This window comes from Megascapheus bottae, chromosome 8, assembly GCF_031878675.1.
Source record: "Megascapheus bottae isolate mThoBot1 chromosome 8, mThoBot2.hap1, whole genome shotgun sequence".
Lineage (NCBI taxonomy): Eukaryota > Metazoa > Chordata > Mammalia > Rodentia > Geomyidae > Megascapheus > Megascapheus bottae.
Window position 1 is genome coordinate 30,464,381 of NC_143516.1, and position 288,358 is coordinate 30,752,738.

Here is a 288,358-nt window from a genome sequence, read left to right on the forward strand (position 1 = left end):
AGACTCTTATCTCCAGTTAACCACTAGAAAACCAGAAGTGGCTCTGTAGCTCATGGGGGAAGGTGGTAGCCTTAAGCAGAAGAGCTCTGGGACGACACCCAGGCTCAGAGTTCAAGGCCCCTGACCAACCAAAAAAATTACCATTGTAATTTTTTGGCTTATGCTTTTAACTTACTTTAATATTAAAGAAAATTATACATTTTTCTAAAACCTAGAATGAGTCATCTCTTCTGAACATATTAAATTCCTTTAACTTTTCTTATTGGAGAACATCAGAGGTTACATAGTGCAATGTGAAATTGGATATAACCTTTAGAAAAAATACAATTCAAAATTTTACAAAGCCACCCATGAAATAAGAAAGCAAAACTGCTTTTGATTGTTCATCATTAGTTCCCCCCCACAGTTATATCCTTTGTTTCCTTTTTTAAAAACAATTAATTTTATTGTCAGGGTAATGTACAGAGAGGTTACAGTTACATATGTAAGGTAGTGAATAGTGAATCCATTTCTTCTCAAATATTCTTACTCCCTCCCATATTTTTCTCCCACTTCCCTCCCTCCTAACATTCATTTTCAACCTAACACCTAGTGAAAATCACTGTGGCATCTGCTCTCCTCTGTCTTTCCATTTCTTTGCCCCCTCTCCCACCAAGGATAGAAAATGAACAAACAAGACAAAAAGGAAAACAGTAACAAAGATAAAAACTTCATGTTTCCATTTCTTGGAATTCTTGGGGCTTGACTCAGGATCAGGGCATTATCCTTAGACACTTTTTGCTCAAGACTACTGCTCTGCCACTTGAGTCACAGCACCACTTCCAGCTTTTTCTGTATATGTGGTACTCAGGAATCTAACCCAGGTCTTCGTGCATGCTAGACAACCATTCTACCACTAGGCTACGCTCCTGGCCCTAGATACCATGTTCTTTTTCATCTATTGTAGTGCATCTGGGCTGCTTCTACAGCTTGGCTATTGTGAATAGTGCAGCAATCATCATGGATGTGTAAGTGTTGTTTTTTTGTTTGTTTGTTTGTTTGTTTTTTAATGGTTTCCTGCTTGTGATGTTCTGGGTGGATGCATAGGAGTGGTATTACTAGGTTGTAAGGAAGATCCATTAATGTGTAGTTTTTTGAGGAATCTCCAGACTGCTGTCAGAGTGGTTGTATTAGTTTACATTCCCACCAACAGTGCAATAGGTTCCTTTTTCCCCATATCCCTACCAACATTTGTTGTTGTTTGATTCATGATGTTGGCTAATCTAACTGGGGTGAGATGGAATCTCAGAGTTGTTTCAATTTGCCAGAGACATTGAGCATTTCTTCATGTGGTTTTTTTTTTTTTTTTTTTTTTTTGCCATTTTTGTGCCTTCTTTTGAGAAAGCTCTCCTTAGCTCCTTTGCCCATTTAGTGATTGGTTTAATAGCTTTCAAACAGGTTAGTTTCTTAAGCTCCTAGTAAAACTTGGCTATTAGGCCTTTGTTGGATACATTGCTGGGATATTTCTTCTCCTGGTCTATTGTCTTTCTTACTAGTTTAGTAGCAGATTATATTTTTGAAAGTAATTTAGTAATAAGTCATTATTCTTACATACTCTTCATTTTTATTGGTAGACCTTACATTTTTATACATGTATACAATGTGTTTCAATCATATTCCTTCTTCTACCCCTATCACCACATGTTGATCTCCTGACTTCTTCCACTGGTGTCACTCTCTCCCTATAAATATTTCATCTACATGCATACTGTTTTCTTTAATCCAGACTCTACATATGACAGAATATAGGCACCATTTTTCTTTCTTGCTTAACATAATGCTCTCCACTGCCATCCATTATTTACCCTTTGGTTCCTACCATATTTTTTTTTTTTTTTGCCAGTCCTGGGCTTGAGCTCAGGGCCTGAGCCCTGTCCTTGGACTTTCTCAAGGCTAGCACTCTATCACTTGAGCCTCAGCACCATTTCCAGCTTTTGTCTATGTATGTGGTACCAAGGAATTGAACCTGGGTCTTCGTGCATGCTAGGCAAGCACTTTAACCACTAGGCCAAACTCCCGGCCCCCTACCACATTTTTTTGTAGGTCGTGAGACTTGAATCCTGGGCCTGGCTGCTGTCCCTGAGCTCTTCAGCTCAAAGCTAGTGCTCTACCATCTTGAGCCACAGTGCTACTTCTGCATTTTCTATTTTATTTTCTTGATTTTAGCCATGATGATTATGACTAGGATAATGCAGAAAGTCATTGCATTGGTTATTTACTGACTGATTCATTTCATTTTCTGAAACAAGGTCTGTTATATTGGCATTTTATCTATAACGCAACAGAGATATTTGTCCTCATCTTTTTGACATTTGTCAAAAATCCAAAGTTCCCGAGTTTTCAGTGAGGGATTGGAAAATAGTAATTTTCCTGTTTTATTAGGGAAGTCTCTTTTCTGAACCCTGCCCCCAAGACATATAGCTCTCCTTCTTTAAAATTCATAGCCTTTCTTCTCTCCATAACATAGTTAGCCCTACTACTCTAAGGAAAATAGATGCAGTAACAACAGCAACAAAAAAGCTGAAAAAACTGTTGAGGGAAATCTGAACAGCCTAATAAGGAACTTGGATGTGTATAGGTAAACTAGGCATTTAAATATCATTAAAACTAAAGGTCTTAAAAATTAGGTAATAAGTAACAGGATATGAATAAAGGGGTAAAGAGCAGATAAGGAAGATAAAAGAGGAAAAACATGAAGGCATAGAAAGAAAGGCAAAAAGATAATGAAAAAAGCATAGAAAAAGTAAGCAACAGCAACAACAGTAACAAAACTAAGTCAAAGTCTCCTTCTTGCTGAGGAAAGGAGGATGGATGGATTCCTTCTAGCTCATCCCCCAAGCTTGTCTTTTGCAATTGGTTCTTCTTTTTTTTTGAAAACAGCTGTTTTTCTCTTGGAAGTGCAAACAACTTAAGACCAGAAGGACTGTTTGCAGGCTGAGCCCTATTCTGCTCTTGCCAGCTGTGCTCAAGAAATCCCCAGTTGCCTCTCCACCCCAGGGATGTTCTGCGTTTGCGGGTTTGGCAGGAGAAATTCCTGAGCATCTGTTATTTTGCCCCTTTCTCTCCCATCCTCTGAGAGTGTACAAAGCCATCAGTGGTGGGTGGTCAAGGGATAGAGCTCTGATCGCTTCTGTGTGCAATTTGTTCTAGAGTTTCCCAGCACACAGTTGTTCTGTATTCTTCCCAGAATTCCAGCTGGAGCTCCCAGATGTGTTTACCCTCATCTTCCTTCTTCAGCCTGGCCTGTACTTCCCACGAAAGTAGATGTGTATCTGTGAATGTAAACCCAGGTTTCAACCTGTGTCATGGATTCATGCTAATACTCCCTGTGGTTGCTCACTTAGCTAGTGGAGCAAGGGAAGCCTTTAGGGTTGGAAAATACAAAATACAATCTCCTGTTCTCCTTGCTTGAAACCTTTGTAAAATGTCTCCTGAAATGATTCCCCTCAGTAGCACCAGTGAACAAGCTAGGAAGTTCAGGGCCATTTCTTTGTTATGTTTACTACATAGATCTCAGTCAAAAGATTAGCTTGTAGTATGTCATCTTGCACACGTAAGGGGCTTTCTAGAGCTTTTCTTCCTCTCTGCTTACTGCCTTACTGGTAAGCTGGGTACTCCCCTTCTTTTGCTTTGCTGTACGTTAGGCCCCTTTCATTGTTGATTTTGTTGTTGTTGTTGTTTCTGTTTGTTTTTGAGACAAGGTCTCTGTGTAGGCCAGACTGGCTTCAGACTTGTTGTCTTCCTACTTCACCCTCCCAAATGCTGCTATCACAGCTGTTCATCACTATTCCCAAGTCTTCCTATTGCTTTATAGATCTAAAGTTCTCTTGTCCACTTTTTTTTATGCCTTTTGTTGTCTTCTTTTGCCATTCCTTACCTGACCATGTCGCCTACCATTTCATCTTCCAGCTGCAACAAGTCTTGTTTCCAATTTGCAGAAATGCAAGACTGTCTATAACCCTACAACCTACCCTCCCTCCAGCATACATGTTTGTGTTTGTGTGCATGAATGTGAGTGTGTGTGTGCAGAGATACTGGGCCATGTGGTCTTGCAAAGCTGTTTTTTGCTCAAGGCTGGCACTGCACCATTTGAGCCACACTTCCTCTTCTAGCTTTTTTTCTGGGGGGGGGGAGGGTCATGGGGCTTAAACTCTGAGCCTGGGTGCTGTCCATTTGCTCTTCATCTCAAGGATATCACCCCCTATCCTTGAGCCAAGCTCCACTTCCCATTTTCTAGAGGTTAATTTCAGATAAAGGTCTCAGGTCCTTTTGAGCCCAGGCTGACTTTCAACCTTGATCCTCAGATCTCAGCCTCCTGATTAGCCAGGATTACAGGTATGAGCCACCATGCCTAGAGCTTTATTATTTTTTTTTTCTGGCTAATTGGAGAGGAGAATCTCTCAAATTTGTCTGCCTTAGGCTCACATTGAATCAAGATCCTCAGAACTAAGCCTCCTGAGAGATAAGATTGTAGGTATGAGCTACCAGTACCCGACTTCTGTAAACACATGTTTAATCAAGTGATCTACATTTGCTATTCTAAGCTGAGAAGAGTGTCATGTACCCTAATTTCAGAATGGATTCTGTTACTGAAATTATGTTACAAGGAATCTGCCTCATTTTACAGCTTGCCTTCTTCCTCTGTTTCCATAGTGAAGTACCATCACCATAAGAAAGGAAAATAAAATCCAGTCAGAAAAAGTCAATTTATATTTGCTCAGCAATTTCACCATTTAATACCTCTCTTGTAAATCAATGTTAAGAAATAGTAAATGTAAACATTTACTTCAATTTGCTTTAGCTGTGGTGCTTAAAAATTATTTAAACATAATTGCATAATCCCCTTGCCCCAAAACAGGGGGATTGTAAACAAAGGGATATAAAATGTTTAAGGAGCTATTAAACTTGTGTTTACAAGAAATTTTTACTACTTATGAGAAAAGAATATTCAATAATATAAACGTTATAAAGTCAGAAAATAAAATAATATAATATATGTAAAATATGCAGAAAAACAAATCTATAAAAAATCTATTAAAATAATAAGTTTCTCTAAGATCAACTGGAATTTCCCATCATAAAATGAATATTTTGGGGAGTACTTATGGCAGGAATTTTTACTCTGATTATTATTATTATTGGTAGGGTGGGGCTTGAACTCTAGGCCACAGTACTGTCCCTGAGCTCTTCAGCTCAAGGCTACTGTCCTATCCCTCGAGCCACAGCACCACTTCTGGTTTTCTAGTGATTAATTGGACTTTAGTGCTAGTATTACAGGCATAAGCTACCGTGCCTGGGGCTCTGAATATTATGTTCATAATAATCCTATATTTTTACATATATGTTACAATAAACAGTTGAAAGGTGCCTTGAATTTAGATTCAAATTCTAACCACTCAAATCCTTATGATATTCTAAACACCAATTTAAACTTCCATGGGGGCTCACTGTCTCCTACATCAATTATAAAGTTAGTTGTCAGTTCTAGTTTCTTTATAAATGTTTTATTTTTCCATAGGAGATATAAATATAATCTTATTGACAAGAATGATTCATTTACTCATTCATCCAACCATCTCAGAAGTGTTGTAGGGATTAAAAAATAACCCCTAGAAGAATTTCCTGAGATGAGGAAGGTAATAAAGCTTGTAAATCATGATGGAACAGTAAACAGGTTTTTACACTGTAATAAGTTAATTATTCTTTATTTTAAGTAAGTGAAGAGCTAAATAAATGTCTACAATTCTGGCATAACCATTGTATGTATAGTGGATTCAACTGCAATAATAAAACTAATTTATGAAAATAGTCTACTCGAAAACTTAAAAAAAGACTATCTTTTCAATGTTTAAATATATCACTAGTTTTAAATATAATATTTATGCGGTAAAGAGAGACAGTTGATTTTTTTAATCCATTCTTTCTTTCATGAATGATTTTTATGGTCTCTGTTGGTTCAGGTGAAATGAAAGGTTATAACTCTTTTTTAGTGGGTCAGGCACTAGTGGCTCACACCTATACCTAGATGCTCAAGAGGCTAAGATCTAAGGATTGTGGTTAGAAGTCAATCCCAGGGCAGGAAAGTTCATAGGACTCTTAAACTATCAAAAGCCAGAAGTAGAGCTGTGGCTCAAATGGTAGAGCACTATCCTTGAGCACCAAAACTCAGGAACAGTGCCAAGGACTTGACTTCAAGCCCTGGTACTGGCACACACAAAACATTTTTTTGTATGTGACAAATGAAAAACTATTGTGTTAAAAATGTGTTTCATCAACTTCGTTCTTTCATTTTATTTGAATATTCTATTTTTTAGCTATACCTCTAAGTAGTCCTATAAATAAATTTTAATTCAACCCATCCACTTATGAATACATTGAGTCTTGATGAATCAATCAACCCCTGCCACCCCTTTCCTCCCCTGCACTGATCGCAATCCCAGACATCTTCTCAAGTGTCTCGTTCATCACTATATTTACCTACTATACCTTTTTCCATTGTCTGACTTGGTTACCTCCCTGATATTCTTAAGCTCCACCCCCTTAGACAAGACATGTTTCAACTTCCTGGTATCTATATCTATTCGTGGTATATTGTTTATCAAGGCCACATCTTTCCTGAGCTTTAGTTCTGCCCACTTCCCATCTCTCCTATTACTCTTAGTCTCCTAAGAGCCTCTCCCCATAAACCATTTGAACTGGAATCTCCATCTGTGGCTGAGTTTCTCAGGAACCCTGACTGGGACAATCATCAACTACATCCTTGTAGCAATCATCAGCACATCGCAATATTGGTGTTGTTTCCAAACTTCTCTGAAAAGAACAAGGTGTGTGGGGGGGGGGGTGGAGAGAAGGTGGATGACCAAACATCTTCATTGCAGAGAACTTTCTCTTAATTATCTTGAAGCCAGCACTACTTTGTACATTAATATTTATTTAATTATTGTATATAATTTTAAAATAAAATTATTTTAAAATAAAGTTAATTACTTATTTTAAGACAGGGTCTCACTGTGTAGCCCATGATAGCTTCAAACATTCAATCTTCCTGTCTCAGCCTTCTAAGTTCTGATATTGCAGATCTTTGCCACTATGCCAAGCTTACCTCACTTTACACTTTGTTTTAAATACAATGAGGTGATTATACTGGTAAATCAGTGTACTGAGGTCCACTGCACTGGGGGAGGGAGATTGAACTCAACGCCCAATATTTTATTTTCCCCAAATACGTTCATTTATGTTATGAAAGCAAAACTCAACAACAAAAATACCTTGAAAGGAACAGTGATAACCTCTGGAAACAATATACACTATGTGTAAAAGCCTTTTAAAAATTTGCCATCGAAATGTTTTGAAATAGTTCCAATAAAATGTCATTTGTATTTATTAAAATCTTTTATTTTTCTTAAAGTAATAAATGGAATTATTTTGAAATGTTCTCCTCTGTATATAGTGGTAAATAATTTATTTCCTAAAGTATTTTTCCCCTCTTGTAGATTAGCATTTCTGGGGTAGGGTTGACTCTGTAATGCAATGGGAAATATTAGATTTCAGATCCTTGGAGTAAAGCTTCTGTCCATGCATGGTGAATAGAAACACATTATATTATTGACAAGTATTATACTCCTTTTTGTACCACTTGGGAAAACAAAGGTTATGCAAAGTATATAGTATATATTGTTAGCAGTGGAGTCCTTTCTTATTGACCTTTAAAGAGCATCAGGTATTAACCTGAAACCTAATTGTCCTGTGTCACATCTGTTCACATCAGTCAGATTACATTATTTCTTCACAATGTATTCTTGGAGTTTTTCTGATTGATATACTAAATGGGATGGATCAAAAGGTCTTCCAGGCACTACAGAACAGTTTAGAAACCCAGACCTTCCAGCCACAGAATCACTACCTCTGCATAATTTGGTATGGAGTTAGATTTAGAAGGGCCATAAAGTTCACCAGATTAAGGATTTTTGACAGTGATTTTTGACAAACTACTTTTGGATGATAAAGAAAAAGTATGAGTAATTTATTGGGGCAGAGTTAAGGTTACAGAGTCATTGCCCTGCTGCAAATCAGATAAATTCAAGAAGGAATCCAAGTGGAATAGGATTTGTTGTCTGAAAACTACATTTTTGAATCCCAGCGCCTCATATTCCTGTAATGTGACCTTGAAGAAATCACTTTAGTTCTCAGAACCACAGCTTCTCCTCTATATCATCCATCACACTAAGTAATGAAAGAATGTCAGGAAAGAATATGTCTAAAGGAAAGTTACATATTACCTAGGATTAAAATAAGACTATAGTTTTGTTGACGGCCTGCAAGGAAATGGGAATCCTATTAATTATATTTAAAGAAAAGTCTTTTGTTAAGATGCTGGTTATAAGAGATACATTGCATTTGCTGTAACTGTACATATAAGCCAGGGCACGTCATTGACATTTCATTTATTCCCTAGCATCATTAACATTACTAACAAAATAAATGGTCCAATTATTTTCAAAACAATATGTGTTCAGGATGGGGAGAATATCTATTTATGTCAGATAGAGTGGCAATCCAGCAGATTCAGATTTTATTTCCTCTTCAACATCATCCTTGAGTTCTCTGTCTCTCTTCTTTGTGTTCTATCACAGTATTTCCCTTGGTTTAACTTCTTTTGTAGCTTGACTATTTCATTGAGTGAATGAGAGTTAAATTATTTGACAAAATACAAAAAAAAATACCATGCAAACTAATAGCCACATTAAAACAATGGTGATATTGAATTTTAAAAAATTGGTGGGGGGCCGGGAGTTTGGCCTAGTGGTTAAAGTGCTTGCCTAGCATGCATGAAGACCCGGGTTTGATTCCTCGGTACCACATACATAGAAAAAAGCCGGAAGTGGTGCTGAGGCTCAAGTGGTAGAGCTCTAGCCTTGAGAAAGTCCAAGGACAGTGCTCAGGCCCTGAGCTCAAGCCCAAGACTGGCAAAAAAAAAAAAAATTGGTGGTATTGATGTTTGAGCTCAGGGCCTTGTACTTGCTAGGCAGGTATTCTGCCACTCAGCAATGTTGCCAGTCCATTGAAATTAATTCCAACATATTTTATATAAACCAGTGAATCCAAAATGTTACCACTTCATATTAATCAGAAGTAATAAAGTGCAATCATTTTGAGTCTTAGGGGAAAAAAAAACCTTCCTTTTTTTAGGAAGTATAAAAGTCTATTTGGAAAAGAGTTTTGTCAATATATGAAGCTCTTGCTTCAGCATCATAAGGCCCTGGGTTCCATCTCCAGCATAGAAGAAATATAAGAAAGAAAGAAAAGAAAAAAGGAAAGGGAGGGGGAAGGAGGGAGGAAAAGAGAGAGGAGGTAGGGGGAAAGGGAGAAAGAAGGAAGGGAGAAAAGAAGGAAGGAAGGAAGGGAGAGGGAAGGAGAGAAATTTAGAAATCAAAATCCGTTCTTGCCTTTACCTTTTAGTTTAAGTCCAGGTTTTATTCTTCAAGAGCTGTAGAATGCTGTTTTCTCCAGTACTGTGTAATTTCAAAAGTGGATCTATTTTCATACATTTTGTTAAGCAGTTAAGGGACCCTTCTAATCTAGATATTTATAAATACAGGGAGTTTTCCGGAATTTTTGGGAATGCTTGTTTGTCTTTAAATAGGTTTTAGAATTCTAAACTTTTCTTCTATTTTTAAAACATCTTTTCTCTTCATCTCCTTTCTATTCACTTTTAGTTCTACTTTCTAGAGAGCTTTAATATTTCATTCCAGTTCTCCAGATGAGGTTTTCATTTTTACTATTAGATTTCTCATTCCCCAAAGCCCTTCTTATTGTCTTATTTTATTTATAGTAGATTTCTTTCTTTATTGTGTGTCTGCAATATTCATTTTTTTCAGCAGAGATTTATGATAGTATTTTGGGATGTTTTTTTTTTTTTTACCCTGCTGTCTACTTGCTATAAACTGAAATTTCATGTTTATTTGTTTTGGAGTCTTTCCTACTGAGGCTTTCTTCAGAAGTCTGCAGAGTTAAAAAAAAAATGGAGACTTGGCGAAAGGGTTGGTGAAACAGTTCAAGTAGCATAGCAATTCCCTAGTTTCTCTGAGTTTAATCTTTAGTACCACCAAAAAAAAATATAAAAAGAAAAATGAAAGCAAAAAGGAGGAGTAAAATTGTGGCATATGCCTACTTAGAGGTAGGGATTAGGAGAATTATAGTTTGAGGTCAGAACAGGCACAAAGCTAATGAGAGTATTATAACAACAATTAAGTTGGGCACTGTAGTTCACATCTGTGATCTCAGCTATACAAAAGACCAGTTCTGGTGGCAAAAATGTGACACACTACCTGAAAAACAAAACAAGAGAACAACAACAATAACAACAAAAAGACAACTCATGGCAACCAGGATGCAAAGAGATAAAGAGAAAAGACCCAGGACTAAGATGCACCTTTCCAGGGTAGTCTTCCCCAGGGATCTATCTACTTCCTCCAGTTAGGACCCACCACCTAGTTACTATTACCTCCCAATCACACAATCTAAAAATCAATCGATAGATTAACCTCTTGATTATTTCAGAGCCCTCATGATTCAATAACCTCCAACATTGCATTAGGGACCAAGCCATCAATACATGAATTCAGGGATGAACATTTCATATGCAAAATATAATGAGAGTTTTGTGGTTGTTGTTGTATCGTGGTTTTATTTTGTTTCTTGGTATGGAACTTTTCTTTTCCAGAAAAGGCTACTTATTTCTCTCATAGAAACTGAGGCTCTCTCTTTCTCTGGCTGGTAGCTCAATGGATAAGAAGACAAGTAACCTTAGACTAGAATGTGCATATATTCATGTAAACTTGATTTGAAAATATTTTTCCTGCCTCAAAATTATTTCCCAGTTTAGAATCCTCTCTTGGTTACTTCAGAGACCATATATCCATTTTGTTTTGTTTTCCTCTAGTTTGTAGCTGGAATTGTCCCAATTGAAAAGGAATCTGGGATATCCAGTCCTTGAGCATATGAACAATTTGTGAGTTATGTCAGATTAGAGCTTGGCTTTTTTCTCTGCTAGTTTGGATTCAATTCTTCCTACTTTTGCTGATGTTTGGCCATTTGCTTTCTAGCTTATAAAACTTTATAGCCATTCCACATCTTTTACATTCCTTTTTTATTAGTTTGAGTTCTTAAGATCATTAATTGTTATTTGAGTGTGGCTTTTACAGAGTAATCAGACATACATGCATGTGTTCAGTAGGCTATCTTTGCCTAGGAGTTTACACAAACCTTTTTATTCCTTAGTAAATAAAAGTGAGTGGACTTAAAAATGTTCATATGGGGGCCTGGAGTTTGGCCTAGTGGTTAAAGTGCTTGCCTAGCATGCAAGAAGACCCAGGTTCGATTCCTTGATACCACATATATAGAAAAAGCCGGAAGTGGTGCTGAAGCTCAAGTGGTAGAGTTCTAGCCTTGAGAAAGTCCAAGGACAGTGCTCAGGCCCTGAGCTCAAGCCCAGGACTGGCAAAAAAAAATGTTCATATGGCCATATTGTGAGTATGCATACAGAAAATAACTTGTACATGTCTCTTAGATTTTTCTCTCCCTTACTTTTCTCTGAAATAATGGAACAGATAGATCTGCAAGCTGGTGAAGTCAAGGAGTGCATCTGAGGAGCAAATTGTGTGAGGATCTCATTTATTTCTACATTTTACTGGTATGTTGTATGCAGCTGGTTTAGGTGATAGAAATCTAGTTGAAAATAGAACATCTGTCCATGTAAAGTTTACACTCCAGCAGAAAAGTAAGGTGAGTACAGCAAAGTTACCAGGAAAATTGTGGCACTGAAAAAGTGATCATGTGTGGCTGAAGGAAATGGAGGGTTTGTTGAATCTACAAAGATTCAGAAAGAAAAACAATGATATACTTGTCTAAACATAAATCTAGCAATTAATGAAGCACTTGACAATTGAATAGCAATTAGACTTTCCATCAAAAAAAAAAAAGACCGAGGAACTCACTCCTGTGCGTCTTCATTGCTGCACTGTTCACAGTAGCCAAGTTGTGGAAACAGCTCAGAGGAGCTGCAATAGAGGAGTGGGACTCAAAAATGTGGTATCTATACAATGATATTTTACATAGCCAGTAGAAAGAATAATATAATGTTATATGCAAGGAAATAGATGGACCGAGGACCAATCATGGGAAGTGAGGCAAGCCAGGTTCAGAGAGACAAATGGCAAATGTTTTCTCTCCTATGCAGATGCTAGATCTGAAATATTCACCTATAATAAAGAATTTGTTAAACTGTTTTAAATGTTTTACTATTAACTTGATAAAGAACTTAAAAATAAGGTAAGAAAGTGCCAGTACTTGCCAAAGAACTTTTATGAGGCATACTCATTTATTAAAATAATGAAGTTTATCACTAAATTACACTAGGTTGGGCCAATAAGGTTATTCTTATTTGGTTTTTTGTCCTTTGATATATTTCAATTATTGTGGGTATCTGTATATATATATTATATATATACACACACATACATTAGCACTCCTGACATCGTAAGATATCCCACTGCATATGTATATTGCTTTCCTCATTCTTGAGATCTGCCATTTATCCAAGGAATCCTTGTTCTTTTTAACTAGCAATGATATGAGTATTACATTTTTTCTTTGATTTTTGGGTTGTCATTGTTTCCAGGCTAACTCAGATGATAATATAAGGAAATAAACATGTATATACAAATTCATGGGTTTACACACTTATGGATATATACATATTTATGGAGGTAAACACCCTATCAATTTTAAGCTAAATGTAAGTTCTTACCAAAGTCTCCAACTGTAATCTATTATCACACGGGTTAGTTCTGGGTTCTTATCACTCATCTGCAAGTCACATTTTAATTGTGAGATATTGCCTTCCATTGTTTTTCATCAATGTGTGTGTATAGCAGGATTCGAACTACTAAACTACAACTATGGGTATATCTTTTGTTCAGCCGGAGTAGTGTGCTTAGCTTTTGTGTTTTAGTCTTGCGGACTCTACATAATTTTGGTACATTTTCTCATCATGTTCCACATCTTTTCTCCAAGTTGCTGACTGAAAATTCTCTCCATGTTCTATCATTTCTACATTTTCATGTTGAACGTTAACACGGGGTGAAAGTTTGGAGAATTTAGTTAAAAGTTGGGTGGATTCTGTACTGTTCAAGGACTTGTCAAAAACCAAAGAAACTGGGCTGGGAATGTGGCTTAGTGCTAGAGTGATTGTCTTGAATGCATGAAGCCCTAGGTTTGATTCCTCAATACTCCATAAACAGAAAAAGTAGGAAGTGGTGCTGTGGCTCAAGTGGTAGAGTGCTAGCCTTGACCAAAAAAGGCTCAGGGACAGTGCTCAGGCTCTGAGTTGAAGCCCTAAGACTACTAAAAAAAGAAAAATGGAAGAAATTTTTTATTGGGGTGAGACTGCCTATTAGAATTGTTATATCATACAGAGGAAAAAATAGTAAGTCCTCCAGTTATTAAAAAAACAGCCAAAATAGTTTTGTCCTTCCTTTATTCTTTCTAAAACAGTGATTTATGCTTGAAGGAGAGATTCATTTTCCATGTGGTCTGGAGTTCTTGAGGTGGGAGTTAGATCTATACTTATGGCACAGCCTGTGTCAACTGGACTCAGTTACTATCAGAGGAGAAAAAGTGTTCCAATTCTTTTATTACTTTCCTTGGAGGAAAAACAATTGGAGGCCCATGGTGAGACTCACTCATAATCCTCTTAACTCATTGAAGCACTAAGGGCAAGTTTCTTCTTATTCTTCATAGATATTGGGGAAAAAAAAACATCTGGTGTCCAGGACATCCAAGTTCACCGAGTTAAGGATTTGTACATATCCTGTGAACATACATGTGGTATTGGGGTGGCAAATAGCTCAAGTTTCCCTAAATGAAATTTTTCTAAAAGTCTTCTAGAAAGGGAACTTTACCTCTCGAAACCAAAAAAACCAGTCACACATAAAATAAATGTGAAATCTTTTTGTGGCCAACTGAATGCTTTTGCTGATAAACTTATCAATACATTGAAAAATTTGGGGGTTTTCTGTTTCATCTCTGACACATTAAAACAGAATGGACTGGAAACTTGTCTCATCTAGAAAATTTGAGAGCAACCACTTAGATTGTTACTAAAGCTCTTTTTTTTAAACCTAGTCCTTAATGTCCTGTATATTGATGCTCCATGATGAAGTCATTTTTACACAATTGCTTAGGTAATTTTAACAGTGGCTGAGAAATGTATTGATCTTGGTAAAGCTTCAGTTGAGGCTTATTTAAATTTTATCTTTCTTTTGTTTAGGTAGTTGTTAAGATGTTTTTGTTTTATTTTATTAAAGGATTTATTAACGTTGAGTTTTACATCATATTTCAAATGACGTGTTTAACAAACAAGTATTCAAGCACGGAATCTTTATATACAATCACCGGCATTTAGATTTTAGAACATATCAAATTTTATCTAAGTCCAAAATACCCTGACACATTATTTAATTTCTTCTATAAGAAAGTAGCTTTAGCAGTTTCTTCTAAAATAAGTCATACTATGGATAAGAATGGCAATTCTGGCCAGAGGGCAAAGCTTGTACATAGGCTAGGTGAGGTAACACATAAATGACACCCAGGGCAGAGTATATGGTTTGTATTACTGTTTAGATATTCACAATGAGAAAATTCTCTTCTCCTGACCTACACACACATACCTTGTCCAAGGGCTTGTTCTTAGGGCCTGGGCACTGACTGAGCACTTCTTTTGCTCAAGGCTAGTGCTCTGCCACGTGAGCCACGGTTCCGAATCCTGAGTACCTCGGGTTCCGCCCTGAGTACCTCGGGTGACAGATGTGAATCACCAGTGACTGGGCTCATTCAGTCTTTTCCATTTGAGTAAATGTCAATTACACAATGTTGTATGGTGTATGGATTAAATATGAGCTCTTATTTCAGAATCAGAAACATGTAGAAGTTACCAGATTGTCTGGTTTTGATGCAGATACAGATACACTGGTGATACGGGCTTTTATTTTGTGACCTTGAATATGTTTTCCTTTTTATCAGTGTATCTGTTTCCTTCTTGGAAAATAGGGGAGAAAAGACTTCTACTCCATAAAGTTATAGTGGAACTTTCAAGATAATTAATGCATGTCAGCTGCTTACAAAAAAATCTTGGCTCAGAATAAGCACCATTGATTGAGCACCTATCATACCACAATCTGCTTTGAGTTATAAGGCCATACACTTTGGTAATAAATGTTTACTCATGAACTGTTCGGTATTTTTAACAAGTAGAAGCTGCTTCTTAATAGTCTGGTTTATTATGTGATATAGTAATAATAATGGTCTAATAGTCTGCTTTATTATGTTATGGCCCCTAGAGAACTTGGAAGAAATGGAAAAACATAGATCTACATATATTTTTATGTACTATGTCTTTTAGACATAACATTTCTTTAATCACATTTTCCACTTGTTATCCTAAAATCCTGTACCCCTCCCCCACCTCCTCTCCCTACTTATATCCTCTTCCTCCTCCTCTTCTTCCCTTTTCTTCCTCCTCCCCCTCCTCCTCCTCCTCCTCCTCCTCCTCCTCCTCCTCCTCCTCCTCCTCCTCCTCCTCCTCCTCCTCCTCCTCCTTCTCCTTCTCCTTCTTCTTCTTCCCAGTCCTGCCATGAACTCAGGACCTGGGCACCGTCCCTGAGCTTCCTTTGCTAAAGGTTAACATTCTGCCCTTGAGCTACAGCACCACTTCTGGCTTTTTTTGTGCATATGATACTGAGAATCAAACCCAGAGCTTCATACGTGCTAAGCAAGCACTCTACCATCGTTGTTCTACAATTTGTGTCATGCTTTCAGTTCTGACTTTTTTTGTGACTAATTATAGATGAGTCCCTTGGAGATTCTCTTGTCTTCTTAGAGACTATCTCATCCTTTTGCTGGCTTTGAAATGAAATCCTCAGATCGCAGCCTCCTGAATAGCTAGTATTACAGGGCCGAGTCACCAGAACCTGATTATTTCTGAAAATTCTGTTTTATCACTTGGTTTTGCTTATTTAAATTTAATCCTGTTCTTTAGTGGTGAATTTTGTTACAATTCATAGGTAATGGTCTCAAAATTAACATGCATAAGTTCTCTTTTCATTTATTATAATTTTTTTTTGTCAGACATGGGGATTGATTCAGGACCTGGGTGCTGTCCCTGAACTCTTTTTGCTCAATGCTAGAGCTCTCCACTTTAAGCTCTCTCCAGCTTTCTGGTGGTTAATTGAAGGTAAGAGTCTCAAGAACTTTCCTGCCTGGGCTGGCTTTGAACTGTAATATTTAGATCTCAGACCCTTTACATTTTTTTCTTTTCTTTCTTTCTCTTATTTTTTTTTGCCAGTACTGGCACTTGAACTCAGCGCCTAGGCATTGTCACTGGACAATTTTTGCTCCAGGCTAGTGCTCTACCACTTGAGCAACAGCACCACTTCCATGTATTTCTGTGTATGTGGTATGGAGGAATCAAACCCAGGACTTCGTACATGCTAGGTAAGCACTCTACCACTAGGCCATGCACCCAGCTCCCCCATTTTAAATTTTTTAATCAGCAATTTTACTTCTCACTTTCAAGGGTATATTGTGTTCTGCCTGATTTTTTAAGCCGTAGCCAATATAAACTATGTGAGAATCATAAGTAATGGATATAACTAGTTTTTTATTACATTTTAATATATTTTTATTGTAATTAATAGAAGGGTTACATGATATTTGCCAGATAGAAGGTGCATTAATTCACATACTAAAACTATTTTTTTTTTGCCAATCCTGGGGCTTGAACTCAGGGTCTGGATACTGTCCTTGGGCACTTTTTTGCTCAAGGCTAGCACTCTGCCACAGTATCATTTCTGGCTTTTTCTGTGTATGTGGTTCTGGGGAATCAAAACCAGGGCTTGTACATGCTAGGTAAGCATGCTACCACTAGGCTACACTCCTGGCCCTCAAAATCTTTTATTTTTTTTATTTATTTTTTTATCATGACAGAGCAGTGTCACCCTCTGTATTTTGCTCCTGGTTCAGAATTAACAGAGAATAGCAATTGAATAATAACATCTCAAAAACTAGAGTATTAAGATTCCCTTCCTCTCACCAAACTGCCACTACCACCAAAGGACAACAAAGGTGAATATGATGAGGATTAACCCATATATTTATTTTACCTTGAAATATGTGTCCACTGAAGAAGTCCTGATGAGCGATAGAATTAAGTGAATAAAATGAGAACCTGTCATAATGCTTTCATTTTAATAGTAATTCTCTGACATTTGGCCGGAAAGTGTTGATGTTGTAATGAGCTTATCACGAAGAAAAAGAATCGTGATGGAGATTATAGAAAACATATCCCATTTTAGTTGTAAGAAATATATAGATGTAAATGTACACATTTATTCAAATGCCATCCCTTTTTTATGTTAGGAGCAATTCTCAGATTTTAGAATCTATGGTGAGCCCTGAAATCAAGCCCCTTAGACATGAAGATATGGAGTTTCTTATTTGACTGAAAATGAATCTTATGGACAACACATGCTGTAAGTCCTCCACTGGACTGTCTTGTATGCTATTGCTTGACAAATAGAAAATTCTTTTGTTTCTTATGATGAATTTATTCTTAAAATGTGAAAATGTGATAGAAATGATCAAGGTCAAAAATATTCAAGCTGGGTGCAGTGGTTCACACCTGAAATCCTAGCTACTCAGGAGGCTGAGATCTGAGGACCAAGGTTCAAAGCCAGCCCCGGCACCAAAGGACCTGAGACTCTGATGCCCATTTAACCTCTACAAAATGGGAAGTGGGGCTTGGTTCAAAGGTAGGGTGGTAGCCTTGAGCTGAAGAGCTCAGGGACAGGCACCCAGGCTGAGTACAAGCCCCATGACCCTCATACACAAAAAAATGATTCCAACAAAGAGTATTAGGAAGTTTCGAGACAGGCTAATTCATAATATACACTTGGAAGTAAAAATAATACAAGACAAGAATTATAAAAAAACACTTGTTATAAAGGAAACACTACAAAATTAAATCCCCTAATGGTGGTGAAAACTCACATACCACAATAGGTACATTTGTTTTTAACTACTGTTACCATAACCCCTCATTTTCTCCTGCATACTCCTACTCCTCCCCCCAAAACTGGTCATAGCCAACATAGTTTCAAATGCATATCTTTGTTGCAGTAATTCATCCTGACATGAACTACATGAAGCAACCACATCTTCTTCCAAAATATACTTCCTTGTGTAAGATAAGGTGATTCTAAGTCCTCTACTACAATTTGCAAAATTTCTTCCTACAACTATCAATCTCTGTTTGAGTAGGAATACCCTCACCTGAACAATCAAATATTTTCCCATCTTCTCTCATGCTCTCTTTGTCCTTGTGGGTGTGTATCTTTTGTATTTCTTTGTCATTTAAGCATAATTTTGGAATGGACAAGAAATATATGTGTATGTTTAAGCTCTCATACCTAAAAGGCCAAATGATTTTTTTATGTCATACATACAAATACAGTAAAATGTTTCTTATGCAGGGTTTCTAGTTATGACAAATGTATACTGTTTGAGTGACCTTACTTCATAGCAAAACAAATTTCTGGAAATGGTAAAAAAAAAAAAAGAAAGGAAGCTCCAAAAATTACCCCATACTTATTGTTAGCAGTCTAACTTTGCTTTGACATTTTACTGTGGATATATTTGTATTTGGTTATTTCAAATTGGATAGGGAACGGGGGAAAACAAGATGAGAGGTGGGGGTGGGGGGAGGGAAATGGGGACCAAGACATGTGAAAGGGTATCAATGTATGGGAATTAATGCACCATCTATCTGGCAAATATCATGTAACCCTGCTATTAATTACAATAAAAATATATGACAAAAAGTTTATCATAATGCTGAGCATTATTGGGTTATGTGAGCAATGTTATATTGACAAAACTCACTTTTACACATTGAAAAACTTAAGTTACCCTAAACTATTACATGGACTATTTCTTCCATTGGAAATGATTTTTAGTTCCTTGCTGTCTCTAAAATGTGTTACCCTAAGGTTCATGGTTAGTAGATACAGAAAAAAAAAATGTATGGGAAATGTACTTGTGAGACACACGTATGTGTTGAACATTGCCACTGTACCTATTAAATATTTCGAAAGGCAATTTAAAGTCCATGTAGGAGAATACTTGCCTAGAAATTAGATTTCAAAAGAACTAAAGGGGTAAATGCAGTCAAGCTGAACATATACCATCTGTTTTGTCTAGAAAATATTAAGTATTAAAAATAAAAATTCAAAAAATCAACAGGTTTACTATCATTTTTGTTAAATATTACACAATAAGTAGTATGGTATATTTATTATATTATATGATTATAAATAAATTCTAGCTTCCACATATGAGAGAAAGTATGCATCTATTGTCTTTCAGGGCCTGTCTTACTTTACTTTTTCTTTTTGTCAGTCCTGGGGCTTGACCTCAGGGCCTGAGCACTATCCTTGGGCTTTTTCCTCAAGGCCACTTGAGCCACAGCACCACTTCCGGCTTTTCTATGTATGTGGTATTGAGGAATCCTGGTTATTCTGTGTGCTAGGCAAGCACTCTACCACCAGGCCAAACTCCCGGCCTTACATTTTAGTATGAATTTTGCCTAGGTCCTCCCATTCTTTTGCAAATGACATAATAAAATTTCATTGTATGCCACATTTTCTTGATTCATTCATCCATAGATGAATGGCCTCTGGGCTGATTTCATACCCTGGGTATGGAGCACAGAGCTGTAATGCTGGTGTCTCAATTGTCTCGTAGTATGTAATCTTTTGTATAAAAGCCTTAAAGCAGGATTTCTGGATTATAGGGCATTACAATTCATAATGAAGCAAAATCTGCAAAGCCACTTGTGTGTATTTTGCTTTTAACTGCATACTGTCTGTAAAGGATTTTCAATAAACTTTTTTGTAGAGCAGTAACGCTTGGGCTGGAGGAATGGCTCAAAGCACTGAGTTCAATTTCTAGTATGAGCCAAAGGAAAACGTAAAATATTATTTCACTTTCTGGCCTGACACTTAATTGTACTGTATGGCAATCTTGAATTTCTTTTTCTGTATGGGTATGAAGACATACTCATCCCTTCTTGGCTCAGCCAGGAGTTGGTAAGGGGAAGGAGCACAACAAGAGTTAAGCCACTGGTAACAATTCAGTATCATTCTCTCTTCAACGGCAACGTTCCAGTCTTTACATTTTACTTCTACTACTTGCCTTTCACCAGCATTTTTTTTCCTTCTTCTTCTTAGTACTTTGCTCTTACATGTGTATCTAAGAACTTTTCCCATGGAGAGCAGACCAGGTGCCCCGCCCTCCCGCGTCAACGTGCTGACGTCACACGCAGCAGCGTCCTCCCCCCCCCATTAGAGCTGACTTGCAAGCAGCAAGTCGCCCTTGGCCGTGTCAGCATGAACCTTGTTGGCATCAAAACTCTAAAAAAAAAACACCAATAAAACCAAAGACAGGGCTTGCAAGGGCCCTGCGCCCCAAGGTCAGGAACCTCACTTTTCTAGATAACTGCAGGCCTCGGAGGGCTCCTGCTGGACGCTGGACGCGGTCTCCTAGGTAACGACGCTGCGCCAGGCCGGGATTGGGTGGCGGCGCGCATGCGCCGCGCGCCGCGCTTCCTGGGATCTGGAATGGTGGCAGCCGGCATCCTGATTCCCACGCAGGATGGCCCTCTCCTCCAGCGAGGACGAGCGGGTGCTGCCCGCCATGCTCAGGCAGTTGTTCCAGAGCGTGAAGGAGAAAATCACGGGTGCACCCTCCCTGGAGTGTGCCGAGGAGATTCTCTTACATCTGGAGAAAACTGACGAAAACTTTCACAAGTAAAGATTGCTTTTCAGTGTTTTATTTGTTAAATCATCAAACGTACTGTGAAATGGTATCAGAAACGCTTATCGTGAAGTTGGTTGGGTAAAGAATATTCATTTGATTGTTCTTAAAATATGGTCCTTGGAAATGCTGGCTCCCCCTTTATTTGCCCCAATGCAGAATGTATGATTTCACTGATTTTCTGCCCCATTACCACCAGCAGAGCCCATTGCTCTTGTATATGTTTATATGTATATTTTCCTGGCAAGACAGTAACATTACTTGTAAGCTACCCTTGTTCTTCAAAGAACGATATTGTTTGAAGGTTTTCCAGACACAGTCTGGAAGTTGGGATCCCCGGGATCCTTGGTCCTTCACTGATTTTGTTTCAGTAGCTGTGCTGTTAATCAGTCATCGCTGCCAGGGAATACTGAACTGAAGTGCTGCTAACTTCCTCTTCAATAATTTAAGCTACAAGAAAAGAGTCTGGGATACACACGGATGCCTGTGGAATCTCAGAAATATAAGTACCAGGTAGAATGTCCTGCACCTAGGAGCAGAAGAGAAGGGAACATTTGAGGCAGAGTTGAAGGACCCTAAAACTCACACTGAAACATCTTGACTATAAGAGTCCCATATTTTCTTTTTAAGAGTCCCATATTTTTCTTTTGATTTTTGTTTATATAATTTTAGTGAAAGCTTTTTATCAGGTATCCAGGTGTCTCATTATTAGTAGTAATTGTATCTTTAGTTCCATGTTTGAATTTCATACTGCTATCACTAAAGTGACACAAATTCTCTTTTCATGTTACCTTTTACTGATCTGAGTACCCTGAAGTTATTGTCTAGAACTTGTACCAGTATCAAACAGACATCAGGAGATCGTTGTTTCTCTTTAAATTTGGTGCAAAGTCTGACTACTTGCAGTTTTGTATCTCATTGACTGCTTTCATAAGAGTCTAAAGAGAGTTTTAAAAAGTATGAAATACAGATAGAAACTTTTCTCTCCATCTATATTTATCTGTAGTTCTCTAATCTATTTATCTTTTCTTGTATGTATCCTCCCTCTCCCTCTCCCTCTCCCTCTCCCTCTCCCTCTCCCTCTCCCTCTCTCTCTCTCTCTCTCTCTTCCTTCTTCTCTCCTTCCCTCCCTCCTTCCATCTCTCTCTTCCCTCCCTCAACTCTTTGAGTCTGGGATTACATCAGTTCGTGTATGCATGCATGTGTGAATGTATGTGGGTATGTATTATCTCTCTGCTTTCTGAGACAGTTCCTTTATGTAGTTTAGTCTGGCCTTAGCCTCATGAATGCTAGGATTACAAGTGTATGCCACCTCACTTGACTTAATTTCTTTAATATAGTTGTCCTTGAAGTATCATGATTTTTTTTTGCTAATTTCCTCATTAAATTTTCTACTACAAATAATGATTGAATGATAATGTTCTTTATTTTAGAGATACCGAAGAGCAGCTTTTGTTGGCTAGCTATTGATTTATTTAAAATTAAGTCATTAATACAAGTACAAACAATGTAAGTTCTGTCGTTAATATTTTGCTACCTAATAATAATGATCTGCTTAAAAATCCAGAGGATGGGCCGGTAGTTTGGCCTAGTGGTAGAGTGCTTGCCTAGCATGCACGAACACCCGGGTTCAATTCCTTGGTACCACATGCATAGAAAAAGGCTGGAAGTGGTGCTGAGGCTTAAGTGATAGAGCTCTAGCCTTGAGAAAGTCCAAGGACAGTGCTCAGGCCCTGAGTTCAAGACCAGGACTGGCAAAAAAAAAAATCCAGAGGAAAGCTGGGCATGGTGGTTCACGCCTGTAATCCTAGCTACCCAGGAGGCTGAGATCTGAGGATTGAGGTTCAAAGCCAGCTGGGGCACAAAAAGTCTGTGAGACTCTTATCTCCCAATTAATCACCAGAAAACCAGAAGTGGAGCTATGGCTCAAATGGTAGAGAACTAGCCTTGATCTGAAGAGCTCAGGGCAGTGCCTAGATCCAGAATTCAAGCCCAACCACTGAAAAAGATATCCAAAGAAATTATAAATTAACAACTGGTTTGCAGTCTTACGATCCTAAAAATATTTTTAGGAAGTAGTTTTCATCTTAAGGGTAAAAAAAATTCATAGTATTTTAGGGCATTATCCTGAGATCTGTCATAAGAGGAGAAAGTGTTTTTCTTCTTTTTTTTTTTTAATTGTTGGTCAGGACCTAGGCTCTGTCCCTGACCTCTTTTGCTCAAGGCTAGTGCTCTACCATTTTGAGTCATAGCTCTACTTGTAGTTTTCTCATGGTTAATTGGAGATAATCATCTCACAGAATTTCCTGTCCAGGCTTGCTATGAACTAGGATCTTCAGAGCTTACCCTCCTGAATAGCTAGAATAATAGGCATGACCCACCAGCACCTGGCTTAAAAAAACTTTCATATAGGCAAAGAAAACATTTGACATCTTCATAGGTGAGTTAGTCTGGGTGTTCTTATTTTCACTGACCCACTTTTCTTAGAACACTTAATGATCTTGAGTCAGTAAAATATATGTTACTTCTAAAGCGTTTCATTCTCTGGAATATTAGTCTTCCTATTTCCACTGTCAGAGCATTAGTTCCTTAAATTCACCTGATTTTTGTCCTATTTTTACAAAGAAAATTTTTATTACACAAGCTTATAAGGGAACCTTAGGTATTTAGGCAATGATCATTTTTTATAACAACATGGCATTTTGAAGACAATTGAGTTCATAAATGATGTGAAGAAAATATAAAATAGGAGAAAATATAGTTACCAAGGGGAAAGTCCAGAGCATTGACAATGTAGCCTTCACTAGATTAGTCTTTCATATACTATTAATATACAAGCTTAAAGTCTGTCATGGGATAAACCCTGTGAAGTTAAGCACTAGTCCTTAAATCCTTGTAATGCTAGCTATTTGGGAAACAGAGACTGGGAAGATTATGGTCCAGGCCAGCTCCAGGTTTAAAAAAAAAATCCACCAGCCTGTAGCCCCACAGAAAGAACTAGGCACCGTGCTGTGTTTATTCTCCCAGCTATAATGGGAAGCATAGGGAGGAGGAGGATTGTGGTCCAGGCCAGCCAGGCAGAAAGAGTCCTATTTAAAAATAACTGGTACAGAAAAGACTGCTAGCATATCTCAAGTGGTAGAGGACTTGCCTAGCAAGTACAAAGTGCTGAGTTCAAACTCCAATGCCACCAAAGTGAACTTCTGCAACCTCTCCAAACCTCCTTTGTGATTCCAAAGTATTAGATCTATTTTAAGAATTCCTAGTATTTATCATGTAAAATGATATGAAAAAAACATTAAAAGGTTACGTGTCTTGTTTCTTGAAAAAGAAAAGAATTCCCAGTGTCAGCATTTCAATTTGTAACTTACACTAATACTTTAAAAAATCAGTAGTAATAAAATTTGTAGACGAATCATTTCTTTCTTATTTAAACAACTAAAAGGATGAAGTCCTAGAACTTCTGCTAATTAGATGTTTTCTGTCCTTTGTAATCTATATTTGTTGATATTTTGACATAAAAGTTCATCATGAATGAGACTAAATGAAAGGATCTCTAGGATATGGAAACAAGAGCTTTATCTTGTGTGATTTGTTGTTCTTAATGTACTATGTTACTTCTCTTTTCCTTAGCCCTTTGGTTAATCTCATATTGTTACTGTATCTGATTTTGTTACATGATATATTGTATATATGTTTATTTGAAATAGGAAAGGGAAGGGGGAAAACAAGATGGGGGGAGGGAAATAGGGACAGAAACATGGGAGGGGGGTGTCAGTGTGTGAGAAGTAATGTACCTACTACCTGAATGTAACTATAACACCCCTATACATTACCTGACAACAAAAAATTAGAAAAAAAGAAAATAAAAAAAAGTTCATCATGAAAAAACAATCTTTAAATATTCTTGGAAAAATCGAAACGGAGAAGACTGGCAAAAGTGAATGTTCTTTTACTTGGTTTGGTCAGTTTTCTATATAATTATGAAACATTTAACAGTAGAGAAATGAGGTAATCAGATCAAGCAATTTTTTTTTTTTGCCAGCCCTTGGGCTTGTATTCAGGGCCTAATCACTCTTCTTGGGTTCTACTGCTTGAACCACTGCACTACTTCTGGTTTCTTTCTGTGTATGGGGGACCGAGGAATTGAACCAAAGTTTTTATGCATGCTAGGCAAGCACTCTTACCATTAGCCCAAACTCCTGACCCCCAAGTGTATCTTTACATATTTCAAATGAGTGTCTATTTAGTTATAGTAATATATGTATCTTAGTTAGCAAATTATTTTTCTCCTAGGCCTTAGTGACATTGTTTGAGGAGTATTTCTTCTTACATTTCTTTGTTTCTCATATCTGAATGAGAGATCAATCAATAGGTGGTCAATAATTAGCTTTAAGTTAAAAAATACTTAAGATGTTATGTGCCTGACCTTGGCTGAGTTAGATAGCTTTGAGTGAAAGAATGAAAGCGGTGATTTTTGAGGACTATTGTAACTCTAGTGCTTAGCTTGAATGTGAGAGAGGAAAGAGGAAATGAGGAGACAATCAGGGCTACAGTGGTTTCTATGTGATGTAATGTTGTTTTGTACTGATAGGGTCAAAGGGATGAAAATGATAGTGTTCAGCACACATTTAGGATTGGAGGCTGGGTAGATAGGATTGGGTGAGTAGGTCTGGGGTGCAGAAGATGGAATAATTAAAGAACAGTCCTCTAGGAAGCATGAAAAGTAATTCTGTTGGTAGAGTAGAATAGGAACAGGTGGCTCATACCTATAATCCTAGCTATTAGAAGGATGACATCTGGGGATCATGGCTCAAAGCTAGTCAAAGCTTTGGTGTTTAAACAGTTAAACACCAAAAGTTGAGAGGGAAGCTCTGGTTCAAGTGATAGGGGACCAACTGTGAGAAAAAAAAATCTCAAGAATAGTGCACAGGCTAGGAACTCAAACCCCAGGACTGGCAAACACAAAATATGTGACAAGTGGTTGGAAAGACCTTAATTTTTGTTCTTCTCTGTCTTTTCTTCCCCATTTTTTCTCTGCTCTTTATTTTATTTACAGAGAGGATTATAGAAAAAAAAGCCACATATCTAGGCAGGTAGTTTTGTCCTGTCACTCAAAATTTAGTCAGAAAAAAATTTGTGGGAATGAGATCTAACCTCTAAAATATTTGAAGGGATAGGCAAGTCAAATTGACAGTCACTGATGTCCAAGTGGAGAGATAAACCCTTTCCAAGTGATGTATTTCAATCTAAGTATTTATAACATTTCTGCTAGTAGGTGATACATAGATAAGTGAATGAATCCCAATGAATCCTGTAAATAAAGACCAAAACAAGTCTAGGTTTATGGCAATGATATTGTATAGTTTAATTTCTGGAAGAAGTACAGTTATCAAATATGATTTAAAAAGTTCCCAGTTCAGTGGGATCAGGAGTCAAACAGAGGATGCACACAGATAGGATAATGTAAATGCTAATAGGCAGGGACAGGGGAGAAGGAATACCAGGTTTTGGGTAACTGTGAAACCCTTTATCAGATGGTAACATTTTAGGTTATGGGAGCTACTCTAAAGGAAATGTGGTAGTAAAACATTTAGGTGGTGAATATTCTAGAAGATATTGAAAGCAGAAATAGAGGAGTGTTGGACATGTGTATGGTAGCCTTGGGATATCAATCTCACAGGAAAAAGTGAAATATATAAGGTGTGTAATGTCAAGACAAAATGTGCCTTAAATTTACAAATAATGATAATAATAATAGTTACCATTTGTTGATCACTAAATTTATGTGAAATCCTATGTTAGATGTGTGGCACATATTACCTAGTATCTTTATAACAATTTCCAATATAGATGTTTACCTATTTTATAAATTAAAAATGCCTGAAGCCCTCAGAAAATCTATAATTTAAGAAGCCAATTACTATGGGAAAACTGGTAAAAACTGATATTTGATGATCACTGAATCTCTTACTTGCTTTTACTTGCCCTTACTCTGACTTGGTCATTGTAAGTCACTAAGATTTATACTTGGTCTGTTAACTGAGAAAAGCACTTAATTTTTACTTTTTAATGTTATATAACTGAACATAAAATTATTCACTAATGTTTTGGGTCAGTAATGTTTATTTGAGTAGTCATTTGCTAACTGCACTTCTAAGAACTTTAGAGTTATTTACAAGCTATTTGCAATAAAGAATCTCTCTGGTTCAGTGGTTCGTAAATTATAGTTCTGGGACCAACAGTATCATTACCAGCATCATTTGAGAACTTGTTAGAAGTGCAGATTCTTAGACCTTACTCTTTTCCAGCTGAATCAGCAACGATGAGAATGGGGCCCAGCACTGTATATTATTAACACGCTCTTTAGATGATTTTGTTTTAGTTTGACAGCTACTGATTTATGACTGATTTAAGCTGCCTATTGTTAATCTATAGGCTAAAAAGATGTGAATGAAGACCAGAGCGGTGGTTCATGCCTAATCCTAGCTACACAGGAGGCTGAGATCTGAGGATTAAGGTTCAAAGCCAGCCTGGGCACAAAAGTCTGTGAAACTCTTATCTCCAATTAGCCACCAGAAATCTGGATGTGATGCTGTGGCTCAAGGGGTAGGGGAGTAGCCTTGAAAGGCTCAAGGACAACGCCCAAGCCCAGAGTTCAAGTCACATAACCGACCCCCCCAAAAAATGTGAACAATAGTCTGATGGCATTGCAAAGGGAAAGAGAAGTTATGGAGGAAAAATTTATAGATTTATAGGACTTGCTGTTTGTATATGAGACATGGAGAAAACTTAAAACTGAGACTGTGCACAGCCATCTGTTTAAGTGATGGTGTAATTAACATAAATATATAAATAAGGAGAAAGTAGTTTGTGAGTGGGGAGTAGAATGACAGATGACATTTTAGTTAGGACAACTTAGATATAGTGAAGAAATACAATGTGGGGTCGGGAGTGTGGCCTCGTGGTAGTGCTTGCCTAGCATGCAGGAAGCATGGAGAAAGAAATCCAAAGTAGTTTTTTACACTAGAAAATTCATGAACAGATCTGGTGTTCAATTGAGAGGTTTAGACAAAAGAGCTAATGAAATCCCTTGTTTCTTCCGAATCTGAAGATGAAAGTCTAGATAGAAATGGAGAATATGCAAAGTGGTGCTGTGGCTCAAAGTGGTGGAGCACTAACCTTGAGCAAATAGGAATGGAGAATATATTTGCTAAACATTTTTTCTTTAATTTATAGTTTACACTTGCATAGTTCAAATTTCTTGTCTACTGCCTTTTTATTTCTTCCAAATAATGGGATAAAGTAGTTTATAGTTATAGATTATAGATGAGGAACAAAGACTTCTCTTAGGTCACACAGTTAATAAATGATGTAGCAGAGGGTGTTAGGCTTCCCCCCCCCCTGAATTTAGTAGTGAATGCCACTCAGCCAGAGCAAAAGATGACATTCTTGAGTGACTTGGCTAAGGTGGCTTTTCTTTATAGAACATTCAGTTGTTTAATACATACTGAAGAAGCCTGGCATTGGTGGCTCATGCCTGTAATACTGGCTAATCAGGATTGTGAGATCTGAGATGTGGGCCTTGAAGTCAGCTGGGTAGACAAATATGAGAGACTCTTATCTTCAGTTAGCCAGTAAAAAGCCAGAACTGAAGGTGTGCTTTAAGTGGTAGAACATCAATGAGGAGCAAAACAGCTGAGTGAGAGTATGATGTTGAAGCCCTGAGTTTAAGTCCCAGTATGGGCACATGCGAGCACACACCCACACCCACACTGAAGATTATACACACACACACAAGTTACCATAATGGACTTATAGTTATAGCAGCTAAATTATTCAACATCTCCTAGGCTGCCTATATTTGAGGATCTTATTCAGCTGGACATTTTGAATATACATAACATTTTCAAAATTATGCATTCTAATTTATCTGTGATTTGAGAGATGCTAAAACTTTAACTCTTAAATCATGCTATATTTATTCTCTTTTAATTTTAATGCCTATATTTCAGAAAATAATTACTTTGTGGAACATTTACCTTTTCAGGTTTGCTATTATTATTATTATTATTATTATTATTATTATTATTATTATTATTTATTTGTTTTTGTGGGTCATTGGGCTTGAACTCTGCCTGGGCTCTGTCCCAGAGCTCTTCAACTCAAGGCTACCTCCTTACCCTTGAGCCAAGCCCCACTTCCCATTTTCTGGAGGTTAATTGGAGATAAGATTCTCAGGTCCTTTTGTGCCCGGGCTGGCTTTGAACCTTGATCCTCAGATCTCAGCCTCCTGAGTAGCTAGGATTACAGACATCTGCCATGCCTGGCTCAGGTTTGCTATTATTACTTTAATATTAGCATTTAGTATTTAGCAATGTTAAGAAAAATGTCCAAAGTTCTGTATTATATGAGATACTTATTTCTGTAAACATAAACAAGAACTCTTTTTTTTTGCCAATTTTGGGGATTGAACTCATGGGCATGGCACTGATCCTGAGTTTTTCTTTGCTCAAGGCTAGTGATCTACCACTTGAGCCTCAGCTCCACTTCTAGATTTTTGGTGGTTAACTAGAGATAAGACTCCCATAGTTTTTCTTTCCTGAGCTGGCATCCTTAGATCTCATTTCATGGGCTGACAGGATTATGGAATGAGATACAGCATCTGGCCATGGACAAAACTTTTAAGGTAGAATTTAGAATTTAGTTCAGTTATCATTTTTCAATACTATTAAGGAACTTCATGTGGGGGAGCTTAAACTTTTCCTGTTTATTCTTTCATAATTACTATATTCTGTTTTCATTTAAATAATTATGCAAAAATTTCCAACAACTGTCCCTACCTTTCAGCATCACATTTTAAAGATAAGAGCATGATGAAAAAATGGGCAAAAAAATCTCTAACCTAATAAATCTTTGGATTCCTCTGAAATTTGCTTCTTAGATTGTCCTTTTCTTTTCCATGATCACTTGTAGGTGATGATCTTTTCTAAGTGACTTAGATAAAAAAATAAAACTGTTTAGATAAGCTTGATGATTTGGCATGATTGGTTTGATGCTACTTTAAGGAATCTTTTCATCAAATTTTATTTTCATTATCTTTAAGAAGTTCTACAAAGGAGTTACCATTTAACAGTCATTTATGAATACAGTATATCTCACCCATCCCTCTCCTCCCCAGCTCTTTCCTTGCCTTTTTTAACTTTGTAGGATGGATGTTAGATTACACCTTCCTATGTGAACATTTTGTAGATATGGCTAATGAGTGAGCTCATGGTATTCCCTTCATTTAAAAATATTGTTTCAGCTATGAATTTGTGAAATACCTCAGGCAGCACATATGCAACACTTTGGGATCCATGATTGAAGAAGAAATGGAAAATTGCATAGCTGATCACAATCAGGGGGTGGAATCTGGCTATGACACAGTTGTCCAGTATGTTACTAAAAGAACTCAGGAATCTAAAGAGTGAGTATACATCCTTGATGATATTTTACTGTGATTTTTCTCTCAACAGGGCTTCTCAACAGTATTCCCAGCCCCTGACTCTCCACCCCGTTTCCCTCCTAGTAGGCGAATGATGCTTTACAATGATGAATCAGATCCAAACCTTTCTTCATGGAACCCTCCCCAAAGACTACCCACTTTGCTCAGAGTGAAATTGGAGAGTCAAGATTTGCCATGAGTCTGCTGCTCCCTCTCCTTCCTTGTTTCCTACCCTAGCTTGCTTCATACACTGCTCTAGCCATACTTGTCTTGCTTTTCTTTTTTTTTTTCCAAAAGAAAGTTTTTTATTGTTGGGTTACAGTTACATTTGTCAGGTAGTAGGTGCATAACTTCTTGCACATTGATACCCCTTCTTATGTTTCTGTCCCCGTTTCCTTCCCTCAACCCCTCACAATCATCTTGTTTTCCCCCCTTCCCTTTCCTGTTTGAAATAAGCAAATGAATGTACATACAATATACCAGGTAACAAAGTCAAATACAGTAATAACATGAGTTGTCTTGCTTTCTTAAAGCAACAAGTGAGATCTTCCCTTGGGAATTGATACTTTTGTTGCTTCTGCTACCCAGAGTGTCCTTTCCCTAACTATTTACATGACTTACTTCTTCACTTTTGGGGAGAGGGGTGGAGTGAGGGAAGATGTGAATTCAGTTCTTCAGGGGCCTTCACTCATCTCTCTGCATAAACTGCCTTTCCCCTTTCATGTTGTTTTTTGTTGTTAGAGTTCAGACTCTTTCAGACTTTCATGCCTGTATTGGCTTTGAACCATGCTCCTCAGATCTCGGTCTCTTGAGTGTCTAGGTTTACAAGGCATGAGCCACTGGTATGTGGCTAAGAAAATGCTCTAAAAAATATCTAAGCTGTTTAATTTTTCTGTTTTAACTTACCCATGTGTAAAACTTAAAGTGATCACTATCTCACAAAGATTTCAATGAGTTAATAAATGTTTGTGTTTTGCATTATGAACCATGGATGAAAGGTTTTAAACTGTATAGAGTATTTTTTGCTTAACTTTTTTTCTTTGTAATTCTTCAAAAATTATACAGGGCTAATATGGCAAGTATATGTTTGTGGACAACAATTTTACTGTAGCAAGTAACTATAAAAGTACTTTCCTAATGAAATATTTTAATTTTTTTTCTTCTCTTGTTGGTCATGGGACTTGAATTCTGGGCCTGGGCACTGTCCCTATGGTCTTCAGCTCAAGGCTAATGCAGTACCACTCTAAGACATAGCTTCATTTCTGGTTCTCTGGTGGTTAATTGGAGATAAGAGTCTCACAGACTTTTGTGCCCAGGCTGGCTTTCAACCGTAATCCTCAGATCTCACCCTCCTAAGTAGCTAGGATTATAGGCATAAGTCAGTGTGCCAAGCATTTTTTGATCTTTTTAAAACAGATGTTTGCAAAGGGAAGCATTTTTTTTTTAATAAAACAAACCACTAACCAATGCACTCAACATGTTGATTTTCATTTTTATATGTTCTATATTCTCTCTCTCTCTCTCTCTCTCTCTCTGTCTCTCTGTCTGTCTGTCTCTGTCTGTCTCTTTCTGTCTCTCTCTCTGTCTCTCTCTCTGTCTCTCTCTCTGCCTCTCTCTCTCTCTGTCTCTCTCTCTGCCTCTCTCTCTCTCTGTCTCTCTCTGTCTCTCTCTCTGTCTCTCTGTCTCTCTCTCTGTCTCTGTCTCTCTCTGTCTCTCTGTCTCTCTGTCTCTCTGTCTCTCTCTCTCTCTCTCTCTCTCTCTCTCTCTCTCTCTCTCTCTCTCTCTCTCTCTCTCTCTCTCGTATGTGTGGGGGTGTCCTGGGGCTTGAACTCTGGGTCTGGGCTCTGTCCCTGAGCTCTTCAGCTCAAGGCTACCGCCCTATCCTTTGAACGACCGCCCTACTTCCCTTTTTCTAGTGAGTAATTGGAGATAAGAGTCTCTTTGGACTGGCAGGCTTTGAATGGTGATCCTCAGATCTCAGCCTCCTGAGTAGTTGGGTTTATAGAAGTGAGCCACTGCATTGCACCCAACTCATATTTTTATTCTTGTCCTAATACATTCCCATCACTACATTAATAACTTTTTTCTTTTTTATTGTAATTAATAGAAGGGTTACAGTTATATTCACCAGATAGAAGGTGCATTACTTCACAAACACTTATACCCTGTCTCATGGTTTTTGGCCCCATTTCCCTCCCCATACCCCCTCCCCTCATCTTGTTTTCTCCCTTCCCTTTCCTATTTCAAATAAACAGGTAAATGTATATACAATATACCAGATAGCAAGGTAAGATATTGTAACAATATGAGACTAACCAAGGGACAACAAAAGAGATGAGAAATAACATAGTACATTAAGAACAATGATCACACATTATATAGCTCTTGTTTGCATATCCTGGAGGTCTTTTCATTTAGCCTCATATGACCTTATGTATCTAGGTTTTGAGCTATTGTAATCCTCTGCTAGGAGAGTCCAAGTTTGTACTAATTATGACAAATGAGGGAAACCATTGAGCCTATGTTCTTTTGGGTCTGGTTTACTTCACTTTATATGATTTTTTTCTAAGTCTTCAGAGAAAGTGATTTTTTCCTAGCCCTGCTAAGACAATTACAGGCAGGACTTGGAATTCAATAATGCTTAAGAACTTTTCTCATAGCAATAAAGATCAGTAAGTCAACCCCACAGACAAATAGTCTTTGGCAATAACATGTTCCTGAACCCTTATTAGTAGATAAAATTTTACTAGAAGATTTGGTCTTAAATTATGCTGAATATGCTGAGTATATATTACAATCACTAGGTGAATATCCATCTCTAAGGATGTACAACAGGTCACCGCAACATAATATAAAATAAAACCTATTTTTTGCTCTAGATACTAAAGTGAGCTTAACTGTATTTAAATGTAAAATCCTCAACCTGATTTTATAAAGTTCATCTCATTGTATTTCATTTTATCACCTTAAAGTTTCACTTATTTGCAACTTTGTATATTTCTCTCTTTAGCTATTTTTTCTTTTTCAACAGAAGCCTGAGGGCTCCACTCCTAGCCCCTGCCGGTTCTCTTCCTCTTTTTGCAGGGATAGCACCTTTTTACCCTAATCAAATTGTCAGCCAGTGTAATAACAAATTTTTATATAATGTTTTATACTTATAAGGATGTTCCAGATATTTTCATTTATTCATAACTATGCCATATGATTTATCAGCTAGATTTATGTAATTTCATAGTTGAAGAAATTAAGCCTTGTTTCCTGGTATTTTATAGTTGGGATTGTATACTAGGATTTCTAATTTCTAAATTTCTAGTTTAAAATGACCTTATGGTTGCTTAGAGTCTGGCAGACTTACTGTCTTAGTTCATGAAAAGCTTAATTTTTATTCCTGTTTTATTCATTCTATTGTATCACTCTATATTAAATAGTAACTTTGGATTTTTCTTCTGGGCAATTGTGTTATAGAAAAAAAATCATCACGTAATTTAATTTAGCTGTCTTTTAATTTCTGTTGATCGTCTTTCACTTATTAATACTACTTGGAATTTTAAAGATACAAAGAAATGATGCATTCCCTGATGTTATGATGGTAGTGGTAGAGTCTATGATTAATAAATTTGAAGAAGATGAGATACGGAGCCAAGAGAGGCAGAGAAAAGTCCAAAAAGAGAAGAACAATAGTTATTGCACAGATAATTGTTCTGATAGTGACTCATCATTTAATCAGGTATGTTGCTTAGTTTTGAATTTATGTTGTGAAATGATGTGTAAAAACACTAGGTTTAATAAATTATGTATTAACCAGATGTTTTTCTTCTTCCTAATTCAAAATATTTAGAAAAATATAAATGAGAAAATAGCCTATTATTGAAGATTTGATTGTTAAAATACCATTTTATAGAATTATTTGTTCAATGACATTATATTTGCAAAGTCTCAATAAAATAAAAAATATACAATATATAATATGTGTAATATACTTATATGATTATATATATATAGTCAGTTTTCTTTATTGTGAACTTGATAATTAACAAGAGAGTTGTAAGAAAGCTCAATCCTTTAGTCCTTTCATTGTGTAATATTTTCATAATTGCCTATAATCAGCGACAAAGTCCAAGGAAATGGTGTTTGTTGTTGAGATTTGTAGAACTGAAAAAGCAACTTTTTTTTTTTTTGGCTAATCCTGGGGCTTGAACTCAAGGTCTGGGCACTGTCTCTGAGCTTCTTTTGCTCAAGGCTAGCATTCTACCATTTGAGCCACAGAGCCACTTCCAGCTTTTTCTGTATATTTGGTACTGAGTAATTGAACCGAGAGCTTCATGCATGTTAGGCAAGAACCCTACCAGTGAGCCACATTCCCAGCCCCTGATAGAATAACTCTTGAGTGGGCAGTTAGATATACACTATTTGACCACAACTTCTGAAAAAAAAATCCACCAGTTTGCTGTCATCCATCCCCTATACAAACTGCTCCTCAATGAGCTTCCCAGAAAGAGAACAAGATGGTCTTTCATCTTCATATCACCTGACTTGGAGGAGTAGTGTTATTTCCCACTGTAAAAGCTTTTGACATTAGCTCCTGGAATGGGTGGTGATCAGTCTGAGCGTGTGCATAGTAACATTTCCATTAAATATCCATACTGTTACAGATGCCTTCGAATGATTGCTCACTCTGGACTTAGAAAATTATGTCTGAATTCTTCTATAAATAATAAAATGTTAACACATTCAATGTTGCTGTTTTTATAGCAGCTACATTTTGTGAATGAAATAGTCACTATTTCATTATGTAAAGATCGTAAGCAGATTGTATCCACAGTTTTAATCTATTATTGAAAAACAGGAGACTGTTGGTTTAAGTTGGTTTGAGGATAATACAGAATAAAAGTCAATGAAGATAGTGCTTTCTACTACTGTGTGAGCATAGCAATGGAAGAATTTGGTATTATGATTAAACTTGGAAAAAATCTGCAAAACAATTCTCGAAAACTTCTAGTTGTTTGTTGAAATTACTACTGTGCACTGGTCCCTGAGCTTGGCTTATGTTCATTGTAGGAATTGCTAGTTCTTCCTGCAGAAAAAAAGTGGGACTAATAATTATGAATAGTAGTAATAATAATAATAATAATAATTTCATAATTTTCCCAAGGTTGAATTTTGAGTTAGAGATAGACATTGAATATAGGTAAGGCCTCATGTCTCCTTCTTCTTTTCTGTATTATCCACTGACTGCTTGAGTTCAAATTCATTTAATTACTTTTTAGTTACTGGGTCATGGTATAATGTCTTAACCTATTTGTGTTAGAATATTTCTCATTTTTAACATGGAAATGATAGTGTCACTTACTCCATAGGTTTGTACTCTGAGTATTGGGGCTTGAACTCAGAGCCTCATGTTTTCTCTTGACTTTTGCTCAAGCCTGGTACTCCATCACTTGAGTCACATCTTCTGGCTTTGTACTAGTAGTTCATTGGAGTTAAAGGATTCACAGTCTTTTCTCTCCAGGATGTCTTTGAACTACAATCAGTTCTTCACATCTTGACCTCTTCTCTCAGCTATGATTATAAGCATATGCCAGCAGCACTTAGATAAAGTTACTGGCCCCTTCCTATTAGCTTTCATTGTAGTTGCTGAGAGGCTATGTGAGTGGATCCCAGTTCCACCTCACACATTCACAGAGTGCATTTCTCAGTTGTTACTGTCTATTTTTCTCCTGGTCCTAGGGCTTGAACTCTGGTCCTGGGCACTGTTCCCGAGCTTTTGTGCTCAAGGGCAGTGCTCTGTCACTTAATCCACAGCTCCATTTCTGCCTTTTCTGTGCTTAACTGGAAATAAGAGTCTCATGGACTTCGCTATGTGGGCTTGCTTTGAACCACTGTCCTCAAATGGCAGCCTCCTGGGTAGCCAGGATTATAGGCATGAGCTACTGGTGCCTGGCTGGCTTTCTTTCTTTCTTTCTTTCTTTCTTTCTTTCTTTCTTTCTTTCTTTCTCTTTCTTTCTTTCCTTCTTTCTTTCCTTTCTTCCTTCCTTCCTTCCTTCCTTCCTTCCTTCCTTCCTTCTTTCTTTTTTCTTTTCTTTTCTTCTTTTTTCTTTTTTTTTTCACTGAGCTGTGCTTAGACATAACTTGCTGTAGGGAAGTTAAAATTTCAAATTTCATATTCTTTCATCTTGTAGTTTTTCTACCATTCACTTCCTTCATAGTATTTAGTGTAGTATAGCATAGGCATTTTTTTATATAGTTCCCAGGTTATTTTTATTTCCTTTTGTATGGAGATTTTGACTTTAGGATACTTGTTATGTTTTACCCTGTCATGATATTAACTTGTTTTAGGCTCATTCTTAGATTGAAAGAAGCCATCTTTTGGTATTTGTGGTAATGGTCTAGCAACATGTCCTTATCCACATCCTTAGATATAAAAAACCTGTAAACATGGCAAATGGAGTTTTGGTGATGTAATTAAGGGTCTTCGGATGGGGAGAATCTCCTGAATAATCAAAGCTGGCCCAGTGTAGTCAGAAGAACTATATAAGAGAGACCCAAGTGGAGTGGAGTTATAGAAGGGGTTGTGTAGCCTGGCACGAAGGTTGGGGTGATGTGACTGCTAGCTTGAAGTTGGAGGTTGACAGTGAGCCAAGAAATTTAGGCAAGCTCTAGATGAAAAAGGCAGGGAAATAGATTCTTATCTTTCTGGGAATAGCTCAAACTCCATCCTGTTCTTAGGCTTTCTATTCTTCCAGTAAGAATTTTCTTGAGTAGCTTTATTCCTGTATCAGGTTCATGGCCTTTTCCTGTACTTCAAAGTATATGCTTTCAACTACAGGCTCTTCCTCTCTCTCTCTCCCTCCCCCCCCCTCTCTCTTTCTTTTTCTCTCCTCCCTCCCCCCTCTGTTTTTGCCATTACTTCTCAAATAATTGATAATATCTTGAATTCACTCTGTTTTTCTAAAATCTTTATAGTTGTGCCAGATTCTTTTTGATGAGTATTTTGTATTACTATGGAGGGATTGAAAGGCTTTTATCTCTTCCTCAACAGCATCAGCTAGAACAAAAGGACTAGTTAGTTACTGCCTAATCTGTATTACACACAGAAAAATGTAGGCGCCTCTATCTTAGACATGTAGAAGGGAAAGATAAAGATTTAACAGATGAATACAGTAGAGTGGATGCCCATCTTTCTGATCATGGCTTGGAGAAGATTTGGATAGGATCGGGTATGAGCTCATTTGCCTTAATTGTAATATTTGTTTATTTTGATAGTACTCTCTTGAGGAGCTAAGTTGACACCAGAAGATGAAACTAATTTCTTTAACAGCATTAATATTTTTATCTTCTACTTGAGCTTTTAAACAATATTTTGAATATTAATGGATTTTTCTTAATTCCCAGTATAGCACTTTTAAAGAAAAGGACAAAAGTTCTTTTATTGGGTTAAAACACAATTAAAATATCTAGGAAATTTTATGATAGACTTAGGTGAAATTAATTTTAAAACTTTATAGTTATCTAGGTGCTGGTGGTTCATTCCTATAATTCTAGCTATATAGGAGGCTAGGATTTGAGGATCATAGTTCAAAGCTAACATAGCAAGAAAGACTGTGGAACTCATCTCCAATTAGCTGCTAAAAGGCCAGAAGTAGAGCTGTAGCTCAAATGGTAGAGAGTTAGCCTTGAGCAAAAAAGCTCTGTGACAGTGCTTAAGCCCTGAGTATTGCTTAAGTAGTGCCTAAGCCTAATATTGGCAGTAAAAAACAGCCTTATAGGGGCCGGGAGTTTGGCCTAGTGGTTAAAGTGCTTGCTTAGCATGCATGAAGAGTCGGGTTCGATTCCTCGGTACCACATATATAGAAAAAAGCCGAAAGTGGTGCTGAGGCTCAAGTGGTAGAGCTCTAACCTTGAGAAAGTCCAAGGACAGTGCTCAGGCCCTGAGCTCAAGCCCAGGACTGGCAAAAAAAAAAAAAAAAAAAAACAAAAAACCCAAAGACCCAGCCTTATAATGCCTGGCACTGGAGGTGAGCTCAGGGCCTCCATCTTGTTTTGCTGATGATCTGTCATAGTATGAATCTGTCCCCAGTCCTTTTGCTTTGGTTTATTTTGTAGAGAGGGTCTCCTATAAACTTTTCCTCATTATCCTCAAATTGTGATCCTTCTACATCTGATTCTGCTACCTCTGCTTCTGGAGTAGCTGGGGCCACAGTGTGTACTACCACACTAACCCTCCCCCCCATTTCTTTCTGGGACAGGATCTGCCTTTGAGTAGTGTAGTAGTGAGGAAGTAGCATTGGTGGCTGGATTTCTGATATGTAAAACGTGGGGGATTTTTTTTTCTTCTGGGTTTAATATTGTAGGAAACGAAGGAAAACATGGAGTCTTAACTGATCTGAATGAAAATCTGGGTAGGTGGTAGGGCAGTTTGTCAAGATGGGGAAGTGTGAGTAAGAATCCCAGTTTGGATGTGTGAAGTTTGAAGTGACTATTAACTCTCCACATGTAAGCATGAGGTGAGCATGACTTGTGCAATCTGAGCTCAAGTGAATGATAAGAATTAGTCATCATGAGAAGTGCAGAGTCAAAGAACTGGTTGAGATCAACTCAGGAGAGTTTAGTGAGGGGAAGGAGGTGAGCCTCTCATCCCTTTATCACTTGATGAAGTTATTCAGCCAGTTTTGTTTCTCTATTTCTCCTTTTTCAGAGTCATCATGAATTGAGATAGTATAGCATTTGATACACAATATTCATTTTCAGCTATTTATTATAAGTTTTTGTTACTTTTAGATGATTATCTTTAGATACTATGTATCTAAAAAAGTTGCCTTTGGTGGTGTGGGGGAGACCTTTCTCCAGTAGTTCTTATGGATCTACTCTGCACTTCTTTTATCAGACTTTTTTTTTTTTTTTGGCCAGTCCTGGGCTTAGAGCACTGTTCTTGGGTTTTTCTCAAGGCTAGAGTTCTACCAATTGAGTCACAGCACCACTTCTGGCCTTTTTTTTTTTTTTTTTTTTTCTGTGTATGAGGTACTGAGGATTACAGGGTACTGAGAATTACAGGGACTTCGTGCATGCTAGGCAAGCATTCTACCACTAGGCCAAACTCCCGGCCCTAGACTTGGGTTTTTAACTATGGTAATTGTTTTCATCAGCAACAACTATGGAGAAAGGCTAAAAAATAAAAATAAAAAAAAAGGATAGGGAAGTCGGTAGTGAGAAAGTTCAAGCAGACCTGTAGCTATATGTGGGGCTCTTTTTGTGCCCTTTTATTTGTTTATGTTGCTTATCTCTCTGTTTCATTCATTTCACATTTCTGGGTTCACAATATTTCAGTTTTCTGGTTTTTGGGGACATAATGTTCTACATATTGCAAGTGCTTAGCAGCAAACACTAATTTTCATATGAAGGTAAACTGTTCCGTTGAGACATTCTGCTCTCATTTAAAAGTCTTGGAAAACAAGACAAAATCAAAATAGATCAGCCTGTGCTTGTTCAGAGTGCACACTGTCCTTCAAATCTATTGACAAAATCATTATAGCAGCCAGGTGCTGGCGGCTCACACCTGTAATCCTTACTACTCAGGAGGCTGAGATCTGAGGACTTCAGTTGAAAACTAGTAATAAAGTTCATGAGACTTTTGTCTTTTTTTTTTTGGTTGGCGTGGGACTTGAACTCTGGGCCTAGACATTGTCCCTGAGCTCTTCAGCTCAAGGCTATCAACCTACCCTTTGAGCCACAGTGCCACTTCTTAAGTCCATGAGACTTTTATCTCAGTGAACTGCTAGAACACCAGAAGTGGAGTTGTGGTTCAAATGGTAGAGTGCTAGCCTGGGCAAAAAAGCTCAGTCTCTGAGTTCAACCCCCAGGACCCTTACCAACTAAAAATATAAAGGTCTACTAAGAGACTGTTGTGTCTATTCTGTTACAGAGTTACAAATTTTGTCAAGGAAAATTACAACTAATTTTAGATGAATTGGATCCTGGGCAACCTAAAGAGGTAAGTGAAAGGAGAGCTGTATCAGGTAGTGATTTATCATATATTATAGTGAGCCACACTACAACCAGTGGCTACTGTTTTAGAGCTAGGTCTTATTTGTTACCTGCATCCCTATACTGATATCCCTGGTAAGCTTTTCAATCTTGGAGTGAAAGGTCAGGCTTTGCTTAGAGAATTGTCATCGGTAGGGGAATTTTGATTTTCCCTTTCTTCCATGGTGAAGGGATGAAGTTGTGTGCATCCAAGCCAGCACTTTATTGTTGATTTGTTTGCAATAGTGATTTCTTAGGAAAAAAAATCACTTAATGTTACCCGTATTCCTAGAAAATGTAAGCATTTAATTAACATTTTAAAATAGGCAGACATTGTCTATTTATTATATATGAAACCCTTTGAAATATGTATACATTGAATAGTGATTAAATTCTGCTGCTAACATTTTTTGGTGTGAATAATTAAATTGCACATATTGATTTTCAAGAATATAATACATTATTATTTACAGTTACTATGTTCCAAAATAGAGCTCTTGAACTTTTTCCTTGAAATTGAAATTTCATATTTTTGACTAATAGCTTCCTAATGCTTCTATCTGAAACTTTGGAAATGTATTTATTAGGAAAAATATTCTGAAGAAGCAAGTCTATAGAATTATTTCTGTTTATGTTGAAAGAATTTTACAAATTACAGGTTATGATGTCCTACTTCATTTGAAAATAAATCTGAGGTAGAAAATACAATAAGGGAGGTGGCGCTGTTGCTCAGTGAATAAAGCCCTAGCCTTGAGCTGAAGAGTTCAGGGATAGCACCCAGCCCTGGAGTTCAAGTCCCACCACCAACAAAAACAAAAACAAACACTAAGTGGAAAATACAATAAGGTGTTGCAGACTTTTCAGCATTAGACTTTTCCTTTGAGTTTCTTTATGCTGTTTTCATGAGAATTTAGAATGTATCAGTTTACTTACTCATTCTCTTTTTCCCTTTCCTTTCCCTTAATAGTCCCTTAGTTTGGTTAATGTTCTCTGCTTATCTAGGTCCATAATTATGTATATTTTGGATCATTCTATTTCTCTTGGGCTTGGGACATTGCATATTGTAGTTTTAAGTCATTCATTTATTCATTCAGTGCTGGTACTTGAACTCTTGGGCTTTGAGCATGGGCTTTGAGCTCTTGCTTTTCTTTTTTTCCCTCAAGGTTGGTGCTGTACCACTACAGCTACACCTTCACTGGGGCATTTTTTTTTTCAAACTGATTAATTGTATGTAAGAGTCTCTCACATTCATCTTTCTAGGTTGGCTTCAGATTGTAATCCTCTTATCTCAGTCTCCTAAGTAGCTAGAATTACAGATTTGAACCACCTTCCCTGACTCCTTAGTCACATTTAGTGTCTGAATTTTGCTTTACACAAAATAGCAAGTTGAGTTATTATTTTTATCTGTTTTGCATTTAATTTAAAAAATGAGCTCTTTAGAGCTATTTTGTAGAGGGGATCTAATTTTCATAAATGACTCATTAAAAGTTATTTAGACTGTCTTTCAATATTTGGTTAAGTATTATATTTGTATGGATAAAATTATTCCAGTGGCTAACTATTGAAGAAAGTCTTCTTTTAAAATTTGTAGGTGAGATATGAAGCCTTACAAGCATTATGTTCAGCTCCTCCATCGGATGTTCTGAACTGTGAAAACTGGACGACTCTCTGTGAAAAACTGACAGTGTCACTTTCTGATCCAGATCCTGTCTTTAGTGTAAGGAAATACTTGTAGAAATAGTAAAAAATAATTCTTGTTCCTTTACCCCTCTAAAACTAAATGGGACTTGATAGCTTTCCTTTATAGTACCTCCAACATTTATGGAGCTTTAGTTTTAGCTTTTGGATTAACTGGATTTTCTTTTTTTTTTTAGGAATTAACTTACTATTTAATAATTAGATTTTCAGTATGGTCAGTATCATACTTCAATGACAAATAGTAGACTGTTACATTGGGTGTTCTGTTTCACCTTGTGAAGGAATACTCATGTATTTATATTATTACACTTGAACTAAGATAATTGAAAAAAAAAGTCCATGATATATGAAAATTTAATCTTAAAAATTGATGCATGATTAATTCCAAAGAGTTCTTAATAATATTCTTCCTGGATTTAAGTGTTATTTTGAAATTATTTAAATGCTTAAAAGGAGAAGTGAGAGAACATGAAAGCTTAAGAGTTTAGAAAATATTTTTGTGTTGAATCATAAAGCAAATATAGAAAATTCCAGAAATTAGAGATATAATTGATTTTTATGAAACTTGTTATGCATTTGACTTATAAATGGTAGTTATACAATGAAAGTAAGCCCATTTAAACAAGTGAAAAATTCTAAAAATATCTTGACCATATCTAAGCATTTGATCATTCATGAGGCTTAAACTTAGGGCCTGGGTGCTCTTCTGGAGATTTATTGCTCAAGGTTAGCACTTTACCACTTTGAGTCACAATGCTACTTTTGGTTTTCTGGGAGTTAATTGGAGATAAGGGTTTCATGAACTTGCATCCTTGGGCTGGCTTCAAACTGTCTCAGCCTCCTGAGTAGCTAGGATTATAGGCCTGAGCCACCAATGCTTAGGTGACCATAGCATTTTAAATACAAACTTGACTTTATTATACCAGGTCTTTTTCTTCCTAATATGCTAGTGAAGGAAACCTTCATTTCAAAAAATGGATATGGTGTTTTGTACAGAATGTAAGACCTTAGCATAAGGGTTATAATTTTTAATTTTTTAAGTAAGTATATTTGAAAAGCTCTATCATATATCATTTCTAGTTTTCTTTCTTTTTTTTTTTTGCCAGTTTTGGGCTTGAGCTCAGGGCCTGAGCACTGTCCTTGGACTTTCTCAAGGCTAGAGCTCTACCACTTGAGCCTCAGCACCACTTCCAGCTTATTTTTTTTTTTTTGTATGTATGTGGTATCAAGGAATCGAACCCAGGTCTTCGTGCATGCTAGGCAAGCACTTTAACCACTAGGCCAAACTCCCGGCCCATTTCTAGTTTTTTTTGAAACATTCTGTATATAAATTTGAAAAAAAAAAGCCTTTGGTTTTAAGAAATTAGAACTTACATGTGGTAAAGAGTACAAATGATGAGATAATAATTATCTCAGTACGTCTTCTTTCAAAAATCACCTTGGGGCCGGGAGTTTGGCCTAGTGGTAGAGTGCTTGCCTAGCATGCACGAAGACCCGGGTTCGATTCCTCGGTACCACATACATAGAAAAAAAGCCAGAAATGGTACTGAGGCTCAAGTGGTAGAGCTCTAACCTTGATAAAGTCCAAGGAGACAGTGCTCAGGCCCTGAGCTCAAGTACATGACTGGCAAAAAAAAAAAAAATCACATTGCATGGTCACTGATAATATAATGCACTGATAAACAGAAGTTATTTGGGAGCTATTTTTGTCATTATTATTTTTGGTGGTGGGGCTTGAACTCAGGGTTGGGCACTGTCCCTGAGCTTTTGTACTCAAGGCTAGTACTCTACCACTTGAACCACAGCTCCACTTCTGGTTTTCTGGTGGCTAATTGGAAATAAGAGTCTCATGATGTTCCTGCCTGGGTGGGTTTTGAACCACAATCCTCAGATTTTAACCTCCTGAGTGCCTGGGATTATAGGTGTGAGCCATCAGCATTCAGCTTTTTGTTAACTCTTGTCAAAGGAAAAAAAAAAACAAAAAAGATTTCTGTTTATTTAATAAACTTTCATGCAGTTCAAAGTTACCAACACCAGAGGGTATTACAGACTTTCATAAAATCCTTGATGCAAGGACTTCAAGGGAGAAAAAAGATATTTTAGGGTCACCTTTAACATTTCATGGCTTTTTGACAACATAAAATGCAGCTGTAAACTTGACTTCACTTTTTTTCTTCCATTACTTACGAGAGCTAGAATCATGCCTTAAATAGGTTACCTTTGCTTTTGAAATTGTAACTGTATGAATACATTAATGGATCAGTATATTAGTCAGTGCATTATTTAGCCATTATAGATTATTATGTGGCAAGCATCAATTTCATGACTGGAAACAAATTTTTTTCACTTTATTTTATTGTCAAGGTGATGTACAGAGTGGAAACAATTCTCATAGAAAGAAAATGATAAAACAATTTGTATTTTGAAGTAGAAAACAAAGTGAGACATACTTTGATTTAAAAATTGTACTTGATCCAAATTGATGCATTTGGTTATTTTTTCATCTTCTGTCCTTGGATCTCCTATCCTTATGGGCTAGTAGATGAAATGGAGTGAAAGTCATAGAATCTGAAATGTGACATATTATAGAAAGAGATTTCCTCAAGCATTTACTGATCTATATTCAGCAGAAGTTTATTGGTGATAGTAGAAGATACCTTAGTCATTTGAAGAACTAATTCTTGTGAACATTTCATCCTAAATGATAAAAAGTATGGTTATTATAGGCATGATGATCAGAATTCTATATGGCTAATTACTGAAACTACCTTATAGAAACACATCTTGGATTTAAAACTATATGATCCATTCCATTATATGAAGATTCCTATACATGTGTCTTTCTCTAATGAACCTGACCTTTCTCCCCACCCTCCAATGTCATTACTTAATGGTATTGGATTTACAGAATTATATTTTTGATATTTGATAAAAAATCTAATATTGCTCAAGTCCCACACCAGCTCAAGAATGTTTCATGTTTTATTGATTTTTTAAAAAACTTAGTGTATTTTGGCTATACAAGGGGAGATTTCACATTTTCATTCCACATATACAATGGATTCCAGTGAGTGCTTCAGCGAATATTCTCCCTCACCTCTTTCCAACTCCTAATACAATTAAAATGTTTCATTGCTCTATTTTTTTTTTTTTGCCAGTCCTGGGCTTGAGCTCAGGGCCTGAGCACCGTCTTTGGACTTTCTCTAGTCTAGAGCTCTACCACTTGAGCCTCAGCACCACTTATGGTGGAGGAATTGAGCCAGGGTCTTCATGCAAGCTAGGCAAGCACTCTACCACTAGGCCAAACTCCCGGCCCTCATTGCTCTATTTTTATACTTGTTAACCATCTTTTTTCAACCATATCCTTCCTTGTTTAGCTTCCTTAAGCCAACTCCCTCTTACCTGTTTGAATCCCTGACACTGTCCTTGAACACTTTTACTCTAGGCTAGCGTTCTGCTAACTGAGCCACAGCACAACTTCTGGCTTTTTCTGCATATGTGGTACTGAGGAATTGAACCCAGGGCTTTGTGCATTGAAATTCTTTGTGCTTTCTTATATATAGTTGCAATGTACTTCAAAATTATTCAACCTCAATCTTTCTTTTTCCCTTTCCCTTTTCCCATCTCCTTCCAAGTAGTCTGTTATTACAGATACATTCTTAATCAGGTTTCTGGATAGTTTATTTTGTGTTTATTTTCTGAGTTTCATTATTTAAAAAATGTCTGTCTCTTCTCTCATAATAATCTTAGTTGTATATCTTTTTCTCCTTTCTATAGGACCGGATTTTAAAATTCTATGCACAGACATTTACACTTTCACCATTTCATATGACCAAGGAAATTTATATAAGTTTAGGTATGTTTATTAAATAATTTTAAATTACTTTTATGTTTTATGTATATTCAAAAAATTACCCAATTTTTACCCAGAAATCATTGTATGCAAAAGTTCTAATGGTTTATATTTTTACTTTTCAGCAAAATATTTGGAGTTGTACTTTCTTTCTAGAGAACAGTATGTTTTCACTCTCTCAGCTGGTGTGGACATAACGAATCCCAATGTGAATCGTTTACTTAAAAAGGTATCCATTTTCTACAGAATGCTTTTGTTTTAATTGTTTATTGAAGAATTCTGTCTCCCCCCCCCCTCTCTTTTTGAAAGCTGTTGTATTTTTTATAGGTTCGTCTTCTAAATGAATATCAGAAAGAGGTTCCATCTTTCTGGATTCGTCACCCGGATAAGTAAGTTCCCTAATTTATGCAAATATTAAATATAGGCATGCGATTTTCCCTCAGACATTTGAGAGAGAGAGAGAGAGAGAGAGAGAGAGAGAGAGAGAGAGAGAGAGAGAGAGAGAGAGAGAGAGAGAGAGAGAGAGAGAGAGGGGGGTGGGAGGGAGAGGCAAAACAGTTTTAGTTGATTTACATGATTGGGAAAATATTGATTTATATAGTAAAGCTCATCACCTTTTACACCATGCTATGTGAATGACTCCCTACCAGCAACCATGTTATATCACAGAATGGAAGTGGGATGTTCAGGTCTTGAGTTCAGGTCCTGAGTTTGTATTCGTTTTTGCTTCTTCGGACAAATTTCTTAAGTATTTTTTAAATGTTTTCCTTTCAGCATTAAAATTTCTAGTGTAGTTTTGCAAGGAGAACTACATTTGGAGGGCCAATGTGGATATAGAAACCAGCATGAGCTTTTAGGGAGAGTGAGTCCTATCTGTGGAAGTTTCTAAAGATGACATGCCATCTGACTTTTCCATAACTTGAAAGTAGATCGCCATGTGAGCATTTGTAAATTATTTTTAAAAAATCACTTTTTTTTCTCCCCTAACTTAAAGGTATATGGAAGAAATCGTGGAGAGTACTTTGTCTCTGTTATCAGTGAAACATGATCAAAGTCATATAGCCTCACAAAAGATTATGGATCCGATCTATTTTTTTGCATTAGTTGACACTAAGGCTGTTTGGTTCAAAAAGTGGATGGTAAGGAAAAACTGAATGGTTTTTGCAATGCCTTTTAAAGAACAGCTAATATATAACTACTGCATGACATGAATTCGAATCACTTTTTTGGTGTGTAACTCAATTAGTTCCTACATAAATTTATGATGTAAGGTGGTGGTGATACTCTTGTTTTTGAGCTGTAGTAACTAAAGCATGGAGAAGTTAACTTGTCCAAGATTGTTCACCCAGTGAGTAGCAGATTCAGAATCATAGTTAAATAGTAACTCATTTTAATTTATTGAAGATGAATGACCTATTCAAAATGTACTCTTTATAGTTCAGAGAAAAACAATAGCATTGTACAATGTATTTGATAGGATATAAAGACTCAATGATCATTTTTCTTGGGCATGGACGTGACTAATGTCTGAGTTTGCCTCCTCTTCGAACTGCATTTTTGGGGAGTGTGGTTAGTGCCTAGATTTAGCAGTTTCAAATAGATTCTGAACAGTCTTGGAATCATAGAGAGATCTCTCTTACTGTTACTTTCCTCTACCATGGTTGAAAAGGAGAAAGCTTTGTCTAACAGTAGTTGCCTCTGTGCTGACTTTTGCCATCTCTGCTCCTCTCATTCTGTTTTTCTGGCTTCTGGTATTAGTTGCAGAATAGAAGGGAGGAGACTCACACTTACTGTACAAAGCAGTGCCTCATTTATGTATTGCCCAGCACAGAATTGAGTATTATCTAGCTGATGCTTTTCTTTTCTTTTGCCTTTTGTTATCAGACTTATACAATGAATGGAGAATTAGAATACAATTCGGTTTTTATAGTTTAGCACTTAAGCAGTCTACACTGCAGTGTTTGATAAATGTTTACTCAGTTTAATTAACCTAAGTCCTTTGTTCTTTGCACCTGATCATTTTTTTTTTTTTGCCAGTCCTGGGCTTGAGTTCAGGGCCTGAGCACTGTCCTTGGACTTTCTCAAGGCTAGAGCTCTACCACTTGAGCCTCAGCACCATTTCCAGCTTTTTTCTATGTATGTGGTATTGAGGAATCGAACACGAGTCTCCATGCTAGACAAGCACTCTACCACTAGGCCAAACTCCCAGCCCGGGAATTTCTTTACTATGAAACTATGCCTTTATTGAATAACATGGATTCAATATTTTATTTGTGATGGCTTTAAACTAATTTAACATAGATATTGGATACCATTCCTATTTTTTTATATTCTCATAATAAATGATCCACTTTTATGATTGCTGTGCCTCCTAATTCATTGTGCATAGAAAAGCGTGCAAGCAGTTGGTTATAATCATTTAAATTTATGTTTTTGTGTGTTTATGATGTGATTGGAATGATGCAGAAAAAAGATTTTTGAGTGACATAGTTTGAACATTAAATACCATTTCTCCTTAATTTTAGCATGCATATTATAGCAGAACTGCAGTACTAAGACTTCTTGAAAAGAAATATAAATCTCTGGTAAGTCTCTATATCAGTTTTTATGTTAAGAAATAATATCATAAAGATATATGATGTATATTAAATGTGCAAAGTTGAGTGGTGATGGTTAATTCTGGGTAATACAGCGATTCTCCTTTATGTGACTTTAAACTGTCACCCTCTGCAACATCAAGTAGATAAACATAGAGACTTAAAGACAGGATTACAATTAGGAAATGCATAAGTACATTGGCATGAATATAAAACTAACTTGAGAGAAGCTTTACTTATTTATTTGTTTATTTAGCCAGTCATGGGGCTTCAAATCAAGGCCTAGGCATTGTCCTTAGGTTTCTTTTTTATTTTCTTTTTTTTCCCTTTCTTTCTTTTTTTTCATATATTTTCTATTGTAATTAATAAAAGGGTTTCATGATATTTGCCAGATAGAAGGTGCATTAATTCCCACACATTGATACCCTTTCACATGTCTTGGTCCCCATTTCCTACCCCTTGCACCTCTCATCTTGTTTTCCCCCATTCCCTATCCAATTTCAAATAACCAAATACAAATATATCTGATATATCAGGTAACAAAGTGAGATCTGTAACAACATGAGATAACCAAGGGACAGAAAAAGAGATGAGAGATAAGATAGTACATTAAGAACAACAATCATTCATTATATGGCTTATGTTTCTATATCCTAGAGATCCTTTCATTCAGTGTCCTACTATATGGCCTTTTGTATCAAGGTTTTGCTCTATTGCAAATCTCTGCTAGGAGAGCCCAAGGTTTCTACTGATTATGACAAATGAGGGAAACCATTGAGCCTAAGTTCCTTTGAGTCTGACTTACTTCACTTAATATGATCTTTTCTAAATCTTTCCATTTTCTAACAAATGGGGCAATGTCATTCTTCCTGACAGCAGCATAGAATTCCATTGTTTACAAATACCACATCTTGTTGATCCACTCATCAACTGAGGGACATCTAGGTTGGTTCCATATCTTTGCTATGGTAAATAGTGCTGCAATGAACATTGTTTTGCTGGTGGATTTAGTATGTCTTTGTTTCTAGATGATTGGGTAAATGCCAAGTAGTGGAATTGCTGGGTCATAGGGGAGCTCTATGTTTAGTCTTTTGAGGAACTGCCATACTGCTTTCCATAGTGGTTGAACGAGTTTGCACTCCCACCAACAGTGTAGTAGTGATCCCTCCTGGCCACATCCCCTCCAGCATCTGTTGTTATTAGTTTTCTTGATCCTGGCCATTCTAACTGGAGTGAGGTGGAATCTTAGAGTTGTTTTGATTTGCATTTCTTTTGTGACCAGAGATGTTGAGCATTTCTTCATGTGTCTATAGGCCATTTTTGTTTCTTCTTCAGAGAAGACTCTCTTTAAGTTTTGGCCCATCTTTTAATGGAATGGTTGTTACTTTGGAGATTAGTTTTGGACTGATTCTATTTTTTGAGTTGTTGATATATTTTAGATATGAGACCCTTGTCTGTTGTAGGGTTGGTGAAGATCTCGTCCCACTCTGTAGGCTTCCTAATTAGTTTACTAGCTATGTCCTTTGCCATATAAAAGCTCTGCAGTTTAATGCAGTATCACTTATCCGGCCTTTCTCTGATTTGTTGTGATTCTTGGTCCTTATTAAGAAAGTTTTGACCTGTGCCAAGGAGGCCTACTGTATCTCCTATGCCTTCTTGTAAAGTTTTCAGAGTGTCGGCTTTTACCTCCAGGTCTTTGATCCATTTGGAGTTAATTCTAGTGCAGGGTGACAAAGAAGGATCCAACTTTAGTTTTCTGCAGGTGCTTAACCAGTTCTTCCAGCACCACTTGTTGAAGAGGCTATCTTTCTTCCATTCTATTTTTTTGGCTCCCTTGTCAAAGATTAGGTGGCCATAGGTCTGTGGTTTAATATCTGGGTCTTCAGTGGTATTCCATTGGTTTTCAGGCCTGTTTTTGGGCCAGTACCAAGATGTTTTGATAATAACAGCTCTGTAATAGAGTCTAAAGTTTGGTGTTGAAATTCCTCCAGCGCTGTTCTTTCTGTTAAGAAGTGTTTTTGCTATATGGGGTCTTTTATTATTCCAAATGAAATTTTGGATTGCCTCTTCTATTTCTTTAAAGAATGCCATTGGGATATTGATGGGTATTGCGTTGAATTTGTAGATGGCCCTTGGCAAGATTGTCATTTTCACGATATTGATTCTTCCAATCCAGGAGCATAGGAGGTTTTTCCATTGCCCCAGTTCTGCTTTAATTTCCCTTTACAGGGTTTTAAAGTTTTCATCAAAAAGGTCTTTTACATTCTTAGTTAAGGTAATTCCTAGGTACTTTATTTTCTTTGAGGCTATTGCAAAAGGAGTTGCTTTCCTGATTATTGCCTCATTCCTCTCACTGTTGGCGTAAAGGAAGGCAGTTGATTTTTGAGGGTTAATTTTGTACCCTGCTACCCTTCTGAAGTTTTGAATCAGCTCAAGGAGCTTGGGAGTAGAGTCTATAGGATTCTTTAAATCCAGGATCATGTCATCTGCAAAGAGGGAAATTTTATTTCCTCTTTCCCTATTTGGATCCCCTTTATGCTTGCTTCTTGCCTTATTGCTCTGGCTAGGAATTCTAAAACTATGTTAAAGAGGAGTGGAGAGAGTGGGCATCCTTGTTTCTTTTCTGATTTTAGAGGGAATGGCTTTAGCTTTTCGCCTTTAAGTATAATACTAGCTGTGGGTTTGTCATACACAGCCTTTAGTATATTGAAGAATGTTCCATGGATTCCTAGTTTCTCCAGAGCTTTTAACATAAAGAGGTGTTGGATCTTGTCAAATGCCTTTTCTGCATCTATTGCGACAATCCTGTGATTTTTGTCTCTGCTCCTGTTGATTTGTTGAATTAATTGATTTGCGTAAGTTGAGCCAGCTTTGCCTCCCTGTGATGAAACCTGTTTGATCATAGTGTATAATTTTTTTGATGAGTTGTTGTAGACGGTTGGCCAGTATTTTGTTGAGAAGTTTTGCATCGATGTTCATCAAAGAAATGGGTCTGTAGTTCTCTTTCTTTGATGAATCTCTGTCTGGTTTGGGGATGAGGGTTATACTGGCTTCATAGAATGAGTTTGGTAAAGAACCTTCATTTTCAATTTCATTAAAGAGCTTGAGGAGTCCTGGTGTGAGCTCTGCTTTGAAGACCTTATAGAATTCAGTTGTGAATCCATCTGGCCCTGGGCTTTTCTTAGGTGGAAGTTCTCTTATTGCCATTTCTATTTCAGTGCTTGAAATAAGCCTGTTGAGTTGGGTTAGTTCTTCGTGGTTCATTGTGGGTATGTTAATATTGGCTAGGAATTCGTCCATTTCTTCTAGATTCTCAAATTTGTTGGCGTAATGTTTTGAGAAGTATTCCCTCATGATACTCTGTATCTTGGTAATTTCTGTTGTGAAATTACCATTTTCGTCTGTGATTTTGTTTATTTCGGTATGCTCCATTCTTTTTTTGGTAAGATTTGCGTTGTCAATTTTGTTAATTCTTTCAAAGAACCAACTCCTTGTTTTGTTGATTCTTTCTATAGTTTTTTTTGGATTCAAATTTATTTAATTCTGCTTTGATTTTTAATAATTTGCTTCCTTCTAGTGGGATTGGGGTTGGTTTGTTGCTCTTTTTCCAGAAGCTTAAGGTGACACATTAAATTGTTGGTTTGAGATTTTTCCAATTTGTTATTGTAGGCACTCTGAGTACTGCCTTTGCCGTGTCCCAAAGGAGCTTTTATTTTGTGTGCCCCTTTTTGTTAAATTTCATAAACTGTTGGATTTCTGTTCTGATCTCTTCGATGACCCATTGGTAATTCAACAATGTGTTGTTCAATCTCCATGTGTTACAGGGTTTTTGTTGGTAGAGTTATGTGTTCAGTTCCAATTCGATGCCCTTGTGGTCTGAGAGAGTGCAGGGAATAATTTCAGTGTTTCTGAATCTGTCCAGGTTTGTTTTATGGCCTAAAATGTGGTCTACTTTGGAAAATGTTCCATGTGCTCCTGAGAAAAATGTATATTGTGTTGTTGCTGGGTGGAATAATCTGCAGATGTCTGTTAGATCTAAGTGGTCTATATAGTTGTTCAATTCTAAGGTTTCTCTGTTGAGTTTTTGCCTTGTTGATCTGTCACCAACATTCACTGTGTTTCGATCTATGTATGGTTTCAGTGAAAGTAAAGTTTGCTTGATGAAGTTTTGAGCTCCGGGATTCGGTATGTAGATATTTAGGATGGTTATGTCCTCCTGGAGGAAAGATCCCTTTAGTAGTATGTGGTAACCTTCTTTGTCTTTTCTCACTAATTTTAGTTTGAAGTCTATTTTATCTGATATGAGGATGGCAACTCCAGCCTGTTTATGGGGGCCATTAGCTTGATAGAGTTTATTCCAACCTCTCATTTTCAAAAGGTGTTTGATTTTTTTGGGTAAGACATGTCTCTTGAAGACAGCAGAACAATGAATCTTGTTTTTTGATCCAACTACATAATCTATGCCATTTAATTAGAGAGTTAAGTCCATTGATATTGAGCATCAGGATTGAGAAATATTTATTAGTTCCTGCCATTTTTACAGGCTTTCATAGGGCCAGTGTCTTCATAATTTTTGTGGTACTTAGATGTTATGAGTTTTAGGTGCCATGTCTTTCTCTGTATTACATTCGTGTTGGTTTTCCATGTGTATAACATCTTTGAGAATTTTCTGTATTGTTGGTTTTGTTGCTACATAATGTTGAAGCTTTTCCTAGGAATGGAATGTTTTTATTGTTCCCTCAGTTATGAATGAGAGCTTAGCTGGGTATTGTATTCTTGGCTGGTAGTTATCTGACTTCAGGGCATGGTATTTATCGTTCCAATCTCTTCTTGTTTGCCTGGTCTCTGCTGAGAAATCTGGAGTGATTCTGATTGGTTTGCCTTTATAGGTGAATGTTCTCTTCTCCCTGACTGCTTTTAGGATCCTGTCTTTGGCTTCTATTGATCCAGTTCCAATTATAATGTGGTGGTGGGATGTCCTTTTCTGGTCTGGTCTGTTTGGGGTTCTAAAAGCTTGTTGTATCTGCATGGGCCTGCCCTTCTGGATATTTGGGAAGTTCTCTGAGATGATTCCCTGAAGTATATTTCCAATACCATTGACCTCTTTCTCTAGACCCTCCTCAATACCAATTAGCCTTAAATTAGGCTTCCTAATTGTATCTTGGACCTCCTGTAGCCTTTTCTCATATTTCCTAGATTTGAATTGACTCATTTTCTGTTCTTTCTCTATAAGAACTAAATTATCTTCAACCCCGGAAATTCTTTCTTCCACATTGTCTAACCTGCTATCAAAGCTATCTACTTTATTCTTTATCTCCCTTGCTTCTAATTGCTCATTTTTGATGCCTTGCATCTCTTGTTTTAGATCATGTATGGATTTCTTTAGCTCCTTGATTTCCATTTGAGTGGTTAGCTCAGCAGCTTTATTCTCTTTGGACATTTGTTGGAGTTCAGTCACCTTTTTGTTTGTGGCTTCTATGAATTCATCCATTTTTCTTTGAAAAAACCTTTATTATGGTCTCCTTTATGGGTTCCCCTTTTTCATATATCACCTTGTTTATGGTTTCCTCTTGTTTAGCTCTGGCTTCCTCCCTTATCCCTTTATGTTTTCACATTTTTCATTAATGATGTTTATCAATTGCATTTGTGTAGCACTTGGAAAACTCTCCTCTAGATTTGCCACTGACTGCTCCATTGCCTGTTTATGTTGGGTGGGAGATGCCATTCCTTGATTTGACATTTTTCTTGCTTTTCTTGTTCTACCCATTTGAAAATGGGAGCAAGATTAATACTAAACAAGATTATAATTTTTCAGATATAACCAATCTAGACCTTTTTAGTTGGCTGACAATAGATATTAGCCCTTTTAGATTGGTAATAATACTCTCTCCTTTTTGTACACTTACATACAAATGTAATACAATCACAGATGACCAATTTATGACCAAAACAATAAGCCCCTCAATCCAATCTCTATTGTATTTAAGTCCCTCTGAACCTAGAGTATAATTGAACACCTAGATACACAGCATTGCTCACCAACCATCAAATGTAGAAGCATGCATTATAAGAGTTGAAGGATGAACAGAGAACCAGAGATAGAAAAATTATATGAAAGATGACAAGGGAGGTAGGAAAAGAATAATACAGGAGTGTAAGAATATTATAGTAATGAAGAAAGGGTATTGTGTAAGGATAACTGACCTAAGGTGATAGACAGGTACAGTATTTGTGTAGAAGTTTTAGATGAACTTAGATAAAACTTATCAAAATAAGAGTAATAAAAAGAATATATAGAGAAAAGAGAGAGGTTGATATAGGAGATTTCAATGTTACCAATTTAAGAAAAAAAAAGAAAAAAGAAAGAAAACAGCAACAAAATAAAAGAAATCAGAACAACCACCCCCCCACACAAAATGAAAACAAAAAGAAAAAGAAAAACAAAAAAGAAAGAAAAAAAGGTGGGGGGAGATTCCTCACTGTTCTGAGTTCTTACCCAAGAGATACTAGGGTTGAGAACCAGGAGTTTAAAAAGCAGGTGACTGTATCAATATGGATATCGTTTTTGTTCAAACTGTACCCAGAGCTGTCACTGTGTTTCTAGGAATGACCACAGTGACAGCAGGATTGCGGGAAAAGAGAGGAGGAAAAAAGAAAAAAAGAGAGAAAAAAATGAATGAACCATAACAGAAAAAAAAATGTTTAGGTTAAATGGCAAAGAGAAAAATAAGAACATTTAAAAATGCAAATGAAATGGGGTAAAAAAAAGATAAAAAAGGGCATTCTTCAGTTTGTTTTGTTTTGTTTTGTTTTGGTGGAGGGAGAGCTTAGGAAACTTGTGTCTCCACTAAATTCAGGATCTAAACACTTCACAAAGTCTTTTTCTCTTGTGATTTGGCTTTGCAGTTTTTCGGATGAGATTGCTTGTTTGGTAAAACAAAGCTGAAAGATCCGAGGGCGGCTTTGTTTACCAGGCGCAGGGGGATGGACTTCAGCAGCGCTGGGGCCAGATTTCTGGCTAAGGGATCTCTGGGAAATCCTTTGCCAGTTAGGTGGCGCTGTCAGCAACACCTCTCAGGCTCCAGTTGCTTTGGCCTGGGTGGTTGCCAGCAGTCAAGATGGCGCTGCTCTCAGCTGGTGGGGGAGGGGCTTCCTCCCAATGCCGTTCCAGGAGCAGAAGTGGAAACTTCTCAGAGCTACTCACAAATTGCTGGATTGTCCGGTTCGGTGAAGCTGGCAGGTCCGTGCAGGTCTGGGTCGGCTCTGGGCTCACGCAGGCTCTGTGTGGCTCTGTCAAGAGCCTTTGTTTCCCGGCTGCTCCGTAGCTGAGCTCCATGCTCTTTTTGCGCTCTCTTTTTGTGCTGGTCCTGGGGCTTGAATTGAGGGCCTGGGTATTATCCCTCAGCTTTGTTGCTCAAGGCTAGCACTCTATCATTTGGGTCACAGCTCTACTTCTAGAGAGAGGCCTTATTATTAAGCATTAGCATGTAACTTGATTCACATGACGCAGTCATAAGGGAATTATAAAATATACTCATGTGGGCCGGGAGTTTGGCCTAGTGGTAGAGTGCTTGCCTATGATGCACGAAGACCCGGGTTCGATTCCTCGGTACCATATACATAGAAAAAAAAGCCGGAAATGGTGCTGAGGCTCAAGTGGTAGAGCTCTAGCCTTGAGAAAGTCCAAGGACAGTGCTCAGGCACTGAGCTCAAGCCAAGGGTTTGCCCAATTAAAAAAAAAAATATATATATATATATATGTACTCATGCTTCCGAGTGGACATTTCATGAAAAAACTCAGTGATACATACTTTGGCACCTGATAAGATTGGTTTGAAATTGGTATGTGCGATCTCTTTATTTTTATTTTTTTCAACAAATATACCCATTAAACAAATGAGATAGAGAAAGAAAGATTGGTTTGAATTATATCAAACATAGACTAATACTGTCAAATAAATTACCAAATTACTTACATTTATTCCTTAGTAGAGCATTGTATAAAAACATCAAAATTGAAAAGAACAGGACATAATTAATAATAATAAAAATTACAATGTGAAATATATTAAGACTTTATGATAATTATCCATAGTCAATAAATGTAATTTATGTTTTAGAGAGGAAACTTGACTTTAGAAGTTAGGTGAAATAAAGATTCTGGAACTTTGAATATTTTGGTGTGGTGAGTAGTTACTGAAATGAAAGAAGAGAAGCAATATTGGTTTCTGTTTGGGAATCAATAGCACTGAGAAGCTCAAGAAGAGAGGGATAGGAATTATCTGGAGAATTTAAAGATGCTAGAAGAGTTCTATAAGAATTGAATTGAAATACAGTCTCAATTATTTCTGATTTCCATTGAAATGAAAATCTTTTGTCATATGAACATAGACTGATTTTGTTAGGATAGACAGAGATAAAACAAACAACAAAATGATTTCCCCCCTCCCATGGCCTAGGTACAGGTAGGCATTGCTGTCATAAAGACCTCAGTGGAAGTATTTAAAATCTATCTAACAGATTAACAGTAACTTTCATATAAGAAACAGATTTATTCTTACCAAAAACATTTTTCATCTTGTTTCTTTCCTGTTAAAATGATGTCATTACCAGTTACTTTTTAAAAATCATCAATTACTGCTTATGCCATAATATAATATTATTATGCTTGAGGCTTTGTCTTCAACTTCACCTTGTAAAAGCATATCTTGATAAGATACTACAAAGATTATAAATGCTATATTTTGTTTCTTAAAGTCAACTCAGCTCTACTTTTGTAAAGCTACTGGAAGAAAATGGATGAAAGATATCTATGTCCTTTTAAATCCTTTTAGTCGTTCATGCTAAAAGTCATATTGTGCATTTGTGATAGAAATATTGATCCATTCCATAGATTTTTCTTCTTGTCCTATAAGAGATTCAATGGTTCTAAAAAGACTTTAGCCCTCTAGCCTGTTAAGTGTGATGATCTGCTAAAGTGTGTCCTCTGGCTTCTCATTAGTGCCTTATGATGTTCTTCAGTGATGGAATATCTGGACGGCCAGGGATGGACTACTAGTCACATAGGACTGCCCAAAGCTTGAAATGTAATTAGGATAACAAAAACTGAATTTTATCTTTCATTTAGTCTAAATTAAATTTAGAACATCATGTGGGTTAATAACTCTTGCACAGTTTTAGATCTGTTTATGACTTTTTCAATAAGTTGAGAGCCTTAAATAACTTTGTGCTATCAAGATTTTATTTTTTAAATGGTTTCATTGCATTGCAAAATAAAGGACTGGTTACAAAACATTTGGCTATAAGTGTTAATATTTTACTTTTATTTTGAATAATTTGAAGCTCTGAAATGGTTTTTAATGATGCTGTTTTTCTTTTTCTGAAAGTCCTTTTTAAAAAGTGTCTTAGCATCTATGTTAAATATTATCTTGGTTTTTCCTACCCTACCCTATTGGATTTATCTTTTCTACTAGATTTAACTTGTCTTTATGTTAACAGTTAAATGAAGTAGATGATAGATACCGTTCTGGGTATTGAATACAGTTTTGGGTTTTATAGCAAAATTTTGTCTACCTACTTGAGGTGTAAGACAGTCTTTTATTATATCCTGAAATCCATTCTGTAGTATTTAGATTCACCTCATGTATAGGTCTGATTTCTGCTCCTGCAATTTGACATGTCCTGAAATGTGATCATTTCCATCATGAGATTATTCTTTATTATGGCTATTACTTTTTCTTAAATAAAGGGTAGAATGTTTAGAAAGCTAGAAGAAGGGGTAGAAGAAGTAGAAGACATTTAAGAGGGTGGTAGACATGGATGAAAGGAGATTTCTAAAAGTTTGATTCCAAGTGAACTTAAGTTCACTTTGAGATAAGTTTGGAGACAGTTTTTCTTGTTTTTTTTTTTTTTTTTTTCATTGTCAGGGTAATGTATAGAGGGGTTACAGTTACATTTACCAGGTAGTAGGTGAATTACTTTTCATACACTGATATCCCTTCTCATGTTTTTGTCCCCACTTCTCTTCCCCCATCCACTTTCAGTCATCTTGCTTTCTCCCCTTCCCTTTCCTATTTCAAATAAACAAATAAATGTATATACAATATATCAGGTAACACAGTCAGATTTGGTAATAATATGAAATTAACCAAAGGGCAAAAAATAGAGAAATAACATAGTACATTGAGAACAACAATCACACAAGATAAAGCTCTTGTTTCCATACCCTAGAGACCCTTTCATTTAATGGAGACAGTTTTTATGTTATTTACTCTTTTATTCTTTTTTTTTTTCCCAGTTCTGTACTTGAGCTCAGGGCCTGAGCATTGTCCTTGGACTTTCTCAAGGCTGGAGCTCTACCACTTGAGCCTCAGCACCACTTCTGGCTTCTATATATGTGGTGCTCTACCACTTGAGCCTCACTTCTGGCTGTTTTCTCTGTATGTGGTGCGAAGGAATCAAACCTGGGTCTTCGTGCATGCTAGGCAAGCACTCTACCTCTAGGCCAAACTCCTGGGCCTTTTGTTAGTTTTTTAATGTGTCTTAAGTGCATTATTTTACTATTTCTTGTGTGTGTGTCAAAAGTACCCCCAAATAGTCATTGTAATTTTAAATCACTGTCTTTGATTTTCTTTTTTAAATGGATTGGAAGTACCCTAGCAGAAAAGTGTTACTGCAAAAGGAGACTGTGAGGTGATTTAAGTAAATAGCTGTGATGGCAGTGTGAATTAAAGGTGTGATAGTGGAATTGGCATGCAAAGATGTACCCTGGAATACCATATTTAGAACACAGCATGTAGAGATCATGGCTTTTGAATGTGGGTGGTTGAGGCCTGTGACTATTGGAGTGATTAATATCATTGTAATTCAGTAGGAGGAAAACATGCAAGGGAAGTTTTTGTTTTGATCTCTTTGGTCATTTTAAGTTTGAAATACAGATGTGTGGCTCTCAAGTTTGGTTTAGGCAAGATGTGTAGATATGGTGAAGTATCACCATGCAGGCCCCAGATTTAATGAATTGCTGGAAAGACTGACTCAGCATGTTGTCATCATCCGGGTATCTTTTACTCCAGCGCAAGAATGCAGGTAGTCAGAAAAAGAAAAGTTGGTGGTCCAGATTATCAGACCATGAAAGTTTCCTTTTACTTGGCCTGTTCCTATGGAAATCATAGTATGTGCTTAGTTCTTCCAGTGATGGATTGTGACAGCGTGAGTGAAATGCATTCCACTGGGAGCTTCATTAGAGACTCTGTACCCAGTCTTTCTTACTGGGAGTGATGGGTAGAGGCATTATCTGTTTAGTGTATGCCAGGATCTCAGAATCCTAAAGGACACAAACCACATGTTCAGCAAAAGCCCTCTCTGCGCTTCTTAGAATGGTGCAAGTTCTCTTGAAATCTTAGGTTCCCAATGCTTTAAATGTCTTACTTTACAATCAGCCTTGGGGAAAGACATGAATTTTTTTCTGCGAACTCTTTTTTTGCCTGCAGCTAAAGCCCAGACAATGAAGTAGATAGGGAAATCCATCAATGCCTTGCTACTTCAATTGTGAAACTTACCTCTCAAACAACCTTCCCTTGTTCCATCTAAAACTTAATCCTTTATCATTAGGCTCCTAGCTGCTGTTTCCTCTTGGATTCTTTCTTCTGTCAACTCTCTTCTTACTCTCCTGTGTAGGTAGATTGTTCTTCTGTATTGGGTTGCTTCCCAAAGCACTTAAGCATGATGGTATCCTTCCTGCCTGAAAAAGAGTTCCATATTGGTCTGATACCCTTAGACCAGCTGACACTGCTTTTATTTTCTTCATGTCCAACTTTCCTGAAAATGAAAATTAAACTACATATAATTATACTTTGAAAATTATATATATATATATATATTTAGTTCTTATGCTTCTATTATAATCAGGGTTTGTTTCCTCAAGCTCACCTGAAACTGGGATGTTTTTGATGTGACCAACAATCTTTTTAATACCAGTTATAACATTAATCTGTGCCTAGCTCACTGGTGACTTCTATTTTGTTTGGAAATCAGAGAGCAGCTATAGGAAGAGGTAGGGCCTGTAGAAAAGGGAGAATGAGAGAAAAGAGAATGGAAACTCCTAGAAGAATCATTACATGCAGTTATGGTTGCAGATCATTTTTTATTATGACTGTGGTTTTGAATTTTGAGTTGTGTGTTTTTCTGCAGTTCTGGTATTAGAAATGGAAGTGGAGGCTTGATCTGAGTGATCCTTTGCTTTTTTTGGGGGGAAGAAAAGGCTCCAAGGCTAGTGAACTGGACAAAAGAGTATTTAAGTCAAGGCTATGGAGCTTTTGCATTTCTCAAGAACATGTTAAGTGTGTGTTTATTTCTGTCTGTTGGAACAGCATTACAAAAGTATTGTGTTTGTTGGTTTGCAAATATTTTCCTGGTGTTTTCAAAAGTAAGTCCATAGTTGAAGTGTAATTGTGAAACTGAGCTTCAGGGACTGGAAAGGTAGCATTCTATATATTTTCTTAAATTTTTTCCTCCAGCATAGCTTTGACTATATATATATATATATATATATATATATATATATATATATATATATATATTATAGTTGGTCATGGGGCTTGAACTCTGGGCTTGGGCACTGTCTCTAAGCTGTTCAGCTCAAGGATAGCACTTTCTACCACTTTGAGTCACAGAACCACTTCTGGTTTTCTGGTGGTTATTTGGATAACAGTATCTTAAGGAGCCAAGTGCCATCTGGGCAGGGTTTGGACTACGATCCTCAGATCTCAGCCTCCTAAGTAGTTAGGATTACAGGTGTGAGCCTCTGGTGCCCAGTTGAGCACTTTCTTTAAATCTAAATTTCAGGCTGGGTGCCTGTTCTTAGCTGCTCAGGAGGCTGAGATTTGAGGATCACAATTTGAAGCCAGATGGGAAAGGAACTCTCTGGGACACTTATTTCCAATTAACTATCAAGAAAGCTGGAAGTGGAGCTCATGTGGTAGAATGCCAGCCCTGAAGAAAATGACTCAGGGACAATGCCTAGGCCTTGAGTTCAAGCCCTACAACCAACACCCAGGAATTAAAATTAAAAATCAATCTCAGGCCTTTAGTCTGCAAACTTCCAAAATTAATAAGTTGTTCTTATTTTATCAGATAACTACAGCGGTTCAGCAGTGTGTCAAGTACTTGGAATTGTGTGAGGGCATGAAAACAGATGATACTTTGGGACATTCCAAGTATTGTGGCAAGTATTTTCTTTGTTGAAGCATAAAGTTACCTCAGTGATAACTTAATTTTCAGTAACTGTTAGTAGCATTATAATTTAGTTCAGTTTTGTCAATGAAGTAAAATAAATACTTTCAAGTTTAAAAGATGCACTATAATTATGATTGTTTTTTTCTAATCCTGGGGCATGAACTCAGGGCCTGAGCACTGTCCTTGAGCTTTCTCAAGGCTAGACCTCTACTACGTGAGCCAGAGTGCCACATTGTGGCCCAATTATGATTTTATAATGTATCTATTTGAATTAATTTATCATTATGCTGATTCATTTCCCATATGCAGTTCTTCAGTTATCTAATCTGCTGTATTTCCCTACTGCTTGTGTTTCCATAAAATATAAATTTTGCTACTGGCTACTCCAGCCTACTCTATGATTCCTCAGTTTTATCTAAAATGTTCTATATGAGATGTTTCATAATCTGATGCTCATGTCTCTTCTTTCCTTATTGACTAGACGGATTCCCTTAGATTCTATGCATACCAGTTTCTACTTTGCATTGTTTCTCCTACTTCTATTGTTCCAGCCATAATTACATATCTTACTGTCCTAGTGATATCTTTTTTCTTTTCATTTTTTTCTCTCTTGGGCCAGTGTTTTGTTACATAGTTCTGATTGTCATTGAATACCAATTATCTTGCCTCAGCTTCTCATGTGTTGGATTACAGGCATGCATCATCACACATGGTGGATAAATACCTTACTTTTTATACAAGAGTATACTTTAGGAAATGGGGACCAAGACATGAAAAAGAGTATCAATGTATGTGAAGTAATGCACCTTCTATCTGGTGAATATAATGTAACCCTTCTATTAATTACAATAAAAATATATGAAAAAAGAGTAAATTTTATTTTATTTGTGTAAGACTTTTATATTTATTCTTGCAAGAAACTCTCATTTAACTCTCTTTTAGCTGTTGTATCTTTCTACAAAATGGTAAGTTATTTTGAGAGTACAGTATTAACATAACTTATTTTATCTCTCAGTAAATTCTTTAACTGAAAGCACAAAAATTAGTCAGATCAATAATTGATATGTATTTATTTATTTTTTGGTAACTTTAAACATTTATTTATATATTTATTTTTTTATTGTCAGGATAAGGTATAGGGGAGTTACAGTTACATTTGCCAGGTAGTGGTTGTTGAGCAATATTGTATATCTAGGTGTTCAATTATACTCTAGGTCCAGAGAGACTTAAATACAATAGAGATTTGATTAAGGGGCTTATTGTCTTGGTCATAAATCACTAATCAGTGGTTGTATTAGTTTTGTCTGTAAGTGCACACAAAGAAAGAGACAGTGATAATACCAATCTAAAATTGTGAACATCTACTGTCAGCCAGTTAAAGAGGTCTAGGTTGGTTATATCTGAAAAATTATAATCTTGTTTAGTATTAATCTTGCTCCCATTTCAAATGGGCAGAACAAGAAACTCAAGAAAAATGTCAAATCAAGGAATGGCATCTCCCACCCAATATAAACAGGTAATGGAGCAGTCAGTGGCAAGTCTAGAGGAGAGTCTTCCAAGTGATATACAAATGCAATTGATAAACATCATTCATGAAAAGTGTGAAAATATAAAGAAAGAGATAAGGGAGGAAGCCATAGCTAAACAAGAGGAAACCATAAACAAGGTGATATGTGAAAAAGGGTAAGCCATAAAGGAGGCCATAATAAAGGTTTTTCAAAGAAAAATGGACGAATTCATAGAAGCCACAAACAGAAAGGTGACTGAACTCCATCAGATGTCCAAAGAGAATAAAGCTGCTCAAATGGAAATCAAGGAGCTAAAGAAATCCATACATGATCTAAAACAAGAGATGCAAGGCATCAAAAATGAGCAATTAGAAGCAAGGGAGATGAAGAATAAAGTAGATAGCTTTGATAGCAGGTTAGACAATGCAGAAGAGAGAATTTCCAGGGTTGAATATAATTTAGTTGTTATAGAGAAAGAACAGAAAATCAGTCAATTCAAATCTAGGACATATGAAAGAACGCTTCAGGAGATCCAAGATACAATTAGGAAGCCTAATTTAAGGCTAATTGGTATTGAGGAGGATCTGGAGAAAGAGGTCAATGGTATTGGAAATATACTTCAGGGAATCATCTCAGAGAACTTCCCAAATATCAAGAAGGGCAGGCCCATCCAGATAAATAAACTTTTAGAACCCCAAACAGACCAGACCAGAAAAGGATATCCCACCGCCACATTATAATTCGAACTGGATCAATAAAGACCAAAGAAAGGATCCTAAAGGCAGCCAGGTATAAGAGAACAATCACCTACAAAGGCAAACCAATCAGAATCACCCCAGATTTCTCAGCAGAGACCATGCAAGCAAGAAGAGATTGGAAGGATATATGTCATGCCCTCAAAGTTTTTTTTTTTTTTTTTTTTTTTTTTTGTTTTTGTTTTTTTTTGCTAGTCCTGGGCTTTAACTCAGGGCCTGAGTCCTGTCCTTGGACTTTCTCAAGGCTAGAGCTCTATCCCTTTAGCCTCAGCACCACTTCCAACTTTTTTCTATGCATGTGGTTCCAAGGAATCAATCCCTGGTCTTTGTGCATGGTAGGCAAGCACTCTACCACTAGGCCAAACTCCCGGCCCAATTTCAGGAACTTTTGTATGGTCATTACAATCAGTTTTCCACAATCTATATTTGATTAGGTTCTTTCTAAACACTCTTTAATCTTTTCCCTGTGTCCTCTGTTTTCATGTCCTTCTATTGTTCTGTCCTCTATGATGTGATTCCTCTAGTTTCTTATCCCTCCATTTCCTCTTACTTCCATGATAATCCCAAACTATTTTGTGTACCCTGAATTTGTGAGCCACATTTCTTATTTCTTACTGATTTCTAACATCAATGAATAGTTTAGAATTTTTCCTTATAGAAACTCAATAGGTCTGAAATGTGTATACAGGACAGTGAGTGAATGGAGAGAGAATGCATATTGTAGTCTCATGGGCTGACATGACTGTAAGTATAATTTGTTTTGTAATATATTAAGGTTGAGTATCTCTTATCCAAAATTTTGAGGCAAAAAAGATTTTAGAGGTTTTTTTTTTGGATTTGGCAATATTTAAATAGACAGACTACTTGTATTAATTTAATAGATAAAATTAAACAATAATATTTTCTATTGATGTCCTCTCTCCTTTAACTTGGTTTTTGAATCCTTCTTTGGTGACAGATAACACTGACAATTTTGGGGGTATTTTAGAATGAACATTGGATACTCTTATGAGAGTAGCCAATTTTTAGTGACTGCCTTTCTTCAGATTTAGTGTAAAGGATCTTAGGAAATAATAAGGAAGTAAAGAAACTACACAACAATATTTGATATAATTCTGAACATCAAACACATTTGATGTTCAGAAGAGAATGTAAACATACTGTAGAATATAACATCATCAAAATAAATGTTATTGTTTTCTTTTCAAGGGAACAAACAGAAAACTTTCTACTACTCAGGACAAGAATTACAGTATATATATTTCATTCATTCACTGTGCCTTTTAGGAAGATTACTAATCTATACACAAGGCAGAAAATTATTTCCAATAAAGCTAAAGAATAGAAAAGGTAAGTGCAGTTAAAAGACAGATGTTCAGATGTGGTAAGATTTATATGGTTATGAATATATATATGTACACATATATGCATATTTATGCCTGCCAAATATCACAGGCTGTCTTAAAATGGAGGTTGGAAGATTTATTCTACTGTAAAGCATAGGCACATATTCACCTCTTAATATCATGTATCCTTTTCCTATAATCTTTTAAAAAATTGGATGACATTAATTATGAAGGGAGGCAGATGTTTTATTGTTACATTTCCTCACATGTTTATAATGTCATCTCATTGCTTTAACACTTTCTTTCCCCTAACAATTTGAGCAGGTTTTATTGTTTTGTTTTCATAATGGCAAACTATCCATTTGGACCTTGCTGAAGCTTCTTTAGTGAGGTTTGGTAAACTATAGCCCACAGGCCAAATCTGGTCTTCCATCTGGTCTGTGCACTTGTGAGTCAGAAATGCTTTGTACGTTTTTAAATTGTTAAAAAAATTAGATTATTTTGTGACATGTGAAAGATGCACAAATACTAAACTTCACTGTACATACAGTTTTACTGGTAACACTTTTTAATAGCCATAGTCATTTACTTTCTACTTAGTACCTTATCAGCAGACGAGTATTTCTGCAAATTGGTTTGGACATAACACCTAAAATATTGACTGTTTTGTCTTTAATAGGATATGTTTGCTGACTTTTTTTCTTTTTTTTTCTTTTTTTTTTTTGCCAGTCCTGGGCTTGAGCTCAGGGCCTGAGCACTGTCCTTGGGCTTTCTTCAAGGCTAGAGTTCTACCCTGAGCCACAGCACCACTTCCAGCTTTTCTCTATGTATGTGGTACCGAGGAATTGAACCCGGGTCTTCATGCATGCTAGGCAAGCACTCTACCACTAGGCCAAACTCCCAGCCCTGCTGACTTATTTTCTATAGAACCATATAAGTTAGTTGGGCGAGTAGGTAATTAGATTGAAGTTTCTTATCCATAACCAAAGTCATCTCACAGTCGTGATGAGATTTGTCCACCTTTCTATTACGTTTATCTTAAGCTGTTGTCTCAAAGCAGATTCAGTGGTTTATCTCCACCTTATAACCTCTCGTGTTATTTGCCCTTTTGTCTTTTATTGTCCTGTCTAAATGGTTTTGGAGGAGTCATCTGTCTTCCATTGTGGTTTTCTGCTGATTTAAGTTTTCATAGAGACTATGATGTAATCATTAAAATGGTTGGAATTCAGCTGAATTTTTTAGATTGTAAGTATGTGAGAAATAAATATTCTTTTTCATTTTTTCTTTGTGAAGAGTCACTGTCCCTCACAGATCTGCTGGTTCTTTTTACCCAACTTATCTATTATTCACCAAGTTGTTCAAAGATGACATCAGCCGCACACTCAGGTAACTCTGCTTCTGTCTAACATATTTAAGTATTCTATTTCCTAGTTGTTTTGAATGACTGACATAGTCTGGAAAATAGAATTTATTAAGTTACAGAATTATTGGTAAGAAATTACATTAGGAGCTGGGCACGGTGGTTCACACCTGTAATCCCTAGGCACTCAAGAGGCTGAGATCTGAGTTCAAAGCCAGCCCGGGCACAAAAAGACCTGAGACTCTTATCTCCAAATAACTCTAGAAAATGTATAGTGGGGCTTGGCACAAGAGTAGGGCAGTAGCCTTGAGCTGAAGAGCTTAGGGATAATGCCCAGGCCCAGGGGTAGAACAGTAGCCTTGAGCTGAAGAGCTCAAGGGACAGCACCCAGGCCAATTTCAAGCCCCATGACCCATATAAAAAAATTACATTGTTTCTGAAATAAGCCATTTTGTTCATTAATGTTCTAAAATATTTCAAATCTATTAATCTTATTATGGTGAATCAGTTTTGCTGAGATTTATTTTTTTTGCCAGCCCTGGGGCTTGAACTCAGGGCCTGGGCACTGTCACTGAGCATTTCTGTGCTCAAGGCTAGTGCTCTACCACTTTCGGCATTACTTTTAGCTTTTTCTGTGTATGTGGTACCAAGGAGTTGAACCCAGGGCTTCATGCATGCTCGACAGGCACTCTACCACTGAGCCACTTTTCCAGCCCCTTGTTGAGAATTTTAATGTTCCTTCTTTTTTTTTTTTTTTTGCCAGTCGTAGGCCTTGAACTCAGGGCCTGGGCACTATCCTTGGACTTTCTCAAGGCTAGACCTCTACCACTTGAGCCACAGCACAATTTCTGGCTTTTTGCTGTGTATGTGGTACCAAGGAATTGAACCTGGGTCTTTGTGCATGCTAGGCAAGCACTCTACCACTAGGCTAAACTCCCAGCTCATGTTCCTTCTTTTTAAGATGAAGAAATAATAAGAAAAATTTGATAGATATTACATGGTTCTTTTTAATATCCTCTATTCTTTATTCTTGCCAGGATTTTTTTTTTAAATCAGCTTTCTTGTTTCAACTCACATTCAAAAACCTCAGTCATTTTCAGGGTCTTCTTTTATCTATTTTTTGTTTGTTTTATTTACTATTATTATTATTATTATTATTATTATTATTATTATTATTATTTGCTAGTCCTGGCCTTGAGCTCAGGGTCTGAGCATTGTCCTTGAACTTTCTCAAGGCTAGAGCTCTACCACTTGATTCTCAGCAACTCTTCTGGCTTTTTTTCTAGGTATGTGGTACTGAGGAATCAAACCCGGGTCTTCATGTATGCAAGACAAGCACTTTACCACTAGGCCAAACTCCCAGCCCCAGGGTCTTCTTTTATTGGGGGGTACAGAAAAAAAAATAGAATCTTCATCTTTTTTTTTTCTGTAAAGTCCTTTTCAGTCTTATGTTGACTATCATATAACCATTTTAATTATTGATATTTAAAAGGTAGCTTCTACTTTTCCTTTGAGTACCAATATGCTTAAAAAGTAAAACACTTAATGTGAAATCACCTCAATAAACTAGATCATAGTGTCTTAAAATTGGGAAGTGTCTTGGAAGTATTTGCACAAATTCTGAGAAAAATATATGGTTCAAAGAAAAATCTGCAGATAAGTGCTCATAGCTCCTGCCTATAATCCTAGTCAGAAGGCTGTTGTCAGGATTGTGTTTTGGCCATCTCTAGGCAGGAAAGTCCATGAGACTTTGCTGTGGCTGAAGTAACAGAGCACTAGTCTTGAGCACAGATCGGCTTGGGAACAGTACCTAGGGCCATAGTTCAAGCCCTAGAGACTAGGAAAACAAAAAAAGAAAAGAAAAGGAAAAAAATCTGATTTGGTTTGGGCTACATATTAGTACTGTAATACATCTCTGGCTATACGATTTATATATTGATCTTAACAGTGATTCTCAGGCTACTTCTGATTTACACCATTTACATGTGAGGTTCTAGCCATAGTCCCTACCCACATCCTTTGGTTGTAGCCTACATTGTTATTAGCATTTTGGTGATTTTCTACTGTATTGTTTGTATCTTATTTGTCTTATTCTCTGGCTAGAATGTCTAGTACAAAGTATGTGTTAGGCTGGCAGTTATCGGAGACTGGAAGAATTATTGAATAGCTAAATGCTTACTTGTTGATAGCATCACTTGTTTGAACTTTCTCATCTGGATTGGTTGGGGGAAAAAAAAAGATTGTAACCTTTTCTATTTTTTTCTTTTTAGGTTGACCCTGAAATCTTAACAGCACCAAAAAAAAGAAAAAAAGTTTAGATTTATTGGATAGTGAACTTTATACAGCAATTTTAACTAAAACATAATCAAAAGCAATAGGAGTATCTATTATTATTATTACTACTATTATTATTGTTGTTATTATTATTTTGCCAATCCTGGGGCTTGAACTCAGGGCTGGGGCACTATCCTTGAGCTTCATTTGCATATGGCTAGCACTCTGCCTTGTGAGGCACTTCTACCTTTTTGTGTTTATGTGGTTTTAAGGAATGAAACCCAGGGCTTCACGCATGCTAGGCAAGCACTCTACCACGGAGCCACATTTCCTGCCCCTAGTATTAAACATTTTGACTTTTCCAATACTTCTCTTTGTCAGAAAAGTATTCCCCTGCAAGTATGGTGACTGAAGTTCTACAGATACTCTGTGATCAAAAAGAATGTGCAGTTGAATGCTTATATAATAGCACAGTGATAGAGACACTGGTCCATCCTATCCACAACTTGATGAAGGGGATTGAGGTTGGTATTGCTTCCTTTAGAGGACAGTATTTTCACTGGGTAATTGGACTCCACTTTACTTTTGACATTCTTGAAATATTTAATTGCCTTTCTCTCTTTGCTGATACACATTTTTACTTGTTAAATCATAGTTTATGTAGTTAGTTCACTTATTAATTATGACAAGGGGGGATGCTGTAAATATCACATCTTAATTCTTTCCTAATCTTTTTGGATCTCTTGATTCAAAGGACTTAGAAAAATTGCACTAGTAAGAAGCCATTTGTCTTAGAAATGTAGTAAATCTTATGAGTCTTTCTTTTTGATGACAATTTTACAGTCTGTGGAAATATGATTATTTTCCTGAGGATTGATATCTCAGAAGGAAAGCTTGTATATAATCCCATTTCTGAACTCGTGTATATCTCTTACAGATTAATGTAGTGTTAATCCCTTACATTCTGTGAGATCACCATTACTGAGGCTAAAAAAAGTGACTTGCTCAAAGATTAACATTGAACATTAACTGCATCAAAAGGCTGAGAGATCTTACCATTTTGTGTTTGTTTTGTGAACTTTTCACTATGTGCATGTCCCTTATTTGCCCATACCTTCATGGAGAGTCACACACTTTCTCTCTTAGTCACTAAGGTATTTTATTTTGTGTCCCCACAGTGTTTACTTTTGCACTTGTACTTATATTGCAGTAGTTTATTCTTCAGGCCAGGAAGAATCCTATGACCATAGTAGATCATCGCTATCTGATGTAAGACTCAGTATCACCTATTGAGCCACCACTATATCATTGTTCTGTGCTGGAGCCTCTTTAATGGGAGAATGGGACTTTGAGTTCAATAGCATTTAAAATGAGAATCACAAAGTTTTATAACTAATGCATGTTTCCATATGTTAAAGACTATTATGTATTTTCAGGTATGTGAATATGTATAAATATCCATTTATATGAAAACACATAAAAGGAAATACCTAGGTAGGGAAGGCTTTCTTATGAAGAGTATTTTATATGAAAATATGATACTGTCATATAATTTACATACTAATTCTACATATTTTTATGACAACATTCCTGGCATCCCACATTAAATTAACCAGTCAGATTCATGGGAGTATATTAGTTGTGGTGCATTATACTTTATATTTTATTATAGAACATCTACATAGGGAGACATGGCATCTGTGTTAGGAACTTAGTTCATTCTGAATGAATAGGCGTTTGTTTAAATGGGCTCCAGGACGTTGTTCTCCAGTTTGTAGTATGTTTTGCAATATGATGGTAAGAGCATTTTAGTAGTTTTTACAGTGAGGACCTAAGTTGTTGTGGTTTATTATCTCACTGAAGGAAAGTTTTGGCTAGTGGCCAGATTGGTGCTCAGGTGCTCACTGGGTATGGAGTTCTAACAAAGTAGAAAAGATGGCGCTACTACTTTTGTTAACCAGAATTGTATACATAGCAACTGTAACAGAAGAGCTACTTTCAAGAACTAGTTCAGATGAAAACCTGACTTATTTGCCTCATGAGCTGTGCTGGTACAATAATATAATCTAATGATACATTTAATTCCATCGTATTATTTCACAATGAAGCAAACCATTAAAGTGAATTTTAGGGGGAGGGGTTATTGTGGTTGTGGTAATATAACTTTTATTGGACTACATACCATCCTCGATATGTTATAAAATCACATGAGTTGTCTTGTTGTCTTTTTGATTCACAGGCTACTCCAAATTGCTCTGAAACAGCTTTAATTCATATTGCTGATATCTTGGCAAGGATTGCTTCTGTGGAAGAAGGACTTATTTTACTTCTTTATGGGGAAAATGTGCACTCTTCTAAAGAAGAAAGGTATCTGCCTACATTTTAAATCTGGATAGCCATATCAGATACAGTTAGGTTCCCTGACCAATCATTCACAACATGCTAAGTGATTTTTAATAGAATATTTAAAAATAAAAATGGGGTGATTAACTCCATGTGGGATGCCTCTCACCACTTCCTTTGTTTTCTCTTTTTGAGACTCTGTCTTGCAAACTTCCAAAGCCACACATTATTGATTTAAAGCAAACCAAAAAATAAAAGTTACTCAAAGGAAATATAGCTATTTTAACTATTTCCCCTTCTTCCTTCTCTGCTCTCCTTCCTTAGCCAGTTGTAACCAATGGTAACCCTTTGATGTCCAAAGTTCTAGACTTTTTCTCATACATAATGCATGCATACAATACACATGCATTTTTATCTCCTCCATCTAAAATGGTGCCAGTTTAGATACAGTCTACAATTTGAGTTTTTATGTTTTCATTGAGATTGTTTTAGGTGAGTACAGAATGAAATATTATTTCAGATAGATGTATTATCCTCTTTGTCTTATTTTACCATAACTTTCTAAAATATTTTCCCTGGTAATGGGTATCAGATTGGATGTGGAATTTTACCTTCAAAAATCACTTTGCAGCAAATTTTCATTTTCTTTTTTAGCCTGTTGAAGTAATAGATTAATTGTTTAGAATGTTAAATTAGCCTTATATGCTTATAATAAATCCTACTTGGTAGTGATGAATAATTCCTGGTATACATTGTTTGGAGTTCTTTAAGATTTCTGTCATGTGAATGAAAGATAGCTGTCACTTTGTAATTCCATTGTTGAATTTTGGTGTTGTAATTTAGGCACTACTCATTCTTGTTTTTTTTTTTTGTCAGTCCTGGGTCTTGAACTCAAGACCTGGGTGTTGTCGCTGAGCTTTTCAGCTCAAGGCTACCGCTCTGTCCCTTGAGTACCACTTCTAATTTTCTGATGGTTACTTGGAGATAAGAGTCTCATGGACTTTATTTCCTAGGCTGGCTTTGAACTGCAATCCTCAGATCTCAGCCTCCTGAGTAGTTAGGATTACAGGCATGAGCCACTGTGTCCCACTGAATTACTCATTCTTTTTCTGTCCTGTGGAAAGGTCTGTAAAGAACTGATCATGTTTTTTTCCTTATATTTTTAAAAATGGATTGATGAACTCATCTGAGCCATGTGCCTTGTATTTTCATTATCAATTCAATTTGCTTAAAATATATAGGCGTATTCAGGATACTTCTTTTCTCTGGTGTGAGTTATAGCAGATTGTGTTTGGTGAGGCAGTAACTCAGAAAATTCTTAAATTTGTGGGCACATAGTTGTTTATAATATTTGATGCTATTTTTTTGTCTGTAGGATCAGTAGTGATAGCCTTCTTTTATTTTGATGTGACTAGTTTTTTTAGTTCTATTGACTGGAGGCGTATCAAGTTTACACTCCTTTCAAAAACTAAATCTTTGCTTTATTAATATTCTCATGAAGTATATCTCCAGCCTTAGCTATGCAAGCACAGAAAGACCATTGCAGCCTTTGTTCAGAGGGGCCTAGATATACATCTTAAAGTTGTTGGTGGACGTTGGCTTAGTCTAAGTGACACTGCTTTTGCAGCAATGGAGACTCCAAGACTTGAGTCATGATGAGGGCTGCTATCCAGATTTCTAAAGGATGCCAGAGAGGACCAACAGTTCCCTATGAGAGACTGATGTGTGAAGCTGTGAGGAGGAAGCTCAAACTGCATGGAAATTCTAGGATATTAGCAATGTCAGGAATGTGGAATGTTTGCTCAGGAAAGCCACAGGCAACAAGTAGAGCCAGCTCCAGGGAGACACCAATGTGGACTGCATAATGTAAGAGCCATAGTGATAGGGCTCAAATTATGATAACATGTGAAGAAAAGATAGTGTTAAAATGGAGCCAGGGGCTGGGAGTTTGGCCTAGTGGTAGAGTGCTTGCCTAGCATGCACGAAGACTCAGGTTCAATTCCTTGGTGCCACATACATAGAAAAAAGCCAGAGGTGGTGTGGCTCAAGAGGTAGAGCTCTAGCCTTGCAAAACCCCAGGACAGTGCTCAGGCCCTGAACCCAAACCCAGGACTGGCAAAAAAAAAATGGTGCTTGGAAAATTGGATGTCCACATTTAGAAGACTGAAAGATCATCATGTGATGATCTTTCACATTAAGATGTGAAAATTTGAAATGACTACAGGAAACTACTTCAGACACAGACAAACACTTTTTGAAGCTGACTCTAATAACTCAGGAAATATAATCAAGAATTGACACATTAAAGACCTTCAACACAGCATATGAATCAAATATCAGGGTAAAGAGGCAGCTTATTGAATGGGAGAAATTTTTTTCCTGGTATTCATTCAAAAATCTTGAATACACAAAGGCTTCCAAAAGCAAAACACTAAAGGTACAAATAACCTAATTAATAAATGGACAAATAAACTGAAGAGACAATTCTCAGAAAAATTAAAAATAGCAGTATATACAGGAAAAATATGTTTTAAATCATTAGGCAAAAAGGAAATGTAAATCAAGACTGACTTGAAAGACTGAAGGTATGGCACAGGTGGCAGACCATACTGGCTGTGAATAGACTATGCCAGTCTCATGCCAGTTCGAATGGCTGTCTTAAGGAAAATAATCAAGAAATGCTGGCAAGTAATTAGGGAAAAGGTATCCTTATACACAGTTCTTGAGAATGTAAATTAGTCTGCTTTTTTTGAAATTAGTTTGGGAATTTACAAAAAAAAGAATAAATTTCAAATATAACTACCATATTATCCTGCTATGTTTGTGTGGGCATAATTCTGAAAAGAGTCAGAATAGAGCTATGTACACAGCCCTGTTTATGGAAGTAATGCTTACAATAGCCAAGTTAAGGAATTAGCTTAGATGCCTGTCAACAGATGAATGGTTAAAAAATTGCACCGTGTGTGTGTGGGGGGGGGAGAAGAATAGAATCATATTTTCAGGAAAATGGATGGATCTGGAAGTTGTCATGTCAAGTAAAATAATCTAAACTCAGGCAAATATATCATGCTTTTTACTGATACATAGATTCTAGATTTTAAAAATATTTGAAATAAAAGAACTATTTTGCAATAGAAAGTGAATGGAAGGAAGGAGAACAGATGTAAGTGGTAATCTTTCTAAGAGGAACATGATTGAAGTACATTATATATATATATATACAAAATATAATAAACCCCTTTATTGAGTATAGTTATTACATAATAATATAAAAAAGGAATATTTTTTTTCCCTGAACCTTCCTTTTACAGTTAAAAGCATATGTTCTGCTTATTTCTATTAGCAAGAGACTGGAATAATCTCAAATATCTGGTAATAAGCCTGATTCATTAAATTATTTTCACACAGTTGACTGAGCATCTTGCTTTAAAGAAGGAATTAGCTATATTTTTATAAAATGCCATACTATTTTCATCAGTATATAATAAGTGAGAAAGAAAGCTGAGAAGAATTCTTCTAGGATGCTGTCTTTTGCATAATAGAATATGAGTAGTATTTTTATAATTCTTGGAGGCAATTATAAATGGATAATTTGAAAACATGCAAATAATTTTAGGGGAGAGGAGAGATAAGCAGGAAGAAACATATATGGAAAAGATACTACACAATGACTATATTAGATATGATACGGGAATCACATAGCTGTTTTGCATATTAAATGTAATGCAGAATTTAAAAGCTAACATCAAAATGGGTAAAGTTATCAATTACATTTGTAACATTTTATGCAGAGACAACATTTCTTCCCAAGTATACATGAATATTTGTGTAATATTCAAACAGTACTTGTGTAAATTCTACCATGGACAAATTATTATTGTTTTATTTTTTTTTTGTCATTCCTGGGGCTTAAACTCAGGGCCTGGGCATTGTCCTTGGACACTTTTTGCTCAAGGCTAACACTCTGCCACTTGAGCTATAGCGCCACTACTGGCTTTTTCTATGTATGTAGTACCACGTAATTGAACCCAGGTTTTCATGCATGCTAGGCAAGCTCTTTACCACTAAACCAAATTCCCAACCCTGAACAAACTACTTTTAATACAATCAGAAGAAATTTGATTTGGGCTGACAAGTGGGATATTAAGAATTGTGAGTGAGCATTTTCACCCATTTTACTCTTTACCTATTATGACTAGTAAATGTGTTTGAGCCTTTGACATACAGGTTATGGGATGAGACGTGGATAAACAGTGCTTATCATGGAGAACTTAAGACTGTTTTCCCTGCAATGTCAAGAATGTCCAGTCTTGACTATCTGGCATCTGTCACCTTCTAAGTGTATATAGCTTTCCTGTTTCTTTCCTATGTGGATTTTCTTTTCTCCATTCCATGGAAACTTTTCTCATCCTTAGACATAATAGGCTGCAAAAAGCTCTTAGGGTGATTGAAAGTAAATAAACAGAAGTTGTGATGGGGTTAACTTTTGAGTATGTAATCACTTCTCATGTCATCTTTTAGTTCCACAGGTGCCCATATAATTGCCCAGTTTTCAAAGAAGCTTCTTGATGAAGATATTTCCATCTTTTCTGGTTCTGAAATGTTACCTGTGGTTAAAGGAGCTTTTATTTCCGTGTGTCGGCAAATATATGGTACATGTGAAGGCTTGCAAGCATTACTTCCTTACAGTTTGCATGAATCTATTGCAAAGGCATGGAAGAAGGTATGTATTTACAAATTCCTTCTGCTTCCTTGCAGATGTTTATTTGAATTACAGGCTGCATTATAATAGCATACTGTGGATAAATATCATACTGTGCAAATATGACTCGTTAAGCCTCACCATTTGGGACATTTCTGCTTCTGAATTTGGTACAGGAGGCCTTTATGATTCCTTGCAGTGAAACAAGATTTTAAAGTTTTCTCAGAGTTCCACAAAGTCTTATTTTCTGGTAGGAGAAGCATTGCCTTCTCTTTGCAAAGGCTAAGTTAGATCAAAAGCCACGTTTAGAGGAAGGTGGGTTTTGTTATGGGTAACTAACACCATAAAATAGCAATAGTCATGTATAGGATAGATACTGTTTTCTGTGGCTCACTTAGGAAATACTTTTTGTGACATTTAAAAGCATATAATCTAGTGTTTGTTTCATTGTGTAGACCAGGGTGGCCTTAGAACTTGATGTGCAGATCAGGCTGGTGTAGAAGTTACCATCCGTTTGCTTAAGCATCCCCAGTGTTGGGTCTGCAGGCTTGTGCTGTGCTACCTGCTCCAAATTATTTATTCATTAAAAAATGTTTGTTATCAAGGTGATGTACAGAAAGTAACCTAATGTTTCGTTTACATTAAGGATCGCCATCTCAAAATGCAGAATCAGAGATCTCATCAGTAGGGTTATCAATCAATAAAAATAATATCAATCCATCTGTTACGGTTTTTAGATGAGTTTGCTATCGGAGAGAATTCCTACTCCTGTAGAAGGTTCCGATTCTATTTCTTCAGTAAGCCAGGAATCTCAAAACATGTGAGTGCAATTGTCAGTCATCTGTTTATTATCGTGGCTGAGGTAATTTTAAACTTATTGACATGTAAGAGAATTCTGTGGTAATAATTTTAACAATGTATACATGCATGATCCAAGAAAATTTTAGTTTGAAGGAATTTTAGAGAGTATGTGACACAACCTTTTTAAAAATACTCATTTTTATTTCATTTTGTGCTTGCACATTGGGTTGGGAAACTTGACATATTATAGGGTTTTCAGGAAATTTGGGGAATTAGCAAATACTAAAGTTGGAAAGTTAATTGGAGTGTTCAGTAGAAGTAAAATGTTTTTAAATGCCACTAAAATCCTTATGTACTTAAATTATAACTTTTTTCTAAGTGAAGCAAGAGTTCATTTTTAATTAGGTTTTGGCATTTAAAAAAGATTTAAATCAGCATTTATATCAAATTTTAATTTGGGTAACTTTTTTTTTTACAATTATCAAGATATGGAGTTAGATTTATGCAGCCTTTTTTTTTTTTTAAACTGAGGTCTGGTGACATATGTTATTAGATTTTCCTTTTAATTTTATAATGAAAAGTTTTGCAGAGTCTAAGAAGATAATAATTAGAAGGAAATTTAAGGACTATTCTTAATTTAAAAATGTTGAATTTCTTTTCTAGGTAAGCATTATTTAGCAATGCGTTTAAAAAGTTCTTTTCATTCTCTTTGCCTGGGGAATCTTGATAGGTTTTTCTCTGAATGAATTTGTTGATTTTACATACAGATGTGTTCTAGGAAAAAAATAATGCTGTTTCTTACAAGTAAGATAAAACATACAAAAATAAAAAAGTGACAAGTATAATATGATTTAGAAATTCAGAAATCAGTTGCCTTTTAATGAAAAGAATGTACAGAAATACTTGAGGGTTGAGGCTTGGGGAAATATAAGCCCAACAGAATTCTAACGGAGTAGAATGAAATTAGGGCTGGATGAGAGAGCACAGGTGCAATATAATTGCCTATACACATGGTTAATAATTGATTTACTCATCAAAGGAAAATTAGAGCTAGGGAAGTTGTAAGACCAAAAGAATTTATTATAAAATAAAGCATTCTTTTTTCTTTTAAAATAAATATTGAGATTTAACCATCATTGTCTACTCTACAAATCAATTTAATTTTTTGAATAGTCAGCTGAAATGTTTTCAGTTTTGATTACATTAAGAGTAGCTGTACATTTCTTTTTACCTGTCTCAGTATTGCTTGGGAAGACAATTTGTTAGATGATTTGCTGAATTTTGCCGCCACCCCCAAAGGATTGCTCCTTCTTCAAAGAACAGGTGCCATCAATGAATGTGTGACATTTATGTTCAACCAATACACAAAAAAATTACAGGTATGAATTACCATCTGCCACAGGTAAAAGGAATTTTTGTTGTCATCAAAGGCTTTAAGATTCACATTTTGTTTCCTATGTGTGAACAGGTTATTAAGCTTCAAATAAAAAGCCTGTAATTCTTGGTATTGTTTACAGAAAGTGATAAAAGAGTTCATTTTGATGTCTGAGGCTGTTTATAGACATGTAAACAGTCAGATGGAATTGAGAAATTCAGTTAATCATCCAGATGTTTTCAAAATGTGACATCAAACATCTCGATCCTGGAGACCATTGAGTTGTATTTGGCTTTTTTAAAATGTGCCATTATAAATATATTTGTCTTTTTGAGCTTTTAAGGCTCTTTGTCTTACTTTCAAAAGTATTTTTATTCATAGTTCTTTTGGTGACTAAGGTCAAATGTGAGAGCTGTCTTTCATATCAAAACGTTTTCTTCTTTTCTTGTTTTAGGCAGCTGTTTTGTTTTGATGTTATTAGGTTGCCTGATGCTAGGTCCTTTTTTTTTTTTTTTAATACTTTCTTACTCTATTCAGTTCTAATTTTCTGGATTAAAAAAATGATAGGAAAACAATTCTGCCTTAATGTGGTCTCTCTCTATGAAGAATAAATAGTTCCTGACTGTTCTTTTATGAGTTATAATGATTTTATATCAGTTTGTGGGATTATGATATTAGAATTGTATGGGTAGATGTATGTTTTATTGAAATAGACCATGAGTACAGAGCATTTAGTTATTTCTGTGCCTCAGCTTATGGCATGCTGTCTTCATCCATTTTAGTGTGATTCTTCTTTTGTTTCACTCATTTTATTCTAGTGTCATTCTTGATTTCTGCTTCAATTTCACTTCCATGTTTAAATGTCTGATAGTCTAATAACCGTTGGATGTACTTCTTTTACAATATGTAGACTATTTTTTCAGACTTCTTACATTGGTATAGACGTTGTGTTTTTGAATTCCTTTACCAGTGAGCTTGCACGTTTTCTTGTATAGTAGTTAACTATTTAGGGCATGGTTTGACATGTTTGAAAAAAATGCAGGCTATTAAAGGGCATTTTCTTTTATATTTAGGTACTTCAGATTGTATAGCCACATCCTTTGCTGACAAATCTCAATTTGGAGATCATTTCTTCCTCCCCCCCCCTTTTATTAATTGAAGGTCATAGGGCTTGAACTCTTGGCCTGGGCACTGTCCCTGCGCTCTTCAGCTCAAGGCTACTGCTTACCCCTAGGCCTGAGTGTTGTCCCTGAGCTCTTCAGCTTATGGCTGTTGCCCTACCCTTGAGCCACAGCACCACTTCCCGTTTTCTACTGATTAATTGGAGATAAGAGTGTCATAGTCTTTTGTGTCCAAGATGATTTTGAACAGGAATCATCATATCTCAGCCTCCTGAGTACTAGGATTACAGATGTGAGCCACTGTGCCCTAAGAGGAGATCATTTATTAGGTCTGTTTTATGTTAATACATATGAAAACCTAGTCTACTTTTGCATTGTACTAGTGATTTTTGTGGAAGATAATTGCTTCCTTGACTTGAGTGATTCTCAGCCTTATGATTTAATTCCACCATCAATGTCATCACCACAGGCTACTTGATGCTATTTAAGGTATTTTTTTTTTTTTTGCCAGTCTTGGAGATTGAACTCAGGGCCTGAACTCAGGGACTGAGTACTATCCTTGAGCTTTCTCAAGGCAAGAGCTCTACCACTTGAGCCACAGCACCATTTCAGGTTTTTTCTATGTATGTGGTACCAAGGAGTTAAACCTGGGTCTTTGTGCATGCTAGGCAAGCACTCTACCACTAGGCCAAACACCCAGCCCTCAAGGTAGTTTACAGTGCTTTTCAAGGAAGCAAGTAGACCAGGTAGTTTCCTTAGATCAACAAGGGAGAAAATGGAGATTCATTTAGTTAAATTATTTATTGCAAAGATCCAGTATCTGTTTAAACTACGGTAAGACTAAAACTCAGGTTTCCATGTCTTTGACAGTGTATTCTTTCTTTTCCTCTTTCTCTCATTTGAAATTTGCAGGTATCTATGCTTATAGGTATCTGAATCTGCAGAGCCAATGTGTGTGTGTGTGTGTGTGTGTGTGTGTGTGTGTGTACTTGTACATGGGTGTAAATTGCAGAATAAAGTACTTTAGTTATCTGAGGAGGAGAAATGGGAAAGGGTAGACATTTATCTAATAGCAAAATATAGTATTGTAAATAAGAAAAAAGGATATTATGACTAATAAAAGCAGAAAAAGAAATGGTGGCTCATGCTTGTAATCCCAGCTACTCAGGAGGGCAGAAGTTAAATGGATCACAATTTGAGACCAGCTCAACGTAGTGAGATACTCCCATCCCCACAATAGGTAGCTGTGGTGGCATATTACTGTGGTCTTAGTTATGCTGGACACCATGGGTAGGAAGAAGGTAGTCAGAATGTACATGCAGGACCCACTCTGAAAAATTAAAGTACAAGGTTGCAGGGGTAAGGCTCAAATGGTGGAGTTCCTGCATAGCAAGCATGAGGTCCTGAGCTCAAAACCCTGTATTGCTACTACTAACAAGTCTTAGTTTCTTTGTAATTACACTTTTGCCTTAGAATTGACTGTATGGTTTAAATTTTAAAAGTATGAAAATAAAACATCCTTATAAATGAAATGCTTTAAAAACCATAAATTCTGAATGGTTAGAAGTCAAACATTTTATAAGCCATCATTTTATCCAAAGTCTGATAAGGAACATGTTATAATATCATTTTATTTCTTGTTCTTATTTGTGCTATGATTTATACTCATCTATGTACTGTACTCTTAATAAAAATAGGATATTCTTCTTGGATAGAAAGTTATTTAAGAATAGTTTTTTCAGGGCTAGAAATGTGGCCTAGTGATAGAGTGCTTGTCTAGCATGCATGAAGCCTGGGTTGATTCTTCAGTACCACATATACTGGAAGTGGTGCTGTGTCTCAAGTGGTAGTAAGCTCGCCTCTTGCCTTGAGAAAACTGGACAGTGTCCAGGCCCTGCATTTAAGCCTTCAAGCCCCAGGTCTTGAAGAGAAATAAGAAAAAGAAAAAGAATATTTTTTCAATATTCTTTTTTTCTGCATGCTAACACATTACTGGTTAGACTTAGATAGTTTCCTTCATTAAGAGAAAAAATAACTTTCTCTTAAAAAATAGTTGTCACTGTAAAAAGAAAATGTAATCAGTAAAAAATTATTTGATTGCCTCAAAGCCTATTTGAAAACTGCCAGCCTATAGAGATTTACTAATGAAAAATTTATTAATGAAATGTAAACATAAAATATATTAATACCAACATAAACTACTAATAGGATAGTAAAATTTTTAATTAGAAGCAGTTTCACTCTTTTAAGTAAGTCACTTATTTTATGTATGAAAAAGGTAGGCCAAGATTAATAAATGGTTTTATAAAGAAATGTCTAGTCCTTTAATCTTAAAGGTATAGTGGCTATATAATACATCTAAAATGATAGCATGCAGGGTAATGTATAGAGGGGTTACATTTACATTCATCAGGTAATGGGTACATTACTTCTTGAACCTTGATACCCCTTCTCATGTTTTTTTCTCTCTTTCCTTCTCCCTATCCCCTCCCAATCATCATCTTGTTTTGTATTTAAATTGAATTTTATTCTTCCCATTATTATCTTTCTGTTGTTAGATCAACAGGCAAAAGGAGTTTGGCTATGGAGTGCTGGTTTCACAAGTAGCATCAACAGCAGCAGGTGCAGCAGCTCTACGAAATTCAGGTCCTTTTTCTTGTTATTTAAAATTATAAGTGGTTAAAAATGATCATGCCAACTGAGAATTTAGTGATGTGATCATGATCATAATTTGTTCAAACATATTTTTTTCACAAGTTAGATTTGCTACAGAATTTCCTCATTAGGTTTTCTCTTGCATGAAATTTCACTGGAAATTTTTTTCTATGAAATGTACACATCTTTGTTATTTCTTCTCTCTCTCTCTCTCTGTCTCTCTCTCTCTCTCTCTCTCTCTCTCTGTCTGTCTCTCTCTGTCTCTCTCTCTCTCTCTCTGTCAATTATGGTATCTACTGAACTAAATGGAAATTCTTGATGCTTACTGAATCTTCTCTTCTTTGAGACATTTTTTCTTCATATACCTTTCATTACTGTCTTTGAAGTTTTCTGTCAGTGTATATTCTCTAATATCAATGAAATTGTAGGAAATTAAAGCACTGGGTTTTGGTATGCTGTATGTTAAGATTTCTGAATAAGGTACAGTTCCTAGTAGGGAAGCTCTGCTTATATTTTCGAGGCTTTGCATTGGTGAATCATGGCATCAGTGATCACTATTCAGTCACTTCTCAATCATAAATATTTTTCCATGTGCTCACATTTTTTTTTGTGGTCATTGGGCTTGAACTCTGGGCCTGGGCACTGTCCCTGAGCTCTTCAGCTCAAGGTTACTGTCCTACCCTCTGAGCCACAGCCCCACTTCTTATTTTCTAGTGATTAATTGGAGATAAGATTCTCACAGTCTTTAGTACGCAGGCTGGCTTTGAACCGTGATCTTCAGATCTCAGCCTCCTGAATAGCTAGTATTACAGGCATGAGCCATTGTGTCAGCTGTATTACTTCTTTAATGAAACATAATTTGGGGGGCAATAATAGTCATAAACAGAACCATTGCTCTTCTTTTTTTTCAATTTAATTTTACTGTCAGGGGGATGTACAGAGGGATTACAGATACATTAATCTTCTATTTGTAATAAAACCCATGTAGTGTTATGTACTTGAACACTAAAATAGAAGTATTTGAAGACTAGAATTAGTTTTAGACCTTCCTCATGGTCAAATAGCTTCTGAGCCTCATGTTATCATACTTTTTACAAAAGGGTGAAGGATTTAGAATGCAAACTCTGACATTCTTATTCTTAGCGCCTGTATTATTTTTTTTGTAACACTAGAGAACCGCTATTTGTCTAATATTATTATGAGGGTATTTATTTTATGATTAGATATTTTACATTGTGTATGATTGGAGTTTTCACAGATTTAGTGATTTCATAATCCAGCTAAATAATGATTTTCATTTAGTTACTAGATATTTGATTCAAGATAATTTAAAGACTATTAAAACAAAAGTATACAATTCAGAATTGTTTTAAGCCTGTAGAATTACAAAAGCACATATGTTGAGGTAAGGAAATTTTTTTTTAGCTGCCTTCCTTGCTTCCTGGTACCTTCTTCTTTCTGTCTACAAACTCCAAACCTTTTAGATTATCTTACATTGTTGTCCCATTTGGTAAGGCAAAGTTTAATTCTTACTAATTACTATAGCCACATGATAAAAATCCATACTTCAAAATTCAGCAGCCTCCCAAAAAAATGGTTTCTTGGAATTTATTCCTTAGATTTTATGATAAGGAAATATCATAAAGATATATAAGAATAGGCAATATCATTTCTGTCGAGTTATTCCATGTAAGAGATGCATGTGTATGCCTTCTGTAATAGCAAGCCAGTCTTTTCACAGAGATAATAGTAATCAAGGTCCGGAAGCATAGTGTAGTGGTAGAGTGCTCCATTAGCATGCACAAAGGCCCTGGGTTCGATTCCTCAGTACCACATACACAGAGAAAGCTGGAAGTGGTGCTGTGGCTAAGAGGCAGAGTGCTAGCCTTGAGCAAAAAGTGTCCAAGGACAGTGCCCAGACCCTGAGTTCAAGTCCCAGGACTTGACATGAAATAAATGTGACATGAAATAAAATTCTTCCTAGGGTTTATTAATGCACTGATAGCTGAATTATGGTCCAATCTTGAGTGTGGAAGAGACGATGTTAGGGTAATCCACCCAAAATCTATTCCAGTGGATCCCATTGATCGAAGCTGTCAAAAGGTAAGATGTTACTTGATATGATAAATAATACATAGATTAAAATTTCTCCCCCAGAAATAAGTTTAAGCAGGTGGAATTCAAGCTGATTTTAGCTATGTTGAGACTTTCCTAAGTATGTTATGACTTACCCCTTTGAAAAGTTTTGATTTTTTTTTCTCCATACCTGGTCTTGAACTCAGAGTCCTTAACTATCATTGACTTTTTTGGTCAAGAGTAATGCCCCACCATTCATGGAATACTTCAAGACTCACTTTTCTAATTAATTGGAAATGGAATTTCAATTCTCAGTTGGGCCGCCTCCTCAACTTTTGAGTTAAGGAAAATATGTTTTTCAAAACCCTTAATAATGACAAATAAATACAATGAATTTTATATAAAATAAAGACACATTTGAAGGGCTTCAAAAAGTAACTAGATTTAATTGGAAACTCTTTAGAAACATGAGAGTGACAGTCTGAAAACTTAGTAAGGCAAGGGCAGAGGAAGAACATTAGAAGGATAAGAAAAGATTGTATAGACGACAGTTTGCCTGTGGCATATTTGATTAACTGGACTCCATGTTAGGGAGTAATAGAAAGGATGCATATGTGACGTGAGAGTAGGGGATCGGAACTAGTAAAAGATCCTGAAAGTCAAGCTAAGGAGTTTAGACTTGATGTCCAGTGATGGGTAACCACTAGATGTTTGGGAATGGGCAAGTCAAAGAATGAAGTACACCTGAGAAAATGGTGTTGCTTTTAGTCAGATAAAATTGGAGCAAGGAATCATAAAAATACCATGCAGAGATTAACTTGGTAAGATTGCACCAGTAAAATAAGCCAGTTTGATAGGAATAGCCATGACGTTAAAAATTATTTACAATATCTATTTAGTAGCATTTTTGTGAATAAATAAAAAACTATAGCACTTACTGTCTTTTTTTATTATTTTACCTTAGAGTCCTTATATAGTATTCTTTTTTTCAATATATCATATGTGACATTACAAAAAGTGACCATACTAATCATCAACTTTTTTTCCAGAGCCAAACTTTCAGAGAACTAGAGACCATTTTAAAGGGTTTTCCAGTTCTTACATATATTCTACTATAGTTTTTATTTCATGTTTTGCCAGCTTGTAGATTATTTTTTTTCTAGTCCTGGGGCTTGAATTGAGAGCCTGGGCACTGTTCTTGAACTTTCTCAAGGTTAGTGCTCTACCACTTGAGCCACAGAACCATATCTAGCTTTTTCTGTATATGTGGTACTGAGGAATCCATCCCAGGTCTTTGTGTATGCTAGGCAAGCACTCACCACTAGGCCACATGCCCAGCTTTGCTTTTAGATTATTTTTTTGTGTTTTACATGCTATTTTATGTCTGTCATATATGATATTTCAAATTTGGGTGAATTAACCAGATTTATTTAAACTATTAGGCCTCATAATAATACAGCTATAATATTTTATGTTAATGTTGTTTTGTGAATATTATTGGAAAAGAAAGAACTTTGAAGTTACTATCCTCTGCCCCAGTCCTTTCTAGAGTTGGTGAACTTGCTGTCCTTTCCTGCTGTGTATGAGCTTGTAGGCCATCAAGATCTTCCGAATAAAGCAGAATATTCCCTTCGTGAAGTTCCAACATGTATTATTGTAAGTAATTTTCTTTCAAATTTTCCCTTTTATAAATGTCTACTATTTGAGATATGTAGTAAATATGTAATTTGAAAACAGCAAAACAAAAACCAAAAGAAAACCCACTTATTGTCACTTAAAGTCAAATTGGCTTTTTTTCTATGAATTACCCATTTTTGAATTATCTATAAATGGAGACTGGTACTAGACACATAGTCTCCAAACCTATCAGAATACAAGGCTAACTCTCATCAACTAAGAAAGTGACTCGGAATAAGAAATGTATGTATAAAGGAGTTGTAGATGAATCATTATGTGATGAGTCATTGCTCTGTTACTCTTTCATTCGATAATTAGGAAATATGGATATAATTAGGAACTTATACTCAAAGAGTACAATACATTTTCTTCAAAATTTTACTGAACTATATGTTGTTGCCCCATGAGGGCAGTATGTGCATATTTATTTAATTTGAGACTTGTTTTATACTTACAAAGTTACCCAGATTATTAACTAGATTCAACCATTAAGTGATTTTTTGTACTTCTTTTTCTTTCAGTTTATGAGTTAAATGAAATAAAAATTAAATTCAAATGTGTATATACACACATATGAATATTAAGAAACAATTTCTGATACTGAAATACCATTAGTATTGGTTACATTTTCCTACTTTTTTGTTCTGTTCTTAACTGTTCATATGAACACGTTTACCCTTTTGTTTGATTAGCCTTTGTTAACTATAAATATACCTTAAAGAAACCTTTTTCTCCTATGTTAAAATTTTGATGTTATGTGAAGTGAAATATGATGATAGGTACTTCTTTTAGTTATAATTTTTTAAAAATATGCTTATTAATTTTAAATAAGTAATTGGACTAAGAGTTTTCAGTTCTAGAAGTCAGGGTACAAATACAATATATCTCGATCTATATCACTCCTCCCATCATTCTTCCGCCTTTGTTCCCCATTCCAGCCCTACCCTCAAGTTACATAGTATGATGTTTACGTAATGTAAATTGACTATGATTTGCAGGGACTTCTATCATGAAACTTTTAATCTACATTCTCTCATGTTCCTAAAGCTTTTCACTTGTATTTTTGTATTTTTTTGGTAATTTTACCTCTGTCCTTCTTATCATATTATCTATATCTTTTATATCTGTATCTTCCTTTATCTTTTTATTCTCTGATTCAGCTACTTAACCAGTTAAGTGACTGTTACTTCATTAGACCTTATTCCCCCCCCCTTTTTTTTGTCAGTTGTGAGGTTTGAGCTCTGGGCCTGAGCATTGTTCCTGAGCTTTTCTGCTCAAGCCTACTGCCCTACCCCTTGAGCCACACAGCCACTTCTGGTTTTATAATGGTCAGTTGGGGATATGAGTCTCAGGGACTTTAGTGCAATGGCTGGCTTTGAATTGCGACCCTCAGGTTTCAGCCTCCTGAGTAGCTACGATTGCAGGTGTGAGCCACTGCACCTGGCTACTCTGCCTTTTTTGCTATGTAAGGGCATTGTGCTCAGTGAAATAAACCAAGTAGTAGAGAAGGACAGGTATTACATGGTACCACCTGTTTGCAGAATCTAAAGTAATCATACTCATCAAAGTAAAGAGTAGATGATTGGTTGCCAAGGCTGGGGCAGGAGAAGAGGGGAAAATAAGCAGATATTATTCAAAGTGAATAAGTTTTGGTCATACCCTATCAATTGGTCCTAAAGATCTATTCTACAATCCACTGTTTATATTTATCAGTACTGTCTTATACATTTAAACTCTGTTAAGAAGGTATATGTATACTGAATTGATAAATGTTATCACACACAAAAGTAAAGAGGGAGGAAAAGTTTGGAGCTTGTAGAAAGAAGTAGTTAAAAGTGTATCAGCACTGGACCAGAAGTTTGGCCCAGGGGGTTCGATTTAGTGGTTACTATTTGCACAGGAAAAACAAAAAACAATAAAACAACTTTATCAGCACTAAACCTTTCCTTGTGTAACCAAGGAAAAATCTTTCTTTGCTTCCTCAGCTTCAGTCTCTCCACTCCCTGGCATTTCATGACTTACTGAGGACTAACTCCAGTTTCTGCCTTTGTGTACACATAACTATCACATCTGCTCTGTCTTAAATCTCCCTCTTTTTTCTTATAGGCTCACCCAGATAATATAAGATGATCATATATGCCTATCCTGGGGCTTGAACTCAGAGCCTTAGCTCTGTCCTTGGGCTTTTGCAAGACTAGAGTCTACCATTTGAGTCACAACCCCACTTCCGGCTTTTTCTATGTATGCGATACCAAGGAATTGACCCCGAGTTTTCATGCATGCTAGGCAAGCACTCTACCATTAGGCCAAACTCTTGGCCATATATCAGAATATTTAACTTAGCTAGGCACTATTGGTTTGTGCCTGTAACCCCAGCTCCTAAGGAAACTGAGATTTGGAAGAGTGAGGTTAGAAGCCAACCTGGGCAGAAAAGTTCTCAAGATTCTGAATGTAAAAGCCAAGCTGTGGGTTATCTCAAGTGGTAAATCACCAGCTGAACAAACAAGCAGAGCAGTCATTGGTACTAAGTTCAAATAGCACTACCTCCAAATGAAAACAGAACCAAAAACTAAAAAAGAAATCACTCAGATTTTTAACTTAATTACCTCTCCAAATACCCTTTCCCTAAAGAGTGTGGTATTCACAGGTTTTGAGGAAAAGGATATGAATGTACATTTTTGGGGGGGGAGGTTACATGAAATTTAGAGCCTTGTAACTGATGTGTTCCTCACAATTCACAGTTGCCTGTTTTCTAAAAGGAGTCAGGTGACACAGGTCTGGTGATAGGGACATTGGTGAATGGAGCAAGACTCATGTGCAGATTGATTTCATGTCAAATTTTTCTGTCTTTAGTTAGCCTTGGTTTCAGAATGCCCTGCTTGGTAATTGAATGCATTCTCTCAAGCTGGCCAGTATCTTTGTAAATGGCATAATTTCTAATGCTTGTTTTAAAGAAAGGAGACTCCTACCTTTCTTTCATTAGCTTGTTGCTGAGAAGCTGCTTCTTGACTTAGGAAGCAGGTTCCCCTTCTGACACATGACATGGTGCTTAGAAACAAGCTGTACATAGGCAGCTTTCCCAGGAACTTCACTTTCTTCCCTAAGTGGTCATCTATCAATGTAATCCTCTTTGAAGGAGGAATTATTTACTGTAACATTTGTTCTCTGGAAATGCATTATCACTGATGGATTGTTGCAATCTACTCTTCCATTAGCTTGTTGGGCACACAGACCTTCTCCTTCAATCATTTTTATTCTTCCATATCTAGTTCTTAGAATCAAAACCAGAACTTTAGTGTTACAATGTTCTCCCAGATATCAGGTAGTCTTAGCTTTGTATTCAGATTACTGGGCTAATTTCATTTACCTATACTAACTAATTCCTTTTTAATGAGAAAAAGAAATCTGTAGTAATCATTTCATAAAGTGCTGTTAGCAACTCCCCAGCATTCTTGGCTCACATAGACAAAGTTAATGCTACATAAATCTAGATTATTCTATGACGTTTGAGTATGGTAAAAGTATCAGCAATTGGTCATATCATGGAAAGTACAATAATTACTAATCAGTAAAAAATCCACCTGCTGGAAGAATTACATGGTAAACATCTTTTCCTGTGTCTTCTATAAAGCCTACCAGTATAATATTGTCCAGGTGTCTGGGCAAGTGAAGAAGATCTAAATGACTCCATCTCTGTGACCTAGTGAGGAGAAGAAGAGAAGGGGGATCTGAGAAGACAGAGAAGACAGTGGTAGGGAGTGAGAAACTAAGAATATGAAATGAGTTGCATAGCTCAGTTTCTTTTCTTTTTTTTTTTTGGTCGGTCATGGGGCTTGGATGCTGGTCCTGAGTGCTTTTCCTGAGCTCTTCAGCTCAAGGCTACCGCCCTATCCCTTGAGCCACAGCATCACTTTGGTTTTCTAGTGGTTAATTGTAGATAAGTTTGACGGACTTTGTGCCTGAGCTGGCTTTGAATGGTGATCCTCAGATATCAGCCTCCTGAGTAACTAGGATTACAGGCGTGAGCCATCTTGACTGGCGGTTTCTCTCTTAAGGTTTGAAAAAGGAGTGACCAGCTAGCTGGGAAGCAGAACACATTTTTTTTTTTACTCTTTTATTGAGATTGTATATTTACATGCACAGTCATTTTTATATTCACACTGATAAGGATCATCATTCTGATTTACAAAACATGAATGATATAAAATACAAAGAACTCAAGTTTTACATAGGAAACAAGTTTAACACTTTGAACATTATTGATAAAATTATTTCTTCCTGATCGGATGATATATACATTTCTTTCCTGTTGCTTAGTATCAGCTATTTCATCTTTCTTTTCCATTCCCTTGAAAAATAATTTTTTATTCTCATGCTAATAAATATTTATGCTGATTATAAACATTCATTAACATTAACACTCCTACAAGACACCTGTAGAACAGTATAAATTCTTCCCCCCCTTTTTTTGTCTGTCTTGGGGCCTTAACTCTGGGCCTGGGCATTGTCTTTGAGCTCTTCAGTTCAAGGCTAGCTGTGCTTTACCACTTGAGCCACATTCCCACTCCAGTTTTCTGGTGGTTGTTTGGAGATGAATCTCACAGACTTTTGTGCCTGGCTTTATGCCTGGCTAGTTTTGAACAGTGATCCTCAGATCTCATTCTCCTGAGTAGCTAGGATTACAGATGCAAGCCCCTGGTTCCTGGCTTAAACAGTATGAATTCCTAAGTATTAAGTGTAGTTGTTACTGAAGTGAGTTTACAGAAAATCCAGTATTGTTATCTTGAATAGTGATTTTGAGTTATGCATTATTTCTTCTTCATAAGCTTTATTCCCTTGACTCTTATTTATTTGGTGTCATCCTTCTCAAAAGTCTCAGTAAATTTTACATGGTTTGACTGTCTAGTAAAACCTTCCTTTGCCCTATGAGTCATAGATATATTGTGCACTGAAACTCACAGGAAGAACTAAGTTTCTTGGTCAAGAAATTCAGCAATGAGAGAGGCAAGATGTTTGTTTGTGAATAAAGTACTTAAATCAATATCCAGGTATGTACACAAAAGCAGGATAGAACGAAAAAACCTTCTAGAGGGGCTGGGAGCTTAGCCTATTGGTGGAGGGCTCTCCTAGCATGCACGAAGCCCTGGGTTTGATTCCTTGGTACCACCTACTCAGAAAAAGCTGCAAGTGGCACTATGGCTCAAGTGGTAGAGTGCTATCCTTGAGCAACAAGTGTCCAAGGATAGTGCTCATGCCCTGAGTTCAAGCCCTGGGACTGGCAATAAATAAATAAATAAATAAATAAATAAATAAATAAATAAATAAAGTAAAAAACCCTTCTAGCGAATATTCACTTATGTGGAGATTAGTATTGTCAGTGCTTAGGATACTTGGTGTTTAGGCTCTCTTTTTGCAAGCTTCCATAGTATTAAAGCCTAATTACATAATGGAGCATTTGGAAGAACATTTATGTTGTTTTAACTCCAGAATCTTGCTCTAAGGCATAGTACCATTCCCTAAACCCATCTTAAATAAAGGCTGCACATCCATTATGTCTGTCTTTCTGTCTATCTATCCATCTATCTATCTCATCTACCTATATCTGTCTATCTACCTATTTATTCTATCATCTATCACCCATCTGTTTTATCCATCCATTCATCCTCTGTCTCCCAGTTACTCCAGATCAAAGATTTACATGAGCTAGAAGAAAATAGTTATAAATGAAAGCTCTAATAGTTACTGGATAAAACTTTCAGAGCCATTGTGCTTCACCTTTGTATATTTTGGATTTGCTTCTCAATGTAATTTACTGGTTTTTTTTTTTGTAGCTTTATCTTTACTCAACTGTATAATCTGTTTACCTGATCCAAAATGTAGTGTGAATTAATAGTTTTTTTATCTTATTCTTGAGCATTTAATTCAGTCAGGAACTTTTACAAATTCTGATGCCTGGGCCTAACCCAAAGTAGTTAATTAAGAATCTCAGGGCATAAAACTTAGACATCTGCATTGATTTGTTATTTTATTTTCACATAGTTTACAAGTAATTCCAAAGTAAAGCTAAATATTATTACCAAAGATGAAAATGTATTTTTTTTCATTTAATTTTCTTTGAATAGTTTCAGTTAAGAGAATGCCTTTATTTTTCAGGATATAATTGATAGACTTATCATTTTGAATTCTGAAGCTAAGATCCGTTCTTTATTCAACTATGAGCAATCACATATCTTTGGTTTAAGGTAAGGGACTAATTTTATTTTACATGTATTTTATGTGTTGTGTAAAAATAAGCATTCTATATACATTATATTTTTTATTGTTGGAGTGATGTACAGAGGGGTTCTATATACTTTAAAAAGAAACTATTCGTTAAGGAATTCTATGCTGCTGTCAGAAAGAATGACATTGTCCCATTTGTTAGAAAATGGAAAGACTTAGAAAAGATCATATTAAGTGAAGTAAGCCAGACTCAAAGGAACTTAAGCTCAATGGTTTCCCTCATTTGTCATAATTAGTAGAAACCTTGGGCTCTCCTAGCAGAGATTTGCAATAGAGCAAAACCTTGATACAAAAGGCCAGATAGTAGGATGCTGAATGAAAGGATCTCTAGGATGTAGAAACATAAGCCATATAATGAATGAATGTTGTTCTTAAAGTACTATGTTATCTCTCATCTCTTTTGCTGTCCCTTGGTTATCTCATATTGTTACAGTATCTCACTTTGTTACCTGATATATCAGATATATTTGTATTTGGTTATTTGAAATTGGATAGGGAACGGGGGAAAACAAGATGAGGGGTGGGGCTGGGAGGGAGGGAAATGGGGACCAAGACATGTGAAAGGGTATCAATGGATGGGAATGAATGCACCATCTATCTGGCAAATATCATGTAACCCTTCTATTAATTAAAATAAAAAATATATGAAAAAACATATTTTAAAATGTGTTTTCTATAACATTATAGATAAAGCAAAGTACAGAAATTAGGTTATGTTATTATACCTAATTTAGATTCTGAATTCAAGTTCTGTCTTACTGATATCTTTTACTTTTGCTTGATTTACTAGAAGCATATTGGGGATTATTTCTCTGAGTTTACTCAGTAACCTGGGGCTTTCTTGTATTGGTAATTAATTAGACTCTTGCCATAATAAAGCCTTTGAAGAGGGTTAGACATGGATGATTTACTTTGAGGCCCAAATTTTTGCTCCTTGGTATTGATCACTACTCTTCAATTTTCCTTTTCTTGAGGTTTAAATCTTTCTGATTGAGTTCATAAGTTTATTTGGCATGTTAAACTTGGAAATAAAATAGAGTTGGTAGTCCGCAGAGACTTAGAGAATTCTGAATCTTTTGGTCAAATGGAGATATATAACTGGCTTTCAAATCTACAGTTTACTATCTTAAAAAGCAGCTGAATTTGCCAGATAGAAGGTACATTAATTCGCGTACATTGATACCCTTTCTCATGTCTTGGTCCCCATTTCCCTCCCCCCCCCACTCCACCCCTCATCTTGTTTTCCTCCCTTCCCTATCCATTTTCTATCTGGCAAATATAATGTAATCCTTCTATTAATTACAATAAAAATATATGAAAAAAATTATAAAATTAAATCACTTTATCATAAGGAATTGGGAATATCTTATTTTATTCTTAAACAAAAATCTTTCCTGAGCAGGGATATTTTATTCAGCCCTGTAGGTAAAAAAATCTATGTAAAGTGAAATTAGTCCTAACATAGTGTCATATACTTTAGTTTTTGAGGTGTCAATGAAAATAAAAACAAAAATTAAAATAAAAAGCTGTCATCAGTCCTAGGTCAGAAGATTTACCCGTTACTTAGAGTATGAAATATACTTATCTAGCTTGGAACTGGTGGCTCATGCCCGTAATCCTTGCTACTTAGGAGGCTGAGATCTGAGAATCACAGTTTGAAGCCAGCCATCAGGACAGGAAAGTCTGTGAAACTCTTAACTCCAATGAATTACACAGAAAAAAATCTGAAAATGGCACTGTCACCTAAGTGGTAGTGATAGCTTAGAGCAGAAAGGTACTCAAGGACAATGCCTAGGCCTTGAGTTCAAGCGCTAGGACTGGCAACAACAGCAAAAACAGATGTGCTACAAAATTATGAATAAATCTTGATGTTATTTAAAATTAAAAAAAGCAGCTGATTAAGGGCATCCTCTGTTTTCATAGGATGTTTTTTCTCTTTTTACAAGCAAAGTAAGTTTTTCAGGCATATAGGGGATCAGTGATAATGTATTACTGAAAAAATAAAGCAGGGACTGGGAATGTGGGCTAGTGGTAGAGTGCTTGCCTACCATGCAGGAAGCCCTGGGCTCGATTCCTTAGTACCAAACATACAGAAAAGGCTGGAAGTGGTGCTGTGGCTCAAGGGTAGAGTGTGAGCCTCAGGGAAGCTCAAGGATAGTGCCCATGCACTGAGTTCAAGCCCCAGTTCTGGCAAAAAAACATAACAAAACAAAACAGAAAGCAATTACTTTTCTGTAATTAGAATTTTCTGATGTTAATATAGCTGCAGCTATTACAACTCTTGAAATGGTGTGCTCTTATTTCAAAAAGTTTTTTATATATTTTTATTGTAATTAATAAAAGGGTTTCATGATATTTGCCAGATAGAAGGTGCATTAATTCACGTACATTGATACCCTTTCACATGTCTTGGTACCCTTTACCCTCCCCCCCCCTCCCGTCTTGGTTTTCCCCCCTTCCCTATCAAATTTCAAATAACCAAATACAAATAAATTCAATATATCAGATAACAAAGTGAGGTACTGTAACAATATGAGATCCCCAAGGGACAGCAAAGGAGATGAGAGATAACATAGTACATTAAGGACAACAATCATTTGTTGTATGGCTTTTGTTTCAATATCCTGGAGGGCCTTTCAATTAGCTTCATACTGTATGGCCTTATGTATCAAGGTTTTGCTCTATTGCAGATCTCTGCTAGTAGAGCCCAAGGTTTCTACTGATTATGACAAATGAGGGAAACCATTGAGCCTAAGTTCCTTTGAGTCTGGCTTACTTCACTTAATATGATTTTTTCTAAGTCTTTCCATTTCCTAACAAATGGGGCGATGTCATTTTTTCTGACAGCAGCATAGAATTCCATTGTGTACAAATACCACAACTTGTTGATCCACTCATCAACTGAGGGACATCTAGGTTGGTTCCATATCTTTGCTATGGTGAATAATGCTGCAATGAACATTGTTGTGCTAGTGGATTTAGTATGCCCTAGATTCTGGATGGTTGGGTAAATGCCAAGTAGTGGAATTGCTGGTCATAGGGGACTTCTATTTTTAGCCTTTTGAGGAACTGCCACACTGCTTTCCATAGTGGTTGAATGAGTTTGCACTCCCACCAACAGTGTAGTAGTGATCCCTCCTGGCCACATCCCCTCCAGCATCTGTTATTATTCGTTTTCCTGATCCTGGCCATTCTAACTGGAGTGAGGTGGAATCTTAGAGTTGTTTTGATTTGCATTTCTTTTATGACCAGAGATGTTGAGCATTTCTTCATGTGTCTATAGGCCATTTTTGTTTCTTCTTCAGAGAAGACTCTCTTTAAGTCTTTGGCTCATTTTTTAATGGGATGGTTGTTACTTTGGAGATTAGTTTTGGAATGATTCAATTTTTTGAGTTGTTGATATATTTTTAGATATGAGGCCTTTGTCCGTTGTTTGGTTGGTGAAGCCACTCTGTAGGCTTCCTAATTAATTTACTAGCTATGTCCTTTGCCATACAAAAGCACCCTAAGTGTCAGCACCCTACCATTGGAGGCGGAGCTGTCCCAGCTCCCACAGGCCCACCAGGCTCCTCTCCCAGGCCACTGGATCTGGAGAGTGGAGGGCGCTGGGACCCTGCCTTACAACAGCAGTTAGGGTGTGTGGGAAAATAGGAGCCAGCATCTGCCCCCCCTCAATTCTTGAGCAGGGCATCCTCCAGCTGGGAATCCTGAGCAAGACAGCACCAAGGTGCCCCCCACAGTCACAGACTCTCTGACAAAGCAGTGGAAACACAGCAGGGATCTGAAGGGTTGACTAGCAGCCAAGCTTGCCTTCTGAGAATCAAAAAGGCGTGGCTCTGCCCTTGGAGCCCATTTTCTCACCTGGGCCCTGACCCTGGGAACAGAGTGGTCTCCTGCTGGTCCTACTGAGAGCCCCTGGAAACTCTCAAACCCCAGACCCTTGGCTGGGGGCCGCCCCTGGAAGCAGCACAGGAAAACGTCTGCCAGGCGCGCTCAGACTGAAGCTCGCAGATCCATCCCATGGTCCACTGTGAGGCCACTGGTTGGGCTAAGAGCTAGTCGTGCAGCAACACATAAGTTTTATTCTAATACTTTCCAAACTTTGTACTCAAATACGCTACCTACTCACCAAGTTAGGTCAATTATCCTTACGCTATACCTTTTCTTCATTACGAGAATATTCTTACACTCCTACATTAATCCTCTTGTACCTCCCCTGACCTCTCTCATTCTATTTTTCTATCTCTGGTCCTCTGTTTGTCTTTCAACCCTTATAATGCAGGGATCTACACTTGATGGCTGTTGAGCAATACTGTATATCTAGGTGTTTAATTATTCTCTAGGCTCAGAGGGACTTAAAGACAATAGAGATTGGATTGAGAGGCTTAATGTTTTGGTTATAAATCGCTTATCAGTGGATGTCTTCGACTGGTCTGTAAGTGCACAAAAAGAAAGAGTGATAACACCAATCAAAAATTGTGAACATCTAGTGTCTGCCAGCTACAGAGGTCTAGGTTGGTTATATCTGAAAAAGTATAATCGTATTTCGTATTAATCTTGCTCCCATTTTCAAATGGGGAGAACAAGAAACTCAAGAAAAATGTCAAATCAAGAAACAGCATCCCCCACCCAATGTAAACAGACAATGGAACAGTCACTGGCAAACCTAGAGGAGAGTCTTCCAAGTGCTATACAAATGCAATTGATAAACATCATTAATGAAAAATGTGAAAATATAAAGAAAGAGATAAGGGAGGAAGCCATAGCTAAACAAGAGGAAACCATAATCAAAATGTTTTTTTGCTTTATATCTTACCTTTGAGTTTATAGCACCAGGTACATCATATAGCAATATATATATGTATATATATGTCTCTCTCTCTCTCTCTCTCTCTCTCTCTCTCTATATATATATATATATATATATAGTAGACAATATGTTGGGAAAAAATCCATTGAATGAAGTCTCCTTTGTCACAGAAAGTTTGTTTCTAAGTTCTGTGGTCACAGAGTATAGATATTTCTGACTGTTCTTATTTATGGTGAATGAATTTCTTTTAATGATTTTTCCTCTTTTGTAATGGTTTTCTCTAGTGCTCTTTTGGAAGAAGACAATAATAGATTTTATTGTCCTATAGAACAGCAATCAAAACTGTGATTGTTCCAGGGGATGACATATTAGTTTTCATTCTGTGCGCTTGCTTGTGATATCAAGACGGACTTATCTGGCTTGCCTTAGAAAACTTATTCCTTTGTTGATCTATGTAATGACCCATATTATGATCTTTAGCCCTAGATCACCATAGATTAAGCTATTTGATGATTACTGGTCATGTGAGGGGGTGTCACTCATCTTTAAAATGGAAGATACTTACATTATTTTTCTCATGTAATTGTAATTCTTATTGAATTAAATATGAATAATTCAAAGGCTTAAAATGGTACCTGGTACACAGAACACATATAAGATAATAGCAGTAACAATATTAGCAAATTAGTACACATATAATAGCGGTAACAATATTAGCAAATTAGTACACATATAAAATAGTAGCAGTAACAATATTAGCAAATTAGTATTAGCAATATTAGTACTTCATATATGTGTTTATATCTACTTGCTTTATGTGTTTTGTTGTTGTTGATATAACTTTGTTTTTAACCAGTCCTGGGGCTTGAACTCAGGGCCTTAGCACGGTTATCAAGGCTAGTGCTCTACCATTTGAACCACAGTACCACTTCTAGCTTTTACTGGATATGTGATACTGAAGAATTTAATCCAGGGCTTTCTGCATGCCAGGTAAGCACTCTTCCAGTAGGCCAAACTCTGGGCCCTGATATAACTTGTGTATTGCAACAGATAGAAGAGACTAGTGCGAAGCATTAATAAATGTAGATTTTTACTCTCCACCATAAACTTTTTTTTAAAATTCTGAGTTTTTATTGGCTAAATTATTCCTACCAACCTAGCATTGTGATTGACTAATATTCAAGAAGATTGCTTCTTTGATTAGTTCCCTAACCTAATTTTTCTTCCTAACCTCTTCTTTTATGAAGGATCATTCCTGTCAGTGTGAAGACATTTCTTCAGATTCCCCACCTTACAATGAAACAGAACAAACCACCCACACAAAGAAACTCCCCTCCACTTCCCATCTTCTCATTTCTCTAGCCATTGTTCTATTGCTCCACCTCTCGGCATAACAAATGCATCTATATAAATTGCCCCACTAGCTCCCTTGTCTCTCCTTGCCTGTCTTTGAATTGATTTGACTTTATAACACTTTGTAATTATGAATTGTTCATTCAGCTCATCTGAATGGCACTTTTAATGACTATTAATGACTCTAATGCATTTTTATTTTATTTTTATTCTCATCTTACCATAACCTCGGTAGCAGTTGATATAGTGCACTGTTTATTTCTGTATAAAAATTGACTTCTCTTTACTTCCATGATACTACTCACGGTATTTAGGACTGCAGTGTCTCATTATTCTTTAGACAAGCTCTGAAGTTTGGAATACTTAGCCGTGGACCTAAGCTCAAGCCCACTTTTTTTTCCCGCTGAATATTTTGTTTCTAATTTCTTTTTACCTGTGGCCTTTTAAGATCCAAATTTACATATTTCTCTGGCATCACAAACTTAGCATGATTAAAATATACACCTCCCTCCACAAAAATAAACGAAATGTATCCTTTTTTTCTTTCTCATGAAGTGGCCATTTATCCCTGCAGTTGCTTAATTCTAGAGACATTTAAACCTTTCCTTTGTTTCTTTTTCAAACAGTAATTTATCTTTAAATTAAAAAAAGAAAGAAAATTAACCAATGTAGGAATTTTAATACAATAAATTAAGCTAAGTTCTTCCTAATTCCCAAGATTATCATTATTAACATTGAAGAAAATCAGTACAGTACTTTTTCTATGCAAACATAAACAGAAAGATGGATTTCTAGACATAAATTCACTTATGAAAATGGAATTATAATGTAGTTGTCATTTTGAATTCTAACTGAATTTCATAGAAGAGGAAAAAGAAACCCTAATGAGACTGAAGGAATTGCTGAATTTCAAATAACTGCTTTTTTCATTTCAGGAGACATTATTTTCCCAGAAATTCCTCTAAGGCTAATTTTAAAAAGATTGTGTGAAACACTGCAAGAGTTCTGAGCATTCTGTTTCACTTTTAGACAGGATGGTTGACTCTCTACTATGAAAAATTAGGATTTTTTTTCCTGTCTGTGTCAGTATTATGTACTGCTATAACAAAATACTCAAGGCTGGATAATTATAAAATAAAAGTTTATTTGATTCATGATTTTAATGGCTGGAAGATGCAAACAGCATAGTGCCAGTGACCATGCAAAAGCCTCTAGTTGTGTCATAATATGGTGGGGAAATCAAAAGGAACCATACAGAAGGGAAAGAGAATGGAAAGACAGGAAAGTGAAGGGATTCAGAGGCCAGGGTCACTCTTTTTGCAACTGACTAGGGTCTTGTAGGTTGAGAAGATCTAATAAGGGACTATCACTGCATCCCCATGCTAGACCTAATCATCTGGGAAGATTCTACACTCCCACTGCAATACCAGCTCCCTGAAGACCAAGCTTCCAGCTCATGAACCTTTGAGGGATACACTCAAATGATATGAGCCCATAGTACTCACCTTTACCTGTTTCCTAATGTGCCTTCATCAGTTGTCTTTCCACCCAGGAAGGAGATTATGCTAATGGTGAGTTTTCAGAATTGAGATATACTATATGTAGTACCTTTAATGTAGGGCAACAGAATAATATTTGTCATCTTTAAGTACTTTATCTGTTGACTAATAATATTGAGCACTTCTGGCTATGCCCTGTGCTAGCTGAAGGAAGCCAGTCAGTGATGAGTGGGTGATCATTTTCTTCATTGCAGAGTGACTAATCATATATTAAGGCAGCGCAAATATAAGGGAAGAAACATTGGTGGAAAGCCTCTCCTGCCTCATTCACATGTTGATTTCCTGGCAGTTCTAGATACCTTTGTGGGTATTTTTTCTTTTTCCAATAGTAGATCTCTGTCTTTACTGTGTACATTATTTCTTACCCTCGCTCAGCCAGAGCTAGTGCTCTGAGAAAGTCAGATTCCCTCTCTTCCTCAAACACAGTCTTTTTTATTACCTCTATGACCACTTTTTTCCATCCTTAATGCTGCCTTCAGTTTTCTTCATAGACAAATTCTGCCATCTTTCAAGGCCAAGTATGCCTCATAAATACCCCATAGCCTGTTTCCTTTATCCTGATTCCCATAAAGTAAAGATTTAATTTATTTATCTCCTCTTACTAAACTGTCAGCTTCACAGAGATCTTTGTTTTCTTATCTACTACTTTGTCAAGCACTGTTTGGTTCTTTGGCTAATATTTATTTGTTGTATCTGTGGGTTAGTTAAAATAATTGCCCAGAAAATTGTGGTTCTTCCCAAGATTTAGCTGTTTAAAGTTTGTTAAGAATTTGGGTTTAGAAGAACGTTGTACTAGACATTTTATTTAAACATGAAAACTGCATGGCTCATAGGGAAATAATTAAGGCTCATTCATTATTATTAGTTCATTATATCAAGCTACAAATTAAGTTTCAGTTACAGAGTATAGGATTGCTTATTTTGAACAACTTACATCTTATATAATAATTCTTAATTAAATATACATTCAAATTTAATATAGTTAAAATGTTAGTATATTTCTAAAACCTATTATTTCTTTGCTTCATTTAAAACTTAATGAGGTCAATTAATCATCAATTTTCTTCAAAACAAAATTTAGAAATCCATAGTTACAGAATCATTTTTAAATTAGTCACTATCTATTTAATACTATTTTGTATGTACCAATGATAATTTTTTATAGTTTAGTGAAGAATATTATACATAATTGCTTCTTTGTAAAAGTCTAAAGTTTAAGATGACTTTGAAAGGAAAACCACTCAGATTTGTTTTATTTAACAAATTATAAACACATTTGAGTGTTAATGTTCCACATTTGTAAGTCACCAAAGTACATATTCCTAGAACCCTTTTTCTAACTAGATTTAAACCTGATTAATGAATTATTGGAAAGATCATGGATAAAAGATGAAATTAAAAGTCTACTAAAAATAAAAGAAGAGAAAGAATATATACAGCTGAACCTGACTGAACCCAGAGGAAGGAATTTGAAACACAAAGAGGACTTTAGGTATCTTGTCTCCAAATAGTACCATGCTTTACCAAGTGTTATTTATTTATTAAAATGCACTAACAAGCCTGGCGTCAGTGGATCATGCCTGTAATCCGAGCTACTGAGGAGGCTGAGATCTGAGGATCCTGATTTGAAGCCATCCTGGGCAGACATATCCATAAGGCTCTTAACTCCAATTATCCAGCAAAATGCTAGAAGTAAGATAGGTGTTAAGTGATAGTGCACAAGAACGTGCGGCCCTAAGTTCAAACCCCAGTACTTTCACAAAACAGCATCAGCAACAAGTATATTGAAAAAACTCTACTCTTGTATTTTAAAAGCTCTAACCTCTGGCTTTAAGGTACACAGCATTTGTGAAATTGGGATCTTAATTGTTATGTAGAAGAGAGTGCATTCCTTCCTATACTGCTCACTAATGCTCAAGAAGAATTTTGTTATAAAAAATCTGTTCCTCATCTGTCTTCTACATATGTTGTTATAGGTCACTGAAAGCTTCAAGCTTTGGACTTGGGGTAGTGGTGTTGTGTATGTATAAGAAGTATTTGTATAATTCAGGTTTCTGTTTTTTGTTTTCTGCTTATCCAGGGCTTGAATTCTGGGCCTGGGCACTATCTGTGAGCTTCTTTGGCTCAAGGCTAGCACTCTACCACTTGAGCCACAGCAGCATTTCCAGCTTTCGCTGAGTAGTATTTTAGGAGATGAGAGTCTCATGGACTGCTCTTCCCGGCCTGGCTTTGAACCTCGATCCTCAGGTCTCAGCATCCTGAGTAGCTAGGATTACAGAAATAAGTCTCTGGCACCTGACTTGAGGTCTCACTTATCATTTTGTTCACAAGGCAGGCAGGGAACTGGTCTTGACACTTTTGCTAATCTTTGTGTGATGGTCAGAGGAAGGCTTTTGTTTGTTTTGAAGGAATAAGGTAAGTCAGATCTTCTATTTCATTATTTTGACCTAATCTTTATACTTCTTTCCATCTATTTATTTGGGGTTTGATTTATTCTTATTTTTCTTCTAAGAGTTTTTGATACATAATTATTGCTTGAGATACAGCACTGCTTAAGGTGTGTTCCACATTTGATTTTGTTTTTTTATTAAAGAATTTATTGACATTGATTTTTACATCTTATTTTAAATGACATGTTTAACAAACACGTATTCAAGAAGGGAATCTCTATATAAAATCACTGGCACTTAGATTTTAGAACATAATTAAAATTAGGCTGAGGTTTTGTATGTCATAGATACATATTAATCTGTGTAATAAAAATTATGTCTATTGAGTCATAAATTTTTATGTTTATGTAGTTGTGTTTGTATTTCCAATACCATGTCCATAGCATTGGGTACGCAAATATTGAGTCCTCGTTCTTGTACTGTTTGGATCTAATAGCCACATATTAAGGATACCATGTGCCTTTTGTTCCTTTTGTCTTGACTTGTCTCACTCAACATGATTCGCTCTAGATTCATCCACTTCCCTGTGAATTTAATTATTTTATCTTGTCTGTTGGCTATGTAGAATTCCATTGTATATATCTCACATTTTTTGCATCCATTCATCTGCAGTAGAGCATCTGGATTGTTTCCATCGCCTGGCTATTGTGGATAGTGCAGAGATGAACATAGCTGAACAGGTGTCCTTACCATATCCTGGGTTATGATGTTCAGGATAGATGCCCAGAAGTGGTATGGTGGGATCGTAGGGAAGGTCAATTTTCAGTTCTTTAAGAAACCTCCACATTGCTTTCCAGCTTGGCTGAACTAGCTTATAATCCCACCAGTGTAGTAGGGTTGCTTTTTCTCCATAACCCTGCCAGCATCTGTCATTGTCTGAGTTCGAAATCTTGGCCATTTTAATTGGTGTCAGGTAGTATCGTGGGGTTGTTTTTATTTGCATTTCCTTTATGACCATGGATAATGAGCATTTTCTCATATGCTTTTCTGCCATTTTAACCTCTTCTTTGGATAAGTCTCTCTTTAGTTCCCTTACCCACTTAGTGATTGGTTTGTTGGGTTTGGGAGGATTAATTTCTTGAGTTTCCTGTAGATACTGGATATTAAGCATTTGTCAGATGTGTTATATCTTTTCCCAGTTGGTTGGCTGTCACTCTACTTTTGTGGCTATGCTTTTATCTGTGCAGCAACTTATTAGTTTTAGGTAGTCCCATTTATCGAGTCTCTCTCCAATCTGTTGTGACCCTGGGATTCTGTTCAGGAATCTTATGCCTGTGCCTCTGAGTTCCAGTGTCTCTACTACTCTATCATGTAGCAGTTTCACGGTTTCCGGTCTGACATTGAGGTCTTTGATCCACTTTGAGTTAATGCTTGTGCATGGCAAAAGGCTAGGGTCAATTTTTAGTTTTCTGCATTGTATTTCTATTGTATTTGTTATAATTAACTTTATGTGTTAAAATATGATCTAGTCTGAAGAAGATTCTTTGCATTGCTAGGACTGCAGTATTTTGTGACTGATTTGAAGAATACTCTATAAGTGTCTGTGAAGTCCATTTGATCTATACTTCATATTTTCAGGTCTAAATGTTCTGTCTTTTGATGGAAATGGTATGTGGAAGTCAACCATTATATCCATCCATTAGTGATTCTTTATAAAATTAGGTACATGGGTGTAGTGAGTATGTAACTACATTTTTTTTGTCTGTTGTGGGGCTTGAACTCTGGGCCTGGGTGCTGTCCCTGAGCTCTTCAAAGAGCTCAGGGCTAGCGCTCTGCCACTTGAGCCACAGTGATAATTGTTGTTTAATGGTAGTTAACTGGAGATAAGAGTCTCATGGACTTTAGTGCCCAGACTGGCTTTGAATCTTGATCTTCAGATCTCAGCCTCCTGAGTAGCTAGGATTGCAGGTGTGAGCTCTATGTCTACAATTTTTATATCACCTTCATGGGCTGTTCCCCAAGAGACCAGAAGGTCACTATGGATAATTTTGGCTTGAAGTCTGCATCAAAATAGTCAAATATAGTTATATCTACTCCTGCTTGCTTTTTGGGTTCTGTTTCTTTGGAATGTCTTTTTCCATTGTTTTGCTTTAAGACTGTGAGTGTGTTAGCAAATAATGCACCAAGTTCTTCACTTGTAGGGTAAGAGCTGAGACATGTGGGCCTTCTGCCTACAGTTTTCAGTACTTTCAGACCTGGTCTAGTCATTAACTACCCTGTGGGAAGAGTTGGCTGGTGAAAAATAACTGATTCTGGGGAATGGGGCTTAGAGCCCTTTATTCCACGGGGTAACCCCGTGTAGTTGGGAAACCACTGAGCACTTCTGCCAAGTTGAAGCTGTTTCCACAGTGACTTGTTCATTGCCAGAGAGGGTGGGACCACGGGTCACCATGCCTGTACTGCCCAAGCTGCTGACCATTTAAAGTTCTCCCTCGGTTCCATTAGTCCTTTTCTTCCTCTATACTATTATCTGCCCAGACACTGTTTCAAGTCCCCAGAGCAGCTCATTTTCAGTGAACTCCTTCTCAAAGTCCTACCCAGCTATTACAAGCTGAGTTATGGAAAACAACAAAATGTCTTGCTTTTCCAATGCTAGCCTGTCTTGCAGAAGTAGTCACTGTCACAAGAAACATCCTGTACTTGGTTTATGGCTTGTGGGAAGCGGGACCTTATCCCACAGGTGTGTCTTTGAGTAGAGATGGTGTTACTGGCTTTTTCCTGCTTCTCTCTGTAGCCTTTCTGTTTATCTGGGCTTTTAATTTTCCTCATTACCTCTTTCCCTATCTCATTTCTTGTTCTGTTTCTCCCTTCACAATATAATCGGCCTTCTGTTGCTCTGACTCTTCTTCTTCATGGAGTCAGAGAAAAAGTTCTGTTCTAATAACTGATAACACCTCATACTCAAAACAGTATACTACTTGCTATTTTTTAATCTAATTTACTTTTATGGTAAAGGTGATATAAAGAGAGATTACAGTTACCTAAGTAAGGTGGTGAGTACAATTCTTTTTTTTTAAACATATTTTAAAATTTAATTTGTCAGGATGATGTACAAAGGGTTATAGTTGCATATGTAACATAGTGATTACATTTCTTTTTTTATTGTGATTAATAGAAGGGTTACATTATATTCACCAGAAAGAAGCTGCATAACTTCACAAACATTGATACCCTTTCTCATGACATGGTCCTCATTTCCCTCCCCCGCTTATCTTGATTTCCCCCCTTCCCTATCCAATTTCAAATAACCAATTAAGCACATATAAAATATATCAGATAACAAGGTAAAATATTGTAACAATATGAGATAACCAAGGGATGGCAAAAGAGATGAGAGATAACATAGTACATTAAGAACAATAGTCACTCATTATATGGCTTTTGTTTCCTTATCCTGGAGGTCCTTACATTTAGTGTCATACTATTTGGCCTAATGTCTCTAAATTTTGTTCTATTTTTTGAACTGTTGATGTATTTTAGATATGAGGTCTTTGTCCGTTGTGTGGTTAGTGCAGATCTTCTCCCATTCTGTAGGCTTCCTACTTAATTTACTAGCTATGTCCTTTGCCATACAGAAGCTCTGCAGTTTAATATAGTCCCACTTATCCAGCCTTTCTCTGATTTGTTGTGTTTCTTGGTCCTTATTAAGAAAGTTTTGACCTGTGCCAAGGAGGCCTAGTGTGTCTCCTATTCCTTCTTGTAAAGTTTTCAGTGTGTCGGCTTTTACCTCGAGGTCTTTGATCCATTTGGAGTTAATTCTTGTGCAGGGTGACAGAGAAGGATCCAACTTTAGTTTTCTGCGGGGACTTAACCAGTTCTGCCAGCACCATTTTTTGAAGAGGCTGTCTTTCTTCCATTCTATTTTTTTGGCTCCCTTGTCAAAGATTAGGCCTTAGGTCTGTGGGTTAATATATGGGTCCTCAGTTGTATCCCTTGTTCTTCAGGCCTATTCTTGTGCCAATACCAAGCTATTTTGATTATTATAGCTCTGTAATAGAGTCTAAAGTTTGGTATTGAAATTCCTCCTGCACTGTTCTTTCTGCTAAGAAGTGTTTTTGCTATATGGGTCTTTTATTATTCCATATGAAATTTTGGATTGCCTCTTCTATTTCTTTAAAGAATGCCATTGGGATATTGATGGGTATTGCGTTGAATTTGTAGATAGTCCTTGGCAAGACTGTCATTTTCACATTATTGATTCTTCCAATCTAGGAGCATGGGAGGTTTTTCCATTGCCCCAGTTCTGCTTTAATTTCCCTTTACAGGGTTTTAAAGTTTTCATCAAAAAAAGTCCTGTACATTCTTATTTAAGTTAATTCCTAGGTACTTTATTTTCTTTGAGGCTATTGCAAAAGGACTTGCTTTCCTGATTGTTGCCTCATTCCTCTCACTGTTGGCGTAGAGGAAGGCAGTTGATTTTTGAGGGTTAATTTTATACCCTGCTACCCTTCCAAAGTTTGAATCAGCTCAAGGAGCTTGGGCGTAGAGTCTATAGGATTCTTTAAATCCAGGATCATGTCATCTGCAAAGATGGAAATTTTACTTCCTCTTTCCCTATTTGGATCCCCTTTACGCTTGCTTCTTGCCTTATTGCACTGTCTAGGAATTCTTTAAAACTATGTTAAAGAGGAGTGGAGAGAGTGGGCATCCTTGTCTCATTCCTGATTTTAGAGGGAATGAGTTTAGCTTTTTGCCATTAAGTATAATGCTAGCTGTGGGTTTGTCATACACAGCCTTTATAAGACTGAGGAATGTTCCATGGATTCCTAGTTTCTCCAGAGCTTTTAGCATAAAGGGGTGTTGGATCTTGTCAAATGCCTTTTCTGCATCTATTGAGACAATCATGTGATTTTTGTCCTTGCTCCTGTTGAATTATATTAATTGATTTGCGTATGTTGAACCAGCTTTGCCTCCCTGTGATGAAACCTGTTTAATCATAATGTATAATTTTTTGATGAGTTGTTGTACATGATTGGCCAATAGTTTGTTGAGAAGTTTTGCATCACTATTCATCAGAGAAATGGGTCTATAGTTCTTTTTCTTTGATGAATCTCTGTCTGGTTTGGAAATGAGGATTATACTGGCTTCATTGAATGAGTTTGGCAAAGAGCCTTTGTTTTCAATTTACTTGAAGAGCTTGGGAGTATTGGTGTGAGCTCTCCTTTGAAGACCTTATAGTATTCAACTGTGAATCCATCTGGCCCTGGGCTTTTCTTAGATGGGAGGTCTCTTATTGCCATTTCCATTTCAGTGCTTGAAATAGGTCTGTTTATTTGGATTAGTTCTTGGTTCATTGTGGGTATGTTAATATTGGCTAGAAATTCATCCATTTCTTCTAGATTCTCAAATTTGTTGGCATAAAGGTTTGAAAAGTATTCCCTCATGATGCTCTGGATCTTGGTAATTTCTGTCATGATATTACCATTCTCGTCTGTGATTTTGTTTATTTCTGTATGCTGCCTTCTTTTTTTGGTAAGATTTGCTAATGGTCTGTCAATTTTTTCAAAGAACCATGGTGAGTACATTTCTTGTCAGACATTGTTAGCCCCTCCCTAGTACTTATCCTTGCCATGACTTTTCTAAGTTCTTTAAATATTTTGACTCATTTAAACCTGATAGAATTCAAATTCCAGAGTATAATAATAACTCTCTTTTATGCATTACAATATATTTCCCCTCCCAGGAATAAAAATGTCCTTATCCTCTTCATATCAGACAGTGATTATTATACCTTGTTAGTTCATTTGTAGTCATATCTCCAAATACTCTAATGTTTATTCTAAATTGCAAAATCAATACATCGTATAAAATGGAGAAAATTGATAGGGATGCAAAGGAAATTGGTTACCACAGAAATATTTACTTCTTAGAAGGAGGTTGAAAATATGGGCATTTGACTCTACAAGGCAGTGCAAAGATTTAATTGATATTGATGAGTTTTCCTACTTTGGGCTATATATTAAAACCCTGGTTCTTTGTCTTGTTTCCAAACTTTCTCTATAGGTTCCTTCTAGTGGCCTTTTCTGTATTAGGTTGCATTAATCCTTTATTAGGTTTACTGTTTAAACATGGCATTACTAGCAGGTGCTACAGGGAATCCTATATACACCTGATTTTATTTCCCTTTACTGCATATGGTTGCCACATAATAGTTTTTGTGTTTGAGGTAGATTGTCAGTCTCTTTCTAGACCCTTAGATGAATGCATATATACATGATGATGAAATCTATTTTTAATTTACTTGTTTATATTTTATATAAACTCACTTAAAATTATTTAGAATAATCTTCTTGCTAAAACATCAGACAACATGCCCTTGAAATATTTATCTAATTTGCCAATAGATTTGGAATTCATGTAGCTAATTTCTTTAGGATGCATTTCTTTTTGCTGTATGTTAAATCGTAAGTAGTAAGATATTTCATTGGGACATTTGAATACTTCTTCATGTAACCTAAGTGATTTGTGTGTAAAATAGCATTTGCCTTTTCTTTCTTTTTCATTTTTTTTATAACTTTGGGAAATTTACATTACAACCCACAAAAATTGAACCTGATGATTCATTGTTTATAATCATAATCTGTGAGTTTCAAGACATAATTTTTCTGGTCACTTTCTAGAGTATGCAATAACTGGATATATAAAAATATAAAATAGTAAATTAATTTGTGCACTTTCATTCACTTTGCAAATATAGACTTAATATTATGATTTGGCAAAATTAAAATTCTATTACTCAAGTATTATTTCCTTCGCTTAGTCTAGTGGCTGGCTTATACAAAAATGCTGATATAATTAGTGAACCATTAAGCTCTGATTAGTAGAACATTGCATAAGTAAGTAGCAAATGACATTAGTCGATATCAAGTCTTGCAAAAATCTTTTATGCATAATCATTAATGTGTACACTTAGTGATTAGCATTCCAGATTCATTCATTTGTTGCGTGAATGTTTATTTAATTTTAAATTATTTTTTAAAATATTAAGTTGTTGTACAAAAAGGTTTCAACTTCTTAAGCCAGGTCATGAGTCCAGTGTGTCTTGATCAACTCCACTGCTTCCCTCATTCTTTTTTTCCCCTCCCCATGGTTACCCTCCGTTTACTTAGTGCAGGTTTTCCATAATAAATCTTAACTATAATGAGTGCCTTTGCTCTCCCTTCCTCCCTCCCTTCCTGTGCCCTCCCATTTTCCTCCCCTGGAACAGTTTTGTACTTCCTTGCATATATATTTATACCTCTTGTAGATAAAATGATACATTTTTCCCCTAAAATGTTCCCTTGTTGTAATAGTTAAGTTCAAATGGAATATTAAGATAGAATAATGGTTGCATAAAATGTAAGGAAACTATTATAAAATTAATATCCATATCCTAGTCAAATAAAAATAATCTTCAAACACTCTGGGCTTTTATTTGGTTATGACTCTGTTTTTTTTCTAATGCCGTTCTGCTGTTTTGTTTAGGTGCTTTGTTTTTTTAATCATTTTGGTTATATATTTACTTTTTCAGTCATGTTCTTATGAGAATGCATATCTAGCCCAGAGTGCTAGCCCACAGTCTTCCTGCTTCCTCCTCTCTTGTGTTGGGATAAAAATATGCACTACTATGCTAACAATATTCTGCTTTTAAAAATTATATTAACTTATTTAGTTTATTTATATTTTTATGACCGATTCATGTATTTCTTAATAGTGTATTTTAATTTTATATCTAAGCCTTATTTTAGTGACAGTATTTGCTGGATATCCTATTCTGTATGACCTTTTTGTGTAGCATTGTTTTTAAGATTAATTGATGATACACATGTTTGTAGTTCACTTTAATTATGGCATGATCTTTCACTACATTAGTGTGCCATGTTCAGTTTATGTATTATGCTGTCAAGTGGACATTTGTTTCTTACCCAGTTTTTGCTGTTGTAAACAATTCTTCCTACATGGAGAACATTAGTTACATATCTCTTGTATAGTAAACAAGTAATTATTTATTGTATTATTAAATACGTGTCTTGACATGCAAAGGATTTGTTGAACTTCCTCTTCTATTCAACTGAATTTTTGCTCACCCTTGTGTAACTCCCTCATTGTTTTGCTACAGCTTTATGATATGCTCACTGGTAGAGAAATTCTGTACATTTTATTCTTTTCAAAAAATATCTTGGCTACATCAGAACTTTTCAATCCATATACATTTCAGAATCAGCTTGTCACACAAAACAGCCACTGAAGTTTTAATTACCACTGTATTGAATGTGCTGATCAATATTGACATCTTTATATTATTGAGTTTTTCCAATCTGTGAACATAATATATATCTTCTTTTCATTAAGTATTCTTTAATGACTCTCATTAAATTTTATAGTTTTCTCTGGAGAGAACCTCTATATCAGCTGTGCATTTAAATTTTGGCAGTATATCATGTTGTGTAGTACACATTCTACTACCTAGCATACAAGGTTTTTTAGCCCTTTCACAAATGTGATGAAAGACAAAAACACGAGAACGGATATCAATGTGTGAGAAGCAATGCATCTACTATCTGGTGAATATAACTAACCCCACTATACATTACAATACATATATATATATGTATACACACACACATATATATGTGTATATAGATAGATACATAGATACATGGATAGATAGATCCTTTACCTCCTTGCATCCCCATCCTCTATGGTGTGAAATATTGACAATAACTCTCCCTTTTTTTCCTTATTATTGGAGTAAATGTTACCCCTTTCAAAGGCTATGGCCCTACCCCTGAGCCTGGGCACTGTCCCTCAGCTCTTCAGCTCAAGGCTACCACTCTACCTTTGAACCAAGCCCTACTTCCCATTTTCTAGAAGTTAATTGGAGATTAGAGTCTCAGGTTCTTTTGTGCCTGGGCTGGCTTTGAACTTTGATCCTCAGATCTCAGTCTCCTGAGTAGCTAGGATTACAGGTGTGATCCACTGCGCCTGGTATATTTGCATAATTCTTAAAACACCTCTTAATTTAGTAATTGAAGTTGTTTTGAGCTTGGTACAAATCTTAGTTTTGATTAAACTATTGACTAATAAATTTAGGTGTTTCCCCTCCAGATAATCACCTCATTCTTTTCCTCCGCCTTTTTTTTTTTTTAAAAAAAAGCAGGATGTATCTGTTATGTGGTATTTCTTTTGGGACAGATATGTTCTTTTTCCCATCAATTATTTGTAAGAGGCTCACATTGAAGGATTCTAGTTGGCTAAAATTTTCCTTAAGGGCCAAATCTTCGTGTGTGTGTGTGTGTATCTGTGCGTTCCTTCCTTTTAGCTTATCTTTGCCCCTTGCCTTTCTATTGAGGTAGTCATTTTTCTATTTATTTATACAGACAGTGTAACCTAATAAAATTAATAATTGATTTTTCTGCAGTTTCTTATTCTTTTATTTCCTGGAATCATACTGAGCCAAATGAAATCTGCATCTTGCATATTTTATTTCTATGGTTGGAAACAGAGAATTAGATTTCTTTTGAGAAATTTGCTTCATGTTTTTCCATTTAAGAAGTATATTTATTTTTGAGAATTTGGCCTTTTTTTAAACATTATGTACAGTTATAATATTCCCCCTGCCCCTAATCTCCAGTAGTATTTGGACTATTTGAATTACCTTTACCTACCTTCTTTTTTGGTCAAAATTTTCTGAGATATGCCATGATTATTTTTAGGACAAGAAAAGACACTATCAATATACATCTCAATATTCAAGCTAGAAATCAGTGTACTTCTATTTTGGTTTCAGCTAGCAGAAATGGTTTTATTCTTGCAAACTGTGGGGAGGACATTTCTCTAAATTCTTACTATTTTCTTTGTATTTATATTCATTTGTTCTTATAGTCACATTTTTGGGAATGAGAGTAATTTATATTCTTGATACATAAAAGTATATCATTTCTTTTATGCACTTATAAATGTTTTAAAACACTTTATTTTTATTTTAGAGATAATATACAGGGGTTACATTCACATGAGTCAGGTAGTAAGTACATTTTCTTTTGTACAGAGTCAAGATCCTTCATTCTCTCCCATTCCCTCCCTCCCATTACCACCCACAAGTTATACATGGTTTTGAGTAGTTAAAACAGGCAATTGTTCAAAAATGAAAAAGCATAAACATTTAATAATAATGGTTTTTTAACTGTTTAGTGTTCATGTAGTTTGTTTGTTTGTTTGTTTGTTTGTTTATTTTTGTGGATCATGGGGCTTGAACTCTGGGCCTGGACACTGTCCCTGAGTTCTTCAGCTCAAGGCTACTGCCCTACCCCTGCTACCCCTGGGCCTGGGCATTGTCCCAGAGCTCTTCAGTTCAAGGCTATGGCCCTATCCTTGAGCCACAGCCCCATTTCAATTGGAGATAAGAGTCTCATGTTCTTTAGTGTCCAGGCAGGCTTTGAGTTGTGATCCTCATATCTCAGCCTCCTGAGTAGCTAGGATTACAAGTATGAGCCACTGCACACGGCCATGTAGATGGTTTGTACAATTAAAAAAATATCTGGCCTAGAAATTACCCAATTGGCTTTTGGTAAATAATTGAAAAAACGACAAGTTTTGAGAAGGAGATTACATTTCACAATGATTGAACTGTAGCTGAGATTGCTGTGTGACCTTTCCGGTAAGATCAGTGTCTCTATGCAGTATTTCGGATCTCAAGACTGTGTCCACGATTTTAGGGCAGTTTATAATACGTTTTTTTTTTTTTTTTTTTGCCAGTCCTGGGCTTGAGCACAGGGCCTGAGCACTGTCCTTGGACTTTCTCAAGGCTAGAGCTCTACCACTTGAGCCTCAGCACCACTTCTGGCTTTTTTCTATGTATGTGGTACCGAGGAATCGAACCCGGGTCTTCATGCATGCTAGGCAAGCACTTTAACCACTAGGCCAAACTCCCGGCCTATAATACGTTTTATTTCTTCCTTTTGTATAGGTTATTAAGTGTGGTTTGCTGTGATCTGGACACCCTTCTTTTATTAGAGGCCCAATATCAAATATCCGAAGTATTGCTACATGCTCAAGAAGAAAACCTGTTAGAGACTTCAGAGGGCCACAGGTGAATAAATCAAGGTGGAAGGGATTATAATAACAGGTTTAATGGACATTTTAAGAAAATATTTCTCTATAGAGTTTATTTTCATACCATCTGAACTCAGTAAGTTTAAATAACAGAGTAAAAGCAATTCAAGTATAAAAGTCATAGAAAGATTATGATACATTTTCAAGAAGATTTTAGAATACTACATTCATCATTTGTTGCTTTGGTCTTGCTTAGATTTCCTTTACTTAACTGTTGAGGGTTTCATGAAGCTGATTTACCTTTAAGTTCATATGGCATGTAGAAGATGACTCATTGCATAAATAGTTTGATTGTGTGTTCCTTGGAGAGACATTATTTTTCTAATCTCTTAATTATGTTAGCTCATAGTCATAAACTTTGATTATTTGCAAAATGAGATTTTGATGTATATATTCTTCTGTTGATAAATCACTCTTGCCATTACCTCAGTTTGGCTGGCATTTACTAAATGGTTGATTCAGTACTGGCATTTCTTGCATGCCTGTAATTTATAAAAGGCATAGTGTGCCTCCACCTTAACCAGGTTGTGAAGAATTAGAGAGTTTTGTAGCTTACAGCAAGGCTTGATGTGGAACAGCAGGACTAACAGCGTCAGAAGAAGCCACTGTTCACATGTAGCACTTGAATTGGAGTTTAACCCTAGATCCTGAACATGGAGCCTTGTCTCTGAATACAGCAAGATCTCCATTGAATTAGGGCATGTATTAATTCCACTGAAGTATTAAGTAAATATTTGTTTATTAATCCCACTGGTCAAATGTCAATTATATATTTATCAATTATTTCCATAATACACAATGTAAATTTGTTTTCTCATTTTTAAGTGATACATTAACAAATCTCTTCTCCAAATACTTCTGGGCTAATTTATCTTTGCAATCTAATAACATATTTTACAAGTCATATTCAATTAATAAGGCAATGAAATGTGTGTGTGTGTGTGTGTGTGTGTGTGTGTGTGTGTGTGTCTGCATATTCTTTCAGGGACTTCATAATTGATGGCTTATCTGTAGAGAGAAATCATGTTCTTGTAAGAATAAATCTTACTGGTGGACCACAGGAACGGATTTTGCCTCCAAGGATGCTGGAGAAGGTGAGGTCTAGGAAGAGAAGGGTTATTTCTTCAGACTGCTTTAGAGCAATATAGCTAACTCCGATGACACTAAACCTCCTCATTTCCCAGAGTTCTGCATCACAGAGTCGAACTTTTGTAACTTAGTAAACTTCGGGATTCAAGTAAATATTTTCAGAGTAAAATGGTACTGTTACCCAGTAAGGGGTCATGAGTGCTAGTTTGTATAGCAGAGTCGATTCTTGTTTTATTGAACAGGTGATATTTTCCCTGGCATTTCTCTGGCTATTTTGCTGTTGATGTCTTTTTCCTTAATGATACTTAACTGTTATTTTCTGATGATTATACTTTTTGTTGGTTTGGGCAACCCAAGGCATCTCTTCTTTCACCCACATGCACAGTATGTGTTTTTTTGTGTGGTTGTTTTGTAGTTTTTTTTGGTTGTGGGGCTTGAACTCTGGGCCTGGGTCCTGTCCCTAAGCTCTTCAGCTCAAGGCTAGCACTCTACCACTTGAGCCACAGTACCAATTCTGATTTTCTGGTGGTTAATTGGAGATGAGTCTCAAGGACTTTAGTGCCCAGGGTGGCTTTGAACCGTGATCCTCAGATCTCAGCCTCCTGAGTAGCTAGGATTACAGGTGAGAGCTACCAGTGCCCAGCTATAGTCTGTGCTTTTTATGGAGATTTTATTTTGTCTTTGTTAAGAACATTCTGACTTTGTCACTATGAAAATGATGAGGTAGAAATGATTGATGGCACAAGGAAGACAGTTTGAGGGGAAAAAAGAAAATAAAGATTACTTTTGAAAATAGTCTTTTTCCTCTTGTAACAAAAACTTCAATCATACCATCATCATTAGTCCTAGTCACAAAATCAAGTTGTATGTTTTGTTGTCGGTGCTTTCTTATGTTTCTGTTTCATTTTATTTTAATAGGTTTTTAGCACAGTGAATGATAGTATCGAATCTTTTGGTTAGTTGGGCAAAATCTCTAGAATTCGTAAGTGACAAATCATACTTAGTATTTCAGAAAGCATTTAAACTCAGTATTTTATAACTTCTAAATCTTTTTCCCTTGTTGCTTCTTTAGGGAGGTGAGCCATACCCTTGGCCAATGTTTTCATCATATCCTTTGCCAAGCTGCTATCTGTCAGAAGTTGTTAGAAATGCAGATACTAAAAAAGGTAAAATATTTACCATCAAGTTACTTATTATTGCTAAAACTTTTATTACAGTTTGAGGAAAAGAGATGAGTTTAAAGAAGATGAATATTGATTTCTATTCAGCTTGTATACCTGGATATATTTATGCCTACTCTTAATTTAGTATTTTTCCTTACTTATTTGGCATTTGTATAAGATTAAATAATTCTTACTTTTTTGTGGTATATTTGTTTATAGCAAAAGCTATTGTTTTAAAAAAGGAATTAATGGCTTCTAATTAGATATATGGAGCTTTCTTGTTCCACATAATAATAGGTTTTAAGAATCACTGGGTGCCACATAGAAAGCCTGTATTCTAAAGACTTGAAAAACAGTGAAAATTCTGTTGTCTACCACTGTGGGAGTCAAGAGCTCTTAGAGAATATACTCAACTCATTGCTAATTGTATAGTACTGCAGGGTAACAGGAGATAACTAATTCCTCTGGCTGCCCTATTTCCTTTTGTAAAATAAATAGCTTTTTCGGAAGTGGAGCTGTATCTCAAGTGGTATTAGGAACAGTGCCCAGTCCCTGAGTTCAGGCTCCAAAACGGACACAACAAACAGAAAAACCCAAAAACCAAAACAAAACAAAATGAAAATCATCCCACCTTCTGCTTCTGAATAAATCTATCACACTATAGTAAGCATTACTGAACCTTATACAAGTATTAAGTTAATTCAGAAGCATTCAAATTATGAGGAAAGTCATCAATGCATTCATGTATACATTCTGTACAGAAATAAGCATGGAAGTAATCTGTGACAGGAGGCGCAAAGCTTTAAGTTGTGTTTTCTGGGGAACAGAATGACATTTCAGAGGGCTTCAGAATAAACTGGCAGATCAGAAAGAACAACATTGCCCCATTTGTAAGAACATGGAAAGAATTGGAAAAAATCATAATAAGTGAAGTAAGCCAGACCCAAGGGAATATAGGCTTATTGGTTTCCCTCATTTGTAATAATTAGTACAAACCTAGAACTCTCCTAGCAAAAGATTACAATAGCTCAAACCCTAGATAAATAAGGTCATATAGGATGAGGCCAAATTAATGGACCTTCAGGAATGGAAACAAGAGCTTAATTATGAGTGGCTGCTGTTCTTAATGTACTATGCTTTTTTCTCTTCTCTTGTATTGCCCTTTAGTTAATCTCATATTGCTATAGTATCTGACTTTGTTACCCCGTATATTATATATACATTTATTTGTTTATTTGAAATAGGAGGGGAAAATATGAGGGGAGGGAGTATGGGGAAGGAAATGGGGACAAAAACATGAGAAGGGTTCTCAATGTGTGAGAAGTAATGCATCTTCTATCTGGTGAACATAACTGTAACCCCTCTATACATTAAAAAAAAAAAAGAATGAACTGGCAGTAGTTGGGAGTGTGAGATTTGCAGCCTGACAGAGCAGTGGAGGAGGCTACCTAATTATAGCAGCCAAATCTACCCCAGGATTAGGGAAACTCCTACTGGGATGCTTAGGGTTTATCATGAAAGCTGTGAAAATTCACTTTTTGGACTAGGGAACACTTAGATGAAATATGAGTACATGAGCAAACTTTTTAATTTGCAAAGCAATTTCTTATAACAACATGTTCCTACTTATGCCATCAAAACTGGCATTGGAATAAAATAATTATGTAAGAGACCCATTTGCTTTCTTTTAGTGCTCTTTTTAATTTGTGGTTTTGTTTTTCATTTTTTACCGGACCTGAGCTGTTGCATTTTCAGAGATTGAGGAGCTGATATTAAGCATTTTTCCGAGAAGATGTCCTGACATAGTAGCATTTTGGACTTCTTTCTCACTGACTGATCTTTCAATAAACATAAATAATTCTTAAGCTTTTAATATCCTACTTCATACTCTACTTTTAACTTTTTTTCCAAGCTATTTACATGATGTCATCTTTTTCCATCTCCTCCTCTTCCTCCTTTCCAACTTCTCCTCCTCCCTTCTGTTACTAGGGTTTGAAGTAATGGCCTTGAACTTGCTCAGCTTACTGGATGGGTTGGCATTTTACCATGTGACACTTGCCTCTAGCATAGCACTTGGTTCGTTATTTTGAAGATGGAGTCTCATAGACTTCTCTGCCCAGGCTTTCTTCTAATTATGATACTCTGGATGGCACCTTCCTATATTGCTCCGAGTATGACTATCATTTTTTTAAAGAATTTATTAACACTGATTTTTACATCATATTTCAAATGACATGTTTAACAAACAAGTATTCAAGAAGGGAATCTGTATATACAATCACTGGCACTTAGTTTTTAGAATATAATCAAAATTCAGGTAAGGGTTTGTATATCATAGATACGTATTAAACTGTGTAATAAAACATTATGTCTATAGAGTCATAGGTTTTTATATCTATGTAGTTGTGTTTATCTCCATATGAATATCATTTTTGATAATTTGTCTTCAAAATATTTCATTAAATTAAACAAAGAAGATCAAACTCTAAAATTAAGATTTTATTGGCTATTTCCTTTGGGAAGAAGAAAAATCCTATCCTCACTTCTTAGGCTCAGAACAGTCCACTCTATTTACTTAGGTCATGACTTAAAAAAAAAAAAGAGTCGAGTAGTAGTAGCTTTCTGTTGGGTAAATGCATGTGCTAACGTAAGTTACCACATGGCACTGACTAGCCATAACAAGGATTTATTCTAGGTCCATTTACTTCCATTTTCTCCTACATGAATATTTTCAAAACTTAACTTCTCTTCACATCTTTCATTTTCCAAGCTTTTTTCAATAGTAGCCATACTTCTCATTTTACTAGTAAAGTACAGGAAGAACCCTCAGGCCTGTATATGTATGCTACTTTTGTTTATCTGTTCTTTATTCACATTAGCATAACCAGTGATGTCATATCACAAACCCCAAATGCAATTCCAGTTGTTCTTAAATTTTGCCCAGCATTGTTTTATCTTGTATTTCTTAGATGAGCTCAATTTTGAGCACTAGTAAGGTTTTTTTTGTTGTTGTTTGTTTTGTTGTTAGTGGTTTATTTTGTACTTGAACTAAGGGCTGTAGGCACTGTCCCTGAGCTATTTTGCTCAAGGCTAGGTCTCTAATATTTGAGCCATAGCTCTACTTTCAGCTTTCTTGGTGCTTAACTGGAGATAACAATCTCACAGACTACTCTGCCCAAGTTGACTTTGAACTGTGATCCTCTGGTCTCAGCCTTCTGAGTAGCTAGGATTACAGATGTGAGTCACATGTGCCTGGATAAAATGAACTTTTTTTTTTTTTTGCCAGTCCTGGGTTTGAGCTCAGGGACTGAGCACTGTCCTTGGACTTTCTCAAGGCTAGAGCTCTACCACTTGAGCCTCAACACCACTTCCGGCTTTTTCTATGTATGGTACCGAGGAATCGAACCCGGGTCTTCATGCATGCTAGGCAAGCACTTTAACCACTAGGCCAAACTCTCGGCCCCAAAATGAACTTTTTTCTTTTTCTTTTTTGCCAGTCCTGGGGCCTGAGTACTGTCCTTGGGCTTTCCTCAAGGCTACTGCTCTACTATTTGAGCCACAGCACCACTTCCAGCTTTTCTATATATGTATATTTATATTACTAGTCAGTGATTTTTGGTAATCACATTTAAATTTAGCTGCTTTATAGCATACAGTATGTTTTTATTATCTTTAGTCAACAATTTGTACTAATCAATCTCTTGAACACCTTGCAATAGCTGATATTTTATATCTTTTGACCAGTATTTACCCACTAGGCACCAGTAAACACTATTCTGCACTCTGCTAGAGTTTGTTTAGATTTCGCATTTAATGGAGATCATGTTTTGTTTTTATTTGCATGTGTTATATTACTTCACACACTGCCCTTTTAGGTTCATCCACATTGTCACAATTGACAGAACTTCCTTTTCTTTTTTAAAGCTGACCTCCCTTTTGTGTGTGTGTGTGGGGGGGGGTGTCTCTGCTGGTTCTTTTTCATAAGCCAGCAACCATGCAGTTTATTCCTCCATATTTAACTGTCTTTTATTGAACTAATCTTCCTTTTAATACAGTAACAGTTCTGTCCATCATTTTACTGTAAAATCCCATGAACCAGTTATCCATGTCTGATATTCTAGTTACTTCTTCTCCATTTTCTTTCAAACCCACTTGTTAGCTAATGAGGCTTGGACTGAAACACTCAGCAGCTTCATGAAGTCCACCAGTCCTTCTTAGTCCTCTGTCCACTTGACTTAACAACACCTCATGCATTTTCCTTGTCCCCTTGACTATTAACATTTTGTTTTATTTTTAAAAAATTAAATTGTCTTTAAATAGTTATTCATTTCCACATGTCAGTAGGAGTAAAATGTATCTTGACCAATGTGACCTCTTCCATCATTCTTCCTCATCTCTCTCATCACCATTCCCTCTTTTTCCAAAACACTCGTTTCACCTGGTCATTCACAAGGTAGAAATGCTTTTCCCCTTGTCGTTATGCTGAATTCATTTCTTTCAATTCTGTGTCTTGAACCCAGGGCCTGGGGCCCGCCCTTGAACTTTCTCCAGGCTAGTACTCTATCAGTTGAGCCACAGCACCACTTCTGACTTTCTGTATATGTGATCTCAAGGAATGGAACCCGGGACTTCGTGCATGCTAGGCAGGCAGTCTACCATTAGGCTACACTACTGGCCCTGTGTTGAATTCTTCTTTGTGCACAGTATTGGGTATCTTCCACTTCTCCTACTCTTTGACTGTGGACCTCCCCAGGGCTCCCTTGTCATTTCCCTTCACCTTCTCTGCCCATATTACTGTTGTGAGAGTCTCAGCTGCACTTACAGAAGAAGGAATGCCCAGTATACCAGTGACTTCCACACTGCCATCTCCAAATTTGATCTCTACCCTGACTGAGGGACTCATATGTATGTATTATTTGACATCTCTGCAAGGAAGACTGATAAGCCTATCAAACTCAACACGACTGTGATAACCTTCAGACTCTCCTGTAAATCTCTTTCTTAGACATTTTTCCCCATTTGTGAGATGGCACCTATATGTTTCCCTTCTTCAGGCAATAAACTTGAAGGTATTTTTTTAAAACAAACTTTTCTCTTTCTTCATACCTATACAAGAAATCTGTCAGCAAATCCTTTTGACTCTATACATCTAAAACCTCTTTCACTCATCTACTGTCACTGTCATCTCTTACCTGCAATGGAATCTGCTATCCTGCAGTGTGTAGTCTGTTCTCAACACTGTAGACGAGTGATATGTTTTCAACAACTGCTTGGATTGTATTACTTCGAGTATTGAAAGTTCTTTGGGGGCTTTCCTGTACCTTAAAAGATTCAAGGCTTTTAAGGCATTCTTCCTGGTACGTGTTTTGTTTTAGGGAGTAGCAGTACAACTTCAAGCCCTATTCTCTGCCTTATTTTTCTATCATTTACCTACAATGACTCTTAGTGACTTTCTGTTCTAACAAATGTTTCAATAAGACATTATTCTCAATTTAACACGATTGTGTAACTTGATGTATCTGAGAGTGGTCCTGCCTGACCTTGGTGTCATTTTTGTTGAGGAGGATAACTGAATCTCTTGAAGTTTCAGGAAGAGACTTTACAGAAATATTTTCAACCAAAATCACCATATCTCATTCTGATACTGCTGATGCCCATGTTACTCTCAGACTCTTGGTGGGACAGCAATCACCAATAGAGAAAGCTAAAAGTATATTTAGTTTTCCCTCCAATTTAAAGACTGTATAAGAAAAAAAATAGTATATTTTCCGACAGGTGTAAATCTAAACCAAAAGAATGTGTTTAAACACAGTTAACTAACCACTAATCATGAACTTTAATAAATATTATGTTTAAGCTAATAATACCTAAGACATGGAAGTTATTTTAGCAGCAAGAGTCATATGTTTTCTGTTCTTGTCTTTTGATTCCGAAGTAATGATTCATTCATTGTGAAAGGTGTTATTTTAGTCATTATTTGTACTGCAAGTTTTGGAAATGTCTTATGTTTGAGGAGAAAAAAAGTATTGAGTCAGTTTTTGTGTATGTGGAAATGTTCATCTCATTTGCCTGTCAGCCCCTCAATCTGTCTTGCTTACCACAGGTAGCACTGCCTATCTCTTAAATTGTCTCTTGTTTGTTTCTCAGCATCAGTGTCAGCTGTTAGATGATTCATCTTTATCTATAAATAAGAATCTGGGGACAGTATCTGCTTCAGTTGTTTTTCTTTGTGAATATGTTCAATGTTTTGATATTAAAATGTAAGAGACATTTTAAAATATTAATGACTACTTTAGATATAGACATATATTTGTATAGGGAAACAGATAAAGTGTCAGATGCATAATGTTATTTTATGTGGTAGAAATAATTTATGTTTGGAATGTAATTCTCAGTTATCTGAAAGTTAGATTAGTAAGATGAAATATTCTAGTGTGGTAATTTATGTTCTTACCTGTCAGGAGATAAAAAGAGGTGAGAGAATAAGGACTAAAGGAAAGTTGAAAAATAGTCAAACCACAAATTCCAGGGATGGGTGGACTTGTGCAAGATGAAGGCGAGTAACAGAAGGATACTAAACTCCCATTGCTTTTTCTATTGTGAAGAAAGTGATGGCTGTAAAATAATGATCTAATTTTTTTCTGGGTTAAAATGAGGTCTCTCCAGGGATTGTTATTATAACACACTGACCAGTCCATTCTACTGTATTCTATTTTGATGAGTATATGATGTTTCATTTTTATCATAGGAGGAGTAGAAATGCAGAACTTCATATTGAGAAAAAAAATTAGCCTTGAAAATTGAATAGAATATTCTAGTTATTTGATAGCATTAGGTATATTTCTCAAAAGATGGGAAATTTGCTGTTCTCTGTAGAGCATCTGTTTTCTTTCTTTCTTTCTTTCTTTCTTTCTTTCTTTCTTTTTTTTCTCTTTCTTTCTTTCTTTCTTTCTTTCTTTCTTTCTTTCTCTTTCTCCTTCCTTTCCCTCCCCCTCTCTTTTTCTTCTTTCTTTCTTCTTTCTTTCTTTCTTTCTTTCTTTCTTTCTTTCTTTCTTTCTTTCTTTCTTTCTTTCTTTTCTTTTGTCCTTCCTTCCTTCCCTCCTTCTTTCCTTTCCTTCCTTCCTTCCTTCCTTCCTTCCTTCCTTCCTTCCTTCCTTCCTTCCTTCCTCCTCTTTCTCCTTCATTTCCCTCCCCCTCTCCTTCCTTCCTTCCTTCTTGGTGTAGCCCAGGGTGGTCTAGAACTCGTGATCCTCCTGCCTCATCTTCCTTGATGATGTTCTACAGCTGGCACCTGTTTTATTTTGAACAATTGCTATATCATGCTTATTCAGGCTGACATTTATGAACAATGTAAATGACATGAACCAAGGTAATTTTTCTTCCCTTTAAGGTATTCATTTCAGGTATTTTGTAGCTGTTGAAACTTGGATAAATCTTTTACTTTTCACATCATCAGACCCTTCTTTCCACAACTTAGTTGCCAGATACCGCATATTATTTACAGGATAATTAAAAGTAGATTTAGAATTCTTGTTCTTTATTGGAATAACCTGTGATCAGACTCAGTTTCTAGAGCAAGCAAAGCTTTGTTAAAAGTCTTGGTGTTAAACTTCTCTATATATCATTCTACAGGCACCTTATTGTAGAGATTTTTATCATTTACGAAGTGATAGTTTACATTTTTTGACACACAAAAGGTGTAGACTGATAATGTTCCATATACTTTTCACAACTGAAAAAAAGTATATATAACTTTTGATTGTGCTAAAGACCTCAAATTTAGTTTTTTGTAGTTTCAATATCTTAAGTTATTGCTCTTCCATCACATTTCTTATTTATATGATTAGAAAATTAATTTTCTATACAAAAGAATAAGTTCCATGATGATAATCATTCCCTTAACATAATGCACCAAATAATACTAAAATTATTTTCCTAAATGATTGTATCATCTTTACTTAGCTTTTTTAGGTGGTGTTATTTTTGTATGAGGAAACGACTATTAAAGTTCATAATGTGTAAAACGAAAACATATCCTTCAATAGTGTGTCTTATTTTTACATGGCAGGAGGTTATTTGCTCTATAAAAATTAAATAAGAAAGTAGAAGGATATCGCACAAACTTGTACTTTTTTTTTAGCTTATAGATTTTATATCTGGAGGAATTCAATATCAAATGTTTTAAATCATTAGTTTTTGTGTATTAACCAAATGCCTATAAGAGCCACATCGTATTCACACCCCACTTAAGCCACTGCTGTATGTGTTATTTGTATACATTTTCCACTGTATGGAAGCACCAAACGTTCAAACATATTGGCAGTGTTAATGCATTAATTTATTTGGGGAAATGGTTCCATTTTTCTATTGTATTAATTTGTGTTTTATTAAATAATAGGCTTTATGATGATGTTTTCTTAATATATATAGGAAATATATATATATATTTATAAACAGGCAAGTTTTCATAGATAAGTTTATTTTAGATATTTTTAAGTTTCGGGGTGCTATTTATTGGCAGAACAATCACCTTAGAGATGGAGCCAGTGAATAAGAGAATTATATTCTGGGTTTTTGTAGTGAGAATATGTAGTAAATAAATAATAAAGCTACTGGGTTTATGGTTGTTTTCACTGAAGGTCAGAATACTTTCCCTAGCTCATGGCCACCTTTGCATTTCAGATACAGAAACATGCTGTTATTATTGTAAATGGTTTACATGAAGGTAAATTGAAATTCAGCTTTTAAAATAACCACGTACTTTTTGACCATTAGAACAATACCCCTAATTTAACAATGTATTTGTATTAATCTACACTGATTTTGTTTAGTAAATATTTATGTCTTGTCAGGATGTGAAATACTTTACTCATTGGTGCTGTTTCTATGCATGTTTTCTTGCCTTTTCAGAAATTAAGCCTTTGTCCATATTCCTGATGATTTATCTTCATTTCTTTTAAATTTATAAATGCGTCCACTGTGTAATACTAGTTTTGTAGATTTCAACTGGAATATTAACCTATGAAGTATGTAGACGCTAACCTTTTAAGGAATGGTGAGGGAGAAAGGACAAGGGCTTAAATTACATTTTTTTCTGTTTTGAAATTTCTACTTTTCTTGTTTGTCCTGATTAAGTCTTGCCCTGTGGCCCAGTCTGGCTTCAAATTCCTTATCCTTGAAGTGGATGCCCTGTTCTGCAACTGTATTTTAGAAAATAAATAAAAATTTTCCCAATAAAAATGGTTAGCTTGAATAGCTCCCATTGCCAGTCTGACAAATTCTACCAAATTTAAAATTTTGACCTCTTATGGGGTCAAACAAAAGAGAATGATATCCCATGAGCATAATGGCAGGAGTGGCCAGAAATAATACGGTATTGTGGATAAGATTTTTTTTTTCTTCTTGGGTTTGAATTCAGGCCTTGGGCATTGTCCCTGGGTTTTTCTCCTCAAGGTTAATGCTCTACCACTTGAGCAGGAGATGAGGAGGAGATGATTAATTAAAGAGTCTAACCAGTTTTTCTTCCCATAGTCTTTAAACTATGACCCATACTGGGTTTGTTTGTTTGTTTGTTTTTGGGTAAACTCTGTTGTGGTGCTTGAACTTTGGGCCTTGTCCCTGAGTTCTTCAGCTCAAAGCTACCTCTCTGCCATTTTGATCCACTTCCCAATTTCTGTTGATTAACTGGAGATAAGACTCTCAGTATCTTTCTTGTCCAGGCTTGGCTTTGAATTGTGATCCTCAGATCTCAGCCTCGTAAGTACCTAGGATTACATATGAGCTACCACATCCAGCTTCCTGCACTAGTTTTGTTTTGTTTTGTTTTTTTGCCAGTCCTGGGCTTGAGCTCAGGGCCTGAGCACTGTCCTTGGACTTTCTCAAGGCTAGAGCTCTACCACTTGAGCCTCAGCACCACTTCCGGCTTTTTTCTATGTATGCGGTACCAAGGAATCGAACCCGGGTCTTCGTGCATGCTAGGCAAGCACTTTAACCACTAGGCCAAACTCCCGGCCTCCTGCACTAGTTTTAAAGCATTTCTAGTCTATCTTATACACATAGTCAGTCTATAAGTATTTTTGTTGTTTCTTTTATTAAATGCTTATAAAAGCCTTGATGTTGAGCTAGACATTTTATCTTCCTCTTTGCTTTCTTTATTGCTTCCAACCTTGGAATTAAGATTTATTTTCTACAGATAAAATTAATTAACTTTTATTTGACATCAACCGTTAACTCCGGGGACTGGTGGCATGGATGGAATTATAAATCTTTTCCTTTTGAGTAAACCTTGAGCTGCAACTGTTGTATTACATCATTAGCGAAAAAAAATAACAACAGGGAAATTATTTCCCTTAGAAGAGTAAGATATTAATACAGTTTTTTTCAGACTTGAAAAATATCACTATAGCAACCAGGAAAATATCTGCTAGTTTAGCTGAAGTAGATTAATAGAGGATATTATTTTTTTTAAATCTTTACTCATTTCTCCTAAATACATAGTGACAAATTATTAAAGAAAAGCAAAAATAATGTGAGAAATACAAAATAAGAAATGATCTATTTTTAAAATTTCATTTTCTAAGAATCTAGTTGTGCAAACAAAATTAGTACTTGTATGGATTGAGATACTCTTCAATGTGGAGGTTGGAAGGTATCTGTCAAATATTTTCTATTTTAGTTCTCTGTGTACCTCTTTTGTGGAAACTGTTCATTTGATGCCTATTACTAGTATGGGAACATGACGACTATGCCAATCTACATAAAGGAAGAGAAGTAGAAACAGGAATAGAAATCAAATATTCTACTACTAGGATCCAAGATAGTATGAGGTTGGCTTATTAAATGGAGCAATCTTTTGTTAATCTATTATTTTAATGATGTTTTTCATTAATTTTTTTCATTTTATATTACAAATCTCTTTTTGACTCTGTGAATAACAGATTTGTCTTTGTTTTTTAATTGAATTTATAGTTTTCCGCTTTTTGAAATTAAAGGTTTTTTTTTCTATTTCTATAGTCCCCTTTCTCGTTTTCCTCTTTCTCTTTTGTCTATAACACTTTTATATAATCAATATAGTCTTTCTTAAGGCATGTTTAGTTTGTTAATGCTTATAATCCTAGCTACTCAGGAGGTTGAAATCTGATGATTGAGGGTTAAAGGTACCGCAGGAGGACAAATTTGGGAGAATATTATCTCTAGTTTACCAGCAAAGTTGGAAGTAGAGGAAAGGTTTAAGTAGAAAAGTATCAGCCATGAGTGGAAAAGACAAGCAAAAGTCTGAGGCCATAGTTCAAACCTGAGTACAGGGAAAAAGCAACATCATCATCATCAAAGAAAAGCAGTATAATATTTCTTTCAGTTTGATAATCTTTTGTGAAAAACTTCTGCAATATCCCTAAATAGGAATTGTTTATAATGCTTATCATAATAAACAATTTCAGACTTGAGATAGAAAACAGTTTATAATGAAGTCTTAAAATGGGAACTGTCTGTTAAATCCAATATTCATTCTAAATGACCTATGTTGATACAAGAAAAACACTAGTTCAGTCTGTCTTATTTGCTTTTAATAAGTAACGAGTTCATTTTTTAAGTGTTTAGGAACTGTCTTAGATAACTACAGTATATGAGGTATTACAGAACTTGTAATCATACATATTTAATACCAATATTTATGTGTCATACATCTCATGCTTTACTAAAATAATGTCACATATTATCTGTCTTATTAGACAGTGATCTTGGAAAGCTATTATTGTGCTTCAAAATGTCAGATAAACAAATGGATTGGATTGAAAACAGCCGAAGACAATTTTGCAAAATGATGAAAGCCAAACCGGATATAGTCAGTGGAAGTGGTGAGTATGCTGTTTTCTTTGGTTCTGTCCTTTCTTTTCTATGAACTTAGATTAGAAGGAGCCCTGGCTCCTCATGGCCAGTCTTGACATCCCCAGACTGTATAGAAATCCATTGAGTCCTGACATCCCCAGATGGTATAACAGTCATGACAGTCCTGACATCCCCAGATAATATAGCAGTCACGACAGTCCTGACCTCTCCAGGTAATGTAACAGTCATGACCAGTCCTGACATCTCCAGATAATATAACAGTCATGAACAGTCCTGAAATCTCCAGAGAGTATAGCAGTCATGACACTCCTGTCATCTCCAGACAGCATAGAAGTCATGACAGTCCTGACATCCCCAGACAGTATAGCAGTCCATTGAGTCCTGACATCTCCAGACAGTATAGCAGTCATGACAGTCCTGACATCTCCAGACAGTACAGCAGTCATGACAGTCATGACCTCTCCAGTCATGACCAGTCCTGCCTGACATCTCCGGATAATATAACAGTCATGAACAGTCCTGACATCTCCAGACAGTATAGCAGTCATGACCAATCCTGACATCTCCAGACAGTATAGAAGTCATGACAGTCCTGACATCCCCAGACAGTATAGCAGTCCATTGAGTCCTGACATCCCCAGCCAGTATAACAGTCATGGCAGTCCTGACATCCCCAGCTAGTATAACAGTCACGACAGTCTTGTCATCTCCAGACAGTATAGCAGTCATGAAAGTCCTGACATCTCCAGACAATATAATAGTCATGGCCAGTCCTGACATCTCCAGACACTATAGCAGTCCACTGAGTCCTGAGAAACTTGTCATTTTGAAAGAACAAATATCTAAAAGCCCTCATAAGGATTTGTCACCTCTCAAAATAGCTATAATCAAAACTTGAATATTCAATCAGTGTCACCTAGCCGAACTTGACTTGGTTTTACTAGTTTTCTCTCTAGTATTATTATATTATTTTAAACTTATTTTATTTATTCATCTATTTTACTTTGTTTTGTTTACTTTATTTCTCTTATTTAATATAGGTGAAGCCATTTATTTTATTTTATTTTATTTCTTTTGTTTAAAATAGTTGAAGCCAGACACTGGTAGCTTACTTGCAATCCTAGCTACTCAGGAGGCAGAAATCTGGAGAATCATCTCTTGAAGCCTACAAAACTTCACCTCCAAAATAACCAGCAAAATGTTGGGATGATGCTGTTCTCAAATGGTAAAATGCCATTTGAGCAAGCAATTCAAACTTTATTGTTGACCAGAAAAACTTTATTTAAAACTTTCCAGTATTTACATAAATAAATAAATATAGTAACTCCTAAGGAAATCTTGTTATAAAGGAACTTAATGTCTATATTCTGATATTTACATTAATTTTCTGAAATCATTTTTGAAGGAGTTTATTAACACTGATTTTTACATCATATTTCAAATGTCATACATATAGCGATTCCCTTCTTGAATACTTAAGTAAGTATTCAATTAAAATTAAGCTGAGAGTTTGTATATCGTAGATACATATCAATCTATATAATATAACATTATGTCTATAGAGTATACATCCCATGATAGATTTTTATGTCTATGTAGTTATGTTTATATCTCCAAGACCATGTCCATAACCTTGGGTACTCAAATATCGAGTCATTACTCTTATACTGTTTGGATCTCATATCCACAAGAAGAAGCAGCTTGTTTCTTCCTGGTTTCATAATTATTAATATGTTATTCTGAATAAAGTAGAAAGAGGTCTATATTGATTTTATGTTTAAGTATAACATAAGTAATTAAACTGTTTATTCTCTCAATATTTATAAAATATTTGTGGTATGTAAAAAATGCTTAAAATGTTTCAAATGTAGGATTTTCATCTCCCATAGTTAGAATGGCCATTATGAGGAACACGAACAACAATGTTGGCATAGTTGCCAAAGGAACCCTTCCAGACCTTTGATTTCCTTTCTGACTTCTGGCTAATGTAACCACTGAAGAAATAAGTGTGAAAGTTCTGCACAAACTAGAAATAGAACTGAAATAGGATCCAGCAATAGCATTAGGGGAAATACCTAAGGGAATGTAAGTCTAGCTATCCTAGAGGCACTTACACACATGTTCATGGCAACACCACTCATAATAACCAAGATTTGGAAATGGTCCAGATGGACTATGGCTAATGAATGGGTCAAGAACTCATTAAACATATATAAATAGTAGATAATTGTTCCGCTGGAAGGAAAAATGAAATTCTGTCATTTACAGGAAGATAGTGGATCTGAAAATCTTCATGATGAGGCAAGTAAGCCAGGTTCATAAGGTCAAAAGTTTCTTTGGTATGTGGATGCTAGACCTAAAAGATAAATATATATGTAAGCATACATGAAATACACACAAGATCCTGTACTTGTACATGTATATGTATGTATATATGTATATGTGTAGTTCTATGTGTATGTTTGTAACTGTGGGACAGTTTGAGCAGATTGTAGCATGGGAAGAGAATGTTAGGGAGTATGCATCTATGATTGAAGATGGCAAAATCTATCTCACTGAAAGCTGTTATAGTATGGGTAGTGGGGAATAAAAATGAGTGTAAATGATGAGATCAGTTTCGTTAAAATACTGTAGTTTGTGTATGTGAAATACCATACTGAATCTCCTTTGAATTCTTAGCATACTCTATTAAAAAAAAAAAAGGACAGAGAGACTGGGAGTTTGCCCTAGTGGTAGAGTGCTTGCCTAGCATGCACAAAGACCTGAGTTCGATTCCTTGGTACCATATCCATAGAAAAAACTGGGAAATGGTGCTGCTGTGGCTCAAGTGGCAGACCATTAGCCTTGAGAAAAAAAGCCCAAGGACAGTGCTCAGGCCCTGAGTTCAAGCCCCAGGACTGGCAAAAAATAAAGGACAGAAATGTAAAACAAGTGTTGTCTGTGTGTAGGTACTATCAGGAGAGGGTAAGAGTGAATGGGAAGGTGGTGGGTGAATATTGTCAGAATATTTGATGTACATATGGTTTAGATTGGTTTGGGAAGGAGAAAGACAAGATGAGGGAGAATGACAGAGGTGAGTCTAACAAAACTATACTATATATATATATATATAGTATATATATATACATATATGGACACTCTGGTAAGTAATATCAAAAACGAAACAAGAATTGTTTCATGGTATCAATGATAGACAATGGAGATTTTCAGCGATTTCATAGTTGAGTGAATCTGTTAGTCACAGGGAGATAAGCAGCTATGCTAATTGTTTACAGAGAAATGTGTTCACACATAAGGATAATGTGAAATACACCTAAAAGAGAATAATTTTGTCACTTTTGTTTTTGCCAATCTTGAACTCAGGGCCTGAGCACTGTCCTTGGGTTTTCTCATGGCTAGCACTCTACTACTGGAGCCACAGCACCACTTCTAGCTTTTTTCTATATATGTGGTACCGAGGAATCAAACCCAGGTCTTTGTGCATGCTAGGCAAGCACTCTTACCTAGGCCAAACTCCCAGCCCTATTTTGTCAGGTTTTAAGACAGAATAGGGCAAGCTTCTTTTTGATGTGGGTGCTTTAAAGAGATTTGATCAGTTACAAAGTGTATAGAATGTATGTCTTATTTTATTGCAATTTTAATTATTATAAAGCAGTTATATAAAGGGAATTCAATTCCAATTTTTGATTGATGAGCACAATGAAATGCAATGTTGCCTTTCCCATTATTCTCCCCCCCACTCCCAACTCCACCCATCCACTCAAGTCACTTGGCTCTATTTCTCATGTGTACATTGAATATAATAATTGTATTCACTTATCCTTCCATTCATCTGCCTCTTCTCCCCTTAACCACCCTGTCTCTTGCCACAAAAGTGTTTCACCTTTCTGGTATTTATTTTACTAAATGGCAAGTTGGTTGTTCAAAGGAGTCATACCTCTGAAGCCCTGTCATGCACATATGATAGTTGAGTCAACTTGCTTATGAATTTATGCATCTAGGCTTGTATATGTTCTCATATGACAGATGTGATATTAGAAAGGGACATAATCTATGCACTAATCTTGGTCTTGGAGTCTACTTTTTTCCTCTATGTGTTCTAATAACAATGATAAAATTATAGTTTAAGGATTGCATAGAAATCATCTAGCAAATTCTGAAATAATCCTTAGGGAGTCTTAAGATAACAGATTATTCTTTTACAGTTTTACATTGAATAGATTCTCAGCTAAGCTATTAAAATTTAATTTAAATCAGAAATTTGCTATGAATACTAAAACTATGCATGTTGAATTAGACCTCTTTGGAATATAATTGTGAAGATTATAGAGAATAAAATATATATAAAAGGTAACTTCTAGCTGCTAGCCTGGGTTCTAGAGATGAGTTATCATGTATCATTCTTCATCTTCAATATCCTACTTATTCATTTGTTTATTGCAGCTTTAGCAGAATTACTTGAAAAGTTTGTGCTTCATCTCAGTGAAAACCCATCTGTGTGCTGCTTTCCCTCAGTGGAATATACAGGTACATTTAAACATTTTCAAACTTGACCAATGCCCAGGTTAATATTAGATACTACTTCATAGAGATTTGTCATACAAATATGTACAAGAAGAAAATAAAAAATTGTGAAGAGATTTTTCAAGAAAAATATTTGGAAGGAAAATCACAATTTTATGAATGAATCTAAAATTTACATAAAAGTAAATCCAGATTTAATTATCAGTCTAGAGCAGAAGAACAGTATAGGAATTTATCATTGTGGAGATGTTCATGACTGGAGTAGGTCTTCGTAGATGTAAGTGTAATGATCTCCAGTTTCTATAGCAGCCTTTGGCACATTGTCTCACTGGATCATATTTTCTCAACTAATAGAAAAATAAGTTATGTTGTACATCGTATCTAAATACTCAGCAAGACTGATGATTTAGTGTGCATGTGTTTACCACTCTTAGTTGCATTTCTGAATTGTGCTGAATGAGATCTCAGATGCTGGGTTTGTTGAATGTGTCATCTAGGAAGATAAAACCAGAATGTGAATTCCAGTTCCTTAAAGCATTCTGTTGCACAGCGATTCACTCGAGTTTTATAAGAAAGCCAAAACTAAAGTGACTTCTTGTTGACTGCTTGTTTGATGTTTATTAGTGTGGCATGGTGAGCTCATTGTTAGGGTTTTCCTCCACAGGCTGTGTTCAGCCTCATCATTAATCATCTCTGTGTTGTTGTTGTTGTTTGACTTGATATATTTTCCTCTAATTACAATAAATTGGCAAAAAATGTTTTTACATAAAGACATTTTAAAGCAAATGTTGGATATAGTCAGTTTTTTAAAAATGTTTCTTGAAACGAGAAATTCATCTTTTTTTTTAATGACAGCTTTCTGAACCCTCAGGTTGTTGAAATTAGAATAACACAATCATCCATCTGTTGTTACCTCCCTCAGGATTTCCATCCATTATAAAATTTGCAAATCTGGAAAATCAAATTAGTTTGGCTCTTTATCCTCTTAAAAAAAGAAGGGAGGACAAATAGATAAAGTTCTGTACCTTTGCAGCTTGCTACTTCACATATCTATTTTTCCTAGATCTTTTTTTTTTAATTTTTTTTTACTTTTTTTATTGTAATTAGTAAAAGGGTTACATGATATTTGCCAGATAGAAGGTGCATTAATTCACATACATTGATACCCTTTCACATGTCTTGGTACCCATTTCCCTCCCCCCCCACTCCCCCCACCTGTCTTGGTTTTCCCCCCTTCCCTATCAAATTTCAAATATCCAAATACAAATAAATTCAATATATCAGATAGCAAAGTGAGATACTATACCAATATGAGATAACCAAGGGACAGCAAAGGAGATGAGAGACAACATAGTACATTAAGGACAACAATCATTCATTATATGGCTTTTATTTCAATATCCTGGAGGTCCTTTCAATTAGCTTCACATTATATGGCCTTATGTATCAAGATTTTGCTCTATTGCAAATCTCTGCTAGTAGAGCCCAAGGTTTCTACTGATTATGACGAATGAGGGAAACCATTGAGCCTAAGTTCCTTTGAGTCTGGCTTACTTCACTTAATATGTTTTTTTCTAAGTCTTTCCATTTCCTAACAAATGGGTCGATGTCATTTTTTCTGACAGCAGCATAGAATTCCATTGTGTACAAATACCACAACTTGTTGATCCACTCATCAACTGAGGGACATCTAGGTTGGTTCCATATCTTTGCTATGGTGAATAGTGCTGCAATGAACATTGTTGTGCTAGTGGGTTTAGTATGTCCTTGTTTCTGGATGGTTGGGTAAATGCCAAGTAGTGGAATTGCTGGGTCATAGGGGAGTTCTATGTTTAGACTTCTTAGGCACTGCCACAATGCTTTCCATAGTGGTTGAACGAGTTTGCGCTCCCACCAACAGTGTAGTAGTGATCCCTCCTGGCCACATCCCCTCCAGCATCTGTTGTTACTCATTTTCCTGATCCTGGCCATTCTAACTGGAGTGAGGTGGAATCTTAGAGTGGTTTTGATTTGCATTGCTTTTATGACCAGAGATTTCTTCATGTGTCTATAGGCCATTTTTGTTTCTTCTTCAGAGAAGACTCTCTTTAAGTCTTTGACCCATTTTTTAATGGGATGGTTGTTACTTTGGAGGTTAGTTTTGGAGTGATTCAATTTTTTGAGTTGTTGATATATTTTAGATATGAGGCCTTTGTCCATTGTTTGGTTGGTGAAGATCTTCTCCCACTCTATAGGCTTCCTGATTAGTTTACTAGCTATGTCCTTTGTCATACAAAAGCTCTGCAGTTTAATGCCGTCCCACTTATCCAGCCTTTCTCTGATTTGTTGTGATTCTTGGTCCTTATTAAGAAAGTTTCTACCTGTGCCAAGGAGGCCTAGTGTATCTCCTATTCCTTCCTGTAAAGTTTTCAGTGTGTCAGCTTTTACCTCCAGGTCTTTGATCCATTTGGAGTTAATTCTAGTGCAAGGTGACAAAGAAGGATCCAGCTTTAGTTTTCTGCAGGTGCTTAACCAGTTCTGCCAGCACAACTTGTTGAAGAGGCTGTCTTTCTTCCATTCTATTTTTTTGGCTCCCTTGTCAAAGATTAGGTGGCCATAGGTCTGTAGTTTAATGTCTGTGTCCTCAGTTCTATTCCATTGGTCTTCAGGCCTGCTCCTGTGCCAGTACCAAGCTGTTTTGATAATTATAGCTCTGTAATAGAGTCTAAAGTTTGGAATTGAAATTCCTCCAGCGCCGTTCTTTCTGCTAAGAAGTGTTTGTGCTATACGGGGTCTTTTATTATTCCATATGAAATTTTGGATTGACTCTTCTATTTCTTTAAAGAATGCCATTGGGATGTTGATGGGTATTGTGTTGAATTTGTAGATAGCTCTTGGCAAGATTGTCATTTTCACAATGTTGATTCTTCCAATCCAGGAGCATGGGAGGTTTTTCCATTTCCTTAGTTCTGATTTAATTTCCTTTTTTAGGGTTTTAAAGTTTTCGTCAAAAAGGTCCTTTACATTCTTAGTTAAGGTAATTCCTAGGTACTTTATTTTCTTTGAGGCTATCGTGAAAGGAGTTTGTTTCCTGATTATTGCCTTGTTTCCCTCACTGTTGGCATAAAGGAAGGCAGTTGATTTTTGAGGGTTGATTTTATAGCCTGCTACTCTTCCAAAGCTTTGAATCAGCTCAAGGAGCTTGGGAGTAGAGTCTATAGGATTGTTTAGATACAGAATCATGTCATCTGCAAAGAGGGATAGTTTTATTTCCTCTTTCCCTGCTTGGATCCCCTTTATGCTTGCTTCTTGCCTTATTGCACTGGCTAGGAATTCTAGTACTATGTTAAAGAGGAGTGGAGAGAGTGGGCATCCTTGTCTCGTTCCTGATTTTAGAGGGAATGGCTTTAGATTTTCACCATTAAGTGTAATACTAGCAGTAGGTTTCTCATACACAGCCTTTATTACATTGAGGAATGTTCCATGGATTCCTAGTTTCTCCAGACCTTTTAACATAAAGGGGTGTTGGATCTTGTCAAATGCCTTTTCCGCGTCTATTGAGACAATCATGTGATTTTTGTCTTTGCTCCTGTTGATGTGTTGAATTATATTAATTGATTTGCGTATGTTGAACCAGCTTTGCCTCCCTGTGATGAATCCAGTTTGATCATAGTGTATAATTTTTTTGATGAGTTGTTGTAGACGGTTGGCCAGTATTTTGTTGAGAAGTTTTGCATCGATGTTCATCAAAGATATAGGTCTATAGTTCTCTTTCTTTGATGAATCTCTGTCTGGTTTGGGGATGAGGGTTATACTGGCTTCATAGAATGAGTTTGGTAAGGAACCTTCATTTTCAATTTCGTTGAAGAGCTTGAGGAATATTGGTGTGAGCTCTGCTTTGAAGACCTTATAGAATTCAGCTGTGAATCCATCTGGCCCTGGGCTTTTCTTAGGTGGAAGTTCTCTAATTGCCATTTCTATTTCAGAGCTTGAAATAGGCCTGTTGAGTTGGCTTAGTTCTTCTTGGTTCAGTGTGGGTATGTTAATATTGGCTAGGAATTCATCCATTTCATCTAGATTCTCAAATTTGTTGGCATAAAGGTTTGAAAAGTATTCCCTCATGATATTCTGGATCTTGGTAATTTCTGTCGTGATATTACCATTTTCATCTGTGATTTTGTTTATTTCGATATGCTCTCTTCTTTTTTTGGTAAGATTTGCTAAGGGCTTGTCAATTTTGTTAATTCTTTCAAAGAACCAACTCCTTGTTTTGTTGATTCTTTCTATAGTTTTTTTGGATTCCAAATCATTTAATTCTGCTTTGATTTTAATAATTTGCTTTCTTCTACTGGGATTAGGGTTGGTTTGTTGCTCTTTTTCCAGGAGCTTAAGGTGAGACATTAACTTGTTGGTTTGCAATTTTTCCAACTTGTTGTTGTAAGCACTCAGCGCTGTAAATTTTCCTCTGAGAACTGCCTTTGCTGTGTCCCAAAGGAGTTGGTATTTTGTGTGCTCCTTACTGTTAAATTTCATAAACTGTTGGATTTCTGTTCTGATCACTTCGATGACCCATTGGTGATTCAACAATGTGTTGTTCAGTCTCCATGAGTTACAGGGTTTTCGTTGGTGGATATGTGTGTTCAGTTCCAGTTTGATGCCTTTGTGGTCTGAGTGTATGCATGGAATAATTTCAGTGTTTCTGAATCTGTCCCGGTTTGTTTTATGGCCTAAGATGTGATCTATTTTGGAAAATGTTCCATGTGCTGCTGAGAAAAACGTATATTGTGTTGTTGCTGGGTGGAATATTCTGCAGATGTCTGTTAGATCTAGTTGGTCTATATAGTTGTTCAGTTCTAAGGTTTCTCTGTTGAGTTTTTGCCTTGTTGATCTGTCCATAGGTGAGAGTGATGTGTTAAAGTCACCGACAATCACTGTATTTCGATCTATGTATGGTTTCAGTGTAAGTAAAGTTTGCTTGATGAAGTTTGGAGCTCCGGGATTGGGTGTGTAAATATTTAGGATCGTTATGTCTTCCTGGAGGAAAGATCCCTTTAGTAGTATGTAGTAACCTTCTTTGTCTTTTCTTACTAATTTTGATTTGAAGTCTATTTTATCTGATATGAGGATGGCAACTCCAGCCTGTTTATGGGGGCCGTTAGCTTGGTAGAGTTTATTCCAACCTCTCACTTTCAAAAGATGATTGTTTTTTTGGGTAAGATGTGTCTCTTGAAGACAGCAGAACGATGGCTCTTGCTTTTTGATCCAACTAGACAGCCTATGCCGTTTAATTGGAGAGTTAAGTCCATTGATATTGAGAGTTAGGATTGAGAGATATTTATTAGGTCTTACCATTTTTAAAAGCTTGTATTTGGGCCTGTGTCTTGACAGTTCTTGTGGTCCTTAGATGGTATGCTGTTTAGGTGCCATTTCTTTCCCTATATTGCATTTATTTTGGTTTTCTATGTATAGAACATCTTTGAGAATTCTCTGTAGTGTTGGTTTTATTGCGACATATTGTTGCAGCTTTTCCCTGGAATGGAATGTTTTTAGTGTTCCCTCAGTTATGAATGAGAGCTTAGCTGGGTACAGTATTCTTGGTTGGTAGTTATTTGACTTAAGGGCATGACATATATGCTTCCAGTCGCTTCTTGCTTGCATGGTCTCTGCTGAGTAATCTGGGGTTATTCTGATTGGTTTTCCTTTATAGGTTACTGAACCCTTTTCCCTGGCTGCCTTTAGGATCCTTTTTTTGGTTTCTATTGATCCAGTTTGGATTACGATGTGGCGGTGGGATGTTCTTTTCTGGTCAGGTCTGTTTGGGGTTCTAAAAGCTTCTTGTATCTGGATGGGTCTGCCCTTCTGGATATTTGGGAAATTCTCTGAGATGATTCCCTGAAGTATATTTCCAATACCATTGACCTCTTTCTCCACGCCCTCCTCAATACCAATTAGTCTTAAATTAGGCTTCCTAATTGTATCTTGGACCTCCTGAAGCGCTCTCTCATTTTTCCTAGATTTGGATTGACTCATTTTCTGTTCTTTCTCTATAATAACTAAATTATCTTCAGCCCCGGAAATTCTCTCCTCTGCATTGTCTAACCTGCTATCAAAGCTATCTACTTTATTTTTCATCTCCCTTGCTACTAATTGCTCATTTTTGATGCCTTGCATCTCTTCTTTTAGATCATGTATGGATTTCCATTTGAGTGGTTAGCTCAGTAGCTTTATTTTCTTTGGACATTTGCTGGAGTTCGGTCACCTTTTTATTTGTGGATTCTGTGAATTCATCCACCTTTCTTTGAAAAACCTTTATTATGGTCTCCTTTATGGCTTCTTCTTTTTCACTTATCACCTTGTTTATGGTTTCCTTTTGTTCAGCTATGGCTTCCTCCCTTATCTCTTTCTTTATATTTTCACATTTTTCATTAATGATGTTTATCAATTGCATTTGTACAGCACTTGGAAGACTCTCCTCTAGGTTTGCCAGTGACTGTTCCATTGGCTGTTTACATTGGATGGGGGTGGGTGGGGGATGTTGTTTCTTGATTTGACATTTTTCTTGAGTTTCTTGTTCTGCCCATTTGAAAATGGGAGCAAGATTAATACTAAACACGATTATAGTTTTTCAGATATAACCAACCTAGACCTCTGTAGCTGCAGACTCTAGATGTTCACAAGTTTTGATTAGTGTAATCACTCTTTCTTTTTGTGCAGTTACCGACTAGTCTAATAATTCACTGATAAGCGATTTATATCCAAAACAATAAGCCTCTCAATCCAATCTCTATTGTCTTTAAGTCCCTCTGAGCCTAGAGAATAATTAAACACCTAGATATACAATGTTGCTCAACAGCCATCAAGTGTAGATCCATGCAGTATAAGGGTTGAAAGAGGAGCAGAGGTCCAGAGATAGAAAAATAGAATGAGAGAGGTCAGGGGGTAAGTAGGTAGCGTATTTGAGTACAAAGTTTGGAAAGTATTAGAATAAAACTTATGTGTTGCTGTGCGACTAGCTCTTAGCCCAACGAGTGGCCTCACAGTGAACCATGGGATGGATCTGCGAGCTTCCGTCTGAGCGTGGTTGGCGGACGTTTTCCTGTGCTGCTTCCAGGGGTGGCCCCAAGCCAAGGGTCTGGGGATTGAGAGTTTCAGGGGCTCTCAGCAGGACCAGCAGGAGACCCCTCTGTTCCCAGGGGCAGGGCCCAGTAGGGGCCATGGGCTCCAAGGGCGGAGCCGCGCCTTTTTGGTTCTCAGAAGGGGAGCTTGGCTGCTGGTCGGCCCTTCAGATCCCTGCTGTGTTTCCACTGCTTTGTCAGAGTCTGTGACTGTGGGGGGGGGCCCTCGGTGGTGTCTTGCTCAGGATTCCCAGCTGGAGGATGCCCCGCTCAAGAATTGAGGGGGGGTAGATGCAGGCTCCTATTTACCCGCACCTCCTACCCACTGTTGTAAGGCAGGGTCCCAACGCCCTCCACTCTTCAGATCCAGTGGCCTGGGAGAGGAGCCTGGCGGGCGGGTTGAAGCTGGGACAGCTCCGCCTCCCCTGGTGGGGTGCTGAGTCTTAGGGTCCACCCGCTTGTCAGTCTCCAGTCAGAGGGCTGGGGGTTGAGCCCGTTGGGCGGGTGGGAGTTGGGACAGCCCCGCCTCCCTTGGTGGGGTGCTGGGTCTTATGGGTAGCCCGCCTGTCAATCTCCAGTCAATGGCCTGAGGGAGGGGGCTGTTGAGGGGAGGGACAGGATTCTAAATTCCTTGCCCTCCTGCTCCTGCCAGTCTTTCTCGGGTGGGGTGTTGGGGTCTGAGTTAAGTTCTATTGCTTGGCACCCGCTCCTCTTTCCCGATGTGTTTGGGGATGCGCTGTATTACTCACGCCTCTGCGTCCGTCTGCGGGGGCTCCACGGTGGTGGGGAGTCTTTCACTCCCCTCGTGTCTCCGCCGCCACCTGTGTTCTGCGTCTGGGTCCCGCTGCTTGCTGTTCTGGTTCCGCGTCTGGGTTCAGCTGCTTCCGCCGTTCGCTGGCCCGGTTCTGTGCTCGTTTCTGCAGCCGTTGGGCTCCCAGCCTGGCGCCCTCCACTGCCGCCGCTTTTCGTGGATTAGAGCCGGTGCCCGCCGCCGCTTTCCCCGCGTGGAGCCGGCACCCGCTCAAGCTGCTTTTCACGGCTTGGTCCAGCGCCAGCTGCCGCTTTTCGCGGCTTTCCGCGGCTTTCCCGGCTTTGGGCGAGAGGTGGGGGAGGGGTCCTCGTGTTCCAAATTCTTTGAGAAAGTTGGATGTGAGCTTTATCTGGATTTCTTTTCCGGTTTGAGTCCTTCTCCGTTGCTTTTTGAGTTTGTTGTGGATTTCTTTAGGTAGTTGGCTCGTGGGATTCCCTGGTTCTCTCTTTTTGTCAGAGAAAGCTAGGCAGCGTCCCTATTGTCTCGGTGCCATCTTCCTTCTTTTCCTAGATCTTAATAGACATTCACATTTTGTCAGCTCAGCTTCCTGAAACAAATCAAGAATTAATATTTTATTAGTCAAATTGCCTCTAATGTTCTATTTTTTTCATTTTTCTCTTCATGTTAGAAGTTTAAAAATAAAAGAAGCTGGGCAGGGCAAGTACTCGTGGCTCATACCTGTAATCCTAGCATCTCAGGAGACTGAGATCTGAGGATAGCGGATGGAAGCCAGGTGGGCAAAAGAGTCCCCATAAGACTCTTATCTCCAATAAACTATTCAAAACCAGACGTGCTGATATGACTCAAGTGGGAGAGCACTAGCTTTGAGCACAAAGTTGTTCAAGGACAGTGCCCAGGCCCCATAATTACCAAAAAAAAAAAAAAAAGAAAAAAGAAAGAAAGAAATTTTCATAGTTTAATATTCCTTTCTTCATTTAAGTTGTCAAAATATATGCAAAACGTGTCAAAATTTAAGCTCTCCTTTGCTTTATCACTTTACATTATTTTCTGGTTTCATGTTCATTTTCTATACGATTTTTATTGATATTAAAGTTATTATATCTATTTTATGTAACATTAACAAATGGAATATTTGATGCTTGTTTTGTTGTACTCAACGTTTTCACAGGAACACCACTGAAAAACCTTCTTGAGAATTTAACTGAACACTTCACTAATGTTGAATTTGAATAATAAATGTTATAACTGTGACCAAATTTTATCATGTTGATTTTAATTTTAATGCCTAAAGGAAAATGTAAAGTCTTTTAAAATGATCATGCCTTTGCATTTTACTTGATTGGTCTATAGTAGAGCTAGTTTATCTTATAAAACAAGAAGTTCACTTTGGAGGATTTTGAGTCATAGCCATTATTGGGAACTCTTTTCCACTGAAATGAGCCAGCATTATGGTTGTATCTGAAAATGCAATCACAAGCTTTTAGAGTGGATTAGACTATGGCAATTTCCCACTCAGCTCCATAAAAATCAAAGGATCTACCTTAGTCCATGTACCTAGCCCCCTCTGGAAGGAGTCCTTTCTTCTAAGGGAAGAGGGAGATGGATCCAATGCTTACAGTACAGTGGTTGTCCACTTACTTTGGTAGCATCACTCACCTTGCTTCTTGACTTCTGGGACTTCACTGATGCGGATGGATGCCACTGTCTCTGGTGGAAATCACTATGATCCATACAACACTAGGCATGGGGAGTCCTTTTCTCCATCCTCCTCCCCACAACCACATGTTCCTTTCTCTATATTTCAGGGAGATGTCTCTATCAACCTAGCTTGATATACTTGACAGAAAGCACATTAATCGTCACTGTATCACATTATGATAGTTGATTGGAAGTGTAATCCATTGGAACTTAGGATCTGACTTTTAGGTACATTGCTTTAAAAGCTCTTCCCTCTTCTCCCAATCAATTGATGTCCCCAACAATAATTCTATAAATTGAATAGATGAATGACAGGTGATAGTTTAAAAAAATGCCTGCATTTCTATAAAAGGGTATTTTTATACTAAGTAATAATAACTGAAGCCAATTTTTTCTATCACTTTATGCAACAAAAGAATCAGAAAAGAATTACTGACTTATAAAAATAAGCTGTCTTATTTCTTTGTCTCTCCCTGTGTGGTAGACTCATTTCTTTCTTCCAGAGACTTACATCCTCTTTAGCCTTATGATTTCTAGGGAGAAAAAAGTGCATGCCCATTCCAGTTCGAAAATTTGGGAGACAACTTTGAATAGCAACCTCAATCTGTAGAGATCTTTCCCAAGTACAGAACTGGTTTACTCCCCAGGGAAAGAAGTTACATCTATTTCCACCATGACACTTGTAAATATCAAGAAAATACAAACTATAGAAAGTGCAGCTTAACTGCTGTCATTGTAAGTAAAACATAAACGGCTTTGCTAAGATTGCATTCCAATCTAAATAAAAGACTCTGATGTGACTTGTCAAGTAATTCACCAGGCATTTTAGAAAAGAGTTTTTGAGTATTTAAGCTTCTTTGTCTGGAAGAAAATAACCACTTCTAGGTATGGTGGCTATTTAGTCTCCTTCCCCTGGGACTGATTTGGTGCCTGCTGCGTGAGACCTAAGCTACTTTCTCATCATGAAATATCCTGGCAAACTCGGTTGAGTTAGCTTCCTTAACTTGGATTACTGATGATTGATTACTAACAGTCAAGAGTAGATACTCCATAGCAGTTCACATTTATTCTTTCTTTGTTTTTTTTTTTTTTTTAAGTTTTTGGTGGGTTATGGGACTTGTACTCGACCTGGGTGCTGGTCCCTGAGCTCTTCAGCTCAAGGCTACCACCCTACCCTTGAGGCAAGCCCCACTTCCCATTTTGTAGATGTTAATTGGAGATAAGAGAATCAGGTCCTTTTGTGCCCGAGCTGGCTTTGAACCTTGATCCTCAGATCTCAGCCTCCTCAGTAGCTAGAATTACAGGCATGAGCCACTGCGCCTGGCTGTCCCCCTTCCTTTGAAGATCTAAGGTCTATTCATATTTTAAGGTTCACCTTGAATGGCACATTTTCCTAAGCATATGGAGAGAATCCTTAGAATTCTCATCACACTCTGTCTGCACCATTCTTCCGCTTAGGCTTGTAAAGCACCTTTATCAGAGTTATCTCTATACACAGTTTATCTTTGACACTACTGTAGGGAAAAGTTCTTTGAACATATGCTGTCTCATTTATTTCTTATCCCTCATAGCTTCTTGCCTAGTATTCCGGACTCACTGTATCAGAGATAATTTGTTAAAGGAAATGAAAGAGCCTACAATTAAAACAGAGATCCTATTGATAGTATGAAATCTACTAATATGTAATGACCAGGAGGTCCCAGCTATATGGGTTTCAGAAAAACTTGGGTTTTGGTTTTGTGTAGCACTAGATAACTGTGTGATATTGGATGGCTTCTCTTAATTGTGTGTGCGTGTGTGTGTGTGTGTGTGTGTGTGTGTGTCCATATGTACATGTGTGTACAGTCGCTTCTTTAGAGAAACTTGCAGTTCTTTTAAATATTTATGTGAACTGGATCATCCAATGTTTAGAATCATCCCAAGCTTTCAGGCTCTCATTATTCCTTCTAGGCTTCCTCACTTTTGGTAGATGATCATATTTTCATTTTTTTCGATGATCATATTTTCTACTCATAAAGAAACGTTGTATGCAGGAAGAAATTCACTCATATATATTGTTATTCAGTAAAAGTAAAAGAATGCTTGTTGAAATTTTTCACATGAATGTCAGGAAGGAATAAATAACGATGGTTTTGCATATTTATAATCCAAAATCTTTAATATTCATTGCATAGTAAAAGTTACAGTGTTGTTGATCTTGTTTTTTATGTCTAATGATTTCTTTTGGTCTTTGTTTGTTCATTTTTATGTGTGGCAAAGTAAAATAAATTATTTTCAAGTCAGGCATAACACACATTAATTGTATAATAGCAGTTTCATTGTGACTTTTTCACACATTGAAACAAAGTATCCTCATCTACTTCATACCCTGTATCATTATACTTTATCTCATTTCCTTCCTTAAAACAATGTCAACAGTTTTCACTATTCCATTCTGATAAATGTGAATAAACTGTACTGACCATATTCATCTTCTTTCACTCTCTTTTGTGAGCCCTGCACCCTTGTGTTGGTGCCTAACCACCCTGACCAAGCCTGTTCTACTTTGCTGTTATTCTTTTGTTTTGTTTTCTTCTTCTTCTTCTTCTTCTTCTTCTTCTTCTTCTTCTTCTTCTTCTTCTTCTTCTTCTTCTTCTCCTTCTTCTTCATTTTTTGTTAGTATTTATAACCTTCACCAAGGATCTTTCAAAAATGTACATATTGTATTTGGCCTAGAATTACTCTCTTTACTTGTCATGTGTGTGGGGGGGGCACGTGTGTGGATGTGTCTGCGTGTGTGTGCATATGTGTGTGTGTGTGTGTGTATACGTGTGTGTATGTGTGTGTGTTTCAGTACTGAGGCCTGCACTCACATGTGTTTGGCTTTTTTTTTTTTTTGCCAGTCCTGGGCTTGAGCTCAGGGCCTGAGCACTGTCCTTGGACTTTCTCAAGGCTAGAGCTCTACCACTTGAGCCTCAGCACCACTTCCGGCTTTTTTTCTGTGTATGTGGTACCGAGGAATCGAACCTGGGTCTTCATGCATGCTAGGCAAGCACTTTAACCACTAGGCCAAACTCCCGGCCCCGTGTTTGGCTTTTTGCTTACTCGTGAAGCTCTACCCTCTGAGACACAACTCCAGTACCTGCTTTGTGCTGGCTAATTGGAGATGAGAGTCTCCAATGAGATGGATTTGTCTAGCCACACTGGCTTCTAACTGCAACCCTTAGATTTCAAATTCCTGAATAGTTAGGACTGCAGGCATGAGCTTATTAGTCATTTAAGTGAAGTAAGCCGGACTCAAAGGAACATAAGCTCAATGGTTTCCCTCATTTGTTATAATCAGTAGAAACCTTGGGCTCTCCTAGCAGGGATTTACAATAGAACAAAACCTAGATACATAAGGCCATATACAACAAATGCTAAATGAAAGGACCTCCAGGACATAGAAACAAAAGCCATATAATGAGTGACTGTTGTCCTTAATGTACTATGTTATCTGTCATCTCTCTTTCTGTCCCTTGGTTATCTCATATTGTTACAGTTTTTCACTTGCTTATCTGATATATTGTATATATGCGTATTTGGTTATTTCAAGTCGAATAGGGAAGGGAGGAAAACAATATGGAGGGATGGGGTGAGGGAAATGGGAACCAAGGCATGAGAAAGAGTATCAATGTATGTGAAGTAATGTACCTTCTGTCTGGTGAATATAATGTATCCCTTCTATTAATTACAATAAAAATATATGAAAAAATGTTTTTTATAAGAGTAAAGTTACTTATAAAAAGTTCCCTGTTAATGCCTTTGAAAATATAACTGGCAGCTCTTATAAAAGAACAAATTCATCAGTGTCTTCCAAATTCCCATTAAATATGTAAAAATATTGCTTTCATCAATTTTCAATTAAAATGTGATTATTATGCAGACTTTTATACATTTTTATAACTCAGTTTTCTATTGTTTCTAGCCACTGATGCAAATGTGAAGAATGAAAGTCTTTCATCTGTACAGCAGCTTGGCATTAAAATGACTGTCAGGTATATAAGGAAATAATCTCCCTTGTGCACTTTGAGAACTCATCTGTCTGATATGTGCTTAATAATATTTAACAACCAACCATTTTTGTATTCTTTAAATGCAAAGTTTATCACTCAGAAAAGAATAACTTTATCTTCCAGCATTTTGGTTCATGATTAAATTATCTCTGCCTGTAAATCAGTTACAGTGCATTATTATTCCAGAGGCTAATTACAGTGTGTTTAAGACTCAAAGACTCAGATTTTTCCCGAAAATAGCAATGTAAAAATCAGCACATTGGTAACACAATCATACCAATTTCTAAAATGTGATTAGTCCTAATTGTCAAACTAACAAAGTATACAAAAGTACCTTAAGAACAGAGTCAGAAAATTGTGGTTTGAATTTTTGTAATACATATTGCCATTTCTAGAAGAAATAGTCATGCATAGTCACAAACTGGGGATTAAAGACTAAGACACTGAAACTTCTTGCCTATTAAAGGAGGCCCTGAACCATCTTGTTTTAATGTTAGGGTCAGCTTCACAATCAAGTATGTGATAGACACATGGGAGACACATTGTAAAAGCTGATTCACAAATGCAAATTTTGCTATTCATTCCATCTAGAATTCTTGATTATGTGCTAAGACTCTGTATTCCCTTCACACGCAAATAGTTTGTAGGGCCTTATCTCCTTTTTGAAATGAAATTTGTTTATAACACGAACCGTATAGTCCTATATTTTAAACGAAGTATTTGTAAGAAATAAAAAGTGGTTTTTTCCTTTTTTCTCCTTCCTTGCTTTCCTTCCTTTTATCTTTTTTCCCCTCCCTCCCTTCCTCCCACCCTTCCTCCCTCCCTTCCTTTTTTCCTTCCTACCTTCCTTCCTTCCTTCCCAGTTCCAGAGTTTAAAATTAGGGCCGTGTAGTCCCTCACCTACTTAATCATCTGATGCTCTACCATTTGATACCACTTGAGTCTTGGTTTTTGTTTTTGTTTTTGTTCTTTTGCTAGTTATTTTGGAGATGGAGTCTTCCAGATTTTTCTACCTGGGTTGACTTTGAGCCTTCTGAGCCTCTGGTTCTTAGCCTCTTTAGCGGTAGCTGGGATTACTGGAGGGAAGCACCAGCACTCAGAGAAAGTGTGTACTGTTTGGGTATATTGTACTGTAAATCAATCTGGTATCCACATACTGAACCACTGACACTGAATTAAATCTCTTATAATATAAAGCAGTTCTGTAACTTGGTTTTCCTACAGAGGTCATCAAGGAAATTCTTAGTAAGATGTCAAAAGAAGCATGTGGAATAAAAAGCAACACATATTATGATTTTACTGGAACAATTCATTGTGTACTAAAAATAGGAGTTTTTAAATAATGTAAATACAAATGTATATACATCATATTTATCAGAATATATAGCGAGAGATATAGTTGATATATTTAAAAAATGAATGTATAGTACACAGTTTGTACGTTTTTGTGACCTTTTTAAAAAATATAGGTATGGCAAGTTTCTCAACTTGTTGAAAGATGGTGCAGAAAATGATCTTGCCTTGGTTTTAAAGCACTGTGAGAGATTCCTGAAACAGCAGCATTCTTCTGTTAAATCTTCGCTTCATATCCTTTTGAGTGGATTCTTAAGTGGTTGATCTTTCTTCCATGTTTTACATATTTTTTATGAGATTTGTTAACACATTTATATAGTAAAATTATCCTGTGATTTGTGGTATATCCTTATGGCATTTTGTTTTGTATTACAAACATGAATTTTATTAATTTGAGCCAAACATTTCATCTCATTGAATCTTAAACTGAATGAAATCATTAGCAGTATTGTCATACAAAATCAAATTGTTTTGTTTTGCAACGAGGTTTTGTAGATTCCTGGTAGAGCTGTGGCTCTTTTACCTTGACAGTGTTCTTTCATAGTTTCAATTGAATTGTTGACTCAAGGGAAAATATAATTAAAAAATTATATATGTTCTATTATGCTTGGTCATGCCAGTATTTTAGCAGATAAGGCTGGTGGATACTGTTGTGTCTGTGACTTAAGTAAGTAGCTTTACAGAAGAACAGTGTCTTTCTCCTCCAGTTGCTCTTCTTACTGAATTCCTCTAGATATGTAAGCAAATAGTACGTTAAAGTAGTAATTAGAGAATTGATTTACTTTTCAATAATAACTTACTTCCACAGCTTGAATAGTTTGTATATTGATTGAAGACACAATGAGTACTAAATTCCATTAGTATCCATTTCCTGATGGAGATCCTGCAAATGAATATTCATGCAGTTCTTTTAGCTCAACTTGTAAGACTGCAGAAATTCCTTAACTTTGTTTTCTAGTCTGCCTTCAAGGGAACTACCCAGGCCATGACTGGTTTGCATCTTCTCTGTTCATGATAATGTTGGGGGACAAAGAGAAAACATTTCAGTTTCTTCAACACTTCTCCAGGCTCCTCACCTCTGCTTTCCTTTGGCTACCAAGACTACATATTTCTGTAAGAGTATCCTCCCTCCCCCTCTCCTCTCTCTCTCTTTGTCACGTGTGGGATTTGAACTCAGGGACTGGATACTGTCCCTTGAGCACTAAGTGAAGGCTCACACCCTACCATGCTGAGCCACACTTCCACTTCTGGTTTTTGAGTAGTTAATTGGAGATAAGAGCTACATGGGGACTTTTCCTGGGCTGGCTTTGAAATAAGATCCTCAGAGCTCAGCTTCCTAAGTAGCTGGGATTATAGGCATGAGCTATCAGAGACCAGCTTTTGGTCTCTTTTCTAAGGGAAAGTTTACTATTTTAACAAACATCATACTTAGATTCACTTGGATATTATTTTATTTGTAGAGGGCTCTAATGATTCCTGCTCATTTTTCTTAGTGAATTTTTTTGAGTAATTTTCTTTTATCAATTGTGTATTTTCCCAATACTTGATGTCTTACTGAATGATAATTAAATAAAAGAGTAAAGATAATAGAAGAATTTTCATAACAAAATAGTTCAAAATTGCAATTTAATAGTTATAAACTCATTAGTTAATTAAATAGTAAATTCTGGATAGAAGAAAAGAATAAAAGAGTATTTTTATTGTTGTTTTGGTAGAAAAATTGCCCTAATCATTAAATTAAGAAGAAAATCATTTATTAATTAGAAATATTCTATAGATGACTAGAGCCATTCTTTAATATGCATTTTGAAAATGCACCCTGAACTTTTATTGAAGTACTTTCATTAATAACAATTCCACGGCTTGAATAGCTTGTACATTTTCTGATTCCTTTAGAGGAAAGTATGTCCCTCAATTTTATTTATGTTAATATTCATGTATTACATCTTGTTAAGATGCCCATTTGGGGAAAAATACAGATACTGCATCAGCTATGCTAAAATTTTCCAAACCCTTTCCCTGGACATGTGGTAGGTAGACATTGAAATTCTTTATTATTACTATGTACAAGTCTCAAAAATAACTATGTAAATTCACTTTAAAATTTATGTTTATTATACATATTAATTATACAAATAGCCATTAGCAGAATGCATTAGTTTTCATGAAAAGGAAATCAATGGATAGTACTTCTTAGTCTGTATTATATTTAACTACTCAATGGCAATTTTTTTCTAGAAATCAATATGAATTGATCCTAAGATGTCCATTTAATGTGCTATGTCTTCATTCATTACTATGTAGAAGTACCATGTTCTTGTCCATGTGTGATATCTCCTAGAGAATCTATTAGAAAAAAGGGATGATTTCTCTACTGTATTTATACTTATAAATCAATATCTTTGCAATGTGAAATGATAAACTATGGTCATTTCAAAACACAAAAGTATGATAAGTCAGGTTGATAATTTTCAGAAACTTTATGTATATCTGATCTAATTCTCTAAAAGTACCATAGCAATAAAGTTACAAAGAATCCTTCATATTTTGAACTTGGTAATTTATGAGTTTGATTTGTCCTAATTTTAAAGTATTGTGTCTTTAATTAAAAAATTTTGAAGAGTCAGTGTTGGTAGCTCATGCCTGTAATCTTAGCCCTTCAGGAGGCTGAGATCTAAGGATTGCAACTCCGAGTCCGTGCAGGCACGAAGGTTTGTGAGAGCTGCTGCAGCATAAGTGCAAGAATACTAGCCTTTAGCAAAAGAAACTCTGGGATGCATTCAGACCCTGAATTCTAGCCTCAGAACATGTGCAGAAAAAGTTCTAAGATTGGACTTATCCAGTAAAGTCTTCGTATGTAACTTAATCACCAGTTTTATTGGCGTGTTTTTCTTGATACTTGACCCCAAATTTGCAAGTAAGCAGTTCAGATTTGCCAGAAAGCAGTTCTTCTTTGCTAATAACAATTATACTAGGTAGTTGTTGAATTTGTAGTAAGAGCAAATAAAACATTACTGATCATTCATAACGAAAAATTATGAGTAAGAGCTGAAATAAACCGAATGGTGAAAACATTGCTGGCAAATCCAAGTTTGGAAATAAACATATACATAGTCATAAATATATCACATAGAAACATACTTATAAATATAGAGTCATGCATATAACTATACATAGCATAAAAAATAGTTACCCAGAGAACTTTGGATGCATTATGTATTTTGCTCCAGGTTTAGAGTTAGGTTTATTGTAGAGTTCTCCATATGGGTTGTTGTTATTTCAGGTTCAGATTTGGATTAATATCATCATGTAAAACTAGAGAAATACCTCCAAATCTGATAAAAACTTTTTTAATATTCAGTAACCAACCATTGGCCAAAACCAGAAATAGCAAACATATTGAAGCACACTTAACCTAAATATATAAAATATTTATTTCTCATTCATTCACTTGCATTTATTTGTTCATGCAGTACCCTTTTTGGTCATTCCATAGACTTATTTTTTCTTTTTTGCTAGTCCTAGGGCTTGATCTCAGGACCTGCGCACTGTCCTTGGGCTTTCTCAAGGCTAGAACTCTACCACTTGAGCCACAGCACCACTTTCAGCTTTTTTCTATGTACATGGTACCAAGGAATCGAACCTGGGTCTACCAATATGCTAAACTCCTGGCCAATTCCACAGACTTTGAAGTTACTAAAATGTCAAAAGTTTTACTCTTTCCCCTATGGTTTAGCAATGTATATAACTCTGCTTTTATTGCGACTTAATAATTTTATTTATATAATTATTATAATGACAATAATCTGTTATACCATCACATAAATAACCCATCTGATTATTTTCAATTATATGTATATGTACTGGCTCCCATTTCTCTGTTTTCTATAGCGCTATCTCCCTGTCGATACTGTGGAATCGGGCATCCATCCAGTGTATTTCTGCAGCACTCACTCTATTGAAATGCTCCTGAAGGCTGAGCTACCCCTTGTGTTTTCTGCATTTCATATGTCTGGCTTTGCCCCATCACAGGTAATCCATGGGGAACGGCACCTCTTCAACCCTTATGTGTGCCTTATTCTAATCAACTGCAGTCATTGTGCTTCATTAATACATTAACAACTAGCCAGCAAGAAATCTAGCGAGGGAAAAAAAGCTGAGTGAGAGCACGAGGACCTGGTTCAAGTTCCAGCATAATATCTCTATATAGATATAGATATAAATATAGATATAAAGATAGATACAGACAGATACAAAACAGTGAGAAAAACAGTACACTTATTCCTCTTATCAATTCAGAAGTTTAAAAGAAAAATTTGAATATATCCATTTGATATGCCTTACCAGTTTGATATACCTTTAACAATCTGAAAACTAATATACATAGTAGATTTATTGAATAAAACCATTGAATTATTTCTGAGCAGTCACATTCTTTTTATCAAATATAAAATATGTTTTATTGGATTCCTGTAGCTTTGCTTTGCTTTAGTAAGTACAAATCGTTGCCTTATTTATATTGCTTTTCATTTTATTGCTAATTAAAGTATGTGAAAACAGGATAAAAGTAACTAGGTATATGTGATTAAGTAACCATTTGGTTACAAATTTTATGTTTCAAAGCTTACTTATTTTGATATAATTAGGTCTAGCACTTTTTGAAGTGTTTTTTTAAAACACTAGAGATTGAGTAGTAAAGGATTTGTGTTAAAATCTTGAGTAAAAATAGCATGTAAAACTAGAGTATAAAAAATTAAACATAGAAATATATATTTGCTAATTAGAGTCTAAGAGTAATGAGATTGGTATATTAAAAAAGAAAGAAGGCTGAATATATTCTTTTGAGCAAGCAACAAAAAAAATCACATTCTAATGACATTTTGAACAAATTACCATTTCTTGAGGCTACCATGTATTTTTTCTTTTTTCCTTTTTCTCTCAACAATACGACTCTACTGCTTAAGCCATAGCTCTACTTTGAGCTTTTTGATGGTTAACTAGAGAAAATCATCTCACAGACTTTCTTGTGCAGGCTGACTTTGAACCACAATCCTCAGAGCTCAGTATCTTGAATATCTAGGATTATAGTCATGAGCCACTAACTCCCAGCTCTACCATGTATCATTAATAGTTCATCTCTTATCATTCCTTAGAGTCACTACTCCATGTCATTAATTATTATGCTTGAATATGTTACTAGTTATCTATTGTGCATTACAAAATCCTGACCACAGACAACTATTTTACACTTTCTGAAAATGTAAAATTATTAGAACAAATCTAGATCTTACCTAGATGAACAACAAAAATATACCCTGTAACTATCACTACTTGTGGTGTAGAAATGTCTTCCAATTGTGTTTAATTTCTGCTTTTTTAAATAAGATTGATGGATTTCTATAGAACAGTGAGAAAGTACTATGTCAACTCATTGATCTGGCTTGTAGTAGTTGGCTACTACAGATAGAGCAAACTAACATTCCATATTTGCCATTTAAAAGCAGAACCAAAAACTACAATGTTGAATCAGAAAACTAAGAGGCAACTTTCAATATACAAAACAATGTATTCCAAAAAAGAAAAATATCTTTACTACCTTTGACAAAGTAATTTAAGCCACTCTATTTGTTTTCTTCCCTTTCCCTACCTTCTGATATAACAAAAATTGTTTGAATTAAGAGAAATCTTCAATAAAGAATAATCTGGAAATTATAATATAAGTGAAAATAATTTTATCAATTTTTAATAACAAAGAGCCATAACCCAAGTGACTTAAGATAATGTGGATTTATTTTCTCATTGTTTTGGAGGCCAGAAATCCAAACATCAGAGTGCCCGTAATATTTGCTCACTCTGGAGGTAACCTGCTTCGAGCCTTTCCTAGCCTCTGGTCATCTAAAGTTCCCCTGACCTTGTAGACCCATCATCTCAGTCCTCCATCCTCACATGCTGTTCTCCATGGCACCTTTTCCTGGTCTTTCACTGGACATGTTTGTCTATGTCCATTTTCCCCTGTTATTATGACACCTGTCATACTGAGTGTGAGCTTACCCTAAGGAACTCTTTATCGTAATTATCTCTACAAAGATTATTTCCAAGCAAGATCACATGCTAAAGTACTGGGGATGACTTTGATGCATCTTTTGGGGCTGAGTGAGGGGGTTCAGTCTGCAACATGAATGTAGTAAAATGCTAGCAGGCTTAATCTATGTCTTTTTCACTTAAAATTTTTTTCTTTGGGTATCTGTTTTTCACAATGGGCATGGATGACTTTTATAATCTGGATGAATGTTATTCAGAAAAAAGCTACAAAAAAAGAAAAAAAGCTACATAAATAGACACAAAACCCCCCACCTTTTTGCAAAAGTCTAATTTTCAAGTTGCTCTCTACATTCACTCTCAATTTATATCTTCTGTAATTCTGTTTGGGTTAAATTATTTTCTGATTTCGCAAGAGTCCATTTGCATTAATGTAACATTTAACAATCTGTCATCTGCATAATTACACATCTGTGATTAAGGTGGAATAGAAAAATTCCCATCTCTGAATTAAAATATTCTCATCACTTACAATCTGAGGAGAGCAACCAATGTTATTGAGAAGAGAGAGCAGTGTTCAGTAAGAGCATCTCCAGTAACAGATAGATGTAGAGTATGACTATCATCATTTACCCTTAACTTCTGAGTCCAAAAGCCATGAGTTGCTCCACACAATAAGCAAACAGGAAAAGTATAGTCATTAGACTAAAATACAGAATTCCTTTCTAGTTTTGTTAATTGTAAGGCTTTCCATTGGTTTGGGCTTTGGGGTTTCTTTTTTTTTTTTTTAAGTCAATGGTCATCTTATAAGCTTTTTAATGAACTTTTGTTCTTTTTCCAAGATTTGCCTACAATGGATATCACAGTGTTTTTGGAATTACTTAGATTGGATAGAAATATGCCATTATATTGCTACTTGTATTTTCCTTGGTCCCGACTACCAAGTGTATATCTGCATTGCCATATTCAAACATCTACAGCAAGACATTCTGCAGCACACTCAGACTCAAGATCTGCAAGTTTTCCTTAAAGTAAGTATGATCATATTGGGCAAAGTGGTAGCTAGCTGTGGATAATTAATGCGAGATATTCTGTAGTTATTCATCTAATTCCAAGAAAACTCCCCATTTCAGAGATGAAGTGAGTCACAGAGTTCAGTGAGTTACTTCAATTATGCAGCTGGCGCTGAAATGTGATTTATGCTTTCTGGATCCAAAACTTGCTCTGAACCACTATGCTATGCAGAAACACTTTAAAAGCATATTGCTCTGTCATATTCTGGTTAATAAAGTTTAACTTATTAATGTTAGTGCTAAGGTTTAATACTTATCATTATGTTAATGCTAAAGTTTAATGTTTCTTAAAAGCATAATGTATCTAGTATGCTTCTATGTTTTTATATTTTTCTAACTTTTCACTTTTATAACAAGTCACTCTGTCAGTTTCTTCCATATTTTTCAGCAAAATTCAGTTGTTTATGTAGTCACTGTACTATGACCTTGCAAAGGCCAAGACTTTAAAGTTCATGATGTATAAATACATCCCTATTTACAATTCTCAATGGAAATCTCACTACGTGTTTCGAGTTACATGTTTTCAGTTTAAAGTGTTCTTCTACTCCTCTTTCTTACAACATTCCACAAACACATATGCATTTACCCAAATCAGCATTTATTATTTGCTACATTTATCGAAGTCACAAAATGTGTATTTATATTAAACTACTCCATTAAGTCCTGTAGCTACATATTGTTTACAAAATAGATAAACATTTGTACATCGTTTTCAGTCATCAGCATGTTGACTACTAATGAAGTAGTAATGAACTAAGTAACTTTTCTCCATTTAGATCATCCCTCAAGTATAGATGCACTCAATTGAATGTATCAGTGTTACACCATAGAAACCATGTTTTATGCTGAGTCAAAGTCTCAGACTTGCTTAAAATGAGAAAATACTGTTCATTAGTTCTCCATGAAAGTATATATCATAGCAGTAGTAATATTCTTATATAAGTTATTTTATCACATTTCTATGCTTATATTATATGCCTTATTTTATGTGTGTGTTCCAGTTCTGGAACTTCAACTCTGGGCATAATCACTGTCCCTGAGTTCTTTTGGTCAAGGATAGCACTTTAACTCTACCACTTGAATCATAATACCAATTCTGACTTTTACTATGATTAATTGGAGATAAGAGTTATGTGGACTTTCCTGCCCTGACTAGCTTTGAAGTGTGATCCTCAGATCTCAGCTTTCTGTGTAGCTAGGATTACAGGCGTGAGCCACCAGCACCTGATTTATGAGTGCTTCTAAGAGGAAAGAATAGAATAGAATGGAGGCTGGGGGCTATTTCCCAACAAGTACAAGGCCCTGATTTCAAACCCTAGTAACCACCATCGGGGGGAAAAAGAGAAGAAAAAAAAATGAAACAGAACAAAGAATTTTACCAGTTATTATACACAATTATTGCATTTAGTTTCTTTTTGTAAAGTACATTCATAAATCTTTTATAATAGATACTTTTTCAAAAGAGATGTTGATTCGTTACACAAAGTAGAACTTACGAATTGAAATGATCAGGCCCAGTTGAATTAGATTTTAAGATACTGGGAACCACAACTATATTATGCTTTCAGTTACTATTGGTTACTCTGAGAAACTGGATAACTAGATGTTTCCAAAATTTGAAAATATGTCCTTAATGTACTATGTTATCTCTCATCTCTTTTGCTGTCCCTTGGTTATCTCATATTGTTACAGTCTTTTACCTCAGTATCTCATATATTGTATATATGCTTATTTAGTTATTTGAAATAGGTTAGGGAGGGGGGAAAACAAGATGAGGGGTGGAGGTGGGGGAAGGGAAATGGGGACCAAGACATGAGAAAGGGTATCAATGTTTATGAAGTAATGCACCTTTTATCTGGTGAACATAATGTAACCCTTCTATTAATTACAATAAAAATATATGAAAAAATACTGGAAATACACAATTTCCTTTCTTTTTTATTTTATTTCATTGTCAGGATAATGTGTAAAGGGGTTACAGTTACGTTTGTCAGGTAGATCCTTTTTTCAATTTAAGTTTCCTATTTTGACAGGAAGTGAGACAGTATCACAACAAAATTATTTCTTGCTTGATGATTTAAAATCAGTGTGAAACATGGTATAGGGAGGAAATATTAGCCCACTTGTGGTTGTGTTGGTATAGTTTCCAGATATCAAATCTGATACCTAAGTGTATAGACTCATCTGTATTTCTAACAGACCACCAAAAAGTTCTTTATGACTTTAAATCAATACCTTAGGCAATCAAGCTATGATCAGTTAGAACAGAAAGTAATAGGTGCTTGTATGGAGTACAAAGGTGGAGGAAAATTGCTTTTTTTCCTTCTCATTCAACCACTAAGCTCTTAGATTCATGGGTTATATAGGTTGATATCAGTATATCATTAGGCCTTTTCATACTCTTCATGTAGTTCCAGCAATATGAATTGAATAGTAGGACAGTAAAGTACATTTCTCCAGCCTCTGTAGTGATTACTAAATGAGTATTAGTTTAGGCAGCATTCTTAAAATACCCTAAAGAATACCTCAACCTTGTACCTGTATTTTCAAAGAATTTTAAGATGGGGAATGGCAGGCATCTCAAACATTTATATTTTATTTTCATGTGTGCAGTGGATGGCTTTGAAAATCTGTGGGTTTCTTAGTTCCACAGAGAAAATTGTTTAACAAAACAGCTATTTTAAAATTTCGGAATGAACCAGAGAATCTAAACTTTCTTTTGTCTTTGTTTTCTGTAAATGTCTAACAACCTTTTAGTGGGCAGAGTTATTATAACAGACATGCACATACACAAATAGCTTTAATGGAAGTTTACTTTATTAGTAGTTATGTGAAGAGGGCAAGTGTTTCAGTAGACTGGGCATGCTTTATTCTTCTCCCCATGCTAGTAGACTGGCAATGATGGTGTTTGTAAATGTATCCTGGGGACAAACCACAGAAATGCCAAGATAGAATATATTTCTTTCCAGAGCAAACCAGTCTGTGAAGGCTCAAAATGCTTAATTAAAATGCATTAACTAAGTCCTGCATATTATGGAAAAATTAATTTATAATTAGGGAAAAATCAGATTAATTTCAGCCCTATCAATAACTTGTCAGGAGGGATGTTTTGTTGGTACAGTTGCAGCTGCTGTTTTCAGGAGAAGTTGACGGGCTGAAATATGGAGATTAGACTGAGAAAAACAGATTGAATACTGGCTTTTAAAGGACAGTGCAAGCATAGTATTAAAAATAATCCTCTGAGGAAAATAAATAAAACATACCTAGTACAATGGCAACTGTGTTTTGTATATGTTTTCTGCATTTCCCTCTATTACATGTGTCTTGCCGAATTACGTATCTAGACTCTAGCTTTATTGTGTTCTGGTTTCCTCATCTGAATAATTGCAGATCAAATAGTTACTGCCACACAGAGTGGTTAAGGAATCACATGGTATCAAGGAAATACTTGTAGAACATTATCTGGAAAAGAGCAAATATTTTGGAAAAACTTAGCAATTATTGATTTATTCAACTCTATACTCTTTTTTTTTTTTTCAGTCCTGGGCTTGGGCTCAGGGCTTGAGTACTGTCCCTGGATTTTCTCAGGGCTAGGGCTCTACCACTTGAGCCATAGCACCACTTCTGGCTTTTTGCTATGTATGTGGTACCGAGGAATCGAACCCAGGTCTTCATGCATGCTAGGCAAGCACTCTACCACTAGGCCAAACTCCCGGTCCCTCAACTCTATACTCTTTCTTATTATTGCTTCTTTGTTGAGAAAAGAGATGTGTAGAGAATACAGTAACAGAAACAGGTTTCTGAGTCTACTTTTCTCCCCCAACTTTTCCCCAATCTCTGGGACCTTTTCATATGTGACATTACAGTACACCTTAACCTGAGTATAACGTTCCCTACCTTGCCAGACACATCTGCTTAGGCTGTATCCAACCAGCACCTCAGCCAAGACTGAATTATCTGTCAATGTAATTATCTGTAAACTTTAAGCTTGGCATGAAATTCCAGGTTGGCTTATTGTAGCTTGAAAACATTTTTTGTTAGATATTTTGTAATTTGTTTCAAAATTTTGTTGCTATTCCTTAATAGCACAAGTGTGGGGGATCATGTACACATTTCCATAAATATGTGAGTATGTTTGATCAAATTCATCTCCTCCAATTACCACATGCAACAAGATGCCCCTCGGTGAGTCTTGAAGCTCATAAAGCACATACTGTATGCTAACTCTTCATGAACCCTACGTTTTGACCAGAAGCACACACATTACCTGAACTACCCTTGTTCCTAAGGATTTTTCTGTGTGCTTATTGATATATTTTGGTTCTTCCTCAGCACTATTAAGACAAAATTGACATGGTTGTGGCTTGAGTTTTCAGATTGTAGTATACATTCTCATTTAAGTTGAAATCTTTAGAGTGTATACAAATTCTCCAGTGGAGCCTCTTAGTTAAAACAGAAACCAGAATGCTAACACTAGGGGTTCAAGTCTGAAAGATATCATGTCCCAGAATTTTACTAATTATATTGAACACACCAGGAGTAACATACTAGAAGAAACGGTATGTGCAGATTCTTTATGTCTTCCCCATTTTGTCCAAGAAGACTCAGTAAGTCAGTGACAACACACAAAACAGCCATCTTTACCAAGGGTAAAGAGCAGAGCTATTGTCATCAACCCATCTTCTGGGAAGTGTTTCCTATAATGTATAGTTTAAATGCAAACCCTGTGCTGAATAGTATTTGTTAATTGTATGTTAAGTTCCACACCTTTTGTAGAATCAACTCTGCATCAATTTAGAGCCACCAAATTTGATTTTCCTCTGTAAAACTTAATAAAGCCCTATTTTATGGAAAATCACCTGATAAAAGCATTAATAATTAAGTATCTGGAAATGAATCTATTATAACATACCTGAACTTAGTCTGGAAATTGTGAAAACCAAGGCAGGATTGCCACTTGAGCTCTTTTCATGTTTCTGTGCCTGCATTAATTTGCCACTAAAAAGACCCATTCAATTTAAATTCTAAGCTTGCCTTGGACTTTTGAGCTGGCTGACAGTTACCCCAGAACATTTTTGTTCCTGTAATTCTGTTCTGTAATTCTGTTCCTGTAATTTTTTCTTAAAATTTTTATTTGCGGCTCATTAATAATACAAGAGAAGTTTATGCAAAATAATTCCATAGATGTGTACAGTGTGCTTTGAGCACCTCCTCTACTTCCTTAATGTTCTTTTCTTCTCTGGGATCCTTGAAAGCAATATTTGCTATGTTTCACAATACTACCATAAATACTTACGTAAAATACTATTCTTTTAATTAACACTGATTTTTTACATCATATTTCAAATGCCATGTTTAACAAATAAGTATTCAAGAAGGGAATCTCTGTATGCAATCACTGGCACATAAATTTTAGAACATAACTCCAATTAAGCTGAGACTGTGTATGTCATAGACACATATCGATGTATATAATATAAAATTATGTCTATAAAGTATATATCCCATCATATATTTTTATGTCTATGTAGTTATAGTTATATCTCCAAGACTGTGTCAGTAACCTTGGATACCAGAATATTGAGTTGTTGGTAAAATACTTTTTATCATATTCACTCTCCACATACTCTCCATTTCTTCTCCATCCTACTGGTTTTCTACTCTTGCTACTGTGCATGTTTCATATTCAAGGTCCACTACTGTTATTTTTACGAATAAGCTTTTGCCTTTGCTTTGGAAGCAAAAATCACGATATCTGGCTTTTTGAGCTTTGTTTATTTTATTCAATATGATAATCTTCAGTTATATCCACTTTCCTGGGCTGGGAGTTTGGCCTAGTGGCAGAGTACTTGCCTGGCATGCATGAAGACCCCCCCCACCCCCCGGTTTGATTCCTTGGTACCACATGCATAGAAAAAGCCAGAAATGATACTATGGCTCTAGTGGTAGAGCTCCAGCCTTGTGAAAGCCCAAGGACAACACTCAGCTCCTGAGATCAACCCTAGGAATGGGGGAAAAAACAAAAACAAAAACAAGGAAACAAAAATCCTACCATTTTCCTTCAAACTTTATAGTTCAAATCTTTTTTATTTTTTAATAATACTCCATTGGGTGTATATGCCTTTTTATTCATTATCTATGCATTCATTGTTAGGTCCTAAGGCTAATTCCACTGCTTGACTTATGTGAATAATTCTGAGATAAACATGGGTGTGCAGATATCCCTTTTATGTGTTGATTTAACAGCACCTAATACTCAGTATAGGCAAAGCGTGCTTTCCATGGGAATGTTACTGAAAACTTGTGACAAAAGAGATCTTATTAAGTTAACGAGTATATCTTAATATCTTATTTTTTATTGTAAAGGTGATGTACAGAGGGATTACAGTTACATAAGTCAGATAATAAGTACAATTCTTTTTGAGCAGTATCACTCCTGCTCATTCTTCCCAGTTTTTTTCCCCTCCTGACCCCCTCCAATATTTTGTGTGTGGGGGGGGGGTCATGGGGCTTGAACTCTGGGCCTACGCATTGTCCCTGAGCTCTTCAGCTCAAGGCTACCACCCTATCCCTAGAGCCACAGCCCCACTTCCTGTTTTCTAGTGATTAATTGGAGATAAGAATCTCATGATCTTTAGTGCCTGGGCTGGCTTTGAACCTTAATCCTCAGATCTCAGCCTCCTGAGTAGCTAGGATTGCAGGAGTGAGCCACCATGCCCATATCTGCTCTCCAAATTTTTTCCATGTATTTTATTGTAATTAATAGAAGGGTTACATTATATTCATCAGATAGAGGGTGCATTATTTTACATACATCTATACCCTTTCTCATGTCTTGGTCCCCATTTCCCTCCCCCCACCCTTACCCTTCATCTTGTTTTCCCCCCTTCCCTATCCAATTTCAAATTACCAAATACAAATATATCCAATATTTCAGATAACAAAGTGAGATACTATAACAATATGAGATAACCAAGGGACAGCAAAAGAGATGAGAGATAACATAGTACATTAAGGACAACAATCACTCATTATATGGCTTTTGTTTCTATATCCTGGAGGTCCTTTCATTTAGCATTGCACTATATGGCCTTATGTATCTAGGTTTTGTTCTATTGTAAATCTCTGCTAGGAGAGCCCAAGGTTTCTACTGATTATGACAAATGCCCGCTACATATGTTATAGTTAATTCCCAGCATACTGTCTAATGAGTATCACTCCTGAGTTGGTTTGATTTTCATCCCACCATTTCTGTGTATCTTAACATCTTAGATGAAGTTTCCCTTATAGTTTTGGTAAGGATTCTAGAGCAGAGGTTGGAGTCAGTAATTCTTGGTGAACTGTCTGTGTTTAAAATATGTCTTCAGTATGACCAGGAAAGGGATTCCAACAATTTCAAAGATGGTCAGTTAATTTAAAAGTATGTTCTCATTATTGTGCTCACTATCAATAACCAAGTGTTTATTGTATGCCACGTCCCTTGCAAAGGACAGTACAGATATTGGCTCTTAGCTTTTTTAATTGCTTTACTATTTATTGTGTAACAGCTGTGTCTTAGATGCTGTTATAATCTTGAGATAGGTCTACACTGTCCGTAAATCCTAAGGGATGTAAAGGATTCATATATAATATTTAAGATACTTAGGTCTCATTTGGAGAAATCTGATATGGTGAGGGAGCCACAGATACTATTTAGAGTTAGACAAAGGAGCTAGAGAAGGCCACTAGAGGGGGCTAAGAATCTACTTAAGTGATATGGAGCTATACCCAAAGACTTCTGGGCCACCATCTTGCTAAGTGAGAACAGGTGATAGCAGAATACACCGATGAGGATGAGCTGAGCCTCCTTTCAAGTGTTAAGGTGACTCTGCTCAAAACAAGGAGAGGGAAAAGCAAGGGAAAGAGATGAGAGAGAGAACCCACAGCCTAGAAGACTTCATCATCTGTGATGAGTCCAGATTTTAGAATATTAAAGTCACCAAGCAACCATGTAATACTATGGCCCACATGGACACATGTAAAATGGAAGCATAGAGTGGAAAGTTCTTAAATCCAGTGTATCTTAATCAAATGCTCTCAGAATGAAAAGCGAGAGATATATTTTAAAACTCAGCTTCCATACAGGAAAGAGAGAAGAAAGCTGCATGTCTACCCTATCTGGTGATACTGACTACACATAGAATGGTGTTTCTGTGGATTCACACAAAGTGATCATTCTTAATAATTTCTTATTATATAATACAAAGTTAACGATGAAAGCAAATCAATTGAATTAGCAATTAGGTATCAAAAGAAAATGCAGTATGTTCAGGAGTCTGAGATATGAAGATTATGGTTCAATGCCAGCCCAGGCCTACAAATCCACTATTAATTAAATTATAGTAAAACATTATTGTAGAGATTTGGTTATAATTGAAATGAAAGGCTGCCCATCAATTGTCACAGTTATCAGTAAAGTGATCAGCTATAAATGCCATTAGAGAATATTAGATAAGTTGAAAAATATTCTACTCTGAAAAATATTCTACTCTGAGGAACTCTGAGGACTGAAATTAAAATTCAGGTACTTTGAACTTTTATTCAGAACTAAACAGTTTAATAATGAACTATGTCACTTAAGAATGCATTTTAAATGCTATTTAAATTTTTCTGTTATGAAATGAGACCTCAGTAACCTTAGATGCCATTTTATGGGTATCTTTTCAGAGTTTTTTTTTATCAGATTCATCTTCCTTCACTTTAAAAAATAATGTCTTAAACAGGAGCTAGCTTTGAAAAAAAACTACCTTCTAAAGAAGAAATATACTTAAGCCATATAATAGTTCTGGCTTCCTCGGTAGTTTATGTTTAAAATAAAGTAGAACAATAATTAAAAGATCTTATTTTTCCCAGGAAGTATTAGAGCTATTATTCAAGCTTCGTCATTGTTTATTGTAATTTATACTTAATGAATAATAAGCGATGATTGGAAAATTATGAATATGTACTGAAACAATTCCTATGGCAGCATCTTTTTCTGTTAGGATTAGACATGGTTATAATTGTTTTCTAACTTAGATCTGCTTTTAGTAAAGAGATGGTCAAAGCCAAATCACATACAATTTGAGGAAATTAGGTGTTCACGGAAGTTTCAAAATTACAACAGTAACTTCTTTGAAGTGAATTCTTGCTATGTGTGATGGCATACTCTTGTAATTCCAACAACTTGAGAGGCTATAGCAGAAGGATTTGGAGGGCAGGGCCAGTCCAGGGAAAGTTAGAAAGATCCTGTCTTAAAAACAGAATACAAAAAACAAAAGTGCTAAGGTTGTGGCTCAAATGATACAACATTACCTGAGACTTTGGGTTTAATTCCCCGGGCCATCAATTAATTACTCAATTAGATCATTGCACATCACAATTGGGCTTCTCTCATTTTTCTCCAAAGAAGAGAAGGCTGGTTTTTTTTGTTTGTTTGTTTGTTTGTTTTTCTTTTTAAGAAATACACTGACAAAGCATTTGCCAGGCAGGCACTCTGCCAGTGAGCTAGGCCTATGTAATATTATCCCAGCCATTGTGGGGGGACATGAACCAAGCTAGAAGTCATTTTAATAGCAGTATAGGGGCTACTCTCCACCTTAGGGCTGATAGAGAGCAGTCCCGACCCTCAGTAGCTCTGAGATTTTTAAGGTAAACACCACACACAGGCGATTGTAACTACACACAGGTAGTCGACATTGTATACTATCACCTTATAATGCCCACAGTCATTAACCATAAGCATGGTACTACTCACAGGTGGTTAGGCAGGTTAAGCATTTTTGCAAAAACAAAAACAATTTGCCAATTTGGCATCTAAGCCTGCCTACAACCTTTTTTTATGCTTTTAGTTAACTTTTAGGTAGGGTTTCTCACTTTTTGCCCAGAGTTGTTCTTGGGCCCTGATCCTCCCACCTATGGCTCCCACATAGCTAGGATTAGAGATGTTAGAGACATAAATTGCCATGCCTGGCTTGTTGGCTTTGAATTGTGCTTTTTTTTTTCCTTTTTGTCAGTTGTGGGGCATGAACTCTGAGCCTTGGCACTGCCCCTGTGCTCTTCAGCTCAAGGCTACTGCCCTATCTCTGGAGCCACAGGTTTTCTAGTGATTGACTAGAGATAAGAATCTTAAGGTCTTTAGTGCCTGGGCTAACTTTGAACTGCAATCCTCATATTTCAGCCTCCTGAGTGTCTCAGATTACAGGTGTGAGCCACTGTGCCCAGTGGCTCTCAACCACCTCATCCTATGTATCTAGCATTACAGGCATCAGCCACTGTAGCCAACTTCAGTATTTTTAATGAAATTCATAAAGAGCCAGTATTTTGCAATTCATCAGGTGACATAATCCTTGCTTATTTTTCTTTCCTCAATGTCTTTGAGATAAAAATCTTACTATGCAGCCCAAACTAGCCCTGAACTTGCAGAGCTGCTGCCTTGAGCTCCTAAGTGTTAAGATTCCAGGCAGGTAACAGTCATACCCAGCTGAAAATGTTCCCTTTAACTCAGTTGCTCATGGAGACATTGCTGCATACTTTGATTCTTTTTTTTTTTTTTTTGTCACTTGTGGGGTTTGATGTCTGGGCGTGGGTGCTGCCCCTGAGCTTTTCAGCTCAAGGCTACTGCCCTACCCCTGGGCCCAAGCACTGTCCCTGAGTTTTTTCAGCCTAAGGCTACTGCCCTACCCCTTGAGCCACAGCATCACTTCCAGTTTTCTAGATGTTAATTGCAAATAAGAGTCATGGACTTTAGTGACCAGGCTAGCTTTGAATCACGATCCTCAGATCTCAGTCTCCTAAGTAACTAGGATTACAGGTGTGAGCACCAGCACGTAGATCTTAATGTAAGAGGACAAGGCTTTTGTCTGGTTTACCTTTGTGTTTTAAGTCAATAACTAGAGTCCTTACAGATAATAATAAAATGAGTGTGTAGTGGAAAAGTGGGAAATTGATAAAAAATAACATGGCTTGCTTTAAAATTAAAAGTGGAGTTTAGATCATTATGTTGGAAGTTATTGGTTCTAGCTTAAACATGCTGGTTTCATGCTATGTATAAACACTATTTAGTTTCTTCAGCTTTCCATCCACCTTCTAGACAGGTAATAATTCCTAGACTTTCCAAATTTTTCCTCAATCCATGTAGATTTTAAATGATACATGGCAAAGTAACAGTAAACTTTTCCCACACTATATGCAAACTGTGAATGATTACTCAGAAGTGTTAACAACAGAGGCTTTTAGCATCATCCACTCTTACTAAGAATCACAGAGTATTCTTAGCTACATTAAACTGTGTCTCCCCTCCAGTACAGTATCTGGTTCATGATACAAATTACTTCTTTTACTTTTGAATTGCTATTGTTTTAAGATAGCAATTTTTGCCCTCATGAAAGGCGTGAGTTGTCCAAAATATTTAGAATCCCAGAAACTCCAAATGTAATTATATGAGATCAAAGACTACTACGACCCTGCAGACTTATTCTAACCCTTCAAGACTGATATTGTGTTGGACAGTGTGTGGATGCACTAAAAGTAGTTGTCAGGATTCCCCCAATGTCTGTAAAATTCTAAGTGGATGATCCTGAGTTCCTTATTTGAGACTCAAACCATTAAGTTTCAAATTCGCATTGACATATATCATCCCAGTGGTAGGAATCACAGTGTTAAGGGCTGTGTATAATGAAGCACCATAACATCCTTAAATATATATATATATATAAATATATATATATATGTTAAGGTCTTTACTGATGACAGATTTGGCCAAAGCTTATGTCTTATACAGGGAAGATTTCATTGCCTAAGAGTTTGGTCAGGGAGGTGGGGAAGGCTTTTAGCTATCGTGAATGTTTGCGTTTTTAAGTAGACAACCTTGTTTCAGGAGGACTTAACTCATTCTAGAAATACATTCAAAGCAAGTACACACTCACTAGTAATATACCCCCCAGGACCTGAAGCTAAAAATAAATGATACATCTGCTACTTAACAATGATTAGCTTGGAATGATGGGCCTTTTCCCAAATGAATGAGCTTCTCTCTGACTTTCGTGACAGGAAGAAGCACTGTCTGGGTTTCGAGTGAGTGATTACTTTGAGTACATGGAAATTTTGGAGCAAAACTACAGACCAGTGCTTCGGAGAGACATGCGGAATATCAGAGTGCAAAACATGTAAAGCCTAGGGCTTCCCTGCGCATCGAGGCTGGACTCAGTTTTAAAGGATACGGGGCCTTGCTGTGTCCATCTACATCAATAGCAATGCCTGCTTTGTAATCAATCCTGAGAGGTTTTGAATATCATAATATGTCCAAGTTCGTATTAGCTCAGCTGGTGACACGAAGTGAATTTAGTAAGTTTTGCTGTACTGTGACATTTTAGATCCAGATCTCGGTTATAATTCTTACATATGTTTGAGAGTTAGTCACAACATATATCATTTTTTTTACTACATCATTAAAAATATTTTGTTTGGGGTACATTTGGCAAGAAGATTTACTGTCTTAAATAATGATCTGTCTAGCTGCGAAGATTTCATAGAGATTAGGAAAACATGTGGGCTTTGTTTTTTTTCATTTTTTTTATATCTCTGCCTATAAAAGAAAACAGATGATGCCACAATCGCTTGTTTTACCTGTGGAAGAACAAATGACATTCGTCTCAACACGTGGGAGGTCACCACTGTTCTCAGACAGAGCTTTGTTTCCAGGAGAAGGTTTTGATACTCATGTCAGTTTATGATTTTCCATTTGAAATGTGGTCTCTACATGGTTTATGTAAAAGATGGTTCCATTTGTTATTTGTTGTGCATTATCTTAGTGATAGATCTGATTTATGAATTATTTTTTAATGTCTTAGAACTATGTTTTATTTAGATAGAAGTCTCTGTGCTGATAATATTAATACAGTGGGACCTTCTACCTTGTATGAAGCTCTCACATCTACTCTATGAAAGACAATACCCAAACACATTAAATTATTAATTTTTCAGTATTGGTTTATATTGTTTATTTTAATCACACTATTGTGTATTCTTCACTCATATGAAAACAACCATTTTGAAAGCCATACTGTGTTATTTTCCCTTTTCCATGAAAACTGGGACATCTACAAGATTACTTTTCCTTTTAGCTTGTGAAATAACTGGATCTGGATCATTGAAATGTGTGACATTCAGGCTTTTGCAACATCAACCTTCCTAAATCAGCCAACAATAACTTTTCAGTAATGGTTTCCCTAAAGGGCATTATAAAGTCCTGAAAAGTAAATTGAGCAAGTTAATTTGACATATAGTATCCATTAGCCTCTACTGGTTGAGTCAGGAGAGTCCTGGATGACCTAGTCTGTGAACTGGCTCATCATATATTGGGCTTTTCCCAATGAGATTGACCAAGTATTTTACCAAGCCATGGTAGCTTCAGCTGCCTATCTTCCAACGGGGAAGGAGGGGATAATCTGTGATCTGGATATTGTTCACTGTTGTTTTCTTGGTGGGTTTGCTTCTCTCTAGTTTTCTGCCTCAACACCATTTCCTTTGCAATTTCTGATTCTCCTCTTTAAATCTGGTCTGTTCTACATCACCAGATTCTTTTCATTCACAGGGTAAAAATGGCAATACTTCTTATGTGATCTTACATTCTGCCTCTGTCTCATATGAAGTTCTTGAAAAGAAAATCTGTATATCTTCTGAGAAAATATTAGTGATTTCCAGGGAACAAGAGAGTGAGAGTAAAGCACTGACTGAATTGTAGGGGATATTTTTATATTATAATTTTAGAGATGGCTATTAGAGAGATGAACTTTTAAACACACTAGGAAATGAGGGTAAATTATAGTGTAAGTTTTACCTTCATAAAGCTAATTTTTATCAAAAAGGATAAATGCTAGAAAGAGCATTTGACAAACTTGTCATAAAGAATTTCAGCACTAGACCGATGTTAACTATTGGCTTTATCATGTTGAGGAATGTTGTCAGAGTTGTTTCAGAAATAGCTTTAAATTGGAAGATTATTCCCTTAAACACTTTATGTAAAAAGTGGTCAAATGATATTTTTCCTCTGTTCATTGTCTTCATATATTGATATGTATTGATTTTTTTATGTATGCTTAGAAGTACTGGGGTTTGAACTCAGAGCCTTATGCTCTTGTTTGTTTTTTACATTCATGGATGGCCTTCAGCTTTTTATTGATTAATTAGAGATAAGAGTCTTGTCTGGCTTCCAACAGCAATCCTTAGCCCTCAGCCTCCTGAGTGGTTGGGTATAAGCCACCAGTGCCAGGCTGTATTGATTTTTGAATGCTAAACCAACATTGCATTCTTGAGATTACCAATACTTAGTAATGATAATTTATCATTTTTATACTATAAGATTTGATTTCCTAAAACTCATAAAAATTTTTATTTGCATGAGGAATGTTTATATATTATTTTGTGTAGGTTTGATAGTAGGGTCATGTAGCATGTATAATTTGAGAATGTTGCAGCATCTATTTTCTATAAGAGTTTGAATATGAAGGTATTATCACTTCTAAAATATTTAGTATAATTCCCTAGTGAACTTATGTATTTTGTGTTATAAGAAATAGTTTGACTATGGAATGCAACTAATAGGCCGTGTGACCTCACCTGGAAATCAAATCATTATTTGGAAATCATTTTACAGATTTTTTTTTTTGCCAGTCCTTGGGCTTTAACTCAGGGCATGGACACTGTCCTTGAGCTTTCTCAAGGCTAGCGCTCTACCATTTTACCCACAGCACCACTTCTGGCTTTTTTTTCTGTGTATATATTACCAAGGAATCAAACCCAGGGCTTCATGCATGCTATATAACCACTCTACCACTAGGCCATGCTCCTCGCCCTCATGTTACAACTTTTTGAAATACCATGTGTATATTTGTATGCTTATCTTGATGCAGCTGTGAAAGCAGAAGACAGAAACGTGATGATTCAAGATCTCTCCTAACACAATGTCATTGAATATTCTCATATTCATCCCGAACCTAAATATTTAGGTTGAACCAATATCTAATATCTAAATATCTAAATATTTAGATTGGACTAACTATCCCACTATTATATTTACTTATTGAAATATGGTTCTGCATTCCACAAGCTGCTGGCTGATTTAACTCACTACTTTTTTTGGCAAATAAAGTTTTATTGGAATGTAATACCTATTGGTTTATGTATTATCTGAGGTTGCTTTTAATGTTACAATTGCGTACTTGAGAGTATGTGTCAGAGACTATATGACTGATAAAGCCTAAAATAATCACATCTGGAAATGTGTGTTAACATCCTGCTCAGAATGTTAATTATATATATATAACTCCAAATTCATTTAGAGGATAATAACCTCTCTAGAGACACTGAAGACTCTAGAAAACAATCAATTCAAAACTGTTATCTCACTAGGGACGAAGCTATGACTTACAAAATAAAGTTTTCCCAAGGTAATAAATGTAAAAAGAATATATTTAATTAGGTAGATTGAGAGCTCATGAACCAGACTGCAATTTGAATCACACCTCTGCCATTATGGAGTTATTTATACCATTCATGCCTTACTTTTCTTGTTGAAAAATTGTGTAAAACAGTTTATCTACCTTATGAACTTATATACATATGTATTTTAAATATACTTAACATTATAAGTACTTTTTATTATATAGCTTGATACTGGTAACAAGACTTGGAACTCAGTTCTTTTGATTTCAAAGTTACTCCTCTTTCATCTGTATTATTTGTTTATTCACTGAGGTACTCATTATATATTCACCCAATTTCTGCTTTGGATCTGGTACTATTAGGTGTGCTTCTAACAACTTCAATTCATTTAGATTTTCCTAAGAGTAATATTGTATTTTCTGTTTTTTTATACTAGTTATAAAATGATAGAAAATAAAACTCATACAGTCAGTGTCTGGAAAAAATATAATATGTGTGTATACATATATGTGGTATGTATATATATATATATATATAAAACCATGTATAACTTCTTTCCTAGTTTGAAAGGCTAATTTTTTACTCTAGATTTAGTAAACTAGACCAGATCAATGTATAATAGATTACCAATGTACTTTAAAATATTATATATTCTCTAGTGATAAGTGAAACAAATGTCTTTTCTTTATGTGACATAAAATGTTACTAACATACTCATTGTAGCAAAATTGACTTACCTCCTTTTTTTTGCAGAATATAAAAGGGAAGAGTTATTACTTAAGCAGGTGCCAATGTATTTGCTTCTCTGATGGGTTTAAACAGAGTAAAGGGAGTTAACCTCACATAAACCTGAATTTTCAGCACTAGCAATATTTTAGCTTTTCAGATCAGCTAACTTCTTTGGCATGTTTCCCACCTTATATATATTACTCTTGGCAATAGGCCACCATGAAATGCTAAGCACTGTGGAAATAATTGGACTGTCATGTTTGCTAATAGAGTGCATTTGAGATACATTGGGGGAGACAGTTATTAAAATGTTGGCTGCCAATATCTGATCTTCTACTCCAGCGTTTAAACTTGGACCTATCATCAGAACAAACGTTAAGATGTTCTTTGTTGAGTAACACATTTACATTAGCCCTTTCCTAAAAAGCCAAAGTTTATTTTCAAGCACCTTTCAAATATAAACTACTACAGCATACTTAGTGTAGAGTCTCATAGCTTCTGGGTCAAAAACAATGGAATTTTTCTATCAGAGTTTCTTTAAATGTGTCTAAGATTTTAAAAGGCTTAACAGATCTTGTTGCCATTAACTTATTCTCAGATCTTAGATATGTATTCAGAAAAGTCTTGCTGACAACTCAGGTAGAGCTCAGTATAAGCATGTGTTGCTTGTGTGCCTAAGAACCCTGGATTTGCAAGGAAAGAAAGAAAACTAAAACCTGGCACCATGTTCCACAGAGATTCCATTCATCTTCCTCTGAAACAGAAAAGGAAATTCGTATAGACTCTATACCATGCTTGCTCTTAACCAAAAACTTTTTTTTTTTTTTAACCAGTGCTGGGGCTTGAACTCAGGGCCCGGGCACTGTCGTTGAGCTTTCTCAAGTCTAGCACTTTACCACTTGAGCTACAGTACCACTTCTGGCTTTTTCTGTGTATGTGGTACTGAGGAATCAAATCCAGGGTTTTGTGCATGGTAGGTAAGCACTCTACCTTTAGGCCAAACTCTTGGTGGAACCCCAAAACCTTTGTATTATTTAGGCTGCAATCTCACCTTGAAGAGAAACTTAATCCGGCTCAGAGATACCCACTGGGATTTCAGAGAGCCCAGTTCTCTCTAAAGAATATGTAAAACAGAAGGGGGAGGGGGAGGGAGAGAAGCAACTAGTACTAAGTCCACTGTGTTTCTGATACATTAATGATTTTAAACTTGGTTACTTTTATGCATATAATATATGCAGGGATCAATATTTATATAAACTTGCTGCACATAAAATTACACATATTTACCTTCCATATTATAGAATTCTATCATAAATGAAATTTTAATCTGCCAAGATTAATTTAATCTGCTAAAATATTAAATGAATGAAGATTTCTACCTTTAAGTTGTTAACAGTATATTTTAGAGCAAGAAAATTTTTCACAAAGTATAATGTACCAGGGTCTATAGAATAAGAGTACTACATCTGTCTGGAGTCCTAAAGGTACAAGCTCATATTTACAAATCATTAGAAGTCTCAAGGGCAGTTAATGGCTGGCAATATAGGCCAAGGTCAAGGAAACAGTTCGGCAGTGAAATGCTTATATAATTTGCATGGAGCATTGAGTTAATCTCCAGTACACAAAAGGTAGTGGCAGTTGATAAAGGAAGATTCAGAGGGAAGGAGACACTGTATAATGTCTTGGGCCTGAAGGTCTGAGAAAACAGCAGGATTTCGGCAGATTGGTCTCACATGTTATGAAAAGCAGCAAGGTAGGAGCACGGAGGATGGAGATGGAGCTTTCAGACCTTCTACTGAAGGTATTTCAGAAGAATAGCAGGATTAGCAATGCAGCTTGAAACTTAAAAGAAATATCCCTAAATATTCCAGTAACTAAATTTAGACCTAACTTCTTTCGTTTAAAATTCTTGCAAAAAATTTTCTGAACATCCCCCATGACTATTAAATGGATACATTTTTATGAAATATAATGCTTGAAAATATTTTTTAAATCAACATGTTTAAAAACCATATGATTCATAATATTTGCCAATAATACATGTTTCTAGAACATTTGAAACTATGGTCTGTACTAACAGACATGTTTCACATATGACTCCACACCAGATTTTTTTAAATCTCTCCTTAAATAGTGTTTGAAATGCAATTCTGTAAAAGACTGAATGTGGAGAGGTTGGAATTTTGAAGCGAGGTGAAGAAAAAAATATCAGTGACTCTAGAATAAAAATCTATTAAAGCAAGTGGAAATGAGCACTGTTAAATTTCTCTAATGAAGTAATTATTTCAAGCTGTGTTTCTTAAGGAATATTTAGTAATTAAGTTTATGAGTCCTTAATGAGAGCAGAGCTAAAATAAAGGGCTGCGCAGAATTCTAACTGTTATCAAACAGCCACAGGGAGCAGATGAAAGGCTGCAACCTTGAAAGGCCTCCATTCCTGCTAGTTTTATGTGGTGAGAGGGTCAAGACCATAAGTTCTAAAGCGGCTGAAAAATGCTACACAAAGCTGTGGACAGAGCTGTGCTTTGGAGGATTCATCACGAGTGGAACCAGCAGCCCAAACGCACCTCTTCTTTATTTGCCGCGAGTCCTCCTTACAGAACCAAAGGGTTTTGTCCCTTCTGGTTTCCTTCCAACTCCTCTTCTACATTTCACAAACTAGAGCTTTATCTCACTTTAGTCTTTTTCACATTGAATTGCCTTGCCATGTCACATGTAAGGACAGACTGTCCACCCTGTGTCTAACCCTTTCATCTCAGCCCTGGTGATCCCCAGGTCACTCGGCATAGTATCTATGCAGTCATACTGAAGGAATTTTCACAGTGATGCAGAGATGCTGATGGAGACTGGAGGTAACCTCTTCCCCCCCATTTCTCAGATCCAATTGACATTTTCAAAATAAACTTGACATTGTAGTTGCATGGAAGGCAGGGAGGTTCACAGGAGAAATTTGTCACAATTCCCAAGCAATGTGGCATAACATAAGAGAATGTGGCTGAAAGAGCTTCAGAGTTGTTTTTTCTTTTTTTTTTTTAAACAATCCTATTGTTTAACATTGATTGAAATCTGTGACATAGGGAGAACTTTTCCTGCTGTTGTGCTAGAACCCATGATTCCTAGAGGAGGAGCCAAAACTGGGATGGCAGTAAGAATAGAGATCTTGAGTGCAGTGCCCATAGTAAGGGAATAAAAGAGTAGGAGTGGTAGTGACCGGATCCTGAGGCGTGACACAGTGTGAACCTTAAAGAGGTGGTTCTTGAAATTTTAATTGTTTCTATTCTGAATTCAGTTATTGTGTTTAGGTGTCGAAGGTGTTGAAATTCCTCTGACTGTGGGTTTGGAGCTGAGCACTGCTAGCCTGGCAATGTTAAGTCACTGATTCTTCTTGTTGCTTGTATGTGATTGAAGTCATCTTCTGGCTTTCATTTACTACTCTTTCCATAACTATAGATTCAGCTTGTCCATTGGGTGTAACCTGAACAGGGTAGGTAGATTGCACTTCACACTGCCTCAGTCAGAAGCAGGATTAACATTCTAGTTCAGAATATCCTCACTCCTGATTTTCACCACCTGTTTTCTCACCTGTCTTCCATATCTGACAGTGCTTTTTCTTTGGTTCCTATTTCTCTGTGTGTATTCAGTATGTGACTGGAAATTTGATTTACCCTTGAATACAGTTCTCCTTCCTCTGGCTTAAATTGGTTATGATCTTTGCTGATTTTCCCCTTCTCCCAGTTTCAAGGCTGTTGTGACTTTAAACATTTTTTTCTGCATTTGCTATCATTTCAAAGGGGTTTTGGAAAGAGGGTATGTATGTAGGAAGTTATCTTTTATCAGATCCAAGCCGTGGTTAGTTATAGAGTAGGGACAGGAGTGAAGAGAAGGAGGTCATTTTTGCTCTTGGTTTTGTTTTTTAGGACTAAGTCTTACTTCGTGGTCCAGATTAGCCTCAAATGTGGTTTTCTGCTTCAGCCTCTAAAGTGCTGAGATTGTAATATCTCAGACATTTGAGGCCCCAACCCCCTCCCCCCAATAATAGTTACCAGTACTCAGTGAACCCATCTAGGAGTCGGTTTAATAGCAGCACAGCGGCTACTATCTGACTTCAGGCTGATAGAGAGCAGCCCGACCTTCAGTAGGGCTGAGTTTTTAAAGGTAAACAGCACACAGTTCATAGTCACCAGGTGATGTCACCTTATGATGCTCAAAGTCAATAGCCTCAAGGATGAAACCACACGCAGGGGATCCTAACTACTTGTAGTTAGTTGAGCAGGTTAAGCATTTTTACAAAAACAAAAAACATTTGGCAGCTAAGCCCATTAGAGACTTGTAATACTATGCTTGGTTGAGGTCTGCGGGTTAGATGAAGAGAATATGTAGGAGTCCAAGTTAAATGATTTTTGGCTATTAATATATTTTACTTGACAAGATTTTCTTTTGTTGTTTCAGAGGAAATGGAATAGAAAGCAAAATAGGAAAAAGAATAATAACCAATTACCAAAATCTGTTTAACTATTAGCTTTTTCTTAATTGTAGGACATGATAGTTTATATTATTTTAATGGAATTACTTCCCTCAGAAAAAAATGTTGCTATTAAATATCTGAGCTTATAATTATTTAAACCTGTTTTGAAAGGATTTTCTTTTATATAAATCCCAACAATTACACAGACTCATTTATTTGTACAATTATAGCAAAGGCTTTCTTTTTCTGTAAAGAGGGAATCAAGAAATAAGGTAAAAATGAAAGTAGAAAGCAGGATGCTGGTGTCAAGCCTGTAATCCTAGTTACTGAGGAGGTTGAGATCTAAAGATGGAGATTCAGAGCTAGTCTAGGCAGGAAAAGACAAACTCATTTTCAGTCACATACCTAAAAACCAGAAGTGGAACTGTGGCTCAAAGTAGTAGAGTTCTAGCTTTGAGCAAAAGAGCTCAGGGACAACACACACAGGGCCTAAATTCAGGAGAGAGAGGGGGGTGGGGGGGGGGGGAGAGAGAGAGGGAGGGAGAGACCTAATCAGCACACTTGAAAAAGTGAGAACTGGGAACATCACTAAAGTCTTCATACTCAGAGTCTGAACTCCATGTGTAACTGGCTCCATATAAAAGCGGGGGCCTAGTTCTTGGGATAGTTAGACCAATTTCATTATACTCACAACAGGTGTTTAAAGAAAGAATGGAAAAGTCAAAAGTAATGAGTTGTTGCAGTGTTGTAAATCTGCACAGTGGCCAAAAGCTACTGCAGTGTTTTTTTCTTTTCCACAGTAGCACAGAATACTCTTCCTCTGGGCAGTCACTGCTTGAAATAATTACTGACATTAATGATGCAAGCTCCTGAACTTATTAGGTCTAGGTTTACACTGCCATCCATCACAGTGAAATGTTCTCTCTCTTCTCCACTATTACCAAAAGTTTCCTTGAATGTTTTAAGACATTTAACTGATCCCATTTTTTTTCTTATTTGAATCAGTGTTTTACTAAGTTTTCCAGGCTGAGCTCAAATTTATGGACCTCCTGCTTTCTGAGTGCTGAGACTATAGGAATATACAGCTGGACCCAGCTAACAATATTTATGTAACTAATACAAATCACCAAATAAAAATACTAGCTTTCTGAATTTTTAATATTATGCTAGTTATATGAATATAAAGTTTTATTTTTAACCAAAACATAAGAGTATTAGATGCTAAAAAGCGCTACACAATGCATGATCTTATTCTCTGAAGTTGTGTAGGATGTTATAATAAACTATTGATATTTAATAAAGGTCTTGGATTATTTAAATGTATCTCTTATCCTTCCAGAAATGTCTCTCTAGGTACAAATAAGTCGCAATTCTTGAATTCAGACTAAGGAAATACAAATCAGGAGAATTTCATGAATTTGGCTATTTTCATGATTTTAGAGTACCTCATACTTGACAGGCAAGTGTTTTACAACTCAAAGTACATCTCCCAGCAATTTCTCCTTTAATTTTTTCAAATGATTTTTCTTTTTATATTTAATGTATAATAATTATGTAAAATACTAGGTTTCATTAAAAGCTTTTCAATAACTGTATAATGTACTTAATGTTATATTTATCATCCTATTACTCCTCTCACTAGTTTCCTTCCCAAATAATCCCTTTTCTATTTTCATTCAAAATTTATATTTTAATTATTTTATTTATTTTTGTTGTACAATCAAGGTACCATGAAACAAAGCAGTACATGAATATTTGAATTCTCTTTAAATGTAGATTCAGCATATGTGGGGAAACTTCCTTGGCTACAGTGAATATTATCATAATGGGTATTTCTGTTGTATGCTGACTTTGATTTGGGGAGTATATTTTTGAGTTATTTATATTCTATAGCTACTAATCTTCTATTTGATAAAGGTGAGAGAAAGGGACTTGGTTGTAATACACTGGATGTGGACACCAGGTGGCCCCAATAGAGAAAATGACAGTGGGAGAAGACAGTGCTTCTATTTTGTAATGTTTCAAGTGTTTACAAGATAACTTGGAGATTCCACCTCACTCCAGTTAGAATGCCCATTATCAAGAAATCTAATAACAGATGTGGCCAGGAGGGATCATTACTACACTGATGGTGGGAGTGTAAACTCGTTTGAACACTCTGGAAAGCAGTATGGTGGTTTCTCAAAAGACTAAAACATAGAGCTTCCTTATGACCCAGCAATCCCACTCTAGGCATTTACCCGAATGTCCAGAAACAAGGACATACTAAAGCCACTAGCACAATGATGTTCATTGCAGCATTATTTACCATAGCGAAGATATGGAACCAACCCAGATGCCCCTCAATAAGTGACTGGATCAAAAAGATGTGGGACTTACACACAATGGAATTCTATGCTGCCATCAGAAAGAATGATATCGCTCCATTTGTAAGGAAATGGAAAGACTTGGAAAAAATCATATTAAGTGATGTAAGCCAGATCCAAAGGATCATAGGCTTCAAAGGTTTCCCCCATTTGTAATAATTAGTACACACCTAGGACTCTCCTAGCAGAGGATTACAATAGCTCAAAACCTAGGTACATAAGGTCACATAGGATGAGACTAAATGAAATGAACTCTGAGATATGGAAACAAGAAGTATATCCTGCGTGTCTGTTGTTCTTAATATACTACATTATTTCTCTTCTCTTTTTTTGCCCTTATGGTTAATCTCATGTTGTTACTGTATCTGACTTTGTTACCTGGTATATTATACATGGGTTTATTTGTTTATTTGAAATAGGGAAGGGGGGATACAAGATGATTGGTAGGGGGTGGGGAGAGGGGAACATGAGAAGGGGTATCAATATGTGAGAAGTAATGCACCTACTACCTGACAAATGTAAATGTAATCTCTCTATACATTATCCTGACAATGAAATTTTTAAAAAAGAATAACTGCCAAGATATTCAACTGAAAAGACTATGTTATTCCAATAGGCACCCTTCCTGTTACTATTCCATCATCCTTATTTTTATAATTTCTGCAGTGTGGATATAGGAATAACTTCAAATATTTCTCTAATCTGTTCACATTTCAACTCCAAAGTCCAGCTCAGGTTTGCCTTACTCTTAATAATTTCATCCATTTTCTTTTTCTTTTTTTTTTTTAGTTTCTTTTTAGTTTCTTTTTACTTTCACCCATTTTCCAACTCCCCAGGGCTTGCAGTTCTCTCTCCCTCTCCCTCTCCCTCCCTCCCTCCCTCCTTCCCTCCCTCCCTCCCTCCCCCTCTCCTCTCTCTCTCTCTGTCTCTGTCTCTGTCTCCCTCCCTCCCTCCCTCCCTCCCTCCCTCCCTCCCTCCCTCCCTCCCTCCCTCCCTCCCTCCCTCCCTCCCTCCCTCCCTCCCTCCCTCCCTCCTCTCTCTCTCTCTCTCTCTCTCTCTCTCTCTCTCTCTCTCTCTCTCTCTCTCTCTCTCTCTCTCATGCCCCTACTGGGTCTTGCACTCTGGGGCTGTGTACTGTGTCCTTTGTTTTGTTTTGTTTTTTGAGATAAGAGTCTCATAGACTTTCCTGCCTGGGTTGGCTTTGAACTGTGAATCTCATATTTCAGCCTCCTGAATAACACTGATTAGAGGCCTAAATGACCAATACCTGGCTTATTTCTTGATATCTTATTTGCCTCTAGTTTCTCTGTGGTTGCTTGGTGAAAGGAACTAGCACCTATTGCTTATCTTTTTCTCTGGGGGATATTTAAATCTGGCTTATCTATCTATCTATCTATCTATCTATCTATGTATCTATCTATCTCTACTAACTATGGTCTTGAAGTATCTAAAAGACAATTCCTAGGCCTACTAGGTTAGATTTTAAAGAAAAGAAGCCGACCACAAGTCAGAGTTTAGTTTATAAAGAGCACTGAAAAAAAAACATTATGCTATATTATCATTATAATTTAAGTTTGAGTAAAAATCATGTGAAGACTATTTTTGGAATGGAATGTTACAAGTCATTATACTTAAATATTGTTGAATATTCAAGAATGGTCACCATGCTGGATGAAAGCTTCCTGTAAGGAACAGCGGCTCTAGAGAATTGTCAGCCATTTGTGGAGATGCTGGAATGCATAGGTTAACAAACAATGTTCCAGAATAACTAAGAAAGACCAAGAGAAAATTAATTTTACCTAAACACATGATTATGCTTCTGCAAGAATTTGAGATCTCACTGTAGTCAGAGTGGGCCAAAGGGGTTTTCCACTGCTAGGAAGGTTTCTGGGGTGGAGGAGTCTGGAGTTTCAAGTATTTGTAGGTTGCTATGTCTCCTTTGTAAAGTAAAGCTCACTGCATGGATAAATTCTTATAAAGTTTCTATATGTCAGCTTATGTTACACATAATTAGGCATCATTATCCTCTTGACAATGACTTAGTATTTAATTAAAGTACTAAGGAAATGTGGAAACCATGAAACTTAAGAAACCAAGTCATTAGCTTCTAAATGGATTCTTCTCCCATGATCTAATGACAATATTTTATAGACAGTGACATTGTCTAAAAATAAATGTACTCATTAACTGACTTATGAAATGGTAACCCCTCCATGCAACACCTTAATAATAACAAAATTATATTAAAAGAGAAATATTCCATGGGCTTCGCTGAATTTAACAGAGCAAAAGAAAATGCTTTGCTTCTGTCCCCTGAAAAATATCCTTATTAATACATAAAGCATCAGAGGGACATGTAAAAGTCTTTATAAGCAGAAAATACTTGGAGAACAATTCTTTAAGTTTTCTGCTGCAGTTATTAGAAGTTTCTAGCATGGTTCTGATGAGTGTTCCTTGTATTTTTTAAATTTTATTTTATTGTCAAGGTGATGTATAGAGGGGTTATAGTTACATTCATATAGGAGTAAGTACATTACTTCTTGCACATTGTTACCCCTTCCCATATCCTTGTATTTTTTTAAGTAGTAAATCAGCTTAAAGCTGACTTTCCTAAGAATTTTAATGGAGCCCCTGTTCCTGGAACCCCCTCCAGAAAAGTGAAGTTGATGAAGACACTCATATTTTACAGAGTGTTATATACAGAGAAGTGAAACATATTTTACAAGAGGATGTCAGTCTGAATATTCATTATTGTTTACTTAAATTTTCTCAGGTTTTTCTAATGGGTTCCAAATTTTGTTGATGATGGTTTATAAACATACAAATATAAAATAATAAACATATAACATAATAAACATAAACATATGAACTTATAAACGTATACACTCTAATGGCTGAGCTACAAACATAACTTTGTTATCAGAAACACTGACATGTAGATGCTAGCATGTAGATCCTAGCTAGTAGAGCCTAGTAATATTTTACATTGTGAGGTATTTCCATAGTTTCTCTCAAAATTCATTATAAAATCAAACCAGCCAACACCTTTTAAATAAGAAACAAAAAGACTCATGAACAGTTTCTCCTTGGGCCTACAAAGAATGTAAGAACGTTGAATGATTTGATCAAAAATTTCAAGGAAAGAATAACTGACAATAGTATTAGATAGTCAATCATTTGAGGACACACAAGAGTAAAATGTGGCAGCAACTGTAACCAAGCTGGTTGGCTTGGTGCTATTTCATGACCATCTGGATCTCTGAGATATTCAGCGTTCAGTTTAAGCTTAGCAGAAAATAAGTAAACTTTTATTTCAAATGGTTACTCTAGGAATGCCATAGCAAATTTTCATTGAAGCAACAAGAAAAATGTAGTATCTTTTGCACTGTGAATATAGTGTAGAATTACTTATCTACTCAGAAGGAATACAGGTTCTTTTCATCTGGATCCTCACCTACTTCTAATCAACAGTAATAAAATGTTAATCATAGAGAATGGAAATTATACAAGACTGAAAGACTGATGGCACTAGTGATCTCTTCAAAGAATAAAAGATCAATTATTTTATTCAATGACACTTGAATTTTTCATGTAGTTTTATCTGAGTGTGTCTGGACATTGATTTTACGTAAACATAAAGCACTTATTTTTTTTTTTTTTGCCAGTCCTGGGCTTGAGCTCAGGGCCTGAGCACTGTCCTTGGACTTTCTCAAGGCTAGAGCTCTACCACTTGAGCCTCAGCACCACTTCTGGCTTTTTTTTGCTATGTATGTGGTACCAAGGAATTGAACCCGGGTCTTCGTGCATGCTAGGCGAGCACTCTACCACTAGGCCAAACCCCTGGCCCTAAAGCACTTATTTTATAATTGGATATCCACTGCCTTGAATTGTTCCAGGTGTCTAATCACCTCATAGACTTTTCACTAATATTTATTTTAATGTCATATTCTATAATTTGTAGACATTAGAAGATTTATGAATAAAAAACCTGTATATCTGCTTAGTGTAATCATTTGTAACATAATAATTACTAACATTATAATGGAATAATAAAATATGAATATTGCAATTGAATTTTATTGTGAACAGAATGCTAAAAATACTTAAAATAATTTATGAAATTTGAGTAAGCACTGATATAATATTCCTAGTATTTCTTACCAATATTTCAACACATTAGGGATGTATTGTCTGTTATATTTAGAAATATATATGAGAAAATATTATAATAATTGTAGTATATACATGCTATGATGCATGTAATTTATGAGGTTTGCTTTTCCATTTTTTCAGAGCTAGAAATTGAACTCAGTGACTTATTCATGCTAGACACACCACATCCCCAGCTAATGCAATGTACTTTTCATTTAAGCAGATTAAATATGGGAAAATGTTAATGACTAATTTTAAGCATGATATGTACTTATTATGGTTGTATTCTTATTCTCTCTACTTTCTTACATGAATAGAATTTTTCCATAATAGAAATTACAAATACAGGGTAGAAAGGAGTAAAAGAAGGAACAATGACTATCAAGGTGTAATTGAATGAAACAAAACATTGAACATGCAATATCAAAACCACGGTAAAGGTTCTAGTTGTCACTGCAAATGCAATTACAGATAAATCATACAATTGAGCTGAATTTAGTTCCTTGTTTATCAAATGGGAAGAATCAAAACTAAAATATGATGAAATATACATCACATGCTTAAAATAAAAACAAATGACAATAAGAAGTATTGGTAGTTGTACGGAGAAAATAGAATATATATTGTTAGAAATATAGATCATCATTGTAGAAAATTTCTCTGCATTTCCTACTCAATGTTTGTATAACCTATGGTCAAGCAATCTTGTGCCTATTTACATACAAAGGACAAAAATATTTGTATGAAATATTTGAAATGGGTTTATTCATAATCACATAAAATCACAATAAGTTGTTTTATGACAATGAATAAACAAATATTTGTTTAATGAATATTACCCAGCAACAAAAAATGGATGAATTTGGATGAGAATCACTGATTATATAGTAGTGGAAAGTAGTAAGACAGAAATACATTAATTTTTTTTTCCTGTGGGTCATGGCCTGGGTGCTATCCCTGAGCTCAAGACTACCACCCTACCCCTGAGCCAAGCTCTACTTCCCATTTTCTAGAGGTTACTTAGTGATGAGTCTCAGGTCCTTTTGTGCCCAGGCTGGCTTTGAACCTTCATCCTCAGATCTCAGCCTCCTAAGTAGCTAGGATTACAGGCATGACCACTGTACCGGCAAATACCAAAATTTTTGTGAAAGAAAGATTGTTTTAAATCATGATCCATTTTATTATTAGTACTGAATTAGACAGACTTTTAGGCAAATCCTGTCTATTTTAGACAAATGCTCACCATAACTGTGTTCTAAAATTATTGTCACAGTTCTTTGATAGCAGAACTTTCACATGTATTTATTAACTTGAAATTTTCAAATATTTATGCATAATTTAGTTGAATGCCTAATATATGCCAACTACTTTGGTAGGCACAGTAGAAAAATGTAAATAGGACACTGTCTCTTCACATCTTTGCATTTCAGTTAAAACTCAGTATAATTAATAGAGAATTATTAGGCTTTTTTTTTCTTTTTGCTGATCCTGTATTGAATTCAGGGCCTGGATGTTATCCCTGAGCTTCTTTTGCTCATGGTTTATGCACTACTATTTGAGCCATAAATTCATTTCCAGCCATTTTTTTTCTTTTTGTAGTTTGAGAGTAAAGTCTCATGTACAGACTTTTCTACTCATGTTAGCTTTGAATAGTGATCCTCAGATCTCAGCCTCCTTAGTAGACAGAATTACAGGTCTGAGTGTCACTGGCTCCACATTACTACTAGATATCATTTTTAAATGAATGAAACCAAAATAGCTATTGTACATTAAAAGCAAAACACTAAATGCAATTTTCAGTGATATGCTCATATAAACCTAATCTGTGATATTTCTATTTTGCTTCTACTAAAAGTTAAAAGGTATTTTAGGTTGAAAATTCTTAAAAATATAAACTTAAAAAATACATTAAATGTAATAGAGCATTGTTCATATGTAATTAATAGAACATATGTAATTGTTCATATTGTAATTAATAGAAGGGTTACATTTTATTCACGAGATAAAGGGTGCATTACTTCACATACACTGATACCCTTTCTCATGTCTTGGTCCCCATTTCCCTCCCCCCACCCCCACCCCTCATCTTGTTTTCCTCCCTTCCATATCCTATTTCAAATATTCAAATATGCATATATACAATATGTCAGATAACCAGGTAAAATACTGTAACAATATGGGATAACCAAGGGACAGCAAAAGAGATGAGAGATAACATAGTACATTAAGGATAACAATCACTTGTTATATGGCTTTTGTTTCTATATCCTGGAGGTCCTTTCATTTAGCGTCATTCTATATGTCCTTAAGTATCTAGGTTTTGTTCTATTGTAAATTTCTGTTAGGAGAGCCCAAGGTTTCTACTGATTATGACAAATGAGGGAAACCACTGAGCCATAATAGAGTATTTTTAAAGCAGTAAATTGTTAGTTTTCATTGTAACTTTCTAAATCTTAGATATGACTGTAAAGTAATGATTTTAAATTGTTTCCTCTAGATTGTGTTTTCTATTTATTCTTCTATTTCTACAGTAACCCTTCAGTGAATAAAATTCACTCATGTTTTGAATATTCTTAAAGAATCATGTAGGCTTGCTTTCTACAGTTTGAAGGTTAGCTTTTAAAGAGGAGATTTTAGTACCAGAACTTCAGCTGCTCACTGAGAATACTTGAATGTTACCTATTCTCTATGATTTGCATCTCTCAGTGCAAGTTGAGCTAAAAATTGTGCAAATGATGCACCATGTGCTGACCAGTGTGGGTGTGGTGCCATTTGAACAAAAGATGTGCAAACAGTGTGTCTCTTTGACACTTGTAGAGACCTTTACGATAAGGGCACAGAAAGCCCCCTTTTATGAAAGGTAATCTATCTTTTTAAACACCAGCTTTCCTGTTCTCATCTCCCAAGGTTTCATTTCATAAAAAAAATGTTAGCTGACATTATAAACAGACGCTGAATGCACTCATCTGGCTCATGAAAAATTCAGCAGAAGTTTAGCAAAGCATAGCAAAGTCACTTATTAGGGATAAATGCATAGTCTGATAGATGACCATGATTATCAGGTAAATTATTCATTTCTCTTCACAAAGCAATCACCCAGCGAAGGCTCACTCATAATTCACAGATTGTCAGGGAGTAGGAGGTGAGAAGTAAGAATGTGTGTGGTATGAAAGCCAGAATCCCATATAAGTAGCAGGAAAGCCAGCAGGACCTCAGACAGCTCAATAGAAAGCTATTTGAAGGCTGGCCACCCATGAAGTCTGAGCCATGAACTTAGAAAGGCGCCACCATCAAGTAAGCATATCCATGTCACAGAAATCGACTAAGCCCATGTACGTTCCAAAGCTGAATCCTCCCAGAAGCTAAAATCCAACTGCATTAAAAGTGGAAACTAAAGTTAGTGATGATTCTATTTTTTCCAAAGTTCTTAAAGGTAACAATAGGTATAAGATCCCTATTCGCTCACTGTGTGAAAAATGAACTGTACATTTTGTGCCTACCTGGGAGAAAGAAAAGGAAAGGGAGACATGGTTCAGAAGAATTGTACTCCTGACCTGACTCGTGTAACAGTGACCCCCCTGTAATCACCTTTACAATAACAATAAAAAGGAAAAAAAAACAGGAATAACAAATAGGTCACTTCTCAAAATACTCCAGTCAGAAACGGAATTTTGAAATGACCAACATCTTTTTTCCACCTACCTTGCCATTCTGAAGATTGTCTTGGAATCATAAACATGAATTAATCCTAGCCCCTGCATATGGAAATACAATATACTGTACAGTAACATCCTAAGCGATGTTATTGACTTCAGTGTGTGATTTGTGAAAACTTGTAAATCATTTTATAGTTATATTATATATTATTGTGTGAGAAACTCTCCTTATCCTTTGGACCCACATTCTATTTTCTTGTGGCGAGTCAACAGTTATGTATGACCAGTGTTGTTCAGTTGTATTTGAAGTCAGCATTGAGAATGAGACAGAGGCAGCGCTACTCTGCCTTCTCACATCTGCAAATAGTCTTGGATGACATAAGACAGATGTCACCTAGCTTAACTAAAAACACAGGAGTTTTTGCCTCCTAGCTAGAAAGTAATGTTTTCACAGCTCATCATCCATGATTCAATCTTCTCTTCTCTTAGGGTTTATCTATTCCCCAGAGTTATTATGTGGCTTATAGTTAGAGTGCAGCAATACTCCAACTTATTCTGTAATGCAGGATTTAACTCATCTCATATTTAGAATGGAGTCATACCAATAAGAAATAAGTATGTACACCTTATACATAACCCATTTCCCAATAGATTTTATGGCTGCGAAGACCCAACAGGAGACCCATTTTTAAAGATATTCTTTATAAAATGTAAGTTGGGACACCTAGTCTCATTTCAATAAGCATTCCTTCCCTTGGGGGAGAGATGGAATATGATAGCACAGTTTGCACACAGCATTAAATAGCAAACCATTGCAAAGTCATAGTCAAGCTAAAGGAAACTGAAGCTCTACCTCAATAACCCCTTTCCCACACATAAACATAACCGTGTGTGTGTGTGTGTGTGTGTGTGTGTGTGTGTGTGTGTGTAAGACAGAAACAGAGGCAGAGAGAGGGAGAGATAGAGAAGAAAGAGGCAGAGAGTATATCTAAATATGTCCTAGAATTATGGAGTCAAAGGTCAAGAATTAGGGACAATGATTCCTCTATCTTCTCCCCTTATTAGATTAATTATAAATTGATTCTGATAAAGAATGCTGGAAACTGAGCTGGACATGATAACTTGCAATCCCCCTTGTGCAACATTCTGAAATTCAGATAAAATAGATTAAATCTTTTATTTAAAAATATTAATAAAGGTCTAATATAAACTTTTTTGTGTATATGCATTTAATTTTATTTGGCACATATCACTGTGACCTTATTGCAGGTGAAACCCATTACAGGATAAAAACACTTCATTATTGCTGTATTATTATATTATTATATTTATTATTGTCTCCACAAAAACAATAATATTGCTGTGGGAGACCCAAGGGGAGATGATATATTTATTTACAAAGTCCTTACATGTAAACATTTAGTCTACATACTGTTATTTAACTTAAATTGAGAAAGCTTTTAAAATGAAGTCTGCCATATGTTCACTAAAGACTTTTATTTCTTTAAAAAGATTGCATACAGTCACAAACAGAAAAATGCTGTGCTGTGAGACCTGGACTTGATTGATCATTTTTGCTTATCTGTCATTTCTTGGTTTATAGTCTTCTTTGAATTCTTAAGGCCACAACAAATCGCCTTTCTTTCCTTCATTTTGCATGGAGTTTGGCCTTTAAAAAAGACTCCAGTCTTATTGAAAAGACTCAAGTCAGGAACATTTATGAATACTCTTTACATTGATAAGTGACCCCAATCTTGATCTGGATTAACATTTAAGACTTGAACAAGGGAGGCCTGTGGAGAAACATTGAAGACAACAGGGTGAGAGCTGTTGGAGGCTGGAAAGTGAGATGGGAAGTAGTGGGAAGCCAAGCACCCCAGACGGGGTGCAGCAGCAGCTTCCATCAGCCCTGAGTGATTATCAGAAATAATGAGTAGCAAGAGTTTTAAGAATGAGTGGCCTAAAGCACAAGCACAAAGGAAACCAGCTTGGTGCTTATCCGGTACTGCTTAATGCAAGGATTCATAGATGCTCTCTCTATTTTTGACAGATCTCCTGATGCCAATTTATCTAGGCTCTTTTTGTCTCCCTTTTAGTTGGGTTATCTTGAGGATTCAACCACTTGGTGTCCTGATAGCTGAATCACTGGGAAAAAATTGCCTGTTTTCTACCTCCTCTCCCCTCCCTTCCCTGTCTCCCTTTCTCTAGCAAGCACTGGAATGTGGACAAAGGTCATGATCCAGGTTCTAGGCATAATTCAGTGAACAAAACATTGGGATTGAGATTGTTATAGAGTGTTAGGTACATCAACTACATGAGTTTTATATGGTAACTTCCTCTGCATATATAAAGGATTATGGTATTCAATCTGATCAGACCCTGAAAGAAGTATAAAAACACTTCTATTAGTCAACTCAGTTTGCCTTAACAATCTACAGATTAATAGAATGACTTAAACAAGAGAAATTTATTTCCTCACCATTCCGAGGAATGAACTTCCAGCTCAAGGGAGTGGTGTGGTCAAGTTTCTGTGAAGACTTTCTGCTATGTTCTTGCTGTGTTTTGCCATCATGAAGGAGAGCTCTGATGCCTCTTTGTTTTGTAAGAGCATTGATTCCACTTGGTCAGGCTCTACCCTTCCAGCTTCACAAATTTAAAATGTCATGCTGATGTATAATAATTAGGCAAGTGTTTTATTTATCTTCAACAAGAGTATCCCAATTAATTATTGTTGAGTGACGAGTCATGCCAACACTTATGTGTCTCAACTTGAGGAGCATATTTTATTCCCTTGCATAGTACTGTAATACATTTAATAAGTATACATGTATACTTTTATTAGTATTTATAATATTTTGTATTAGTCTTCTTGGGATGCCATAACAGGAATTCCAAGATCAAAGTGCTAGCAGGACTAGGTAAGGACTCTAAGGCCTCATTTTTCTCTGCCCTCTCATGACCTTTCTTCTGCATGTGTGTGGGAGAGAAATTTTTGATATGTCTTCCTCTTCTAAAGGAGGATGGGGACTTAAGAGCTTCAATATATGGAAACACACAGTTCAGTCTCTGTGATATAGATTAGTAAGAGAGTGGATGAGCTGAAATACAGGGACTGGGGCAGCTGGAAATGCCTCAGTTCATCTACCTCCCTTTCATTCCTCTCCATCTTCTTCACACATTCTTTTGCTTTACATTTCCTTTCACACAGTGTCTTCTTTTCTACCACTCTCTCCCACTTCCTCCCTCCTGTCTCCACCCAAGAGTTGTATAGTTTAATCTCATTGGTATACAGTTGGGCTCCACTAGTTTACTTTTTCACCCTTTTTCTCTCAAGTTCTCTACCCTCTCCTCTCCTTCCTGAAGATACACACACCTGAGGACACCAAACAAGATGGAAAAATTTTAAAAATGAAAGAATTTCCTTCTTTTTTCCTTCCTTTTAGTTTTTTCCATTATTGTCTATTAAACCTATGATTTTATGCATATTGGGCAAGGGTTTTTCCCTCCCACTGAGTTCTATTCATGGCCCTTTTCTGAATATTGTTTGCAGGATTTCTATAAATGGTTCCTCCATGTTTATCTATTTGGATTTATTCAGTTGCTTACATGACAACTTGTTTCTTTGAGCAAGTGCCTTGAAAGTGTATGATAGAAGAATATGACATTGTTGTAGAATTATCTTGAAAATCACATTTACTCTATTTCTGACAGCGTATTAATACGGAGGCAAAAGCCCATACACATTCAAGAGGAAGAGACATAAAGTCTGTCTCCCAGTAGGAATTTCAGTCACACGTGAAGAAGACTATGTTGGTTAGGTGGTGTTTTATTACTGTAGCAACCATGTTTTTATCAACTTTATAGTTCTCCTGTCTAATATAGGTCCAGTGGAAGAATATGTCCAGGAAATAATTTTCAAAGTATATAACTGTTCTTAGTTTATGAATTTGTTTTTCAATTTTAGCCTTTTGGAAGTAGTCTTTTTTTTAAAAGAGTATACTCATTGTTTATAATTGTAATTATAATTGAGAAAATGAGATATACTTGAGAAACCAAAAATCATAGTATGACTCATGAAAAACATTTAAGAATATTTCCATGGAAAATGTATTAAATCTAAAATGAGCTTGGGATGCTATTTTACTTAACATTAACAAATTGGCAATGGTAATGCTTTTTCACATTGCATTTTCCTTGTCATCTTCCTTATTAATTCATTAAATGATTATTTTTTGGAATCAGCAACTTACTATTCCTTCAGGCTGACTCAGAACTCATATATATAAGCTAGCCTCAAACTTGTGATCTTCCTACTTCAGCTTCTTGAATATAGGGAATACAGCCCCCATAAACCACCACACTATACTGCTCCTTTATTAGAAAATAGCCTTATGAAAATAATCAGGATTCTTAAGAAAAATAGACTCAATAGAATGTACACACCCACACATACACATACACACACACATGTACGCACATGCGCACACACATATGTTTATTTTAACAAAATAGTGGAGTCTGGCCATTCTAAAAATCTGAAGAGCTTTCCTTCAGTTCCTAGACTCAAGGATTTGATTCTGCACCTATCCAGTGTGGATCATTGCTTAGGTCTTTAAGCAGGTTGAATAAGGCTCATGTATTAATAGGGGATAATCTATTTTCTACCGATATAAATATTAATTTCATTTTGTGTCCCCCATCTAAGAAAATTTCTGGATACTATGGCCTAGCCAACTTAACACACAGAATTTAAAACAACAGATCCTAATGGCAGTGAAAATACTTTGCTTATATTATTTCCCCAAACATCTACACTTCCCTTCAAATTGATTAAGCATGCAAGATCCTCAATAAGTTACAAGGTATAAATAAAGTTTGGGCTGCCTGCATTAACTTTTTTTTGCCTGCATTAACTTGTAAAACCAATGTGGTAGTCTCTTAACCCACTGAAAATGTATTAATCCCACAAAAATCTAGTCTCCACAAGGCAAAACAGATGTTAGGCCCTTTGTAGTTACGCTTCCCCTTGCTTTTAGTTCTCTGACTCCTCCACTGGGCTGCTATCTAGTAAAAAGGAGCCAGTGTGGAGAAGAATTACATCTGTGAGAAGGAGATGAGAAATTCCATTCAGCAATGTCTTAATGATTCAAACAGATGCTCAAAGGCCATATTAGATGCATGGAATCTGTTGGAGACTGCCCTTTGTCCAGCAGCAGAAAACATAATTCAAGAGTCACAGACAGAATCCTTACCATTGTTTGATGTGCTTTCTCCAAGTTGATCCTCCAGCTTTTATTTTAATGATACTTAGGAAAGGGTCTTCAGGAGGTAATTAGGATTAGAAGAGGTGGTGTGATTGGAGCCCCCAAGATGATGTTAGTGGCTTTTTCCAAAGAGCAAATGTGAACACCTAGTTCTCATCATATGATGCAGTTACGAGGTGCTACTGCCATTCTTTAGTTCAAGAATCATTGTCTGAAGGCTAGAGAAGATCGAAAAAAAAATCATGGGGTAAGTAAAACTCTACAAATTAGATTTGTGATAACGATAAAAAAAAGTCTGAAATAAAACTAAACTAAGAAATACATATATTTTGCTTTGCTACACTAGGATTCAAACTCAGGAACTTCTACTTGCAAAGGAAATACTGTACTATTGGATCTTCAGCTATACTCCCACCGCTCTTGTTTTGTGTTGGAGATAGATCATAATGACTTTTCCTGCACTGGCTACTCAGAAAATTGCCTCTGTTTTTTTTTCAGAGTAAGCTGTGATTACAGGCAGGAGCCACCACTCCTAGCATAATACACATTCTCTCAGAGTGTACTGCCTCTTCACTGAGATCTTGTGAAAAAGGTAGTACTCTTCATTATGTAAATATACGCGAAGTGTAGTGCTGCTGTTTTAACCATCTATTTTAGTTTGTCTTTAAGAAGACAGAAGATTCCACAAACTTTCTCTTTGCTGGGAAACAAGAGATTAAACAGAAGACTTTAGACTTTAGATCAATCACTGGCTCCATCTGGTGAATGTTCTCTTTGATGGCCTCATTTGGAACTTCAAGAGACTTTGCCCAGATTTAAAATTCTCATTACAGTCTTTGCCAAAGTGTCTTAAATGCAAAGCAATCTTAACTTTAAAAATTTAGAAATTGCTGAGGGAGACATATCATTTAGAGCCAAGTACTGAAAAGTGTAAGACAAAATGGGTCATGGAAAACAAATTCTAGCACATTTCTGTAAGACTTCTGCTCCTTGAGAGTAAAAATAACAAGACTTCCATTATTATTTTAAAGGTCTTTTTCTATTTAGCACTACATTCATTTTCTCTTATTTTGTAGGTCCTGTTCTGATTAACAGATAGGATATATAGGTAATGAAGATTTTTCTGAGCATTTGCTACCTTCCTTACTTTGAAACGAATCCCAAATGTGGACTTGGGTTTATCAGTTACATGTCTCTTCGACTCTTCAGTCAATACCGATCTCCTTCAAAATTGTGTCTTTTTCTCCTAAAAATGAGCATAACTGTTTCTGCAGCATATCCCTGTCAGTGATACAAAGCAAGCCCTCAAACATGTATTTTTGTTTCTGAAGAAACACTTTATCATTCAATTAACCATAGTGTATCTTGTCTAATGCCTTCTCCTTTGAATCATTCTTTGAAAATTTCTTATTCCCATCCTATTTGAAGATTTAAAGTTATCTCACTAATACTTTTATTTGAAAAATAAATCCTTTCTATCTCTGATATGGATTTCCACAACAGTTATTTGTCCAAGTTGTTAATATCCAGTAAATTTATATATACTCTTCCTTTCCTACTCAAATTTCTAATTTTTCCTGTTTTCTTTATAAAAATAAACATCTATTACTTCTTGAAATGGGATAGAAGGAAGAGAAGAAGAAGCAGGGAAGTGAACAGTAGTGGGCCATCGTAGTGATAGATTAGAGTATCCATATAATTATTTATACCATAACTCTCACCGTGATAGTGCTCAATGTCTGTAATAAAGGATGTACACATTTAAGTTTTCTTGAGACTGTCAAATGGTACACCAGCACAAGATGATGTGTAAGGCCTATTGCTACACCTTCAGCATGCCAATCAATTGAAAAAAAACTTGTTTAAAAATTCTTCTTTAAAAAAAAAACTCTGCTGCATTTTCTCTGTAGGTATATGAGTAAAATAAGCCAAAAAAATTCCATTTCCCACTCTGTGGTGGCAATAAACAATTGTTTATCTAAACTGCTTCATATTCTACAAAGGAGGAAATGAAGATTTGATTCAAATAATTGGATAATTTTAAATTGGGGGCTTATATGCTTATCACTAAGTATTGCAGGCTAAATGGGTCACGATGAGGTTTATGTATAAAGAGATGGCAGAGACTTCATTTGACCATAACCACACACACACATGATTTTGTGAATGACTAAATTAAAATAGCTGAAGTGTCATTAAACAGAGAATGGATTATCAAAACAACTTGCTGAATTGCTTCCTTGGCTCTCTTTGAAAATGAAGGAAAATGATCATCTTTCAAGGTAAGCAGATAACACAATGGATTCATTTTCCTCAACTTCTTCCATACCTAGCTCCTCAGAGAAATCTACCTTAACAAGCAACACTTGTAATTGAATCTTCATTTCCATGCTTCCTCAAACACTTAATGTACCATATACTTTTTGCATGGTAATTTATGTCTGGCCACTTCAGGTTATGTAAAGATATTTGGAACATAGTACACATGCCTCAGTGAACTGGTTGATCAGCTTCCTCAGAGCAAGATCAGCTCTTAAGTGTATTCCTGCAGTGGGAGGAGCAATAGAAGAGAGAGGCAAAGAATCTACTATTTTAGCAGCAAATGACAGAGGAACAAAGATAGTGGAGATAGTCAAAGAGAATAAGATCATAAATCCAAAGAAGTAGGGTTTAGAATGAAAAGAGAATCCAATATTACAGAGGGCACTATGGAATCAACAGGATGATACTTGCTTTCAAGGAAATCACTGATAAGTCATCTTATTAGTAATGGACCAATCGGGCAGTCTCTTAAGGGCTGAAGGCAGAGGTAGTGTATTGGAGATGAAAGGTAGTGGTCAAGAAAAAAAAGATTTCATTTTATGATAGAAGTTGAATGAAAGAAGAGGGGGAAAAGGCTACAAGGGTGGTTTAAAGGGGAATTGAAGCTGAGGAAAGACAGTTTTAGGATAACGGTACTTGAGCTGAGTATGTTTAGACACTGAACAAAAGAAGAGGAAATGAACAGACTAGAAATAAGAGAAAAGACAGTTTTGGTCAGTGCTAGTCATCTTTTATCTCATACTAGCTTCCAGCATTGTAAAGTTAAATTTGCCTTTTCTTTTTCCTTCCTTCCTTCCTTCCTTCCTTCCTTCCTTCCTTCCTTCCTTCCTTCCTTCCTTCCTCCCTCCTTCCCTCCCTCCCTCCCTCCCTCCCTTCCTTCCTTCCTTTCTCCCTCCCTCCCTCCCTCCCTTCCTTCCTTCCTTTCTCTCTCCCTCCCTCCCTGCTCCCCTCCCTTCCCTTCTTTCTTTTTCTTTCTCTCCCCTTCCCTCTCTCCCTTCCTTCCTTCCTTCCTTCCTTCCTTCCTTCCTTCCTTCCTTCCTTCCTTCCCTCCTTCCTTCCTTTCTTTCTTGGCATTGTCCCTTTTACTTTGGTAGCTAATTAGAGGTAAGAGTCTCACAGAATTTCCTGTCTGGGCTGGCTTCAAACTCAGATCTCAGCTTCCTGAGTAGCTAGGATTATAGGTGTGAGCCACAGATGTCCAGCTTAGCTTTCCCTTTTACCTATTGTTTTTGTTTGTTTGTTTCTTTGGTCATGAGGCTTGAACTCTGGGCCTGGTTGCTGTCCCTGAGCTCTACGGCTCATGGCTACACTCTACCACTTGAGCCACAGCACCACTCCTGGTTTTCTGGTGGTTAATTGGAGATGAGTCTCACACACTTTAGTGCCTGGGCTGGCTTTGAACTGCCATCCTCAGATCTCAGCTTCCTCAGTAGCTAGAATTACAGGTGTGAGCCACCTTGCCTGGCCTTAACTGTTGTTTAATCATTATATTCAGTGTGGTTCATAGTAATTATACGTGTATACCCCCACTCTAGATCTTTGGCATCTCACAGAGTTCATGTTTGCATTAAATCATAAATTGCCAGTGTCATTAAACATATATTCAATTAAAGAAATAATTAAATTGTTAAACATGAGTTTTGGCAGCTTGCCAATTCTTCATTAACTCTTTTGAGGTCACATTTGTGGTTATTAAGCTTTACATGTTGCTGTGGTCAGCAAAAACAAGAGATTCAATCAACAGTTCTTTTATATTAGAAGATGTGGGATCCAAAGCTTTTTTATACATATAAAATCACATTAATAAAAATCACATTTTTATTCACTGGAAGTATGTTCTTTATATAGATGAAACTATATTTATTTAGAAAACTAGATGTAAAATAAAAGACAATGTTTTAAGTAATCAGTTGGAAAAACATGAATGCAATGAAAAGGAAGGAGATTGCATGAAAATGCTAGAGCAGAATTATTCTATATAGCACCAGAATTTGTGTTTTGAGAATTGAGGTGAAAACAGAAAAATAGAAGTAAGCAACATGGAAAGAGAAAAGCCAGAGATTGAATGGATAGACTGGTCCACACTAAGAAATGCAAAGTATTAAATAGGAAGTTTTGCTTGCTTCTTGTTTTCCAAACTTTTCTTTAAAGTGTAATCTCTCAAAACACAGATAATAAGTGGAGGTTCTTATTGGTGAAAACTAAAATGGATTGAATTATTATTTTTAGCTGGTATTAGCTAGTATAAATCAGATAGGAAAGAACAATTCAGGACACAAAATTAAGATTACAACTTCATTATATAGAGTATATTAAGACTACAACTTCAGAAGACATAGAGAAATGTAGCTAGAGTGGTTTTGAAATAAGAAAACCCGTTTTCACCTTTGGGCTTCGGGCCATGTATGTTCCTGTGGAGGAAGAATGAGCCAGGCTGACTGGGAGGTCACACTGAGTTTGATCTCAAGGTGCACAGCAATCATTCCTACATCAGCACCTGCGTGGCTTTGAGAAAATCGCTTTGTCACTTTCAGTCTCTGTTTTTTTTTTTCTGCTTACAAAAAATGAGTAAAAATAAGGCATAAAGGAGAGGGTTGCTGTGGAAATTCAATGTTATATTATTATTAGCATTAGTTTTGTCATTGTTTCCTTTTGTCTCCTTCCTTTTACCCTTAGTGTGCATTATCATAATAATCCCATTATATGATAAAGGTTTATGAGTGTGAAGAAGAATTTAGGTGGCTAAAAATAGAATATATATATATATACACACACAAACACATGCGTATGCATTTCCTATTCAGTTAATGTAAATTTTATTACTTGTAATAATAGTACATTATAGTAAGGATATTTTCAGAGAGAAGAGACATCTGGTAACATTACAATAAGATTGGAATCTTCCTTCTGCAGAAAAGGACATGCTGCTGGTCTGTTTATGGTGAAGTCTAAGTTGTACCGGTAAGGATTCATTGGAGAGTTACCATGCCCCACTATTTCATAGATATCTTTGGCTGTCCTATGTCCATGCTCAGGTGAAGGTATGAGACCTATCAAATTTGATCAGGCATGACGTCTCATTTTTCCTGATAGTTAAGAGTCCCTTCTAGAAATGGACCAGTGCCCAGATCTTAACTGTGTTTGCTAAAATGCAGCTTTAATGGAAGCTTGGGAGAGAGAGGCTGCCTGTTCTTAGATGGGGCAAGAGATTTTGCCTAGAAACTATGAAACAGAGAGGGGAGGAGGGGGGAAGAGGGAGAGGGAAGGAGAGGGAGAGGGGCGGGAGAGAGAGAGAGAGGGAGAGGGGGGAGAGAGAGAGAGAGAGAGAGAGAGAGAGAGAGAGAGAGAGAGAGAGAGAGAGAGAGAGAGAGAGAGAGAGAGAGAGAGGCTCCAGAAGAAGATCTCATCATATTTGTTACACTACTTAACATAACAGAGGCCAGCAGCTCTGTAGCCAAAGCCAGGGTACTGATTGATACTTTTGTGGTACTTACTCATTTTTATAGAAGGTAACTTTGTTTTTATGGCAGAAGCATTCCAAATCGTTTCCTCAAGCTTTTGGAAGGAGGCAGCACACTCTGGTTCTCTCTTGTCATCCACCTCACACTAGCTCAATAGAACTCACTATGCTCTGAAAGCTGCTTGGTCACCAGCGGTTACTTACTGCCTTCAACAATGAGTTCCAGTCCATTGGGAATTTCAGCATGTCCAAGTGGTACATGTAAATACTCCTTACTTGTTTACTTTGTGTATTTCCCATGCCCCTTTTTGTGTCCCTATTCGGCCTTCTATCAGATTTTCTTTTCCTTTTAAAAAAAATCTCTGTTGAGTTTATTTGAAATAGGGAAAGGAAGGGGAAAGACATGAGGTAGAAGGAGGGAAAGGGGGACAAAAACATGAGAAAGGTATCAAGGTTTGAGGAGTAATGCACCCACCATCTGATGAATGTAACTGCAACCCCTCTATACGTCACCCTGACAATAAAATACAATAAAAATATCCCTGTTGATTCTTTCAGGCTCCTTGTTGAGCATCACACCACCAAAACTATGTTTGCACTGATCACACCCACTCACAGATTTCTAATGCTTGTTAAATAGCATCTTCATATTGGAGCTCAGTCTAGTTAGGAAAAAAAAAGACATCTTGTGTGATTGTTGTTCTTAATGTAGTATGTTATTTCTCTTCTTTTTTTGCCCTTTGTTTAATCTCATATTGTTACTGTATCTGACTTTGTTACCTGGTATTTTGTATATACATTTGTTTATTTGAAATAGGAAAGGGAAGGGGGAAAATAAGATGATTGGTAGGGGTACAGGGAGGGAAATGTGGACAAAAATCATGAGAAGGGGTATCATTGTGTGAGAAGTAATGCACTTACTACCTGGCAAATATAACTGTAACCTCTCTATACATTACCCCAACAATAAAAAATTTTTAAAAGCCTTCGTCCTTTGTATGGTTGGCAAAAGTTTCATATCTAAAATATATCAACAGCTCAAAAATTGAATCACTCCAAAACTAATCTCCAAAGTAACAACTATCCCATTAAAAGATGGGCCAAACAGGATCAAGAAAGCTAATAACAACATATGGAGGGGATGGGGCCAGGAGGGATCACTACTACACTGCTGGTGGGAGTGCAAACTCATTCAACCACTATGGAAAGCAGTATGGCAGTTCCTCAAAAGACTAAACATAGAGCTCCCCTATGACCCAGCAATTCCACTACTTGGCATTAACCTAATCATCCAGAAACAAGGGCATACTAAATCCACTAGCACAACGATGTTCATTGCAGCACTATTTACCATAGCAAAGATATGGAACCAACCCAGATGCCCCTCAGTTGATGACTGGATCAACAAGATGTGGTATTTGTACACAATGGAATTCTAAGCTGCTGTCAGAAAGAATGACATCGCCCTATTTGTTTAGGAAATGGAAAGACTTAGAAAAAATCATATTAAGTGAAGAAAGCCAGATTCAAAGGAACATAGGCTCAATGGTTTCCCTCATTTGTCATAATCAGTAGAAACCTTGGGCTCTCCTAGCAGAGATTTGCAATAGAGCAAAACCTAGATACATAAGGCCATATAATATGGCACTAAATGAAAGGATCTCTAGGATATAGAAACATAAGCCATATAATGAATGATTGTTGTCCTTAAGGTAATATGTTATCTCTCATCTCTTTTGCTGTCCCTTGGTTTCTTATATTGTTACAGTATTTCACTTTGTTATCAGATATATTGGATATATTTGTATTTGGTTATTTGAAATTGGATAGGGAAGGAGGGTAAACAAGATGGGGATAGGTGGGAGGGAAATGGGGACCATGACATGAGAAAGGGTATCAATGTATGCGAATTAATGCACCTTCTATCTGGCAAATATAATGTAACCCTTTTATTAATTACAATAAAAATATATGAAAAAAAATTTTAAAAGAAAAAATAAGTTAATAAATAAATACCAAAAAAGACATTCAGGTTGACTTTTTCTAACCTTAAATCTTCATCGACAACTTTCAAGTGGATCCAAATATTCATACTGTATGCCTCTATCCACCTTTCCAGTAACATTAAATGTTAAATATCATCTCTCTGAAAAGGCCCAATACTACCTAGCTCTCTCTCACCCAGCTAGTGACTTTGAACTTTATTCATTAAAAATAAAAAGCAAGTGAAAAAAAACATCAGCATGCTTTTAGGCTCTGTGTACACCAGCACGGTGCTTTGTGTGCTTTACAATGCATAAACTCTTGAGGTTTTCTGAAGTCATTTATTCCACTGTTTACTAGATTCCATGTCTTCTAGTCTAGTCAAGGACATAGTTCCAACAATGTCATTTAAAAAATTCTCACTTACAATAATCTTCCTCTGTAATGCCCATCACCATGGAAACATTTCTTATTTCTGCCATCTTAAAAAAATTAAATCGGAAGAAAGCTTACCTGGTAGTGGTTGATATTAAATACATGACATGCTTTGGTGTAATATCAGAATTCTGATTATGTTTAACAATCCTTACCTGTTAAAAATGCATATTCAAATATAAGTGAGTGAAATAAAATAGAATTTAGGAGTCTTGAAGCATGGCTAACGCATAGCAAACGCATGGTTCTGAGTTCAAACCCCAATACAGCCAAACCATAAAGCATAATAAAATAAAATCTAGGATATGCTTTAAGAATATTGGAGGATGTAGCCAGACACTGGTGGCGTATATCTGTAATCCTAGCTAAGATTGGAGTATCATGGTCCAAAGTCAGCCCAGGGAGAAAAGTCCAAGTTTCTTACCTCCAATTAATGACCAAAAGCTGTGACCCAAGTAGCAGAGCAGAAGACCTGAGCACAAAAGCTCGACCAAGTCCAAGGACCAGTACACATGAAAACTGGAGAATGAAAATTGGAGAATATAAATGTAATGAGAATAACAAAATATTGACAGGTGTCAAAACTTGGAGATACTCTACTGTTCTCTTTAATTTTTATATTCATAGGAAATTCTCTGTAATAACATAATAACTTTTGTTCCTTCTTTCTTCCTTTCTTCATTTCTCTTTCTCTCTCTCTCTTCCTTCCTTTCTTTCTTCCTTTCTTCCTTCCTTTCTTTCTTCCTTTCTTTCTTTCTTTCTTTCTTTCTTTCTTTCTTTCTTTCTTTCTTTCTTTCTTTCTTTCTTTCCTTCTTTCTCTTTTTTTGATCAGTCATGGGGTTTGAACTCTGGGCCTAGAAGATGTCCCTGAGCTCTTCAGCTCAATGCTAGAGCTCTACCACTTGAGTCACAGCACCACTTCTGGTTTCCTGATGATTAAATGGAGAGAAGAGCTTCATGGATTTATGTGCCTGGGCTGGTTTTGAGCATCAGTCCTCAGGTCTCAGCTTCCTGAGTAGCTAGGATTACAGGTGTAAGCCCCTGGCATCCAGCAGCAATGACACTTTCTCTTGACTCAGAAATGATCTGTTGCTTGCTGCTCATAGTTACCCAATGCATAGTAAGACAAAATTCTACAGTCATTGCTTTTAATTTCTTTCCATAATTCTCACTTCACCCTACTCTCTTTAAGCTTATTTTCACCGCGTCTATAGCATTGGACTTTTTCAGATCATTTATGGCCCTCATATTACTAACTTCAGTGGGATATTCTCAGCTCCATTCCGTCAGCAGAATTTGACGTGATCCTTGATACACGTTGTGCTCTTAGCTTTCAGCTCACTTGCTCTGTTGATTTTATTCAATTATTTCCCTCCTCATGTCTATCTTCCTAGTCCCATTAAACTCAGTCTTGGAAAAACTCAGGGCTCACTTGTTCTCTTCTCTATGACATTTTTTCCTATTGGCAATTTTATCTGTTCTTCAGATGTTAACATGTGGACTCATCAATTCTTAGCTGTCTCTCTTTATCTCTTACCTGCACATCTTTCTGAATTTTCAGACACACATACACATATATTCTATTTGCTTATCTTTACTTCATATTCAGCATACATCTTACCCTAAATCTCCTCAGAATGGACTGGTAAAATACCCAAACTTCTGTGACTGGCTTTTCTGTTATAGTGTGTTCACAGTTTCACCCTTCTTGTTGTTCAACTCTAAGCTCAGTCAATATCATCACTCATGTTTGTACGACATCTATGAAGAAACCTTGCTGGACCAACCTTCAGAACATATCCAGATACTGAACCTTTCTCTCGATATCCTGTATGGCCATTTTTACCACAATCTTCCTGCTAACATTGCTTCAAAAGTTCACTGAGTATTTTCCACCTTTGTCTCATAAATTTGTTTTCAACAGAAAGATGAAAAAGATCCTTACAAAATGTAAGTCATTATAGTTTTTGCATGTAGCCTTGTGATTATAATTATAATCAAGATATAAAATGCATATGTTTATGCACTCTTTACTGTTAATTCACTTTCAACCCGTTACTGTAAATCACTCATAATTTTTAATCTTTCTTTTTGGCTTGCTTGTTTTTATTTTTGCTTGTTTTAACTCTAGGCCTTGTTCTTGCTAGACTAATACTCTAACATTTGAGCCATGCCTCCAGCCCTACCTTTGCTGGTTATTATCAGAGATGGAATCTCAGATATTTTTATCCTATAGAGTAATTTTAGATACACTCTCTTTTGAATATTGGCTTTATCACATTTTTTCAATGTCTGTGGCATCTAGTATCATCTTTCCAAATGAGATCTTTTGAAGAACAGTTGCTAATTTTGCTGAAGTTAAATACCAACAGATTTCTTTCTTTTATGGTTTATGCTTTTGTTCATAATGAGGTTATTTTTTTAACTTTTTATTTTTTCTTTATTGTAAAGAACAAGTCAGAGCATTAAATTCAGTAAGAGTAAAGAGAAAGGCTCTCTGCCCTCTCTGAAATATAAATTTGAGTAGTGCTGATTTGCATTTTAAGAAGGTTATTTTTATTAGATTGGGGTCACATGAGTTTCACATTTAAGGAAAAATGTAATATTTGTCTTTCTGAACTTGTCTCGTTTACTACAAAGTCTTCAATTTCTCCATTTCCTTACAAAAGACATGAACTCAGTTTTCTTTACAACTGAATAATACTTCATTGTGTACCTATACTATATTTTACCAAATAATTTGTTGGAAATGTAGGGTGATCCCATAGCTTATTATGATTAGTGAGGTCATAAGTTTGGATGGGCAAGGTTTCCCTTCTTCCCTCCTTTCCTCCCTCCTCCCTCTCTTCCTTCCTAATTTTTACTGGTACCAGGGTTTTAACTCAAGGCCTTGTTCTTGCTAAATTGATGCTCTTAACATTTGAGCCTGCCTCCAGCCCTATCTTTGCTGGTTATTTTGAAAATGGAATCTCCTAGACTGACTTTGAATGGTAATTCTTTTTTTTTTTTTTTTGCCAGTCCTTGGCTTGAGCTCAGGGCCTGAGCACTGTCCTTGGACTTTCTCAAGGCTAGAGCTCTACCACTTGAGCCTCAGCACCACTTCTGGCTTTTATCTATGTATGTGGTACCGAGGAATCGAACCCAGGTCTTCATGCATGCTAGGCAAGCACTTTAACCACTAGGCCAAAATCCCGGCCTTTGAATGGTAATTCTTTGTTGTGTACTCACTGACATTGCTGTGGATCTATGCCCAAGAATATTATAGCAGGATATTTGGTAGTTTAGTTTCAGTTTTCCTCACCAGCATTTATTTCTTCATTTGTGTTCATTTATTTATTCATTTATTTTTTGTTTCCTTGATGATAGCCTTCCTAACTGAAGTGAAATAGCATCTCAATGTTATTTGTATTCAAATACTTTTTATGTATTGTGGGAAATGTGAACTTCAGCTTCTGCATGTCAATGTTCAATTGTTAGGGAACAAAATGCTGAAAAAAATCTCTGCTCTTCCCTACTGAATTACTTGGCAAGTTGTTGAAAATCAGTTGATTAGACATATGTTGGCCTATTTATGAACTCTCTGTCTGGTTTTATTGATCTCTACATTTATCTTTACACCAATATAACACTTTCCTGATTACTATGGCTTTGCATGATGCCCTGATACAGTGATTAGAGCTCCAACTTTGTTCTTCAATATTGTTTCTGAAATTCTAGTTGGATCGAAGTTTTAGCTATCTAATTTCAACAGAAAGGTTACCTAACAATTTGATTTTGATCACATATGATTGAAGTGATGAATTAATACTCTGACTTAATGATTAATGATTTTGAAACTTGTGAACATAGCATATCTCCTCATTTACAAATTCTCAATCTCTATGTTTTCACATCAACATTAGATTTCAGGGAATAGCTTTTACATATATTTCAAAGAATTTATCTCTATTTCAGTTTGTTTGGATGGCACTACAGCATTATAAATTTTCCTTTTCCAGATTTTGCTGCCAGTATTATGAAAATAAATTTATCTTAAGTATTAACATTTACATCATATTTCTGCTAAATTCTCATATTGTTATCATAACATTATTGTAGACTCCGAGGTTTTGATATAGAAATAAGTTATTATATGAAGACTTTTCTTTCCTTTATAGTCTGTGCTCAGTGCATGTATACATGTGCACAATTTCATAGCTATATACACACATACACACTCACACACATACTCCCCCTTTCAGTCCCAGTCCTATTTGATGATACTGGGAGTGGTGTGAACAAATCAACTGCAGATTTTTTTTCAACGCCACTGTCTACTTCTCACCTCTGCCTTGAATAAGCATTAGAGATTGATTTTTTTTTCTGTTCTTCCAGTGATGGATGAATTTTTGTACTTAGGTTCACTGCAGTACAGAGAGTATGGTTTTTCTTCCTCATCTAGCAACTGAAGACATTTTCTTGGGATGTGGGAGTGGGAGTGCTTTGCACCTCATCCATGACACCACATGGCATTTATTTCTGAGTTTCTTTAAGTGGCCATCAGCATTTTCTTGGGATAAAAGTGTCTGTGACAGTCCTTAGCTTTGAGAAGTGTGTGTTTAGAACACCATGGATTTTGAGCTAATTCTCCATCTTGAAGCTGATTGTTCCCTCCATCTCTGTATCAACCAGACACACATGTCCCAGCTTTTTCCTCCCCTGCACTTTCTTGTGAGAACCTGGTACAGGGTGGTCACAAATTCTTGGCCACGTTTCTGTGGACCAAGGAATTCCAAATTGTCAAGTTAAAACTGTTAAGATTTATCAGAAATTTGTTTCCTTCTCACTCACTTCTATGATTGGATCAGTTGAGTAGACATATGTTGGCCTATTAATAAAACCTATGTCCACTTTCCATGATCAACCAGAAATAAAACTTACATTACTAATGGTCTAATTTTTATTATTTTTAAGATTCTCTATGTTTGGTTATTTTAAGATTGTGGATCTCTGATAGGCTGACACAAAAATATGGCTATAGATTAAAATCTCTTTGTAAGGGTGGAATCTTGGTTTGGGTGATAATTTTGTTTCATAGATATTTAGGTGGTCCAATTACCTTGACTATGGCCTGATAATAACAATTTCTTTTTTATTATAATTCATAGAAAGGTTACATTATATTCCCAGATAGAAGGTGCTTTACATCACAAACAATGATATGATACCCATTTCCCCCCATCCCATCCTATCCCCTCATCTTGTTTTCCATTTCCCTATCCTATTTCAAATAAACTAATAAACACATGTACAATATACCAGATAACAAGGTAAGATACTGTAATAATATAAGAATAATCAAGAGACAACAAAAGAGATGAGAAATAACATAGTACATTAAGAACAACAATCACATATTATATGGCTCTTGTTTCCTTATCCTGGAAATCCTTTCATTTAGCCTCATCCTACATGGGCTTAGGTATCTAGGTTTTGCCCTATTGTAAACCTCTGCTAGGAGAGTCCAAGGTTTATACTAATTATGACAAATGAGGGAAATCATTGAGCCTATGTTCCTTTGAGTCTGGCTTCCTTCACTTAAAGTAAGTCTTTCCATTTCCTTACAAATGGGGCAATGTCGTTCTTTCTGATGGCAGCATAGAATTCCATTGTGTATAAATACCACATCTTGTTGATCCACTCATCAACTGAAGGGCATCTGGGTTGGTCCCATATCTTCGCTATGGTAAATAGTACTGCAATGAACATTGTTGTGCAAGTGGACTTAGCATGTCCTTGGTTCTGGATGATTGGGTAAATTTCAAGTAGTGGAATTGCTTCATCATAGAGGAGCTCTATGTTTAGTCTTTTGAGGAACCTCCATACTGCTTTCCGTAGTGGTTGAATGAGTTTACACTCTCACCAACAGTGTAGTAGTGATCTCTCCTGGCCACATCCCCTCCAGCATCTGCTGTTATTAGATTTCTTGATCCTGGCCATTCTAACTGGAATGAGGTGGAATCTCAGAGTTGTTTTGATTTGCATTTCTTTTATGTTCAGAGATGTGGAGCATTTCTTCATGTGTCTATAGGGCATTCAACAATTTCTTGCCTTACACAAAATATCGCTTTGTAGATTGAAATCCCTTTCTAAGAATGGAATTTTGGCCTTAATGTTAATTTTGTCATATAAATGTCTAGATGGCTCTGAATCTAATTACCTTGACCATAGCCTTATTATATTACACAGATCAGCCTTCAGACTGTCTTCAGGGCTTCACATACTTCTACCTTGCTCTTTCTCCATTAGGCCAATCACATGTGTTCATTCTGACTGAATCACTCCAAAAAGCCCTTATTCCTCATGGTAACTCATAGTTTGTCACCTCTCACCCTAAATTGTACTTCAAATGTACTTTACTGCTTTTCCCCTTGTCTGAAGCCTCTACTGTCCTGCTATACTCTGACACAGTATCTTATTTATTCATTTCTTACATTGGTTTGAAACTTATAGATTTGATTACTCATTAAATTATTCTCTCTATCCATTAGTTAACTTGGATCAGATTATTTCAATGGTGTGAGCTGTACCTCACTGAGATAGTCACATATTTTAGGAGTACTGTATACTTTATCTAAGACTCTGAAGTTGCTCAACATTTGTTGAGTGAATAGAATCCTAATGAGGCAGAGATGAAAGAGAAAATTATAGTCAGTGGGATCTAAATTCAAGGTGTGTTTCTAAAGCAAGTATAGGAAAACTTGAAGGCTGACTTTTTTTCTAGAAAGGAAACACCAGGGCCGAATTAGGACTTATTTAAGTCTCTTTTAAAGAAGCACACTAGTCTTGGATAGTAAGTGGGAAGGCAAAGTAAATGATCTACCTTGAGTTTATTTTCACTTCCCATGTGAGTAGTAAAAGATTTCCACACGAAGTTGGAATGAGTTAATCATGCATTGTACCTGACCTAAAGAGCTTGGTGCCATGATGAGAAAGAAACATGCTGAATGGAGCAATACCTTTACCTTTTAAATATTGCATCATCAGCTTTCTCCCACACAGTTGCTCCAGTGTCATCATTATTCCTCATATGAATGAAGAGTGGACAAGTTATTTGGTACATGGCTTGAGAAACTGCAGCTTACTTTTCAGAGGAAAAGAAGACTTAATTTTTACCTTCTACTCTAAAGTTACATAATATCATAGAAGCCTTTTTTGTCCTTCCCTGTACCTGAGGAAAGAAGACTTTTTAAAAGAAAACCATAATGGTATACATCACCCCGTAGAAAAATAGATTAATACAATTTATCTAAAGAGAAGATTTCTTTTTTGATTATGAATGTGGGAAACACCACACATATAAAATGAAAAGGTTATTTTCTAGGTGTAGAACTAATAAGCAGCATATAATAGTAGGCACTGGTGGCTCATGCCTATAACCCTAGCTACTCAGGAGGCTGAGATCTGAGAATCTTGGTTTGAAGCCAGCCTAGTCAGGAAACTGTGAGATTCTTATCTCCAATATACTACTAAGAAGTCTGGAAATGGCGAAGGTTCACTTTCAGCAAATGCAGTTCATGGACAGTGTCTAGGCCCAGAGTTCAAGCCCCTGGACTGGCAAAAACATGTTAGTAAGCAGATAAAATTAAGTGATATACTATGTAATAGTCAGTGGTATACAACAACATGGATAGATCTTATGAACCAATATTATAAAAACAAGTAGTAATAATGCTAATAATAACAAATAGCATTCTATAGCATTTAGCATGTTTCAGTTATTGTTTGGAGCTCATAATACCTTTGAAATGTAATACGTTCACATTTTGAAGAAATTGAGATATGTAAGGTCAGATAGTAAGTGGAAATTCTAGGATTTGAACTGAATTGTTCACTGTTGGCCTAAGATCTACAATGAGAGCTATAACACAATATCAAAAATGCAAATAAAAACTCATCTATTATCTCTGGTTGTCTATAGCATTTGCTATGTTTTGAGTATGAATCTCTCAAAGTCCCATTGGTTAAATGTGTAATTGCCTTCCTGTGGCACTATTAGGCATGGGTGGAATCTTGAAGAGGTCTGACCCAGTGGGAGAAAGTTCAGTCCCTAAGGGAATGTTTTTGAAGGAGATATTGGCTATTGAGATCCAGCTGCTTTTTTTCTTTCTCCTTTACTCTTTTTTACTTATTCATCTTTTCTCTCCCTCTCTCTGTCTCTGTTTTCTCTCCACCATGAGTCAAGCAGCTTTCATTGCTACATACTTATAGTGCACTGCTCATCACAGACACAAAGGAAACAAGACGACTGATCATGGAATGACTGAATAAGCTTTTCATCTTTTTCTCTTAACTATAACAGATTTTTTGCTACAAAGGCCGATCAACTGATTAGCACAGCTTTGCATTTTAATTCTGTTCCGTGACACCTAAATTCAGTTTAGGACTGTCATACATTGTATGTAACATATTTTGCCCTCCTCTCCTGTTCATCTGTGCTTTAGTTGTTGTGAATATTTCTACAAAATATATTCTCACTAAGTGAGTATTATATTGAATTAGAGTGCTCCCAACATAATGAACGCAGCTTTGAGGAACTGAAATTTGATGGCTCTGTATAAATGAGGGAAAGGAGATGATGGAGTTAGTGAACACATTTGCAGAATGCATTGTGATTTTCAGACATAAGGCAGAGAGGGACCAGAAGAACAGTGAATGTGTGAAGGAGAGGAAATGGAGATTCACAGGGAGCTAGAGGATTGAGAACGACAGATTGCGATGAATAATGATGAGAGGATGATAGCGATGAGGTGGATAGCTTGTATCTCTGCACTGGCTTGTAGTTTATGTCAGTAATTCTGGAGCTATGCATGCATATCTGACTCTGAGAATCAAGTAGTGATAAGTAATCATCTTCCAAAATGATCAAATCTATGACATTCTTATAGTTCTCTCAAAGAGCCTGTTAGCTTCACAGTCAATAAAGAAAAATAGTATAGAATGTGTTAGTAACTTAGAATTCAGAGTGATCATGACAACTTAAGACTTGCTGGAGTTTTTCTCTCGTCAGGGGGTAGTCAGATGATTTATCCAAGAAACAGTCTGAGAAATCCATTACAAGGGCTTTGTAATGAATTCCGAACGCTAGTGTTATTTTTAGCAAGCACTTACTTTACCTATATCGTCTCTCCAAAAAGATGGAGACATAATAATAGCTACTTCCATCTCAGGAGACATTGGTTTTTGGCTTGTATTAGTTACATTGGTACAAAGACTATAGTGGGGGCTTTGTCTTCTAAGGGGAGAGGACACAGAGGGTATTTAATTGGACATTTCTAGGCAACTTGGCACTTACACTACAGGAATGTGTAAGTCTAAAAAAAGCTTAACGTAGAAACATCAGGGACTAGGGGCTATCTTTATCACTGTGGAGTTAGTTATGAATGTCCTTAAACAGACTTATTAGGGTAGAAGCTTCATATCCTTAACTGGTACCTGCTTCATGATTTCTCATCATTATCTAAGAACCAATGATATTTCCTGAGTGTATATGTTTCACTGAACTGTTTCTGTGTCCATCAGCTTTCCACTGCTGTGACAAGTTATTTAAAATATCCACTTAAAAGTAAGCAATGTTCCTTTTGTTCCTGGTTTCAGGTTCTTTTGGATCATGGTTTGATGTATGAACTTGTTGTCCTTGCTGCTTTGGGCCTGTGTTGACACAGTTCATGGTGGCAGGACTGTATGCTTGAGAATATCTATCTATTCACTTGATAGTGTCCAGGTTGCAAACAAAGAAAGAGGCTGAGGTCCCAACATTCCTATTAAGAACACATGATGAGTAAACTACGGTCTCACTGGTTCCTACCTTGTAAAGTGCCTCCACCTCTTAACAGCACTGTGGACTGGCTTTAAACACATTGTCCTTTTAGAATCTTTAAGATCACAGCTACATACTTTTAAGTTTCATTTTGATTACATATTGTTACATTTTCTTTGTTTTCCTCTCATAGTTTTTATCCTCTTGCTGTGGGATAGAGAAGAGTTACATTTCACCCCCCTCTTGTTTACCAGTGAAAAATACAAATCTAAGCATTTCTGTCAGTATGAAAAGAAATTACAAGGTTCTGTGAGTGTGGGAAAGAGGGAAAGGGGTTGAAATATTGTTAGGAAGGGTTTTCTTAAGAGGCAGAAATTGTTAGTGTCTTGGCTCAAATGATGTTGAGTAACTCATAAAGTGGATGTGAGACAGTAGTGTCTCATAGATTAGAGAGAATGAGGAGAAAGCTTAGCTCTAGTTATGCAGCATCAACAACAGTTACTACATGGTGTGAATAGAGCTGCTAATAATGTGTGAGTGTGAATAAACAACGCCACTTTATGTGTGACTGTAGTGGCAATGCCACTGGATGACAGTGTCACTGACAGTGTATGGGAAAGGATTTAATTTTGGATATACAAGGGATAGATGGATCATAGCTCACTATAAGGGGAAAGAGCCATGATTTCGTTAGTTTTACTGAGACTAGTTGGAAACCAATATTGCCAGTTAAGGAAACATTTCACAACGGGAACAAGTCCATCCCCTGTTTCTTTAAATGGTTTATCATAAGAAAAGACACATTATCAAGGTCATTAGGGTACAAAATATTTCTTTACCCCCCCCATACAGCATGTATCTGTGCTAATTTAGACAGTGAGTGTATCTTGTATGTAAGATGACACCTAGATAAGGGAGGGACATGGTTTTCTCAGGCTTGTCACACCCAGAAAACCAGAGGGGAGGCAAAGGTTCCAAGATGTTTACTGATTTGTGTCATATGTTAGCAAAGGGTACAAGGAAAATTGAAAAGGAACTTGGAGATCTTTGATATCTGCAATGATTCAGAGATACTGGACTACTGTAGTTTTCTGACTAATACAGTATCTGAGTCCAATCTCTTCCACATACTTATTGCAGTTTTGTTTCTGATAACCATGACCCAAGCATTACCACAAATAGAGTTTTATACTTGGGAAAATAAGTAATAGAAATATTGAGCAAGAGACTAGAAATAATACATACGAGCCACTATGAAACAGAGTCTTACATCAGCAAGGGAATAAATTAAAGAACCATCTAAAAATAATATAGAGTGATATCTATTTTCTAGGTACTTCTGAAATTTGTATTGATGTATTTACCATAACAGCTGTATTATAGAATTAGGCAAGCACAACAAATAAGCAGCAAAATGCAAAAAGCAGTAGAGCTGCAGTTGTTTAATAAGTGATCATAATTAACAATGTATTTAATTCCAGAGGGCTGAAATGACATGCTTTACACAATGATTTTTATCTAGAAATCATATTATTTCAACATTATCATTTATTAAAATATCTATTATATATCAAAGGAGACAGGACCCTTTAGAATAAATATCTTGAAAACTAATCATTAAAAAGAATAAATCAGGGGCTAATAGCCATCCCATGCTGTTTTGTTGTGGCCATTATGTTAATTTATTTGTATACATTGTTTTTAACTTCACAGTGATTTCTGAGCATTCTAGAGAAGATGATGCTAAAGTATAGATAGGTTAAGAATTTGCTAAAGGATCCACATTTTTAAAATATTTTGAGAATGACAGTCAACTATAGAAAGAATGAGAAAATTTAAAATTGTATCACTTGATAATTGTGACCATAACAATGAATACAGGCAAAAGTGATTAAGTAGATTATGGAGATGGGAAAGTTTCCTGATGAATATGTATTTACATAGTCACAAAATGTATTTTCACAAATTGATCAACTTAAATAAAAAAGAAGCTCCAGAAACAGACCACAAATCAAAACTAACATCTCCACCCAGAGCAAAGGGAACCATGTGCCACTGGTTGGGATATTATGGCAAGGACAAATTTTTGCTTTATGTTATTCAAATCAAGGTTCTTAATCCAAACATAATCATGAAGAAGAATGAAAAAACACACATTGAAAGATACTAAATTAGGTAATTGAAATTATTCTTTAAAATCATCAATGCAGTCAAAGACAAGGAATAAAAAAGACAAATGAGCAGAAGTTTCTGAAGTTCTAACTGAGACAACAGAATAATAAAGGATACAGAACTCAAAAACTGAACCAAATGGAATAAACCAAAGGAAAAAAGTAATAAAAAATTACTGCAAACTGTACAATAAAAGACTTCTTATGACGGACTCTTTTCTGATCAGATATTCCTTTGTTCTTTCCTTTACTCTTTATTTTTAGCAAATTTCACAATTCCAAATTGTTTTTATATGCCTGCTTTGTGTGTCTGCTTCCTTTGTTTGACCCCCAAGTTTAAAAGCACAGGTCTAGGTTGTACACTTCTAGCTAACTAGAGATTAGAAGAATGTTTGGCACAACGAACTTCTCTGTCCATATTTACTGTAGTGGATGAATAACAAATGCATGAATGAGTTACCAATAAGTCAGATTGTCTTTACATCCAATCAATTTCATTTCTCTCCAATAGCCTTCATTCCATTGTTCCTCTCCCTTATTTAAAGTATTAAAATTAAGGGATTCCTTCTTAAGGTTATCCATTCACTGAGCAAAACATCTGATAGAAATGGCTGTTCTTTGAGACAAGGATGCCCACTCTCTCCACTACTCTTTAACATAGTACTAGAATTCCTAGCCAGTGCAATAAGGCAAGAAGCAAGCATAAAGGGGATCCAAGTAGGGAAAGAGGAAATAAAACTATCCCTCTTTGCAGATAACATGATTCTGTATTTAAAGAATCCTATAGACTCTACGCCCAAGCTCCTTGAACTGATTCAAAACTTTGGAAGAGTAGCAGGCTATAAAATCAACCCTCAAAAATCAACTGCCTTCGTTTACGCCAACAGTGAGAGGAACGAGGCAATAATCAGGAAAGAAACTTCTTTCACAATAGCCTCAAAGAAAATAAAGTACCTAGGAATTAGCTTAACTAAAAATGTAAAGGACCTTTTTGATGAAAACTTTAAAAACCTAAAAAAGGAAATTAAAGCAGAACTAAGGAAATGGAAAAACCTCCCATGCTCCTGGATTGGAAGAATCAACATTGTGAAAATGACAACCTTGCCAAGGGCTATCTACAAATTCAACGCAATACTCATCAATATCCCAATGGCATTCTTTAAAGAAATACAAGAGGCAATTCAAAATTTCATATGGAATAATAAAAGATCCCGTATAGCAAAAACACTTCTTAGCAGAAAGAACAGCGCTGGAGGAATTTCAATTCCAAACTTTAGACTCTATTACAGAGCTATAATTCTCAAAACAGCTTGGTACTGGCACAAGAACAGGCCTGAAGACCAATGGAATAGAACTGAGGACCCAGATACTAAACCACAGACTTATGGCCACCTAATCTTTGACAAGGGAGCCAAAAAAATAGAATGGAAGAAAGACAGCCTCTTCAACAAGCTGTGCTGGCAGAACTAGTTAAGCACCTGCAGAAAACTAAAGTTGGATCCTTCTTTGTCACCTTGCACTAGAATTAACTCCAAATGGATCAAAGACCTGGAGGTAAAAGCTGACACACTGAAAACTCTACAGGAAGGAATAGGAGATACACTAGGCCTCCTTGGCACAGGACCAAGAATCACAACAAATCAGAGAAAGGCTGGATAAGTGGGACTGCATTAAACTGCGGAGCTTTTATATGGCAAAGGACATAGCTAGTAAAATAATTAGGAAGCCTACAGAGTGGGAGAAGATCTTCACCAACCAAACAACGGACAAAGGCCTCATATCTAAAATATATCAACAACTCAAAAAATTGAATCACTCCAAAACTAATCTCCAAAGTAACAACCATCCCATTAAAAAATGGGCCAAAGACTTAAAGAGAGTCTTCTCTGAAGAAGAAACAAAAATGGCCTATAGACACATGAAGAAATGCTCAACATCTCTGGTCATAAAAGAAATGCAAATCAAAACAACTCTAAGATTCCACTTCACTGCAGTTAGAATGGCCAGGATCAGGAAAACGAATAATAACAGATGCTGGAGGGGATGTGGCCAGGAGGGATCACTACTACACTGTTGGTGGGAGTGCAAACTCGTTCAACCACTATGGAAGGCAGTGTGGCAGTTCCTCAAAAGGCTAAACATAGAACTCCCCTATGACCCAGCAATTCCACAAGTTGGCATTTACCCAACCATCCAGAAACAAGGGCATACTAAATCCACTAGCACAACAATGTTCAGTGCAGCATTATGCACCATAGCAAAGATATGGAACCAACCTAGATGTCCCTCAGTTGATGAGTGGATCAACAAGTTGTGGCATTTGTACACAATGGAATTCTATGCTGCTGTCAGAAAGAATGACATCGCCCCATTTGTTAGGAAATGGAAAGACTTAGAAAAAATCATATTAAGTGAAGTAAGCCAGACTCAAAGGAACTTAGGCTCAATGGTTCCGCTCTTTTGTCATAATCAGTAGAAACCTTGGGCTCTACTAGCAGAGATCTGCAATAGAGCAAATTCTTGATACATAAGGCCATATAGTATGAAGCTAATTGAAAGGACCTCCAGGATATTGAAACAAAAGCCATATAACGAATGATTGTTGTCCTTAATGTACTATGTTGTCTCTCATCTCCTTTGCTGTCCCTTGGTTATCTCATATTGTTATAGTATCTCACTTTGTTATCTGATATATTGAATTTATATGTATTTGGTTATTTGAAATTTGATAGGGAAGGGGGGAAAACCAAGATGGGTGGGGGGTGTGGGGGGGAGGGTAATGGGTACCAAGACATGTGAAAGGGTATCAATGTATGTGAATTAATGCACCTTCTATCTGGCAAATATCATGTAACCCTTTTACTAATTACAATAAAAAAAAAGAAATGTCTGTTCTTTATTCAGGTATCATGAATGAAGGGAAATGTGGTGAGCCTGGGCACTGATGTTATGATTATACTTCTAGTTTATAATTTTTTTAAAGAAAGAACTACTAAAATTGATTACAACGGACAGATAACTAAGTAGATAAACTCCTGCAGGTATGGGGAAAATTTGTCCTATGGGCCACATAAGGTTCACAAAATTATTCGGTACATGGCAGAACAGACACATACTTTCTCTCATCAATTGCCCATGGCCCATCTGCCTGTTCTGATGATTTTGTATGTTCCTTAATGAGGTTATGAATATCTAAATGTCCTAGATAAAAAACAGTTTACCGGTCCCTGGAAGTCTACATTTCATATTTACTATTTTTCTAATAGTGTCTCCCAAATATTTTCCTTTACAATGATGGCCAGTATTTGAGGGGAACATTGCTTTCTTCACACACACACTCACACACACACACACACACACACACACACACACCCTTCCACTTATCTATGATACAAGACTTGTGGAACCATGCCCAGTTTTTTCCTTGTGATGAACTCTTGTAAACGTTTGCCCCAGGGTTGGGCTAGATCTACAATCCTTCCATTCTCTACCTTCTGAGTCAATAGGATTATTGTTATGAGGCACTGCACACAGTTTAGGAATTCATTTTTATTCTTTTTTTCTTGTTTTGCTGTTTGAATCTGAAATTTTTCTTCTGATTTGAAAATGGGATTTATGGCTGGGCTTTGGACTGGTGGTAGAGTCCTTGCTTAGCATCCATGAAGACTCAGATTCAATTCCTCAGCACATACATAGAAAAAGGCCAGAAGTGGTACCATGGCTTAAGTGGAAGAGCTCCAGCCTTGAGAAAGTCCAAGGACAGTGCTCAGGCCCTGAGTTCAAGCCCCAGGATTGGAAAAAAATAAGATTTGTATTGTTGATGTTTCTCATGATTTTCAAGCCATCACAGTTGGATGGAATTATACCATTGGGCAATCTGCATTTGTAGCCCTCCAGACTGCTGACAACAGATACTGAATTTCCCATATTACACAAGCTGACTCATAATTTCGCCTTCTTTGTGTGTATATATTATTGATTCCATATGTAGAATCTTTCAATAGAATTTATTCATGTTGCTTCTCAGGAAGACTCCAGTAAACCCCTATCCCTACTCTGCAACATGTTGGCTAGACAACAGCTTCAAGACTCACTATGATGGGAAAATTGCTCTACTATGAAGTACACCTGGGATTTTTTTTTTCAGTGAGATACAATAAGACATCTTAGAAGATGATTCCTGCTAAAATGATAACATTGTATAGTTTGGGGAGAGAGGCACTCTGTGCTGTATGGAAGCCACAGAGTTGATGAGGGAGCAGGAGCTAGAAAAAAACCAGAGGTTAAGACCATTATTGTGATTCTCATGAGAAGAAGTCAATGAAGAGGAAAAGCAGCTAGTCTGGGATACTGACTTGGTGTAGGTAAGGTAAAGGAGGAAAGTAGGGGTCATGAACTTTCAATTCTTTCTTTTGCTGATGCACGGCATTTTCTTCTGCAAATTATTTTCTCTTTCTAGGGAATGACTGGGTCTGGCAAAGGTAGTGTGTGCTGTGACATCCAAGACTTCACAGTGTCAAATAATACGAAAAAACGAACAACAAAAAGATGACTGTTATTCCATCCTCTTTCATTACATCCCAGTAGCTGGGAATCACCTCTGTGCTGCAGTAATAGGCTGTGCCAACTTTGCCCTATCATTGTTTCCTGCACCATTTTGCTAGTTATCCATCAACTTTCTTTATGCATTGATTCTATGATTACAGGCTAGTTATAGTGAATATAACTTTAACTATGCAATCAATTTGGCTATATATTTTATGTAGGCAGATGCAATGTTATTTGAAACATTAAGTCGTATGAAACACAATTATATGTGAATGATGGCTACCGTGTGTGTATATGATCAGTCAAAGCTGATGTAATTCCTAAAAATGTATATGAATTCTGACTTGTGGAATTACGAGGTAATCTTTTCTCAGAGTTCTTCAATAAACTCAGAGGGACCTTTGGCATAGGGTCAGAGTGTCACTGGATTCTCAGCCTTTCTCTTTTTCAGCTTTATTTGATTGTTTACCTTGAATTCACTATATAGCTCAGACTGGCCTTGAACTCCCAATCCTCCTTCTTTAGCCATTTGACTTCTTTTAATTTAATATTCAACACCACCTAAAACAAATTTAGTATCTGTCATCCAGTAGACTGTTAGCTATTGAATCTGTTCTAAAAGAAAAATATTCAAAAATAAAATACAATGCCTAATGTACTTTTCTCAAAATGTTTACATATTGACTATTTAAGACTTAGGAGAAAGAGAAATTGTTGGGCCTTCAGAAAATAAAGTACACATTTATTATTATTATATTTGAGTCATTGTACAAAGGACTTGCTATTTAACAAAGTAGTTTATGAATACAATATATCTCAATCAATGTAAATCCTTTCGACATTCTCAGCCATTGGTTCTCTTATTTGTTCCTTTCCTCACCCTTCTGAATTTTGTTGGATATACATCCAATACTTGATTACACTTTCCCTCTCTTCTCCTCTATAGCACATAAGTTTGAACTCTTCCTTTGGAATTCAGTGTGTCTCTATATACTTATTTTTTGTGTATGAATAACTCCTAAATTTCATTTTGTATTGATGACCGCTTAATAAATATATAGCTCATATGCCATGAGACAGCCCCTAATTATTTTATAAGCCATCTAATGCTCTCAGGTTGCATGATTTGGCATATTTTGCATCTTAATGTATCTCGAGGTCCATGAAGAGAAAAGGATACTAAATGATGTCCTTTGTGCCTTTTAACAGATGACCAAAATGCTCATTTTTCTACAGTCACAATGATAGATAATGGCTGTAGAGCATCATATATTTGAAGTGGTAAATTAGCACTCTTTGAGTGTAAAGCTTCACATTAAGCCACCTTTGATCAAGCTTCCTTATTCTTCAATTTTAGCTATAATGAAACTACTGTTATTAGCAATCAGAATTCACTTTGAAATAATGTTATGAGAATGTTATTCATTAGTCCACAGACCTGGGAGATTAATGGAGTTCTTCAAGTCTCCATGTCTTATAACCAAATTCTTTCAAAAGAGTAGTCTCTATAATGAAAAAGACACTGTGCCTAATAAAAGAAGATGTAATTATCTATATTTTTGTGATATTGTTATGGTTAAGCCTAAGAAACCTGTGTGATAAAGGATTGTTGCCAAGGCTTTAGGATAAAGCTTTGTGATAAAGGCTTTGGAGTGATGAAATACTGAGAACTCTCACTTTGTCAGTGTATTAACTGAATGATAGAATCATGATTTATTGGCCTTAATGGGAGGTGATAATAGTTAGGAGGTGAGGTAGACTAGAGGATGTAGTTCCCTGGTAGCATCCTTTGGAGGAACATATCTTCCTCTTGGCTTCTTTCTGCTTTTCTCTTTTTCCTGGTTGCCATGAGATAAGCAGCTTTCCACCATCTATGGCCATATATGTATGGGGTAATATATATATATATACACACACACATATACACTATATATATGTATAATATCTATAATATGGATCATAATATATTTACATATTGAGTAATTGTTATAATGGTTGGATAGGGTGGGTTGGGGAGGAAAGGAGACTGCCAGAGAGTAAACAATTCCAAAATTATTTCATCTGTAAATAAAAATAGCCAAACAAAATTATTGAGAGCCCTTGCATAATAGGAAGTAGTGTGTAATGAGGAAAGAGACTAAGAAAGCGGCTCAATCTCATTAATGTACTGTGTATCCATGAGGAAAACAATCAGGTAAAACTGCTTTGAACAATTGTGTACACTGAACATCAATGACAGGAATGGAAGCAAAGCCCTGTAGGGTTATTTCACTGTCATGTGAGAGGAGGTGGATACATAGGATGATAGAAAACGAATATGGCCAGAACAGGGATGTGTAAAAATGGAACAAGAAGCTTGTTTAGATTGATTTTTATGGGGAAGTGGGGTGAGGAAGAATGATGGAATTGATGTCTGATCAAAGTATATTATAAGCATACACGGGCCTATCAAAATAAAGCCCTTTTGTATAGCTGGTGAATGCCAGTAATATGAAAAATAATACCAAAGAAATTGACAATACACACTAGAAAGAGTAAAGTTAAGTCCCATGGCAATAGGAAATTGCAATGCTAGTCATGGAGAAAGAACGCAAGTAAGATATTAACTTTCATTCAACATGCATAGAATAAATTTGGATCTACATTAAATCAAATATTTTATCCTGCTGGTGTAAATTTAAAAGATGCATGAATCCACACAGAAAAGAAAAAGATTTTCTCTTTCTTTTTATTTTTTTAGTAGTCATATATTTAGCTATTTTTAGCTGTGATCTTTCTTGGACCAAAAAAGAAGAGCTCTTATTATAAATGTTGAATACTAAGAGGCTCTTGAAGTAGTTTTAATCTTCAGAATATTGCTTAAGTGGACGCTTTCCATGCAGAAGTGTTGGAAGTGGGGAAAGAGCTGACTAAAAGGAAAGGGGAAAGAGAGATCAAGATCTGAATAATTTTCCTACAAAAAAACTAACAATAACTCTGAATAGACAATTTTGTGTTATGCACTCAGGCCCAGAAATTTAACATAAATCCAGTCTCAATAAATTTCACATAGTTCATGCTAAAATCCTATAATTACTAAAGAATAGCACACTCCCATACAGAACACCAGAAAGGTCACTCTAAATTACACTGGCCCATGCTGTTCTGTAAATCCATTGTGCCTTGTATCTCCTTCTTGTTGGGTCTGCTGTGCAATCTTCTGAACTTTACTCAACTTTACCACCTGCTGCTCATTCGACTGGAATCAATAGAAGCAAATATTCACTGGGCCTGACCTTCTACAGACTGTGAGAAGGCTGGAAGGGCAAGAAAATTCAGAACAGAAATAAAATGGAGACCAAATCCTATTCACACGGATATGAATGCCCTCAACAGGAATGCCACAATACCCAGTACTATGGATACCCAGTAAAGTGAACCATTGCTGCTGTCATGGAGGCACTTGCTGTGTCATCACTCTCTGCATGAGAACAGGGCCAGGTGTCAATTTTTGCATTAGGGATAGGAAAAGGAGGAACCATGGCAAAATAATTTCAGTACTTTGGAGGCAGAAGACAAAGTCATATTCTAGGGTCTGGAGCGTGGCCTAGTGGTAGCTTGCCTGCCTAGCATTCACAAAGCTCTGGACTTCATTCTTTGGTACCACATATGCAGAAAAAAACAAAAGTGGTGCTGTGGCTCAAGCAGTACAGTACTAGTCTTGAGAAAGCCCAGAGTTCAAACTTCAGGACTAGCAAAAAAAATCTCATTGAATGATCTATAAGAGTAAGCCATGACAGAATATTGTCCATACACTATTTTTCTTGCATGAGAAAATAGTAGGTATAAAGGAGTAACATGCATGGTACTATAGGGTTGAGGACTCTCTTACAAGTACTCCATTATTCTGTTTTTCCATAAAAACCGTGTTTTTAGCTGGAGAATAGAATGAATCAATTATAAAAATAAATCACTAGGCTTAGTGGTAGAGTGCTTGCCTAGCATTCATAAAGCCTTGGGTTGGATTCCTCAGTACCACATACACAGAAAAAGCCAGAAGTGAGACTGTGGCTCAAGTGGTAAAATGCTAGCTTGCTTTATGCAAAATAAGCTCAGGAACAGAACTCAGGCCCTGAGTTCAGCCGGAATTGGAGGAGGAGAAGGAAAAGGATGAGGAGGAGGAGGAGGAGGAGGAGGAGGAGGAGGAGGAGAAGGAGCAGGAGGAGGAGGAGGAAGTTTCAGCCCTAAAGCCTCATGCTTCTTGCCAAGACCAAGCTGGGATTCAAGTGGAGCCAGGGAGACTGAGCCTGATCAAAGGAAAAAAAAGAAATTTCCTTTGTAGTTTGAAAAATTGTTACAGCCTTGGAAAGTTGTGTGTGTGTATTACACACACATGCACGCACACACACCCCACCACCATCACCAACACCACAACCAGATATAGCCAGATGCCAGTAATTCTAGGTACTCTGGAGGCTTTCAAGCCCAGGATGGAAAGTCGGTGATACTCTCATCTCTAGTTCATCAACAAAAAGCTAGAAGTAGAGCTGTGGTTTAACTGGTAGAGTACCAACCTTAAGCAAAAATGTTTAGGATAGCACCCAGGCTTGTACTTGAAAGCTCCAGTAGTGTCGCCCCAGCCCCCTGCCAAATAACCAAATAAATACAAACAAAAAGAAACTAGATAAAGACACATCTTAATAAGCTTCTTTTAGTAAAAAGACCTGATGAGATCGCTTCTAATTATTTTAGGAAGAAACAACAAAAAAATCTAGGAAAAATGGCAGTGACTTCCTCTCAATCTTTGGAGTCTCATTCAGATTGAATCTTTAAAATCTGGAATTCCCGAAAAAACAATGCATGAGGATGTTTCTACCTAGACATCTCACGACCTTTACTAAACATATACACAGCTATCTTTGTCTAAGAGTAAAAAAGCTTTCAGGGCTAGGACAAAGGGAAAAAGAGACAAGGAAACTAAACAGGAGAAATTGCTGGTGATAATGTTTGCCTTTGGTGACTTCACTCCCTCTTTCCCTCCTGACTTTCATTCTAACTTCAGCTCTACCTCCAGCATTCTCCTCTTCTTCCGCACCTGTCAAAGCTGACTTCCAAAGAGACTCACATATCAGAACTGTACACTCTGAGCAGTCAGTTGAAGTCAAATTGCTACTCTTTTCAAATTACATTTTTATTTTTCATACCTAATCTATAATTGTCAAGTAAGAGATTTGTCTTCTGTCAGTGTATTTTAGGCATCAACAGGGAACTAGAGGGAGGTTTATTCTTCAGGAAGTTTTGTAGCAAAATGAAATTACATACTTCAGAGAAAATGAAATTAAATTATACATTGATTTGCCTTCAATGTTCACAAACCAGGTACAGTTATTTATTTATTTTTGCTTTGGCTTAATTGCCATTTCTAGTAGAAATTTAGGATTTTAAAGAACAATAATTGGCATAATAAAATAAAATTCTAGCATTTAGAATTTAGTCTTGACATTTTAACATCACAGAGAAGTCTCTGTGCCGTGTGTTTATTAATATTATTATTATGGCAAAATAAGGGAAAGGATGGGACTACAATTTGATTTTGTGTCTACTTCAATAGGGGAAAGAGTTGATTTTCTAGAAAGTGTGAAGCATATTTCTTAAAGTTTATAAAGTTTGTAGGATTTAAATGCACTTAATACTCTGTTTGTTCTAGACTATTGTGTGTTCCAGGAGAGAGAGCATATACTCTAATAACTTGCGTGCTATTTGCCATCCTTTTTTATTATGTGGCTCTAAATTATTTTAAATTAAAATTAAGTGAATTAAGATTTTTAATGTTTTATTTTGGAGAAAGACTGTATTCCATCTTTTCCCCAGGTACTTTTGACTTTCGTTAGTACCTTTGTGTTTGGCTCCAGTTTGTGAAACTGTGTTCTATGTTGATGTAAATAAATCTTGAAAGCAAATTCATACAAGAAGCCCAGGTAATTTGAATGAACGTCAGGTGTGTTATGTGAGGATGATGTCATTGTCAATGTGTTCAGCTTCTACAGGGGAGGACACAGACTATCAGGAAAGGTGATATTTTGAAGACTAAAGCCATTTTGTTTTCTAAGTGGACTGTGGAAAGAATTAGTTCTGCTAAAATTCAGCAGATGTTTGCTTCTGTGGGCACCCAGTGACATGACTGATAGCACACTAGACCTTGGTCACATTTATTAATCAACAAGAAAAAGTTCCATATTCAAAGTAATAGGCACATTAAATTCTTAAAAGCTTTCCATGTGAATCTATAGAATGGGTTTTTTTTCTCTTTGGCAATGAAGGGATCTTAAATTGATTAATAGCCAAACGTATGAGGAAAACTTTTTCAAGATGATCTCTTGAAAATAAACCCTTCAGGGCCGGGAGTTTGGCTTAGTGGTAGAGTGCTTGCCTAGCACGCAGGAAGACCCGGGTTCAATTCCTTGGTACCACATACCTAGAAAAAAGCTGGAAGTGGTGCTGAGGCTCAAGTGGTAGAGCTCTAGCCTTGAGAAAGTCCAAGGACAGTGCTCAAGCCCAGGACTGGCAAAAAAAAAAAGAAACCCTTCATTAACTCTACAGAGATGACAGCTGTGTCCATAATTCTTTAAGCAGATCAGAAATGTTTTTGCAATGCAATCAAAGGTCAAAGGCAGAAAGATGGTTTTAATAGACTCCTCTGTTAACCATGTTTCTCTCCAAATTTTCATATTAAAATGCAGTATGCCTTTTCCTCCAACTCCAGATATTAATTATTTTGACAAGCAATGGGGAAATGCCAAGAATATGTGAATCGACGAAAACAAAAGCAATGAGGTTTCCATAGATGCACCTGACAACTCTTAGGGGATCTGCAGAAGTGAGAGCAGAATCACAAAGATTTCAAGTGTTTTAGTAATCAACTCAGACAATTTAAAGTTGCGAAATGTATCAGATTTCCATTGAACATAGATCCTTTCTGAGGGCATAGTCATTTAATTCTGTAACTCTATAAATTAAATTTATATTGAAAACAATTGGCTATGCTTAGTAAATGTTTTCTGACTTTATATTAAAGTAGAATATCGTGAAGTGCATGAGTTGTGGATTTATATAAACTTAGTATTGTATGTTGTAATTATTTTACTCTGATCTCTAGTCTTTGGTATAACTTGTTGGATTACTAATTCTTAGGTTTGGAGAGCGTATCATAGTTACACTAACATAAACTTTCTTTTGTAAGTCAAATGATTTTAGTAAAGGTGCTCACTTTATCTTTTCCTATCAATTTTAGCTTTCAAATGTACTCGTTTTTTACTTGAAAATCCACACCTTTAATTTCACAGTATTAAGCATTAAATTTAATAGAATAGAAGAAATATCAAATTGTTTTACTAAAAATTGGGAGCACTTATGATTATAAAAACTATCAGCAAAACCATATGACAAACTTTGAAACTTAATAGCTCTTAGGAAAATAATAAGAATGTGTAAGTCTTTTATCAGATAATTATAATATAAGGTTACAAGGGCAAGTATTTAGAGCAATTGCACAGAACAGAAATCCAAAACCAAATGATTCTTCAAAAAGGAATTGAGATTACCCATGGGTAAAGAACAGCCTCTTCAATAAATGTTGGGCTAAAATTGGATATCTATGCATAAAATAAATAAATTGAATGAATGTCTCAAACAGTATACAATGAAAAACTTAAGGTGGATTGAAAACTTAATTATAAGACCTTAAACTATGAAAGTACTAAAAGAAAACAGGAGAAAACATCAATAACATTTGCATTGAAATGATTGCCTGGACAAAATCCCTAAAACATAGAGCAAACACTAAAATAAGCAAACATTGGTGGAACTTTATCAGTCTAAAAACTCATTTCAAAAAAATAAAAAAAATCATTTCAAAAATAGAGTGAGCCAGGCACCATGGCTCATGCCTTCAAATGTACTCTTTTAAATACAACAATAATGGGACTTACTGGTTTTGTTTGGGAAAAAATAGTGTCAAAATGAATTCATTAGGTTAATTAAAGTAAATGAAGAGACCCAGTTACCAGCTCATGAGAATTCCTGGTGACTCATTAAACAATTTAGTGGGGTGGTTCTCTCTCTCTTTTACCTTAGATTGCAGTGACATCCTAGCTTTCCTCATTATCATCATCTTTATTATCATCATTGTAGAGATGTCTCAATTTAATTAAGAATCTAAGCACAGATTGTCTTCAGACCTGTGAGTTCAGGATAGCAAAAACACACAAAACAAGATTCCTCAAAGAAGAAAAGAAAGCTGGGTGCTGGTACCTTACATCTGTAATCCTAGCTACTTAGGAGCCTGAATTCTAGATTTATGGGTTTGAAGCCAGCCTGGGCAGAAAACTCTTAGCACCAAACTATTCAGCAAAAAGCAGGCCTTTAGGCATAATTCATATGGTAGAGCCCTATATAGCAAGCAAGAACTCTGACTTCATATTAAAGTTTTCAGGTTCAAGGAATTCTTTCCCTAGAGAATGATTAGAAACTGGCTACCAAGGAAGATATCAGAGTCCTCAGGAATCCAAACAAGATAGGTGCTACCCAATAGAAGTAGTTACTCTACATTGTGCCTGGTATTTCTATCATGTCTCTTACTTGTGTCCATTAGAGTTAAATTAGCTTCCCACCACTCTAGCTCCCCGGAGAAGCTAAATCTTACTTTTCTAAATAAATAGATGTCTAATTAATTTGGGATCAACTGATTTTCTTGTTTAGCTACACAAACTTTTAACTAATACCAGGAGCTATAGCAAGTTTGTATACCTGTCCAATGTACTAGAACAAAATTATCTTTCAGTAATTTTCCAGGAGAAGTGAATTCTGTCCCCAAATGTCTTTAGTATGATTCTCTTTTTCTTTCTCAAATTGGTGAGATAATATCTCTCCTTTTCAGGAAATCATTAAGTATTTACTGGCAATGCCTTTTTCTACTTATTAGTGATATCAATTACAAAAGCAAAAATATCCTGTTTATAACTTTTGGACAAGCACACTGGAGTACAAAACACTTACAGTGAGTTTTAGAAGCTTGTAGTCATCAGTTATTAGTAAGACTATACTGTGATAAACAATATCAGAAAATGATCAGCATACCTTAGAAAATTAGGTCCTGAATTGACAGTCCACGTAAGAATAACTGTCCCATAATTAGAAAATAATTAATATCTTTATTGGGTGAAGGAGACTAGAACAATATGGATATTGGTTTAAATAATGATTTAGAAGATAGAATTATAAATAACAGCAATTCTGAAATGAATCTCTAAAGTTTAATACAAGCAATATTACAATATGTCCTCTTCCTATTTTGACGATAAATAAAAACCTTTCATCTACTATCATAATTAACCATATTAATATTAGTTTGAATTTCCACAAATATGATTTAGTTACATTTTTCTTCTTTTCCCGATTAACTTTTCATTTGTAGGGTTTGTTTTAATCCAGATGAGGGTGACTCCAAATCATTAATAGTTTACCTATACTCGCCAATCCACTCATCCCACAAACATTTGTGAAGGATTCATCATGTACCGACACTTGTGGTACTAGGTTTTAAGGGTACAAAGAGACTCTGAGTTGGAAAATGTTTAAATACATAATTGTAACAGGGAAATATATATTTTGTAGTTTTAAAAATCAATATCAGCATAGCATATTCTGAAGAGGTCAGGGAAACTTTTATAAAAAGTTATCTAATATAAATTTTAGAGGTTTAAGTTATGGGAAGACAGAGTAGGGAAGCCATTTTATCAGAGGAATATAAAGTATCATATGCCATAGGGGGGAATTGACATTATGATAGCAAGGTAAGTACGGGAAGTAGAGAGGCAAGCCATGGTCAGATCATAACACTTGGTGCTACAAAACTGTCATTTTAGAGCAGATAAAAAGCAATTGGTAAGTTTTATGCATGGACTATATTTGAATATAGAAATATTCTAGTAGTGGTGGTATGAGAGATGTATTGAGAGAAAAATATATGAGATAGAAGACCATTCATGAGGTAAATATTTTAAAGGAATAATGAGAATATATAACTAGGGCACTGAAAGTTGGAAGGACATATATGAGACCAGTTGCCTTCAGGGACCATTAGAATTAATAGTTGGACTATGTGAAAGATTTTTTCTTTTTTCTTATATTTTTATTGTAATTAATAGAAGGGTTACATTATATTCACCAAATAGAAGGTGCATTGCTTCACAAACATTGATACCCTTTCTCATGTCTTGCTGTGTGAAAGGTTTTAAAGCTTACGTCATTAGCCACTTAAAAAATAGAATATGTACATGTTTCATAAGAAGAAAGACAAAATTAGTTTGGACCTACTAAGTCTGGTTTGGGTCTAACTATCACACAGATGATTAGGAGACAAGTCTAAACCAGATTCAGATTTGGCTGCGATCAACATATAGACATTAGCAAAAATTGCGTTGATGGCTTTCAAGGAGATTTAGTGAGGGGAAGGTCAAGATTTATGGGTTCAGTGTGTGTCTACCTTGTTTCCTATCAGAATAGTAAGACACAGGACAATAGCAAATACTTTCAGTATGTGTTTGCTCAAGGAATAAGCAAGTTGATGAGGAACTAAAAAAAAGAAGAGAATAGAGCTAGAGACAAGCCTGGTGTTCTGGGAATGCAGGGTGAGAAGAGCTTCAAGAAAGAGCTCACCACTCTTGGCAATGCTGACTAGCCTCAGATTAACACAGCAAGTAAGGAACCAGAGTGTCTGCTGCTTCCTTCTGCTCTACACAAACCCACATACAGTTATATCCTTTTTATTTACATCTAATAAGCTCTTAGTAGTGGAGTGAAGGTCAGGCTGTGTTTGAGAAATAGATTTTTTTGAACTCCATGTGAAATTTCCTATATACCTCTCCTGAGTGCACTGTTATTAGAACCAATAAATGTTCAGGAAACAAAAAAATCAAGGAACAGAATGTTTTGTTGAATGCAGTGTAAATTATATAATCAATAATAAGATGTATTGATGCAAATGCAAATTAGGAGTCCCAAGAGTGAACACAGCAAGATTTTATCTTATTTTAGTATTTAGCATGTTACAGCCTTGTGAATTCCTATATTTCACAGCCAGACAGTTAAGTACTTCTAACAAATGGGACCAAATGAGAAAAAAAAATTCCTGACAATATTAACACAGAGTAAATTTACTTACAGAGTTTTAAAGTAAAGCTAATTTTACAGAGAAGTAGTTCATTCATTCATTCATTCATTCAACAAGTATGCACTGAGTTTCTGTTGTATGCCCAAATCTGTTCAATAGTATGGGGATACAGCAGCAAATAAAGCAGATGTCCACCTTTTCTTTTTGGATTTGGAGTTTTTGGATTGTAGATGCACATGATTAAGTGAAACCTAATAAGTGAAATTGACATACACTTTTTTTTCTGGCAACTAGGAAGGTGATTTTAAGAAGGCATAAAACAGAGAATCTTGCTCTATAATTCAGAATAAATTTTGTCATATGACCTCATAATCCTAAAATATATATTATAGTAGTCATGTAAAAGTTGCACTTTTCACCACCTTGAGAAATTGCTGCTTATTCCAAGAGTCAGAGGATGAATAGTAACTACCCTGATGAATTGTTAAGAGAGGCCTGCTAAAATGCTCACAGAGGATTAGAGAGAAGTCATTTCAGAGTGGGAACAGCAGGTTTCCTGCAGCAGGAAGGAGCTCGTTCATGGGGGGATCTAGGCCACTGAATATTAAATCGTTACTGGAATATTAGACAGAAGAAAGAAATGGGGCCATAAGAGTCATATTTCCAAGCAGGAGACATGATAGAGAGAGCATAATTAATAAATAGCAATAAGATTAAGATAGCAAAGCAGAGAGCTGATTTCCGTGATTCACACCGTAATCCTAACTACTCAAAAGACAGAGATGGAGAGGATGGTAGTTCAAAGGCCGGCCCAGGACAGAAAACTAGTGAGACTCAATCCCCACAAATGACTGGTGGAAGAAATGGCAGATTCACACTATCAAGTGTGAGGCCCTGAATTCCAACCCCAGTAACCACCACAAAAGGAAAAAGAAAGGTTCTCCAGTTCAAGTTGCCAATCACACATTAAAAGCCAAGGTTCCTCAAACCAGAACACTGTTTAATGAATTCAACAGCAGTGTACTTGTTAGTGAATGGAAGCCTGCCAGGCAGGCCTCTGTGTGAAAGGAGGAAAAAGATGGCCCTCACTGTCTTCCTGCTTCTTTTCTGAAGAAATCCTCTTGACAGAATGAACACCTACAAGGCTAAGAAGTACTTTCCTAGGGAAAAAAATTAAAGCAATAAAAAGTAGCAGCCTTGAGTGTTAATTGTTATTTTGTTTCAGAAGTCTTAAGTGGTTTTTGAGTAGGCAGTAATAGGAAAGTACTGCCTGGGTAGGCATCTCTGCTGGAAATTCATCAAAACCTGGTCATTAGAGCTCATATTTAGATTGTAAGCCCCTGCCTGTCTGCCTTTGTTTCACTAATTCACTTGTTCCAACACAGATAGAGCCTGCAGCCCTTAGGTCTGACCCTGATATTTGAGTTAATTGAAATTGAGCCAGGGTAAAAAATTGCAAAGTTTGCACTCACCATGGGGTTTTTATACTTTGAAAATTCTGGAAAGTCGTTTAAAGGAAGAGTGTTATAAGGCAAAGAGTGGCATGGTTCCACTGGCATGGCTGAGAAAGGTGATCAGTTAAAGGGACAACACATTTTTTTTTTCCAAGATAAAGAAAACCATTTAGAACAGACTTGCAACTTAATTTTTCACATCATAGAATGAGCTACGCATCAAGTACATTGTTAACACTAGTAGCTATAGAGTTGTAAAGCTCAAAAACAACCAAGTTGGCAGATGGAAACAGACAAATCCATCTATTCCTGATTCCCTGGGCTAGCTAGAAACACAAAACTTTAGACACCATTAGTCAACAACTACTACAACAACTGTCTCCTCAAATGATTGTGATTATTTTCCATTATATCTACATGTGTACTAAACATACTCTTTCATGAACTCAAAAAAACATATGATAGTGTTTATGGACAAATGAGAATATCCATAACTGATCCTTAAGGAATATGTAGGTTTTGCTACTGACACAAACCATGATTTGAAACCAATAAGTTCTGGTGTTATTAACATTGATTTAAAAAAGGCAAAATCACAAAACAGTCATTCTTAGCACTTATTCTTTTTGTTTATTTAACAAATGTGTTTAAAGAAGGGACAATGATTTCTATGCTAGAGGAGCTTATTTTGATGGGAGGAACTAAAGCTAAAAGATAAAGATGATAATTTGTGAGAATCATACATGCCAAAGAAGTCATGCAAGTGGTTTAGTGTTTTCTTCTAGAGAAATAGTTGGAATATTATATTTGATCTGTGTCTGAAGGCCTGGGGCTGATAGAAGAGAGAAGGATAAAAAGCAACAATGAATTTCCAAGGAAATGAATGAACAAACTCAGAGCCCAATCAGGGGAGCTTATGACCTCTGCATAATTTTTAGTGCCCTCTTGTGTTTCTTTTTTAAAATATGTATGTGCATATATATGTATTGATCATCTTAAAGTAGTTGTACAAAAGAGTTGGCATCCAACAAAGCTAATTATGATTAATATCACTCCTTTCATCAGACCTTCTTTTATTACTGTAAGATTCACACTGCAAATGGATATCAATCAAGTTATACAGTCCTGGTGGCCTATGGACCCACTATTCCTTCCAAGCATCCCTTTTTTAAAATCAATATTTTAGTAGAAAATAGCAATTGTGTATATTGATGAGATATCACGTAAGATTGAAATTCAAGTACAGAATGATAACTAACATTTATCACCTTCATTACCACTTTGTGATGTGACATTAGACATTTACCAATTTGGAAAGATGTGATACTCTATGGAGTGATAACCACTATTCTGTAAAACTGATTTCAGTACTAATTTTCTTGTCTCCCTAGGACGATGACTTATAATCCTTGCACCAACAATTCCCCATTCCTTCTTGTCCACAGGGTTCTGGTGACACATTTCACTCTCCTACAAATTCAACAGTGAATAAGTTTATGTAGTATATGTCCTCTTTTGTCTATTTTATTTCATGTAACATATTACTCTCCAGCTTTGTCCATGTTACTGCAAATCATAGGATTTTCAAAAGAGTATTACTCTATTACATAGATGTACATATATAATTATTTTTGTTAGTAATAAATACAGAAGTACAGATACCTCTACAGAGTAGATTCCAGTTCAGGAATTTCTTGATTGCTATTTATTTTTCTTTCTTTTCTCCCTCTCTCCCTTTCTGTGTGTGTGTGTGTGTGTGTGTGTGTGGTGGTGAATGTGTGTTGGAGGGGCGTCTATGCTTATGGGGCTTTAACTCAAGGCGTGAGCATTGTCCCTGAGCCTTGTGAGTACGGTGAGTAAACTAGCACTTAAGCCATTGCTCCACTTCTGGCTTTTTGGTAGATAAATACTGATCCTCAGATCTCAGCCTCTCAAGTATCTAGGATTACAGTCATGAGTTCTATTGGCATTTTAGTTTACTTTGTAATATCTTAAAGAAAAATGTATGCCATTTTAATAGATATATATGAACTTCAATTCCCTTCATGTATCTCTGAACTTTTTCATACTATCCATTCAACTGCTGTGAGGTGAGATTGTATTTTGATTTGATTTTATTTTTTTAGGATGATTGGTGTTGTTAAATTTGTTTCATAAAAATGTTGACCTTTGTTCATAGTCTTTTGAGACATCTTTTTAGCTCCTTTGAATCTTCTAAAATTCACTTACTTATTTTCTTGCCATTGAGTTTTAAATCTTCAAATTAATCTCATTCTGTTAATGTGGGTACCATATTTAATGGTTCACATCACATGTTGAATTATCCTCGTATCCCAGGGGTAAGCCTTGCTAGATCTTAGCAAATGATTCTTTTAATATGTTCTCTAGACTTGGTTGCTAGTATTTAAAAAAATATTGTAAAGATGATGTACAAAAGGATTACAGCTACTTAAGAAAGGTAAGGAGTATTTTTTTTCAAGCAGTTGTACCCCTCCCCCACTTCCCTCCACTTACCTTCCCTCCCAGACTACCCTTCCCCCAAGTTGTGAAGTTCATTTCCAACCTGGTGACTAGTAAGTATCACTGCTCTGTTCGTTCATGATTAGTTCCATCATTTCCGTGATTCCCTTTATAATCTTATATGTAAGACAAGTCAGATAATCTTATACATAAGACAAAGTCTACTGAAGTTAGAAACAGTGACCACAGGGAATAATCCAGTGGAAGAAAAAAAAGGAAAAGCCAGCCTGAGCACTAAAGTCAGTGAGACTCTTACCTCCAGTTAACCACTAGAAAACCAAAAGTATGCTGTGGCTCAAGGGGTGGGTTGATAGCCTTGAGCTGAAGAGCTCAGGGACAGTGCCCAGGCCCAGCGTTCAAGTCCCATGACTGAACAAACAAAAAAAAACCTAGGGATTATGAGCATTAATGTCTAAGCTACAGAGAACAGAGACAGAGAGAGAGAGAGAGAGAGAGAGAGAGAGAGAGAGAGAGAGAGAGAGAGAGAGAGAGAGAGAGAGAGAGAGAGAGAGGGAGAGAGAGAGAGAGAAACACTTGAGCCACAGCTCCATTATAGAACATAGCTGCAGACCTCAGTAAACGTAAGTATAATGCTTAATGTTTCCTGAAATATATGACTGGATGGATAAAGAGAAAAGAGGATAACAAAAAATTGTTCTATTTCATATCAACTGTCTCCAATCCAATTGCAAATCCATCATTCAGCATCAAAAAACAATAATGGGGGGTGAAACCACTGGATCTGCTTTGCCTAAAGAACATGAAGCTGCTCCTGGCATCTCTGCCCCAGCCTTCTCAATGAAGTAGAATAGTGACATGATACAGCCCCTGCTAACTCCACAATCTCTTTACACCTAAGATGAATACAAATCAGATGAGAAATTGCGATGCTGACCTCAAACTCCAGATGACAATACCTGCTTTCAAATTCACAGTCTTCCTTTAATACAATTCACCCTGGCTCTCCTCATTTTAATGAAATCCTGAAAGAAATATATATTTTCCTTGAATGTAAGATTTCTGGTTACATTTGGCATTTGTACCCTCAAGGTTTCTGAAAATTACTCAATATATTACTCACTGGTTGCTTTATAAGCCTTCAGGAGAGACATGACAAAGCTTAAACCATACTCAGCATGATTTCTTTGAAATCATAGCCGGCCAATCATCAATTTTCCTTTTTCTTCTTTTAGATCTATTTGTAGCAGTCCCTTGAATTAAACACCTGATTTAATGTGGATTCACTGGCTAAGAATGAGTTTTCAGCAAGGCATGGTATCCTGAAATTTTACTGACATTCATTCTTCAACAGTATTCTTTGATTTATACATGAAGGCTTTTTGAGAAATATGCCTTCTGTCTATTCCAGGACATGACCTCCTTTTCTAGTTTAATTTATTATGATTCTGAACCATTTCTAAACAAGATAGGACGCATGTAGTTTACTTTGTTACCTTGGGAGATAATCCAGGGTGTGACATTGTGACACTAGAGTTGATACCTTTCCTAAAAAGAACTCATATCTGTTATTCTTAAACCATTGAAGAAACAAAGTGTGTGAGAGAGAGACTCACAAAAGATTCGATTATTTTTATCATCCATTGAAAAGGGTCAATGTGTAGTGCATTATGGGACATTTTTAAAAATAAGAGACATAAAATTTTCACTGAAGACAAATCTCCAAGAGAAGAGCAGATAGATGTTTGTGGATCGAAATTTCAATTTTTTTTCCTCCAGAAAAGGTATACCTTTAAAATAAGAGAGGAAAATGCAACAAATTAGATTTTCCTCTAGGAAGGGATGAGATAACAATGTGTAGATGCTAAGCACTTATAGATGTGGGCACAGTTGTAGAGAAAGCATCGCATAACCTCAGAGCTGATCAACATTAGGAGGACAAATCACCTCGAAAATTGCAATAAAGTCAGAGAAAAAGCTGCTCACTAAGAACTGTGAGAGAAGCGAGCTGGACAATTTATTGGAACAGGAACTTTGAGAATGCAATAGGAGCTAGCTACTTTAACTTTCCAAGCAATGTGAAATGGATATTAACTAGATTTGGCAAAAACATGTTGTTGTTATTAAAATTTTAATTTAAAAATATAGAAAACATTTGAGAAGAAGACCCAATAAATGTACAAAAATTTAGACTTCTAATAGCAATGATTGCTAGTTTATTATTATTTTCTTCTCAACCTTTCAGCTATATTTTCTCTCAAAGTGTTCTGATTATATTTGTGTATATGGGAATATGTAAATATGCACATTTTTTCCAGTCCTGAGACTTGAATTTAGGACCTGAGCACTGTCCTTGACCTTTTTTGCTCAAGGTTAGCACTCTCCCACTTGAGTCACAGCACCACTTCTGGCTTTTTCTGTGTATGTGGTATGGAGGAATTGAACCCTGGGCTTCATGCATGCTAGGCAAGCACTCTACCACTAGGTCACACTTCCAGCTTAACTCTAAATTTCCTCTTTGAAGACAAAGGCAATCATAAGAAACTCTTAATATCAGGTGGAATTTTTTTAAAAACATAAGGACATAAATATGCTCCATGGGAAAAATGTATTTACAGATCACTATGACATTCTGAATGTGCTGCAGCTGGTCAGTAGAACGATTAAGTAATAAAGTTTTCTTAGTAATCCTCCAAACATAGTTTAGGCAATTTCTTCGTCCCCCTTTTTTTTGGCCAGTCCTGGGCTTGAGTTCAAGACCTGAACACTGTCCTTGGGTTTTCTCAAGGCTAGAGCTCTACCACTGGAGCCTCAGCACCACTTCTAGCTTTTTTCTATGTATATGGTACCGAGGAATCAAACCCGGGTCTTCGTGCAGGCTAGGCAAGCACTCTACCACTAGGCCAAACTCCCGGCCCATCATCCACTTTTTCAGCAGTTATGCCAACACTCTCCATGTTGCTGTGGCATTATGGTAATGGCAGAAACAAAATTCCTATTTGACTATGAATTGAATAGTATAAAAGAATAATCAGTTGACTATGTCCCTGTAAATGTAATTCTTAACTGATATGGCACTCCTTGGATATAAACTGTATGGATTTGGAGTCTTCTTACTCTATGATAAGCAGATGAAACATTCTTCTGCTCTTGGTAATGAGTCAGAATTTGATTTTCTGGAATTCTATTCCAAAGATTAAAATGGTCCTTTCTCTTTTGCATCTGGTAATTCTCCAACTATAGTTAAGAAGCATTGCTGATTACAAAATGTTGGGAAGGGGTTTTTATACACAGGCTTCTGCCTACAATCTGAGTCAAAAGATTTATGAGCAGGGTCAGGCATGGCAGTCGGAGGCTGCTAGTGCAATTAGAAGAGCATTAGATTTGTCAGCTAAGTGTAAAATACCCTTGTGTGGCAGAGTGAAGCCTTCATTTTCTAAGTAAATTAACTGTAATAACTATGAAAGTACAGCTGGTAAGCAAGGCAGCCATCTGTGAAAAGGAAATCCATCGACAGCAAGAGACTTGTTAGACATTTCTACAAGATATAGAAAACCTGAACAACGGAGCTGCTTTGTGAGCCTTGGAAAAGTCAAACAAGACAAAATATCACTCTGTTGCTTCATATTTTTTCCCTGAAAATAAAAGCAGAAAGTTGGCTGTTGAAGGGAGAAGTGGAATGGGTAAGGAGCTCATTGTAAAATTGGGGTGAGTAGATAGAACTGGATTGAGATCATGACGTTCACAACTTGGGAAAACTATGCACCCTTGACCTTGTGTCAGTAGCTCTCTGAGACTCCACTGCATTCTGGGAATTTCTTTGGAGTCCCTCAATGATTTACATAGTCTTATCTGTAGGTGCTGGGTCTAAATTTGTGTATTTTTTTCAGCTTTATTTTAGATAAAGAAATTTAGTGTGCTATCTTAACTTTTGTTCCTCATCAGAAAAGTCCTTAAAACCATGTTTGTATTTAAAGCTCTTTAGACTAAATTGATATGAAAACAGGTCCTAATAGCTGTAAAAGCTTTTTTTCCATATATTTTTATTGTAATTAATAAAAGGGTTACATTATATTCACCAGATAGAAGGTGCATTACTTCACATACATTGATACCCTTTCTCATGTCTTGGTCCCCATTTCCCTCTCCCCACCTTCACCCCTTATCTTGTTTTCCCCCCTTCCCTACCCTATTTCAAATAACCCAATATGCATATATACAATATGAGATAACAAGCTGAAATACTGTAACAATATGAAATAACCAAAGGACAGCAAAATGTAAACGCTTTTTGATGAAGACAAAAGAGACTATATTAAGTCATTTATGCTTACGAAATAATACCAATTCACTGTTTACATCACTGTGACAAAATACCTCAGGATAGTCAATATAAAGGAAGAACTTATTTTTGAAGTCATGGCTTCAAATGGTTTAGTTCATGAGCTAGCTTCCTTCACAGTAAAACATGCTGGAGACACTTATGATTCAAATCATATATCCTCTAACAAACAAAATTGGATTTCATTTTAGATCTTTTAGAGAAAAGGACATAGGTATAGAATAAAAAAATATGTGTAAATCTCCATTAGCATTCTAATAAGGTCATGTATCTTCTTACGTACTTTTCTTTTCTGTCATTTTTCTCCTTTTGAAAACAAAATTGTGTCCCTCTTGTAAGTGATATAAAATAAAATCATGTATATGGCAGAGCTCAGTCTCATGCCTACACAAAAGAGTTACTTGATAATAAGTTGTTTCTGTTATCTTATTTTGAAAAGAAGTAAAAGAAAAATCAATTTTTTGCTGCTCCCAAATAGCTTTCACTGCAACTGCCCTTATATATTCCCTCCAAAGAAATCGTAACACTATAAGGAGAAATTTTGACCCTGTATAGAAAGATAGAAAGACAATCATTTGTAAAGCATTGAAGAAGAAAAGACATCAAATAAAAGTAAATAAAGTCTAATTGGAGAGTTACCACAAAAGCAAAGTTACCAAATAGAGCACAGGCTTCCGAAGAGTTGATTTTTTTTGTATTTTCATATGTGATAAATCCTATCATAACGAGTCTTTTTTATTCTGCCTATAACACATGACGTATTGTAAATCAATGATTGAAAAATGCCTTGAGGAGAAATAACACTAAATAAATACATAATAATTATTTCACATGAGTAAAAGATTGTTGACAGCTTTATCCCAAGCTGATAACTTATTCTGCAGTCTTTGAAATTATTATTTTTATACTGTGCTGCACATGTGCCAATGAGTAATGGTTGGAAATATTGTTAAGTGAAAGTACAGTGAGCATATCATTTTCCCCATTAAACTTTATGAGTAGAACTCACACATGCAACACAGTATAAAGGTAGGTGTGATTTGGAAGCAGTATGTATGACAAACACCTGTGTCACTCACGAAAATTTATATAGTAAAGCTCCTACAAGCACAGAACAGGTGTCACATGTGGAGTTGCCAAACTAAATAACTGAAGCACTGTTAACAACAAGGCATATTACTTTTCAACAACACTTAGGGAGAGATTGGAGGGATAAGATGTTCACTGTGAAACTGGTGTGAGCCAATGGAAATAGAGTAAGATCATTATAACATTGACAACAAGGAGTGACTATTCACTGTGGGCTTCCTTTTTATTTGTTTTACTTTGATTATATTTCTGCAAAGCTATACTTTCTATGTATATTACCTTAATGCATATTGACTACCTGGAAACATAGTCTTTATCATCACCAGTCTTATAACATTTCTACATAAAAACTCAAATAGCATCTGATTTGTCATGCATTTCCATTACCTAAATATTTTTTATAAAATAGTTTTTTGTTTTTGTGTCATTTTTTCAGTGAAAATTTTAACTGATTCCTTCCAATTTTTCATTTAAAACATCACCTCTATGAATCTTGCCTCAGGAGTCCTTGTCTACATTATTTTCTCCTTTTCCTCTGCTCAGTCACTATTCCAATGATCTTGAATACTTATGCAACCTAGCCATCAACATCCATCTCTTTGATCTCTTCCTTGAGTCCCATGTACAATTTCCCCTATGTAGTAGGTATTTTTGCACATACTTTTGTCTGGTCATCTCACATTATTATATGCACAAAATTGTCTTTCCTGCAGAAATTTCCATAATTTTTGTTCTGCCAATACTGGGACTTGAACTCAGGGCCTGGGCACTTTTCTTGTGCTTTCTCAAGGGTAGCCCTCTACCACTTGAGCTACAGCACCATTTCCAGCTTTTTCTGTGTAGATGGTACCAAGGAATCGAACGCAGGACTTCGTGCATGCTAGGCAAGCACTCTATCACTAGGCCACACTCCCAGCCCTTCTATGATTTTTTGATGGGTTAATGACTTTTTTTCTTGTTTTAAGATCAAGTATTATTGAAATGTGGCCAATATACACAATTCTTCCTCTAAAAAGCTAAAGCTTGAAATCCCATCATTTGCAACCATAAAAATACATAGGCACAAAAAAGGCAAGTACTCTATAATTTCATTCATGTGATATCTAAAAGACAATGATTTCTGCACTGCACATGTAAACATTTACATAAACACAAAATGCATATGCATACATACTTGTACACACAAATTCTATACAGTAGGCCTAAAATATTATATGCCAAAATGTTGACAGTTGCTAATTCAGAAGTATAGAACATTTTTGCTACTATTGAAAGTACACCTTCTGGAGACACTGTTGCTAAATATTTGAATATTAAACACATTTATTGTTTTTTTTTTAGTGACACCGGTGTCAGCTTTTGATCTGAATTTGTTTTACAGCTCTCAAGCTTTATAAGAAACACACAAATCAATAGGGATTATTTCAACCATATTTAGAGTTTATCAAAAAGTACTTGAAGGGTGAGGAGACTAAATAAAACAAGAAAAGAGGATTTAAAAGAAGAAATTACATTTCAAAGTTGAAGAGATTAATGAGTAGATAAAGGCCCTCAGCATGGACTTTGGATAAAAGCTGAAAATCTACTTAGTGACTCTGACCCCATTAGCTGCAAAGATTCTTCTGACTCTTACTGAAGTTTAAAATAAGTGGTTTTAACTGAAACAGGAGAAACATAAGAATTGCGCATATTTATGGTTTACCATGTGACATATCAATATATCATCTATTGCATAATACTTAAGTTAGGCAAAGCATATGTACCTACTCTAATATTTATCATTACTTGTGTGAGTGCATGTGTGTGTGTGTGTGTGTGTGTGTGTGTGTGTGTGTGTGTGTGTGTGTGTGTGTGTGTGTTTCAGTACTGGGAACTGAATTCAGCCCCTCAAATCTTTGTCCTGGGGTTTGAACTCTGGGCCTGGGCATTGACCCTATGGTATTCAGCTCAAGTCTAGGGCTCTACCACTTTCAACCACATAACTACTTCCAACACGTCAACTCTTGTTGATTTCCTTGTTCACAGCTGGCATTTTATTACTTGAGCCACACACACTTCTACTCCCACATTTTGCTTGCTAATTGAACATGGCGTTTCAAGGATTTCTCTGCTTGGGCTGATTTTGCCCCTGCACACCTCTGGATTTCAGCATCCTCAGCACCTAGATTTTTTAAAATGTGAATTATCAGAGGCCAACTCTTCTGGCTTTTGAAATGAACAGTACATTATTAAAATCCAAAGTTATTGAAGGACCATAGTACTTTGAGACTTCCTTGTTGTTGTTAGAACTTGGCCTGAATTCAGAGCTCTGGACTCAACAATTTAAGCCAAGCCCCTAACCCTATTTGCTTTATTTTTCACATAAAGTACAACCCCACTTGTGTGACTGGAAGGAAGGTAACTCTCAAGTAATTGGAATTACAAGGATGAACTAATGTACCTAGGACCAGAACTTCTCAGTGTTTTCTAACTATAATTTAGCCCTTATCGATCAAGTTTCCCTTCTATCCTTTATCCTTCCTCTTTCAGATTTTTGACCACCAGCCTTTTGATTATTCATTTTGTTTAATATGGTGATTTTAATTTTTTTGCAAGCCCTGGGAATTGAACACTGGGCCTGGGTTCTGTCTCTGAACTCTTTATTTGTGCTCAGGGCTGGTGTTCTACCAATTGAGCCACAGCTCTATGTCCAGATTTTCCTGTGATTAATTGGAGATAAGAATCTCAGGAACTCTCCTTCCCCAGAACTCAGCCTCCTGACAAGCTAGGATAACAGACATGAACCACCAACACTCAGCTTAATTTTTTAAATTTTAACAATAACCCTCTAAATTACTGGAAAAACATAATTGTTTTTAGAAGTCACGTGTAAAGTGCTAGGTTTAATACCACACAAAAGATCTGAAAAAAAGAATGTTAAAAATAACTTCAGTATTTTATTATTCTGAATTATCAACTGTCAACATTTTGGCATATAATAGTTTAGGCCTATTGTGTAGAATTTGTGTGTGCAAGTATGTATGCATATGCATATTGTGTTTATGTAAATATTTACATGTGCAGTGCAGAAATCATTGTCTTTTAGATATCATATGAATGAAATTATAGAGTACTTGCCTTTTTTGTGCCTATGTATTCTTATGGTTGCAAATGATGGGATTTCAAGCTTTAGCTTTTTAGAGGTAGAATTGTGTATATTGGCCACATTTTCTTTATTTATTCGTCAGGTGGTGAATGTTTAGGATATTTCCATTTCTTGGATGTTTGGATTTGTGCTGTGGTACATGTGATTGTGCAGATGTGTCTCTGACCTCCTGATGTCAGTAGCTGTGCATTTATATGTAGCAGCAGGACAGAGGGACCATGTGAATACAGGAGGACCTCCATGCTATTTGTTGTACCAATTCACATTCTAATCAACAATATTAATAGGCAGATATTTGTATGTGAAAACATATGAAACATAAATATGTGATTTCATCTCAGGTATAAAAACGACAACCTGAAATAGCAGATGAATGAGCAGTGAAGATATAAGAGAAGCCCGGTGCAGTGGCTCTCATCTCTAATCCTAGCTACTCAGGAGGCTGAGATCTGAGGATCAAGGTTCAAAGCCAGCCCAAGCACAAAAGGACCTGAGACTCTTATCTCCAATTAACCTCCAGAAAATGGGAAGTGGGGCTTGGCTCAAGGGTAGAGTGCTAGCCTTGAGCTGAAGAACTCAGGGACAGCACCCAGGCTGAGCTCAAGCCCCATGACTCATCAAAAAATAAAAATTAAAAAAAAGATATGAGAAAAATGAAAAAAATGATCAATGAGAAAAATAAAAAATCAAAGTCATATTTAGGTATGAGCACAGAAAATATTTACCATGGAAGTCATTAATGATAGCAGATAAGAGGAGCTAAATTTCAACTGTTTCATCAGCTGGAAAATACAAGGTCTAGGAGCTTTCAAGTTAGGATTGTCAACTATCTAAAAAGTATCAGAAGCAGATAAGAAATTATGATTCACACATTTAAGCCTTATTGTTATTTTATGATGGATGATTTCAGACTTTTCTTTAGTTAGAAAAAAGCCAAGCAGGAAGTGACTCATCTTTAACAAGCTTGCATACAGTGCCTATAAACCATATCTGGATCTACATATGTATGTATAAGGATGGTTACATGCCCATGATCACTTGTGTCATCATCTATGATTATGTACTGAGGGGCTACTTTATTTAATCTTTCAATCTTTATTTTTTCCTTACCTTTATTTCTTTATGCGTTTTCACCTTGCTTATACTTGTTATACATTCTACTTGTTACATTTGTTATTTTTAATGCATGATATAAAAATGAAATAGAATATCAAGTAGATCCATAAATACAAAGAGATAAATGGGATCCCTGAATTTATGGCCTTAGGACTGTGTGACTTTGAATGTGACCAGCCAAACTAGATCTGACAAGTATAGTTATTGTTCTTGAAAATAATGGCAAAGATTTTAGTTTCTACTATCAGAAAGAAATCACTGGAAAGATAAATCATGCCTTTTTTCTTTTTTCCTCTGATGGAGTTTTTAATTTTCAGAAAATTTATTTTCTTATTTTCTTATGTTATATTCAAAGGTGATTTAAAATCAAAGTCTACTTTTATTTTATTTCAAGTCATCTGATATTTTGTCATTTATGTTCATGGCAAAGTTTATTTTCAACTTATTTTTGAGGAGAAGGGAATCCCATTGGATAATAATCAATGATCAAAGACTTTTTCATATAGATCAAACAAGAAATTTATTTTCAGTTTTAGTTCCTTAAGTTATCATTAACTTCTGTAAATTACTATGTTCCAAATAAGTCCTTAGACTTTATTTTTAATGCCATTCCAGAGAGAGGGAGGAGGTGAAGAAAGGAGAGAGAGAGAGAGAGAAAGACAGAAAGTATGCCAAAGTCATGATTATTTTGGCATGAATACTAAATCAATTTTTTTCATGTAGGATAGTTTTCCTATTGACTGAATGCATAGATGTTTTTCAGATTCTTTAAAAATATATAACCTTTCTCTCATATATCATATGCTTAGAAATTCTGTATGGATAGAAGAATTTATATTCCTTAATAATTTATTTCTAGCAAGATGAATTCTAGTTTTGAGACTTGGTTCAGTTTAATTCTACTTCAATATTAATTTCTATGACAATACTCCATAAAACTTAAAAAAACACTTCAGAAATAATTCAGAGATTAACCTACTATAGAAGAGAGATATATGTACCAAGACATGTGAAAGGGTATCAATGTATGTGAATTAATGCACCTTCTATCTGGCAAATATCATGTAACCCTTTTATTAATTACAATAAAAATATATTAAAAAAAGAAGAGAGATATATGTTGCAATTTTTTTTTGAGTCAGATAAAGATGCTTTTGAAATGCAGAGCTGCTGTATGTCTCTCAGGGACTGCAGAGAAGTCATCTGGAGATTTCTGGTTTGAAATTTTCAATGAAAATGCATGGTGTGCTTTTGGACATAATAATATTTCTGTATTTTTGTAAGGTATGGTGGTGCGGAGAATTTATGGATGAGAGTGGTATCAGTGTTGTGAATACAAATGCCTTACAACAGGAATAGGAACACCCAGCAGGGCTTGGCTTCAACTAGTAGTTTAAGAGTTTTCAGTGGAAACAAATGTTAGCTTGTGAGTCGCTCAGTCCTGATAGCTATCTGTGATGTATAGAGCTCATTTTAGGAGTTGTCTTTTCAGTTGCCTGCTTATCAAGAACTGTAAGTAAATGGAAGAGATAAACTTTGTCTCTACCAGAGTCTCATTTTTCTCAATCAAGTTATACCAAAGAGTGAATCTAACACACTAAGTACTTTCCAGTCAGAAGTGCACCTTGTCGTCTTGTTTCTCCTATTTCTCATCATAACCCCTTTAATCTAGAAAAATTTGAGGTTTGCTTGCTGGAAGATGCTCTCGATTAAAGCAGAAGACATCTTTTAATTCTACAATGTCAATGGAAAGTACAGATTTTCTGTGTAAGTTGCAACTGGGTTTTTGGAGATTCAGCAGCATTACCTAGTTAATCAAGAGTAATCCCACCAAATCAGACCCTCTGAGTACTCTTGTTTTTATTAACTGTAATTCTCCATAACACTCCAGAACTTCCAATTCATTTTCAACTGGTTTTCCCTTTTAGAAGTAACACGATAAGTGAGTCATGTGTCAAAGATGACAAATTATATTCATAGCTGAATGTTGTAAGAATATCCCAATGTTGCTAGATGTATATACTAATACCAGGTGCCCTTTCCCACATCTCTTTGTTGTTGGGATAGTAATATGTAGGGTGGCCTGATTTCCAAAAGAGAAAAACAAAAGTCTGCCACTAGTCACTCATCATAGAGAAAAATAGTTTTCCCTCCCCCCCCCACCCAACCAAGCCTGGGGAATTAGTTGGAGTTTTAGAAAGCAGAAAGTCTGCGTGTTTATTTAAGACACTTGCACACCCTGTACAAACATAACATGGAAAGTTGATAATGCAAACTGTCACCCCAAATTTACTATCAAAAATGTGGGATAGCATCCAGCCATCAGCAATTCAGCCAGAATATCAGTGATTCTAATTGTATCATAAAATGTGCTGATACAAATTTAGGTCACTGATTTGCCTAGCAAAATTGTCCTTAAAACTTTCAATCAAGCCAATCCTTGTGATTATTTTCTTCCTTTTAGCAAGATTATATTATTATAACTTATTAGTGACATTTAAAAATGATCCAATAGTAGTGTTATCATTATGGAGAATCTTAAATTTGCTATAGTTCTTGTTTTAATTTGCTTGAAATGATGCTCTACTTTATAGAAGAATTATTTTAGAAGAAAATAATTTGTGATACTGTTTGCTTAAAGTCATTTTAACAATATAAATTAAATGCTACAACTAAAAAACACCTTTGAAAAATTAACAATTTAGATTTTTATATCATTTCAGGCCTATTAGGCTATTCTTCTAAGCCAAAGCAACATTTCTAGTAATTGTAGATTAATGTTTCATTGATTACTTTTGACAAAATAGAGTTTGTATCTATGGATAAAATTGTTTAAAGAAACTAAAAGATGCTGAAGCAATATGATTGACCGGTGACTTGAAAGATTTACGTATCCTGCTTTGAAAAATAAGGCTTGTTTCTGACAAATGTATTATATAGTCATTCATGTAAGAAATACACAGATGAGGTAGATGCACTCTCCTACATATATAAAGTGAGATAAAATTTAATATTAAACAGGAAAGGGCTAAGAAATACTATTTGAAGACAGATGGCTGGAAAAAAGATAAGATAGATAGATAGATAGATAGATAGATAGATAGATAGATAGATAGATAGATGATAGATAGATAGATAGATAGATAGATAGATAGATAGATAGAAGAAAGTCAGTAGATTTCTAGGGAAGAGTAATCTAAATAGGATGAATGAGGAAAAACGTGCTGAGCAGGAGAATGCTGTCCTAGTCAAAATCATCAAGGAAGTGTTAGTGGTTGGAATAAAGTCAGCAAGAAAGGCACTAACAAAGAACAAAGAAACCAGAGAAGGAACTTGTATTGGTTTAGGCCACAGTTGATTATGCCTTGAGCTTCAACTCTTATAAATATGAAAGTGGTGATAAATGTACAGATTAAGGGGATATTTGAGGTAGGTGTGACTGAAAATTTTTTTGAAAGATTGATTTGGGCTGTTCAAGAAAAAGAGGCCACAAACATAATTCTGGGTATTTTTTCTTTTCTACTCATTGATCCGAGAAATATTAAGGGAAGTAAATTGATATGTACAGGGAAGCATTTAGGGACTATATTTGGAGACATTTGTTACAATTAGAATCTCTGTTGGATAGCCTAGCAAATACATAAAGTAGTAGAAAAGAATAGATGGAACATTTAAGTTGTAAGTATTTGATAGAGCTACAAATTTGGGAATAAATCATTTATAGATGATATGTCAAAGTATAAGATGTACTTAGAGCAGAGTGAGAAAGGCAAAAGGCTCATTAGATGCTAATGTGTGGAGGAGAGACTAGCAAGGGATAACTGACATGCGATGAGTCAAGTGCTGGTAAATCTAAAGAGGCCTGAGACTTGAGTGTCAGATTCAAAACATGGAGGCTTTTGGTGACATTGTTGAGTGTTTTTGGAGTGGGAAGGTGAAAGCCTAATTGGAACAAGTTCAGGAGAGGATGCTAAGAGGATGCTTAAGTATTGACAGACATTTTCAGTTTTGCTGCAAAACTGAACAGATAAGAAACAGTAGTGAAAGAGAATTTAGATCCATTTTGGTGTGTTTAGTGTTTTGTTTAAGATGATAAAGAGTGATATCTATTTAGGGATAAGAAAAATAAAATAGAAACAATATAATTATATTTGTTGAGAAAGTTGTCAGAATGATGTGCTATCATTCCTTTGGAAAAACAAAAAGCGGGGCGGGGGATGTATTCCCTGCAGAATGGAGCACAAGTGGCTCACCTGTTAAGAGTAAAAGGGTTCAGTGGTGACAGATTGGGAAAGACACGAGTGTGGAGAGTAGTTAGGACACTTCTGGTTGCTCTCCTGGCTTACTGCATCCTTCAGTGATACTGAAAGCAGTCTTGACTTGAGATGAAGCTGAATGAAGAGGTGCTGGAAATCTGAAGTCAGGAAGATAGCAGCAGATTCATTATTGCTCTTAGGCCTGAATGAGTTTGCTTATGGTTCTAAATTTAAAGGATAGCCAGTCAGCATTGTGTGTGGAGGGTTTTTACCAGCCACTTTAGCTGCATGGTACAAGCATGCATTCAGGACACATTGAAGACAGAGCTGAGCTTTAGGATGGAATTGGAGCTTGTAGAACATACACAAGGTTTTTTGTTTTTTTTTTCTTGTAATATATAGAGGGGTCGCAGTTACATTCACCAGACAGAGGGTACATCACTTCTCACACATTGATTCTCCCTCTCATGTTTTTGTCCCCATTTCCCTCCCCTCACCCCTCCTCATCTTGTTTCCCCCCTTCTCTTTCCTATTTCAAATACAAATAGATGTATATACAATATACCAGGTAACAATCAGATACTGTAACCATATGAGATTAAGTAAATGGCAACAAAAGGGAAGAGAAATAACAGAGTTCATTAAGAACAATCACACAAGCTAAAGCTCTTGTTTCCATATCCTGGAGATCCTTTCATTTAGCCTAATCCTTTATAGCCTTACGTATCTAGGTTTTTGAGCTATTGTAATCCTCTGGTAGGAGAGTCCTAGGTTTGTACTAATTATGACAAATGAGGGAAATCATTGAGCCTATGTCCTTTGGGTCTGGTTTTCTTCACTTAATGTGATTTTTTCCCAAGTCTTGCAAGGGTTTTTGATGGAGAAACACAAATTCTAATCTAGATGATGAGTAAAATGGGGGAGGTATAAGAGCACAATAGGAGTTTCTGTAATAAATTGACCATAAACCTAGAAATGAATATTAGAAAGTTGTTGTATTTGTGATACTAAATGGGCAGAAAGTGGATAACTTACATCTGAATTTAAGAAATGATTACAGAAACATCTAGAGTATAGAAGGATATCAAGTTTGACTGTACTGTTCTTGTTTGATGACTTTCTTTATATTATTTATTTGTATCACAAATCGTAAACCTATGCTTCAATGAAGTTTGCCATGATTGTGATGTTTCACCAAGAAGATAAGGCTGCCAAGAATCCAGTGTATATTCCTTGGAATTAAGAAGAATGAAGATTGTTGTGCTAGTGGGTTTAGTATGTCCTTGTTTCTGGATGGTTGGGTAAATGCCAAGTAGTGGAATTGCTGGGTCATAGGGGAGTTCTATGTTTAGCCTTTTGAGGCACTGCCACACTGCTTTCCATAGTGGTTGAACGAGTTTGCACTCCCACCAACAGTGTAGTAGTGATCCCTCCTGGCCACATCCCCTCCAGCATCTGCTGTCATTCGTTTTCCTGATCCTGGCCATTCTAACTGGAGTGAGGTGGAATCTTAGAGTTGTTTTGATTTGCATTTCTTTTATGACCAGAGATGTTGAGCATTTCTTCATGTGTCTATAGGCCATTTTTGTTTCTTCTTCAGAGAAGACTCTCTTTAAGTCTTTGGCCCATCAACAATGTTCATTGCAGCACTATTCACCATAGCAAAGATATGGAACCAACCTAGATGTCCCTCAGTTGATGAGTGGATCAACAAGTTGTGGCATTTGTACACAATGGAATTCTATGCTGCTGTCAGAAAGAATGACATTGCCCCATTTGTTAGGAAATGGAAAGACTTAGAAAAAATCATATTAAGTGAAGTAAGCCAGACTCAAAGGAACTTAGGCTCAATGGTTTCCCTCATTCGTCATAATCAGTAGAAACCTTGGGCTCTACTAGCAGAGATTTGCAATAGAGCAAAATCTTCATACATAAGGCCATATAATGTGAAGCTAATTGAAAGGACCTCCAGGATATTGAAATAAAAGCCATATAATGAATGATTGTTGTCCTTAATGTACTATGTTGTCTCTCATCTCCTTTGCTGTCCCTTGGTTATCTCATATTGGTATAGTATCTCACTTTGCTATCTGATATATTGAATTTATTTGTATTTGGATATTTGGAATTTGATAGGGAAGGGGGGAAAACCAAGACGGGTGGGGGGAGTGGGGGGGGAGGGAAATGGGTACCAAGACATGTGAAAGGGTATCAATGTATGTGAATTAATGCACCTTCTATCTGGCAAATATCATGTAACCCTTTTACTAATTACAATAAAAAATTCATGTAAAAAAAAGAAGAATGAAGAAAGAAGTGGGTAGTGGAGGAATGGATGAGAACATTGAAAGATATCATTGATTATGATATATTTTATTGATAAACTGCTTCAATAAAGGAAACTCCTTTGTACAATTACTAAAATATAATAATACAAAGAAAAGGCAACTTATACAAATTACTAAAGCTAAAGTTTTAGAGTTAGCATTTAACTAGAATATAAAGAGAATATAAATATTACTTTCAAATAATATACAATGGACAGCTACACAATCATTTTTGTGTTTATTTCCAAAGTGTATCTCCTGAATACTAGTCCAATCTATATGACAGTTGAGAATACAGCCTTATCTCTTACTTTTCCCTGAAAAAAATAATACACAATGGAATGAAACACTTGTTTCTGTGCTAGTGCCATTTGGAAAATTAACACAGAAACTAATTTCCAAATATTTGTGCACTTGTACTGTTTTGCCAATTAGTTGGACTCAGAATGTAAATAAAATGCCAAAGATATTCACATAATGAAACCTAAATTACTGAATTCTATTTCCTAAGAGTTAAGTAATAGTAATTGTAAATTAGACTGTTAAATTCTTGCTTGGAACCACATCTAAGGTAAGGTGCTGTCTTTCCTGGCATACATTACTGATATGAACAGAAGTGACTGCTTTATTCTAGATGTATCTAAGTTATGATTTGATGCCTTGTCATTCACCACCCTGACACATGAAAATTAAAGCCAGTAATAAAAAATATTTATTTTCACAGAAAGGCACAGCTTCAAAGACATTTATGGTTTCCTATACAGTAATAGGTAATTGTCTAAGGCTGTAAAATTTCACTTTTCAGTTTGGCATAGAAAACTAGCAAGATAAAGATGCTTGTCAGTTGCAGATAATGACATATATTCTCCTGGGTTTTGATTAAGTACTGTGATATTATATTAGGGTGCACTCACTAAGATTTTCAAAGAGTCTTTTTCTTTCTCCTTTTTGTTAAAATCAGCTATGAAAGCTTTTAGTACAACCTGGAAAGCAATTTTCATAATGGTATTTCCTCTAACCAAATAAAATAATAATCTCAAAAGTAGTTCAAATATGAGAATTACTGAAACATCTATCTAGGTAGCATTGTGGATTATCTAATTTTACTAAGTAGAAAATAAAACCTGAAACCAATGTGTGTGCTTTACCAACTTCTTTGTCTCTATCAGTAAAATGTACCTGACTTAACTCTTTTCTGCTGCGGCTGACCTCAACCTCAGATTCTGCCTCAGAATATCTTTGTAGATTATCAGCACTAACAGATAATCAGTGACACATAAGAAGAAAATCATTTCCAATTAAAACTATAAAAATGACTTATTTGAAACAATTTCTGTAACAACTTAAAAGACTCAAAGGTCCCCTTTTAAACCCAAAACAGAACATAATTCCTAAAATGTTTTTGCTTAATAAGGGTAGATATGTATTTAAATCAACACATTATACATATATAATTTAAATATGTATATTTAAATCAAATGCTATTTGCTAGTTATGAAGTATAGGAAATGTACAGAATGCATAATCCTAATAAAATAGAAATAACATCCTTCCTCAGGCTGTATAGAGTTTAAACACTAAGCAATCACATCACTTATAAATTGTGACAGTTGTCTATAAAGAAATATAATGTGAGAAGAATATGGAACTTGGGAAGTGTAGACAGTTAGAGAAGGTCTCAGTTAAGAAGTTACATTAGCCAGGTGCCCGTGGCTCACGCCTGTAATCCTAGCTACTCAGGATGTTGAGATCTGAGGATCACAGTTCAAAGCCAGCCTAGGCAGAAAAGTCTGTGATACTCTTATCTCCAATTAACTACTAGAACGTCAGAAGTGGTCCTGTGGCTCAAGTGGTAGGGCGGTAGCCTTGAGCTAAAAAGCTCAGGGACAGCGCCCAGGCCCGGACCTTAAACTCCATGACCAATAAATAAATAAATAGAAAGGAGTTACATTGAACTGAGAACTTTAAGGTGAATGCGCACTAACTGTTATGTCTATGTTGTTGGAGTTCATAGGCTTGGCTAAAAGGAGCATCTCTCACCAGAACCTCAGACAGAACAGACTTGGCCTGCTCAGAGAACAGAAGGAAAGCCAGTGTGAAAAGAAACTGCAGGTAACTAAAAAACACCTGTGGAAGAATTTTAATGAGTAAAGGGAACTAAAGTGCATCTGATTTTAATCAATGATAGAATATAATAAATGATGTCTCAGTAAACCTAACTTTTGCTTAAGTAATATGGGTGAAAGGTGAATTTGAAGTCCTTTAAATGGTGTGAGGTCAGCAAGTGGAGACAACTTGACACTTTTATCTGGGCAGACAGTTTTTCTTTTTTGCCAGTCCTGAGGCTTTAACTCAGGACCTGAGCACTGTCCTTGGGCTTTTTCCTCAAAAGTGGCGCTCTGCCACTTGAGCCACAGCACCAATTCCAACTTTTCTGTGTATGTGGTACTGAGGAATCGAACCTGGGTCTTCATGCATGCTAGGCAAGCACTCTACCACTAGGCCAGACTCCTGGACCTGCAGACAGTTTTTCTAAAAATATGTATTATAAGCAACAAGACAAATTATATGAACTAAAACTATGCATCTATGGAATGATGTTATGTGCTCTAAGGGTTGGAAGTCCTATCAGGCTCACAATGGAATCAGATTGGAGCTTCCTCTCTGTATTCCTTCACACATTTCAAAAGACACTATTGCATAAGAGTAAATTGTACACTTGGCAATGTTCACACGACTATGTTATCTTTCATCTCCTTTGCTGTCTCTTGGGTACCTCATCTTGTTACAGTATCTCACTTTGTTATCTGATATATTGAATTTATTTGTACTTGGTTATTTGAAATTTGATAGGGAAGAGGGGAAAACCAAGACGGGGGGTGGTTGGTGGGGGGGGGGGAGGGTGATGGGTACCAAGACATGTGAAAGGGTATCAATGTATGTGAATTAATGCACCTTCTATCTGGCAAATATCATGTAACCCTTTTATTAATTACAATAAAAAATTATTTAAAAAAAGAAAAAGAAATTGTGAATGGCATGTTCATGGAAGTCAGTCATAGAAATTTGAGAAATTAGAAAAAGTAATAGCCATTTGATATTTAAGTATGTCCAAATGTAGAAATGTAAGTTAAAACACACTCATAGTGAGTTATATCCCCTTTCCAGCTATGTCTGGAAGCATTCATTCCCAAAGTGACTGATTTGTTTAGAAAGGTGCCTTTAGGGAACAATTAAGATTAAGTGAGGTCACAAGTTTGTATGTGACCCTAATTCAATTTGCTGTCCATATAAGAAGAGGGACAGCCAGAGAGCTTCCTTCTTATGAGCACAGAGGAACAGAAGAAAGGGGCTGTGAGGCCACTTTGAGAAGTGACTGAACTTGCTGTCACCTTTGTAATGGGCTTTCCAGCCTTCCTGAATTGTGAGGAAAAAATAATATGCTCTGTTGACAAGCCACCTGAAGTGTGCTAATGGGTTACATCAACTTTAGGAGATTAGCACAAAATTGTTTACTGGAATTCGAACTTATTTCATTTTTGAGCCAAACACACATAAGTTCTCTACAGCTCAAAAATGAACTAGGATGAGAAAGTTGATATGGCCACTCTAATAAGTCAACAAACTCGAGGTACCTGTACACTAAGGTCATCTTTTGTCTCTAGGCTGATTGCTCCAAACTTGTCAACTGTTTTCAAGCTTGTGATATAAACCCTTAGAGGGAAATCTGGAAAATTAAGAAACATATAAAAAAGTATTAGAGAAAGTAGGAAGTAATGAATATATTTAGATCAAACCACTAGCATTAGTATATCGCAAAAGAGAGGCTGATGGAGAAAAGAAAAATGAGTGTGCATGATCTTGGAGAAAACATGAAGAAATGGGGTGCTTGGCATATGGGTAGTGATTGGTTTTGGCTAGCATCAAAATTATTTCTGTGTCCAGAGAAGAAATAAAAGTTTAAATATTGTACAACCTTTATTTTGGATTCTCAGATGAGGAGACCACATGTTTCACTTCTTTCACATGCAAAAAATAATGCAGGACAATCTCATTAATAATGCAAATGTTTTATATTTTAGTTAGCATGATGTATAGATTTCTAACTACTTTGCAATGGAAGATGATCAAATTTATAGAATAAAATAGACAAAATAGTATATATCCTATTAGTTCCTATATGTATCCTAATAGTTCTTAAAGCTTACCCCCACATCGTTATAAATTTAGAAAAGGATTCTAGTGGGCCCTAACAAACACAATCAAATTTCTTCTTTTTTATTACTTTTGTTCATAGTACTATTATAAAAAGGCCATCACAGAGCTGATTGAAACCATAGAAAGTATGATCTCCAACCAGTGACTGAATTCAGAATTTAGAAATTCTGAAGTTTAGAAGTTGAAAATTTTTAACAATAAAATTTGGAAAATATATAGGATTTATATAATTTGGAAATATAAGATTTATATAAATTGAATATTACAATAGTTCACCTTGTTATCTGATATATTTTATATATGCTTAATTGGTTGTTTGAAATAGGAGAGGGAAGGGGGAAATCAAGTTGTGAGGGGGGAGGGAAATGGGAAACAGGACATGAGAAAGGGTACCAATATTTGTGAAATAATGTACCTTCTATCTGATGAATATAATGTAACCCTTGTATTAATTACAATAAAAATATATGAAAAAACAGCAAAAAAATTTATATAATTTGGAATACATACAGGATTTAAGTAACTCTATATAAGCAATAGGTCAAATAAATTAGAGAAATTGGGAGTATAGCCTAGTGGCAGAGTGCTTGACTAGCATGCACAAAGTCCTGGGTTCAATTCCTCGGTACCACATACACAGTAAAAGCTGGAAGTAATGCTGTGGCTCAAGCAGTTGAGTGCTAACCTTGAGGAAACTCAAGGGCAGTGTCCAGACCCTGAGTTCAAGCTCTAGGACTGGCAAAAAAAAAAAAGAAACTAGGGCAAGTAGAGATGAATGAAATGAAAAGATGGCATCACAAATTTATGGATAGGTGAAGGACATAGGAACAAACCTGTAGCATCGATTATTAAAAAAGCCAAGAGTGGTGGTATGTGCTTATCATCTCAGCTGATCAGAATACTGAAAGGATCACTTGCCAGTTTGGACAACATATCAAGTCCGTGTATCAAATAAAAAGAGTAACACTTCAAGCCAGGCACTGGTGGCTCACACCAGTAATCCTCGTGACCCAGGAGGCTGAGATCTGAGGATCGAGGTTCTAAGATAGTCAAGGCAGAAAAGTCCATGAGATTTATCTCCAACAAATTACTCCGAAAGAGTCAGAAGTGGTGCGGTGGCTTAGGAGGTCGGGCACTAACCTTGAGTACAAAGAGGCTCAGGGACAGCCCCCAGGCCCTGAGTTTAAGCCCTAGGACAGGCATTACAAAAACAAAAGAAAACAAAGATAAAGACACCACAGATGCTTTTAGAAAGAAAGTACATAATCAGAAAATTTCAAGTTGTGTTTAGTATTTAACTTCAAAATCTATTTTATTGAACTATCTAATTATTATTGGTACACAGTAGGATAGAATTAAGCATTATAAACACCTACATCAAAGAATGAGAACCAGTTATCAAATTGCAATGCACACATCTCAAGGTGGATTTTTCTTAAATTTGAACTTCAACATCTCTCAAGTTATATCTTGCAAAGCTTATAAATCGACTACCAAAGTTTTAAGTGATCTGTGTATAGTATTGTGATGAAACGTCCTTTTGTAATTATGCAATAGCATGTTACTACTACACAGAAAAGATGACCCTAAAGTCTTGTTTATCTTAACATCTTATCTTTGTTTTGAACTTGACTAGCAGGAGAGTAGTTATGGTATAGGTAAATGTGTCATAAATTAGGTGATCAAATCTTACTTTGCATGTAGTCAGTTTTACTTTAGTATTAAAAGGTTATTCTGCACGTATTTAGGATTAACAAGGAATAACCTTAGATGAGCTCTAGATTTTATTCTTTCACAAAGCCCATATCTCAGTACTTAGCAAGGTGCCAGGTATTGGCTGCTCCATGGTGACCTCTTATAGATTCCCTGATTGATTCATGTTAATAAACCATACAATGGAGAGTTTATGCAAGTGTGAGACTCCTTTTCCTTATGAGTCCTCCTAAAAAGCGTGATAGATGTTAACTCTGAAAGGTAGGCAAGCACGACAAGCAAGTGATTTACTGACAACTGGAGACAAATTGCTTTAGTCATACATTGAAGTGGGTTTCTATTTAGCAGAGGTAGTTTTGCAATAGTCTTAGTAAGGTAAAGCATGAAGCTCAAAAGTATGTTATAAGCCAGCCAGCTCATTGGCTCATGTCTATAATCCTAGCTACTCAGGAGGCTGAGATCTGAGGATGGAGATTCAAAGCCAGCCTGGGCAGTAAACAATGGGAGACCTTATCTCCAATTAATCACTAGAAAATGGGAAGTGGGGCTGTGGCTCAAGTGATAGGGTGGTAGCCTTGAGCTGAAGAGCTCAGTGACAGTGCTCAAGCCCCATGACTCACAAAAAAATACTGTTAGTTACAGTGAAAGGCTTTGTAAGTTATAGAGAAAAATAATTAAAATATTTCTTACATTTTAAAATAAAATCACCAGCACTCAGTGAACCAAGCTGAGAATTAGTGGGTTTTTGTTTGTGTGTTTGTTTGTTTTGGCAGTCCTGGGTTTGAGCTCAGGGCCTGAGCACTGTCCTTGGACTTTCTCAAGGCTACAGCTCTACCACTTGAACCTCAGCACCACTTCCAGCTTTTTTCTATGTATGTGGTACAGAGGAATTGAACCTGGGTCTTCATGCATGTAACTCAAGCACTCTACCACTAGGCCAAACTCCCGGCCGGCCCCTCCTTACATTTTATTTTATTTATTTATTTATTTATTTTTTTGCCAGTCCTGGGCTTGAGCTCAGGGCCTGAGCACTGTCCTTGGACTTTCTCAAGGCTACAGCTCTACCACTTGAGCCTCAGCACCACTTCTGGCTTTTTTCTATGTATGTGGTACCGAGGAATCGAACCTGGGTCTTCATGCATGCTAGGCAAGCACTTTAACCACTAGGCCAAACTCCCGGCCCCTCCTTACATTTTATAGTTTAGTAAAAAGCAGTATTTTTATCTAATACTTTTAGATCAAATTCTAGCTAAATACTAAAGTTGGTCAATTAATTTTCTTCATCCTCTGTTACTAATTAAGTCCCTCAATTACAGTTCCTACATAAATTAGTCTATTTAAAATGCAATATTCATATGGTTGAAGTAGCTTATTTGTATGCATGAAAATAGATCAATGGCACTGTTGCAACTGCTTTGGAAGTGGGATATGAAGGAAAGGAATAGAAGGGTGAGTTTGATTTGGACACATTGTGTACAAGGATATGTCAAAATAACACCCTCTGGTAAAACATGGTGCACTCGATAAAATGTTATTTTACCTATACACATATATATTTAAAAACAGACACAAACATTCATTGTATGGATCTTTATCAACATTTTGTTTCTGTTTCTTATATTTCAGTGAATAAAATACATATTTAGTTTACACATTAACTTGTAGATATCTTTTAAATTGGTCTTGCAGTATATACATATTCATATATGTAGTTAAGTTAGATAATGAAAAGTGTCAATGAGTGGCTGATGAATCAATTACTCTTGAAAATTAGAGCCTATCCTATATTCATAGTCATGAATCCTATCTCAAATGTGGAATGTAAATCACATGTCTACTGATGAATAGTAATAGGAAATGATTCCCTTTACTGGGCAAACAGTTTAGATTAGATACCAATATCATTTGCCCTTCTACAAATGTTGCGTTGGATGTTTCCCAAGTTCAGGAACAAGGTATGCTCTTCCTCACTTAATACCAACTCTTAAGTCCCACTTGCAAGTGGATAGAGAAATTATGACTCACACAAAGTGGTGCTTAGGTGGGAACTTAGGTTCATCTGATTCTAAATGTCATCAGCTTTTTTATACAAGTTTTCTTATTCAAATATAGAGAGCTATTGATGTTTCTGAGAGATAAATTAACCAGAATCTTTTTGAGCTAGAAAAATCATGAACATAAACAGATTTCAAAAGCTTTTCAAATGAGTCATATAGCAGTGAGTCATTAATAGTTTTATACATCTTCATAGTATAATATGATTTTTTCCATTTTTAAATTTTCAGACGACTTTATTCAAAAAGGAAACAGTGCATAAAAATCTTTGCTACAAATATGGTGGGTGTGCTTTATATCTTAAAGATGATTAAATTTTTTCAGTTTTGACCAGCTTTTTGTTTTCTTTCTGAAAAAGAGCTGAATTGTTGGACTGTTTTATCCTACCTAGAACAATGAATCTCGTTCGCAAATCACAATTTTGCTTGTCTTTTTTTTCATATCATGTAGTAAAATAATTGATAAAATAAGTAAATATCAACTAAAGTTAAATCATTTTCATTTATCTGAAACCTCTTATTTTAAAACTAAGAATTATTTATCTGTCCTTCAATATTCTCTTTATCACCTTTACAAGTAGTATCAGTTGAGTTTTATTCATTTAGTACTTTATGCTGTGGAAGGAGTGATTTTCCATATATGAAAGTGGCAAATATCATGAACCCTTCTATTAATTATAATAAAAATATATGGACACATAGCATAAATACATAATTCACTAATTGTTCTTAGTGGCAAAAGAGCTTAAATCTCTGGGGCAGTCACTATAGTTACATATAACTGCTGTGGTTTGAGTTTCCAACAGAGTATCCTAAAAAGTAAAATGAATGCTTCAGTTAACAAAATAAAACCTTATTGTCACACTCACTGTTCCTGATTTATTGCCATTATTTCTAACTAGAAATGTCTCCCTTGACATAGTGGTTTATGTCCTGTGATCTGGAATGTCCTGTGCTGGCATGTCGCAGATGCAGCACTCTAGGAAAAAGGCCCAGAATTCTTTTTTCTTTTGCCAATCCTGTGGCTTGAACACAGGGCCTGAGCACTGTCCTTGAACTTTCTCAAGGCTAGAGATCTACCACTTGAGCACTTCTGGCTTTTTCTATGTATGTGGAACTGAGGAATCGAACCCGGGTCTTTGTGCACGCTAGGGAAGCACTAAGCCAAACTCCTGGCCATAAAAGACCTAGATTTCTAACAATGCCATAAACCTGGCAGCCAGTAGTGGTGACAGTGCTTTAAAGGTTTATCTGACCACTGAGTCCTTGATCATTTTGTTTTTCTTTTATCCTTGAGGATAGATGCTACAATTCTGTTCAGGACTGGAAAAGTAAAATAGTGGTTTGTAGCTCATTTCCTTACATGAAAGAGAGAAACTAATGCTCTTTGTCTTTGTTTCATCTTATATATAATAATTCTCCTCATATATCTTCTTCAGTTCCATTTCTAAATGTATACAGCATTCCATGACAGATACTCTCTTTTTTTCCATATATTTTTACATTATATTTGCCAGATAGAAGGTCCATTGCATCACATACATTGATACCCTTTTTCATGTCTTGGTCCCCATTTCCCTCCGCCCACACCCACCCACTATCTTGTTTTTTCCCTTCCCTATCCAATTTCAAATAACCAAATACAAATATATCCAATATATCAGATAATGAGGTGAAACACTGTAACAATATGAAATAACCAAGGGACAGGAAAAGAGATGAGAGATAACATAGTAAATTAAGGACAACAGTCACTCATTATGTGGCTTTTGTTTCTATATCCTGGAAGTCCTTTTAGTTAGCGTCATCCTATATGGCCTTATGTATCTAGGTTTTGCTCTATTGTAAATCTCTGCTAGGCGAGCCCAAGGTTTCTAATGATTATGAAAAATGAGGGAAACCATTGAGCCTATGTTCCTTTGAGTCTGGATTATTTCACTTAATATGACTTTTTTCTGAATCTTTCCATTTCCTTACAAATGGGATGATGTAATTCTTTCTGACAGCAGCACAGAATTCCATTGTTTATAAATACCACATCTTGTTGATCCACTCATCAACTGAGGGCTATCTGAGTTGGTTCCATATCTTTGCTATGGTAAATCGTGCTGCAATAAACATCACTGTGCTAGTGGATTTAGTATGTCCTTGTTTCTGGCCGGTTGGGTAAATGCCAGTAGTGGAATTGCTGCTTCATAGGCAAGCTCTATGTTTAGACTTTTGAGGAACTGCCATATTGCTCTCCATAGTGATTGAACTAGTTTGCACTCCCACCAACAGTGTAGTAGTGATCCCTCCTGGCCACAGCCCCTCCAACATCTGTTGTTATTCGATTTCTTGATATTGTCCATTCTAACTGGAGTGAGTTGAAATCATAAAGCTGTTTGATTTGCATTTCATTTATGGCCAGAGATGTTGAGCATTTCTTTATGTGTCTATAGGCCATTTTTATTTCTTCAGATAAGACTCTCTTTAAGTCTTTGGCCCATCTTTTGCTGGGATAGTTGATACTTTGGAGATTAGTTTTGGAGTGATTCAATTTTTTGAGCTGTTGAGATATTTTAGATATGAGGCCTTTGTGTATGGTTAGTGAAGACCTTCTCCCACTCTGTAGGCTTTCTGGTTAATTTACTAGCTATATATACAGAAGCACTGCAGTTTAATGCAGTCCCACTTATCCAGCCTTTCTCTGATTTGTTGTGTTTCTTGGTCCTTATTAAGAAAGTTTCAACCTGTTCCAAGGAGGCCTAGTGTGTCTCCTATTCCTTCTTGCAAAGTTTTCAGTGTGTCAGCTTTTACCTCCAGGTCTTTGATCCATTTGGAGTTAATTCTCGGGCAGGGTGACAAAGAAGGATCCAACTTTAGTTTTCTGCCGGTGCTTAACCAGTTCTGCCAGCACCACTTGTTGAAGAGGCTGTCTTTTTTTCCATTTTATTTTTTTTTGGCTCCCTTGTCAAAGATTAGGTGGCCACAGGTCTGTGGTTTAATATCTGGGTCCTCAGTTCTATTCCATTGGTCTTCAGGCCTGTTCTTGTGCCAGTACCAAGCTGTTTTTGTCATGATAGCTCTGTAATAGAATCTAAAGTTTGGAATTGAGTCTATAGTTTTCTGTCATTGATGAATCTCTGTCTGGTTTGGGGATGAGTGTTATACTGGCTTCACAGAATAGGTTTGGCAAAGAACCCTCATTTCAATTTCATTGAAGAGCTTGAGGAGTATTGGTGTTAGCTCTGTTTCAAAGACCTTATAGAATTCAGCTGTGAATCTGGCCTTGGACTTTTCTTGGATGAAAGATTTCTTATTGCCTTTTCTATTTCAGTGCTTGACATAGGTCTGTTTAGTTGGGTTAGGTCTTCTTGGTTCACTGTGGGTATGTTAATATTGGCTAGAAATTCATCCATTTCTTCTAAATTCTCAAATTTGTTGGCATAAAGTTTTGAAAAGTATTCCCTCACGATGCTCTCCATCTTGGTAATTTCTGTTGTGATCTTACCATTCTCATCTGTGATTTTGTTTATTTGGGTGTGCTCCCATAAGATTTGCTAAGGGTCAGTCAATTTTGTTCATTCTTTCAAAGAACCAACTCCGTGTTTTATTGATTCTCTCTATAGTTTTTTGGACTCCAATTGATTTAGTTCTGCTTTAATTTTAATAATTTGCTTCCTTCTAGTGGGATTAGAGTTTGTTTGTTGCTCTTTTTCTAATAGTTTATGGTGGGACATTAAATTGTTGGTTTGTGATTTCTAATCGTTAAAGTAAGCACTCAGAGCTATAAATCTCCCCTGAGTACTGCCTTTGCTGTTTCCCAAAGGAGCAAGTATTTTGTGTGTTCCTTTTTCTTAAATTTCATCAAATGTTGAATTTCTGTTCTGATCTTCTCAATGACCCATTGGTGATTCAACAATGTGTTGTTCAATCTCCATGAGTTACAGGGTTTTCGTTGGTGGAGATTGGTGTTCATTTCCAGTTTGATGCCCTTGTGGTCAGAGAGAATGCAGGGAATAATTTTAGTCTTTCTGAATCTACATAGGTTTGCTTTATGCCCTATAATGTGGTATTTTGGAAAATGTTCCATGTGCTGATGAAAAAAATGTATATTGTGATGTTGCTGGGTGGAATAATTTGTAGATGTCTGTTAGATCCAGTTGGTCTAAACAGTGCTTCAATTCTGAGGTTTCTCTGTTAAGTTTTTTCCTTGTTGATCTGTCCATAGATAAGAGCGGTATGTTAAAGTCACCAACAATCACTGTGTTTCGATCTACGTGTGGTTTTATTGAAAGTAAAATTTGCTTCATGAAGTTCGGTGCTCCTGGATTAGGTGTTTAAACATTTAGGATGGTTATGTTCTCCTGATCCCTTTAGTAATATGTAATAACCTTCTTTGTCTTTTCTCACTAATTTTAGTTTGAAGTCTATTTTATCTGATATGAGCATGGCAACTCCAGCCTGTTTATGGGGGACGTTAGCTTGATAAACTTTATTCCAACCTCTCACTTTCAAAAAATGTTTGTTTTGGGGGTGCAAGATGTGCCTCTTGAAGACAGCAGAATGATGGATCTTGCTTTTTGATCCAACTAGACAGTCTATGCCTTTTAATTGGAGAGTTAAGTCCATTGATATTGAGAGTTAGGACTGAAAAATATTTACTAGTTCCTGCCATTTTTAAAAGCTTTCTTTAGGGCCTGTGGTACTTTTCTGGTTTAGGTGCCATTTCTTTGTCAGTATCTCATTTGTGTTGGTTTTCAATGTGTGCTTTAAGCAACTAAGTTCTGATTTTTATCAGGCAAAATTTGAGGATTGCTGCATAATAATTAAAGGACTCATTTTTTTTTTGTTCAGGGTATGTGTGAATGGTACTTTGACTTCAATCAGGGCCTTACACTTTCACTAGGCTGTTTTGCTAACACCTGGAACTCTACTTGAGCCATGCTGCCAGTCTGGCATTGTGATGGAGTCAAGCAGGCTTTTCTGTTCCAGCTGACTTTGAACTATAATCCTTCAGGCCTTAGCTTCCTTAGTAGGCAGGGTTTCTGATATGAGCCATTGGTAACAGAAAAATCCTATCTTAATTAGTTGACAAAATAATGACTTTTTCATTCTTTCTCTTTTTTTGGTATAAAAGCAACTACAGTCACATAGAATTGACATTTATATTTCAACATTACCCTTCTGATACCTAGAAAAATATTGGCTTCCTGAAAGAAATTTCTGGAAATTTATGCTTGGGTTTGGCTGACTGGTGTTAGTAGGACTTTCTCATTGCCACGGAATCAGAAATGGAGATATTTTTTTAGGTATTGCAAAAAGTACCAGATGTCAACAAGATTCTGCCTTGATGTTTTGTATACCAAGAAAACACAAGGATATCAAATATTCATATATAGTATCTTCAATCATCTATCTTTCTATTGAGAGAGGGGTGCTTGTAAACGTACTCAGATTTTTCTTTCAGAAAGAGAATCTAAAGCCTTTTAAAGAAGTATGTGGCTGTTTCTATAAAATGGCTACCTCCAAAGGCTCTTGAATTTTATCTCAAAGTGGATGTGTTTCTGAAACTGTTGAAAAAGGCCAAGGGAGGAAGTGAAAGAAAAATTGTTCAATTAAAACTACAGTGAGATATTTTGGGAGAAAGTAATTACCTGAGCTGGAACTTAGCCAGGACACAAGTTAATGTTTCTAGCCATAGCCAATAGGGAAATGGGGAACGAGGAGTTTCTTCCTCTCCTTCCCATCCCCTGTGACACCGTGCATTGCAGTTATGTTCTTTGTTGCCTTGTACAACTCAGAGGGGACAGAAATTTATTACCAGATTTATAGAAAAAGACATGTGGCTAGTTTGTACCTCATAATTCACAAGCCATAGAAGCAGGCAAAAATCCCCAAACAGAAATTTCTCCTTTGTCCCAGCGAGTCTAAGTGTTGTACAATAAGGGAACTGATAGCCAATAATCAGACACCATGTTCCAGGACAGACACTGGGCCAGAAAGCATTGCATTAGGTATTTATAAGAAATCTACATGGCTTTATTTCACTGCCAAGGAAGTAGACATTACAAATGCAGGACTGGTGTAACAAACATAGAAGCCACTCCCCAGTCACTCAAACGCTTTCTCCTTTTCACTGTTTCTGCCTTAATATTCTCTGTTGTTCATCCTACAATTCTTCAGTAAAAATATGAAGTTTCTTTGCAATGATAATGACCCATGTTTGGTATTATGGCGTGTAAGTGTATGTAACCACCTTTACAATAAGCATAACAGAAGACTTAACTTTCCAAAAAACTTCCATTATGTCTTGTCTTTCCAGTGCTAGAGATCTAACAAAGAGCTTCCTGCATGCCAGGCAAATGCCATTATCTATGACCTTCATCCCAGCTCCTAATGCATTTGTTCATTGATTGATTGATTGATTGATTCATATTGACATGCTTCAGCCACTCCAAAATCCCTGACAACCACAGAATTAAGCAGTCATAAAGTGGAATTATTCAGTTCGAATTCTTTCAAAACAGGAACACTTTGAGATCCTTTTATATGCTTGTTTCAATAGTTTATCCTTCCATTGCGCAACAGTCCTCCATGGCATAACTATACCATGGCTTGACCATTCCTTTAGTGAAGGACTTAAGGTTTATTCAAAGTTTGTCAGTAATGGACAAAGATGATGACAATCTTTCTGTACCCAGCAATGGTGTTTCTGAATTGTCTGTTAAATATCTATTCCCTGGTTGGGGCACGTTTCTCCCTTCCTACCCGAAGGTAGGGCACATATATTTTCCTCTGCTTACTTGTCATGCTCTTTGCTTTCACAATCCTATTAGTGTGCACTGGGTCTCAGCCTGAAATTAACTTTTGTTTCTTTGACATCTAATGACTTCAGACATCTTTAATGAAATCTTTATGTTCTCTCTGTTAAAGATAGGTTTTAAATCCTTTAACAATTTAAAAAACTTGTTTTATTTTCTTCCTCCAGGCTATATCTGGAGTCACATGATGAGAGAGTCAGTTCAAAACCAAAGTGGAATGAGTCTTAACCTTGGGATCATAAATGAACCACTTTGTATTCATCTTTGATCTCAGTTTAGCCAAAGAATGAGATAAAGCTGATTAATTTAGATCTCTCAATCCCTCAAAAGTAGAGTCAATTTTTAGGTAATTACATTAATTTAGAACTGGATTCTTTTTCCTTGCTGGGCCCTAGGGGCTTGAACTTGGGACTTGGGCTATGCCCCTCAGCTTTTGTGCTGAAAGCCAGTGCTCTATCATTTGAGCCACAGATCCCAAGTCCATCTTTCTGGTAGTTAATTGCAGATAAAAATCTCATGGATTTATCTGCTCAGGCTAGCTTTGAATTGCTGTCCTCAGATCTCAGCTTCCTGAGAGCTAGGATTATTAGAAGCATGGATTAAAATTGTTTGTCTTTAGTAAAACACACACACACACACACACACACACACACACACACACAACACACACACACACACACACACACACACACACACAAACACACACACACCCCAAAAACATCCATAGTAAGGGGTAATTCTTACTGAAAGTATTTTTGTGAAGACTTTTCATGCCAAAATTTCTGCAGATAAAAATTCCTAGTAGTTTAACTACCAGAAGTTAAATGAACATTGTCCTCTATTATTAGTAAAAAGAAGTGTCAGCTAGGTAGAAATATCATCTCACCATCTTAGAGATAGTCGCATGTATGATATTTGAGGAATATAGCTTTGACAGTCAGCCTGGCACTGTGATGGGGGTTACATGATACATTTATCATGATGCATGACATAGTTGCCAAACTCACAGACCTGTACTACATAGTAAATACCTAAGTAAGGTGACATTTAATGTAAATTAGAAACTTTGATTGATGATAGTTTATCAGTGTTGGTTCATTAACTGTAAAAACTAAACTAAGCAGACACAATGTAATGACAGTAGGAAATATAAACCCACTAAGAGTTATATGAGAACTCTAGTGAATTTATTTAATTTTTGATGAAGTTAAAAATTGTTAGAAATTCTATTAATTAATATGTAAACCTTTGTATTATAAATTGTGAACCTCTTAAGAATTATATATATATATATATATTCCTATATCTACCGTTGCTAACAAGATTTCAAATATTTTCAATACCCCAGTTGGGTCTCATTTGCCTATTCCCAATTAATAGTAATCTTGAATGTAATGTAAGTGAATTACATAGCTTGCATTCTTTTCAACTGGGGTGTTTATATGTTTGTGTGTGTGTGTGTGTGTGTGTGTTTGTGTATAAATGTGTGTGTGTCTATATGTGTGTATAAGATAACATTAAGTCTTATTTTCTTCGCTAATGTGACTCTAATTTCTAATGTATTATTCTGTTTAATTTATTAGTGTAGCTCTACATCTAGGAAAAAGTCAGTTGATGGTGCTTTTTCCCACCCCAGTCCTGGGGCTTGGGGCTTGAACTGAGGGCCTGGGAACTGTCCTTGGACACTTTTTGCTCAAGTCTAGCACTCTGCTACTTGAGCCACGTCTGGCTTTTCCTGAGTATGTGGTACCAGGAATCGAACCCAGAGCTTCAGGCATGCTAGGCGAGCACCCTACCATTAGGATAGTTTCCCAGCCCTTGATGGTGCTTTTATTGGAACTGCATTAAATTTATAAATGAAACTGGATTGAATTTCTGTACTTGTGATGCTCATTTTTTTTGTTTTTTTTTTTTATGCCATGGTAAATGGTTTTACACTTTAAAACCTTTTTCCATGTATTTCAATATTCATAATTTATGTTCCTTTATTCTTGCTTTCTGCAATACAAGTCTCTGTCCTCAAATAAATTGTTATTTGCATATGGGAATGCTTATTATTTTTATTTAAAAATCTTTCTTATTTATACTGTTAGGCATATAAGTTTTACTTTCTTAATTTGCTCATTTTATAGTGTATTTTTCTACTTACATTTTTATTATAAGGTTTCTAGTTAATGATTCTCCTGTAATCAAAGATAGTTTCATATTTTCCTTAAAAAATTGTATATTTGGGGCTGGGAGTGTAGCTTAGTGATAGAGTGCTCACCTAGCATGTACGTAGGCCTGGGTTTGATTTCTTGGTACCATGTACAGAGAAAAAAAAACATAAGTGGTGCTTTGACATGAGTGGCAGAGCAGTAGCCTTGAGAAAAATGTGTCCAAAGACAGTGCCCAGGCCCTGAGTTCAAGCCCTAGGACTGGAGAGAGAGAGACAGAAAGAGAGAGGGGGGGAAAGAGAGAGAGAGGGAGAGAGAGAGAGAGAGAGAGAGAGAGAGAGAGAGAGAGAGAGAGAGAGAGAGAGAGAGAGAAAGAGAGAGAGAGAGAGAGAATGAGAGAGATTTGTATACTTAAGTATTTTCTCTTGTTAGCTATTCCAATTCCAAAAAAGTTGCAAAAGTCCTTTTCTTATTACTTATCTTAATAGATGTATCTTTATTGTCTCCAATAATATATCAGCATGGGTGGGTGTGTGATAAGAAACTTAAAAAATAATTTCCTTTTTATTGAATACTTTAAAATATGAAGGGATTATCAATATTGTCAAATGCTTTATAAAATCTGAAGAGACACTCATAATGCTTTTAGTCCAAAGATCTATTACAATGATGGATTAAATTAATGGCTTTCTGAATATTGATCTACTCCTGCATTACTGGAAAAAATACCCTATAATCTCTGTATATTAATTTTTAATGGGATATTGTATTTACTTGAATAATATTTTATATCTGACTTATCTTTTAGGGTAATTGTGTCATATTTTTGCATCAGTATTATTTCATATTTTTCTTATGAAGCTTATTTGCAGGATTTTTTTGAATTCCCTGGAACAGCTTAAGAGGCAAAAGAATAACTAGGTCTTCATAATTCTGGCAAAAAACAACCTGGGCCGTGGCAGCAGTTTGGCTTAGTGGTAGAGTGCTTGTTAAGCATGTACGAAGACCTGGGTTTGATTCCTTGGTGCAACATGCATAGAAAAATTGGGAAATGGTGGTGTGACTCAAGTGGTAGAACTCTAAACTTGAGAAAGTCCAAGGCCAGTGCTCAGGCTATGAGTTCAAGTTCCAGCACTGGAAAAGAAAAAAAAATAACTTGGGTGGGCCTATGCATCCATTCTCAGTTCTTGGAAAGGTGGAAAAGTCTTTTGCAAAGTTTTTTAGTCTGTACTAAGGTCAATTTCAGTACATTACTTTCTAAGGTATCCATTCCCTATAGCTATGGGGAAATTAGACAGAGTTTCATAAAAAATCTTATTTGATGGTCTCATTTAGGTCTTTTCTACTCTGACCAATATTTTATCATTATCTCTTTTCTTCTTCTGTGCCTTTTTGTGAGAGTTTTAGTTTTCCATGCTTACAGTGTCTGCATTATGAGCTCTGTGGTGTTTTTTTTTATCACATTTTACACAGCAATCCTTATTACTTTTTTAGGGGGAATTGGAATCTTAGCTTTATACAGTATCGTCCTTTGTCATTTTTAATGTTTAATCTCTTTAGTATAAACTTTATTTTGATCAGTACCAAGTTCCTGAGCCATGACATCTTGTATCTATGCTTAGCACATCTCTACTTATTTGTCCTTCTATTTAGCTAGCTACATTGTTTTTTTATTATTATTTTATTTTTTATTGTAATTAGTAAAAGGGTTACATGATATTTGCCAGATAGAAGGTGCATTAATTCACATACATTGATACCCTTTCACATGTCTTGGTACCCATTACCCTACCCTCACACCCCCCACCCGTCTTGGTTTTCCCCCCTTCCCTATCAAATTTCAAATAACCAAATACAAATAAATTCAATACATCAAAGTGAGATACTATACCAATATGAGATAACCAAGGGACAGCAAAGGAGATGAGAGACAACATAGTACATTAAGGACAACAATCATTCGTTATATGGCTTTTGTTTCAATATCCTGGAGGTCCTTTCAATTCGCTTCATACTATATGGCCTTATGTATGAAGATTTTGCTCTATTGCAGATCTCTGCTAGTAGAGCCCAAGGTTTCTACTGATTATGACAAAAGAGGGGAACCATTGAGCCTAAGTTCCTTTGAGTATGGCTTACTTCACTTAATATGATTTTTTCTAAGTCTTTCCATTTCCTAACAAATGGGTCGATGTCGTTTTTTCTGACAGCAGCATAGAATTCCATTGTGTACAAATACCACAACTTGTTGATCCACTTATCAACTGAGGGACATCTAGGTTGGTTTCATATCTTTGCTATGGTGAATAGTGCTGCAATGAACATTGTTGTGCTAGTGGATTTAGTATGCCCTTGTTTCTGGATGGTTGGGTAAATGCCAAGTCGTGGAATTGCTGGGTCATAGGGGAGTTCTATGTTTAGCCTTTTGAGGCACTGCCACACTGTTTTCCATAGTGGTTGAATGAGTTTGCACTCCCACCAACAGTGTAGTAGGGATCCCTCCTGGCCAGATCCCCTCCCGTATCTGTTATTATTCGTTTTCCTGATCCTGGCCATTCTAACTGCAGTGAGGTGGAATCTTAGAGTTGTTTTGATTTGCATTTCTTTTATGACCAGAGATGTTGAGCATTTCTTCATGTGTCTATAGGCTATTTTTATTTCTTCTTCAGAGAAGACTCTAAGTCTTTGGCCCATTTTTTAATGGGATGGTTGTTACTTTGGAGATTAGTTTTGGAGTGATTCAATTTTTTGAGTTGTTGATATATTTTAGATATGAGGCCTTTGTCCATTGTTTGGTTGGTGAAGATCTTCTCCCACTCTGTAGGCTTCCTAATTAATTTACTAGCTATGTCCTTTGCCATACAAAAGCTCCGCAGTTTAATGCAGTCCCACTTATCCAGCCTTTCTCTTATTTCCTGTGATTCTTGGTCCTTATTAAGAAAGTTTCGACCTGTGCCAAGGAGGCCTAGTGTATCTCCTATTCCTTCCTGTAAAGTTTTCAGTGTGTCAGCTTTTACCTCCAGGTCTTTGATCCATTTGGAGTTAATTCTAGTGCAAGGTAACAAAGAAGGATCCAACTTTAGTTTTCTGCAGGTGCTTAACCAGTTCTGCCAGCACCACTTGTTGAAGAGGCTGTCTTTCTTCCATTCTATTTTTTTTCGCTCCCTTGTCAAAGATTAGGTGGCCATAGGTCTGTGGTTTAGTATCTGGGTCCTCAGTTCTATTCCATTGGTCTTCAGGCCTGTTCTTGTGCCAGTACCAAGCTGTTTTGAGAATTATAGCTCTGTAATAGAGTCTAAAGTTTGGAACTGAAATTCCTCCAGCGCTGTTCTTTCTGCTAAGAAGTGTTTTTGCTATACGGGGTCTTTTATTATTCCATATGAAATTTTGAATTGCCTCTTCTATTTCTTTAAAGAATGCCATCGGGATATTGATGGGTATTGCGTTGAATTTGTAGATAGCCCTTGGCAAGGTTGTCATTTTCACAATGTTGATTCTTCCAATCCAGGAGCATGGGAGGTTTTTCCATTTCCTTAGTTCTGCTTTAATTTCCTTTTCTAGGGTTTTAAAGTTTTCATCAAAAAGGTCCTTTACATTTTTAGTTAAGCTAATTCCTAGGTACTTTATTTTCTTTGAGGCTATTGTGAAAGGAGTTTCTTTCCTGATTATTGCCTCATTCCTCTCACTGTTGGCATAAAGGAAGGCAGTTGATTTTTGAGGGTTGATTTTATAGCCTGCTACTCTTCCAAAGCTTTGAATCAGCTCAAGGAGCTTGGGCGTAGAGTCTATAGGCTTCTTTAAATACAGAATCATGTCATCTGCAAAGAGGGATAGTTTTATTTCCTCTTTCCCTACTTGGATCCTCTTTATGCTTGCTTCTTGCCTTATTGCACTGTCTAGGAATTCTAGTACTATGTTAAAGAGGAGTGGAGAGAGTGGGCATCCTTGTCTCGTTCCTGATTTTAGAGGGAATGGCTTTAGATTTTCACCATTAAGTGTAATACTAGCAGTGGGTTTCTCATATACAGACTTTATTACATTGAGGAATGTTCCATGGATTCCTAGTTTCTCCAGAACTTTTTAGCATAAAGGGTGTTGGATCTTGTCAAATGCCTTTTCCGCATCTATTGAGACAATCATGTGATTTTTGTCCCTGCTCTTGTTGATGTGTTGAATTATATTAATTGATTTGTGTATGTTGAACCAGCTTTGCCTCCCTGTGATGAAACCTGCTTGATCATAGTGTATAATTTTTTTGATGAGTTGTTGTAGACGGTTGGCCAGTATTTTGTTGAGAAGTTTTGCATCGATGTTCATCAAAGAAATAGGTTTATAGTTCTCTTTCTTTGATGAATCTCTGTCTGGTTTGGGGATGAGGGTTATACTGGCTTCATAGAATGAGTTTGGTAAAGAACCTTCATTTTCAATTTCGTTGAAGAGCTTGAGGAGTATTGGTGTGAGCTCTGCTTTGAAGACCTTATAGAATTCAGCTGTGAATCCATCTGACCCTGGGCTTTTCTTAGGTGGAAGTTCTCTAATTGCCATTTCTATTTCAGATTAGCTAGCTATATTGTATACACATTTTTTACTTATTGCCTATAGGAAAAAATCCTTTTAATTAGGTATATGTTATGCCATTACCTATGTTGGAATGATTAATATACTTTATTAGTTCTTCAATATTCATTATTGTACATATATTTTATCTTATAATCTAAGATGCAGTCTTCAGTTCCATAGAAATTGCCCTCATTTGCAATGGATCTGAGTCTATTATGCTTAACTTCTCCAGACCACTGGTTATTGATGCAGCTTAATGAATTGGAATATTCATACTCACTGATATATTTCATATTTTTATTAGTACAAACTAGTTGTGTGTGGGTGTTAGTTTTGACATGTCCGTGTATACATACGTGGGAAATAATCATCCAAAATTGCCTTCAATCTTATTCTTCCCATTAGTATTTGTATCATTTCCTGAAAGTTTGTTTTCAATGTTAGTTCATTATAAACATTGAATGTAATCATTATTCATTCCAGAAATGATTGCTTTTAATATATGTTTTAGTTGGGACTTTTTCTAAGTGCCCTAGACTGAATGACTTAAACCACAATTATTTATATGGTACATTCTGGAAGTCAGTCAATCAATGATCAGATGTAAGCAGACATGGTTTCTAGTGATGGACCACTTTCTGTTCCATAGATGGCGGTCTTCTGATCCCATCTTCCCATGGCAAATAGTAGAGAGAGAACGCAAGCTATATATTGTCTCTTCTCTAATTCCAACAGCAAGTGCTACAGCCTATCATCTGATGACCTCCCAGAGATGCCATCACATTGGCGAGTGAAGTTTCAACCTGTGGATTGATGGAGAAAGACAAGCATTATTCAGCTTACAATGATCACGTTAGCATGCCGAAAGACCTAATGCTTTTTAAAAGATTATGTTATAATTATTAACTTGGGAATAGTGTCTCATTTAATATTATCCTTTGCAGAGTATACTATAGTCACATTTTACAGGTTAGAAAAATCATGGATCCTGTGAGTGAGATAGGTTTTTTTTTAACTGTTGCTCGCTAGTAAGAATAAAAGCAAGACTTGCTTTTATGGTGAAAATAAGCGGAAAAGGTGAAAGATACAATTGATAATAACCTTACTAACATGAAAAGCTGAGGAATTTACATGTTACCAATTTATTAAATGAATTATTGGTGAGAAAGAATAGTAGCAAAGTAACAAAAGATGTAGGAATTGGGAGTTTACTCTGACAGATGCTAAATATTTCTTTTACTTACCTTTTCTCCTAGAAAAGATTGATAAGTTGCAAAAAGATCTAAAGAAATATTATTTTCAAAATCCTTATGAAGTATATTTCCACAAAATTTCACGTTTCCAAAATTAATAACGAAACAAAATAATACTTTGCTCCTTATTGGTTGTAGGGCTTAAAGTTCAGGGCCTGGGTGCTGTTTCTGAGCCTCTTTGTGCTCAAGGCTAGAACTCTACTACTTGAGCCAAGGACCACTCCCAGTTTTTGAGTGGTTAACTGAAGATAAGGGTCTCACAGGGACTTTTATTGCCTGGGCTGGCTTCAAATAATGATCTTCAGACCTCAGCCTCCTAAATAGCTAAGACCACAGGCACAAAATAATTCCTTAACACTAAATCAATTTATCCCTAATTATCATTTATAGTGGTGACTGATACCAAAAGGCTAATTTGGTGATATTAGTGTTTGTAGTCAGATAGCTATCACAGCCTATGTGTGATTTTACAAGTTGAGGTCAGCCACACAGAGTATTATGTATGTAGGATTTCCCCAGTTATGATCTTTTGGTAGCCTTGCAAATGCAGCTTACAGATTGATGTCAGAGAGTGAATAAAATGATGTCAATTGTGTGCATGTATATATATACATGTGCCATACTCACTTCTGGGTGAGAAGTACAGATAATCCATAATTTGAAATGTTTATTTTTTAAAAAGTATATGAGCAGATGGGATTCCATTCCTTTCTATTTTCAGTGAAAAAGTTAGGAAACCCTGAGAAAGTACTGAATCACCAGGTATTCCTCTAATTATAACTACCCAGGAGGCTGAGATATGAGGATTATGGTTCAAATCAACCTGGGCAGGAAAAGTCCATGAAACTTATATTTAATCATCAGAAAACTGAAATTGCATCTGTAGGTCAAACTAAGAGCACTAGTCTTGAGCAAAAACCTCTGGAACTAGCCTCCATGCCCTGAGTTCAAGCTGTAGGACTGACAAAAGACAAACAAACAAACAAATGTACTGAATCCATCTATTCTATCTGTTCATAAATATCATTTTATCAGTTCCAGGTAATGGCTAGTGGTTCAGACAAACACTGGCTTGTTCTCAGAGCTTGGAAATGTGTTTCTTCTTCTTTTATTCTGTTTGTTTGTTTCCTTCTGAACAGTGAAAATAAAATTTAGTAGAGGATTTTTTATTTCTTATTTTTATATGATTGACTAATTAGTATGTAGCTGAAGAACAGCAGTGTGCTGCTTGCAATGTATATTAGTCTTTCCTCTACTTTTTCCAACATTAATAAGCATTTTAATATTTTATGAGGAAAGCTCTAAATTATAGAAAATAAATCTGAACTTTATTAATACCCAATGGGGCACATTAAAAAGGGGGACATCATGAACTACTATGTAGTTGCGTCCGTAACTCAAGAAATTAAAATTCCTTATGATATTGAGACCTTAGTGAGGCTCAAGAGGGAGTGTATACTCTCTAGAAAGCAGACATGTCATGCAAGTGTGTATGTACTGTGGAAAAGGATAAGATTTCATGCCTAATTCTGCTCACTGGTGCATCAAAGATAAACAGTGGCTGGAGCTGTCTGAAAATCTAGAGGTCTAATTCTATGCTTTAATCCATCACGTGTCAAGATTTTTCTCTGAGCCTTAATACAGTCTTACTATCTTCAATCATATCTTGACAAGTGCAGGGAAGGAAGGCAAAACAAAGACAGGAAACCACAGCAACTTGCATTTGTTTCTAAATGGCTGGCACAGAGTAGAAATATAACGTCTTCCAGCTCCCTTTGCACTGAAGTATGTTATGCAAGGATTTGAGTAGATCAGTTGTGTGTGTGTGTGTGTGTGTGTGTGTGTGTGTGTGTGTGTGTGTGTGTGTGTAATTTGTAACTAAGGAGTTGAAACAGAATATTTAAGTGCTGTGTTCTAGATATTTGGGTGTTAGCTAATGAGGTTCGTTTCCACAGAAAACAAAAACCCTTGCCCCTCTGGTACAAACCAGAGTAGGATTGTTCATTGCTGAATCCCAACACTTTAAAAAGATCCACCTTTATTGGTTTAAAAATATGTAATCATATAGTAAAGATAGGAGTGAAGATTATTGAGTAGATTTAAAATTCTTTGAGTTAGTTACGTTTGTGTTTGCCATATACCTGCTTTTGTCTTTTGTACCGTTATGTATTCTGTTGCTAGTGATGTTGTCCTTAAAGTATATTTGTGGTTTTTTAAAAATTATTTTCTAATTCAAAACATATTATTTATAGATAATCCAATCCACTTAGTAGCAAAACTTTGTGATTTTCAGGTTAAAGCTTAAATGTAAGTTAGCTCTTTCAGAGAGTGTTTGACATGCCATGACTACTGTTCCTCCTTTAGAAGAAAACTTTTAAATTCAATTTATTATACTCTTAAAAATGAATATTACCAAGTACTCAAGATATTTTTTCCATATATTTTTATTGTAATTAATAGAAGGGTTACATTATATTCACCAGATAGAAGGTGCATTACTTCACATACATTGTTACCATTTCTCATGTCTTGGTTCTCATTTCCCTCCCCCCACCCCTGCCCCTCATCTTGTTTTCCTCCCTTCCCTAGCCAACTTCAAATAACCAAATACACATATATACAATATATCAGATAACCAGGTGAAATACTGTAACAATATGAGATAACCAAGGGACAGCAAAAGAGATGAGTTGTTTTGATTTGCATTTCTTTACCGCCAGAGATGTCGAACATATCTTCATATGTCTATAGGCCGTTCTTGTTTCTTCTTCAGAGAAGCCTCTCTTTAAGTCTTTGGCTCATCTTTTAATAGGATGGTTGTTTCTTTGGAGATTAGTTTTGGAGTGATTCAATTTTTTTTAGCTGTTGATATATTTTAGACATGAGGCCTTCGTCCATTGTATGGTTAGTGAAGGCCTTCTGCCACTCTGTAGGCTTTCTAGTTAATTTTCAAGCTGGTCTTAAATTCTATATCCTGTAAACTGGCCTAGAATTTACATCCTTCTATCTTAGCCTCCCAAATGTTGGGATTACAGATGTGTGCCACCATGTCAGGCTGAGAAGCACATTTGGTGAGACATTAACTCTATGAGAAGCCCTTACTGACTCTTTATCCTGAAGGAAGAAGGCACTTTATGATATCCTTTCCACAATTGCCTATACATATGGACAATATGTGCTTGTTGACTGAAAAATGTCTCTGGTCTAAGTGATCTGGTTCTCCATGTTGACCTCTCTATTAGCTGCTCAGCTTTACCTGCACCATGATATCTTGAATCCAGGAGTGAAAACTTGGATAGAAAACAAATGGAAGCAAATTACTTAAGGTGTAGGGCTGAAACTTAGCCTAGTCTGCTATATTTTGCCATATTCTTCTAAATACCACCTAGTGGCACAATACATCTTTCCTTTTTTGTTTCTTTCTCATTATCATCTAACTTAAATTCTAAAAACATAAAAATAGGCAGAACTAAAACCCTCCCTCATGATATTTGCAGAGACAGGAAGTCTCAGATAGTCAATGTGACTATCTGAGATGAATAACATATAAAGATGACTAATAGTTTTTTTTTACAAATAAATAAAACCTATTTAACATTTTATTCAGATTTAAGTAGGACTGAAGCCATATATGTAGTATGTAATACCAGTTTCTGTCTTTGGACTGAATAGAAAATTTCACTTCTTAGATTAAAAAATTTACATATTTTCTTCAAATTAAACACAGTTTCATTTCAAAATTTCTATATATCACTAAGTTTTCTTTGCTAAAAAGATTAGTATTTAGTCCTCAAGATGTTCCGGTGGCTAAATTCTATGGCAATGTAGACTTAATTGGTAATGAAATACAAAGGTAGTTAGTTGTATGGAATTTCAAACTTTGCAAATATTTTTCTTATATTACAACAATATGTACAATTCAATATTTTAGAACAATAGTTTTCTGCTTCACATACAAACTGGAAAGAATTGAAGAGGTTAAAAAATATTGACACATAAAGCTTGTCTTCTGATACTCTGATTTAATTGGCTTGAAATATAGTTAAGACATTTGTATTTAAATTTGTGTAAATGACTATAGCATTTAGCTAAGGATGAGAAAACCTCTTCTCAGCTTTCTTTGCTTGGACATTAATGGAACATGCCTATTTGTATTTTTTGAAATCACTTTTAGGATTCTAATTTGGAATGATGGCTAAGAATGCATTGCTTCAGAAAGTACTATTTGTCTTTGATATTTATTTCACATCAAATGGTTCTTTCTTTATATGTTTTGGAGAATTATTTTCCAAATAATACATTAATGCTCTAAATGCTTGTTTCTTATTATATATTTTATATAATCACATTATTCATATCTGATTTCATATTTAGCATTACATTGAATTTTGCATATTGCATTTATTCTCACATACTTTGTTACATTCTTACTGTGTTGATGAGTTTTGCAAAACATGCAGAATAATTGTTAAGACACAATTTTGATTTGCTTAGTTCAGTGATTAAGATAACTGAGCACTGGGTCAACCAGTAGGTTAGTTAAAAAAGTAAATAGTTGCATCCTTAATGTAATTTGAAAGAGAAAATGCACCAGGAGATATAAAATGTTCACTGTCATTTCCTTAGGGTCTAAGCTTGGAATTTAGCACCCCAGGGGTATTTCTTGATCAAATTATCACAGGACACAGGTTCAAAGACAAGATATGCCCACTCTCTCAATGGGAAGTGGAGTGAAAATAAAATTCAGGTTCATCTGAAATATTGCCTCCAGAGCTCACTGAAAGGATGCTTGCATCCTCTCCATACAAATTGGTGAGCTCAGTTTAAGATGCAGCCTCTTATTAAAGGCAATGGAAAAATAGGATAGGCTCAATCGTTTCCCTCATTTGTCAAAATCAGTAGAAACCTTGGGCTCTCCTAGCAAAGATTTACAATAGAACAAAGCCAAGATACATAAGGCTATCTAGAATGATACTAAATGAAAGGACTTCCAGGATATAGAAACAAAAGCCATATAATGAGAGATTGTTGTCCTTAATGTACTATGTTATCTCTCATCTCTTTTGCTCTCCCTTGGTTATCTCATATACTTACAGTATTTTACCTTGTTATCTGATATACTATATATATATATGTGTGTGTGTGTGTGTGTGTGTGTGTGTGTGTGTGTGTGTGTGTGTATTTGATTATTTGAAGCCAGATAGGGAAGGGAGGAAAACAAGATGGGGAGGGAGGGAAATGGGGACCAAGACATAAGAAAGGGTATCTATGTTTGTGGGGTAATGCACCTTCTATCTGGTGAATATAATGTAACCCTTCTAATAATTACAATAAAAATATATGAAAAAGAACACATTATATACATTGAGTTGCTGATAAAAAATAGTAAAGAAACATAGAGGACAGATAGCAATCAAAAGATGTAGGTGAAGCATTGAAGTTGGGCTTTGCCTTGAAGTCATTTTTGAAATCTGAGTAATGTGTGTTTTCTAAGACTCAAATGGCAGAATAAAGAACCAGGAAATAAGTAGAAGCAGGCTAGAAATAAGTAACTACTGCAAGGATACCAAATAAAATCACCTGCTATGAACACTGGTACTTGGTTTTAAAATAATTGACCAGAATATTAGCAAAAGTAAACTGATTTTATTGATATTTATAACCTGAGTTCCAAGAATTAGAGTTACCTAAAATGTTCTTAATTTTAAACAGATAACAAAATAAAAAATCATGAAACAGACACGTGCAGCAATTAAGGAAAAATGAAACTACAATTGTGCTCAAAGTGATTGAGTGAATTGAGAAAAAGAAACCAGGCACAAAAATCAGACCTCTAGTTATTCAAGATATACAGCTATATAGCAGTTATAAGAAAAAGTCTTAAGGGACCAAGGGTTTGGCCTAGTGGTAGAGTGCATGCCTAGCATGCATGAAGCCCTCGATTTGATTCTTCTTTACCACATACACAGAAAAAGCCAGAAGTGGTGCTGTGGTTCAAGTGGTAGAGCACTAGCTTTGAGCAAAAAGTGTCCAAGGACACTGCCCAGGCCCTAGTTCAAGCCCCAGGATTGGCAAAATAGAAGAAGAAGAAGAAGAAGAAGAAGAAGAAGAAGAAGAAGAAGAAGAAGGAGAAGGAGAAGGAGAAGGAGAAGGAGAAGGAGAAGGAGAAGGAGAAGGAGAAGGAGAAGGAGAAGGAGAAGGAGAAGGAGAAGGAGAAGGAGAAGGAGAAGGAGAAGGAGAAGGAGAAGGAGAAGGAAGGAGAAGGAGAAGGAGAAGGAGAAGAGGAGAAGAGGAGAAGGAGAAGAAGGAGAAGGAGAAGGAGAAGGAGGAGAAGGAGAAGGAGAAGGAGAAGGAGAAGGAGAAGGAGAAGAGGAAGAGGAAGAGGAAAGAAGAAGAAGAAGAAGAAGAAGAAGAAGAAGAAGAAGAAGAAGAAGAAGAAGAAGAAGGAGAAGAAGAAGAAGAAGAAAGAAGAAGAAGAAGAAAGAGGAGGAGGAGGAGGAGGAGGAGGAGGAGGAGGAGGAAGAAAGAAAGAGAAAAAGAAAAAGTAGTGACTCTTACATACACAGAAAAGAAAGAAAATTGCCTGAATTGTTGGTAGACATGGAATTTCACTAACTTTGTCATTTAGGCTGAATTTAAGAAATAGTACTCCAGACTTCTGCCTTCTGAGTAGCTGAGACCAATGGTGTGTGCTGTCATATCCCATCCAATTGTGCATGTCCTAAGCTATAGATGTGAAAAACAAACTACAAAGTTATAAAATAAAATAGTATTTTAAAGACACCAAGGTAATGAAAGATTTCATATACACCTATACATGTAGACACGCAAATATAGTAAGAGAAAAAGTAAGTAAAAACTGGTAAGTTTAATGACAGTGGAGATAAGAAGTTGTATTTACTAAATAATTGAAAGACTAAGTCATTAATTGAAAGACTAAGAACTTAATAAAATTAGGGAAGAGAATTGAGCATTTATATCAATAAAGGAAAAATGAACCCAAATTACCAACAAATATTACAGTTTTCCAGACCAATGGTCCTCATAAACAGGTACTCATATCTGATAAAACAGGTTTTAAGTTAAAATTAATTAGAAGAGAAGAAAGGCATTTCATATTAACAAAGAGAACTCTCCATCAAGAAGATATCACTATACTTGGCATCTGTGTACCAAATCCTGGAACATCCAACTTTGTTAAATGCTAGCACACTTTAAACCATGTGCAGGTCCAGACAGAATGATTGGTGGAGACGTCAGCACACCATCATCGTCACTGGACTGATGATGCAGTAATAAACTCAGCAAATAATCCTCATTGTCAATTGACTGCATAGACTAACTAGTTCTAACACATATCTGTGGAATCTTTCACCCAATAGCTGCACAATACACATTCTTCTGAGAAACCCATAGAATGTTCCTCAAAATATGCTATATCCAGGGACAGGAGTTTGGCCTAGTGGTTAAAGCGCTTGACTAGCATGCATGAAGACCCAGGTTCGATTCCTTGGTACCACATACATAGAAAAAAGCTGGAAGTGGTGCTGAGGCTCAAGTGGTAGAGCTCTAGCCTTGAGAAAGTACAAGGACAGTGCTCAGGCCCTGAGCTCAAGCCCAGGACTGGCAAAAAAAAATATGCTATATCCATAAAGCAAGCCACAAGTATAAAAGAATAACATTTCCCCTAGTGTTTTGTCAGATCATATCAAAATAAAAATTAGAGCTTAACAACACAAAACAAGCACATAAACAGACAAACAAAAAAACAAACCCAAAACAACTACAGAAAATATTTAAAGTCATGGAGACAATAGAACATATTGCTGAATGAATGGCAGGTCATCAAGGTGATAGAGGGAAATTACTAGGATGTGCACATTTATAAATGCGTGATAATTTGCATTGGGTAAGACTCATAGAACATTTTGTATTGCTACCATTCTTAGGTTGCTTCCATCCTTAAGTTTAACAGACCAGTTATTTTTCCCAGAGCAAATGAGTGAAAGTTCTAATCTCTAGTACTTCAACAATGTGACCTAATTTGGATATAAGGTTACAGCAGATATAATTAATATAAATAATGCCATTTCTGAGAAGGATGAATCATTTGGGTTGAGACTGAAGAGGAAAGAAGTGATCGATTTGGTAGATTGTGAGGTAAAATAGATTCAATAACAATCTATGTCTTAAACAGTAATTCTTCAAATTTATTTTTAGTGGGTTAAGTATACATATTTAACAATTCAAGAGACAACATACTTTCCCAAGATACTTACAGATCTTCTCAAAGACACTTCTGCTGACATTAGCATATGAATATACACATCATTTTTATGCCACCTGTCCCTTTCCCATAAACCATATTTTACATCCTTTTCTGTATTTCTTTTCCACCTCACTAGACCTTGGAGCTCTTCATAAAAACACATGTGTGCTTTTTTTTCCTACTCAAACTTATGATTTCATGAGTATTCAACAATTTCTAAATATAGACCTTTAGTTGTTTTTATATTATTATTATTATTTTATTATTGTTATGTAGTTGTGCAAAGGGATTACACTTCCAAAAATCAGGTTATTAGTACAATGCTTCTTGGCCCATGTCATCCTTTTCTTCATCTCTTACACATTTATATAGCTTCCTTACTTCATTTCTGACTTTTAGGACATAGAGAACAGAAGTGAGTTTTTATCATGTATTTTAATTTTCCTAACATAAGGAGTAAAAAGTGAAGAAATCTTATGCTATAAGTTTTGAAAAGTGATAGCTAAGAAAAAAACACAGAAAACTTGGCATCAAAAAAGCTCCTCATTTTATTGCTACCTCATTCCCAAGCCAGAAAATAAATGGGAATAGGAGGAGAGCTAATATTGCTCTAGGACTTCTCACTGAAGTTCTTGAATGGTGAGATACTGGTGGAGACTGAATGGGCAGTGTAGGAAAACGTCCACACAAAAGCTCTGAGAACAGAATCTCTGCAGAATTGGATCCGACATCCAGGAAACCATCTTTTCCTAATGAAGCAGACTCTGCCTGTGTGGATGTTGTTCTTTAAAGTTATTTTAAAGAACTCAAGGACAAAAGAGAGGACACATTTTAGAAGTGAATTTATTTTCAAATATCCTTTTCCCAGTTTTAACATGACAAAGTCTCAGACTTCAGATAAATGAAAACAAGATCCTGTCCTGAAGCGGTAGTTTGGATAAAATGTGACAATGTCAAGGATAATTCACTCCCATAAGGCCAGAGGAATGTAAGGCTTATGTTTAGAAATATATTTATGATCAATAGGTAGGTGTTCAGTGATCAGCAACTAAACACAAATTTTGTTGAACAACTTTAGGAAAAAGGAATACAACAATGCAATACAGACAAAACACCCAGTCAGGAAAATATATTGTCTAAGGAAAGGAAGAAAACCTGCCAAGAATGTTTAGAGCTATAAAGAACTTAATAAAATACAAAATCAATAAAATAACAGGTCAAAGACAAGTCACTAAATGAGAATAAAATGAAAAGGGAAATTTCAGAGCTAGTAAAACAAATCAAGCTCAAAACATCAACATTTATAGTTCTAATAAATAAATTACTCTCTCTTGTAAAGAGAGAGTAAAATATTGAGCTTTTGCCCAGAGGGAAAAACTTACAATAATAAATTCAATGATGAAAAATAAACAGATTTAAAAATTGCAGAAAATAAGCAATTTGGAGGCAAAGATGATCTAATATAAGGACAATTGCTATTTTTTCCTAGAGGAAAATCTATTCAATAGAAGAAAAATTGAAAAATATAAAAAGGGAAAGTATCTCTGAAATTTAGACAAACACAAAAATATATTCTAGGTAAATTATGGGCATCAAAAGAGACTTCTCAGATGTATAGGCTAGATGAAAAAAAATCCTGTCTTCTGATATGGATGAGAAACAGGAAATGATAAATACCACAGATTTCTCCTCAACAGCTTTCATTACCATCTGGAAAGTACTTAAAATTCTGAGAGGAAAACAAAAATGATCTAAGAATGTTTATCTAGCCAAGTTATCATTTATGGTAATAGCAACATTTGGCAGACATTTTTAGATAAGAAGGGACTCAAGATCTTTTCTGGGTACAGCTATTCATTAATGAAGTCTTAGTGACTCACGTATCCGTTTCCCACTCATCCCTCCCTCTTCTCTCCAGAACCGCCTGCTTCCATGAGTTTGGCTGCTTTAGAGGACTACAAGTAGAATGAGGCAGCACTTCTCCTAGGGTACAAAGATATTTTTATTATAAGATAAATAATTTTAGGTATATTGTATATCATGAAAGATGTAGTTAACAAAACCATGAGTATACATCACAAGCGGACTTCAGGTTAATGTCACTCTGGAAAGTACAAAAGAATGATAATTTCATTCTGTTTATCATCTATCTATCTATCTATCCATCATCTTTCTATCTTTTATATAATCTATCCCTATCATTTGTCTATCTATTACCTGCCTATCGGAACATTGTATTCCCTAATCATGTACAATTGAAATTCAGGCTACGTAAATATGCATATATTCTCATGTATGTGCACATAAACATAGTGTTTATATATTTTAAGTATTATAAATTTTGATGGACAAATTTTTATAACTTATTTAGGAGTAGTTGGAGTAAGGAAAGAAGGGAAAAGGAGGAAAAATTTTACTTTTAAGGTAGGCAGAATTCAAATTTGCCCTAACTAAGAAATCTGGGCAAAAAAATTCCCCCTATGTCTTCAGTTGTTTGCCATTTTAGCAGTTATATAGTGTCGTCACTAATATAAGTTTGATTTTTCAGGCTTACGAGATTAAGGATTCTGCCGTGTGTGTGTGTGTGTGTGTGTGTGTGTGTGTGTGTGTGTGTGTGTGTGTGTGTGTGTGTGTTGTGTATGTGGATAAGAGTCTCATGGGCTTTCCTGCCTGGGCTGGTTTGGTCACAATCATTGCCTCTCAGGCTCCTGAGTAGTTAAGATTACAATGGAACAATGGTGCCTGGATAACTGTTTGTTTCATTTTCTTCCTTTTTTTTTTTTTGTCATTTGTGGGCTTGAACTCAAGGTCTGAGCTGGGAGCTGTCTTTATAAGCTCTTTTTGCTCAAAGCTAGCTTCCCACCACTTTGAACCATAATTCCCTTTCTGGTTTTCTGGTGGTTAATTGGAGATAAGAGTTTTATCGACTTTTCTGCCTAGGCTTGCTTTGAACTGTGATCTTCAGATCTCAGCCTCCAGAGTTCACAGGATTACAGTGTGAGCCACCAGCACCTGACTGTCTGAAGACTTTTTTTTAACTCTATGTTCCTCTGCATGAAAGATTCTCACAAGTGAACACAATAGGTAATATTGATAATTACACATCTGAGAAATTTTTACTAATTGAACATATCTTTATATTGCTCATATTTTTAATAATGAACACACAGTAAGGGTTTAAAAATACCTATTCTAAAATAAATACATTAAATGTATAAACATAATGATGATAAATTAAAATAAATGCACTTGGGGGTGTTATTAACTTTCTGGACAGATGGGAACCGAGTATCATCTGGACCTAGTAACATGCATAAAATTACTTAGATAGTAAGTGGTCAAGGATCTGACATCAGAACTCAGGCTTTGCCATATGCAGATTTGGAATATGAAATAATTACCAGGCAAGAACAGATGCTCTTCACAAAAGAGAAGTTCAAAGAAGATGCCAACTGCTGATTTTATTCACAAAATTTTCTTTGAGAACATTGTATACATTTTAACATATCTCTCAGGTGTAACATAAATAATTCTCTTAAAGGTAGTTCAATTTATGACTCAAACACAGGCTACATTTAAATCTAAGCTCTTATTCTACAATTTTGATTTTTATTCCATGGGTTTGTTTGTCCATATGGAAGATAAAAACACATATTTAGAGAATTATGCAGACCAATAAGTCACCTCATTTTGAATGGGAAATTTATTTTTATGTTATTTCTTTTGCTTACTATCCTATCAAATCATGTTTCTCTATAGACTTCCAGTGATATTCAACGATTCAACAAGCATTCAAAACATTACAAAGCATATAATGTGTTAGGGACTGGCAACATTGATGTGAATAAAATCAATATTGTTCTAGCTCTTTTGAAGTTTTAAATCTTCTCTAGGAGTTGGAAAATACAAAAGAAGCAATACTTTATGTAGTTTTGGGTTCATTTTTTAAATCAACTTAATTATAAGCTCTTAAGAATGAAAAAAAAGAGGAAAAGATTTTTTTAAAAATAGCAATCAAAGAACACCTTTATTAGGAAGTTGCATTCAAGCAGAACTTAGAAGAACTGGGTTACATGGAAAAAAGAATTAATCAGGCCAAGAAAAGAAGATTTGTAGAAGTCTTGAGTTAGAAATCATTGAGATAAAACCCAGTGTGGCTAACTGTGGAATATAGTGCAGAACAAATGGTAGGAAGAAGACAGTAGGAACTAATCTATGCAAGACTTTAAAGATCACAAAGTGACACTGAATTTTAACATTGAAAGGGTGAGAAGGAATATTGAATCATTTAAAGCAGTGGGATGGATGACAAGATCTGACTTATGTTTAATGTCAAGGCCTATCGATCAGTACAGAGGATGTGTCAGGAGAACAGAGGATGGAGTGTTATTAGTCATTACACTGAATAGTGAGCCAAAGAGCATGATGATGAAGGCCTGGTGAAAGAGAAAAAGAGAGAGGCAGCTTTTGATTTAAGATGTAAAGTGGTGGAAAATTTCACAGCTATTATCTTTTTTTATCATATTTTATTGTTGGGATAATATATAGAGGGGTTATCGTTACATTTGTCAGGTAGTGGATGCATGCATCTTGATCAATATTATCCCTTTCAACATTTTCACCCTCCTACCCTGTCAACCTACCCTTTTTCTTGGTTTTCTTATATATACAATAGATTATTGATTGTATTCTCCTCCCCATTTCCTGCTTCATTTGTCTACTCCTCTCCCCTTGGCTCAAACTCAATCCCTCACTCTTGCAGATACCCATGAAGATAGTCTCTTGCCAGGTGCTAGGAGCTGATGCCTGTGATCCTAAAGACTCAGCAGACTGAGCTCTGAGGATGGCAGTTTGAAGCCAGTTCAGGTAGAAAACTCAGTGAGACTCTTATCTCCAATTAATTACCAAAACCTGGAAGTGTTTCTTAATTCAGTGCTAGATCATTGGGCTTGAAGGAAAAAAATCAGCTCAGATTTAGTGCCTAACCCTTGCATTGATGCCCCTCCTGACTGGCACAAAAATATAAAAAATGACATGTACTGGAAGTATCTAAGGGATGGAAAGTGGTTGGGTGAGGGGTGAAATAATTTTAGAAGTGTGTTTGGGTTGTTAACATTGAGTGGTTTGTGAGATATAGAGAAGATATTAAAATAGGTAGTTGAACAAGCATATCTTGAGCTCAAAGGAAATATCTTGGATAAGGATCTAAATCTGTGCTTCACAGTGACACTGAGATGTGTTGCTACTCTGTATTGGAAAGCGATTGTGGATAATTTCTGTCATAAAGTCTTTAAATGCCGGGTAGCCCTGTAAGCCAACTGCTATCTTTTTTCAAAGGTTCTAAATTATTGCTCTAATTACTTAATAGATAACAATCATATGACCCTTTCCTCATTTATGATTTATGTATATTATGGGGTTGGATTATGCAATCTGGGCTGTTGTTTGTGGACAGAAAGCTTCTGATAATACCCATTACTGTCCCTTAGTGACCGAAGCAGAAATTGTTTTTCCATTCCAGATATTAATGATCTATGCTTCTTTCTCTGCTTCTCTGTCTATCTAAACTGTCTCTTTGTTTTTCTCTCTTTCTGTCAGTGCTGGCGTTTGAAATCAGAACTGTGTGCTTTATCACTTAAGCCATACACAAAAATCTTTTTTGTTTTAGTTATTGCTTCTGATAGAATCTTATGTTCCCGTGGGGAAGATTCAGACTGTCATCTTCTCACATATCTAGAAATATAGATGTAACCATCATACCATTTATTTGAGAATGGGTCTCACTATTTTACCGAGACCTTTTTCAAAATATGATCTTTGATTTCTGATCACAGGCCTGGATTCCTCCTAGACTTGTATTTTTCTTTTTGTCTGGTTAGAGGCTTTTGGATTTTACCTTTAAAAAACAGCTTAGGGCTTCATTAATATTCTTTGTATTTTCTTTTTAATTTCATTAATTGCTTATTTTTGTCTTAAATCTTTATTTTATTCTCCTTGATGTAGGTTTTCATGGCTCTTTCTTTTTCCAGTTCTTAGCTCAATGTCTTCCAAAGGAAGTCATGGTAGAATTAAAGATAACTTCAGTCAAAAAACTAGAGGCAGTAGGAGTATGTATGTAGGTTCGAGAGTGTGTGTTTGTGAAGAGCAGAAAAAAAGCATACTTGAATAGGTAAAAGGATTTATTGAAGTAGAATTGGAGACATTCTGGCTGAATTCTATTTTCACAAATATCTTTCATCCAAAGAACATGTGTATTTAAACTTGATTATGTAGAAAAACTTCAGAAGCTTACTAAAAGTTTGTTCTGTTTCTGTGAACGTAATTTGAGAAACTCAACAGCAACACATCACATTAGATAAAGTATATTATTGCAATGTCAATAATAGCACCATAAAACATCTCTGGGGACTTGAATAGCCAAAACTCACTTCCTTTAAAAAACTGGGTGTAAATTTAGAAAGCCTCATGTAGATGATTAAAAAAAAAAACTGTGTAGAATAAGATTTCCCCTGTGTGGGGGGGAAATGGGGACAAAAAACATGAGAAGGGGATCAATGTGTGAGAAGTAATGCACATACCACCTGATGAATGTAACTGTAATCCCTCTATACATTATCCCAACAATAAAATTTAAAAAAATCCCCTCCAAAAGAAGTAAAACTATAATTCCAGGAAATCATTTTGATATGCTTCCTGGATAATTATGAAGATATATATGTATATATAATTAGTATATAGAAGACACTATTAAACTAAACTTAAAGACCCACCAGAGAAAGTCATTGCCCCTGTGTCAGGGGTTATATTCTTTCTACCCATCCTCAGCTCCTAGGATACGAGGAAGCAAAATGCTTCCTGCTTGGAAGAGAAAGAGTTAAGTGACTTTATTTTTGTCTGCTTCTGAAACTAGAATCTAATCAGGCATTCAGGAGAAGTAGTCCCCCTTCTAGGCCAAGGTGGTAGGTCTAATTGTTTTTATTTGTGCTGTGTGTACGGTGTGCATTCTGTCCCAGTGTGGAGCTTGCCTTCAAATGAGATTTCTCAATTAAAATGAAACAAGTTAGTCTGGCAAGTTGAGTTTCATAATGATCCTCTGAAGCTTTTCTTCATAGCATGAATCTAATGACGCATTATCATAGAACAAATTTATCATTCATTAACACTAAATCAAATCCACTTTTTTTTTTAAACTCAGAAGCAATGTATTTTCAAAGCTAGCTGTGGGGCATTCTTCTACTTAAAGTAACACAGATTTATTCTAGAGGAGGCTGAATCTCAAATGTATGTACCTACATGAATCCCTACCGACTCTCACTGTGTACTACCATCCGAGATAGCCATTGGGAGATTAGAACTTGGCAGGCTAAAACAGGGCAGGACATTAGGCTGTGCAGTCAGCCACCCTGTCTCTGATGGAGGATTGCCTGAGCAGCACACAGAATGAGAACTCTGTAGCCAAGAGCCAGCACATGTGGTTATAATATCCATAGTACTTTCTCTCATACTTTTATTCTGAGGTTCTTCTCTTTTTTATTTATTTGCCAGTCCTGCTTATACTCAGGGCCTGGGGCACTGTCCTTGGGCTTTCTCAATGCTAGTCCTCAACCACTTGAGACACAGCACTACTTCTGGCTTTTACTGTGTATGTGGTACTGAGGAATCGAACCCTGGGTTTCAAGCATGCTTGGCAACCACTCTAGGCTACTTTCTTGGCCCTTCTTTCCTAATAAACACAACCCACTGTATTTTAATTTGTGTCTTCATTTAGGCTTGTATTTTTACTTACATGGCTCTCTTTTTTTAGTTTTGTTATGTGTCAACATAGTCTCTTTTCATCTTTAATCCTCTAATACATTTTTCAAAAAGAGAACTTTTCATAAATGGTTCTTGATAGTTCTGTGATGCTTATTTTTTCTTTTAGTCATTTTTTAATGAGTGCATGAATGCTTTTACTTTTTTTTAGTTTTAGTAAATGATCATGCAATGACTTTCTTTTTCCCATCTAAGAGGAGGAAGACAAGGGCTTAAGGGAATTACATCTTTTTTCTATGTAAAAATTTCTGTTTCCATGCAAATGTAACTCTGGAAAAAAGCCATGTTTTATTTTATAGAGATGCAAAATAAGTAACAGCTTCCACACAATCCTGAAGAGAGGATTATTCAAATTTTCATCAGTAAAGAGCAGTAGCAGAAATAACACCTAGAGACCCTGAAGGAAGATTTGGATCTGCTGGGATAACCTTACAGATGAAAGGAGAGCATTCATTCTACATTTGGGTGTTGGTGGCTATGCTAAATTTTGCTAACCCACTTTACCATGTCACTTGTGCTTGCTTTCCCAGATTCAATGGCATACAGATAGCAATCACTTGAGCATTTGAAGTCTTCTTCTCCTTTTTTTTTTGACTTCTTGTTAATTGTTTAACACTAATATTTCATCATTTAAATTTCAAAAACTAAAAGCAAATCACTGGAATTCAAAACCAGGATTCAAAACTAGCAAGGAAAAGCTATCAAAAAGGTACAAGCAGGGGCCTGGAGTTTGGCCTAGTGGTAGCGTGCTTCCCTAGCACGCACCAAGACCCGGGTTAAATTCGTCGGTACCACACACATAGAAAAAAGCTGGAGGTGGTGCTGAGGCTCAAGTGGTAGAGCTCTGGTCTTGAGAAAAGACCACAGACAGTGCTCAGGCCCTGAGCTCAAGATCAGGACTGGCAAAAAAAATAAATAAGTACAAGCAAAGGTGCTCTAGATGTATATTTTTGCTTGGCTGCCATTCACCTAACATTCTCATTTATAATAAGTGATAATTAATATTTCATCAATACTTTCTTGTAAAGATAATTTTTTTGCCAGTCCTGAGCTTAAAGCTCAGGGCCAGAGGACTGTCCTTGGATTTTTCTCAAGGTTAGAACTCTACCACTTGAGCCTCAGCACCACTTCTGGCTTTTTCTAAGTATGTGGTACCAAGGAATCGAACTCGGGTCTTCGTGCATGCTAGGCATGCACTCTACCACTAGGCCAAACTCCAAGCCCAAAGATAAATTTTTGAAAGGCAATTAATAAATTCATTGGTTTCTTGTAAATGTAGACATACATGTGGTTATCAAAAGATAAAGTGCTTTATTTCTGAAAGGAATTAGTGAAAAGAAATGATCAAAGCCAGCAAGGAATAACATAGTTCCAATTTCACAATGCAAACAAATGATAAAAAAAATTTCTCCATTTTTACAGAGAGATAGGCAAACCAATTTCTCTCCAGAACATATTTAGTCTGAATGCCCTTTAGTGTTCAATAACATGACCTCAATATCAGAGCTTCTAGGCGGGTATTTGTGAATGCATTTGTGATGCCACTGACCTTTTCCTCTACATTTTCAAGAGTGTGTCAAATCATTCAAGATAACTAAGCAGTATAAAAACAATCCATCTGTCTAACCTTAACTTTCCTTTACATACTTGTATAATTCTTTTATATCATGGATGCAGTGTTAGAATTTATGTTGGGAAAGGTTGCTACAGTATAGGGTGGAAGTGCAGAGAAGTTATACTCCTTGAATGATTAGTGTCAGAGCATGGATTATAACTCAGTGGATCTGGTTCACAGTCCAAAGTGTTTGATTGTCTGGAACAGTTTTTTCCTCCAGAAGTTATCACAGACAAATGAATTTTTTAAAAAATCATATAAAGAATGCCATTATTTTATCTTGTCTGTTGGCTAAGTAGAATTTCATTGTGCATATATATATATATCACATTTTTTGTATCCATTCATCTAAAGTAGGGCATATAAATTGTTTCCATTGCCTGGGTATTGTGAATAGTGCAGAGATGAACACAGCTGAGCAGGTATCCTTATGAGTGAATCATATTGAGTGAGACAAGTCAAGACCAAAGGAACAAAAGGTGCATGGTATCCTTAATATGTGGCTATTAGATCCCAACAGTACAAGAGCAAGGACTCATTATTCCCGTACTCAATGCTATGGACATGGTATTGGAAATATAAACACAACTACATAGACATAAAAATTTGTGACTCTGTAGACATAATGTTTTAATACATAGATTAATATGTATCTATGACATAAAAATCCTCAGCCTAATTTCAATTATGTTCTAAAATCCAAGTACCAGGGATTATATATAGAGATTCCCTCCTTGAATATTTGTTTGTTAAATATGTCATTTGAAATATGATGTAAAATCAATGTTAATAAATTCTTTAATAAAAAATTATGTAAAGAGTGAAATTACATGCATTCTTGCTGACTCCAAATAATAAGTCGACTATCATTTTACCAAGGTATCTTTTTAAAATCTTCTGAATATATATGGTAGTACAGTATAAAGTATTTCAAATAAAAATATAAATCAAGCCTTTTACAATCCCAGAAATGGAATGAATGTGTACATGCACACAGGTACAAGTTAATAAGTACTACATCAGAGGGAATAAGAAAGTTCCCACAGAACAGGTCTGTATAGACAAACGTCTACAACACTTGAATATATTAGTGGATGTGTGAAACTACTGGAGTCATTAATTAAATGAAGTTGGATATGAAAGTAAATAAATGGAGTTGAATATCTGTGCTATGAAGCTCAGTATGGAAAAGATGGGCTTGATAACCTACACCATGAAATTATTCAGTTGTAAAATAATTATGAACTAAAGGCAAGGTACAACAGCCCCCATTTCCAATATTACTTGAGTTCTTTAAATGTTACAAGAACAAGATGAGTTTTCCCATTTTGAGTACACATGAATTACTATGTATATCCATGTTGGAAGCAACTTCCTCCTTCAATTAGATAAATTATCTAAACATCAGTATTATATATCATTTTAAATGAAAGTTGTTTCAGAAGATACTTGCAATTATTGAAACAATGATGTTTTTTGCCTGAATGTTTGAATTCTTTTGATTCCTAGTTTCTATTTCAATTAATGTAACTTTCCTGAATGGTACACTAAACCTACATAGAGAATGTAGTATGGATGTTTGAGAAATATGCTAGCTACTCCAGCATATAAAAGTGTTTTCCTAATGCAGTCTGTAATTTAACAGTTTAAAC

General features: G+C 36.1%; 1 protein-coding gene across 1 annotated transcript; it reads left to right on the forward strand.

The window, feature by feature from the left end:
* Nucleotides 1-20,767: 20,767 nt before the first annotated feature.
* Tbc1d32 (TBC1 domain family member 32) lies at nt 20,768-167,086 on the forward strand. Its single transcript, XM_090338207.1, is given in 34 exon segments — nt 20,768-20,960; nt 30,275-30,436; nt 34,008-34,030; nt 34,033-34,181; nt 40,374-40,442; nt 42,066-42,191; nt 45,950-46,028; nt 46,151-46,254; nt 46,353-46,414; nt 47,020-47,164; nt 48,551-48,610; nt 61,754-61,844; nt 65,328-65,468; nt 66,758-66,850; nt 69,480-69,622; nt 71,338-71,465; nt 75,963-76,164; nt 76,881-76,963; nt 78,185-78,323; nt 81,999-82,086; nt 84,080-84,198; nt 85,711-85,827; nt 92,002-92,090; nt 113,251-113,373; nt 114,382-114,490; nt 115,558-115,651; nt 127,378-127,503; nt 131,939-132,022; nt 145,530-145,599; nt 147,087-147,202; nt 147,929-148,083; nt 150,862-151,002; nt 153,852-154,040; nt 166,152-167,086. Coding segments are annotated over 34 exon segments (3,894 nt in total). The 5' UTR covers nt 20,768-20,805; the 3' UTR covers nt 166,272-167,086.
* Nucleotides 167,087-288,358: the final 121,272 nt, after the last annotated feature.